The following is a 239765-nucleotide window of genomic DNA, read 5'->3' on the forward strand; positions in this document are numbered from 1 at the left end:
ATTTCTCCAATTTATCAATGCATTTTTCGATAATAAATCGACTAAAAATAAACCGATAAATTATAGTATGAAAAAATACATCGTGCATGTTAATAATCCCAAACAACTATGAAACATTTAAACATCTATTTAAATATCAGAACTTCAGATGAGCAAAGATATGCTAAAAGGAATTACATTTTTATTATAGCATTTTATTGGTCTAGATAATTTTTTCTACATATTTTTTGTTATAATATTTAATTGATTTATTATATACCAAAGTTTTAAGATTCGGCAAAATAAAAATGCATTATAAATTCAGTACAAACTGAAATATTCAAACAGCTAAAGGGGCAGATCACGAAAATCTTTTCAAATTTTAGTAAAATATTTCGATCAAATTTGTCAATACATTTTTCGATAGCGAATCGACTAAAAATAAACAGAAAAATTATTGTATAAAAAAATATATATATATTTTGCACGTTAATTAGTCGTAAACAGGTGTAAAATATTTAAAAGTCGGAACTTAGGAAAAAAATTAAAAGACAACTACGTTTTTTATAACATTATTGGTCTTAATTTCTTCTGCATGCTTTTGTTATAATATTTAACTGATTTACAGTAGGGGAAGGGTGGGCATAATGGGCACGCTAAGGAAAAATATTTTTTTTTCGATAAGTAAATATTGAAAAAAAACTAATGAAAGTTTTATATAAGTTAGTTTAGATATTTAGGTTCATGCAAAAAATATTATTTTGACTGTATTTTGATTAGTTTTGTTGGAAAAAATATTTTCCCGCAACCCTACCAAGTGGCCATTTTGCCCTACCCCGTCGGGCAAAATGGCCACCCAGTGGCCGATTTGCCCGATGTAAAAAACTACTGTTTGATTGCATTTTAAAGAATATTAATGTGTATTATCTCTCATGAAAGCAATATTACCATTCAATACAAAGGTTGTGAAACTTTTTAGTATATTTTAAACTCATTTTATGTAACTAAAATTGTTTAATTCATTTAAAAATTATTTCACAACATTTTGCTAGCTATCGTATTTTATTAATTTATTTACAAGAAAGTACAGGAAGTGCAGCATTGGGTTGAAGGTGTGTAGATCCGCAATCCGTCAGAACAGATGGAGTTTCCTCTTGACCTGGGGCCCGTGCCACCTGATGATCTTCAGCTGGTAGGCAGGCGACAGAGAGATCATGGATGTCTATGGTAGCAGTTGCAGCGAAATCCACTTCAGTAAATACATCTTTTATGGTACAGAAATCCTTTTACGGTAATAGTCGGAGTAGCTGCATTCAAAAAAGCCTCACCAAGAAGTCGCGACACCTGATATTGAGTAACTAGCCTACCAGGGTTATTTCGCAAAAATCTCTCAATTGCTTGAACATAGTAAGTGTTGAATGGCCCCATGAAAGATACATCCAGGGGCTGCAGCTTGTGACTACAATGAGGTGGAAGGCAAACTACAGTGGTATGATTATTCCTAGCTTTTTCAATGAAGTGGAGGTTCGTTTTTTGATGGTTTGGCATATTTCAAGAAATGATCAAACCATTGGGAGAATATCTCAATTTGCATCCACCCTGAAGTGTGACAAACAAAATCTGTCCCGGGTGGAGCACCATCTTTAAGTTCTTCTTTCATCCGCTGCCTAGGAAATATGACAAAAGGAGGAATAAAAATTCCCCCCGCTGACATACAAACTGCAAATGTACAGAGAACACCTCTTTCTGCAGATGTGAGAGAACCAACTTGACGTCTATCTTTAAGTGCAAAAACCTTTGAGGATCTTGACTGAACAGTTAAATGTCCAGTTTCGTCGACGTTGTAAACCCTATGAGGAGGATACAAGTGACTTTTCGGCACATCCTCTAAAATGGCGAAGAATTTTGTGACATTTGTTTTGTTAAAGGCTTGGGCTCTTGCTGCTGAGGTCACCTCTGGTTTTCTCAAGACAATTTCAGGATGGTGCTTTCTAAAGCCGGTGACCCAATCTTTCCCAGCTATTTTTTTTCCATGGTTGAAGTTGTTAGAAATATTGTTCTGTTCTGCCAGTTGGTAAGCAAGGCTACGTAAGTCGGCTACTGTAATTCCAAAAAAACGAACCTCCATATCCAGAAGATGATTCACAAGCTGCTTTTCTTGTTCTTCATTAAAGACAGTTCGATAATGTCCCAAATATTTTTTGTTGTAAGCAGCATACTGGTTTTTGTTTAAAACACGACGTTTCAGAGTGCTTCTAGGCACATTAAACCTTTTAGCAGCTGTTTGCCATGCCATACCATCTTTTTTCACGGCATCGATAGCTTGTTGCATTTCATTAGGGTCCCAGGACTACCGCGGGCTCTTCCTTTGGTATTTATACACCATAACCGTGTCTGCAACCAAAACAAAATTTGTTATTGCTTGCCAAAATAAGCTTGAATTCGCAGAGATTAAATGAAACACATCGTTATGTTTGAAAACAACATAATGATTAAAATAAATTTAAAAATTAAATCTTCTATGATTATAAAATAAATTTCGATAACTGGGATTCTTTTTGTTTCTGTTATGAAGTCCAGGTTCTAGCTATCGAGATTTCGCTATATATATATATATTTACCGTCGTAAATGTATAAATATTTTTAGTTATTGAAATTTTGTATAAAAATGTAATTAGAACAATAATTTATTTACATATTTTGTAGTGACCATGATTGAGGGCAAAATGGCCACTGATGACCACTGCTGTGGCCATTTTGCCCTCTTCGGCGCCATTATATAAATGTGACTTCACAGCATAAACGCCTAACCCTAACTCTTACTTCGACACATATATTTATAGCTTAAATCTTGTTGTTTCAAGGGGTGAATGCTAATCGCATGTATTAGGTACTTGTATTCAGTTAAAAATATAAATGAAACATGCTAACCTTAGATCAGCACGGTGAAAAACAAGAAAATGTTGAATGATTTCCAAACAAATGGTCCGAACAGCTTCCAACTTCCGTATGACAATGATGGTGGACAAGCGGAGCAGTTGAGGGGTTTGACGCTTTGTGACAACACCTTACGGGGAGAAAATTGCTAGTGGCAGTTTTGCCCGCCATGGCCATTATGCCCACCCTTCCCCTACTTGTATTTTTAGAGTCAGCAAAATATATTGTAAAGTGTAATGCATCAGCAAAGATAATTAAAAATGATTATATCATTTTCTGACAAGGAGTTAAAAAAAAATGGATAACTTTCGCGAGCTGGATTCGAACCTTGGATGCTTCAGGTTCGCAGTCCGATACAGTATCACTAATTCGGCTGACGGAAGCTTAGAGGAGAAATAATTTCTTCTCAATGGACGGAAGTCAACACCTTCTAAAGCTGCTTTAGAAGGTATTGCGGAAGCGGTCTTAAAACTGTTTATGACGAAAAGCATATACTTTTAGTGATTTTTTTTTTTTTCGAAATTTATTACCACCTTCATCACTTGCTACCATTAAGCACGGAATTTTAATCCTTCCCTTATGCGAATTAAAATGAACAACTTTGTTTGGCATACAGTGTTAATCTTTCAGAATACATTCCAGTAATTACATAACGAAGCCACCTTCTGACCGAAAGCACAACAAATCGTACGATATTAAGGTAGTAGGAATTATCGTAAACCAAGAAGAGACGTGATTGGCTGAAATCCTGTAATCGCGGAATAGCAGTGCATTTGCGATATTAGCAGCCCGTATTTTCCCGATTTTCGAAGCCCAATTTCACGTATTTTTCTCGAGCAAATATGGTCAGCTTAAGAAGATGAAGTTTAAGTCGCAAATATACAATTAAATCGTGAAATCCGGCCTTGACTGCTGTGTGCTAAGTCATTCTCACTGCTGAATCGCAGTGGAGTACTGTATGTTTAGGAAGAAAAAGAGAGAGAAGTGTGTGTTCTGTTTTTTTACGGGGGTGGGTTCAGCTTGTCATTCGGAGGTTGTTGCTTAATTTCTCACGCTTTCTTATCGAAACATTTCGTTGAAAGTTGACATTGACTGGCTCAAACGAAATTCCAGTATTTTTATTTAAATGCCGGTGAGTTGATAGGTGTGAGATCTCAACATAAATGTTTCTGAACACAATTGTTTTATTATATATATATATTTTTTTTTCGCTCTATACAAATGTTTGAACCTGATCAAGACTTGTTATTATTTTGAATTTGGTCAATGGAGTAAATGACTATACTCTCACCTGGTTTTCTGTGTTAGATATTGCCTGGTGAAGTACCTAATTATTGATATTTTATTCAAGATATATACACCATTTTGCAAAAAATTAATAGAAAACCATGGGAATGAAAAGCATATACTTAAGTTCTTCATGAATTGGTTCCAATTAGAGCACTATAATGGTTAGTACTCAAAAGGAAAGAGAACTGTCTATAAAGTACATTCTTTGTGAACTTGTTTTCTTGTGATGAATCAGTTGTGAGGATCACTGTAAACAATGCATTGGGATAGCCATAAATTAATGGTGTAATTAAAAGACAACTTATAGGGATTCATGGTTTGAGTACACTGAGTGCGAATTATTGGGTAAGCACATTCATTGACCAGGATACAAAATTTTAAAATTTCACTGAATGTAAAAGAGCAGAACATGCAATTATTCTATTAGTTAGGGTGATAATAATGTTATTTGATGATTAGAAGGTGTTATTGAAGTTATTTGAATTATTAATGTAGTTGATTATTTGGATTAGCCAAACTTTTTTTTTGTGAGAGCAGCTATCTTTAACAATGAAAAACAAAAAGCAAAATAAATAGAAAACAATGATTGTAATGATAACACCCAAAATTTCTTTGCTTAACTTCAAGAAGACTTGACTTGAAAGCGCCATTTTTAGACATGAAAGCAATAGAAAATGTTTGGTTTATAAAAATGGATATATTTGCTGTTAAAATTTAGGGCATAAAATCGTAAGGGCCTATTCAAATGGCCTGCTTGCACCCCGGATCCCATGTCACAAAGGTTAACCTCAAGCCCTTTCCCACCCTCATAAAATCCAAAATGTTATGTTTTTACAATTTCCATATAGAAAAATTTATGTAATGACTTATGATTTATAGCACTAAATGTTTCACTCATGCAATGGTAGAAAATGATCTTTCGGATCCCTTACAAAATACTCATGGTACCCCTAGGGGTCTACTACTAGGCCAGACATGTACCTTGTCCATATTCCTCTGCGGAACTTCTAACCAGGGTTGGGTTTTTGACATGACAAGCGTCAAAAACTGGTTTAAACTGTCCAAAACCGTCAAAAACCTAAATGAATGCATTTTGATAATGTTTTGAAACATTATAGGTATTTGAAACACAATAGGTATATAACATGATGAAAAACTTCCTTTTTTTATATTACAATGTTTTATTTTTAAACATTAATTTATTACAATAATTTAAAAAAATATTAATTATAATTTGCAATTTTGAATTTTTTAACAACAGTCTAGAACACATAAAATATAGTTTTGTGGTTCATTTTATCTAAGCTACCGATTACCTGTGTTCAATTTACCAAGTGAAATAGAGCTGCTTATTCAAGATATGTATGATAGGGGCATGGCCCCCACAAGGGGGAAGCTGACAGGGCTCCAGCCCCGGGGCCCGGGACGATTTTCATTATTATTTTTTTTTTCACGCCATAAATTCACTATAAAGGGGCCCATGAAAAGTCTGGTCTGGGGCCCGCCAAAAGTCTCATCCTAGGGGCCCTGCTCCAGGATGTGGGGGCCATGGATAGGGGCATCACAGAGCTAGGTTTTAGACTTCGGAAATTATAAATCAGTATTAAAACAGTAAAAAATTTATTGTCAATGTTGTCAAATAGTTTTTTAACCTGATAGATATGCTAAATAAAAAAACACTTTTATGTAGATTAAAAGGTTTTATATTCGGAATTATAATTACTGAGAATCTATTTTGATATTTTAAATTTTCTGATCTGCCAAAAATTTTATTCCATGTAAAAATTCTCTCACAGAATCTGTTGATAAACTTATTTATTCTTTAATACACTAATTAAACTTATTTATTTTCATCTAAAAATTTCTTAGGGTGTTCACATAGTTTTAAAGAGTATTTTCAACACCAAAGCAGAGCCGACAGAACTTGATACCCAAAGCATTTGTTTTGCACATATAAAATTAAATACAGCTTCAATTGGAAAACCATTGCATTATAAATGCTATTAAATACAATACAATACAATACAATACAAATACAACACCACAACAGGCAAAATGCCCAACGAGGTGGCTGATAAAAAGATGCCCATAAAAATATGGTGTCATATGTTTCAAAAATACAGCAACCCAATTAAAAATGCAATTAACACAAATTACAAACAATATATACACATGATAAAATATTATACAATGCCCATAAAGAATACTTATGGTTGTCTTATTCTAAGAATGGATAGCTTCCCGATTTACCCCAACATGTTTATCGTATTTCTTTTTAAACGTGTCAATTGTGTTACAATTTACTACCTCCGGGGGTAAGCTATTCCATTTATTAACAACCCTATTGGAGAAAAATTCCCTGCGACACCATAACCTTGCATTGTCCCTCACCAATCGATACTGGTGTCCCCTTGTAAAAGCAGTCGATTGGCGGTGTACTAAAAGTTCATGGTCCATCCTATCCATCCCATTGAAAATTTTGAACACTTCGATCATATCTCCTCGACACCTGCGTTCATCCAATGTAAACATATTCAAAAAATGAAGTCTTTCTTCATAACTCAAGCCCTGTGTGCCAATAAGGACACGCGTAGCTCTTCTCTGCACCCCTTCAACCAAGTCTATGTCCCTCTGTAGGTATGGTCTCCAAAACCTTACAGCATACTCCAGTCCAGGACGAACTAAGCCTCGAAAAAGCGGAAGAATGACTTTAGGAGAACGCGAAGAGACCTTTTTGAAAATGAGACCAAGCATTCTATTCGCTTTTTTGACAACCGCTGAACAATGTTCAGAAAACCTAAGCCGCTCGTCAATGAGAATTCCCAAATCGGTGAGCCTAGTTGCATCCGGGATAGTGACACCATTCAACTCGTAAGAGAACCGTGGGTTGTTCGAACCAAACCGTATCATAGTGCAGAAGTAAATATACCGTATCATAGTGCAGAAGTAAGAATAACCAGTTTGACTAAGGATAAGTTACAGGAGTTTCTTAAGCTTTTCATGTACAAGCTAGCATTACCAAATTAAATGTGACATTTTAGTTCTACAATTTAGTATTTTGATCGCTAGATATATTTCAGTGTTATGCACAATAAGAGTATCTCAGTGGTTATCTAGATAATTTAATAATAACAGAAATCAGCATTACATATATGATGTAATAAACTTTTTTTTTAAACACTTATCTGTTGTAAAGAGTACAGCAGATGGTTTATATCAAAGCACATATATAAGCAGTTGAAGAAATTTTGGATGGTCAAAAATCATCTTGAATCAGAGAATGTCAAATCATTCCATAGTTTCCCTTCAGTGTTTATGCTATACTTTATTCAAATTGTGTATTTTATTTAAAAAAAACCATATATTTTGTCCAAAATAATTCTGTAGAAAGTAGAAAATTATTTTAGAATCATATTAAATATTTATTCTTTGTATAACATAGTCACTTCAAACATTACATGCAATTAACGTGTACATTTCCGATGGGAATTTTTATATCGAAAAGCAATATTTGAGGTTTTTGAAAGAGGGTTTTTGACGTGACAGTTTAAACTGCGGTTTAAACCATCAAAAACTGCCATGTGTCAAAAACCTGCCAACCCTGCTTCTAACAAATTGGTACATGTTGGAATGTGTGTGTACGTATAGTGAATCTTCCGTGAAGTTTGTTTCTGTGTAATGCCATCTGCAACGAATTTTTTTTTTTAACTAAGTTTTCTCAACTCGTAGTGAGTGAAGTGTAATGAATGAATAATTATACCTAGAGGTCTGCAGACCATAGGTTGAAAAACACTGTTCCACTGTATTACAGCCTAAATGTTTATGGTCTATCACTTTTGCAGTGAGATTAGAGGTCGATACGGATTGGTTAAAAGCCTGAATTTAACCAATCCATTTCTACCCCCAATTTTTTCACCTGTGATTGTAGTACACAGTATGTATACGTCTAGTTTATTTATAAAAATTTTCTTATTCAATTAAATATGAGTGAATTAGAATGATTTATCTTTTTGAATTTCTTCATCTCTAGTAGTTTGACATGTTTTACTAATACAGTATTTGTAAATAGTGCTATTATTTTAATAAATCTTTCTTTTGCCCTTTCTGAAATCTGAATTTTTGATAAGTAGAACTATTGATAATTCAAAGTTTTTGTCAGCCGCTGCACATTTGACTTATTGAAATTTGACTATATTGCAGTGGAACCTCATTTATATGGTTATCAGTCAGTTATACGACTTTCACATTAATATGGCATTTGGCTTCAGTCGCAGTTGGTTCCTATACATTTTAATGTTAAAATGTTTCATTACTTGACGTTTTCAGTTCGACTAGAACTCAATCTTTTGAAAACATCATTTATATCCATCAAATATGCATAATTTTTGTATGTAGCAAAAGCACGTTGCACTGGAACAATTCTACTTGCATGTTGTCACAGCAAAAGCCATAAATTTTAGGGTGATTGCTAATGCATACCAAAAATAGTGAGCAAGCTGGCTGATGGCCATTTAGAGTGAACGCTTAGATTTGTTTATTGCTTGTTTCTGAGAATGTGCAGACATGGCAACTCCCAAAGGAGTTACTTTGAAAAAATATTTAAAAACAACAGTTGTTTTGACTGCCATTTGTCCTTTCAGAATTTTTCTCCCAATGTTTTCAGCATTATCCCCAAAGGATAAAAAAAACCATTGTAAGCATTTGGAGGATGCAGGTCTGCAGAAAGAGACAGGCACTCACAGCAAGTTCTTTTGATCAGTTCCTATAGAATTTTCTTTCGTTGCGGTGCTTTGCTTGCTGGCTGTGTCAAATCTGCTGTTTGTAATGTCGAAAAATCAAAGACAAAACTGCAGGTTGCAAATCACCTACTGCCAAAAAAAAAAAAGTCCAATATGGAAAATTTTCCCAGGTCAAGAAGATTTTGATATTTTTTATCCAATGTCTTGTATCAAACATCCCTGTAAGTGGACCCATGTTGAAAGAAGAAGCTATGGGGATTGCTTAAGAAATAAATTTAAAGATGCTCGTTTTCCCATCTGGGTGGCTACAAAAATTTAAATTATGACAAGGAATTTTGTGTAAAGTAGTGAGTGGAGAACATTAAGACGTGTCTGTAGAATCTGTTGAATTATGATTTGAAAATATATCTGAGAAAATTTTCAGATATCAACTAAAGGATATTTTTAGTATTGACAGGACTGTGGATTGTTTTTCCAAATGATGCCCGAAAGAACTCTTGTTTTTAGTGGTGAACAGTGTAATGGAGGATAAAAAAGCAAAGACTGGCTGACCGTTCTGTTATGTGCAACTAGGGGGGGGGGGGAGCAGGTGGGTCATGTGCCCCGGGCTCTGGATGGAATAGGGCGCCGGATGCGCCCTTTAACTGCTTCTATATTACATGTGGGCACCAAAATGAGTTCTTGCCCCGGCTGAAAAAGTATCTAGTCGCTGCCCTGTGCAAATGGAACCAATAAATTGACTCATAAATTGGTCATAGGCAAGTGACGTAACCCACAATGCTTCAGATACATTAAAAGTTTGCCCTATAGAGTCAATTCTGAAGTATGGATGACTAACGATTTTCACAGAATGGCTAAAAAGTCTAGATAAGGTGAGACAAAATCAAAATACTTGCTGTTCGTGGATCAATGTACAGCCCACCTTTATAAGACAGACTTTTGTTTTCTGAAAAATATATCAGTTATTTTTTTCCCATGGAATCGTATGAGTCAACTCCAACTTTCACATTTGAGAGTGACTAAAAATTTAAAGGTAATTATCAAAAACGTTTAGTTTATCTTGCGATTGCAAATACAAATGCTCATAGAAGGTTGAACATTTTTGAAGCAATGAACAATATTTCTTTTTCATGGTCTCAAGTTAGTACTGAAACAATTAAAAACTGTTTTGTTAACCCTTTATATATGAAATTTTGAAAAGTAGAATAAGTCATATATAAACAAGGTTCCACTATATTTAAAGTTGATAATAGAAATTTTATATATATTATAGAACTTTGTAATCACATATTTCTGACAAGATTAGTTTGGTCACATCATAATTCTTTGTGTCTCATAATTCTCTTATCTTCATTAGTATTGTTGTTGATTTCATTTTATTTATTCATTCCTTTTATAAATAAAAAAAAAATTTCGCTTTGGTAGCACTGCATAAACTAATTTTGATCACATACTCTAGGTCCTTCATTAACAAAGAATGGATATAGTATTACACTGTTCGATATCAAAGTCAAAATAGCGTGAAGATCTTCAAATTTGACTAACATGATGCAAATGGTAAGAAACTAAAAATACTTTGCATGCTATACTGTTTTTTTATACAAAAGTTTACAGGAATTTTACCATCTTGTATCTTAAGAAAATTAAAACATACCACTTTTAAAATTCTTTTACTCTTTTATTTCCATAACTGAAAATTTGAAATAGAGACAATTATGTTTTTTCCTTCAATTATATTGTCTCCAAAATTGATCAAGATTCAAAAATGCCTGTATAATGATTCCTTGTATTCTAATGGGTATTTAGATTTGCATATGTTCAAGAAGCTGATGATTCAAAAGATTTATAATTAGGGTTATGTAATTTTTGTGTTTATATAATAGATGCCAAGAATGCAAGACCTGTGCCAAATGCTGCAAAACAGTTCTCTTGTTACATGATCTGCCAAAGCGCAGAATCCCTGCGCATTTGTGCCAATTCTCGTTTGTGGTAGGCAGAGATGCTGCTGATGCACTCTGCGTAAATACCCAGAATTTAGGAAAAGAATTGAGAAAATTTTGTTCACATGTCCCACGGACGTGTTCTTTCAAAACGGGAAAAAGTACAGGCGGGGGGGGGGGGGGGAGCAAAGAACATGTACTCAATGTATGTACAGTCAAACCTCTTTAATGAGTCACTCTTGGGAGAGCAAAAATATGACTTGATAAGCGGAGTGACTCATTAAACGGAGTAAGCCATAGCTGTGCCATTTCCTGCCGGAAGATAATAGGGACTTCCAAAAAGTGATCCGGTAAGCGGAGTGACGTGTTAACCGGGTGACGCACTAACGAGGTTTGACTGTATATTATTTCTGGTTTATTTTCTAAAACAAGGGGTGGGGGCAAGGTCCCCCTAAATGACGGGCCTAGGAAGACCTCCATACATTTTTTTCTTTCCTCCTTTCTACCATCTACTATAATCAGCTATTTCGTGACCATGAAAAGTAGTTCTACTACTTTGAAGTACAAAACTCTGCTGTTATTTGTATAACCCGCAAGCTATCAAAGTTCCTGAATAAATGGTTTTTACGATTTCAAAGAGGTTTTCTTTTTTTTGTGGATTATATACCAAGCCGTATCTCAGCCACCTCGCTGGGCATTTTGCCTGTTGTGGTGTTGTATTTGTATTAAAAATAATAATAATTTTGCAGCCACCTACCTGCATTCAAAGACAGCTTATCTATTAAGCAAATTCACAATGTATTGTAAATCTGCTTTGTTTTCCACAAGATTGCACACTCGCCTTTGTGAAAAATCATAGGTCTGGTTGAATTATCAAAAAATTTTGGAGATTGTTGGCAAAAAAACAGGATCTGTAAAAAAATCCAGCTGGAATATCCAGTTTCGTCATCTAGCCACTATGCAGTCATGTGATTATCATCGGCGGTCGCCAATCATAATTTCATATCACTGGAAATCTGGATTTGACACATGCAAACAGGGACAGCTCGAGGAAAAGATTTCTACACATATTTGCCCTTTCAAAAGAGCAATTGTGATACATCTGGTATTCAACCTCTGTATTGTATAAGAAAACTGGAAGGGCATTTATGATACACACAATATAATGTATCATTTGTCCAAAAACTATGCAAATCGGACATTAAATGCCTGAGTTCGAGCATAAAATATAAAACACTGTCAAATTACCAAATTTTTGTATGGTAAAAAATTGTATGTTTTTGACACAAATTAAGTGATTAGATACATGTTTGTCTTTGAAAATTTATTTAGCTATATTTTTAACTTATCTGACAAAAGCCTTAGTTATATCTGGTTATAATTAGCATTTAGAATTGCAGAAGTTGCGCTACTACATAAGCAAATTTTTGCTTATGCAGTAGCTTTTTGACATATTAAGCATTTTATAGTCCAAATTTTTTCTAGGCTGAACAATACACACTTTATAGTTATACCAAATTCACTAATTAAGTCTTTAATTAAGCCAGGGTTAATCTTCAATTAGGCCTAATCTGAAACAAAGAAATGAGAAACGTAAGCCCGAAAGGTCTTAAAACACTTGAAGTCTCTAACTTGAATAAAATAAACCGAAACACACAAACATTAACAAATAAAACTATGTATATAGAATCAGCTGGTCAACAAACATACACTATTTAACAACTGCTTATGTTATAGGTTATCACATTGCCCTCTGAAGTGTATCACATTTGTCTTCTGAACTGTATCATATTTGCCCTTCTACTCTTTGCAGCTAAATAAACACCACAAAGAGTATGTTATTAATATAAACTTAAATGTAGCCTGAAAGGAAATTTCTTCTCGTACATTTTTATATACACCAATAATAAATATCTTCATTCTGCTGCAAGTTACAGTAAAATTTGTTAATGTACCACACAAGTTTTTGACCCCTAAAAGGTAGGTGTCATAATTTTTTTTAATGCCTTAAATGTTCAAATTTTTTAAGGGGTAATAGGAAATGAAAAGAGTAAGAAAATAGCAATGAAATATATTTTTAGGTTTGGTTTGGTCAAAAATAAAGTGTTTTTTAAGGTGTACCATAATTGCCCTCTTTTTTTGAGAATAATATATTTATCCTACTTGACCCTACATTTCAGTTACAAAAATACTATATTATGGCCAAAACCGACATTTATTTTTTAAACTACATGCAGCAAAATAAGTTATCACTTACCTCTATATTCTCCTATTGAGAAATTAAGTAAAATTGTGCATTAAAGTTTTTGATAAATTAAAAAAATCAACCAACAAAATGTGAAGTGGGAGTGAGCTATCATATGGAAAAATAAAACAGAATGGCAAGCAGTTTCTATTGATGGCGCCAGTTAACCGCCGGGTTTTCCATAGAAGTGACAACGGCTTATCTTTAAACCATCAATGTTTCATACCGTATCTTTTTTTATCCAAGCCTCAATGGTCAAGTCAAACTCATTAAACAACAGATTGTCCTTTTCTTTGGGAAAGAACAGCCAAAAATGGAGGGCGAGCTGAGTTCAGTTGTTGTAATGGGTTGAATGATATTTACCTGCCGTGTGTTGCATTGGATGAAAAATAGCACAGCAGAAATCTGGAAATATTTGGGACCTGTCATATCAGTCGTTATAATGAAATAAATGTTATAACAAGCATAGAGTGTATTTTCATCTTATAAGGTTTATCTAACATATTCGAAACAAAAAAAAATTAATTTTATTCTTTTCATCATTGCATTTCTGCTTAAGTATGATGTTATGAATAATCTAGTACTGTGAATGCATGTATGGTCTAGTTCAGTGTTTCTTAACCTTTTTCAGCTCATGGCCCCCCTATGGATCACATTTTTTTCTCGTGCCCCCCTGTCCTATCTAGGGCCCCCCCACCCTCATCCAAGAGTGAGATACTTTTTATTTTTTTTTATTATGAATGAAATTTTAATATAAATCAGGTCAGTCTCTAGAATCCTGGCTAGACACGGATTCAAATGATGGATTACATTTCTCCCAGGAGTCAAATTATATGGTAAAAAAGGGTCTTGTAAAATACGAGACGATCCAACAAACATGATTTAACACATCAACCATTGCTCTGGCGGCCCTCCATACTTAGCTGGTACTAGATCTGGTACTATGATTTAAGTAACAGCTTTATAGCTTTTAAGTAACAGATTACATATGAAAATCATTAGTACCAGATTGCATATGAAAATCATTAGTACCAGATTGCATACGAAAATCATTAGTACCAGATTACATATGAAAATCATTAGTACCAGATCCCACATAGTGCAGTCCCCCTCCCTCCATTATAGACATGAAGACCTGGGTCATGCCCACATAGACCCAAGGGTTAAGATGCCCTTGGTTCTATGGACGGACTGCCTATACACTGCCTTGGTTCATATCAGTTTTCTTACTAAGTTATGTCTGTTGTGTTCTACCTCAGTACTGCAAACCAAAATTTTATAATGCCAAAATAGTGCTGTAGATAGATTACCAGGGCATAGCTGCCAAGTCTCCCGAAATTTTCGGGAATCTCCCGAATTTTAGCTTCATCGCTCGACCTCCCGAAAAGTTCTTAAATCTCCCGAATTTTTACGAAAATCACAAAAATCCCTAATTGTCCCTAAAAATTCCCTACTTCATTAAAAAAAATCCCCGCTTATGAAAACAATCCCTAAGGAATTTCTTGTGGGGCATGAAGCCTCTTTTTTTTCCCTTTCGAAATGACGTCACACGTCGTAAATGGGGAAATTCCCTTTTTAAGGAAGTTTTACAAACCCTCTGATGGAAAGTTGTTTGTCTTATCGTGCAGGGAAATGTCTTAGCAGCCAATAGTCCTGGATAATAATCGAAGATTATAGTGGCGCGCATATGGTCAAAATTTCTTTTGTTGAAGTTACGTACGTGCGATATAACAAAGCATGAATAATGATAAGCAAAAACATATTTAATCAATTTTAAAGATACTTATTCCGATGAATTTCCTTTCATCAAACGTTCCAGAAGAGGGCCGACTTTTCCTTTTTGTACAAGTTGTGTTACGGACATAAACATCGGTCATGGTGGAAAGAGTGACATCATCACTCATGTGAAATGAAAAAAAAGACAAGCAAGTGTCACAAAAAGTCAGTGTTCTTCAAAAATTGACGTTGTTTTCCTTCATCTTCCGATGATTTTGGGGTCATTCGCGCAGAATGTTTGTTCACAGCGTTTCTGATTGAACACAATATTTATTTTTACATCATTGAAGTTTTGGCCTCCAATTTCCACTTGTTTTTTGCGTAGGAATTTTATTCCCAAGGGTTTAACTTCCATGTGTGTAAAATCCCTATTTTAATTTGACTTCAGTAGGGATTTTATTCCCTACGCTTTAACTTTTATGTTTGGAAAATCCCTATTTTATTTGGAAAAAATCCCTATTGTATTTATTAGGGAGTGGTTTTAGCATAAAATACGGGTTTGCGCGAAAATCTCCCGAATTTTCATTTTCAAAAGTTGGCAGCTATGCCAGGGCTGCGCGCAGCCAGATGCCTGGTCAGCAAGGGCAAGCACACATTTTGATGTCTCCTTGTAATGCAGTGAAGGGTGAAATTTGCATTCTTTCCCCCTGGTCCAGTGCCCAAGACACCAAATCTGCTTGATTATCTCCAGTTGTGGCTCTGTCGATTAGTCAGTTATTATAGTATCAATATAATCATACATTATAATATAATCAATTACAGAACAGATTATCATTTTACATGTTTTATAACAAATGTCATGATAACAAATGTTATTAGTTTTTTTTAGGAATAAAATTACTATTCCCAATAATGGCTATTTCCTGATGATAGCGACCATATTTTTCAGTCCCATTAGTGGCCATTATTCGGAGGTTTTACTGTATTTAAATTGGGGTTCAGAAGATTAAAAAATAAGCAAAAGTTGATGGTTCCTGGTGATGATTATGACCATCAGCATAATTATGAGATCCTAGTAGTTTTATTTCAAAACACATTTCTTTATTTTTTAAGGTATTGTATTGGTATTCCCTGTTGCCAGAAAAATAAAGGAGAATGACTGTTGCTAATCAGTTGGTTGTCCCAATTACACTGTGGGGTAAAAGAGCACCAACACATTGTATATCAGGTATTTATTTTACTAGAGATCAGAAGACTATAGTAACTGGCAGTAACGATGGACATATATGTGTGTGGGATGTTGGTTCTCAACTGAAGGTAATACTGATTTAATTTTTTGTTAATATGTTTTTTTTGTTTGAAAAATATTTTTGTAATTATATTACTTTTGTCTCTATATAACAAACTTCTGTGCAACAATTTTTTTGATATACCTAAAATTTAACAAAATGCTCACATTTTCATTCGTTCACAAGGCAAATAATGAACGGCAATGATAAAATCAAGGAAAATCAAAGAAAACTCTCTAGGTGACAATTTTTTTTAAATAAAGAATTCAGCTTTTCTCCACTTGGGGCACAGGCGCCAAGTCAGCTGTAAAAACATCTTAAATCAATATGAATTGCATATAATTTTTGGCATTACTAAGCTATCGAATGAAAAGTGTGTGTGTGTGGGGGGGGGGGGTTCTACTTGAAAAATGTTTCAAACAGTAGTTAAGTTCGCAGGGACCAAATACACAGTCACATTCATCCATTTGGTAACAAAATGTTACAAATTTGCTTAACTTAAAATTTTTGGCATTACCTTACCAAGCTATAAAAATCAATAAAATGTCTACATAAAAGAGAGGATGAATGAACATTTTGACCAATACTTCATAAAATCCAAAGTAAAGAAAGATATCAAAAGTCCCTTGGGTTATACTCAAAATATCCTTCTTTTTCTTGTTAACACATTGTTCATGGTCACAAGTTTACTTTAGAAGACAAAAAATATTGATGTTAATAAGACAAATAACTATTTATACAAAAATTGACACGTTTTTAAGACAAATAATATTTAATTGGTCGAATGATCGATGAGTTTTGGCTCTACAATGGAGAGCCGTCATCAGGAGCTTGTGGTCAGAATTCACACAAATGAGTTTAGGGGTGATGTTTACGTCTGGTTGTCTGGAGAGTTTGCCTTTGTATTTGCTGCATCTGAGTGGTCTTTGGATACAAATTAGGGCTCCATCTCTGTTGCAAAGTGTTGAAAATTCTGTCTCGACTGAGGTTAATAAACCCTGTCCAAGCTGACGAAATAGGTGCCGTGTTCCTTCCATCATTAACGAGGAAACCCTGGCATGTTCTGATGAAGTATCCCCCGAGAAAATCCAATTCGGAATTATGTGTTTGTTAACCTCAGTTGAGACAGAATTTTCAACGCTTTGCAACAGATGGCGCCCCAATTTGCATTCAAAGACCACTCGGACGCAGCAAATACAAAGGCAAACTCTCCAGATGACCACACATAAACATCACCCCTTCACAACTCATTTGTGTTAATTCTGACCACGAGGTCCTGATGACGGCTCTCCATTGTAGAGCCGAAACGCGTCGACCATTCGACCAATTAAATTTTATTTGTCTTAAAAACATGTCAATTTTTGTATAAATAGTTATTTGTCTTATTAACATCAATATTTTTTGTCTTCTAAAGTAAACTTGTGACCATGAACAATGTGTTAACAAGAAAAAGAAGGATATTTTGAGTATAACCCAAGGGACTTTTGATATCTTTCTTTACTTTGGATTTTATGAAGTATTGGTCAAAATGTTCATTCATCCTCTCTTTTATGTAGACATTTTATTGATTTTTATAGCTTGGTAAGGTAATGCCAAAAATTTTAAGTTAAGCAAATTTGTAACATTTTGTTACCAAATGGATGAATGTGACTGTGTATTTGGTATTTTTAGATGTGAGTATCAATAAATACTTTGATTAAAAGTAAAGTACAAAATCCTGAGACTTTTTTATGACAGAGGGACGAAAAAAAGTTAATAAAAAGAAATTTCTGTGTTTGTGTACAGTGACACCCAAAACTGATTATGATAATTCTCCAGCTGAACTATTTTTTGGCATGCAGCCTATTACACAAGACACCAGCACTTACACAAGACAGTACTACCCACAAGTTCGGTATCAGCAGCAGTGTTTTATAAGAACTATTCAAATGGTTCTAAGTGGATTAGTGCCAAACTCTTTAAACATCTTTGTCAAATGGTGTATTAGTTCAGACAAATCGTAGAGTATGGAAATGTTATCACACAGAACCAAATGAGAAAAGATTATGCTCTGAGAAGAAACATCCAACAATACCATCCTTCGAGTACTGTGTGGACTTTCAATTCTTGCTGCCTCTTATGGCTGAGGATTCTTCGTGTCCAAAAACTGGGCCTGAACCTGCTAATGATAGTTCTGCAATTGCCACCAATGCTTCTGCTAGGCAGTCTGAACAATCTACACAGGTTCCGGATCAGCCTGCCTCTGTTCTTCGTAAGTAGGCAGATTTGATCCATTTGTGGGGAGGAATGTAGGAAATTTACTACTGCTACAAATTGTGAATAAGCATTGTCAAAGCCGCCTTGTTCTTGTTAAATGTTTATATATTTCTCAGCCAGGATGTCCGTGGCTTCTTTAAGGTATATTTCTTCTGTTTGTTTTGTCTATGTCAATAAATGTTATGTCTATTCTCATATGTTATGCTTTTTAGTGCCTTCTACACTTCTGTCACCTTTTCACGTATCGTTCCTCTCATGCCAGAAGCATGAATGTGCAAATTTTCACTTTTTTTTTAATCAGTTGATTAAATACCTTATTTTGCTATCTGAGTTTTACCTGAAAAGCAAATGTGCATCCCTATTGAAACACATGTTGCAAAACATTTCAGGAAAATAGCCTCCATAGAGTAATAACATGGTAACATTCACACAAACATCATTTCCCACATTCTTTTTTTTCAAAAGACATTGCACATTTGTGCTTCTAGCATGGGAAGGGGGAAGATATAACAAAAATTAAGGTAATACAAATGATATGAATGACTACTATTAAACCAAAAATGTACCTTGTGAGCATTCCTCTGGGGGCAAATTGATGCACGCAAGGAAGTGGTTTTTTTTTTTTTATGCATGGTCTCGCGTATTTATGATGTCAGTTATGCATATTTTACATGTGGGAAATGCTGCTATTTACTTTCCACATTGGAAAATAAAGTTGGTGCTATAAAAAAACTGCTTGTATCTTGAATTATATACTTAAGTCAGGTGTGACAGTACGTGAGATATGAAAGTGCATTTAATGCCATGCCAACAATGAGACAAAGTTACATTTATTCATGGGATAAATGCGAAATGTTGTTTAAATGGTTGATTTTTCTTTGTTTTGAAAAATTTCGTGAAGACTTTTTTTATTTTGTCAAGGTCCATTAATGCACAAATGTAGTTGATTTTCCTCAGTTTTACATTGTTGTTCACAAAGTTGTAGGATGGTTGTTGCTTCAGATAGGCTTCAAGATAAGTGGCATATTTACATGTAACGTAATCATAGCACCATTTCTGAGCTTGAACTGGCAGCCTTTCACTTGACACAATTTCATAAATGCTGTACCAGAGAATCCAAATTTCTACGTTTGCAGCACCTTTGAGAAGGAGGATAAAATTTATAACATTTCTCGTGGCCACCCTGTCCAATCTAGAGGCTTGCAATACCCCCAGCCCTAAAGTAGACCCACCAGTTAGGAATCTGTTTTAATTTCAATGTGTAAGTTATCTGATTTTTAATTGTTTTTTCACCATGTACTTTAAATATTTTGCCAAAAAACAGGTATTAGTGATTTGGTCAAAAATTCATCTTTAATTTTCTAGACAACACCCCGATGTTTACTTTTTGGGCATACAGCTCCTGTTCTATGTTTCACTTATGGAAGCATAGCAGCTGACAGTACATTGCTAGTCAGTTCATCGGAAGCAGGGTATGTTATAATTATGAGTGTATAATACAGTAATTTTTATACTATCAAATTTTAGAGATTTATACACTTGTATATACATTGACTTTCTTTTATTTCTTCAGAGAGATGTCGGTATGGGATTTAACCGATGGACGTTGTTTAGAGTCAACCAAACTTTCATATGTTCATACGACTATTGTAGTAAGTTGAACTTCCAAAAATTCTTTTCTTAACATTCCAGTCTCTATTGTTTTTATTGATAAGAAAAGTTATTGTAGTAAAACCAATCAAGTTTTCACAGCTATTATCAATTGAGAAAGTTTCTTTGGGAAAATAGCCACCATAAGTATGAATTAATCTCAACATTTCTCTACTGTGCCATCAGCAGGAGCTGTTGTTTATTTTGCTTTACTGAGTGCAATGAAACTTTTTAAAAAAATTTTGACTCTGAAGCATTAAGAACATTAACTTGTGCTGGCAATGGCTCATTGTCTTGAGAAACTCTTTCAAAGTAATATTTTCTTTCTTCATATTTTTCTACACTCTTTCAAAGTAATCTTAATATCAACTAATTTCATTAAATTTACATTTAAAAAATAGTATGATCAATGACAATAAATAAATAAAAATGAAATGATGATAATACTAATTAGCAAGTTTCAGTTAACATTATTGTCTTAGTTCTTTCATAACTATAAAGATAAATTAAGAAATGATTCAGGCAAGCTCAAAATATTTAAGAAAACATAGTATACATATCCTGTGAAGTTGCTGTATTGAATTTGCTTGAGCTAATACTCAACTGGGGTTGTTAGCAGGGCTCTCACTTGTCCTACTTGTTGGTAAAATGTTTTACTTTTGGCCGACTTTTTTTTTATCAAATCCTGTAAACAAAATTTATGTTATTAATTTTAATTGAGGAGGGAGTCATTGATATATTGTCAAATAATACAAATGTAGTAGATTGCAATTAATGATTCTGCCAAAGCAAAAATTTTATCGTTCTTTAGGTTATTTGGGGGTTTTATGCAGACAATTTGGTATATAAATTTTTCTTTTGCTTAATGTGAGGGTTTAACAAGTAGAGAATAGTCATTAAAAACTTCTGTCTGGATGGAAGAAAAAATTTTTGTATTTACTACACCATGGTCTTCTACAGTAACTTTCATCATTTAAAATTATGGTACACATTTTGTGTATAGGTGAAATAACAATGTAATTGGACACATAGGCCTATTCTAGGTTTGGTGGTTCTGATGCTACTCAATAGCATTCAATTGTCTTCCATATTTTTAGGGCATGCAGAGGCATAAATAATATTTACAATGCTCAGCAAAGAGCTAGAAATGAAAGTGCTTCATTTGTCAAAAACGATGACATTAGCATCAAACAGCAAAATGTAAAATCCTTTTAAAAAAAGGATGGACAACACAGTAAAACCATCTGGTTCACCTTAACTTATTTACACTCGCCCTTGTAATTTACATATTTTGCATTGTGCTTTTGGAAGTGTTCATAAAGGAGCATTTTTAAGAAAACTTATGGCTTCATAATTTACTGTGCATTGTCGAAGAGAGTTCACACACACTGGACTTTGGAAGAATCCTCGAAAAAAAAAAGAATGAAGCATTGTGAGGAGAAACAGGATAGAATTAGCTATTGTTGCTAGTACACTGTTTTGGCCAAAAATTGTTTTTCTTACAGAGTCACTTCTGTCATTTTGCTTTGACTTGAGTCAATCTTATAAGATACTGAAATAATGCTATGAATTTTTTTTACATTTAAAAAAAAAAAAATTGTTTTTGGATTTTCATTGAGGGAATTTTTTCTATTATGCTATGATTACGTTGCAAAAGTGGAGAAATGTTCAGTGGGATGTACAAGTAATATTTGTACACTTTTTTCAATATTTTGGATATTTGATGTTCTGTAGTGTGCCAGTGGTATTGATAGTTTAGTTACATTTTTTAGTTTTTCACTACTATAACATTAAGCTTGAATCATATTTTGTATGCTTTACATATTGGGAGATATTGATTATACCATATTTACCATGCCATATCAGATGCACTCTCATTTTTCAACCATTTTTTAAAGGGAGAAAAATATATCTCATGAGGACAAATGTTAGTTAATTGTACAGATATTTTCAGTGTATTAGTGAGTTATGCAATACATATTTAATTTTTTTATATCATAGGCCTATCATATGAACAGTGTTAATGATATACGTCTTTTCTGCAATGGTTACTATGCAGAAATCCTGGTCATGGATGTTTTAACATTAGATGTCTTATTTACTTTATCATCTCGTCTGAGCTCTGACTGGATTAGTGCAATTCATGTTCTTCGTCCTGTTAAACGTCAAGGTAACTATAGATAATTACAGTAATGTTATTTTGATTGAACTTGATAATAGGAAGAAATAATAACTGCATATGTTCTTGAAATAAGTTTAATTTATTTGCAGATGATGTAGTTGTTGCGTTATCAGCGGCTGGCTTGGTAAAAGTTTGGACTTTGAATGGCAGTGAATCAAAGGTAACCAAAATCGATAAAATCAGAAAGTATATTATAGAATGTCATTAAAAAATTAGTTTAGACTGTGTTGGTGGTTTTGCACATGTTTCAAAACTTTTCTTCAAAGAAAAGATAATTTTTTTAGCTTTTCTGTATCTCATGGGTATTTATGGTCATAAGGGCAATACAGTGGAACCCAGTCTATACATATTTGAAGAGACCATATCAGTGTGTCACATAAAATTTATATGAATATATTGCATGAATTTCACATGTGAAATTCATGCAACTTAAACTTAGTTTTAAAGTAATCACTTCCAAATTTTCAAAAATTTAATATTTTATTTCTTTTTTGGATTCTGTTTAAAAATGACTCATGCATAAATAATACTTGAAAAAGAATCAAATTGAATTAAATTTTTCAATAATCATAATGAAGATTACACAATTTCACCTTTATATACTTGAATCTCATGAGGATCTGAGACATTAGAAACATCAGATTAGACACATGCGATTCAGAAACAAGTTATTTCAGATGCAAGTTAGAAAAGCACTGCAACCAAAAGAAATTCTACCGGAAATTAAAAAAAGAACCAATATATTGAGCATGTTTTTCTAATCAGCAGATCTGTACCCCTCAAATGTACAAACAGGTTTTTTGATGCTTCAGGAATAATGCTGGAAACAAAACACAGACATGGAGGAATAACTTAAAAGAGACTCTAACATGGTTGCCTGTCGGAAAGAATCAAAATTCTTTTTTTTGTTCAGGGCTCAACACATTTCCAGAATTCTCAGAAATGGGCAATAAACAAATCATTTTAGTGCCCACTTCAAAGTGACTCAGCCTGCTGAAAGCTTTTGTTTTCTGGTTTGTTGACAATTCTCCTAAACTTTATGGCTTTTGTGGCAAAAACATTCACAAAAGTTAATTTCAGGTACATATTTATGCTGCCTACAAAATATATTTAGGATTCGACTGATAGAAATGATATTATACCCAAAATTTTGGATTTCAGCTGAAATGAAAATGTTGTGCAATTTGAAGTTTCACTATGTATAAAAAAAATAGTTTAACATAAAAATGTATACAGATTAGATGAGGCTCAACCTAAAACATGGTAAGAATGTGAAAGTTGTATAAACTGAGTTCCACTGTATTTAATTGTGAAGTCACTCATATGCTATAGCACATTAAATACCCGACATTTTGATAAAGGATGCATAAAAATTTGATTAAAACATCTCCCAGTATTCAAGGTACACTTTCATTGTCAAAAATAAAACATCTTTTTAAATCAATTTTTCTTTTCTTTGAAAACTCATGGGTGTGTAGTCTTGAAACATGGCTTCCAGCCACTACTAATTCAGCATATTAGACAAAGACTTCATGTATTTTTTATAGAAAAGTTTGTAATGCACTGGTTCGAGGTTCATCTTACTAAAACATGCCGTATAAATATTTCTACAAAATGTAAGATTTATTTGTAGCTATTTCACTATTTATTTTCAAAGTCTTGAAATCCAGAGCATGTTTTTCAATGAAAATTTAGTTATAAATGAATCTTGGTTGAATTTTCTTAACAAAAATATAATTCTTTTCAAATTTGATTCTATTGAGAAGTTTTATGGAAATGTATACTAATGGTTGAAGTTATATTTTTAAAGTAATTTCAATGTATTTATTCATAGAATGAACCTATTTATGAGGATGAGTCCAAGCCTATCAAATGCTTTAATGCTCTTCGATTAACTTGTTGTGCATACAACCAGCGAACAGCTTTGATCATTTGCGCAAAATACTGGCAGGTATGAATTTTATGTTTTTATTCATAAATGTTTTCATACATTTTTCTGTCATTATTAAAGTGGAGTCTGAAAAATCATATTTTCAAAATTTATGTCAGTATATCGATAAACACAAGAAGACTATGAACTCTTTTGTATCACTAAGTCAGAAAAAAGATCAAGGAAATGCAGAAAGGGTCAGAAGAAAATTAAAGAAAGATAAAAGAAAAGGCCATAGATGTTTTAAAATTTAATGTTGTTAAGCATCTCTCAAGTCTCTGACAAAAAAAAATGATTGATTTTTCAGCTTATACAGGGCTTTAACTGCCAGGGCTATTCCCTGATTATGAGTTCACATGTTCATCAAATGATATACATAAATTATATCAGAGACAGAGAAAGAAAGGAGAGTCAAAGTCAGTAGAGCACTATATGGTAGAAGCGCACTTACACAAGGGAAAAAAACTGCAGATAAATCAATTCACTTAAATACAACAAATACACAAAAGAAAAACTTCAACATCACTGCAATGGCATGATGAACAAAACAATAACGCCCAAAGACATAGGCTATATGCAAAAGATTTTTTAAGATGTTACAATTACAAGAAGCAAAAAAATAACAAGCAAGTAAGAACACATTTATGCAAGCGTATATACGAACAGGAACAATAATAATCATGACACTACAGAAAAGACATGACAAGTCAAAAAAAATCTAGAAACAAAGGCTACTAGTAATGTATTTTTTCAAAACAAGATAAAATTTCATGGGGGAAGGGATTGGCATTAAGCTATTCAATCAGAAACATGACTCCAGTTATGTTGGAAGGCAATTTTCCTATTGTTGATGAAGTGTAAGCACTGAAAGAGGTAGTTTCTAGTTGTTTCTCTGGACCGTTACAGTAAAGGCAGAGGGGGCCCTATTGACTACTAATTTATAAAAAAAGGCACACAAATTTAATATTAGTGAAGTGGGCCAATAAAGAAGAGCAGCAAACACAGGAAAGTTACGTTCAATATAGGGATTTCTGAATGCTTTAAGTAATAAGGCCCTGAAATCCTTCACACACAGGAGGATTCCATCTGTCATACATATAAATCGATTTTCTCATTTATCAGAAGATCCAAATGGTGTTGAACTCGTATAAGTGTAATATGTCTTGTGAATCAGCTAAAAAGCCACCTGAGCGTTTAAAAGATGAATAACATTTGGCAAGTGTACTGAAAAATTAGGAGAGAACTGATTTAGCATCTGATAAAATTACCAAGTGACCCTGAGTGGGAATAAGATCTCAAACCTTGGATGATAGCAATAGTTTCACCTATGAAAATTGAGTCTTTATTTATCCACCAACATTCTTCCTGTTATTGGAAGGATAATATGTACCACAGACAACTTGTTTATTTTTCGAGGCATCTGTGAAAATTATGAGAGTTGAAATCAAGGGAAAAGGGATATTGTTGACAAGACATTGTCTAATTGGGAAGGATGATTTTTTTGAAAATCAAATCAAGTTCATCTGTGATGGAGATGTTGCTCACACATTGAAGGAAAACATGCATATATACGGGGCAGAAAGTTGATAAGATAAAAATTAATAGAGTTAGTAAAGATCTAATTTCTTGGCAAGATTTGGAGAGGATTTATTGAAACCGGAATTGAAGAGATTCCAAGTGCCTTGAAATTAATAAGTTGAGGAGATGTGAAAAGAGCTGCATCTAAAGAGTAAAAGTTCACATAATGAAGGAACGGCAACACTAACTTTCATTTTACAAATGGGGAGGCCAAGAATATGCTTAAGAGCTGAATGAAAGGCGGTATTGATTTTAACAAAGGTGGATTTAGCTGCATTAAGCCAAACTATAGAACCATAACCTATCAGCCCCAGAATAATATTTAGAAGTATAGGTCTGATGAATGAGCAAGGGAGCAATTCTATCAAAATGATAAATCCGCAAATATTAAAGGCAACTGAACAACATGAGCGAATGTGAAAAATGTGTTTTTTCCGAGTGAGAGAGATGTCGAGATAAACACCCAAGACCTCAAGGTAAGGATCATATGGGATATTTTCACCATTGATATTGAATGATGGGAAAAAAATGGAGCCCGCTTCTGGGTTAGGATGGTGAAATGAGATTTGAGAAGAGAAATTGTAAAACACCGCTATCATTTGCCCACTCAAGAGTTTTACTGATAGCTTTGTCAAGATGAGAAACTACCTGGGGACCATTTCATGATCTGACTGCAAGGAAAATATCAGCATATGTGAAGATAGTAACGGAGAGTAGAATATAAGTGGTGTAGTCTAACATGTAAAGAGCAACAAAAAGAATGGGGGACAGGGTCCTTTCTTTGCTAAGTAATATAAAAATAATTTATTGAAATTATGCTTGGCTCATGCTCAGTTTTTTTTTATTAGTCAAGCCCTGATTTAAATCTTGACAATCCATACTTATTTAAAGAAAAAATGCTCCTTGATTCCTTTGAAGACTAGATTTGATATCTTTTATATATATATATATATATATATATATATATATATATATAGCCATTCTAATATCTTTAATATTTAGTACAGCACTAATTTTTTCTCAGATATATGATGCGGGTGATTTCTCATTGTTATGCTCGTATGATAATCCAGTGAATGAGCGATGGATCGGTGGGGATTTTATTGCTGCAGATAGAGTATTAACATGGACTGATGGAGGTAAAGGATATTTATACAAGCTACCTACAAAGTAAGTTTTTACTGATTGCCTGATAACATAGCTTAATTTTATTCTATTTCACTGATTATGATCTAATATACACTGTTATATAATTATATGGCTGCTGCTGTTTTTAATTGTAAATGAAGATATAATGTTCTGAGACTTGTATAAGATTTTCATGAAATGAAAATAAATTATACATACAGTCAAGTGTCCATATTTGAAACAATAAACTAAAATTTGCAAATTTTAGGTGTACATTTAGTACCTAAAAAAATAAAATGAGAGTGTTTGTCCCAAGTTAGGACAGTATAATTTTTGTGTGTTGTCTCATGTTTAAGTGCCTTAGTTTGAACTTGGGAAAATTAAGGAAATCGCATATCACTGCACACATTCAAAAAAGGAACAAATTAACTTGAACTAACTAAAGAAGTGAAAACTTTAAAAAAATAGAAAAACGTTAATGTGTGTAGTAACTGTAGTTGCGTGTGTGTGACATGAATGAATGAATTACGAAATATTGAAATTTTTGAAAAGCTAGAGGACAAAAATCAATGATCTCTGTGGATACTAAGGTTTCACAATTCTGTTTATCTCCTTTATTGAAACTTTATCATTGTCATCAACATCAGGAAATGAGAAAATATTTGTTTTACCCAAGTAAATTCTCTTAAAACTGATTATGAACAGCTGACTATTTCAACTAGCAAAAAAATTTTTATATCATGGAAATGGATTATACACAATGTACCCCATGTAAAGATTCAAACATAACAATGACAATGTGTTTTCTAACTTGGGGCAATAGCGCCTGACATGGGACAGTGTCCCTGAAGAAATACAGTCGAATTTGGTTAATTTTTTCAAAGTCCCTGGGAAAAAGTTGGATTAATTGGGTAATTGAAATTTTGGATAATTCAAATTTTGGATAATTCTATCTTGGATCTGTAAAATGACTGCACATTGCAGCATAATCATCAAAATTAACATAGTGTAGGATAATTATCAATTATTAAAGTTTTATCATCAGTTACAAAACTGTTTCCCAAATTTTAATAATTTATAATTATAATAATTATAATAACGAGCAATTATGTGTGAAAAAATGTTGTTTGAAAAACAGTTTACTACTGAAGTTTTTTGAAAAGAAAACTCTGAATAAATGCTAATTTGAGTTTGATGAGGAAAAATAAATTATGAGTTTTGTTACTATGGGGGGCAGTCAAAATGCATCATTCTAGTGTTAGTTGTTGAACTTCATATATTTTTGAAATGATCAATCAAGCCTACATCAATAATCAAAACTTACAAAATTGATATAACAGTGAGAAAAGCGAATTTCCTAATGGTTTCCCACCTGTGAGAATTTTTTCCTTCAATTCAAGCATTTTGTTTATCCAGGCAAAAACATCAACTGCGTTTTTTACTTTTCGAATCCCAGAAATCTCAGACACTACTGCTTTTTTTCTTGATAAATATTATTGCAATTTATATACCAACTGGTTAACTAACATTATCGCAAGAGTAATAAAATTCTTGTGTCATTACTTTTCTCTCCATGTGAACTTAATTGATTTTACTGTCACAATCGATGAAATTTGTTTTTTCCCCCTTTATTACATCACAAGGAGTAGCTCTGAAAGAGATGATGTTGCTCTCTTGCCATATTACTATTTTCACAGTCATTTTGCTATGTCCCTGTTTATTTCATTGCTATAAATTTCTATTTCATGTTTTATAGAGTTTTTAATATTTTTAACAATTTTTATGTTAAAAGCTCTAATACTGAATGAGTTGATGAATATGATAATCATTAGTTGTCAGTACATGAGTCAATCATTATTTATAACACAGAGAATGTGTAATCTCATTTGTATTATTGAGCAATTAATGTTTTTTTTCTGTTCTCCTATTTTTCATGTTAGAAACTAAAAAAAAAAAATTTAAATCCAACAAAAAAGTTGCATTATAAAAAAAATAATTTTGTTGGTTTTAATTATTTTTTTCTATATGATTTATAGCAAACTAAAAGGAAAAGCAATTGGGTAAGTTATTTGTTTTGAAATCGCAGCATTTCAAGATTACGATGGTTATCACTTGATGGGGGCAAAAAGTTCTGCAGCATGGCAATAATCAAGCATGCTTTATATATTTTTTTTTTCAGATTCTTGTTATGAGTGATCCAGAAACTTTTATTTTTTTATCCATTTCCATTTAATGTTTAAGGAAGTAAGCGGTGTGTTAATCTAGCCAACATCATATACACTGTATTGGTGGCTTCTTAATATTTTTAAAAATATGTTATGGCTGTAGAGTCCAAACTGGGGGGGGGGCATAGGCGGTGAATTTTAGGAGGGACCAAAATCACATAAAATCATCAAATCTTACTTTGGGGGGAATGTCCCCCCCCCCCCCCAAATCCTAGTTATGCACCTTCAAAATATTCAATTTGTTGAAAATTGCTGATATATGGTTTTAGCCAAGCCAAAATATTTATTAGCTCATACTTTTATTTGTTTCCAGTACTTGCTTTTGTTTAACCAAACTATTGTCGGTAAAGATGTTCTTTTGTTTTGTTTCATTTTAATATGCAATCATTTTAATATGTAATCATTGGCGAGTTAGAAATAAAAATATAAGTTGAACATATGCCTATTATAAATTCTATCTAATGTAGTAATATTTCAATATTTCCAGCTGTAATGCTTCATGTAAAGACTTTCACACAGCTGCCAAACAATCAGATCAACCTTTTTTATTTTGTACTTTGACATATGCAGATGATAAGGTGAGTTTTGTAGCAGTATATATTTTAATTTATGCCGAAGTTATGTAATAATAAAATTGTTACACACTATATATTTTTTTAATTTTCAGAGATTACTGTGCCCACCAGCAATGAATTATTTTCTCACAACACGTGAGCATTACCAGAAGTTATTGTTGCGAGGAGATTCAAGTGGACGGGTTATAGTTTGGCATGTTCCCGATATTTCAGAAAAAGATCTAGAAAAAATGAAGCAAGAAAAAACTAGCAAGCCTGTGGGTATGATATGTTACTTCATGTTTTGCTTTTTCTCCTTATAATTCACTTGGTGTCTTGTTAAAAACTATGGAAAATCAACTGCTTTTGCATTTATTGTCTTCCTCTTGTTTCAGAAATCAAACCAATTACAGCATTAAGTTTACAAGAAGCATGGGATTCCATGCATCCATCACCAGCAGGAATTTTGGATCAAATGGTATTAACACAAAACTTTATTTGCTAGTTTTTGTTGTAAAACTGTCTGTGTGTGTGTATATTCAAAATATCACATGGGTCAAAAATGCTCCAACTTTTCCCTTTGTAGTTAAATACGCCTGAATTTCCTGGTTTGAAACTCACTGCAAGTGTCTACTTACCACTGCAAGGGAGATTGGTCTGTGGTCGTGAGGATGGCTCAATCGTAATCATATCTGGTACACAGACAGTGCTACTTCAATTAATGTATGGCAAGCACCAGACATATGAAGGTATAGATGAAAGACTTTTATCATCTTTGTTTTAAATTGTGCCACCAGTGAAACAAAATGAAGAGAAGCAACAGTTATTTAAGAGGTCTTTGAACTTTTTATAATTCTACAGAAAAACTTATGAATTATGCAGATAAGAAAAGAAATATACAGAATGTGTGAGGGGAAAAAAATGAAACCATTATCATTTCCCTTTCTTAATAAATCATTGAATTCTGCTATGGCTGCTTTCAAGCTTGTTGGAATGTAATGTGTTGTTTTATTTTTACATAATTCAATGTTTCGTATCGTATGTTCAGCCCAATCAATGTTCAGTTCTTATGAATTTTACATGAGGGTCAGTTTTATCTCATTTTATATTAGGTCTTCTGTATTTGTCTTTCATGATTTACTTACCCTGGGCCTATGCAAACCTTTCAATATAGCATTGTTTTCATGTAATGTAGAAAACATTTTTGCTTGCCTGACATAAAGAACCAGCATTTTATGAAACATTTTTTTATTGGTCAAGGATCCACTAGTCCAAATAACATTTTTGCATTTGCATCCAGAGAAAAGGATCCAAGAAGATCCAATCTCATCCTTGAAAAAAAATATGCCCCCCCCCTCCCCCATAATTCACTGGTATCTCTATGAATGTTCTTCCAGCATGCCCCAAGTCTTTGATCCCCTGCTTATATTTCTTCATTGAGACTGAGTGGTGGTTCATGTTCTGGGTAGGAGAAGAAGGTATCTGTGAATCAAGTAATTCATTTCTAAAAACATGTTCTATCCAAAAATTCGTTTACTTTCATCTACTAGTAGGAAAAACTTGCAAAGAAGCTGATTAGCACTGAGAATTTAACGTATGGAATTCCACACATAATAAATCTAAAACATTTTTAGAATTCCTGTATTAGTTTCTCCCATTTAGAATGTTTTTCCATTTAGTACAACTTATTTTTGTGGTCCTAACAGTAAGTAATTCTCATTAAGATTTCCTGTTTAAAGTGTTTTTCTATTTACAACGTTTCTATGACGGTTTTTTGAAAAACATTATAAGCAGGATCCACTTTGATTAACAGTTGAAGGCACATATTTATATATTTACTAATAATCAATGTACAAATTCCCTTCTGTGATTGATTTTATATTTCGTTAAAAAACTCTTAGCACTTTCAATATCTTCCGATCAAATTTAAAGGTTCTCTCTCTCCTCTCTGACACTTATCTTCTCATTCCCTATTCATACTTTGGTTTTCCTGGTAGAATGATTTTATTTTCCTTCCCTGCTGGTCCTCCATTCTGATCTGCCACCTATTTTAATACCTGAATATGGGAGCTATGTCAGATTTGTGTTGGAGAAACTTAACAGTGTGCTTATGTGTGCGTGCCCAGCATTTGTCGTGTTTTTTGTTCAGTAGGTGGTGCCATCTATCTAGCGGGCAAGTACACATTTTGGCACACCCATGTAATGTAGAAGCAGTTATAAAGGGTGAATTTGGTGCCCCCTCTAGTCCAGAGCCCAGGACACCAGGGCCGCCTGTCCCTCCCAGTTGTGGCCCTGCATCTATCCTCCAAACTGGTAATGCGTGCATTTGAAGTTTAATGTATGCATATTTGTGTTGTAGGTCTGTGCGATCGCCGTGGCAACCAGAAGTTTTTTCAAAGGAATAGCCAACTCAAAATTTGAAATCTTTAGAAAATCACATTTTTAGCCGATTACCATTGCGCAATCGCAAGTTCCAAACACGGATTTTCACCAAAAGCAAAATTTGGAGGAGGTTATAAGGGGCCTCTTCCCCCCTACACGGAGATCAAAAATTAAAAATATTTTTGTAGAGAATTAAAATATTGCAATAAAATAATTTCTTTTATACTATCTGTGAAGAATTAGATCCTTGTGCCCCTCCAAAAACCGATTCTGCTTACACACCCATGATTTCAGCGATGCGAAACGGTGACAACCGCATAGCAGCAGATAACAAAACTGGATAATCAAGGTCAAGTTTTTACAGATTCAGTTTTTTTTCAATGATATTGGGAAAGATTTACAATTTGAATGGGCGTTCCAATTCTTTAAGATTTTTTTTTTAAAAAACGCGCATTCGCAATATTGTAAGAACAAGACAAATTTACGCTGTAGAGACACGGTCTTTGAATGCTGGCCGATAGACGCGAAAGTACCGTAATTTCCCGTGTATAACCGGCAGGAGAAAATCCGCAGGGTAATAAAAAATCCAAAATTTGAAACTTCTGTACACGGCCCCCTCATTCAGACAAAGTATCTAGTTGCGGTGCTAGATAGATGGCACCACCTACTGAACAAAAAACACGACAAATGCTGGGCACGCACACATAAGCACACTGTTAAGTTTCTCCAACACAAATCTGACATAGCTCCCATATTCAGGTGTTAAAATAGGTGGCAGTTAAATGGTGGCAGATCAGAATGGTGGACCAGCAGGGAAGGAAAATAAAATCATTCTACCAGGAAAACCAAAGTATGAATAGGGAATGAGAAGATAAGTGTCAGAGAGGAGAGAGAGAACCTAATTTGCTTTAAATTTGATCAGAAGATATTGAAAGTGCTAAGAGTTTTTTAACGAAATATAAAATCAATCACAGAAGTGAATTTGTAAATTGATTATTAGTAAATATATAAATGTGTGCCTTCAACTGTTAATCAAAGTGGATCCTGCTTATAACATTTTTCAAAAAACTGTCATAAAAAACGTTGTAAATAGAAAAACACTTTAAACAGGAAATCTTAATGAGAATTACTTATTGTTAGGACCACAGTCATTTTTAGTCATTTAAGTCATTTTTAAAGTTCAGTTTTAAAAACCAAATAAGTAATTAAATCAGTAATAAAAATCAAACAGAAACATTGAATGGAAATTAATGTAACACTTTTTATGTCACAAACAAAACAAAACCACCCATGTATATACAAATTTTTTCACAAAGAAGCAACAAATGTCTAACTACTAAAAAAATTGTAATAACTGAAGTTCTACGGGAAAGATAAAAATATATCAACCAATACTATGGTACATAAACTTTACACTATTGTGTAGCATGAAAATAAGCAATTTTTATATTACAACCATTTTCATGCTGTAGGTTTGAAACCACCAATTATATTCAAAGAATTATAACAAATAGTTGTTTTTATTTGATGGATGGCAACAGAGATCCAATCTTTTTTTTTAGTGTGTAAATTAATAGAGAATATTATTGCTACTCTCTGGGATCACTGCTGCCATCTGAAAGAAATAAAAATGCACATTGCCAAATATCCTATTGCCCGTTAGTTTCAAATACATTCAGCGCTTCAAAACGGGTGAAATTTTTCTATTTTATAATATAAAAATTTACAGCATCACACCAAAAATTATTCATTTTGACACTGAATGCCGGTTTTACACCAACAACCAATTTCACTTCCAGCATTATAACAGATAGTTTTGTTTTTATTTGATAGGTGGCAGCAGCGGTCCTATCTAGACTCTTTCTCAAATGTATAATTAATGCCGGACTGTGCAAAATTGTTAGCTTAATTTCACTGGTCCACAAGTATGAAAAAGTTGAACACTACTTTAATGTACTGTGCAGCTATCATCAGTTTATTATTGATATAGACACATTAGTCCACAATGTTATACTCAAGCAATGTCAATATACTAGGCAAAGAAGGTAAAAAGTTGGTGTTTTGGCATCTACTCTCTTAAGTAAAATTGTTGATCTCAATAACATAGTTCAGTAGTGGAAAAAAATGTCTCTGCCAATATTTTTTTTCTATTGTGATATCCAGGGCACTGAAGTAAAAATTTCGCTAGCTATGCAAATTCAACTGATCAGTAAATTTTTATGCTATTTATGAGATTGCATTTATGTTTATTTTGCAGACTGGCCTCCTCATCAACTTTTACATGGACACAGTGGTCGTGTTAGTTGCTTAATATACCCTCACCATGTCCATAATCGATATGATGTATCTCATTTGGTATCTGGAGGTGTCGATTTTTCAGTGTGTCTTTGGAATATTTATGCAGGAACATTGCTTCATCGCTTCTGTATTCATGCGGGTGAAGTAACACAACTGCTTGTGCCACCGGTCAATTGTAATGTGAGTATCTGACATGCTATTAAGTATACCCTATTGTAGTACTGAAAACCCTTCATTTTTGTCGTGGAAAAATTAGATGAATGCCACTTTTTAATGCCTTAAAGACCATATTCAGTTTGTCCATGGTTGAGAAAATAAATTTTTCCTAGACTAGAAACACACACACAAATACAGAATGACTTGAAAAAACAAGCAGTGTCACTGTTCAGAATATGTACAATTTATATATTTTTTTTATAAATTGTACTAGCTGTCACCTGCAGCTTCACTCACATGGATTTGGTGATCTTAATATTGCTCAGCAATGATTTCCCTGAAATAACATTTGAACCCCTCATGACCCCCCTTGAGGGTTCAATTTTCAGTAATTGTGTGTAAATGGGTCAGTATTAGATTTTATAATATGGAGACTAAATTTCATATTTATAGATTCAGCGGTTTGGGCTCAGCGTGATTGCTCCATATAACCCTTGAACTCCCTCACTTATTATCCCCATAGATGTTGAAAAATATTCTTTTTTAGTGGATCTGTACATTTAAAAATAAAACTGTTGACCAAATTTCATATTTATAGCTTCAGTGGTTTTGGCTCAGCAATGATTGCCCCATATAAACTTTGAACCCCCTTATGATCTCTGTAATTCTCAATGAGTCCTTACATCATAAAATAAAACTACTGACTGAATTTCACATTTATAGCTTCAGCATTTTTGGCAGTTCATGGCGATGAATCAGTCAATCATTGTCGGGAGATATATATATATAATGATTTGTAATAAACCAACCTCTTTTCTATAATAAATTTTTATTCTTTCAGTCTAGAGTGTTACAGTCAATATGCTCTGTTGCTAGTGATCATTCTGTTGCACTTTTGGCCCTCAAAGACAAAAAATGCATAATGCTTGCTAGTCGGCATCTATTTCCAGTTGAGGTGGTAAAATGGCGTCCGTTACATGATTTTATGATAGTTGGATGCAGTGATGGTTCTGTTTATGTATGGCAAATGGAAACAGGTATTTTTTCACAATTTAAAATATTGTTTGATCAAGTTTATCTACATATTTTTTGAGACTGAAAGTTAGACTGATTCAACAGAAACAAAATGTTTTTTTTTATCATCTTAAAAACTTGCAAGCAGAAAATTTTTAATTTTTCATGAATCATACTCAAATCAACACTGATACTGTGATTTCGGTCATTTTGATGTGAATTACCATAATATAGATATCATGTACAATTTATAGTAATGGCTTTTGTCTTTGCCATTCATCTTCCAATAAATAGTGTGTTATTATACAGTTCTATAACAAGTTGTTATAGCTAGTTCACCCAATTATATCCAATTCACTGGACTAGATACATTCAGAATAAGATTCTGCCTTGTAGCTGATTTCTTTCACCAAATAGGGTACACCAAACAATACAAATTTGTTGGGCAATTTTCTCAATATGTACTACTATATCTATTTCAGCCAGAATAATTTGCCCTGAATTATGTGATTATGCCAAGATTCAGAATGAGGAGATAAAATTCATTCATATGGGAATGCTTAAAAAGTAATAATTTTTGCCTTTAACAGCAGTTCTGATCAATGGAAAGAATCGTGAAAATAATGTGTGACTATCATGCAGAGGTTCGAAATGTATAATGTGCTTCAAATAAATTTTTTTGTAGAGTATAATTGGCTGTAAAAAAGGTTTGATTGCATCTGCAGGGTGACTGCTAAGGTTTTCACTGTATTGAAATAAAGTGTGTAAAATTTGCTTATGGTTTTTAATTGTTTGAGAATTAACAAGAATTATTTTTGGTCATCCCTTGAACATGTAAAAGTCAGCAGTATATTTTTGAAGGAGAAAAATAATTTTTTTATTTGTGAACAATTCGGTTTACAAACAGACTTCTGGAACAAAATAAGTTTATAAGCCAAGGGTTGACTGTATAATGGAAAATTTGTCTGTCTCAGTTGCAGACAAAATGTTTGGTTGTATTTTGATGTCTGAGCGGTAGCACAGAAGATATGTGTTCAATGTAAAGATTAATCTTTTTTATGATATTTCTCTATCTGATTTTTGCTGATATTTAGAGAAAAGTAAGGTTTTTTATGTAGATTATTAAAAATCTATTGATGACTTTTTAAAATCAAAATAGAAATAAATATTTTGCTGATTGAAATGAATGTCTAGGTCATTTGGATAGAGTTGTGCAAGGTTTACTGGCTGAAGACATATTAAAAGCATGTGACGAGCATGTTGTTAGCTCTGGTGATCGTATGACAAATCCAGCAGTTCATTTATTGAGAGGGTTGAGGCATCGTAACATGGCTGCAATACGTCTGGCTGCACAAAGAGGCTTGCATCAACTACATCAAGGTCCTATGCACATGGTTAATTCAAATGCAATTGACGGTCCCACTGAAGTACAGCGTTCTCGAGCTCATCCTCTAATGGTTCAAGGACTGCGTACAAATCCTAAAGATCAAGACAGCCATGTTCTTTTTTTTGATATTGAAGCATTAGTTGGTATGTCTTATTTTTTGTTTATTTTACTCAAAGGTTATCCAAAATCTATTGTACTGTCTATGACATTTAAATAGTTTATAGGAATATTCTTCATTGAAAAGGTGGTGTGGAGATGATCAACTTGATATTACTTTTGAATTTTGTTAAGTGTGTGTTCATCTTTTTCGATTTTTTAGTTAAAAAATTCTTATTTCAATGTAACTCACTGCACCATTGCAGACGTTTAAAAACACAATCGCCAAGAAATTGATTATGAAAGTTATAGTATAACATTCAAATATCAACTAGTTCAATAGCATTTTTTAGCATTACTGTTTAGGATTGGTTCTGAGCATTAGAAAACATTTCTAACATTTTTTCATAGAATATGAGGTGTCTCGTCCTTCAATGTTCAATATGAGGAAACAGTCACATTACATAAAAATTAAATTTCATGAAAATTATGCCCCTCAACGCAATTCATACAAGGGTTTAGATAACTGGCTTATGCAAGATGAATTCAGGAACAAAAATATAGAACTGCCTCTTTGGGGAATCGAACCAATGCCTGCTCACAATCTGGGCGATTGTGCTAGACTACTACATTACAGAAGCAGCATTTTTCTTTCCTTAGAGCATATATATATACAGGGTGGTAACTATCGACCACCCAATAATTACACACATGATTCCTTGTGGAAAAACTAATATAGAAAAGTGTTTTCCATTTTAGGATCCGATTGTGCTAGACTACTACATTACAGAAGCAGCATTTTTCTTTCCTTAGAGCATATATATATATACAGGGGGGTAACTATCGACCACCCAATAATTACACACATGATTCCTTGTGGAAAAACTAATATAGAAAAGTGTTTTCCATTTTAGGATCCGATGAATATTTAATGAGTTATGATGCTTTGAATTTTTTTGACGTGTCATTTTTCTAACGGTCAGTTATGCACCAAACACCCAACGAAAGTAAATTTTTCGGCCAGCAGCAGGTTGTCACTTCTTGAAAATGTACTGAAATATTCAATCCCATTAGAAGCCAAGTTCGGCCTTCTTCTTTCACGATTGGTGTTTTGATCTTAATTTAGTGTGATAGTATAACCTTGTTACATTTAGCTTACGTGTAATTACGTGTTAGTTTCATCCACTATGTTGGCAAATTTATCACCAGATTTGTAAAGTGTTAGCCAAACGAGATCTAATTAGAACATTTTTTTTGCCAAAATGTGGTAATTTGTTCTCTTTCACTATCAAGTCAAATTTTCTGAGGGAATGTGCATACAGTGCATTGTGTTTACTACGCGATCCTTTTTATATGCTGTCATTTTAATCAGATTACATGTTGATCAATGAAACTGCAATATTTTTGAGTTATTTTAAAACTTCATCGAAACAGTCACGTGTAAAAAACTTAAACGAAGATTGCAAAAATGGTAGCTTGACGAAGGTGACTTGTAAAAACAGTAAAATAATAACATTTAAGGCATTTTATGAATTGGCATTTTCAAAATAATTAGTAGTTTCGGATATTTTCTATCGATTATTCATCGAGTCTCATTTTCATACCGATTTCTGCATGTGCAATGAAGATTTTTCATTTCCTTTTTGACTGCAATTGATTTTTGTCGCGCTGAAATATTAATAAATTTTTACTTTACCTTTCACAAGAAAGATTTGGGCTACTTTGAAATTTTTTCCAGCCTGCATGATTTGCGCAGAACTTCGTCATTTTTTTCAGATGAAGGTTTATTCTGGGGTGTATTTATTGAATTGGATTATGTATTTTGTGGCGCAAGGACCAATTAGGTCAAACTGTGCCAAAACAAATGACCAATTAAAAATAACTCTGCTTGTCATGTCAGAAAAAGAGGCATGTGTTTATAAGGGGGCAGTTGTGTGTGCTCCCGGGCCTCCTCTTCACACAGACGGACTTCAGGATGTCACCGCCCTAGGCATTACTAATTTTGCCGTCCCTTTGCTCTTATATGTGTGTGTATTTTGTTTCTTAATTTTTTGTCGAAAAATCATGCTTACACCCTTCTTCCCCCAGCTCTCAATTTTCGAAATTAAAGCCATGTCTTTACTGTCTGTTGTTCCAAATATGGTTTTGAGTAGGGGTCTACTGTTTCATACGAACATTCATAACATTAATGAGATGCCCTAAAAATTTTTAGACGTCATCGTGACAATTTGTAACTGCGATCGATTTCATTCGTTATGCTTGTTGTGTTACTCAAGTTAATTGTGTTGCAGAATTACAATCGAAAGCTGTGATGCAACATGTAAATCGTCCAAAACTTCTGAATCGGAACTGGAAACAAAAATCTCATCTTAAAATTCTTGGAGATACTTTATTCATTTAAGGGGTTTCATGACCCCTGAAGTTGATTTTTCAAACATGACTTTAAAAAATATTTCATTCAGTTGTGAAAATCAAATGCCAAAAACTTTGTGTGAATCGGGTTAATTTTTTTTTTTCAAAATAAAATTAAAAATTAATGAATTACAGTTTAAATGTAAGCAAGAAAAAACTCTTTGAACGCGATTTTCACATTGCAGTTTTTGAACTAATCCATTTAAGATACGAGAAAAACCTACTACACCAAAAATTCTGAAATTTTGTAAAAATATTTATACGGCATGAGGATGAACCTCGAACTTCGATGTCTGATCATCCGGTTAGAATTTTATAAAGTTTGAAAAACTGTATAAATTTCAAAAATCTGAGAATTCAATATTTGTTTTAAAAAATACTTGGGTTAATTTTCCTAAAGCTGAGGTTCATTTTAATAACATGTGGCGAGTAACCCATTTGAGAAAAATTTCAGAATTTTTAGGGCGGCAGTATTTTTTTTTAATCTTACGGATGAATTCAAAAACTCTGCAATCTTGAAAAATCGTAAGAATTAACAACCACGTAAAAATTTGCAAAGTGCACACACACACATACAACAAGAGGAAAAAAACTGGTTTACTTTTTCGATTTCTTAGGGTTGTATCATTGTTCAGTTTTAAAAAATGCCAAGTTAAACATTTGGTGTTCGTCTGGTGAATTTGGCAGGATTTTGAAGTGACATCATAAATTTTTAAAGCATTATAACTCATTAATTATGGGTCGAATCAAAAAACTGAAAACACTTTTCCATATCAGTTTTTCACAAGGAATCACGTATATAATTATTGGGCGGTTGATAGTTACCACCCTGTATATATATATATGAGAATGAAAAGAACTGAGCAGGGGATAAACTGGTGAAAAATTGACTTTGAAGTATGTTTTTAAAGGCTATATGCATTTGTTCTGTAAGAGAGGGGCATGGTAGCCCAGGTCAAGAAGACACTCGCCTACTATACCCCAGGGCATTAAGAGGTGTCCAAAGCCTAATACCCTTTAGATCTTTTTCCTGACTTAGGTACAACAGAAACAGTGACAAAATTATCATAGAGTATGTTTCTAATGCAGGAAGTCTCCCATGCTGAAGAATTGTTGCACCAACCTAATGGTGGAAAAAAAACATTTCACAATTTTGTTGTTCAAAATTTGCTATAAAGTTTCCTAGTCTAATCAGCCCTCTGTGTCCAGAAAACGACCATGGTATGACAAAAGTAACATATGGATTCACTGCTTGGGGAGGTGCATATCAAACAAATATGCAAAAACTAGATAATATATAACAAAATAAGATCCCCCAAATAACAAACACCACAATAAACATTAACAAAACAGAATATCATAACCTAACTATAAGACAAAACTACATTTATAGGCTGCTTTACCAAACACCAACTCTGCCCATATATCACTATATTGCAATTTACATTTATAGGCTAATAAAATATTCATTTTTAAACAATAAATGGTTAGAAAAGAAACAAAGCAGAGGTTCATGTAGATTAAATAACTTATATCAAGTGCCAAAAACAAATAAGTTATTCCAAAAGAGTTATAAATATACCGCTCCAAAAGTAACGAATCTATACCATGCAATCAATTGTACAAAGAATAACATAAGATCCAATAACAATATCTTCACGTTTTCTGTAAATACCAGTCTAGAATCTATTACAACAATGCAATATAAAAACTCATCTATATGTAAAATTTCTTTGTTTCAGTTGTACATAATCAAAAATATATATACTTTATGGGAAACACAATTATAAACCTGCACAAGCCACAAATAGGCTGTTGAAATAATATCATAGAGTAACCCTTATAGACCTGCTGGAAGGGCATTCATGTCCCTTGAGGTCAAAAGTGTATCATATGTGTGTATTGTATGGATGTTGTGTATATGTACGCATGTTGTATTGTGTAAAAAAAATTATAAAAATGAGCAGAAAGAATACATGATTTACTGAAAAGCATTAAAAGTAATTCATTTTAACAGTTGGGTTGTGATTTTGAAATGAAATATGAGTGGTTATGTAGATAACAATAGATGAAGCATTTTGTCAACGTTTTGATCTATTATTTACAAATATATTCTTTGCATTTCAACAGTCCAACTACTTAGTGAAGAATATGCAAGTTTATCTCCTGGTCAGTTAGAATGCCAAGGTCTTATCAACCCATCCGAACATCAAAAGTATTTAGCTTTGTCTAGTTCACCTGAAGCACAAAAGAAATTATCAGGTATTACTTGTTTGTAAAATAGATAATTTTCACTACTTTCATCATAATTTGTCATTTGTTTTTACTGCCATGTTTGCATAGATATAATATATAAAAAATTGGGTACCATTATGAATTTTAGAAAGTTTCATTTTTAATTTTTCAAACTCTTATTTTAATTTTTCAAACTCTTATTTTAATATTTTACATATTTAGATTATAAATTAACCATTTATCTGTAGGAATCATTGCAAAGATGAAAGATACTGCTGAAAATGCTGCCATGAAAATTCAAGCTACTGCTGGAAGTGTTGGATTCAAAACTACATCTGGTGAAGTGACAATTGGTCGAAAGGTATATTATTATATCGTATTGCACAATAATTAAAAGTAGTTCTGATAGTTTTTCTCATTTTATCATCTAAGAAATTTCTTGACCGGAACCAAAAAAAACTTAAATCTTTCGAAATACTCCATAAATATTTTGTTAAACTTTATAAAACAATGGTCCATTTTTTTAAAAATAAAATAGTGTAACAGCTAGGTTGGTAGAGAGTTCAAGACACTAATAATTATGAATTGCTATGATAATGCTATCAAAGATTTCAACGGCAGTTCAAGTTTTTTGCTGATGTCACAGTTTTGCAGCATTATATTTTTATGAGTATTGTCAGTTTTTATGTTCAAAGATACTCCCTGAATTGGGTATTTACTGTTAACAAAGCCATGAAATTATATATTATTTTGCAGAAAATCAGACGACGTGTTTCATCAATGTTTGCTGAAAGCCATTATTGAATTCCATGATGAAAAACAACATTCATTCACAAAAAATAATTCATTTTGTAAAATTATAGATATATTAAAATATATATATATGAATTCAAATATTTTATGTTTCTGATAAACGACATAAAATAAGACTGCATATGAGATTTCCTGTTTTTCTCTATCAGTATTATCATTACTTCCTCTATTTCAGTTTTTTTTTAATGCTGTAAGCATTAAAATTATTGAGCATTTTCTGTTCAATAAATTTACAATAATGAGCAGAGCGTAATCAAAATTATAACACAAACTCCAATAAATTTACAATTCAAAATAATGTTTTTGAGACAAGTAATAAAAGAATTTAAATGACCTGACACGTTTCAGCAATCCTGGGTGCCATTTTCAAATCTATCACTAAATGGCACGACTGTCAATCTACAACAATGAAACATCCATGGTTTTCCTTGTATACTGTTGTGCTTGGTTGTAATCCTGATCTTATTATTTAATTGGATAGTTGGGATTTGACTCTTCACTTCGTGACCACCTTGCAACAGACGTTTCATTGTTGTCAATTGGCAGTTGCATCATTTTGTGATACATTGGAAAATAGCACCTAAGAGTGCCAAAATGCTTCTGATCATTTAAATTTGTTATCTGTCTTAAAAACATAGTTTTGAATTGTAAATTTACCAGTGTTTTAGGCTAAATGCAACATATATTTTCTTCAATTGTGTTGGCTGAAGTGACATGAATTTTTTTTACCCTTTAGCTGATAACATATTAATAAAAACTAAACATAGTAAAGTGATTAGTCTTTTTTTTTTTTTATGTATTAGTGGTATCAAGTTGTTACTCTTCTTGTAACCATATAGTTTCTTAAAGAAAAAAGTTTGTTTCTTTTGTGTCTATATTTCTCTTCTCTCCTTGGGCGAAAAACATTGATACCAATACCACGCTGGTGAAAAACTAGAATACCAGCTTGCTAACAATGAACTTTTCTCTATCCTACTCAGCCAATATTGCTCAAATATACTTCAATATAGTTAAAAGAAAGCCTCACTTTTCAGTACCACAGCAGTGGTGTGTTCATGCTATATATTTTTTTTTCAAGATAACATTTATGTGAATTAAATTTTTTCTTGTCCTCCACAAACAAATAGTTGTTGGAATATACTTTCTTAAATCTCAGAATCAATTTCAACTCATTTGAGAAATGCACAATTCTATAAACTTATACAGTGAAACCTTGCTATACAATAATACTTGATATAATGATAAATTCCTCTACAACAATATTTTTTTCAAGTCTTGTTTGGAAATTTCTATGCTCTAATGTTAAACTGCTGACTTTCGATATAACGATAATCCCTCTAAAACAATTTTTTTCCCTTGGTCTGCTGAGTATCGTTATATCAAGGTTTCACTGTATTTGAAAAAATAACATAAAATTTATTACTACTGTTATCCAGTGCTAAAAACATTTTTTTTTTTTTTGCAAAATGAGAAAACTTGAAGTTCAATTTGCATTTGATGAAATAAATAAATTTGCAATCAGTGCAAAAAACAGTTTATAATATGTCTGTTAAAATTCAGTTTTTTCTGAATTCAAATGTACCTATCATCTGCAAAAATTTTTTTATAGTTAGACATCAAAATACATGTAAAAAAGATCTAGTTAAAAACAAACTAAATATTATTAAGATCTGGAAAAGTAGATGTGTGACTTATAATAATACTTTACTTCAATGTAAAACACAAGTGAGGAAGTAATTGATTGATGTAAAAAAAGATGAAGTGAAAATAAGTATTGCAGGGAAAATCTTTTTTTTTTAAATTTTTAAAAGTGTTAAAACCTAGTCACAATAGTCATTACACATTGATTTCTGAATGCTAATGTACTATGTACCAGCTCATGTATCATTTAATGTCTAAGTAATTTATGAGGGAATAAGTACATTTTCAGTCGCGCTTTACCAAATCAAAAATTCCAAATTTTTTATTATATTGTGACAAAATATGGATTTCAGGATTCTGGTAATGGTGCTGGTAGTTCTGAAGCCATAAACAAGAAAGTTCGTCAGATGGCTCTTGCAGAAACAAATCTCACTATGGAAATAGCTCAGTTGCTGCTGTCACTTCTTCATGCATGGGGCCTTGACTCCGAATTAGACTGTGTGTGTGAAAATAAACTTGGACTTCTTCGGCCTATGAGACCAGTTTGCTTCGGATTGCTTTCTCGTGGAGGATATATGTCTCTTCTGTTACCCACATTCTTGCATACAATGAGAAGTAATGTGAATGTGAAAGCTGATCTATCTAACACAAAATCACAAATGTAAGTGGATCAAAACATTTTACTAATGCTTCCATCTTGTACAAACCTTATTTTAGTGTTTTCCTACTTACATCTTGTATAAAAATTTAATCTATTCTTTGTAGCATGCTTATCCAAATTTAAAAAGAAAAAAATCGAGATGATTTATTCTTCACAGCTTAGTTAACATTCTAATGTGTGCCAGTGGGGACATGGCATATACAGACCTATTCTCCTTGAGGGGGGGGGGTGCAAGGAACCTCTTTCAGAGAAATTTTGACTCATAATTCCAAATGAAGTATTTTAAAGTGAAGGAAATTGAGTCAGCATGAAGTTTTTTAAAAGTATTTTTCTTTTTTGATGACCCAGAAAAAAGGGGAATGACTCCTATGGCCCTTTTTTGATATACTGAAAATACATCTCTCCCCAAAACAATAACCAGGAACAAAAAAACTCTTAATCTAGGGTCACTGATTTGAGAATTCTCATTGATAAGCAGCTGAATAAAGTAAATTGAATGCTCTGTTTTGTTTTTAAAAAGATCTCTTCGTGTTCTCTTAATATCATTTTTTTGCTTTTTCCAAAAGGTTTAGTTTATCCTAAACTGGAGTACTCCATAAGGTTTTAGAAACAGAGAGACACAGACTTGGTTTAAGGGGTGCAAAGAAGAGCTGCATGTGTTCTTCTTTGCACACAAGGCTTGAGATATGAAGAAAGACTTCATTTATTTAATGTGTTTACAATTGAAGGAATGCAGGTGTCGGGAGGAGGGGAAATATGATCAAAGTGTTTACAATTTTCAACGGGATGGATAGGATGTACCACGAATTATTAATATACCATCAATCAACTGCTTCGACAAGGGGGCACCAGTGTCATTTAATAAGGGACAATTCCAGGTTGTGGTGTCACAGGGAGTTTTTCTCTAATAGGGTTGTCAATAAATGGAATAACTTATCCCCCTGGGAGGATACGTTTATATTGGGTGTTTTGATTATATTTGACATCCATATTTTTTATTGACAAATTTTTTCATCCACCTTGTTGGGCAATTTGCCTGTTGAAGTCCTTGTGTTCATACCGTATTTATGGAAGGAGTTTTTTACTCATATTATTAAACTCAGTGTTGTCAGGTGATATTTATCACCTTTCCTTTAATTTTATTTGCCTTTATTTATTGAAATAGTTGTATAGTTACACTGTAATAATATGTATTATTATTGAAGATGCTGGCTATATTACTAGTATAATTTACATTTCCTTTTAGAGTTTTAATTTCTTTAATTGATTTTTCCTCTGAAATTATGAAAGAAAGCAACTTGTTATTTTATGCAAATTCCGTTCTGATGAATAGTTTTTTGTACTTGTTCTGCAGAAGCAACGCAAAGCATGTGAGAGTTATGCCACCTGCTATTCCACAAGAATTAATAATAGAAGAAGAACGCGCTCGTAAATTTTCATCATGTGGTCACTGGGAAGTTTCAACTGCTATAACTACAACACATCTTTTGGCTATTATTGCTTTAGCTAACACACTAATGTCAATGAGCAATGCCACATTCATACCTGAACAAGAAAGAAGAAGAAAACTTCATAGGTAAGTATAAATGTTGTGTCAAGTTATGTGTTACAGTAATGCAATAGATGATCAGTTCCAACCCTTTGGTAAATACATGAAAGAGCAGATAGTGCTCTTTCATGTATTTGCATTATGAAATAGTGCAATGCTATAATTAAGTTATCATTTTGCCATGAATGGCTATTGTTTCCATTCTGCGAGCAAATTTCCCACATGTTGGATGATGTCATTAATTTTACATTTTTAAGTATTTTTTCCCTTTACCAAATAAAATTAAATTTTTGTCAGGAATATTCATGTCAATTTTCAAGTCATTCTGGCAATCATTTTTTTTTTACAGTGTTTGAAATCAGAACCTTAGTTATAATCACCCTGTATATCGTAAATCATCGCTAATTAATATGCATTATTTATGCTTCATTATATTCACCTAATTTTTATTAGTTTTTTGCTAAATAGCTTCCTAATTAAGTATACTGAAAATAACTGGAGAAAAAACCTTTATATATTACATGATTAATAATATTAAAAGAATTTTCAAACACACAGTAATCCATAGAGTTAAGCAAGAAATATTGATTGATTAATTAATATGGGGAAATGTTAATTACATTAATAAACTAACGCATAGAAATTCTAAGTTTTTATTCTTACCACATTATCAGCCAATCAGAATCAGGCTGCTGTTTCGTTTGGCAACTTATCGCCAAACACCAGCGTCTATTAACGATTTCGCTATTATTTTGTCATTACGTCTCATTTGCTCACATGATAATATTATAATGATATAATTTAACAATACTGTAATATAACGATCATAATAATAATGATACATATTATATAATAATAATTATATTGATATGCAATAAATACAGTGGCTTGCCGAAACAGAAGTTCTAAGTTTGGTTTCCTAATGAATCTATTATCATTATCAATCAATAACAAAGGAATGGGTCAGCACTCTGAATCAATAAATGATAGCAGGGCCCAGCTTTGCTGGGCGCTCGCTACATGAGCCGTTATTATCGTCAACTTGATGCAACCGAACCACATTTGGATTAAATCCAAAAAATGAAAAGTGATTAAATTAACGATAACTTACTGTACGGGGGTGGCCCCCATTCCCCTGTATCGCCAAGTGTGCTGTTTGAGAACAACCCCCCACCCATTCCCGTGCATCTGACAATTTGTGGTGAATTATAATAAATCATATTTATCCTGTGCAATGGTTAAAAGAAATTAAATGTAATGAAAAATTTAATTTCTTAAACGAAGATGTTAAGAAAAAAATATTGGACGGGTCCAAAGGAACTCGAACTCATAACCATGGTTTTAAGCGTCCCTTGAACTTCCCACTGTGCCAATGGTGGTTGTCGAGCTGAAGTTGAATTTAGTATATCCATTATTAAATGTCGCCAGGAAATATGGTGGTGCCAAATGGATCAAAAGTTGCAGTAGCCTCGCGGTCTGCTGTGACGTCACAGTTGCTTGACTCTGATCGGATGGTAATATGGAGATCTCAGAATTTCTAAGCGCTACACATTATACCAAAATAAATTCCAACAATTGGATAAAAATTTGGTAAGATAGCCTACTGGAATTATTCATTTCTGTCACTTTTTACTATCATATCCATATTATTTGTAAGACTTTGCTACTTTTCAAGTGCTAAAACAACAAAGTCAAGTTGATACTTTTTTATCATATGTATGGAATTTCATGTTTCATTCTCTTCCCTGTTTTACTGTGTTTTTATTGGTAGAAAACTAAGTCGAGCTGATAGCAGAGCCACCAATTCGCAGCCAACATCTCCTGGAACACCTGTGGGTAATGAAACCAAAGAAGCAGTGATGGCAGCTGAAGCTGGGGCATTTAGCAGCCAACAGGCTCAAATCAAACAAGGATGGAGCTTGTTGGCAGCTCTTCACTGTATATTGTTGCCAGATTTGGTCAAAACCCCATATTTTATGTGTCCCCAAGTAGAAATGTTAGCTCGTAGGTGGCAGGATCGTTGCTTAGAGGTAATTAAGATTTTTACATATCAAAGTGAAAGATAAAATAATATTTAGAAAAAATTTTCCTATTGTTTATTTTTTGATTCTCTAATTTATATTTAAATATAAAATTTTCAGGTTTATAATATTTATAGATAAACTCTACATTAATTTTTATAATGAGTTATTTATATAATGATTTTTTTATAATATTACTTTATGTTGATTATATTGTATTCATCTAAGGATTAATTAGTGAAAAGCATCAGTGTATGTACCACACTTCAGTTGGAATAACTTGTACGGAAAGTAAAGTCGCATCTCGTATAGTCGAATATCCAATGCTTTATAGTGTAAAAGTTGGAAATACTGCCTTTAACCATGATACCTTTGCTTCCCTCTCAGTCTTTCATCGGTGCTACTCCGAGTAGCACCTGTTTACAATGGTGGTACCAGTTCAGAATCCTGTCAAATGTGAAGTGAATTTTTAACGAAAGCTTAAATAGGCAAAATATGATAAAATGGTATGAATTTTCTAAACACAGAACACCAATGTTCATAAATGCAAACAAAAATCCCTGCAATGGTGCCATAAACCTTCCCAAAGAGCCAAGAAATTCAACACATGCTGCTGCATACTGAAAACATCAAGCTTCAATAGGCTATTCAAAACAAACAAGATAATGTTGACAAGTGGTTTCTGACTGCTTCATAAAAATGCTTGGGCTCATGTAACAATTGTCATCAATACCCTTTACCAAAAATAGATGTGAAAAGCTTTTTACCATTACAGCATGGACCTTGCACTCAGCAACGTTCACTTGGTTCTTAACATGACTAAAAATCTTGTAGGACACATCCACAGTGATGAAAGGATCCAAAATGAAATTGAAATGAAATTCCGGTAGCGAGCAGTGAAATTCTATGACTCTGGGATACAAAAGCTAGTACTCAGAATTCATAAGTGTTTGAACAATGGTTGCAATTATGTAGACAAATAAATGCATAAAGAAATTTATTGTACAGATTTCATCAAATAAAAATGTTTTGTGAATATATATGTATATACTAGCCATTGTATCTTTACTTTGGACATGTCTCATACAGTAAGACCTCCCATATTCAATACAACCAAAATAATTCATATGCATATTCGAAGTTAAGTGTGAAATGAAGGAGTGCACGGGAGATTATTGCTCTAAAAGAAATAGTGCAATAATTTGTGAGCCAGTTTTGTTAGATTTATGTGAAATTGTATAAATGAAATGTGTGATTAAGTTTTTGTAATTTTTAGCCTATCATTACCTTTAAAACTTTTTTTTTTACAGAGACATATACCCTTATCCAAAATTTTTCTTATCTAAAAGGAGTTTGACCTCTTTCAAATAAGGGAGGTTCAGCTGTATTCTCCAAACAAATATTAGTTGGAAAAAAAATGTAGGTCGGAAGCCTGCTTTATATACACGATAGTGTGTTTAGTTGTTTTGTGTGTGTGCGCGTTTGCAGGATGTATTTTCAACGTTCGCTGAGCTTGCTTAAGAGAGAATGTGTCATCATAGGTGCCTTAGGAACTCTGATATGAGTAAAATGTGGGAGATGGTGTCTAGGGTTGCTATGTGTCCATATATATGACCCACAAAGGCATGATGGGAGGGATTGCATTGTATATTCATAATTTACTGAGGGACTCATTGACCTCTCAAACTTGCTTGGGGAAGGGGGCTCATGTGATTTTAGCCCCTAGGTTCCAGTGCCTATAGGGTGCTGTATATAAGTAAACTTTCAATTCCGAGTTTTTTAAAATATAAAAAATATTAAACTTTTTAATGATTTTTTTTTAAATTGAGCTATGATTTTGTTGTCTTGGGGGTAGAGGGTTCATGGCAAAGCTCAACATTCCTCACTACTGAGAAACGTCATGCCAATGTTGGCATGTCTGGGCATATTTAATTTTTCAACTTTTTGATAATATATAAATTATTAATGAAAATTCTCTTTTCACCACTTTTATTGTCATATTTTCCATTGAAGTTACTTTTATTTAAACTTAAAATGTAAGAGTAAGTTAAAACTTTAAAATTTTTTCAACTCAAAATGTAAGCTGCCAGATGCATTGGCATAAAAAGACTATCAAGATATTCATTAACTGCAGAGTGGTCAGTAAAATGGGTTTTTTTAAATGAATATACCTTATATAGCAATTATATTTCAGTTTTACATCATCTTATAGGTACGTGAAGCCGCTCAAGCACTTCTCCTTGCAGAACTGCGAAGAATTGGTTCAAAAGGTAGAAAGCAAATTGTTGAGGAATGGGCGCCATACCTACCAAATTATGGTGAGCCCCCATATCCTGGTAATTTGGCGTCTCATAATACAGGGGGTAATGTTTCAAATTCTGTGCCGTCAAATCCACCTAATGCAAACCCCTTATCAGGAATGAGCTCTCCTGCATTTGCAAATGTACCAAGTGAAAATGTCCAACATGCGCAACAAACAAAAGAAGAAGAGCACATATCAGAAGAGGAGGAAGAGGAAGGAGAACATGTATTGGAAGGTATGTATTATTGAAGAGAGTTGTGACAGACTAGACCGTGGAAGACTCCCAAAAAAGAATGTAATATATATATATTGTGAGGAGAGCAGAAAAGAATTATGTGGTTGCTAAGACCCTATTTTGGCCAAAATTTTTTTTTGTAACCAAGACATTTCTGTCATTTTGCTTTGCTTGAGTCAGTCTTACAGGATACTGTAATAGTGTGCTATGAAAAAAAAAAAAATTAATTTTTAAAAAAAAAATTAGGGATTTTTTTTATTATGCCTTGATTATGTTGTATAAGAGGGGTACTCTCCCCCATCCTACTTTTCTAATTTTTTGAGTGGGAGCCCTGCAAATGAGAAAAGTCACAGAATTTCGCTTTTGGTATTTGGTATACACCCTGATACACAATCACATAGTAGCCAGTATTGAACTCCATGAAATTTCTAGCTTGCTGTTATATGAAATCAGATCTCATGAAAATATTATATATTTCATTTAGAAAGCAGCATAAAGCCATCTAGTGCAACCGAGGGAAAGAGAAAGCAAGCCACTGCAATAGTATTACTTGGTGTCATTGGAGCTGAGTATGGGCATGAAATTGAAATAAGTAAAAGACGCACTCCGGAAGATCAAAAGAGAAAAAGTGTGGTAGATGGTTTTGGACTTGCAAACTATTCACTTGCAAGACATACAAGTATGTACTGAGTCTATCATTTGTGAATATTACTAAATGTCTATTCAGTGTACTGTTTAACCTGTTGGATGTTAATTTTATGATCTTAAAAGTATCTAGGGTTTCATCAGCCTATTTGTGGTATAATATACAATGTTATATATCTTATACCAATACAGTAAAGTACTTCCTTAGTAGTAGAATTACTTTTCAAGGGCACAACACACACACATATGATAGAAAGGAGGAAAAAAAAGTTGGCGAAGATTTTTTTCCTCAAACTTGGAAAGTACACGTCCCACGGGACTCGTCTATAAAATGCATATGTGTCCTTTCCTAAAATTCTGGGTATTTGATGTGTTATAGCGTATCAGTGGCATCTCTGACAACAGTTCGCATTACAAAACAGTTGGATACATACGCGTATTCTAGGTTTGCTGATTCTCATGCTTCTGTATTTTTAGGACTTGCAGAGGTATAAGCCATGTTTATAAACCTCTGCAAAGAACTGGAAATGAAAGTGCTAAATTTGCCAAATATGATGACACTGGCATTGAACAGTATAAACAAATCCATTTTTGAAAAAGATGGACACGGCAAAAAAACCATTTGCAGACCTGCCAACTCTCTGCATTTAGGCGGGAGACTCCGGATTTTTCATCCTTCCTCCTGCTCTCTGGATTTTGGCAGAAAATTAGATTTTACGCGAGCTCTCACATTGTCGTGACGTCGATGGCTGCCTTCGCCGTTAGGGAAAACACCCACAGAGGACAGCTGTGGTCATTTCCATCAAGCAGCCATAAAAAGTCTTGGTGACCGCATTTAAGCAACTGGCAGAGACGTGACTTTGTTTACATAGCGTTTATTGGCAATCATTTATCAGGCATGACCTTGGTTGCTGCAATTCCTGTATAATCGTTATTGTATTCCATTAACAGCCATGCGGTAAACACAAGTTTTTTCGTCAGCAGCTTTGTATTTTGAAGTTTTTTAAATTATTTCCTCTGATTAAATATGTCTTCAGAAAGAAAATATAAAACTTTAAGCTATATAAAGCTTTTAAGAGTTCATATATCCAAGATTATCAATCACTGATGGCATCCACGAAAGGAAACACTTATGTTTTATGAACAGTATGTAGATGTGATTTCTCTATTCTGCATGGAAAGACCGACATGAAATTATATTCTCCTCAGAGGCAATGCAGAACTTGCCTTTGTGGGGGGGGGGGGGGGGGGGGATAATGGAACTTTGCCTTAATTCATTTAAAAAAAAATTGTTTTTTTTTTTTTTTTTGATTGAGTCTGAGAGTGCAGTGAGGGGGGGGGGGAGTACCCCCTCGGGAGAATCTCTGGAATTCTGGATTCCAAAAGTTGGCACGTCTGCATTTGGTTCACCTGGACTTATTTATATTGGATCTTGTAATTAATAAATTTTGCACTGTGCTTTTGGAAGTGGTATTGAAGGAGTGTCATTCTTGGAAAACTTGTTTTTATAATTTGCTGTACATTGAGAAAGAAAATTGACAGACTCGACTTTGGAATACAACTGGGAAAAAAGTAATATATTGTGAGACAGAAAAGAGAATTACCTGTGGGTGTTCACTGTTTTGGCCAAAAATTGTTTTTGTTACCATGTCATTTCTGTCATTTTGATTTGGCTCTAGTCAGCTTTATAGGATACTGAAATAGTGCCATGAAAAAAAGTTGTATTTAAAAATTTAAAAAAAATAGAAATTTTTGAGGAAATTTTTTATTATGCTATGAATGTTATTTAAAAGGGGTACACCCCACCATCCTGCTTTTTCTAATTTTTCGCACGGGAGCCCTGATCGTATTACTTATTAGTTTTTTCTCTCGTAGTATATGCTTTTATATGGGGGGGGGGGCTATCTTTGTTTATATTTGGCATCTATATTTTTATGAACATCTTTTTTCAGCCACGTTGTTGGGCAATTTACGTGTTGTGGCCTTTGTGTTTGTATTTATGTAGATGTTATTTTACAGGTCAGGCATTGGCATTTTTGCTATTGGCTCCACCATCTGCAGCACTTCCAGCTCATACTTCTTTACGTAGAGCTGCAATTGACTTGATAGGTCGTGGTATAACAGTGTGGGAACCTTATCTGGATGTTTCCAAAGTGCTCCTTGGTCTCCTGAAATTATGTTGCGACTCTGATAAGTTAGTTCCAAGGTAATTATTTTATCAAATTTTTTTACAATGTAGATTTTGGTGTAGAAAACCATACCAGAATTTTCTTATCTATTAATGCTTAATTGTTCTGCTTATCTGGCATAAATAAAATTATTTTTTTCTTTTCCTACTTTTTCTTCCTTTTTTCTGAACTTACAATTTTCACACATTATTGACAAGAAAATGAATGTTATACTTTGTAAGTAATAACTATTTTCCAATATATTTTTGAAAAGTGTGCATTCATAATTCCACACATCCATAGTACATTCTAGAATCCCTTGTGTACTGATAGATGCCATTTTATGTCGCATTCCAAATTCATAAATTTTGCATCTGGTCCAACTACATTAAAAAATAGCACTTTTAATCATTGAATTTTTTTTGTACTGTGTATTGATTTCGTGTGCAAAGGAAGATTTTTGCCATGAAACTTGATATAGTAGGATTGTATTTTATCATGCCTTAGTATACTGCTGAATAAGGTATATTAAGAGTAACACAACTTTATTTATAGTTTTTGGGAATTTATTTGAAAATTAGCTTTTTATGAACTTTTTTTATGTATTGTCAATTCCCCAGACAGGACAAACAGGTATTGTGATGTAGTAGCCTGGCCAACAAATGTAAAATTTTTTTTGCAGAGATAATGCTTTCAATAAGTTACTAATTAAGTCCCATTAGAAAAATTTCCCATTAACAAATTTGCATAAAATTTATATTTACTTATATAATAATTATTCTATATATTTTATTTTAAATAATCACATTTTAAGTTGTCCAATTTATGTGTTCACTTTCATATTTTTTACTTTTGAAATTACATTCTTTACTTTCACTGTTTTACTTATTTTTGAGCTTTTCTAACATGACGAGATGGAGGGCACTTGATGAGAAATAAACTTAGTTTAGTGATCATTTCCATGCCACCATTATAGGAAATTGTCTTCAATGATCAGTGGTTGGATTTTTGAAAGAATATTGTTACCCTACTTAAAATTCATAAAAATAATAATTTAAAAAAACCAACAGTTCTTTATTTGTACAACTCTTTTGACCCTAATAAACCAGCAGATGTTTGGGTGTCAATAGTTTATCCCAGGCATCTTAAACCTGTTGCCTGCGAACACCACAGTGCTCCCTGAAGTACCCAGAGTGCTCGTATTCGATTTCGTGCTTACTAGCACTTATCAACATTTCAATTAAAATACCTTGTAAAAATTGTATTCAAGAATCGAAATCATCCTGATTCCATGCATTCGTATGTTAAAGTTGCTCTTCTTTTGATGATAGGTACAGGCAGTGCTTGCGACTGGAAAACAGTTGAAGACCTCTGGTTTATCCTATACTAATGGTTATCTGTCTATGATTGTCTGTCACATCATGTTGAGGGAGTGCTTGACTGGTGAGGAGGAACACTGACTGGGTCACGGGCTGGAATCTTTCTTAATGCAACCACATCCTTCGGGACACTGTGCTTAATCACTTCTGTGACAGTGCCTGGTTGTGCTCAGCTCACTCCAGAGTTGACAAATGCTTAATAGAACTAAATCCGTGATTCCCAATGTGGGGATCACGCTCCACAGGTGGGAAAAATTTTTACTGGAAGCAATTAGGATTTATGAAAATTCATGCTTGATGGAAAATTAGTTTCTCAGAATTATTGAAAATTTTATATTTAATGGGAAAATAATTTCAGAAATAATAATGATAATTAATGTTTGTGTGTGATAAATACAATAAATGATAAGGAAGTAATTTAAGAGTTAATTATAATTTATATTTAATGAAAAACTAATCTCAGAATAAATAAAATACTACAGTAATGCTTCCTATTTGAATCAGAGCCCTGGAACCCATTGAGTCAAACTGCTAAGACACCACTGTGTGAATCGAGTTTTCACACAGTGGAAATCTGCTCATCCTGTTGCATTTTTTGTTTTTCTTACTCCGCTGTAACTAGGCTTATGCTTGTTGTGTGAGTTTATCAAATAAATTTGTTTTTTATTGGTTTTATTTTACAGTATGTCTTTTGGGCTGCCTTTAACTCCAGCTGCTGATTCTTGCAGAACTGCCAGACATGCTTTATCACTTATAGCAACTGCCCGACCTTCAGCTTTTATCACAAAACTAGCCAGAGAAGTTCGTCGTTACAACACAGTTGCTCAAAATGCTCAAGCTTTAAATATTTCAATGAACATGACTATTCTGAGCCAATCGAAACCAGAAATTCTTCGAATAGTGGAGCTGCTGATTGACAAAATGCAAGCTGATGTTTCAGACCTATTGGTAGATGTAAGTAAACAAATTGAAAACTGCACAAGTAGGGGAGGCATACCGTCAAACAGCATTTTTCAAACTTTTTTTTCTTAAGTTTTCATTAAAAAATTCATTAAATTCAGTGTTAATATTGTATAAAACATAGAATTTTAATTATCCTTCTGTTCTACTAAAACTATAATATTCTCTTGAAGTGGATTTTTAAAGAAGGCGTAAATGTTCCAAGGTACAACATGAGTCTCGTACTTCAAAATGGTAGAATTATGAAGAAATAAAATGTACATTACTGGGGAAAAAATAATGGGTATTTTTAATATAAATCATCTATGGTAATGAAAAATATATAAATAATGCCACAAATACAAGAAAAATATCTGGGCACAGAAGTTTGTGTTATTTAATTGAGCTTTTTCAATTAACTTCCAGCACACCCTGGTTTGATATGTGCCGGATTAGCATGAGTATACTGTATATATCTCACATTAAATGTTTGACACCATTTACAAATTGCTACTACCACCCTGTCTCCCACCTGAGGTTAAGAAATTCTTAAATCTTGGTTTTCATTTATCAATATGCTGGAACAATTCACTGGCAAAAAATAAATATATCAAACATCAAGAAACATTTTGTATTTCTTCTGGATAATTTTACATGGATGGATCCTCTATGGCAGCATTCTCAAACTAGTCTGTGAAAATTAGATAGGTGGTCCACTAGAAGACTTGAAAATTTAATTCTAACAAATTAAAATTACTCAATTGTATGCAACTTATATTAATGATATTCACATAGGTTCAAGTAAAAAATTAGGCCCACATAATGTAAATTAGTGATCTGTCTAATTATTTCATGAATTCTAGTCGTCCCTGGGTTGAGGGACTCTCTCTACTCTGGTTATGTGCAAAAATTTGGTTCTCCATTTCCAAGTTTTTTAAGAGAAATTTTGAATCAAATGTTTGACTCATATTAATTATATCATTCTTAATACTTGCACTAATGGTTTTTCAAGTTTTTAAATTTCAGTTATATTTTATTTGATAACAGGTTATGGACATTGTGGTTCATTGTCTTGACCACACACAATTAAAAGCAAGAGGGCTTAAAGAGACTTTTCCTGCTATTTGCAGGTAAGCTGTTACATTGAACATATTTTAGATCAGACATTTATTAAAATACAATAATTAAAATTGTCAAGTAGTCAATTTATTAATTTATCAAGTAGTCAGAAACGATAAAATCTTTATCGTTTCTGAAAAGTTCCATTAATGTGTTCTTGCATAGTTTTTGAAAAAGTATCTTATCATTATCAGTATCTTCATTATCTTTCAAAAATATCCCTCACCGTTAGACCTGGACTTTTACGAATCGTTCCACATCTACAAAAACTCAAACCAACTGGTCAACGACTTAACTAGCACACCACCTTTCTCAAAAATCTGGCAACAGTTTGTACAATATTTTTTTTTCTTTTTTCTTCTCCATCATCACTATCACGTTCTTATCTATGATTGTCTCCACCATTTTTCTTCCTTCTTTTTTTCTTGTTGCCGGCCATTACATTTCGAATTTTTGTTGTGAACAGCGAGTAACTCCCACTATATGGAGCAATTTTTTTTTTTTTTTTTTTTTTTTTTTTTTTTTTTTTTTTTTGCGTTCTTTCAGTTTTTTTTTTCAACTACTGAAGAAGGAACTTTATACAGTTCCAAAACACGTCTAGCTGATATTTCTTCCATTTTGGGTATATTTACGTTGGTGTTTTTCCCTATATATTGTTTCACCCAAAAAGTAATTTATATCTTATTTCATGTTTTCTTTTTCAGATTCAACAACGTATCCTATTGTACTTCTACTAGACGTATTTCCGTTGGTTCTAAAGATGGAAAACTTGCTATGTACGAATTAAAAGCTTCAAAGTCACAGGTTTGTAAAATACTTTCTTATTACATTTATCAACGTGCAACATTTTTAAAAATAAAATTAATCACACATATATATATAGTTATTTTATACTTTTAGTTATTTTATCATTTTCAGTGATATTTTAATTCAGTGAAACTTCAATATAATGGTACCATTCATAGGCACTGAAAGCTAGGGGCTGAGACCATTTGAGCCCCCCAATAATTTCTGAAAAAACAATGCAATGCAAGTTTTCCTGCATACTTGCTTTAGTCCCGTATATACAGGATGACCATCAATTTTCAGCCCCAATTTAACAAAATGTGAAAAAAAACCCATTGTTATAAGTTTTTTCAAGAAATTCCTAAACAATAACTCTTTAAATATGGCTGAACTACATAGTACAAAAAAGTAATTAGCATATGAATAACAGAACTGAGCATTCTGCTCGAAGGAAAGTATAGTAAAACTTCAGATTGTGAGTAACTTGGTTTTATTGGTGGCTCTGGTTCAATTTGGGCTCATTTTTTAAGACGTCACTGACTGTGGGAGTTCATAGCACAAACCTACGAAAAGTTGGTCTGGCTCATGCTCTTATACAAAGGCCACAACAGGCAAATTGCCTGACGAGATGGCTGAAACCCTTTGCTCTTCTGTATCGTTCCAAAAATACTTGAGTCTTCAATTTAAAATAATTAAAAATACAATAATTTAAAATAAATCAGCCTGCATTTTTCCTTTAAAAAAGTCATGGCTGACAGGAGTGAAAACGTCATGGAACAAATCATTTGTGTTTCCTTGGGAAAGTTTTATTCAATATATGAGTGTTGAATTACGAGCATGCTTGAGAAACAAATCATGCTCATAAAATACAACAAAAAAATTCAAACATCTGCCATGAGGTGCATGTGTGGTTAAGAAACAGTAAACATTGTACACTCAAAGCTCAAATGACTACTACTAATCTAGGAGGCTTTGGTATATGCAATAACCCATATTGGAAGACTTGTAAGTGGATACAGACATTTTGAATGGAGAAAAAGAAATTACAGGGTGTGCATAGTGAATTATATTCTCATGCGTTTCAAGTCTCATGAATTGAATAATTTAGAAGCAGGTAATTTTTTTTTCCTTCAGATATTTTTTTGCATGTGAGTGACTTGTATTACTTGCTCATTGAGACATTTATAACTCAAAGGTACCACTGTATTCTACAATTGCATTCACTATTTTCTATGAACTTTTTATTTAATTTTTTCAACAAAAGAGATCTGATCTAAAAACCATTGTTTTTAGACTATATATGCGCATGCAGAAGCAATCACTGCATGTGCGTTTTCTCCTGATGGCAAGTTTTTGGCCTCTTATTCTAATCAAGAGAACAAGTTATGTTTCTGGCAGGTATGCAATATTTCAACAATTTTATTTTTGTTCTCTATTTACTGTGAAATGTTATTAAAATATGAAATTTTTTTAAAAATATAATTATTTATTGAGAGAGAAAAAAAAAGTTACACACAAAGTTTGGAATCGGGATGAAGCTATGGTCGCATTTTTTGCAAAATGCAAAAGAAAATCTTAGAATGTGAAAGAAGTAGTAGCCTTTTTTGTAAAAATGTATACAAGAGGTATGAAATGAGTAGATATCCATCCACCAATCGTTAGTATTTAACTAGAGCTTTTTTTCCCATTTTTACTAAAGGAATTTTTTTATGTAGCTTAAACTCTGTTTGGAATGCCAAATTTTGTAAAACTTTATGAGTGATCTATATTTATATGAAACTTGATATATTCTAATCTAACACAATATGAACAAGAACAAGGATTCTTATTACTTCATATTACAATCTTCTGTATATTGTTTCATCTGTGGCTAAATGCTTAGTAGCTTTTAGCCAAATACACTGGACTTTCTAATTGTTTGAAGAGGAACTAAATTATTGATATATAAAGTTTTAAATATTAATATTTTTTTGGTCACAAAATAAATATGGGTCAGGTGAAAGTATACAAAAAATTTTGATTACAAACAAATTTTGAATCTTGCATCAAAGCATGAATGAGTATCATTTAGATTGAGATTTTTTTTTGATAAAAAGTAACCTTTCTGATAGTTGAATCTGATATAGATGGAACCCATTTATAAAAAAACTCAATTAAATTACTTTCTCATTATATGATGTTTAGGTTTTCTCCAGATTCATCTTTATATATTTTAATTAGGGCTCTTCCAATTAATCAATTGTTAATCACAGTTAAAATTTTTAGTTACGTTGATTTGCTCAATCAATCAAACTTCAATTAAATTTTTCATTAAAAGTTTGTAAATTAAAATTCAATCTTTCTTTAAAAACCGATTAGATGAAGCTATGTTGCTATACAGTGCCGTGAGCGAGAAGCAAACGCTCCCCCAATCAAAATTTTGCCTACATTGCCACCTATTCTCCTAAATGACTTTTGATCTTCAAAAAAACTTGAAAAAAAAATTGAATTAATAATTTTCTACCTTCATTGACGAAAATAATGAGTGAGAAAAGAAAATTTTTTATTTATATATGCATGTGCCTCTTTCGCTTTCTTAGTGGTAAGGGTTTGTACCCCCCCCCCCCCAATAGGAGACTTGGCAAATTTTAAAGTGCCTAGAAATGCCACGTTACCTGCAGGTGCCTTTGCAAGAGCTACTAGCGCAAAGACTAGGAAAAAGTGGAAAACAGCTCTGAGCTTTTGAGCCATAAAAAACCGAAGATGAAACAAAAGGGGTTCTGGAAGAGTTTTTCTTAAAGTTGGGGGAAATAAAAAATTTATAATCTTGGGATCAATAGCACTCAAATGCAGAAAATGAGAGAGGAAAAATTAGTCTTCTATATTTGTATGATGATATATTGTACTATACGTTGATGATGTATAATTTTGTCTTGAAAATGTGACTTTCTCAGAATAATTGTCTTTTTTACGGTGCTTACTAATATGGACTTTGCTGTCGTGCAGTTTGTCAGCACTTACCCAAAGGCTGTCTGGTCGAACAACGAGGGGGAAAATCAACAACTCCCCAGTCCAGGAGTTCTCGAGCTGTGTGCTGCCAATCTTTGTTGGGGGCACCGTGGAGAAACCCGAAGGTTTATCAGGGATTCTTTGTTAAGCTGCTCTGGGGAGCCGCAGATAAGCGTTAATTAGGGAAAGGGAGCACCGCAGATGGAAAAAGTTTGAGAATCCCTTCGCTAGTTTGTACCATTCATCACTCGATATATTTCCATTCTTTGATTTGTTATAAAACACACCCCGTGAATTATTTTTTTATTCACCCCCTAGTATTTCACTGGAAATAAATATACATATACTGTGCATAATGCCTGCTTAAGTTCAAAATCGGATTGTCGCCAAAATTTTTCGTCAATTATGCAAACACCCTTCTAGCTACAATCGGTCAAATTTACCAAAAACTTGTACTGCATTGTACCAGCTTTCAAAAGTCTACAATAAACCATATCAGTGTTCTGGTTCAGGAGAAATTTTAATACATCACTGAAATAAACGTTTGTCGAAGTAGGTATTTGATGAAAATTTGGAATTGGCAATTACAGATTTTGGCGAAAATTTGATTTTGCAGGATCGTCAACATTTATAGGATATCTGTATTTAATGGTGAGCTTCAATCGCTGAGAGATTGATGAAGTAAAAAATTGAATTCTCCCCAAACCTACTAAAATTACTTAGAACGCAGATTTTAGTGATGTATTATGAACAAAAGGCTAAATTTCTCCTGAACCAGAACATCGATATGGTTTATTGTAGGCTCTTTTGAATACTGGTGCAATAGACAAGTTTTTGATAAATTTGACCGATTGTAGTCAGTAGGGTATTTGCATAATTGACAATGAAAAAATTTTGGCGACATTTTGATTTCAAACATTTGCCAATTTTTCAGCGATTGTAGCTCGCCAATAAGTCCAGATATTGGATGAAAATGATCTCATCTTATAGGATTTCTTCATTCTCAAATATGTGTTTAGTTTGTGCGTAGGTCTCTTAGAAACTTCAAAAATGCAGTTTTTTTTAGACTTAACAGATATTTTTTCCATGATCGATTATCCAGCATAACTCAAATGGTTTGAGATGGGACAGGGTTGGTGGGGCGTTTCATGATCCACTTGGGCTCGTCTATCATCCTCATTTGTTTGGCAGAATAGATCTGATTCACCCTGTATATTATCCACAGTTTTTTTTCAGAGGTTGGAATGAAAATAAATAATCTACAAAATTGAATTTTTCATTGATAATAGATAAATCAAGTTTCTTTAGAAAAATTTCAAAATTGCATTATTGGTGAAACAAATTTGCATGTGTTAATTTTTTTCTAAGTAGCAAAATTTGCACATGTGGATTATACACAGGAAATCACAGTAGTCTCTTTTCAACCCCCTTCCTGTCAATGATGGCGGCTAATTGGTTTAACATATATGTGCTGTAGCAAAAAGGTATGGCCCAGGCTCTGTCCACTGTGAGATGTAAGCTCATCACCTGATGAGCTTGAACTATACTAGAGAGAATAATGTATTGACCTCATACATACATTTCCCCAGTTCTTCAAATCTATCTCTGCTTATGGTAGGCCCTGTGCATGAACTCTTGACCCAGATGATTTAAAATTATGTTTAATATATTTTTTCACTGTGTGTGTGTGTTTTGAACCACACTCCAAAATGTGTTTTGAACCACACTCCAAAATGTGTTTTGAACCACACTCCACACACCTATATTTTTGTATATACAGCCAATTTGTGACAAGTTGAATATCTATTTAAATCGAAGTTTTTACATGGTCCCAGAAATTTCGTTGTTATATTGTCCCAGAAAATTTGTAGTTTGGTGAGGCAAACTTTAAATTTTTTTGTCAGATTACTCAGTTTTTTCAATCACTGGGTATTTGACTTATTGAGTTTTGACCGTATATGAAACATTTAATTTTTCTGTATGTTAGTTATATATGTTTAGCACATCTGTATTTGATTTCAGACTGCAACTGGAATGTTTGGGCTTGGAAATGCCCAAATTAGATGTGTGAGAACATATAATACACCTGTTATAAAAGATGCTGTAAAAAATAATCCTCTAAAGATGGCAAGGTTACAGTGGACTACCAATAAAGTAGTTATTTTGCTAATAGGTGATGGTTCTGAACATAAATTTAGTGTTTCATAAAAAAAGTAGTAGTTACTATTTAGAGTTCATGTCAATTCATGTGGGTGTGTGCTTGATGTCTGTTTGTTAGTGTCATATATACATGAGAGAGATATATATATATATGTTTTTGAAATCCCTATTGACTTTTTTGTTGTTTCAAATCAATAAATATTTGTTTTTTTGAAAGTTATTGTAAATTTCAATCAAAATGGTTATGTATGAAATGCTCTTAAGTTATCAAGGTATGTATTATACATGAATATTAGCATTAGTAGAATTTTTGAATTTTAAGTAAAGAATTAGTATTACATTAAAAGTTACTTGATACCAAACTTCAATAATGTTGTTTAAAAAATGTGAATGTGGTTCCCATTCCTTGTAGTTTTTAGATCATGATAGGAAAAAAAAATTGAAGAGGAAAACATATATTTGACTTGATTCATGCTAGTTTGGTATATATATTTTATTTATTCATATCAATATGTAATTCTTGGAGTATAAAATGTTATAACAAAGTAACAAATGATTTTCGAGAAAATGCATCATTATAGATCAAAATATTCGAAATTTTTATCCCACTGAATTTTTTATCTTAAAATTTGTTTGCTTTTCTTTCCTTTCTATGAAATGTTATTTATTTTTTAATATTTTACGATTTTAAAAGTTAAATACCAAAAGAAATAACACTTGACATACTTGTAATTAGTTGTATCTTAATCATGCTTCAACTTTTTGAAAAAAAACTAACCATGCTAAATTTGAAAATTTTCAAAACAAAATTGATCACAAATTATTCATAAAATGTGTTTCCTCACATTTAGTAAATTACTTGTAAAATGATACTTATATATAATATTTTATCAAATATATAAAATGGACATTTGAAGAAAATACTGAGTAACTGATCAATATTTTTTGTTAATAAGCAAGGGCGCTATAGCCCAGGTCAATAAGATACTCGCCTAAAGTACCAAAGGATGTTTAGAGGTGTCTCGAGTTCGATACCCGGTTCGTCCTTGTCAGAAATCTTTCCTGACACGGGTACAAAAGAAACGGCGACATGACCGCAGAAAAAATGGCTACCGCAGGGAGTCCCCCATCGAGGGGTTAGCACACCAACCTCTCGATGAGTATAAAAAAACAAGCCTGCTGTTCGGAATCGGCAATAATTTGTAGGTCCCGTTCTAATTAGCCCTCGTGTGCAGAAAATGATCGTGGTGCGACAAAAATGATCAAAATGATTATTAATAAGCAACTTACTGAAGATGAATTAGATACACTTTAACACCATTACACAATTCTGTAAATTGTGATTCATTTCAGTATTGGATGCATTAAGAGAGAAGTAATAAATAGTGATGCCTCTTAATCGCAATATCTACAACTTTTCTTTATAATATATAGTCTATTTTAAGTTTTTAAGAAGTTAATGGCGAATTTACTCTGCAGCTCCTTATTTGACCCATGAAATTAACAACAAGCACCAAAATCTTGACTTATTGACGATATGACAATATGGAGCTAAAAGTTTTCAACAATCAATAATCAATATTACCTATTTGAAAAAAAATAAAAAGTAAAATAGATACAGGGTAATAAAGTCCCTAGGCCACATTTTAGTGGTGAACCATTGATCGTAGAGAAGCACTTCCCATTAGAAAAGTATCCAAATAAGGTGTAGTACTCAGATATGGCACTCATGTTGCAAAGAGTTGTATAGCTATTAAAATGGAAAAACTAACTTTTTAGGTGGACACCCTGTCTTCAAAAACCCAATTAGAAAATTGTTAACCTGTCTTTCCTGTGGTCAACAAAAAAATTCTATGTTTCCAAGTGCAATATTCGCAGAGATATTTGAACTCAAAATCAGAGGAAAGTTAGGAAGAAAAGCACAAATGAGGGAAATTTAGTTTTGTCCTCTTTAGTTTTTGCTTTTCTATTCCAATTTTTGAATTCAAATATCTTAGTGAATATTGCACTTGAAAACATGGGAAATTTTTTGTTGGACTCAGAAGACAGGGCAACAACTTCCTAATTTCAGACCTGCCAACTCTCCCGATTTAAGCGGGAGACTCCGGATTTTTCATCCTTCCTCCCGCTCTCTGGATTTTTAAAAATTTCTCCGGATTTTGGCAGAAAATTAGATTTTACGCGAGCTTTCACGTTGTCGTGGCATCAATAATTACCGTCGTCGTTAGGGAAAACACCCATAAAGGACAGCCGTAAGAAAAAGTCTGTGACTGCATTTAAGCAACTGGCAAAGACGCGACTTTGTTTTCGTAGCATTTATCGGCAATCATTTATCAGGGGGCAGCCCTTGGTTGCCGAAATTCCTGTATAATCGTTATTGTATTCCATTAACAGCCGCGCAGTAAACGTTTTTTCGTCCGTAGCTTTGTAATTTGAATTTTTTTAAATCGTTTCTTCTGATTAAACATCTTCAGAAAGAAAATATAAAACTTTAAGCTATATACAGCTAAATATAAAGCCTTTAAGAATTCATATACCCAAGATTATCAATCAATGATAGCATCCACGAAAGAAAAAACATACTTTATAAACAGTATGTAGATGTGATTTCTCTATTCTGCATGGAATTATATTCTTCTCAGGGGCAATGCAGAACCTGCCTTGAGGGGGGGGGGGAAATGTAACTTTTTCTTAATTTATTAAAAAAAAAAAAAAAATTTAGAAATTTTTTTTTTTATGAACTTTTTTTTTGATCGAGTCTATGAGTGTCGGGGGAGGGGGTGGCCCCCTCGGGAGAATCTCTGGGTTTCAAAAGTTGGCACGTCTGTAATTGGGTATTTAAGGACGGTGTCCATATAAGAAGTTAGTTTTTGTATTTTAATAACTGGTCGACCATTTGCAATATGAATTATGTATCTGAGTCTACACATTATTTGAATACTTTTTGTAGCTGGAAGTGTCTCTAGAATAAATGGTTCACCAATAAAATGTTGCCTAGAGACTTTCATTACTACCCTGTATGTAATTAAACGTTAAGAAAACTGGAATAATTTGTTTTGATCTATTGATCAAGTTTGGGAATTGTTTTAAATAATTTTTTGAGGAGACATTTTTAGATTTTTGCAATTTGTTCCTGTCTGCATATCTATCCGAATGCTATTGATTTCAACTTTTTGAATTTAAAGATATCTTTTCTAAGTTCATAAATTGTGAAAAACAGAAACCACTTTTCAAATAACGAACTGAGAAAGATAGCTAAGAATGAAGACAAAATGTTTTTTAAGGGTCTTGTAAACATTTTCACCCAAAAAATGTATAATTTATCAGCTTATCCTCAACCGATATAATTTTTTTCAAGTGTGATAATGTATACTGTTAGAAATTTCTTGTAAATACATGTTCTGTATATTGAAGCACGCATGAGTTAAATTTAATCATAGTTGTTCAAATGTTTATGTATATTATAGAGTTTATTTTTGAATTATTTATTTTCAAAGTATTTATTGTTTGCTGTGTGTATAGATATAAAATCACATTTAACTTTGTTGATGTTTTAAATTACTTTCATGTGTTTGTACTAAAAACGTTTTTCTTTGTTATTTGTTTTTCCCATTAAAACAGTTCTGTGATGTTTGTGATCATTTTGGTCTTATGAATGAAACATATATAATATAATCAAGTTTAAACTTGTATCAAACTAGAGCTAAGAAATTTTGTTTCTTAATATAATTGGAACTGGTTTTAGCAAATTTGAAGAATAAAAATGTAAATAGTTTGATGTTGTGGTTTAAATTTGAAATACTCAATGAATCTTTTTTTGTGTCACATTTTATCTTAAGGTTTTACTGATGAAATATTATATTATGGTTTCTATAACATAAATTGATCTTATTAGGAAGTGCTATACATTATATAGTGTCAGAATTAATTCTATCAATATTTGGGATGATTTTCATTACATGCTTTGGAAGTATCAGTTACTCACCCAGATTTATGAGAAAAATTTTCAGAATAGTTCAGTTAAATATAAACATGTATTAAATATACAAGGTTATTGTAAACTCTTTTAATAAAATAAAAAAAGGTTGATAGTCAAATGTAGTGTAAGATGAATAATATTTGCAATTGAATCACACAGAAGACTTATAACATACTACCAGAGAAGAGTAAATTCAAAAGATGGTGTATTATATCTATTGGTTGCTAGGGGCACATTACCTCAGTCCATAGAGAAATATGGTATACTGTTCATCACATTTATTCTTTTCTAGCAGTAGGAAAAAAGTGTGACCAACAATCACTCTAAGCTGTGCATAGATGAAAATGCTTTCTCTCACACACAGATTCTGCTGTGCAGAAGAAATTCATAATACTATATGCCAACATTTCTTTGAACTCGAGCTCAAACAACCTTTTTGAACTCGAGGACCAGTTAAATGTCTGAAACAATCACAGTGGCAGCTTGTGGTTGAATGTTCTGGAGGCACGTAAATAAAATTGCATTCTAAGGTGCCAGTAGTTAATTTCCACACAAATGTTTTTTTATTTATTATAATTAATTCGATAATTTCTGTATTGAAATTTTATTTTCAATATGTGTCCAAATAAAAAAAAAATAACGCTCAACCTGGCAGTATAGAAGTAAGCAGTCACAGTACAGTATGCCTGACTACAATTGTTTCCATAAGATACTGAATTTATGCAGGGTGTCTCGGTACCAGGTTTAAAAAACTTCTAGGAAGGATAGGGCGCACCCAAACAACTTGGGATGGCATAGCAATGCGGAGTCGGAAATGATACAGTAGCATATATAAAACACCATGTAAGTGAATATGCATTTTAACAAATAACGAGTCAAAAAAGATATTAAAAGTGCATCCAAGAGCTGTAATGCAGGTCTCGCATCCCTTGCACATAAAATTCCAATCAGCATTCTGGAGGGTTCTGGGCATGTCTTTGACTTCCTTGCAATGTGTGCAGCCAGTTCATCAGCGCCGGTATACAAGTCGAGTAACACACTGCTACTAAACCAGACACGAACCTCTTACATATTCCTCTGTGGAACTTCTAACGAATTGGTACATGTTGGAATGTGTGTATATGTACAGTGAACCTTCCGTGAAGTTTGTTTGTGTGTAATGCTTGTTAAGTGTAGTGCTGCCATCTGCAATCAATTTTTTAAACCGAGTTTTTTTTCTCAACTCGTAGTGAGATAAATTTAATGAATGAATAATTGTAGCGTTGTAGTCATGTTGCTCTCTGCGGCGAGACTTTTTAATGGAGAGATTGGCTCACATTTGCACCTCGAAGTTGGGAACCGTAGAAAACCAACTTCAGCCAACCATCACTGCAGCGAGTAGCACACTGGTTAAAATATACACTGGATACAAATAACCAAAAAAAAAATTGGTTTGACCAGAATTCAATGTTTTCCTCGCAGGCTGTCTGGCGGTGGCAAATCACGAGGGGGCTTATAAACAATTCCTACATTTCTAGCTACATTGTAGAAATTTAGCGTATCGTGATTGGCCAAAATGAGTGATGAACCATTACGTCACTCATGATGAAATTTTTGCTGTCGATGTTTAAAAACAGATCTTGAATCCGACATCCACCGTTAGAGTAATGGTTATAGTAAGAGACTTGCATACCGAAGGTTGTGTGTTCAATTCGGTCTGAAACCCATCCAAATTTTTTTTGCCATCCTTCCATCTTTGCTGTCATTTACTGATTTACTAAAAAATGTTCCCATTTTTGTTTCTGATTTAATCAAATGTGGTTCACGCGTATCGAGAAGACAATAATAACGGCTCGAGAAGCTGGGCCCAGCTATTATTTACTGATTCAATAAAAAATGCTTTCATTTTTCGTTAATGAACTTTGAAAGTCAGTTTTGCCCAAAACTCCGCCTCTCATAACATCTTGCTAGCTTTTTTGCTCGCAGTAACTGGCATGCTAATGCTTCCTGTTGCTAAGAAAAGTAGGGATTGTAATTACGCCACTAGGGGTGGTATGTGAAGGGGAAAGACAAGTTTGTGTGCGAGTTGTGCAGTGCATGTATGTATAGAGAAGGATTGAAAAGAGCCAGGAGTGGATTTTGTTCACAAATAATTGCAAAATGAGTGCTCATCCAGAGAAAACGCAAAAACAACGCAGTCAAAGGAATTATAAGTCATAAAAAAGGAAAATGTAGCAAAAAGAAAAAAAATTGGCTTAAAACCCAGTGTTGGGCAAACTGTTTTAGGAGAGAGAGAAATTTTGGTGGGCTGGATACATATCTGGCCATTTATTCATAATTAGAATTTTTGTGCTTAGAAATGAAGTGGTGGGGTTCTTTACTTTGAAGACTGCCGCGGTTTCATTGCAAATGAGACACATTGGTTTATTGTTTTAAAACTATGAAAAAATAAATACAAGTACAAAATTTAATGCATATGCAAAGTTTTTTTAAATCAATTTATATTTTAGTTCTCACAACTATATTTTCCATATGTAAAAAGTGGAACAGCCCCTTAAATGAATTTTTTAAAAACACTGAAATTGAAATTTTCTATACTACCATTTGAAATCTGTAGAGGGCCGGAGTTCGCCTATCACTAGCTTGACCAAAGAAAAAAATGATTTTAATTAGAAAATAATTATATGACATACTACAGGGGAAAAAAAAACATTTGTTATATACGCTGATGATATCCTAACATTTTCCCACAAAAAGGCATGAATTTCTTTAATATTCAAAACATTTCAAATTTCATCGCCACAATAGTTATTACTTACAGACGACGTTGTAAAAATAATTTTTAATTTTAGCATCACCTGTCTGCAATAAAGGAAACTATTCTTATAAATTTTTGTTATTTAATAAAATCCTGTCCTTTTGTGTGCAAACTAAATCGTTTGTTTTTCGCATTAATGAAATATTTTTTGTTACTTTATCACCTTATATCGATATTTATTCGAGGAAAATTTCCCTTTTCAGTTAATTTTCACACACTTTGGAAAATATGTAGTCAAGTACGCTTAGTAAATTATCAAACTGCATGTATAATTTAAAAACATTTTTTTTTGTTTGATGAATTCAAAATTTCTGCAAATGTCAAGAAAATTCCTTCGTGGATCAATTTTTTGCACAGGGAATGGGGAATTTATCACTAGTTACCACCACTGAGGTGCCAGAGGAAGACATAACAAACTGCGTGGGACTCTACCTCTCCACTGCTGCATCGTTACTTACAGAGCACTCATGTTTTCAGCGATACTCCTTAAGTGCTGAAAATATGAACTGAACTTATGGTTTAGTAGAATCTCTTGCAAATGGAAACCATATTTCGCTTCTGAATATTTTTTCAATCAAGCAGTAATAAAACCCAAAGGATATATATCGGTTTTTAGACATTAAATTAATGGGAGCGTGTGCCTTCGTGCTTCATTACGAGCAGCCCCTGAACAATCTAAATACCTTTAACTGGCAGCATGAGCAGATTGGCCATTTGTCCCTCATTTTATGGGTCATAAATTTTGCAGGCATAAAATGAAATACATACAGCACAAAAATGTTCTGTAAAATACTGGGCATTCCTGTATCTTTGGCCACACACACTCCATTTTTTTTGCAATTTTTTGAACGAAGCTTTTTTTAATTTTTGAGGTTTCGCATGTGTGTGTGAGCCACTTTTTAAATAAGTTTTTTTTTCAACTGGTCACTTTTATTACGTATTTTCAGCCTCAAGTCTAATCACTCAAGCTTTCATACAGCTGCAACTTTGATGCTCTACACCCGGAATTTTAGTAAAGGATTCATCAAAATTTGAAGCTTGTGCCCTGCACATAAAAATCTTCAAAGTATTCACATGAATTCTTTTTCTTTCTGTGATTATATGTACTTTATTTCTTCTTACACCAACCACAATCAAGCAACCTCTGATTGGCTGTGATTTCCATAAGTGGCTGCCTAGAGAGTCATCACTATCCCTATATACATCTTTCATCAATAGTTTTATCTTTTTATGTGTCAGCTTTAAAAATCATTTTCCCCTTTCGGTAACTTACTCAAAATGAACATATTTGCATGGATGGTGATAGGCTTCCACATTATTCGATGTACTACCTTTTCACTATTTTTTTTCTTTCGGCATTTACATCCTGACTCAAAGCCGGTAAAAACAACTTTCTTTCTGACTGGAATGTTCTGCACCTTTTTGAAATAGTATAACAATGGTTCCACCATCGCAGGAAACCCACAAAATCAGAAAATGGTCACAGAAGTCAGGAAAAAGTTGAAAATAAAAGGAATATTAGTTTAAAAGAAAAAAACAATAATATATATATAGTTTTTATAACAACTGGCTGTTGCAAAGACAAATTTTTAGAAAGAGAAAATTTAACTGCCTTTGTGCAGGGAAACGAACCCATGTCCTTTCACTTTCCGGGTGAACGCCCTAGACTACAAAGGCAATGAATCTCAATCTTTCCTTGAAGCTTGTGTGCACTGAAACGGACGGTCAAACTTGACTCAGGCCAAGCTCACAACGCTGACACCAGATGGCAGTTGAATTTTCTCTTTCTAAAAATTCATCTTCACCACAGCCAGTTATTAAAAACCTTCGTATGGTAGCGGCGGAGAGTGACATCATCCTTTCAAAACGGAATATGGTCATGAATTCTTACAATAAAATGTTGGTTTAGTATCAAGTGCTCAGGAATCGGGACAGAAATTCATCAGCAAGTATATAAAACCTCATTTGATGTTAGCTGTGAAACACAATTTATACAGCCTCTTCAGGAGACTTAGAACAGAGATTTTTCAAACACTCCTGTTCATGCGAAAGCCTTGATGATTACGACTCTCTATCATGGAACCCAAACAACATGAGTATTTTGCCAAAATTTTTTATTGGAAACTTCACAGCTTTTGATACTGCAGTACACCAGAAAAGCTGTCACTGAACAGTGGTGAGAAATCTATTCTCGCGCAGAATCAATTTTAATACCAAAAATCATGCCCCTCCACCTATTGGTCTTCCCATCGCTAAAGCCGATAGATACCCACGACCGAACAGCTGAAGATGTTTGGCTTCCACTTCGAAAATTTGTATCAGTGAATATTTCCGCAAATTAACTGCTAAAAAAAGAACTTTCAATGCAAGAAATTAAATAAAAATTAGAGAGGAAAAAAAAGTGTTTAATATTTTTTTTCAAACATGTATGTACACATTGTTATATATAAGTTTTTTCCAATAAACAATTTACAAACAAGTCCACACAGAATAATTTGGAATATTAAAATCCCAATTCACAAGAGCACTCATATGTTTGCTATCAAATAATTACTTAGTTACAATGCAAACCTGTGTCTAGTATTTTATACAGACAAACTCTAAATTTGTAGGGATTTTTCCCCCTCCAACATATGCAATTATTCACAGCATATAAGAAATTCTTTACATTTTCATTTGATTTATTTTCATTATGACTCTACAACTGCCATGTTTTCTCACATTGCAAGGGTACCAGAAACTAACACTTTTTCCTCTAATTAAGACTTTATAATAATTATTGCATACATAGCTCAGCAGTAATCAACACATTAAAGAAGATGACCAGGTGGTGGCCCAAAATTTCAATAAAAGATATTTCACAGGATTTTTAAATATTTTCACATTAGAATTTAAATGAACTTGAAACTATCCAAAAAAACTGCATTAAATTGGCATTTTCATAATTATGCAATCGAAGCTCAAGGGGGAGACCAGAGGCGCCAACATGAAGAAAGCAGGGCATTGTGTATTCATTAATTGGGGAGTTGACATGGAAGAACATGTAAGTCACACAAATCAAATCTTACAGCACCTATCCTAATAGACAGTCAATTATTAGAGCACAATCCAGGGGAGTGCTTTATTGTGCTGTAACATTTTCAACATATGAGAAAGCTGCACTCATGAAACCTGTGTAACATTGGGTAGAGCTCACCCATGATCTCAGCATCGCTGGGTGGGGAAGGGTAAACTTTTTTTTACAAATTTATATATAATTATATGAACAAGGAGAATAAAAATATAATGTAAGTGCAAATTCTTTCATACACAATGTGTATCGTCTCCTACTCGGTTTCACATTTTTATTTCTTAGCTGATATACTAGGAGTTCAAATGGGACAACTCCAAAAGTGTCTTTTCACAAGGTAACAGTTTGCATGGGCATTCTACATACTTTTTGCACCGTTGTTAACATTGACGTAAGATCTGATATTTTTTTGTCCCTCCGTTTCAATCTTTACTGGAGCAGTTTTATTTTGCGCCTCAGTTCAGCTTTGGTGGGACTATCTGACTTCGGCACTTCAGAACTGATCTTTCCTGGAAAATTAGGGCAATCCTCCCTTGACAAAGTGACTGTAGCCAGTTCTGATAATGCTGTAGCAGCTGCTTCAAATTCATTTTGAACATCTGATTCATCAGTGTTCGCCATGTTGTCATGATTGTGAACAGCAGTTTTGAACCTTTTAAAAATCTGCAAAAAAAAAAAATCCTAATTAAAATATTAATTTCATATACAGTAAACCTCTTATAATGGCCACCTCCGAACTACTGCCATATTTTGTTGAAACCAAAGGATTCTGTCTCAGACTTAACATTACAAGTAACCTCCGATCAACTATTTCTGAACGAACACTTGACACAGAGTTGAAAAAATATAATTAGCACAATGAGGAAAATTAAAAAAAAAATTCAAGTTGATTTTCAAGGCAGTTCCCCCCCCCCCACCAAATTATATGAAAAGAACGACTGTGTGTGTATGCTTTCTACTCCTGGGTATAAATGCTAGATAGGTGTTGTAGGCAGTGGAGAGGGGGAAAAAATCTTCACGGATTAGAGGGGGACAACAGAAGACATGCTGTCAACACTAATACACAAGCTGTCCAATTACTAGAAAAGCTTTGTTTATGTGGCACTCCCTACTTCAAGGCATGGTTCAATACAAAAAATGGACCTTGCAAATAGCAAATGAATAGAAATATCCAGGGCATAAATTTTTTGGGAGGGATGTGTTCCTCTTTCACAAGAGCGTCTTCAGCTATCGGACTGAACATAAAAATGCCCTGGAAAGAAGCCTTAATTTATTTTGGATGGTCCTGTTAGTGGCCGCTGTTAGGAGGTTTTACTGTAATTTTTCATTATAGAGTTTGCAAATAAAGTTGTTTCTAATTTTTACGTGAAAAACAGAAGTAGCCAAAGATTTTGAAAATTATATAAATATATATATTTATAACTATATATATAATTATATATATATTTCAATATAAAACCTGTGTACTATGGTGCACAATGGCAATTTGATTGTTCGCTGCATAATTGAATACACTGGTTAATCAAATATTATGTGCCAGAACTATTGATAACCATTTAAGTGGGGCCGATGGTACTTAAAATTTGAAACCACTTACACAAGGAAAAATAACTTAATATCTTACCAGTGGAGGGCGTTTAATAAGTGATCAGTGTCGCTTCTGCAAAGGTTGAGGGCGATGTGGAGAATTGAATATAGTAGGAACAGCATGTTCTTTCAAATAGCATTGAGAAGAGGAGTTATAGCTGTCAGCTGCGAAATTTTCAGCACAAATAGATGTTTTAGCAGGATGTCAAGACTTTCCTTTCACAGCTTCTACCCATTGTTTAAGAACTTCTGGGTTTCAAAGAGGGAAACCTTTATTTAAAAAAAAAAAGTATATTCATTACCAGGCTTCAAGAAAGCAATAGAATCAATCAATCATAGTTCATAATAGTAGCTTAACAATGATAATTGTTTGATAATTATAATACATTAATAATATAATTAGATATTATGAACATAATTATAACACTTTGATGATTATGATACATTTAAGATTTTGCATATTTCGCTTTCATATTTAGCAAAAACTGATGATGTAAATAGTATTAATTGCATTTTACTACTCCTCATTCTCACATTATTTTCCCAAAATTATTTTTACCAGAAATAGAAAAGTTTAGTTTTTTTTTAACTTTTACTTTTACTTAACTTTTTTAATTTTAACTTTTTTTTTAAGTTTTACTTTGTTTCTTTGATATTTACACGGGATAATTTTAGTTCTTTAAGGCATTATCAGTTTTTTCGGACATAAATGCATATGAAGCATATTTCATCAGTATTTCTGTAATAAAAATTCTAACCCCAACAGTAATAAGCAATTTCTACACGATTTCAAAAAATATTTTTGAAGTTTAAAATTCATGCGATATTAATTTGTTATTTCGAATTATGCTCATTAAACAGAAATTGAACGTGAAATGAGAACTACATGCGTTTAATTTTACAATTATAGTATAAAAATTAATGCATCTTTTAACATAAAACCACATGCACTTACTTATGAAACTGAGGTTTATTTCCATCTTCCTTCCATTTCATCATCGGTTGAAGCAATTATAGGCAGAACACAATATCACCATTTGTGTATGTGCAGATGGACAACTATATTAATGAAATAATATGAAAACAACTGAAAAAAACCCTCGAGATGGAAGTTTCCCCTATTGTTTACATGCTTAAATAGCAATGTTTTGCCGTCTCGCTCCGTCACGCCAACTTTTGTATTCCTCCGCGCACGTCTGTGTTATTGTATAAGAAGCCTTCACTCCAGTTTACTTATAGCTCAGTGGTCTCAGTATACCAGAAAAGTGTATATCACATAGGCATAATATCCCCCCCCCCCCATATTTATTTTATCAAATAATCCACATTAAACCTAACTGCAGAGTATATTGAGGAAGGTAACGTTTAGTAAGCCATAACCCCTAGATACTCATGATACAGTAGAGTTGCAATGCATGAGCATATTGATACCTCTACTTGTAAGAAACAGTAAGATTTATTTTTTATGTGTAGTTCATAATTGTTCTGGTCTTGATTCTTTGTTGAAAATTTAAAATTTTGGAAATCCTTATTCTTATAGTGCTTTTAAATTAAATTTTAGAATTGAATTACATTAAATTCAATGCATGTATCATTGTTAACCCTTAAACTACTCAATCATCTATGAGTGATGCAATAGTGTAACAACTAAATTTTCAATAAAAAAATTGACTTTTTGAGAAATTATGCACTGCAATTCACAGAGAATGAGGCAATGATTTTAAAAAAATGAGACTAAAAAACGAAGAATTTCTTTTCACAGAAAGGGGTTAATAAAAAAACTCATTAAAATTCTAATCTAGGCAAGTTATACAGAGTTGTTTGTGCATGAAAAAGTGGCCTGCCTCCAGGCATGAAAACTCATGCAAAACAGTAAAACCTGTCTTGAATGGAATCAAAAGATAGTCTGTTGATTATTGCTTTGTTTTTGCACCTTTATAAAACAAAAATATGTCCAAAACAGAATATTTGACGTTTTCAGTCTTTTGACATTCCATTTCGTACAGGTTTCACTATACTCAGGTAATAAACTTTGCGGTAAATACTGGAATTGTCCTCATTGACACACAGCCACAAACTTTTAAGCATGTGTAAGCAGGTCCAAGTAGCCACAAGTGAAATCTCTTGTTGTGATACCTGTTGATATCCATTAGTTCCTCAATAATGTGAAAAAAATTTACCTTTGCTTGGATGTTGGTGCGAAAAGGCAACACCTCTTGAAAATAAGCTATTCACCCCTTAAAAATGAGATCTTTAAAAAAAAAGATCTTAAGAATTAACACCAGTGAGGCTGGCTGCTTTTTTGTTAGAAGCTATATTTGTTTTTCATTTTATAAATTTTATAAAATTTCAAAATCTGTAAATATTTTGATTTTATTTGATGAAATTAAAAAAAAAATTGAGTACTCAAAACGATATGATAAAGATAGGAAATACAGTGAAACCTGCCTTGAACAAAGTCAAATACTGTATTCCCCCACATTAGCCAGCATACTATAAAAATCAGAGGACAATAGCATCTGGAATATTGGTGTCTGTCTGCTCCATTCCTGGCACGCTTTGCTCTTCAAAGGATAAAAAAATCAATATTAATTTATTTAAATACTGAATAAATAAGTGAATAAGAAAATGATTGAAGGCAAATGTGTCTTGCCCAGGAATTTGATAACAGTAATGAAAATTCAGTACAATTGATTATCTGAAACAATTGGTGACTGGGGGTTCTCAGATACCTGATTTTTTGGATAACCAATCAATCACGGAAAAAAATAGTACCAGTGTCATGGGAGTAATACGAAACAAAGAAACAGTGATATTAAACACAAAACTGTGTATATTTCGTATCACACGTCTGACAAATAACAGAACTGACTAGCCTAGTTGACAAATTGAAAATATCCATTAAATTAGGCCTACAGTTTAGGAAAAAAGTCCAAAAATTTTGGGCGCGGTAGCCCAGGTCGATAAGATACTCGCCTGAAGTACTGAAGGATGTTTAGAGGTGTCGCGAGTTCGATACCTGGTTCGTCCTTGTCAGAAAACTTTCCTGACACAGGGGTACAACAGAAACGGCGACATGACAGCAGAAAAGTTGCTACTGCAGGGAGTCCCCCATCAAGGGGTTAGCGCACCAACCTCTCGATGAGTATAAAAACCATTCGGAATCAGCAATAAATTGTAGGTCCCAGTCTAATTAGCCCTCGTGTGCAGAAAATAGCCATGGTGCGACAAAAATGATCAATCAAAATTTTCTTTTACTTCACTAAAAGCACTAGCAGAACTTCTACATTTTGTACAAATTTGAATTTGCAGACTGGAATGCTTTTGGTTAACTGATGTTTCAGTTGATCGGTATTTGGATAATCAATGCGCTACTGTATTTACTTATTGCTGTAATTTAATTATGGTCCACCCAATATGATAAACTGATACTGCATTCAGCATGTTAAAACATTGAAGAAATATGCTGTTGCTTTTGTATCAGAACATCCTGTTTTGTAAAAATTGTAAATAGTTTCATATTGATTAAATACAAAATATATAAGTAAATTTGAAATATTTCAATTAATCTGATTTTTTACATATTTTATTAATCTTATGAAAATGTGTATTAGCATCAGTTCTATATGTCGTTTTTAAATTTCTTCCATATTTGAATTACAGTTTGTTTTTCTGAATATTTATTGCTAAATTTGTCTTAACTAAAAAGGGCAAGCTAACACATTCTGATTCAAAATTTTTTTTGATGTTTTAAACACAAATGAATTTTTTTCCTTTCACTGGTTTACATGTTTTGATCCTAAAATGGAGAGAAGTCTTCAGAACATTTTGGTCTGAAACCACAAGCAAATTAAACAATTGGAGGGAGGAGGGGTATTTAATGTTGGTCATCTGGAGATTTCGCCTTTGTATTAGGTAATATTGATTGGTTTTTGAATGTAAATGGGGTTGCCATCTGTTGTAGAGTGATGACAAACTGTAAACAACCTTCTTCCCTCCAACAGTTTCATTTGTTTGTGGTTTCAGACCACAATGTTATGGAGACTGGCCTCCATTGTAGGGCTGAAGTACATAAACCAGTGAAAGAAGGAAAAAGTTCATGTCTTTAAACATGCTGAAAATTTCTTTGAATTAGAAGCAGGCAAAGTTTCTTTTTGGATAACACACATTTTAGTTAAGACAAATTTAGTAGTTTCATACAGACCTGCCAACTCTCCGGATTTGCTGAAAATTCCTTCGGATTTTAGCAGAGAATTAGATTTAGTAGAGAATTTTTTTCGATTTCTTTTAGATCAAAATTTTCCTAGCTTTCACGATGTCATGACATCAATGACTATGGTTGCCGTTAGAGAAAACACCTATAATTCTACACACGGTTGAAGACATCCATTTCATCGAGTAGCCATCAAAAACATGTCTTGGTGACTGTATGTAAGCAAACTGACAAGGATGTGACTTTGTTTACTTTGCATTTATCAGGGGATGATCTTGGTTGCTGACATCCATGTATAATTGTTATTGTATTCTATCAACAACCACGTGGCAACAACAATAACAGAGAGATTGATTGTACACAATGTGATATCTGATACCACCAGAGCTTTTTCTGTCAGCAGCCGTATACTTTGGAGTTTTTTTTGTTTTCTTTGATCAAATTTCTTTAAAAAATAAATATACAACTGCTTTTGAGAGTTTGTATACCTAAGATTATCCATCACTGATAGCATCCACGATGATTATATTCTGCTCAGGGGCTATACAGGACACGTCTAGGAGCAGGGCACTTTTTTTTCAAATTTTTTTTTTTTTCAAATCCTCTGTGGGGTACCTGGGAGAATCTCTAAATTTCTGGATTTAAAAAGTTGGTACGTCTGTTCATAAATTTTGTGTGAATCATTGTTCTTAAACTGTGTCAAAGACAGTTGAACTGTAAAATAGTGTCAGTTTATATTTATTAATCTCTCAGCTCATATTTTACATTTTCATGCTTTCTAAACTTAATGATTTTTTTTTTGTGGACTTTTGAAACTTACCAATAAAACTTCCCTTTTCCATATATAATGTTCTTTTCTAAAACTATTTTTCTATTTGCAGACATGCCAACATTGGCTACAAGCTCGTCAGTAGTGATGAATGTTCAGCTTTGCCATGGGGGGGGGGTACTCCCTAGGACAACGTAATCATAGTACAATAAAAAAAAAAATAATCACTCAAAAATTTAATTTTTTTTTAAATTTCAATTTAAAGTTCATTAAATACAGCACCTCAGTGGAACCTAGAGGGCTATGGACACATGAGACCCCCCACTTCCAGAAGCAACATGTTCCGAGGTCGCTGAGTCCCTTAATAATTCATGAATATTCAATGTAATTCCAACCTGCATACGCCCTTGTAGGCCGTATATATGGACGTCTAGTAACTCTAGACCCCCCCCCCCCATCCCCATTTTCTTTGTATCAGAGCTCCTACAACGAAACATTCCTTCCAACACAAGTTCCTCGAGCTTGACCATGCACTATGGAAATAAAGCCGGGTCTAGACCCGCAATGCTGAACCATTCAAAAACTTGTTTTTAGCCCACAGCATGGGGTCGGTTTCCACGGAAAACGGGTGTTTGGGCATTGAGTAGAGCGGCGGGTTTAGATGCTGCTTTACAGATTGCCTTCCGCACACAGACAAAACAGATCAACTCTGAGTCTTCTCTCCAACTCTCTCACATGCATATACGAATTCATCGTTACGGTAAATATTGATGCAATTTTATGAAAAAAATAATAAAAATAAGTAAAACACACACCACAAGAAACTGAGACCAGATTTTTTTAAACTGATTTCTGTAGTATTGAGTCTCCCGTAGCTCTGTAGTTCATTGCGGCCATCCGTAGAAACTATGGACAATCCGTAGCAGTTGGTAACTCTGTATTTGCTAGAATTGTCTAGCCGAATTGTCCTTCATTTGAAACGTTTTAACCTGTCAACATTCAACTCCATTAAAGTTGGCCAAACATATAAATGGTCATATAGTTATCTCTCTTAGAGGATATAGGTGTAAAAATTTGGATGAGCAACTCATCTAAATTTTCAAGAATGTCACATCATTAAATTACCAAATTTAATAATCAATAGAGTGAAATGCCTTCTTTCTCTTAAGAAAACTAATAGACTGTCCACCATGTGTTTCAGTTCAGCAAACTGAAATTAACAGCAAAGATAACACAAATTTTATGATCTTATATGGTATTCCATTCTTAACATACTATTTCACAACCACTTCTGGTCAACCTATCATTTTCATCCTTCATGTATTTTCAGTTAGGGGCCGTTCAAGTATTACGTCATCATTGATGGGGGGGGGGTTTCCGATTTGCTGACTTTTGATGACAAGGGGGGAGGGGGGTTTGGATAATGCTTACGTCATCAACCACCCTTTATGAAAATATGAGTTAGGATCCAGAGGGGCAGAGCTGATGACGAAATTTTGCTGACAAAGGAGGGAGGGGGGTCAGCGTTTTGCTGACTTTTGCTGACAAGAGGGGGACAGGGGTCAAAAATGGCTAAAAATTTACTTACGTAATACTTGAACGGCCCCTTAATGTAGTTTCTCTGTTTTATTCAATTGTTTATCTATACAATGACTTGTTATGTATGTAACCTGGACTTGTGTGAATAATAAATGGAATGTGTTTATAGTTTGTAACTTATAGATTTGTTTTTGTATTTCAAATTTCCATATTCTTTGCATCATTAAAAATTCCAGTTATACAAATCAAATGCTTATTTATTCTTTTAGCATTCAAGCGAATTTATTTGCTATGAATGCTAATAAACCTCTGGTTATCAAGCATGAATTCAGGACAAATTGTTGGGGAGTGGGAGGAAGGGTAGTAATATAATCACAATATGTCCCATATTTATAGGAAAAAACAATTATTTTACTTTATTTTTTGTGCCCATGCTCTTGGGGGGGGAAGGGACACCTGAAATTGACTGTCTTATATTTTAGTCTTTTTCCCTCTTATTCAACATTGCCACAACTGGAATTGTACGTAATTATCTTTAATCACACCTATTTCCCAAATGTGGGAAATTTTTTCATGTTCAAAATTTTTATTGATAAAAATAACATTTCATACTTTCAAGAGCAAGCATGATTTTACTTTTTTGAAATAAATTTTTACATTTTTTTGATTAAAAATTTTTACATTTTTTTGATTAAAAATTTTTACATTTTTTTGATTAAAAATTTTTACATTTTTTTGATTAAAAATTTTTACATTTTTTTGATTAAAAATTTTCAGACTTCTTTTGAAAACCAATATACAGTGATGTTTGAAAATTCAAGTTTAGAGCAAAAACTATACACTAAAAATGAATAGACTTACAAGAAATGTTTGACAAACAAGCATAAAACATATGAGAAAAAGCTCATTTAACACGTAAAAGACAACAGAATTTTTCGACACTAATGTGCACTGCATCTATCTATAAGTAAAAATGTTTTCATTCTACATAGTAGTGTACCACACTACTTAATTTTTATTTAAATATCAATATTTTGGAACCAAGGATCTAATTAACAGGATCTCTATTATTTTATACAAGATGTGATTTAACATCAGATTTTTATGATATACAAGTAACAAAACTAATTCAATCCCATAAATTGAAGTACCACTGTGTAATTCATAACTCTAACTATTTGCTTACATGAAATTTCTGTTAATTGTAATTATAAGCAATGTGTTCCCTCTAATTTGTCTCTTGCATGGACCTGTTTTTTTCTCTGTGCAAGAGGTTAAATTTTTATTCAATGTGGTTTTGTGTATGTGAAAGCATTTTTGGCATGTTATGCCCACTTAATGCATGGCAAGCCTAGTTGACACATTGGTCTATAATAAGAAAGAAAAAAAGAAAATCATTAATCAACAGAACACCAAGAAAACAATACAGGTACTTTTAAATTTGTTTACTTCACCTATAAAAAGGAAATAGTAACAATATAAATATTTGGCACATATAATTTTTAAACAACTGTTTTCGGACAAAAAAGTAATACTTCATGAAATTCTGAATATAAAAATACAACAATAAATGAAGTACTAGTAACACATTTCCAAAATCTTTGTACTTAAACAGGAAGAAAATACAGTAAAACCTCCTCTAACGGCTACATTTTCAGGAACCGAATGCATCCCATAGACTTTAACATTACAAGAAACCTCCAAAACACGATTTCTGAACAACGGCCACTTTTGACATGGAGTCAGGAAAAAAATATGCATATCAGATGAAACAAAATTTTTAAGTTGATTTTTAAGAGAGTTATTCCACTCTCCAAACTTCATGGAAGAAAAAAGATTATGTATGCTTTCTTTCCCTGGGTACAAGTGCTAGATGCGTATATTGAAGGCAGTGGAGATGAAAAAAACTTGGAGATCATATAAGGGACAACAGAAGACCTGTTGCAAGCACTCTAATCACTAGAGAGATATGCAGGTTACCTGATTACTAGAAATCTTTGTTTATTCGGCACTCCCTACTCCACGGGATTGTTCCGGCTTAAAAACATGGTGCTTGCAAATAGGAATAGAAGTGTCCAGGGTGTTAATTTTTTGAGAGGGATGTGTAAATCTTTTTTAACAATAATGTATGTCAGTGCCTATGTCTTCAGCTATCGGATTGGACTCGGGAACGCCCTGAAAAGATCTAGATCTAGTTCATAGGTGGAGATAGACTTAAAAGTATGGGGCACGGAGATGATGTCAATTCATATACACACATATACATTAGATCAGTCGACTCCACCTTTGACACTGGGGGAAGGGGGCAATGCCTCTCATGCTCTCCCGTGTCACCACCCATGGTCTAGTTGAAGGTCCAGTGTGAACAAAACTATTTGGGGTTACTGGTATCGGTTATTGGTCCATATCAGTTTTTCTTGCTCGTTGTGTTCTACCTGAGCACTACAAGCCTGAATTTTAGGATGACATAATAGTGCTGTAAATCGATTGATCAATTGTTATAATACTGTCAAAACATAATCATATATTTTAATATAATCCATTATAAAACTATCACAATCGGTTACAGAATGGATTGTCATTTAACGTGCTATATATATGTAGATCGCAAATTTTATAGTGATTTTTTTTCCAGAAATAAAACCACCCTCTCCCAATAGTGGCCACATTTTCACGGTCCCATTAGTGGCTGTTGTTGGGAGGTTTTACTGTATTCATTTTTTTGTAATGACCACTTCCCCTTTGTAAGACGGTCATTTAAAAGTAGCAGGACTGTTTTCAAACAGAGCAAAAATCACTATCATGTGAATAATTCAAAAAAGTACATGCATATATTTTTAAAGAGTTCAAACCTTACCCCAAGTGCACTACTCCCAATATTATAACCAGGTTTTAAACTTTTCAGAAATACATTGCAAGAATCCTTTGAAACACATATATTGTAGGTGAATATAAAGATCATAAAACTATTTTTTATGTATTGGAAAATAGGTCAAAGTCAAACAAATACAGTGGAACCCTGTTATACCATGACCTGGATATACTTCAGAGTTGGAAATAATGAGCCTTGGCATTCATTGTTATTTTATGAAACACACACTTTTATATAATCCATTATGCACCTTATAAACATTCCTTGAGGATTTCTATGAGTTGGTGCATGCCAGAGAGTAGTGCTTATGTTATGTACCAAAACATGATTGTTTTGGGATGTGAGTCTTATGTGTTCAACAAGTGTTATCATCCATCTTCTGAATTCAGATTGCCAGGTCATTTATTGCTTGCATTATAATGCATGAATTCGAGTGTTTTTCTGATCATTCTCTCTGACTGAAGAGACTTTTTGAATGGGAGACCGGCTCACATTTGTGCCTAGAAGCTGGAAAACTACAGAGAACCCTCTTCAATTGCAGTGTTTCCTCAAAGTCTGAGTTGCGGCTCTTAGGGGGCATCGCAGCGAGCTGGAGATATTGATTTGTGTGCCCATTTATGCTGCTTTGAAGTGGTTCTTTTATAAGTGAGAATATCTACCAAATTATTCTAGGGAGCTGCAGATGCATCGTGAATTGGGCAAGGGAGCTGGAATTTGTGTTCCTGCGGGGTTTAGAAAAAAAGAATGGCATGGAGAGAAATAAAAATATTTGTCTTCATAAATTATATCTAGAAGTTTTTTGGTGGTGCAAAATTCTTAAAAAACGATTTAAAGACTACCAAATTAAAAGAAAAACAAACTTGATAACTCAGTGAGCATGAGCTACTGAGTTAATTTAAAATAATTAAATAACTTAGTAACTCATAAATGGTGTCTATTAGTGACACCACTGATGTGCTGTAGCATTTTAAATACTCATACTTACAGAAAAGGAATTATTAAAATTTAATTTGCATCCCACAGTACTTGGTAAAAGTTTCTTTAACAACCTGGGTTCTAGAGACCCAGGCTAGTCACAATAAAGTGACATCACTACTATTATTGAGTATAAAATTTAACAAAGTGTGTGTACAGAAGACAAGAATACTTTTTTTCCAGACAGCTTTAATGATAAGTATTAAAAATTAAGATAGAAAATGAATTACATAAACAGAATTTTTTCTACATGAATCTCTCCCTACACAAGCCTTAAAAAAATCATGTTCCTTATCAGTAATGCAGTAATTCATACTATTTATAGGTTCCTCTTCATTCTATAAAACATGAGTTCCTAATTCATAATATCAATTCATTAGCTTTATCTTTTAATATTATTTTTGTAATGCAGTATTTTTCTGTGAAATACCCTAAACAGATTAAATATACAGGGTAAGCATAAATGAATGACCGGTTTAAAAAATTTATATTTTCAAAAATATTACATGTAATAATAATCAGTCATACATGAAAATGAAAAAAATTCAAAGTTTTTTTCAATAACAAATATTCGACGTGTGAACCTTTTGTAACATGACAAACATCTAATCTGTAAGCAAGTTCATTCCACACACTTTGCAGTTTTACACTGTCAATAGTTCTTAATTCTTTTGTTTCTCAACTGTTAATGGTTCTGATGCGTTCTTTGAATTCATTGAGTGTTTTTGGTAATGATGGTTTATAAACAATGAACATAAAGAATGCATCAGTGCGGCATTAAAAACTATTGACAGTGTAAAATTGCAAAATGTGTGGAATGAACTTGATTACAGATTAGCTGTTTGTTATGACCCAAAAGGTTCACATATACATCAAATATTTGTAACTGAAAATTGAAATGCTCTTTATTTTTATATATCACTGATTATATTATGTTCAACAGTTTTGAAAAAATAAATTTTTAAAATCTAGTCATTCATACAAAGGCCACAATAGGCATAATTCCCAACAAGGAGGCTGAAAAAGATGTCTAGAAAAATATGGATGTAAAATATAACCAAAGTACAACCACCCCAAAAATAGCAGGTATGATGAGAAAAAATAATTATGATAAAATATAATATACTGCCTATAAAAATCATGGTTGTGTTCTCCAAACATGGATAGCTTCTTGGTTTATCATAACGTGAACATCATATCTTGTTTTAAACTTATCTATCCGAAGGGGGGGGGGGGTATAATGTACTCCATTTATTCAAAACCCCTTTATTCACCCCCTACAAAGAAAAATTTCAAAAATTCAAGAAATAGATAACAGCACTAAAAATCTCCAGACATTCACACCCCTGGCACAACTGACTTGGCAGTAATTTGCCTTGATAGACTGGAGTAGTTTCTGGCCTGAAAGAAAGGCTATTTATGGCCCTGTACAATACATACATAATTAATTCCATGGTGATTAATATCTGACTCTGAGTTAACTTTTTTTTTAAAGTGGCAGAACCATGGTCTCAGTTATGCTAATCAAGAGAGGTTCAATTGTACTTGGTAAATACACAAATTTTTAGTACAGTCAACTCTTGGTTCACAAACTTAATTTGTTCCAGAAGTCTGTTCGTAAACCAAAATAATTTCTCCCATAAGAATCAATGTAAAATGAAATAATCCATTCCTGGAACACCAAAGATTTCTAATGGGACCTTTCACAACAACTTCTGTGCATGATCAATAGTTATCATTAAACCACACTGAAAAAATTACCATAGTTTGATAGAGATGAAATGCAAACAAAATAAAAACAGTACCATGGCAAAGTCTGGTTTCGTAAATGTGTATCATCTATAATCTCAGTGTCAAAGTCCTCAAAATCTCTGTTTTTAACACTATCTGGCCACAGAATATTAATCCAAGCCAAATCGATGGTTTTATAAAACACTTGCTGCCAAGCTTTGTAAATAAGAATTATGCAATGTAGGATGATGAAATAATGTTTCCAGAAGTTACTGATTGTTAGTTCTGCGTCAGATATTATTATATTATATATATATAATAACTTTTAGAGCTTCATAAAGTTTGAAATGACCTGCTGATCCATGAGCTGGATAAGAGTAGTATTTGGTGGTGGGAACTTTACTCTGATAAAATATAATTTTTCAACCAAATTCTGTAAAAAAAAATGTAATCATATTTCTTCCAATCTAATCTTCTTGTTTCCTTCAGGATTTAGATAATTTTCCGTGTTCGTAAACCAAGATTAGTTCATAAACTGAATCATTTTTTGTTATTCACAAACTGAGATGCTTCCATAAAACCAAGGGTTGACTGTAAATATTTTTTGAACTACTTCAGCTTGCTTGCTTCTAAAAGAACTTACAAAGTTTCAATATTCAAATGACTTCGCAATATTTACATTAGATAAATCGTTTACACTACCAGAAAATAAAAATGCAACCCCTTTAAAGAGTAATATTTTTGATCAGAAATTTCAAATATGCATAAGATAGAGAGAAAATGAAATTGATGTGGCTTTTGTCAAGATTTAACCATTCAATCACTAGTGAAGGGACTTCAAAGTTAGCGATAGGACAATGGATAAAAGTGATTGCAGGCTTTAGTGCTTCAACTATTACTTGCAGTTCTTTACATTGTCAATCACAAAGCTTTTTAGAAATAAATACACAGCAGTTTCAAAAATGTGCAATTAATGAAACAGGCAGAGTTATCAGTATTCGTGAGTGTACTTTATTGGCAGAGGGTGAGAGTGGTTTATTGGACAGAAAAGTTGTGTGCTGTGATCCCCCAAAATGAAAGCACCGTTAACAGATGGTGACAGCATTATGTTTACTCAGGCACAAGCTCCTGTCAAGAAAGTTTTAGCAGACCACAGGAGATGATTGAGTTAGCTGATCATTAACTCAGATAAATGAAAAGCAGTGGCACTGTATCTCAGCGCTCAGCTGGGAATGTCTGTCACAACTCAGAATGTATACAATAGACTTCTACAGTTTTCATGATGATATTATCATCTAGCACGCAGTTTGTGTCAAACACAGATCCACAGACAATATCATCTACATTTGTATGGAGCTAAAGCAAACTGGAGCATCTAACAATAAAAATATGTTGCTTTCAGTGACAAATCTCACTTTTGCTTTTGTCAAAATTATGGTCGACAGCGAGTATGATGTTTTTTTGGTAAACAAAATGCATCACAGTACTTTTCTGTTGAAGGTGCAAATATGAGCCAAGTTCTTTCAAAAACTATCCAACAGAGCAGGCCCAAAAAATTAACTATTGAATTATTCATCACACATTCACTTACTGCTAATTTGGATGACAGATGACAGTATTGACTGAACACAGATAATAAACTGAAGAGCCAAAAAAACTGGTACAGGCATGCGTATGCAAATAAAGAGATATGGAACCAATCAGAGTACAGCGCTGCGGTCGGCAACGCCTATATAACACAACAAGTATCTGGCATAGTTGTTAGATCGGTTACTGCTGCTACAATGGCAGGTTATCGAGATTTAAGTGAGTTTAACGTGCTGTTAACGAGAGATGGGACATAGCATCTCCGAGGTAGCAATGAAATTTGGATTTTCACGTACGACCATTTCATGAGTGTACCGTGAATATCGGGAATCCGGTAAAAAATTAAATCTACGACATCGCTTCGGCCGGAAAAAGATCACGCAAGAACGGGACCAACGACGACTGACGAGAATCATTAAACGTGATAGACATGCAACCCTTCCACAAATTGCTGCAGATTTCAATGCTGGGCCATCAACAAGTGTCCGCGTGCAAACCATTCAACGAAACATCATCGTATGGGCTTTTTTTGGCTCTTCAGTGTACATGTGACAACAGACACTAACACACACTGTTAGGTTTCCCCCTACAAAATCTTCAGATACAACTCATCTCTGTAGGGTGGTCATAAAATAAGAAAAATAAATAACAAATCATGTCATAAGATTATAATGGATGCACAAAACAAACAAACTATGGTTCCTTAACTTACAATCACTTGAACTTGAGTTCACTGTTTAAACATTATTTAAAATTTTGAATAAAAAACAAAGATTGATTATGACCAACTTAGTTTCAATTTGTTTCATCACATATACAATTAATTGCAGCACTAGAAGAAAAAAAGGAAATATTGAAACTAGAAAGCATTTCTTACTTGACACGGAGTGGTTGCACACTCATTCATTATGAACATTTATATATGAAATCAAACTGACTAGTTCATACCCATAACAGCTGCCATAGATTTATACACGTACTCATATTTTCCTATAGATTTCCTTGAGGTAGTTTTTAAACTAATTTTAAAATGGATCGGCCTATCTCACAAGTTTATCTTTAAGAAAGATTTTAATTAGCATTGTAGGATGTTCTGCTGATGTCATTCTTTCTCCAGTTTTAAAATTTACTCAAGTTATATCACAGTTACACAAATCATACCATTTCCCTTTACTGGTAATGGATGGTCACAACCACAATTTTTTTTTTTGCAAAAAACATCAGAAAAGTTATATGTAGGAATTACTTTGTGTTAATGATTATTTGATTAGACATAAAGAAAGATTGTTCATCGATTAAAAAAAAAAGATTGAATAAAAAGTTAAATAATTCAAATCTGAATATGTGTTATATTTCCAGTCAAAAACCACTTGATCAGTTCAGTATCTACGTAAAGTACGTATAAAATATATACGAGTTTTCTGATCAGTATATACGTAATCTGGTAGAAACACTTTTCATATATGCGACCAGAGGCATGGAGGGAGGCACAGGGAACTTGAACCTCCCCTAAGAGGATCAAAAATTTAAAATATTTTTTATCTTTGTAAAAAAATTAAAATATTGAAAGAAAAAAACCTTAATGTGCTATCTTAACCCTTTCACTTATAAGCTATTGGCAAGAAATTCAGATGATCTCTGACAAATGGGTGATAAATATGGTAACGTTGTGCTAACCTAACTTTAGAAAGAGAAGAAAAACAAATTAAAGAAAAACAGTACAATAGATAAGGGGCCGTTCAAGTATTACGTCAGCAAATTTTTAGCCATTTTTGACCTCCTACCCCCCTTGACAGCAAAATTAAGCAAAACTCTGACCCCCCTCCCCCCTTGTCAGAAAAATTTTGTCAGCACTGCCCCCCACCTCCTAACGCATATTGGTGAGATGAAAAACGTACACGGGGGCATAGGGGGCTTGTGTGCCTTCCCCCAGACAAAAAAATATTTTTTTAATGCGAAACATTTTTTTAAAATGTTTTAATTAAAATTTTGAAAGAAAATACCTTTAAATGTTATTATAATCGATTTCTGTTAATTTCAATTTTATTTGAAGGGTAAGAACTCAAAATTTATCTTTAAGAAATTCATTGCAGCCCCACCCTTTAAGTCATAAAGGGGTCAAGGGTTTACCATTTGACCCTCAGACCAAATGTGGCCCTGAAGGTTTTCTGATGTGGCTTGCCCCCTCAAACCTAACTTTGTAAAAATGAACTAAGCAGCACATTTGCAAATCGCTTAAATGACCCGTGGCACTATTCCAGAGCATTAAAGTAGTCCATGGCACATTTTTAGATCACTGAAGTAGGGCTCAAAAGATCACTTTCACATTCAAATATCACTTAAGTAACCCGCCACACAGTTCCAGAACATTTAAATGATCCGTAGCACATTTAGAGATCCCTTGAGTGACACGTGGCACAGTTTTAGAGCACTTAAGCGCCCCCCCCCCAAGTGTGGTTCTACATCACTCAAGTTACCCGCTGAACATTCCCAGATCACTTAACTGATCCATGGCATAATTATGGATTACTTGCGTGATGCATTCCAAAGTTCCAGAGCATTTAAGCGGCCTGGACACATTTCCAGAGCACTTGAAGGATCCGTGAAACATTTACGGCCGTATTCACCAACACAGTTTAAATTACAATCGCAGGTTAAATGATTAGCGATTGACACGGATTGGTTATAATCCTATAATCATTAGTTTTGATCTTATCTTCAATCCTTTCACCTGCGATTGCAGTTTAAACTGTGTTGGTGAATATGACCATTAGAGTGGTGAAACACTAAAGTGGCTCTGTAGGGGACTTATCATAGGGAGAATGTTAGTTCAGGTGCCCAATAACTATCAAAAGGTTTTTTCTGTTTTTGGCGCACCGAATAAGATTCCATTAAGAATATTTCATATTTTCATAAATGGTGGTTGATGACGTAAGCATCATCCAAACCCCCTCCCCCCCTGTCATCAAAAGTCAGCAAATCAGAAACCCCCTCCCCCATTGATGCTGACGTAATACTTGAATGACCCCTAAGTTGATAAGAGAGTACGTATGAAGTACATGGAAGTTGATAAGAGAGTTCGTATGAAGTACATTTAAGTTGATAAGAGAGTACGTATGAAGTAGATTTCTCTCTTCACCCTCACCTTACCCGTTCTCTTTCTCACTTATACGTATATGATAGCAAGATACTTCATATGTGAGGAAAAAAATCACTAATAGGAGTATAGAAATAAACTGAGGTAAAAAGAACTACTTTTTTCATAGGGTTACAACAAAGCAGAAAGGAAAGAAAACAGAGATAACTTGTTTGAATTTATTCCACTGGCATGGACACGGACACAATGTTATGTCCTTGATCGTAAAGCAGTTGATCAATTTCTGTTAATTTAAAATGTTTTTTGATAGTTAGTTAGTAACTGAAAATTCTCTGGAAGAAATTCCTTGTGCCCCTCCCACAAACCCACTGTGCTCTCTCTAAAGTTTGATCCTGCATACACCCCTATATGCTACACACATTCATTTTCCCCCTTATTTTCAAAACCTGTTAAAATCACAAACAAGTACAACCAATAAATAACAGGAATTTTTTTGCTTAATTTATCATACAGTTTTATAATAATTTAATAATTACTTAATTTATCATTTTTTTTTTTTTTTTACAATACTCAGAAAATAACTGACACAACAAGTAAACAGTTAACATGAATATATTTTTGCAATGATTTCAAGATCTGAAGAAACAAACCCATAAACTAGTTCCAATAGCTCAAAGAAAAATAAAAACAATATTACAACATGCAGAGGAAAAGTTTTTTTTGGAAAAATTTCATTAATCGCATGAGCCATGAGGAAATAAACAATGCGAAATTTTTCAAGTAATGAAAAATTAAATCTAAATGTTTTAAGAAATGGGGTAAAGTTTAATACAAAGTGTAGATTCAGATCTTCAAGAAAAGCTGGTGGAAGTTTATTTTAATTGGTTGCAGAAATGCTCTCCAATCTATTTCTGATGTCCAAAAAATGTGGTCTTCGTTCCGGATCATACTCCCAGCATTGAAGCATTAGTTCATAAACACACCCAGGTGTTTTATCTGGAGAAGGGAGACGATAACCTGCAATTAAATAGGTTAGAGTGCATATGTATATATATATATACACACAAAAGATCATTATTTGAACAAAAAACACAAGACGGAACTTATGCAAGAGTGAAGTAGAATCTGTGGTGCAGCGGGTCGTCATCAGGGGGAATCCCATGCATGGTTCAGAAAAGCAGGTGTTTCTGAAGAGTGGCTTTACTTTTCGTCCAACATATTTTTTCAGAACGCAGGTGTCAACGAACCAGGATTGGCATTTTTAGTGTAATTAGGCATAGCCACCCTTCAGAAATGAATACTTTTTCGAACCATGCATGGGATTCCTCCTGATGATGACCCACTGCATAGGTTCTATTTCAATCTTACATAAATTCCATCTTGTGTTTTTTTCTTCAATTAGTTATCGTTTGTGCCTATATTTTTAATGAACAAGTGAGCAGCACTAGCACTTTTGTCACTTAAGCCATTTTAGCTATTTCTTCATTCTCTATCTTCATATCGCTAAATTTTTCACAGTACAATTTTTGTTTCTACCATATACATGTATAAAATTTCAGGCGATACAATTACAGGGATGAAAAAAAAATACAGTGAAACCTCGCTTATATGCCATTGAAGAAGCTGGAGTTGAAACATAATAATGTGAAAATATTAAAACTGAAATTTCTTTAAAAATCCCCCCCAAGACAAAATATGCCAATAATTCAAAGGTTTTAATATTGCATTTAAATTTATTTCATATGAAAATCATACATTTTCTGCTTTTTCAAGGCTTAATTCGTCATGGACTGGAGTATGCTATAAGGTTTCGGAGACCATACCTACAGAGGAACATAGACTTGGTTGAAAGGATGCAGAGAAGAGCTACACATGTCCCTGTTGGCACACAAGGTTTGAGTTAGAAGAGAGACTCCATTTTTTGAAGATGTTTACATTGGAAGAACGCAGGTGTTGGGATATGATCGAAGTGTTATATGATAAGTGATAAGTGGATATGATGAAAATTTTCAATGGGATGGATAGGATGGACCATGAATTATTAATGCATCATCAATCGACTGCTTTAACAAGGAGACACCAGTATCGATTGGTAAGGGACAATTCTAGATTGTAGTGTGCCACAGGGAATTTTTCTCTAATAGGGTTTGTTAATAAATGGAACAGCTTACCCTCGGGGTAGTAAATTCTAACACAATTGACACGTTTAAAAAGAAATACGATAAACATGTGCAAACTGAGAAGCTATCCATACTTAGACTAAGACAGCCATAAATATTTTTTGTGGGCATTATATAATATTTTATCATGTATATATAATTTTTATGTTTGCATTTGTAATTGGGTTGCTGTATTTTTGAAATATATGACATCCATATTTGTTATGAGCATCCTTTTCTTAGCTATCTCATTGGGCATTTTGCCTGTTGAGGCCTTGTATTCATATTTGAGAAAAAATTCACACAAAATAGAAATTTTTTAAAATCATTTATCATAAATTACTTCTAAATCTATAATTGACATTAAATTTCACTGTTGCTCAAATCTTGAATATTTTCATGTTGCGAATACTCTTTTTTTTCCAAGGTAAAAAAAAAAAAAAAAATGCAACCTGGTTATCTGAGCTGATGTGGACTGAACCAAAGTTAAATAACAGAAACCTTAGATAATCTTATAGAATTTTGGCATTAAATGAAGTAAATAAAGCCATAAATGGTGGAAATTCTGTTTGCACAAAATTTATTCATAATTACTGTACAGTGCAATAAATTGATCAAATGAATTTTGCAAAGTTACATGAAGTACTGCAAAATATTTACACTTTACAGTTTACTCTGTGATTTAAAAAATTGTCTTTCAATGTTTTTTGTCATCTGGCACTTTTAAATGCTTCAGGCAGCACTAGGCTTAAGACATTTGTCTAATCAAGAAAAAATTAAATTCCTATCACCCCCGGCTAAGTTAACCCACAAAATCACATTGTTATATGTGTATATCTGTAGCTTTTCTGTCTTCCTCCCGATCATTCCGGTGCCTTTTCCAAAGGGAGATATCACCCTTTTTAAGAGTGAAATCTTCACAACCAATGAAGCTCTTTTACACGTGAAATTTTTTCTCCTTTGCAGCATTCTCTGAACGAGTTCGCCGCGATGCTAGACGTTTAATATGCCATTTTACTGAATCTGATTTTAAAAATGAATTTATGAAAAGTACATCAGAAAACCCAAAACTTAGTTAATCGAAGCTCATATAATCACAGTCCTATTGCAATTATAATTTTCTTTTTAAAAAAGTCTTATCATTTGTTCTGTTGATTTGTTTCTATAACTAAGTGAAATATTTATCAAGTTCAGTTCCTTTGAAGTTTTCTGAAAGAAAGAACTGATACTGTGCTTGTTTCCTATTTACAAACTTGCACCCTCCAAAATGATTTCAGTGCACTTTCTTATCCTCTAGGAATAATGCAGTACACATCAGAAAAAAATTTCTAACAGCACATATAGTCACATTTCAAGCAACCAAATTTCTTTTTGGTTCACAGCATCTGCTGAATTTTCAGAAAAAAGACAATAAATTGTCATGTTGGCGTTCACTCTGATATAGTCTCATAGCCGTAAAATTTAAAAAATTGTGATAACACATTGCTGAAATAGTTTGTAACATATTGTCACAGTAGAAGTCATGAACGTTAGAGCAATTGTTGCCTTACATAAAAATAAACATTGAGCCAGCAATGATCATTTTATAGTAGACACCTACGTGACAATTACTTTTTTCTGAGAATTCAGATGTTAAAATTCTTTTGTATTAACTGGGGAAATAAATATATCAAACAATATAAACACAATTGATATATTTATCTAAAATAAACCCAGAAGCAAATAATATGATCCTATTTGTGGCAAAAACAGTACAGCTTAATTTTTTTTTTTTTTTACAAAAAATTGGTTGCAAAATGTTTGATCATGCCTCTACATTCCACCTAATCTCATTTAAGTTCTTTTTAAAAATCATAATATATATAAACATGTTCTAAAATAGGATTTTCTTCTTCAAGCTAAGATAGTGATTTCATTTTTTAATTCAATCATTGTAAGGAATAGAATTTTTAATGTGGATTACAATACCCTTTTAATACACAGTATGTTTCATAGATCCCTGAGTAAGTCTTTTGGTTGAGGAACTGTAAATCTGGTCAACTGAAACTGACCAAGAACTGATATTTTTACCTTACTTGTTATTTACTACCACTTTAAGCATACCACCATTGCAGAAGCAGCATTACAGGTACATAGATCACAGCAGTTACCATGATCCAATTAGGACATTGCAAAATGAGCAGGGAAAAGTTTGTCAACAAGAGAGGAGGAAAAAAGTATGGTTCACATTTAGCTTCAAAGTGTGCAAAAAAAAAAAAAAAAAAAAAATTATAACATAAACCAAAGTCCTGATAACTATATACAAAGTTTTTCCCTATGGTGCAATATAGGTCTGGTTCATACTTTGCAAAAGTGATAACAATACCTGAATGATAACAGTATTCATGATTTTATGAGTATGACACATCTATTGTATATACAGTGAGATCTCAGTCTAACACCTATCACATTTCAAAAATCACTCTAATTATTATCTCCATTTTTTGAAGGTCCTTCCACCATAATCTCAGCAAATTGGGCTTGTTTATCTGCAGTAAAGTGGGCAAACTCTTGATGTATAAAAAAGATTATGGCACCCTATAGTGAAAAAAATAATGAGCAAATCTAGCTCAGTAATGAAGCAAGGCAAAAAATAAACATCCAATTACAATGTTGTAGAGCATTGTAGACTATTAGGAATCATATTACCAGGAAGGCAGGGTCACCAGTCATTGAGAAGCCCTGTAATGGATTTGTTTCTAGGAAGAAACCCTGATGAGAAGAACCAGGTTTCTATCATATAAGATGCAAGTATCATTTTGTCTTAAATGAGAGTCAGTGTCATTTTTCATGGGCGTAATTTTTATATTAAATGAAATTACAGTAGAACCTCGTTAAGTTGTCACCTTAATAAGTCGTCACCCCAGTTAAGTCATAGTTTTTCTTCAGGCCCTTCCAGCTTTCATAGACAACAATGTTATTAAACCATCGTTTACTCGTCGCTAATTTTTGTTAACTTGTCATCATGAAAAAGTTTGAGATAGAGGAACAGATTATTTTTACACCCACTAAAAAAGGGCTTGTGGGCTTGTTAACAGCATTGTCATATGGTTAAAAGTCACCATAAAAGCCTATGTACCCAAAAGGGACAGTTCAAGTAACGAAAATTACACTGGGGAAGTTCATTTGCCGACTAAGGTTTTTAAAAGGTTAGGGACTTTTCGAGATAAACCTGATTTCTGCATGGACCCCCACTAATTTAGGGCTACAAATTTAAACAAAAACCAGGCATTCTTTCCAAAGTTGAGGTCTTCTAATGTTTATTCTTCCCTGCCCAGCACACCCCCCCCCCCGAAGTCAAAAGTGGATCCTGTATTCCAGATTACCTTGCAGCTGTATCATGAACTACTGATGAAGAATTAAAAAACTAAAATTAAATTTCATGTATATGTAAAATTAAATTAATGTGCAATATTTCTGTTGTGAAGAAAGCTAACTATTCTAACAGTTGCTATGATTTGTCTAAAATAAAAAGTACTAGTATAAATTAAAGTTTACCAGTATATTTTACCATAATAAGTTAAGTAATAAGAGATCAAAAGAATTTCTGTTATTTTTTCTTTTGCTATCTATAGATTTTATTAATACTGTAATTTTGATTCATATTTTAATAAATGTTATATTAGTTTAAATTTATACGATTTTCACAATATTTCACATTGAAATTGACGGCACTTCACTTAAGTCGTCACTCTACTTAAGCAATCATAATTTTTCGATAACATGAGGTGACGACTTATCAAGGTTTTACTGTATTACCACTATTCCCAATCCAACATGAAAGATATTTAATAAGGGGCATCAGAAGTAGTTCTAACCAGTAAGTGTTCATTTTGAGTTTCATGAAGGAAATTCTGATTTATAAATCAATTCTGGGGGTGCTTGGACCTGGTCTACAAATTTCTGTAAGTGCTTGAGCCCTCACAGCAACTCCGGCTCAAGCAAAAATTTGTAATAAAGCAAAATTCATATCAAGCAAATACATCTTAATAAGGTTTAACTGAAGATGTATTGATAAATAATCTTAAAATTTAAAACTGACATATAATGATAGAAATAAATTATTTTGTTTGCATTTTTACAAAAATAACTAATTTTGGTCTTTTGACTTTCCTTTATATACTGCACCAAAGAAAACGTAAAACAAATAAAAGGCAAAACCAGGGACTTTTTGAAATTGCAATGAGTGACCATATATAAATCCCGTTTTTCCATGACACATTTTTCCCTGTCCTGATTTTTTAGCAATAATTAGCCACTTTGCTTGCTTTAATCATCATATTTGGTGACAATTACAGATTTTTCTTACTTGAAATCTTCATTCCCCATATTTTTCCTGAGAAAACGGGGTCAGCCTGAAATTGCAAGGACTGGCAGAACGTTCTTTAGGGATTTTCTATTCAAACAAAGCTCAATTTGAGGATTTTTTTATGAAGACACGAAAAATCAGAAGAATTAGATTTCCGACTGGAAAATTTTAATATGGCTGAAAAATTGGAAGGCTTCCGGGTAAATCGGAAGCATTGGCACCTATGCACTAGAGCATAGTCTCCCAAACTTTTTTGTTCCATCGCCCCCTTCATCAGAAATTTTTTCCTCTCATCGCCCCCCAACTCAAGTAAACCCATAGGACCCAATGTTAAATCAGTAGGTTCTATCGCCCCCTTGGACCATTCCATCACCCACCTTGGGAAACACACTGCACTAGAGTCTTGGAGTCTTGAAAGTTTGCGATTCCGGATAACCTGAGGTGCTGGAATTTTTCAAAATTACTTTTCAAAACCCTCTCTTTTTATTTTTGGCCAAGACTGTGCATTATTTCATTTTGTTTGATTCCTCCATCGAATACGAATAATTTAAGTTTTAGAGAATCTTGCTCCATAGGCTGGGGTCTCCGGTGGATCCCCAAGTAAGAATCTTTTATTAGACTCCTCTATAATAAATTTACAGTGGAAAAAAAAAGAGAGATAAATTCATATCTGGGACCAAAAGATAGGAGAGCCCCTGTCCGCTTCCATTATGAAGAGGCCATCGGTCTTAGTAGACCCTAATCTTAATGAAATATAATTAAATACTGCTGCATTTGTAATCCTCTTCTACAACCACAATGAGTTTCAGCCAATGAAGTTAAATTCCTTAGAGGAATGTTTCTGAGGTGCATGTGTGAAATGGAAGCACGCTTTCAAAACTCAAAACTTGTATCAAGTGCAAATTATGAAAGAAGGAAATGGTTGTATATCCTGAGAACAATAAAATCAATGTGCAACAACTCATTGCAATTTATTTAAGAGGTATGAGAGATTTTTTTTAACTAAAGCAAGAAACAAGACACACATGGACAAAACTTGACATCTTGCAGTAATATACCTGAGTCAATCATTTCTCTTGCTTTGCTATTAGACCATCCAGCATATGGTGTACTGCCCAATGAAAATACTTCCCACATTAATATACCATAACTCCAAACATCACACAAACTTGTGTAACGCCCTAACAATAGAGAAAAAAGTAAACCATCAGTGTCATTCATACGCATTTATTATGAAAAAAGATAAAATTACTGGATCAATATAAAATTACAGAAACTAAGAATAAATACTGTGTTTATGTTTTTTAATGAATTTATTCATGAATCAGTCAAGCTCTGAGATCATGAATCAAGTAATGATGTTGAAGTTGCTTCACTTATGCTGATGTAGCAGATACAGGGTGATTATAAAAAAACTATCCCGACATATGGGCCCCTAACTATCATACCATTCACAGAAACTGAATGAAATTTTGGCATAAGGTATTTTGATGTATGCGCTCAAGAATGATATGGAAAACAACAATGCCACTCTAACAGTTACGGTTACAGTGAAAAAATTTCGAAAATATCAAATGGCAACACCAAGTTTTTTGTATTGGAATGTGATCTCCATTGTGAAAAACCCTAAATAGCGCTCGAACGGCAACTGTAGCATGAAAATCACCGACGGTAGATAGGCTAAAAGTGAGGACAACCAATAAGGACAGAGAAGCAGCATAAAATAAAGCATTTTATTGTGTTTCACAAATTTTCCACATGACCTTGTGGGGGACTAATCAGGCTGGGATCTCAGCCGAATAAACGGTGTGACGAATGAAACGAACATTAATGCTCTGGTGCACAGCAAAGTCCTTTTTACTTTTTCCTTGCCTAGCTCCGGGGATTTTCGTGCTACAGGTGCCATTCCAACGCTATTTAGTGTTTTTCAGTATGGAGATCGCATTCCAATATAAAAAACTTGGTGTTGCCATTTGATATTTTCGAAATTTTCTCACTGTAACCGTAACTGTTAGAGTGACACTGTTGTTTTCCATATCATTCTTGAGCGCATACTTCAAAATACCTTATGCCAAAATTTCATTCAGTTTCTGTGAATGGTATGATAGTTAGGGGCCCATATGTCGGGATAGTTTTTTTATAATCACCCCGTACTTCATTCTTATTTTGGATTTTTTTTAATCAACAAAATTAAAGTTTAAGAATGCTAATGAACATCATTATGTCATACTCAGGTGCAGTGGAGCTTTCTATAATAGATACTCCCCATTAGCAGACACATCCCATTAATGAGAACGTCTTGAATTCCATCAATTGGCTCGTCAATGTATTTTACTGTTTACTAACAGACACCCCCCTTTTAGCAGACAAAAATTTCTGTCCAATGAGTGTCTATCATTTAGAGGTTACACTGTATTATCCAACTTAGATTGTTATTGGATTTAGCGGGATGATGTATAAGAAGGAAGCTCTGTTAGGGCCGATCTGTTAATAGCAGGAGTTCATGAAACTTACCAATATATTCTTTTTAAAAGTTATCCATCATATTCTAACAGATTTTTGTTAATTGAAAAAATGTAATTGAGTGCATTAAATTAAAAATAAAAATATTATCCACTGATGCTGCTATGAGGCGATTTATGCACAATACATTTATGCTGCACGAGAAACTATTACAGCTTTGAGGTCTTTGGCATTCTATACTTAAGTCCAGATTGCCATGAACTGATTATTATGGGTTATAAAATTGTTGTTTTTAAAGTTTGGATTCACATTAGGAATTCCAATTAGAAAAGTCTAAACAATAATGGAAAAGGTTGAAACCATAGGCAGAAATAGACTTGAAAGTCTGAGGAGGCACTGTCATTATTGCTGGGGCCACACGATGATGATGTCAATTCATATATACACATATTCATTAGATCAGAGTACTCCACCTTTGACGTTGTTTGGGGGGGGGGGGCAATGCCCACCCGTATCTCCACCCATGGTTGATACTTTGTGAAAAAAATGCACAACTTCAAATGTTTTATTTTACCCACATGAATTTGTAGATTGTTTCACATTTGGGAAAAAAATGGCCATTAAAGTGAATAGATTATTCTGTGCTTGGTGGATGAAGGATAATTATCATTTGTTGATTATTCCACTTGCAGATACAAAGTTAGTTATTTGAATTGCCACAAAACTTTTTTTCTCGCATGCTTAGTTTACGTCTCAACTATCTAATAATACCCTTTATACTCGAGGACCACCAAAACATCAAAAAATTCAAAACCAGTGTATAAATCAACACCGAACCCAAAAAACACATTTAGATGACCTAGCATAGCAATTATCATCAATTGCATCCAATTTGTAGGTACAATTGCTTTTTCCTAGGGGACCAATGATACTGCTCAGATGGCCCTACGTTTTCTAGATGAAAATAACTTTGTAGCCCGCCTTTGGCCCATAGGCCGGAGTCCATGGCATCATCATGACACATGATGTCAAACTCGCAATGACTCAGCCCAAGTGACTCTTATTCATGAAACATCTGACGTTAATATGTTAATTGAAGGTGATCATTTGAAGACGACCCATAGTTCCAGAAAAATAATCTAACTGAAATGACATTTTATGACATTAATTTTTTTTCCTAGCTGTCCAGTTAGCACAAAAGCAATACATATCGTCAAACTTGTCAACTCATAAAGGAGCTCATTCTAATAAATAAACTGTTAGCAAACATGCTGTAATCTGAATGAAAGTAAGTTGAAAAATGAAAAATAACCTGTGAAAAAAAGTCTCGTACAAGGGAAGGGAAGAAAATTATTTTAATTCTCAACAAGAAAAGGCTCAGAACACATAATAAAAACACAGAATGAATATTATAAATGTACAGACCATAATTTAGGGCTTCTGGAGCAGTCCATTTAATTGGAATCTGTTTCATCCCATCAGATACAGTGTATTCTTCTTCTTCACGAGACATACCAAAGTCAGATATTTTGACAATGGTGTTTTGACCAACTAAACAATTACGAGCAGCCAGGTCTCTGGGTGGGTTAAATAAGAAAATTGCAATATTAACACATACTGAGAAATGAATTAAGTCTCAGTTCCTGCATATTATAAGTACATATGTGAAATATAAATACACCTATTTAAAGTATTTTATCAAACAGAAACACATGGGCCTACCTGGGCACGGCCCGTGGGGACCTCACGAAAATGAGAACTGGTTGAAATTTTTGAGAATATGTGGCAGGGCATTAGAAAAATCATTCAACCCGGGGCCCCATGATGTTCTTAAGACGGCCCTGGTCTCATACCTTTTAGCATCGTGAAAACTTTGCTCTAATAGAAATATCATAAAAAATACTATTTAACCATTCATTTATTTCAAATTTTTTATGCATGTTCTTGATTGTATGTTCTATCCTAGGCTGGTTTAAACTTTTACATATCTTGGACACTTCATTTTTTGTAAATTTTCAACAAAAAAAATGCACTAAAAACAGCTTGCACGCATGATAAAATACCATGACATGAATGTAATTGAATAAAAATATCAATTTAAAATAATGAAAATGGTTCAGTTTACGAAATGAAGCAAAAGTTTGAAATTTCATTGACTCAATCCTATTTAAAATTAAAACTTAATTTTAAATAAGACTGCCAAATGTAATATCAATCTTTTACTTCCTTTCATAAACTGAATCAATTTTTATTCAATTACATTGATGTCATGGTATTTTATCATGCATGCAAGCTGCTTTTATTGCATTTTTTCTTCAAAATTTGCAAAAATTAAGTATTAGAGATACATAAAACTTTATAATGACACAAAATAGTACAGTTGAACCCTGTTGTAATGTCACCATCCATCCCAATGAATTTTGTCACTATAATCAGTTTGGTGTTATATCAGATCATAGTCGGAATAGCGTTTCAAAGCAGCTCTCTTTTTATTAGATAAATTCACACATTTATTATATGAACTACTGTATCACAGTGTTTTATTAGTATTAATCCATAAATAAAATGATCTATTTTATATGCATTCAATTTTAAAATGAGAAAATTTGTAAAATTGTGTAAAAAAACTGTACTTAAATATCTCTTGATGGAAACTTAACAGAAAAAGTACTTACCTTTCAAATAATTTTAATTCTGTATAATTTTAGCAAAACATTTTATAAGTACAGAAAAAAAACAAAGGGAAATAAAGGTGACATTGCTTTTAGTCCACATTGGTTTTATACAAATACAACGCCACACAGGCAAAATGCCCAACGAGGTGGCTGAGAAAAAGATGCCCATAAAAATATGGATGTCATATATTTCAAAAATACAGCAACCCAATTAAAAATGCAATTAACAAAAATTATAAACAATATATACACATGATAAAATATTACACAATGCCCATAAAGAATACTTATGGTTGTCTTATTCTAAGTATGGATAGTTTCTCGATTTACCCCAACATGTTTGTATTTCTTTTTAAACATGTCAATTGTGCTACAATTTACTACCTCCGGGGGTAAACTATTCCATTTATTAACAACCCTATTAGAGAAAAATTCCCTGCGACACCCTAACCTTGCATTGTCCCTCACCAATCGATACTGGTGTCCCATTGTAAAAGCAGTCGACTGGCGGTGTACTAAAAGTTCATGGTCCATCCTATCCATCCCATTGAAAATTTTGAACACTTCGATCATATCTCCTCGACACCTGCGTTCATCCAATGTAAACATATTCAAAAAATGAAGTCTCTCTTCATAACTCAAGCCCTGTGTGCCAATAAGGGCACGCGTAGCTCTTCTCTGCACCCCTTCAACCAAGTCTCTGTCCCTCTGTAGGTATGGTCTGCAAAACCTTACAGCATACTCCAGTCCAGGACGAACTAAGCCTCGAAAAAGCGGAAGAATGACTTTAGAAGAACGCGAAGAGACCTTTTTGAAAATAAGACAGAGCATTCTATTCGCTTTTTTGACCACCGCTGAACAATGTTCAGAAAACCTATGCCGCTCGTCAATGAGAATTCCCAAATCGGTGACCCTAGTTGCATCTGGGATAGTGACACCATTTAACTCGTAAGAGAACCGTGGGTTGTTCGAACCAAAATGAGCGACCATGCACTTATCAACGCTAAATTACAAATTTCCTGTTTTTCAGATATTGAAAGAACAAAACCTTTCATCATGATTTGAATGGAGCAAATAGTTCATATGAAATGTAGTAATCAGCAAAGTAAAAACATGCACTATTGAAAAAATTTTCTTAGCAACCTTGAACAAACTGGTGAAGTGCGATCACTGCACACTTTCCCTTTTCAATAAATTTGTTTCGTTAAATACATTGGTTGCTTTGGTCCCTACACATGTTTAGGTATTCAATGTGCTTTCTAAGACCCCCAACCACACTATTCTTTATTCTTCAAGTCATTTGCTTTAAACTATTGTCATGCTGAAGGATAACAGTGGAATGGAAAGGATAAATCCTCAACTCCTGTCAGAAAAGAAAAACAAAAGCAAAATGATGGGAAAAGAAATGTTGTGGAAATTCTTGGGAAATTTACACATTGATTTTGTATACATCCAAACAACAGTTGGTGTTATAATGAGTTGGTGCAAAAACAGGTTTTTTAAATTATAATCCCTATACAGACGAATTGTTCACTGAAAATTTGTGCCGCTAAGCACGGTTGGTGCAACAATAGGGTTCGACTGCATATATAATCAAAAATACATGTAAATAATTTTAAATAAACTAATGGTTAGAGCATTACTAGAGCATAGTTTAGCAAATTACTGGAGCATAGTTTTTCAAAACTATGTTACAAGGTATGAGACCCCTTAATTGTTTGAAATTGCATCAAAGGTATATATAGCTGTGACTTTAGAAAACACAAAGTCAAATAAATACAATGATTCTTATTCACACAAGAACCATTTTCATGGTGATCATTTTTGTTGTATCGAAGTACTTTTTTGTACACAAGGGCTGGCTAGACTGGGAGCCAATAGTGTGCAGCCCATTCCAAACCCTTTTTTCTTTGCATGTCTCTCCCTGAGGAGTTGGTGCACTAACTGCTTGGTTTAAGGAAGTTCCTGTGGGTGGCAGCAATGTACAACAGGGTTGTCTTGACATCATTTCTATTTTACTTCTGTGTCAGTAAAGGCTTTGACAAATAGTGAGTGAATATCAAACCCTTGGTATCTTCGAACATTCATTGGTGCAGTAGACAAATGACTTATTGATCTGGGTTACATGTCCTTCTTTTGCATGTGCAAGATATACAAATACAAAATCACAAGCCACAACAGAGAAATTTCCAAACAAAGTGGCTGACAAAAAAATAAAGAAAAAATAAGAAGAAACAATTTTTAAAAAAGAAAACATCAGAAAAAGCACATAAAAATATGGTTTTCATAGTCAAAATACAGCAACCCAGTATAAAAAAAATAAATCAGTAAAAAAAAATAAAATACACTGCCAATGAAACTATGGTTGTGATTCATTTAAATATGGATAGCTTCTCCAGTAAGCTATCCATATTTAATAATCTGGCAATGCCGCCAATGTAAACAAACACGCTAAAAAGTGCTCTCTATATTTAATTTTATTTTGGATTTATATTTACCAGAAAATGAATGAAAGGTGAGAATTTTTAAACTAATGAACCAAACAAGTACCTTTAATTATTAGAAAAACATGCGTTAAAATTAATATATGTGACAAAGTATAATCACATGTGATAATAACAAAGAACGATAGTGTCAACATCTAGTGCAGAAATCTGAGGGTGAAAACCATAGTGAACATGGAGTGTATGAAGTGAAGGGATTCCGTTGTAGATGAATCAGAATTTTTCAAATGTAAAAAATGTTCGCGATTTATACATCTTGTCTGTGCAGGAACAACTGAGGGGCCTTTAGAAAAATATTGAGGACAAAAAAAAGGCGTTTTTGTGTTTTGAGTGTGTGAAGGAGACCAACCTGGATAGCGCTGATTCCAGCCCCTCTTTGGATAAAATACAGAAAATGATTCAAGATCTTCGACAGGAAATGAAAGCTTCATTTAATAAACCCATCAAAGATCTAAAGGAAAAATATGAAGAGACTAGCAAAGAAATGAGTGGGATAGTAAAAGCCATAACCTACAACTCAGAATGCATGGAAGAACTTGGAAAAAAAATTAATGACATGAAAATATATATAGAGCGAATTGACAAAGAAAATAAGGAGATGAAACTAGAAAATAAAAACTTGAAGGATGAAATGAAGGAGCTGAAAATAAGAGTAAACGACTGGGAGAAGGAGCAGGAAAAATAATATTGAGATTAATGGTGTTTTTGAAACAGCCTCAGAAAGTGTTATAGAAATTGTCGATGCTATAAAACAGGAGATTGGCATACAGGAAGAGACACCAATAAAAAACTTACACAGAATACCTACCAGAAATTCAGCCAAAAGCAACCCCATAATAGTGAGATTCATGAATGAAGATTCAAAAAGACTGTGGATACAGACGGCAAAAGAGAATCAAATTAAAGCTGACAAAATTGATACCAACTTCAAATCTAACAGGGTATATATAAATGAGCATCTTTCCCAGGAGAGCAAGCATCTATTTTACCTGGTCAGAGAGTTTAAAAGGACCTATGATTATAATTATGCTTGGACAAAAGAGGGGAAAATTTTCCTCTGGAAAACTGAAAACAACCATGTATAGAGAATTAGAGATGAGGAAGACCTCAGGAAGTTGAACAGAAATGACGAACAATGAATATATAAATAATACTGGACTGGAGCAGAACAAAAATTTTCTGGAGGAATTGACTGATGTAGATAAGTTTTTTAATTACTCTCAAAATTCTAAACAGTATATAAATTTCCTAATTGTAAATATACAAAGTTTAAAATCTAACTTTGATACTTTCCTTGCATTTTTGAAATCTCTACAAGTTCAAATAGATATAATATGTCTTTCAGAAATATGGGTGAAGGAGGATGAACTGTTCAATTATAACATTACTAATTATGAATGCATTACTGACTACTATTCATATTCTGATTGTAGAACATACAATAAATCAGGCGGAGTCGTTATGTAAATAAAGCTCTTAGAAGTACTAAAAAATCTAGCAAATTCAAAACTGCAGAAAGCATATGGATAAACTTCCCAGATTATGATGTTGATGTGTTATTACTCTATAGCACACATTATTTCACCACATCCCAATTCAATGATGAGCTTAAGATACTTATTCAAAACACAAGACAAAATATGTTAATTGTTGGTGATATAAATATAAATATACTTGATAACAATAACAAAATCTCTAATTACTTAGATATAATGGCTGTCGGTGGCTTTGTGTCCTTACAGGAATCTATTACTAGAGAAACTGAAGTAGGAGGCACATGTATTGATCATGTTTTTATAGAACGAAGAAAAATACTACACAAAATTTTAATGTGTTCAAAACTCAACTAACAGACCATTATCCAATATTAGGACAATGGTCAGCATGGAAATCGAGATACCCACTTTGGAAAACTTAATAAATGATTTAAATCGACATAAATCAAGTGGGTATGATGGGCTGACACCAAAAATGTTGAAAATTATTGCACTATAATACATTGATATCTCTCTCTCTTGGAAAACCTAATTGATTCTTCAGTAAGTAAGTCATTTTTACGATGAACTTAAGTTCTCCCTCGTACATCCAATCAACAAAAAAGGAGATCCTAATAATATGGCTAACTACAGACCAATCTCAGTTCTTCCAATATTTTCAAAAGTTATTGAAAAACATATAAATGTGCAACTAATTAGCTTCTTAAACCATAACAACTTTATTGTATGCAACCAGTATGTATTCCAGCAAAACAAAAATACTGAAATGGCTATATTAAAAGTCTGTAATTATCTAAATAATGGTTATAATAATAACAAATATTGCATAATAGTCTATCTGGATTTAAAACAAGCATTTGATAACGTAGACTTAAATATATAACAATAAAATTACATAAGGCTGGAGTCAGGGGACATGCACTTGAATGGTTCAAAACTTATTATTTACATAGACACCAAGCTATTACTATAAATAAGAAAATTAGCGATTACCACGAAACCAAAAAAAGTGTTCCCCAGGGATCAGTGTTGGGTCCCACATTATTCTTAATTTATATAAATGACTTTTACAGCTAATCTCATTTGCAGACGATACAGCATTATATATAGAAGATGACGATATAACTAATCTTTTAATAAAAACTGAAAATGACCTTAGAAATATCAATAAGTGGATGACAAAAATAAACTTAAACTAAACATTAGTAAAACAAAATATCAATGCATAAAAACACGAAGCATTCATCATGACACTGAAATTCATGTTAAAATCCATAGCTGTCACCCACAGGAACAACATAACTGTAATTGTCAACTCATAGAAAGAGTTTACGAGTATGAATATCTAGGAATAATCATTCAAGATGACCTAAAATGGAGCGCTCATTGCAACAAACTTGTCAAAAAACTTAGATTACACACAGTCCTGATATATAGATTGTAGACTTTCTAAAAGATATTTTCTATTCTTGGGTTTTCTCGATAGTAACCTATGGCTTATGTGCTTGGGAAGGTGCATACTGAACTAACATTGAAAACCAAGCAACATATATAATATAAGCATGATAATGGACACATATCGTGAAAACAATAATAATATAAATAGCTATATTTTTAACATCAGACAGCCAGTGGCGTCTTAACACATGGGCCCACCCGGGCATGGCCCGGGGGCCTCAAGAGAAAAGAGGGCCTCACAAAAATGATATTTGATTGAAATTTTTCAGAATTTACCTTGTAGGGCCTCAAAAAACCACTTGGCCTGGGGGCCCATGATGCTCTTAAGACAGCCCTGCAGACAGCTATATATTTACAGAATGATTAACTTCTTAACAAGAAACAACGAATGGTTACAGAGAAAAACAAATAGAACCTCGGTAAGACTTAAAAACGAATATCAAATACCAAAAACTAAAAAACATCTCTTCCAGAAAAGTTTCTCTTTCAATGCACCTAAAATAATGAATTTTTTCCAATCGGAGTACCAAACAACTAACAACACTAACAAAAAGTATAAAAACGTCTGAAATAATGATAATGATATTTTCCTAGCATTATGAAATGTTTTGATTGCTCTATTCCCCAAAGCAGAATAGGCTAAAATAAAATCTGTGACGTAAGTCGCAGAACAAATACCGCTACTGCAGAACAATATGGAAGTATTTTAAGAAGAAGTGCAAGAAAACACTATTATGGGGATTTTTACTCCAGAACATCTCCAGTCAGCCGAGGGCTCGTTGCAGAACAATGCGAAACATTCTGCTTTTGGGGCTCTATTTCATTTTCATGTCCTGCTAATATCATATCTAGACACTATCACATAAATTATGTCTTGCACACTGAATCACCTACAATATATATAATTCTTGAACTTTTTGCAAAACCTTCACAATTGTGAAATTACAATCGTCTATTTTATATATTTTTTTCCGATAAATTTTATCTCATTGCTTTATGTCTTCATGCAAATAGAAAACCTAATAACATTGTAATGTACTTTTTCTTATTTAATTTTTTTCCCTCTTATTTTGCTTGTGTAAACAGAGAAGATATAAATCTTATAGGCTTCCTGGACAATTGTCCCTTAGGGCCACACAGATGTCTTTATTGTTTGTGTGCGCTCTCAATTTCATATGTATATTTGTGTATTGTCAAATTAATAAAAAAAAAAAAGAAGTCCCATCCAGTTTTCCCATTGAAGATGTCGATCATGGGACATTGGAATTGATCCAATAGACATGGACATTTCATGACATTGGAACTGATTTCATAGAATCATGATTCATTTAAGTAAATAATGGCAAATTCACATTTATCATCTTCTGCAGTTGAGAAATTAAAAATGTTGATTTGCATCTCACACTAACAATGTGCTACAAGGAAATTTAGGTGGTCTAAAAAATTACAAAAAATATTTATCATTCCATAACATCATAGTATTTTTTCAATCAATTTTTCAACAAAATTCTAGCACACACACATTCAACCTTTATAATCCTGCAATGATAATGATAATCTAGATAAGACAACCATAATCTTTTATATGGGCATTGTATTATATATTGTTAAATTTTTTTGGTGATATATGATTTTATATTGGGTATTTTGGTTATATTTGACATCCACATTTTTTATAGGAAAATTTTTTCAGCCACTTTGTTGGGCAATTTGCTTGGGATGGCCCATGTATTTGTATTTTAAAAATATATACTAACCGATGTATACAATTTTTGCTCTCTAAGTATTCCATACCACAAGCTGCTTCCAAGCACATTTTCAGTTCATCTTCGGTTCTCAATGTATTCTTGTGAGTTTTCAAAAAATTGAGGAGAGATCCTCCTGAAAAGATACACCATTCAATTTTTACTGTTAACTTTGACTAAGGGTGGGAATTGATTAAAAATTTTAACGGATCAGAAAATTTTAATAAATTATTGATTAGTTATGTTTAAATACCATTACAAAATATGCAGTATTAGTAACTATGTAATATTAATTGATATACAAATTTCTTTTATTTGTGTCAAGTTACATGCAGAAATGCCAATGATGCGCTATGGTGTGTCAAATACCCAGAATTTCAGAAAAGAAAGCATGAAAATTTGGATCATGCGTCCCAGAGGAAGCGTTCTTTCCTGGTTCCCAGAAGAAAATAGTTGAGACAAAAAAGTAAACTTTTTCCTCCCCTTCTTTTTTTCTTCTTTTTACCAAAGTGGTTTTACTACTTTAGAGTACAAATGAACAATTTTACTGCAGGGGGAGCTCTATTACCAGTTTTCAAGCTACTCTTTTTGAAAAATCAAGTGATGTCACCGAATTCATCATGTGACAGTCTCCCATTGAACAAGAAGTAAAATTACTGTTCTTTGATTAATTCTTTTTCATAGTTCTAAAAACTAAAAATAATTCACAAAACTTTACCATTTTTCCTGAGCAGCTGTTACAAATACCCCTGATTGAAAAAAAATAAACAAAAAATATTTTGATAAAGTTGTTTTATTTTTGACAGATTCTCTTTTCGACCCATGTATGCAATGTTAAATCAACTGGAAGTATCTACGTTTGTCTTTGATTTAGGTCATGGATAACCCCTCCCGATTTCTGATTTGGGCTGCAACATATAAGTTCAAACTTTTCTGCTTGCGGGCCGCATGAAAATTAAACACAGGGATAAAATTTGAAAATTATCAATTGATGCTGCAATGATTTCTGCATAGTTACTACTGCACCACAATCAATAGTGCATTATTATATAATCTGATTGTGTTTATCTTTTACCCAGGCAGCCACTTTTTCAGTCTGCGGGCTGGATATGAGAGTTGGAAACAACTTGCGGGCCACAAACAGATACATTTATCATGTTGTAAGCACTGGGTACTTTCTTAAAAACACTTTTTCGCGAGCCAGATGGATTCTCTTGGTGGCCCACTCTCAGGGGCTGAAAGTTTCTGGTTGTCCCATATATATGGGACTCTAGCCCTTATACAGGAGTGGGAGTGGTGCGTTGCATTGCATATTCATTAATTATTGGGGGAGCCTTAAACACCTCTCAACCTCAGTTAAAGTGCTTATGGTTTGGGGGCTGGAAGTTGTGCACCCTTGGTTTAACCAAACATCTTGGAGTATTTTTGTAAATCTAAATTTTTTTGAAATTGCACAGTGAGCCAAATTAATTATCCAATGTATCAGATTGGCTTGTGGGCCGTAGTTTGTGAACTTATGCATTAAATTACAGTGAAACGTTGATGTAACGATACTCTGCAGACAAGAAAGAATATAGTTGTTTGAAAAACTCAGCTTACATACTTACCAGGGTTGGTAAAAAAACTGGTTTTTTTTGGTTTAAACCAGGTTTTTTTTGTTTTAAATAGTATTAACATTAAAAACAATAAAATTTCTGAAAAATCATTCAAACTTCTAATAATTAATCAAAATAAAATGTTTATTAATGTAATTAACACTATTCCCATATTAATCAATCAATAAATATTTCTTACATTTTAACAAAAACCAACTTTTGCAATTTAATTATTTTTTGGTTAACACAATGGATTACTTCGTGTTTGAAAATTCTTTCAATGTTGTTATTAATCACATAATATATAAAGATGTTTTCTCCAGTTACTTTCCGTATGCTTAATTAGGAAGCTATTTTGCAAAAACTATAATAAAAATTAGGTGAATACAATGCATTTAATGAAGCATAAATAATGCAGATTAATTAGTGATGATTTATGATATACAGAGTGATCATAATTAAGGTTCTGATTTCAAAACACTGTAAAAAAAGAATGAATGTCAGAATGACTTGAAAATTGACATGAATATTCCTGAAAAAATTCAATTTTATTTGATAAAGGGGAAAAAATACTTAAAAATATGAAATTTATGACATCATCCAACATGTGGGAAATTTGCTCACAGAATGGAAACGATAGACAGTCATGGCAGAATGATACCTTAATTATAGCATTTCACGATTTCAAAATTCATGGAAACATCACAAAAAACGAAGTAATTGAACAAATAACTACAACTTACTTATTATATAGAGTATTTTTCTCTTTTTAGAGAATCTTATTGGAGTATTTTTCTATTTTTTTTCTGGATTCATAAATATCACTTGATAATTTTCGTCGCAACACAGCCATTTTCTGCACACAAAATCAAGGTCTAATTAGAATGGGACTTATAGTTTACTGCCAATTTCATAAACAGCAGCGTTCAACGTACTGGTTTTTTTTGACATACATAGCTGAGAAATGTGTGTGTTAATCCCTTGGTTGGCAGACTTCCTGCAGTAGCAAGCATTTTTTTTTATTCAAGGGGTTCATACACATATACAAAGAATGAAATACAGTTTGTAGCATACCTACTGTATATACAGTGTGCATATGCATTATATAATGTCATAGGAATGCCTGAACCTATCTGGCTGCAGCATAAAAAAACAACAATACAAGGGTGTGTGCACATACAAAAATCTTGTTCTAAACACAGTTGTAATATATATAGTATTGCACCAGTGTTGCAACCAGGGGAAGGGAAAAAACACTTTTACCATTATGGCTGAAATTCCCCCACATAAAAGTGTTAATGTTTTAAAAAATTTCAACTATTATTACCTGGCACAAGTTCCATCACAATCATAATAGGTTGCTTCTGAACACATATTCCAATGAATTTCACAATGTTAGGATGATCATACTGTTTCAAAATTCTACCTTCTTGCAAAAACCTTTTTTTCTGATCATCAGGCAAGTTCATTCTGCATGTTTTCACAGCAATATCTACACCAGATGTTCTTAATACTGCTCGATATACATCTCCAAAATTACCCTGATCACAAAAAATTAAGAACATTCAACACTAAATATTTTGTTAAATGTAGATGAATGGAGGCATCAAGAAAATTATCTCAATTATTCAATATGAAGTAAATCTAACTAGAAATACTTCAAAGCCAAAAATACCAATACATGCATATTTGTTTTGAAGGCCCTGTTACAGTATAATTACAGAGTATAACCTCTGTATCTCGAAACTCTTTATATCTTGAAATTACCTCGAAGAAGAAAAAATCATCCCCACTCATTAGAGATAAGCAGAAGTAGTGAAGAGACAGAGAAGTAAGAAGTATTAATTAAATGCATTCATATAGCTTAAATTCACAAAATTTATTTAAAAAAGTTTGAATAAATAATTTATTTTAAAAAATATATTTTTCTGCTGGAAGTTGGGCTCAATTTTTTTATTTTTCTGAAGAAAACCCCATCCCTATTTTACCCATGTTAAATTCAACAAACTTTATGTGATTTCATCTTATGCAATTATTTTCCTAAACAGATTAATCACATAAAACAAGGGATGTGTGGCATAGACACGAGGTGTACTATCACCCCCTCCCTTATTTGAGGAGCCTGTTTCTGCTTATGCTAATAATATAGGCACACAAAACTGATAAACATATTGGGGTTAACACTAAACAAAAAAAAGGGTTGCGCTACAGATAGAAGACAAGGTTTGAAACCAGTGAATCTCAGTGATAAAGGATGAAATTAAGTGGTTTTTACGTGAATTCTGGCAATTCTGAGAATAATGCTGAAGATGATACTCAGAAATTACTAAAAACACTTGAATCTTGAAATTTCATTTTCTAATTTTGTGGAAATGGTCAGTTCACCCACTAAGCGCAATTGTTCCAAAATGTTTCAAATTTTTTCTGTTTTTCAAATTCAAATATCTCAGTGAATATGCACTTAAAAAATATGCACCTAGAAACATCATTTGATCATTTTTGTCGCACCACGGTCATTTTCTGCACACGAGGACTAATTAGACCGAGACCTACAATTTATTACCGATTCCGAACAGCAGGCTGTTTTTTATACTCCTCGAGAGGTTGGTGCGCTAACCCCTCGATGGGGGACTCCCTGTGACAGCAATTTTTTCTGCGGCCATGTCGCTGTTTTTGTTGTACCCCTGTGTCAAGAAAATTTTCTGACAAGGAGGAACCGGGTATCAAACTTGCGACACCTCTAAACATCCTTTGGTACTTTAGGCAAGTATCTTATCGACCTGGGCTACCACGCCCCACCTAGAAACATGAAATCTCCTTTGTTGGCATCAAGAGAGACAGGGCAACAACTTTTTAACTGGGTTTGGGGCACACAGAGACTGTATAAAAAGTTAATTTTTTTATTTTAATAACCAAACAACCTCTTGAAACATGAATGACATATCTAAGTACTACAAGTTATTTGGAAACTTTTTCGAACTGGAAGTATACCTCTAGGATCAATGATTCGTGAATAAAGTGCCATATCTCTTGTGTGCTATATATACTAGCTACAATTCCCGGTGCTGCCCGGGTTTTCTTCAATTACTGGAAAGATTGAAAAAGTGACAAACCATTGCAAAGGAATAAACTATTATACATAATATGGGCAGTATTAAAGAAGCGACAAACCATTGTAAGGCATATACATGTCTGTAATGCATTGCTAGGGAACCATGGAAACCAAAGTAAACATTCCAAAAGTGATTGTTGAGGCCCAGGAACCATTGTTGCCTGACAGTTTTTTGTCCAGCTTTGACAAACTTTTAAAGTAGCCTATCGTTCAAGTCGGGTCCCGTTTGGTATGTATGCAAAATTTGACGACGATTGATCAAAAATTGTAGACTTGCATATAGAACATACACACAGACAGAAAGTCAATTTTATGTATATAGATTTATTTATATGTACTAATATGATCTCCCCACATATTTCCAAGAGATCCATATGATCTTTTCAAGGAATTTGTTACTGTTAGTAGACATCCATACCTGAACTGGAATTCGAACCCAGACCTGCACAGCCAAAGGATAGGTCACTAACCATTTGACTGCCAGGTTGAAAGTAATTTATCCCAACCATTCTTGCTCAATGAGCAGAGGTATTGTTGCCCATGAAGAATTCAACAAAAGTGAGTTGAAAATGAAAAATGGTAGAATAAACTTGATTGGCAGTAATGGTCACACAATTCTGTGGTTGACACCCAACCTTCCAGAAATACCAGGGCAGGACCCGTAGCAAGAAATTTCCTCTGGAGGGGAACAACAGGTATTTTGGGGGGGGGGGGGGACTGACAGTACAATAGAGACACCCATGTGATTCTATATATATATATATATAGACAGCCAAAGCCGAAAATCAGCCAGTTGACAAATGTCCGAATTTCAAGTTTTGGCCAGCCCTATGTATCGATCTTTATATATCAATCCCTAAGACAGTAGTTCTCAACCTTATTCGACATGCTGAGCTTTTTTTGGTATACAATTTCTATGGCGGAGCCCCATAGGTCAATTTTTTAATCATTCATCAAAGTTACTGATTTACATTTGTTATTTAAAAATATTTAAAATTATTTTTTTCAAATTTACTGTTTTTTTATATTTCGATTGAGAGCATCGGTTGAGAACCGCTGCCCTAAGATATTGATATTCTGATTCCTTTGATAGCTAACCATGATTATAAATGACCATAACTATCACAAAAAATACACCAATGTGGAGACGAGTTTACAATCATAGGGATTGATATATAGGAACCAATCAAAGACCGAAATTCTTTGGTATTAGACATTGGTCTACTAGCAAATGTCCAAGGCTTTGGCCATAACATATACAGACATGCCAACATTGGCTTTAAGTTTATCATGAGTGATGAATTTTCAACTAGCCATGGGGGGGGGGGGTACCCCCAGGACAACATAAATCATATTATAATAAAAAAAACCACTCAAAAATTATATTTAAAAAAATTAATTGAAAATTCATTAAATACAGCAACTCATTACCACTGAAACTTAGAAGGCTCAGGCCACATGAATCGCCTCCCGAAGCACCTTTTTGAGGTCACAGAGTCCCTTAATAATTCATGAATATTCAATTCAATCCCAACCTGCCTATGCCCTTGTGGGTCTTATATACGCACGTCTAGCAACCCTAGACCCCCCTTCCCATCTTCTTCGTATCAGAGCTCTTACAGCACCTATGACAAAAAATTCTTCCAGACACAAATCTCGTGAGCTCGACCATGCACTATGCAAATGAAGCCGAGCTGAATCACACAAAAACCTATTTTTAGCCCACAGCGTTGGGCAGTTTTGACGGAAAACAGGTTTTTGCGCATTTGGACATTGATTAGAGTCGTGGGTTTGGACACACCTTTGCAGATTGCATTCCTCACACATACAAAATAGATCGGCTCCGAGTTTGTCTTCTCATGAACTCTCTCTCATGCATATACAAATTTATCGTTATGGTATAAATGTAATAATCAATGTTATGGATCAATGTAATTTAAAAATAGTAATAATAAAAATAAGTGAAACACTACAAGAAACTCAAAGACCTGATTTTTTTAAACAAATTTCCATAGTATTGAGAGTGTCTCCTGTAGTTCCGTAGTTTATTGTGACCGTCCATAGAAACTACGGTCAATCCGTAGCAGTTGTCAACTCTGCATATATGTCATTTTTTAACATTATTAGGGGAACTGGATCCCCAGATCCATAATATAATGCTACAGAATTATACCATGGGACTATAATAAATGAACAAAATGTGTTTCATACCATGATACCCTCACCAGACTCTCAAACTGTATTCACATTGAAAGAATGATGTGTGCCTTCATAGCATTCATATCAAATTCTTTGCTGACTGTTGTTCAAAACAAAGCGTGGGATATCACCAAATTACCTTTTTAAAATCAACTACTGTCAAGTTATCTCCTTCCTAGCACCACTGCAGGTAATTTTGATGATTTTTCAGAGAAAAGAGAGTTTTCTGCGTCAGAGTTGTCTCAGTGAACCTAATATTTCTGATTCCCTTGGCATTGTTCTGATAGACATAAGCCCACATTGAAAAGTTCTTTGCTAGTTGATACAGTGTAGAGTTCTCTCTTATTGTTATAATAGACTTTTGAAAGAGAGATGAAGGCAATAAAATTCTTGATCGGTTGTTCTACAATCACAATTTTGCCCTTTGGGCATGTACATCAATTGCTGATTATGTTTCAATAATTAAAAACTCGTGATGACATTCACTCTGATGATATCTGACTTTTTGATATATCAGTTAGTTGTCTTATCCTGAAAATAGTGGCTACAAAAGGATGGGTTTCAACCATCCACCGCAACCAACCACCCCTTCTCCTAAACTTGGATAGGTCCAAGTTTTATTATAGGTCCAAGGTAAATTTCCCTTATTCTGCTTCAGTACTCAATGCTTGCATAGAAAAGAATGTTGGTAAAAGTATTGTGAACAAAAGTATGTCAGATGACAAATGTATTTTGTATGAGCACAGCTTATGCCGACATTCAATATAATTTATAACAGGTTTCTAATTCACTGGCCAGTACGTGTATTACAAATCACACATGGTTACAGCTACTCGACATCAATGTGTCCTGTAAAAATGACAATTAGTTTTAATCCAAAAATGGTTTGGTTATGCTACTTCATTTTGAGTATACAGCTTATAAGAAAATATAAGATGACATTTTTTAGCCTATTTATATACACGGTAGCCGCTCTTATCATCATCAACACAAAAAATGTTTCAAATGTTATCATTCTTAGAAGCGAAGTCAAAAAATGTATTTGTGAAAAGTTGCAAAATTTAAGTTTTTTATACAGTCCAAAGGTCCAATAAATTATAACTAGAATTAGAAAGAATCAGATCAGAATTATAAAGAATCATGATGCACACATTCAAACAAAAATAAATATATTATTTTTATAACCAAAACTGATCAAATTATTAGATCTGATGATAGGTGAAGCACTTTTTGCTAAGAAATAGAAGTATCATTCCAAAAACTATTTGGAGACAAACTCTTTTAACTAATTAATTCATTTGGACAATCCTATGTCTGAAAACTCCTTATGTCCTCTCAGATTTCCATGCTCCCATGCCCTCCTCAGATTTTGCTTTTGGCGAAAATCTTGGTTTGGAACCTGCGATTGCACAATGGTAATTGGCTAAATGCAATTTTCTAAGGTTTTCCAACTTTGAGTTGGCTACTCCCTTTGAAAAAATAAAGCTCTGTTTCTACAATGATCACAGAGACCTACAACACAAATATGTATACATTAAACTTCAAATCCACACATTTGCATTTTGGAGGATAGGTAGCACCACCTACTGAACACAAAACATGCCAAACACTGGACACACACACAGGCACACTGTTAAATTTCACGCAATAATGCTCTGACGTAGCTCCCGTATTCAGGTGTGAAAATATGTAGCAGTTAAATGGTAGTAGATCATCAGAGAGGGAAAAGAAAATCATTCTACCAGGAAATCACTTTGCAAGGATTTATATGAATAGGGAATCAGAAGATAAGCATCAGAATCACACATTTGCTTTAAATTCAACCAGAAGATACTATTGAAAGAGTTAATAAGGTTTTCTGTGAAATGAAAAATCAATCAGAAGAGAATTTAATTGGAACGTTTTTTATTAATAAATACACGTGCCTAAAGGTGCGCCTACCTTAATTATATTTGTTTTAGATTTATTACATGTGTTAAATTCCATAAATTCTCAGTGTTAATGGGTTTCTTTGCGAGCTTTCCCTACTAGTAGACAATGAAAGTATAAGAACCTAGTTATAAGCAGGGTTGGGTTTTTGACATCACAAGTGTCAAAACAGGTTTAAACTATCAGAAACTGGTTTAAATTGTGAAAACACCATAATCTCAATGTGTTAAAATACTTGTTTTTTTGTCGAGTAGATATGTTGAACCACCATAAATATTTTTTATGCAGACTACAGTTTGAAATATTAATTTATTATACATAATTATTAAGTACAAAATATTAATTTTGTATTTTAAATTTTTTGGTCAGCACAAAATTGCATTCTGTAGCAAAATTTATTTACTGCTTAGCATCCCATAAGAGCAATACATAAGTAATTTTACTCATTTATTCACACTCACAATATATCGTAGTACAAATCCAAAGTTCGAAAATACTCTCTTGATTGAAAACGAAATGGCAAGACTCACTCTAGCTAAAGCATTGCCAGTTTCGCAAGTTGAGATGCAGCATTAATTGCAAAAACTACTGCATTTAGTAATTCCCATCTACTAAATCGTAGTATTAGACATTTCTGAACTAAGAAATGATAGGGGAAAGTATATATAGTTTCATCAGCTTTCATATCCAATCAGCATTGACGAAGAGCATTTTCTAATTTTTTTATGCTGCCCGATTTAGAGCCATATTATTTTGCAAGTTGCTGAGGCCTTTAATTTATATTTGGTTGCAATGTTATTTCCAGTAAGAATAAATACTGTTTTAAGTATCTGAAATTTTCAACGTAATTTAATAACAAAAATCAACATTGTGTATATAAAATAAACATTCTATACATATACCTGCTTGAAAAATAGAGTTGTAGATTAGTATGAGAATAATATTGCTTAAAATTATTCTGAAGAGCGTAGAAAATAATTTAATGATTATATTAAGTATTTATCACTGTGATATAATGTTGTCATTTTAAACATTACATGCAATCTCAGAGTGTTTATTTTGAATAAGAATTTATAAAGTGAAATTCATTATTTGAGGTTTTTGATAGTTTTTGACACGACAGTTTAAACCATCAAAAACTCTGTCATGCATCAAAAACTTCACAACCCTGGTTGGCAAGTTTATATGTTGGTAAGTTGAGCTTGTAAATTAACCTTTTTGCCAATGAACCTTTGGATTTAACATGTTTTTAGAAATGAATTATTTAATTCACAGGGAATACCAGCGGATGATGGGAGGTGGGGGAGAAGACCATACTTTAATTTTTTTTAGAAGGACCCACTTTCATTCAAAAAGGACCCATGTAAATTAGAGTACAGCAGCATCTCTGGACATAAGATTATATAAACTGCTTATCCTATTATCTGGTCCCCCTCTTTTTTGAAGCTTGCACACCCCATGAGACAAGTTGAATAACAGGAGCGTGATCTTCATAACTTATAACTTGGCATTCTATCTCGGTACTTGGCAATACCTTTCTTGTAATGCCAGATGAGCAGTGTATGCATGGTTAGGTGGCAAAATGGGAACTGCAATAAGTTTATGGTGTCTAAATCTTTACTGGTAATATTTTTATAATCAAAATTTGCAAAATAACTCTATTTTTGCTATAAATTTCTTACTTAAACTTTTACTCTGTGATTAAATGGACAGAAGTTCAAAATACACGATTTTATAATATGATTTTCTTTTATGGAATGTCTCCTTCTTACCTCAACAGAACTTTTTATGAAAAAAATACTTTCATCATAACCTGTTTTTGAGAATTGAAGCTTAGTTTATAGATTCCAAAAAAAAACTACCAACAAGTTAAAATATTCTCTACTCAGAGCTTGATACTTTTTTAATTGAATAAGCAAATTTTTGTGGGAAGAGGCAACACCACCAACAACAGTGGTATTGGAAGAGGTCATCCGTCTTTGCGCAAGATGGCCATTCCCATGAACACTTTTCAGACAAATTTTAAATAATTTGCAACTACTTGAAATAAATTGGCTTGAAAAGTCACAAAAACTCACAGCATATGCATAAATCATACAAAATTTCATTGAATATTTGCAAAACTATTTCTCATCAAATTAGTTTTTGAAAGTGCAAGAGTTGGACAATTTTCATTCTGAAAACAAGACATGAAAAAAATTACCAAGTGACCCCAAAATCATATTCAGTTGAAGAATTCTCTCTCTCCAAATAATCAATTTTAAAAATATTAATTGTAATTGTATTAATTTGAAATGAAGCACAATGATGGTGAACATTCTAATTTACATGGATGATTCATTTTTAGCCATTAAAAGGCAAGAAATGTACTCTTTTTAGAAACAAAAATATTGAGCACAGGGTGTTAAGTGAAGCATTTAATTGACTAAAAATTTATATTTAAGAAAAAATGCAAAATGATGCTTTCATATGAAAGTTATATAAATAGATAATAATACACTGACCAAATTTCATATTTATAGCTTTAGCGGTTTTGGGTCAGCGATGATGAATGAATCAGTCAGGACATTTTACTTTATATATAGAGATATCTGGGGGGTCTCAAACTCAATGTTTCTCAAGATATTATGGAGATGGGGGCAAATATTGGTGCTCAAGTCCATGGGCTGAATACAAGTTAACTGCACACAAATGTAAAGTTAAAAACAGATAAATACTGCACTTTTTTAACCAGTCATCTGGCTACACTGGGATAGAATGTCACGCCAATTTCTGACATAATTTAGAAAGCTAGTAATCAAATACTTCAATTATTAAATTTGTTTTTATTGATGATTTTAAAAAACAGTTAAGAACATGGTGTGAACACTCAGTTTCAATGTATTCATAAAAAATTTTAATCAAAAAATATATTTTATTAGCTTCAAACTTCCAAAAAAGGGAAAAGAAGAGAAAATTTAGGTTTTTACATTTACTGTTATAAAATTTGAACACATTATGTTTCCGATTTGATTAGAAAATAATGTGGTTAATGTCCTATAGAATTTTTTGTGGCACACCTATACCCTCGTGGCACACCGGTTGAAAAACGGTACCTTATGTTATATTACAACAGATCCGGAATTTCAACTCAGGCCTGAAGGGCATTTGCTCCACTTTTGGGGTCACGTTTTTGGAGCTTCCTGGTTTCACTGACTGACTTCGTTGGGATAGGATTAACCTGAATGGGGGGTCTGGGAGGTTTACAATAGGCTTAGGTCAGGTTTTTATTCCCAGACCAGGTAGATGGCAATGTGGGTTATATATAGTTAATGATAATAATAACAGTATTGATGGGGAACTACCCACCTCTGACTTCGATGGCTAGTGACTCTCTGTCAGAGTACTGGGACTTAATATTATGGGCTCTGGAGGGGGTTCAGATGTGGCAGTGATTCCAGTACTGCCAAGGGGTAGTAGGCGTATAGGAGTAGGATCCACCAATTCAATGCTCCTCATCCTGCTCCTCTCTTGAGGGTCATGTTTTTGGAGCTTTCCGGTTTCACTGATAGGTGGCTTCATTGGGATAGGATTCACCTTAATAGGAGGGGGATCTGTGAGATTTACAATAGACTTAGATCAGGTTTTTTACTTCCAGACAAGGTAGATGGGAATGTGGGTATATAGTTAATGATAATACTAACAGTATTGATGGGGAACTACCCACCTCTGATTCAGATGGCTTCTCGATTGATACTAAATCACAGGGCAAATTAAAATGTATACCAATAAATGCCAGGAGATGGATAGTAAGAAAGATTTTTTAGACACTATGATAGTTGTGAAGGGCCTAAACCTTGTAACCATTACAGAAACTTAGGCAAACGATGGGGATGAATCGTTCTTAATCATCTCAGGATACGATACCTTTTTCAAAAATAGATCAGGCAGGAAAGGAAGTGGGGCCTGGATTTACTTGAAACCATTTTTGCGGCTCGAGAGTGTAACATACAGAGTAATGGTATTGAAACTACATGGGGTGAGCTTGAAAATAAAAAGCGTATGTAAGCATAAGAAGTTTGTCATATTAGAGGAATACAAATACAAAAGCCACAACAGGCAAAATGCCCAAGGAGGTCGCTGAAAAAAATACGTTTAAAAAAAATATGGATGCCGAATACATAAAAAATTGTAACAGATAGGATGAGCTGGAATCGAACCCATAAGTTCCAGATTGCAAGTCCTAGGCTACGCTCTACTAACTGCACCAGAACCGACTGCCGGGTATCAATTGGGTATTCATTACCTGGGTATCTTTTGGAAGAACCTATCAGTTAAACATCAATATGAGAAAGGCTTTCTTAAGTTAATTTAGTTAATTTTTTATATCAGCAGGTATCAGAAGCAACTAGGGGAACTTCCATTTTGGATTTAGTTCTCACTAGTTCAGAGGACTTTCTTGATGATGTTTTGGTGGGGAATGAGTTTCCTTCTAGTGATCACATTGTGTCATTAGTTTTCTCTGTAACTTTTCTTTGAATAAAGCTGATAACAGAAAAATGGTTCCTTGTTTTCAAAGAACTAACTTTGATATTTGAGAGAAAACAGCGGGAGTTTCAAAGATTGGTTGGAATCAGTTGGCATGGTATGCCAATGGGAAGAATTTAGGGCAAAACTATCCTCTGTTTTATATGACGTCATGCCTTTTGTTCAGAAAAAGCAAGTTTGTTTGTTGCAACCCCTCTGGTTCACAAAAAAAGTGTGTAATCTTTATCTTGAAAAGAAAAGGGCATTTAGAGAGTATAAAACTGGAACAGGTGACCTGTCAGCATTTACTGAAAAAAGGACATTGAGGATGGTGATTAGATAAAATAAAAAGGTACGTCAAATAAAATACGTAAGCGTACACGTGTGTGTAGGCGGAGCCAGTAGAGAAACAGGCTTTATAAGCGCGAGTAAGTTAAGACGCATTTCGTTCGCTAGCACACCTCAGCGAATTTCTTGGTGTTATTTTGCAGCAATCGGTTAATTTCAAATTGTAACAGTAAAAATGAGTAACCACCAATGTTTAGATGACGAAATGAGGTGGCGAATTGTGGGGAGGCTAGAAGCAGGCCAATCTCAAGTCCAGATTTGTAGAGAGTTCAATTTAAAGCCCAGCGTCGTGTGTAACTTATGGAAACAGTTCCAGGATACTGGATCCATCGAGAGAAAGCCTGGGCAAGGTCGTCCAAGAGCCACGACGGCCAGAGAAGATAGTCATTTGTCAATTATAGTGAGGCGTAACAGGAGTGCTACAGCTTTTCAGCTCTCTCGTGACTTGTATGCAGCCACAGGAACCCGTGTATCAAGGGTGACTGTTTCCAAAAGACTTCATGAGAGAGGATTGTTTGCAAGAAGACCTGCTGTTTGCGTCCCGCTCACTTCTATGGACAGGAGAATCCGTTTATCATGGTGCAGAGAGCATAGAGATTGGAGTATGGATCAATGGGCGACTGTTCTCTTGACTGATGAGTCCCGGTCAGCCTAAGCACCGATTCTCGCCGTACGTTCATATGGAGAGAACCAGAGACCCGCTACCTACCCTCCAATGTCCGCGAAATCGACCATTATGGCGGAGGAGGTTTAATGGTCTGGGCAGGCATCATATTGGATGGCCGCACACCTCTCCATGTCTTTGAAAGAGGCACTGTGACTGGTGTGAGGTATAGGGATGAGGTCTTGGAGCCCTATGTTCGCCTTTTCAGGGGTGCAGTTGGCCCCGAGTTCATTTTAATGGACGATAACGCGAGGCCACATAGAGCTCTTCTGCTCGACGATTTTCTAGAGAGTGAGGATATTCGCCGGATGGATTGGCCAGCCAGATCTCCAGACCTTAACCTTATAGAGCATGTCTAGGACGCTCTGGGGAGGGCAGTTGCAACTCGCAACTCCCCTCCCGGAACCATCCAGGGAATGAAAACAGCGTTGCTGAACGAGTGGGACCAATTGCCACAGGAAATGATAAACTGCCTTATTTCAAGTATGAAATCACACTGCAAGACCTGTATATCTGTAAGAGGGGAACATACCCCCTATTAACCCATTTTTTTGTTTATTCTGCAACCGCTGTTTCATACCTTTCGACTCCAACGAGTATTACAATTATTGAATGATTATTTGTTTTGTATTGTATCAATGTATGTACATATCAAATTTCATTAAAATTGGTACAGTAGTTCTAGAGATAATCGACCAAGTCTGCAAATTCTCTTAATTTCTTACACCAGTGTAGATCATTATTAGGGAAGGATTTATGGGAAGGTAACTGTAGAAAACAACGAACACAATGGTGACATAAACTATTGTTCCAATTATAGAACTCACAGTTGCAGCTGTGTAAAGTGGTATAGCAATGACATATGTCAGTTTCTTCAAGAACTGACTTGAGGAACATGTAACGGAGGGTATATGAATGTTACTTAGCAAAAAACTGATTTCACTAAAATGTAACATAGACCATTATTCAGCCAAATTCTTTACTTGAATAGCTTTTTGAATGATATGTGGCAAAGTTTGAAACATTTTTTTTTTGGAAGTTTCCTCTGAGACCCAACAGTTTAGGAATCAGAAAATTGGACAACGATAACAGAATCTCTTGTATATCATAATAATTTTGCAGGGTTCATACTCATTTTCATAAAAAAATTTCCGACTTTTCCAGGTTTTCCAATCAAATTTTCAAAAATTCCAGGTTTTTTTAAATAAAAAAATTTATATAAATTAATAAAAGTTTACAAAAAATTAATTATAAAATCATTTATATTGATTATAAAATCATTTATATTAATTATAAAATCATTTATATTAATTATAAAATTAATAATTTTAATTACAATATCATAATGACATCATAATCATAGATTTTTTTTTACACGTATTTATGCTTTTCAAATACGCCTGATGGAAAAGAAAAATGGAACACAATTAAGAAATGAAAGATTTCCCTTTTCTGCAATTTCAATGCCCACAAGATTTAAGCCTTTACAGTTGTTTCCTTTGTGACATAATTAGTCAAAGATGTAGTTGGTTTCACTACATCAAAATTCTTTACAGTTGGCTTGCGTAAGCGCTAGAACAAGAAGTTTAGCAATCGGGGGTCATTCACTGAACTCCTGATTTCACATGCTTGGCATGGTTCTGGATAACTTATCTGCCCATGTTGCTCATGTTGAGAGTTTTGCAGCAAAGCTGACACCATGATTTATACGGGTCGTTTTTGACTGCTTCGATCCAATCAGCCTACTGACGATTCATGCTTTTATCCGCCCACACAAGTTTTCTTACAACTCATTGTTTTCAAATAAAAATATCCACGAGAAAATCAAAATATATACGTGTGTCATCTGCCATTGCTAACTGACGTCGACTTACGAAATTATCGCAACTGAGCTTTGTACCCATGGCTTTCTACGATGTGCAGTTATGATGTTTCTGGAAACACTAGAAAGAATTACGAAATCCTCGTTCTTCCTCGGCAGTATCTGTAGTTTTTTGTGATATTTTACGGATTATCTATATTTAGAATGATATCGGAATTCCCTTTTTTATCCCAACGAAAATTTTTTTTCTCTTTACTATTATTTTCTTTATTGATCATTTTTTCCCAATCAGATGACAATCATGACGATTTTCCAGGTCGTTGTCTGAAATTTCCAGGTTTTAAAACAAAAATAGGCCATTTTCCCTGATTTTCCCCAACTTTTTTTAGTAAAAGCATTTTTCCCTGACTTTTTCAGGTTTTCCCTGACCCGTATGAACTCGGTATTCCTTAAGTCATTTCAATGTTTCAAATTTTAGTTTATGCAAAATCAATAAGTAGTTAAAGAATCATTTGTTGTGCCTTTTATGCCACACACACATTGACGAGATATCTCGCTTCCTTGAAAGTCTCTTATTCTAGCATTGACAAGCCCAGATATTTTGTAGAGTTGATTTCTCAATGGAATGCTTTTCCCTAAACCCCTTAGACCTGCTTGCACTTGCTTAAAATGGGAAGAAAGCCTACTTCTATAAAAAAAGAAATGACATTTTGAGGAGGATTTACTGATTTTTGCTGTGCCACTTAAAGGGTCATGATCTTTTTTCTGCCTGTCTTTTGACATCTTTTCAACATTTTTCTAACATCCAGCTTTGATTTTGCTTTATCCAAAGAAAACATATTCTAAAAGCAGTAAAACATCTTACAGGCGTTACATTATTTATGGTTAATAAAACGAAAAATTATTTAAATAAGGCCAACATTTGAGCGAATGTAACCAATAGGCTTATTAATTGTTGTTTTTTTCAAGTCTCTATAAAACTTTAATAGTGTCATCCCGGCCTAAGAAATATTCATACAGATGCATTAATGAGTTCACTTACCCTTCCAATCTTTTCTATCAGTTCAATGTCATCATTATTCAATTCCCATCTTTCTCTTAAAATTGCAGCTTTTAGAATGGCACCAGATCTTACAGTAACTGGTTGTCCAGAATGAAATTGATAAAGAATCAATTCTTGAACAGAAGGAAATGATGGACCTTCAAACCTAAATTTAGACTGAATCAAAATGAATAGAAACAATGAAGTACAGAAAAAAATTTATCATAAAGTTAATTAAACAATTCTTTTAGAAGTTTATTTTAAAAGAATTAGGCACTCGTATTGCAAGGTGTTTGGCATGACTTGAATTTAAAGTAAATTTTGTTTTCTTATGGGAATGATTCAGTTTATGTAATATAAACACCTACACTAGTTTGATCATTTTTGTCACATCAGGGTTATTTTATGCACCCAAAGTAATAACTGCTAATTAAACTGGGACATACTGTTTATTGATTTTGAATGGCTTTTTCTTTTGCCTCTCTCAGAGAGGTTGATATGTTAACTAATCTGTGTGGGGACTTCTTGTCGAAGCACTTTGCTGCCATTTCTGTGGTACCTCTGTGTCAAGGAAGACTCTGATGAATGAGTAGGTATCAAACTTGTGATATCTCTAAACATTATTTTGTAAAGTAGACATTATATTATTAGTCTTATTGAATGGGCTACCATACCATACATATTGCTTGACAAATGCTAAGAAACTGTGTTATTTTTTGTTATACCTAATGATAGACATCCTTCATAGAACTGAAAGTTGGCACATGTTTAATAGACATCCTGAAGTATCTTTATTATGCAAACTGGAACAGATATCGCCACATGACATAAAAGATAAGCAAAAGGGAAAAATTGTTTTTACAGCAATTGTAAACAGTTATGAAAAGTGTTTTTCCTGCTGGAAATAAGGGCAACTATGATTTCTTGAATATGAGGTGCAACCTCCTGAGACACTGATGCACATTTGGCATGTGTTGTGCATACTGTCCACCAAATTTTTAAGGAGAGGTTGAGGGATGTTGTCCTATTTGCCTTCAAGATGATTTTGAGTTCCTGTATGGTTTGAGGAGGGTTATGTCTTTGAGCATGTCTACAGAGTGCATCCCAGACATGCTTTATGGGATTTAGGTCCAGCGAATATATAAGCCATGGCATGAGCTCAATATCTTCCTTTTCTAGTGTCATCCATTTCTTCTGTCCTATGCAGACAGGTATTGTTATCCGTGAATCAAAAAGTCTCGACAAACTGCACTGCAGAAAAGATGGACATGACCAAGGAGAATCTCGTTGCAATACTGCAGTGATTTTACGATACCTTTATCGAGTTCTTCAGTACAAAAATGTGACCACCTTGGACACTAATGCACATTTGTCATCTGTTGTGCATGTTGTTCACTAAATTGTTGATGAGAGCTAGGGGATTTTGTCCCATTCATCCTTCAAGGCGATTTTGAGATCTTGTATGGTTTGAGGAAAATTACGTCTTCGAGCAACATGTCTGCTGTGTGCTGGAGGCCGTGTGGGAGGATCACCACACCTAAATACGATAGATACGCCAGTCTAGTGGCAAAGAGACAGAAATTCCGCTTCTAGCCACATAGCAGCAGACTTTGCTAATGCTACTGGTACTCGCATATATGCGAGAATCATTTTTTGGCAATTGAATAATTTTGGATATGTGCATGGAATACTGTAAAATGCATTACGCTACAAGCACATCATCATCGAGAAAGATTAGTTGGTGTAATGAGCAGAGATGCCATTGACATGCTATAACGCACCAAATAGACGTAATTTCAGAAAAGGATGCATAAAAATTTTGTTAACGCCTCATCCGGGACACATTCTTTCCTAGTTCTAAGAAGAAAAAAGTAGAGAGAAAAACCTCCCTAACTTTTTTCCCTCTCTTCTTTTTACCATGTATCATGATCGCGTGAGCTTGAAAAAGTGGTGTTACTCTTTTGTACACTGTACTATATTGATATACACGTGGGTTGTTGACGAATAAGATGAGGGATATCTTGTTGCTTCCCTGAATGAGGGACCATGTAGTTGTCAAATTTTGGAGTTTTTATTTCTCTGCGGATTTTCTCCCTTCTGGTCACATACCGGAAATTACTGTACTTTTGCAGCTATCTGTCAGCATTCAAAGACAGCGTCTATACAGCGTAAATTCGCCTTGTTTCTACAATATTGCAAATGCACATTTTTTTCAAATCGTAAAGGATGCCCGTTCAAATTGTAAATCTTTCCCGAGATTATGGGAAAAAAACCGAATTTGTAAAAACTTGACCTCGAATATCCGCAGTTTTGTCATGTAGCTGCTATGTGGTAGTCACCATTTCGCATCGCGAAAATCACGGGTGTGTACTCAGAATCAGCTTTTGGAGGGGCACAAGGATCTAATTCTTCACAGAAAGTTTGGGTCATTTGGGTCACTAACACTCGAAAATAATTTAAAATCAAGAGATAGTATAAAAGAAATTATTTTATTTTAATATTTTAATTCTCTACAAAAATATTTTTAATTTTTGATCTTCCGTGGGGTGGGGTGGTGGGGCTGAAGAGGCTCCTTATAACCCCCAAATTTTGTTTTCGGTGGAAATCCGGGTTTGAACCCGCGACTGAGCAATGGTAATCGGCTAAAAATGTGATTTTCTAAGATTTTCAAATTTTAAGTTGGCTATTCCTTTGAAAAAAAACTTCTGGTTTCCACGGCGATCAGACAGACCTAAAACACAAATATGTATACATTAAACTTCAAATGCATGCATTACCAGTTTGGAGGATAGATGCAGGGCCACAACTGGGAGATGGAGGGACAGACGGGTCTAGTATCCCAGGCTCTGTCTGGACTAGAGGGGAGCACCAAATTCACTCTTTATAACTGCTTCTTCTACACTACATGGGTGTGCCAAAATGTGTGCTTGCCCCGTTTGAGAAAGTATCTATTTGCGGTGCTAGGTAGATGGCACTACATACTGAACACAAAACACACCAAATGCTGGGCATACACACATAAGCAGACTGTTAAACTTCTCCAACACAAATCTCACATAGCTCCCATATTCAGGTGTGAAAATATGTGGCAGTTAAATGGCGACAGATAAGAGTGGTGGACCATCAGGGAGGGAAAATAAAATTTGCTTTAAATTTGATTAGAAGATATTGTGAAAGTACTAAGACTTTTTTAACAAAATGTAAAATCAATCAGAAGGGAATTTATAGATTGATTTATTAGTAAATATATAAATGTGTAAATCCAACTCTTAATTAAAATGGATCCTGATTATAACGTTTTTTAAAAAACCGTCATAAAAATGTTGTAAATAGGAAAACACTTTAAATGGGAAATCTTAATGAGAATTACTTAGAGTTGAGACCCCAAAAATAAGTCGTACTGAGTGGGAAACGTTCTAAATGGGAGAAACGTTATAAGCGGGATCAACTGTATATTTGTTTTAGATTTATTACATGTGCAGAATTCCATACGTTAAATTCTCAGTGCTAATGAGCTTCTTTGCAAGCTTTTCCTACTAGTAGACAATGAAAGTAAATGAACCTTTGGATAGAACACATGTTTTTAGAAAAGAATTATATTTGATTCACTGATACCTTCTTCTCGTACCCAGAACATGGCCCACTGCTCAGTCTCAACGAAGAAATATAAGCAGGTGATCAAAGACCTGGGGCATGCTGGAAGAAAATTCATAGAGATACCAGTGAATTATGGAGGGGGACATAATTTTTTTCAAGATAAATTTTTTTTGAGAGGGAATCACTTTCACTTAAAAAGGACCCAGATTTTTCGAATAACCTGGACCCAGGTAAATTAGAGTACAGCACATCTCTGAATGAGCATATTCATTGGGATTAGCAACAGTGGTCCAGAGTCATGGTCTCTGAGGAACCGTGCTTCTGCATCAACAGTGATTCTGGACACCAGCTACTGTGGCGGGGGCAGGAAACACGCTACCATCAGGAGAATGTCTAGGGAATTGTTCTCTATGATTGAGGAGTAATGGTGTGGGCAGGTATCATGTACAATGGAAGAACTCTGCTTCATATCTTTGATGAAGGTATCGTAAAATTACTGCATTATTGCACCAATATTCTCCTTGGTCATGTCTACCTTTTCCGCAGTGCAGTTGGTCCAGACTTTTGGTTCATGGATGACAATATCCGTCCACATAGGACAAAAGACGTGGATGGTACACAAGAAAGGGAAGATATTGAGCGCATGCCATGACTTGTATATTCACTGGACCTAAATCCCATAGAGGATACCTGGGATGCACTCTGTAGACATGCTCAAAGACACAACCCTCCTCAAACCATACAGGAACTCAAAATTGCCTTGAAGGACGAATAGGACAACATCCCTCAACCTCTCCTCACAATTTGGTGGACAGTATGTAATTTTTTTGTCACACGTTACTACTTTGTTTAAAAAAAAACAACTAGGTGTTTCTATTTAAGGAGAGCAGAGAGGTTCAAACTTGCAGTCCATGCTTCATTTTTTGTTCAGTGTGAGCTCTTGGAAAAACCCACTTATCAAGCTTCTAGACTTTACCAAGTACTTGCAAGTGATGAAAAATTGTCCAATAATGAACGTCTAATTTCTCAGCCATAACTCCTAGAGTTTGGTGAAGGTCAGGCTACAATGGTTTGACATTATTGACTCTGCTGGTACTAATTGTCCATGTAGTGCATTTTCTGTGCCATATTCCCTGATCAGAATTTTTGTAATCATAGCTAAATGGTTCTTTCGCTTATAGTGTCTTGTCCTAATGCTTTGTTTGTGTTCTGTGCTGATTTTGCTGTGTTCTGGTCAAGTTTGATGTCAAAAATAAAAAGTATCAATATTCACATACCATAACATTCAGCTTGCATGTTGTAGCTATACAATCATGCTAATACAATCAAACAGTATAGAACATGCACGTTCTAAGCATTTCTCGAGGTGACCCTAGCAAGTGGACAAACCAATCCAAACTATTCAATTAGATCAGTGGTTGCTGACCTTTTGTGTTCCATGAACCTTCTATGCCTATAAAAAGAAGCCCACAAACCCTCTTAGCGTATAAAATGAAGCCCACGAACCCTCTTAGCCTATAAAATGAAGCCCACAGACACTTTTACAAAATAATATTAATTTACATATAAAACAATTGTTTTTGCATTCATTTGCATTGTAAAATATTCAGTTAACTGTTTTCTTATCTAATCTCATCGACTCCCAAAACCTCTCCGTGGGCTCTTGGTCAAGAACCACTCAGGTATGGGATTGCTGTTAACTCTTTTCGGAACAGTTTTGGAGCAGTAAATTTGATGTTTCAGAACAGGAATCTATGAATTCAGGGCAATGGAATCCCTCAAAGAAGTGTCCTTGGCCCCATTATTTTTTCACTTTTTAGCAATAAACTTGATCAGGGAATCAATGGGATTGTGAGCGAATTCGCAGATAATTTAAAACTTATGGGGTAAGTTGGGAATCAAAGCGATAGGGAGTTGTTGAAGAACAACATAAATAGGATTGCAGCATGGGCAAATGAATGGAGCATAACATTTAGCATTGACAAGTGCATAGTCATTCACTTTGGTTCGAATAACCCATGTTTCTTTTAAGAGTTGAATGGTGGTAGAATTCCTGATAAAGTTAGGATCACCGATTTTGAAATTCTCACTGACTAATGGCTTAGGTTTACTGAACATTCTTCCACAATGGTCGAGAAAAAAAAAAAGATCGGTTTTATTCAAAAAAGGCCTCTTTGCGTTTCCTTAGTCATTCTTCTGCTTTTTTTGGGGGCTTAGTTTATCCTGTCATGGAGTATGCTGTATGGTTTTGGGGACCATTTCTACAAAGGGACATAGAATTGGTAGAAGGTGTATAGAGAAGAGCTACACATGCTCTTGTTGGTACATGGGGCTCGAGCTACGAAGAGAGACTTAATTTTTTTAAATATGCTTACATTAGAAGAACACAGGTGTTGATGGAGATAAGATGTGTTTAAAATTTTCAACGAGATGGATAGGATGGAACATGAGTGTCAATCGACTACTTCAACAAGGGTAATATCGATACCTGTGCTGATTGGTAAGGGGCAATTCAAGGTTGTGGTGTTGCAGGGAATTTTTTCTAATATGGTTGTGAATGAATGGAATACTTTATCTTAGGGGTAGTAAATTCCCTCACAATTGACACATTCAAAAAGTAGTACAATAAACATATTTGGAAAAATCAAGAAGCTACTTGTACTTAGATAAAATAACCATAATTTTTTATGAGCAGTGTATTTTATTTTCATGTGCATTTGTTTTCTCATGATAATTGCTCTTACTTTGGGTTGCTGTATTTCAGTTATATTTGACATTCATATTTTTTATGGGCATCCATTTTGAGCCACATTGTTGGGTATTTTGCTTGTTGTAGCCTTTTCATTTGTAATAGTTTCCTGTACAATGTATGAGGTAAAAATATATTTTCTACCTTTTTCTAGAATTTTTTATTGTTTTCTTTCAGTATTGTCTTCCTATAATTAATATTTTGAATTCAAATTAGAAATGAAAATTTAATTGCATAACTTTTTATAAACACCCATGCATTATCAAATAAAATCAATTAGCAGTCCTTCTAGTGGAAAAATAAAGGAATTACTGCATAGGCGGAGAGACTTGGAAGTCTGGGGGGGGGGCACGATGATGATGTCAATTCATATATACATTAGATCAGTTGACTCCACCTTTGATGCTGGGGGGGGGGGGAACAATGGCCCTGTATCTCCGCCCATGAATTACTGAATCTAACTTGATAAGAAATCAAGATAGGAAAAAAAAGTTAGTTATAAACTTGCAGAGAGAATGTCGCAAAATATGATGCATCACCTCCAAGAAAGATGTAGGTGGTGTAGATTGTCACAGAATTTTCCTACAATTAGGCTTGTTTTTAAGAAAATATTTTGAAGATTTGGGGTTACTTTATTTGAGGTGCAATAGAAATTTTTTCCTGCTCTACATGTTTGATATATTAAATAAACATATAAAACTTCAAAAATATTACTATTACAGTAAACCTTTCTTAACGGTCACCTCTCTTTTATGGATAAATAATAATTACTCTTTTTTTAAAATTTCTTTAACTTCTTTAACAACCCACTCATTTACGGTCATCCTTCTTTTACAAATGAATTTTTGTCCTGCTGGTGTCCCCAAAAGAGGAGTTTTATTGTACTTTATAATATATGTCGTAGGGAGAAGTATGTAATTTGTATTAAGCAAGTTTGTATTAATTAGGTTAGTCTGCATTAGATTTCATAGTGTATATTAACATTTTATTTCACTTGAATTAATACCAAAAATGTTATTACAAAGGGTTTCCCAGATAAGAATCTAGTTGAAAAAAAGTCTTTTTTTCCATTAGATTCTCATTTTAAAATTTTCTCCCATCATTAACGTTATTGAAAAGTAGCAAATTAGGTAAGCAGGATATTTTAAGCAAGAATATTTTACATGAATTGGCTTTGTAAATGATAATCAACTCCTGATCATGTGTGTTTCCTATCTTGTGTTTGAGAGCTTGCATCTCTGAGATGCATGGCATATATGGTAGTTTTCAATTCTTATTTATCAGTATAGGCTTCTTCAGACATTAAGTCTCATTACTGAAAGATAAAGCCTGAGAGAAGGATGAATTGATTAGCACTGCATATGCATGAGATACTGTGTTCAACATAGAGTTAGTAGGGAAAAGTTCAACACAAATTGATGGCCTAGTGTGAAAACCTTGTCAATTTGCTTCAATTAAAAAAACAAACAAACATGCAGACACCCTACTGTAACTGCTGGTATGAATTACACGGTTTCAATTTTAGTGATACATGTTGCTACGTACATTAGTGTTGATGTGCTTTGTCTGGTTGATAAGATACAAGATATACTTCCTGTAGACACAAAAACCTTATTTTCAGAAAAAAATTGAGATACCTGTTGTACACTAGGCCATCAAAATAGAATTTTTGTATCAACTTAATTTCATATTTACTTCATTTATGAGGTAAAATTATAAAAGAAAAGAAAATACATCAATAGTAGTCTGTATGATAAAATGTTTATGACCATCCCATCGAACAGACAGCACAATTTTTTTAGCACCACTTCTGTGAGTTTCTCGCACAAGATAATCTCCTTCATTTATTAGTAATCTCACTACTTCATCTCTAGGCAGAACACCATGGAACCAATCTTCATCTTGAAGACTATCGTAGGAGGGATTAAGGCTTGCCTAATGGAATGTAAAAAAAAAACCATTCAGCAAAATTATCAAGTTATATTTAGAGCATGAAAAAAACCAATGTAATCATGTTATATCCAAGGCTAACTAGGACTGAAAAAGGAATTATGAGGTGGCACTGAAGGTCAGTATTCATTTATTGAGAGAGTAGTTAAAGAGAGAGGAGGAAGTTGACATGACACTCGACTATGAGGTTTTGTTATAGCAGGCAGAGTTGTGTTTTTTTATATTTTTTGTAATTGTTTTTTAATTAAAAAAAAATTAATATGCCTCAGCTGCTACAATACCTTCAAAGTTTTTTTACTCTTAAAACACTTCCAACTTTTTATTTACATAAGAAGTAAATAAAAAAAAGATTGACATATTTTTTTAGTAAATAATTAAGTTTTTTCCCGTATTTTTATATCTTTATTTCTCAAACCAATTATTTTAACTGGTTAATCAAAAAGTTTTGATCAATTAAGTTTAGTTATTAATCAGTAATCTTTAAATGACAACTGTTTATAACAAACATAGCATTGGTAACTACATATGAGGGGTTGAGAGTCGAAGTGGTCCAAGTCACTAAAGTACAACTTTTCATGACGAAACATTCTTTCCTGAATGCTCTCAAACAATCAGTGTTCCTTGAAATGCTTTTTTGCTTGTAAGACACTTTAGAAAAAGGACCAATGTAACTTATTGCATTGATAAAATAGTTATATGTATGGTAATAGCAGTAAATTTTAAGGAATGAATGACTCAGACCACTTTGATATTAAACAAAACTGGTGTATCATTGAGTAAAAAGCAAGTATGTGTTTGCAAAATGTTTCAAAACAAGTTATAAAGCTAAGTTCTTTGTTGATTTATAACATCGCTAATTTTTACTATTATTGCTAAGGAACAATAATTTTATTTCATTCATAAAAATTTCTCTTCTTCATTTGGAAGAAAGTTAACATCTTCTGTAGCATTGAAACTTTTTATGTTCTTAAAATATCGATGGTGCATAGGAGGAATGTACTTCAGCAGAAAAAGCATGTCTCGTTTCTTCAGTGCATTTATAATGCATGGCTCTTTGTAGAGTAGCTCTTGCTCAGGAAGTTGCATTAAGGGCGACCTTTGGTCAACTTTGGTCATACATCCAAGGTATACATCTGCATCCAGCCTAGTCTTGCATGTAATCTGAAAGGGCTTATCCTTTTCATACTGAAGCCACTGAATTGAGTGCTGCTGAACAACTTCTTTATCTATGTTTTTGGATCTCCAGACAATAGCTTTTTTTTAGTGGTTCTGTCGAAAAAAAAAATCTTCAGCTGTCATCTTAACTACAAAAAATTTATTATTTTTCCTGGCAGATGCTATAGCACTATACCAATCATCAGGCAAGTAGATAGGCTTGCCTTCAGCAGAAAGTTCAATTAAACCAAAGTCTTAATCTAGGCAATGAATGACTAGAAACCATGAACTTTTGTTATACAGCATCCACACAAGTACTGGCTCGTACTAGTTTCATTAACGATAGGACAACTTTTATATTCCTATTTTGCCGTGTTTACATGTATCACTGTATATTACAATGTGGTTATGAGTAGCTGCAAGCAATGTAATATGATTGGCAATGCAAGAGGCAATTTCCCAAGAACCTCTTGATGCCATGATGCCATACGTACAATTCATTCATACCATTCATCCCAAACGTATGTAACAGCTTGGCCAGTGGCAAGGTCATACAAGCCTAAATTGTAGCAGTACATGTTACAACAATTAATAAGCATCTGAAACAAAGTTTTGGAAATGAAAGTGCTTTTTGGAGATCCATACTGATTGCTGATCTGATTATCTGATCTTTATGATCTTGTGAAAGCTCTGCATCAGCTTTTAAAACTGATCTAGCTTTTTCAGCTTTGGCTAGGTGAGTGTTATGTTCAATTTCTAACTCTGCCTTTTGTTGTGAATCGTTTTTAACACGTTTGTACTTGTTACAAGTTTTATGTCTTAAAGCCTTGTATAATTCATCATTAGTCAAATACCTTTTCTTTGACATGGTTGTTGAGACTGAATTTCCACAACAATGCTTAGTACCAATGTGGTCTAATCTGACTAAGACCACTTTAATCTCAACAATTTCTAGGTTTCATTAAGTAAACAAATTAAGAGGTACTACCAGTTGAAATAAAATGGAAGTACAATTTTGACCACTTTTATACCTAATAGAAAAAATATGATCATATGTCTGTAAGTGGTTAAGTCATTTCTGTAAAAAAATGACTCAAACCCCTTTGATTCTCAACCCCTCATTGAAATTTAATTTTATTAATTTCAGTAGGACAAATACAAAAAGGATTAAAAATTGAGGCTACACACTGGAAGCACTTTAATATACTAAACTCTCTGATAAGTCCTGGAATTTCTTTGCTTGAAATATTTTCCCTTTATTAGAAAATCAGTTATTTTAGGTTGATTTTGAAACTAGTTTCAATTTTCATGATGCTGCTTGTGCACCTTAGAAACCATATGAAAATCTCTCTTAATCCTAAATGGGACTGAAAGGAATGAGAAAACTGTTGTCTACAGTGGGTACAATAAAGTTTGGCATTATCTGAAATTTTCAAAGAAGAATTAAGTTTTCTATGATAAAACTAATATTGGAATTGAAAGGAACATAAAATTGTGAGAATTTGACCACCAATTATTATTGCTGACAATACAATGAAAAGGGTAAAGGTATAACTAACATGCATCTGTTCACACATCTCAGAAATCATTCCCTGCCCCTACTTGCTGAATCATCATTATTTGTGTTAAACTTGTTATCTGTGTATGAGTAGTATCAAAGCCTCCTAGACGCTACAAGCCATAATGTATCACTCCACTGAGGCTGTGACGTCAAAATCCGGGTTTATAGCATGGCCATTTTGATTTTTTTTCCTGACCTCACACCAGGTGCAGTTAAAATCGTATTTAATTCAAATTTCTCATGGTTTTTGATTTAGTTTAAAATTCACTTGTTATTGTTTTATTCTTCAAGTTATTTTATATCTCAGCTGCTGGAATTTTGACTTAATAATCAATGTGAAGTTGAGAGAAATTCGCTATTCATCTGATGAAAGACTTGTAAACATTAGGGCAAGTTGCTTTTCAAACAATTCAATCAATGTGTCTGAAATTTTTATTTTTGCAGACGTAATTGCCGTATTAGCGTAATTTATTTCAAGAGTAGGATATTTTACAATTTATAACGTGTCTAAATTTAATTTCCTTACTTGTGTGTTTGACAGAACTTTTTTTAATTTTTCTTATTTGAGGACATTTTTTCATTACCCTAAGAACTATAATTGAAGCAAATTTTTAAGATCTAATGAAAATTTTTTTAATCAAATTTTTAAAAAACCAAAAGCGATCCTTACAATTAAATGAAGGGATAATTTTGAATAAATTAAAATAGCTTGAGAAGCTAATTTGTACTTTAAAAACAGCATGACATTTAAATGTGTGTCCTCTCTGCGTAAGTATTCCTGTACTTCAATAAACTTATTGCCTTTATGCTGTATATATTGTAAACACACATCTGTGACATTTTACATTTTCTTTGTAGATGCCACAACGCTGTTGTATTCCTGGCTGCAGGAAAAACTACAACGAGGAAATATACACTAATGTACACTGCTGGCCACCCAAATTGCAACACCAAGAAAGACAAGAGATATCGCAACAATATTTATTTTGTAGATAACATGTTGACCAAGCATCAAATGATTAAATTTATAGACTTCTGTGAAGTGTGGTTCCTGCCAAAATCAGTAGCCAGAGTAGCCGCCATTGTTGGAGATCACCGCTGCCACACGCCTCGGCATTGATTCAAAGAGACTTTGGATGTGTTCTTGGGGTAAAGCAGACCAAGCAGCTTCCACGCGTTGCCAAAGTTGATCTGGTGTGGCAGCTGGGGATGTAATCTGGGTCAATCGTTGAGCAACCATGGACCACATGTTTTCTATCGGCGAAAGATCCGGAGAGCGAGCTGGCCAGGGAAGCAATTCAATCTGGCGATTGACGAAGAACCTTTGGACAATGCGTGCCACGTGTGGTCGCGCATTATCCTTTTGAAATATGGCTGTGGGCAAGCCCTGAAGGTAAGGAAGGACAACTGGCTCCAACACCTCGGAGATGTAGCGCTGGCTTTTTAAAGTACCGGCAATGCGTACTAGAGGAGTGCGAGAGTGATATCCAATACCGCCCCATACCATAATACCCAGTGCAGGACCAGTGTGGCGGTGCATAACGCAGCTGTTCAGCATCCTCTCTCCCCGGTGTCTCCAGACTCGAATCCGACCATCGTGGTGTTGCAGACAGAAGCGTGACTCGTCAGTAAAGACAATTTCATTCCATTGTGCCGTCCACATCCTTCTTTCATCGCACCATTGGCGGCGGAGACGTCTGTGGTTCTGCATCAAGGGTAGACGAAGCAATGGACGTCTTGCGGACAGACCACTCTGCTGCAAACGGCGTCGAATGGTACGCGCAGACACTGGATGATGCGGTACAGACTGAATGTGCTGTGCTATGGTTCGTGATGTGGCTGAGCGATCCATCACTGCCATACGCACAATACGCCTGTCATCACGTGAAGTGGTGCACTGAGGTGGATGCGATCGAACACGTCGGTCCGTCGTACCCTCCTGCATCCAACGATCACATATCCGCATTACAGTTGTTTGGTTTCGTCCAACACGACTACCAATTTCCCTGAAAGATAATCCACAATCTCGGTAGGCCACTATCCTTCCTCTGTTGAACTCGGATACTTGATCAAAAGATGATCGCTGTTTTCTATGAGGCATAATTGATCGTTTTTTTGAAAAAACCACAAGAAAAACACAATTGCCGTACTTCAAATCGTCCAAATCTCCAAGCCTTAAATAGCGCTTTGAAGTGGCGCCACAGGCGCGCGCGATGTGCGTCTGCGCTGAAATTCTAATCATTTGCATATCTCACCTCCGCTAATGCATGTTGTAAATTTCATATTATTTGCATGCTTCCTTCAGGGTGTTGCAGCAGTGTACGGTGGCCAGCAGTGTATTTACCTTCCTGGAAAATTCTGAAAGAAAATCTAAGTGGGAGAAGCTGATACATCATGATGATTTCAAGAGCACAAATGAATCTGTTGTGTGCATCAAACACTTTGAGGAAAAATTCATAGAAAGAAACCATCGAACAACTCGACCAGATGGAGCTCTCCTCGTTGCACCACGGAAAAATTCAGTATTATCACTCGAGGCATATCTCACTATCTTTCTCAAACAACCGTCTTATTTGACTACTAAATTACTATCAAAATGAAAGACCCCAAAGGAAAGAAATAGAGAAATTACTGACGGAGAGGAAAAACACTTTGAAGAATGATTCAACTCTGATAAAATCAGGAATTTCCAAGAATTTAAAACTGGCTTTGGGAGTAGTCTAGACAAATCATAGTTAATGTTATCTGATGTAAACAACATTTACTTGGAGAAAGCAGACTTAAGTGATGCACCATCACTTGCTATTTCAGTTAAAATATCCGAAGATTTAACTGTCACTGTGTGGCAATGAAGTACCTGAAAGAACTTGACCATGGTGTTTTGTTGTGGCTGAATAACTTCACAGCTAATGTATGTGTTTTCAGAATTTTTCAAACTTGTATCGCATCAAAGTATGAGGAATGGTTTCAAAAAGCAAACAATCAACAATATTTACTCCGTGAACTTTCCAAATAAAAATAACTGGATGAAGGGACACTGTTTGAAGGCATTTGTCACTGCAATAAGTCTCTTTGCTGTTTATTAGAAGACTGCATCAAAATATTATCCAATGCATTTTTAAATAATAACATGAAAAGAAGAGATGACAAATTGAATACCAAATCCTCAATTAAAAGAAAACTTGCCACTGTAAAACCATTGTTGACTAACTTATAACTCAATATTCATTATTTGCAATTTTGACATTCCGCAGATAGCATGTTTTTTTTTTTACCAGTTGACAATATTATACCTGGGTATTGTTATCCCCTCCCCATTCATCATGTTTCACAGTCTGGTGCATTTGTGTTTTACTATCTGTCATTGCAATTATTTTTCCCCAGTGTCACAGTCTCATTTCGCCGAATTTGTGTTTCAGTATCTAATGGGCCTATTACTTTCCCCCGCATCATATTATACACTGTCCTGCTTTGTTGCATTCATGTTTGAGTATCTAAGATGAATTTATTTCCCTGCATCATGTTACACCCCATCTGTATTGCTGCATTTGTGTATCAGTATTTGTTGTGTCTATTTTCCCCTGGATTCATATTATATGCTGTACCGTTTTGCTGCATTTGTATTTTTGTGCTTGTCTAATTAGAACAGTTGAAGAACTTCATGTGACAAAAATTCCTACAGCTGTTAATTTCCCTTCAAATAAGCTAAATAATTTGAATGTATTTGATAAAAATTGTTTCAATGGTGTATATCTTTTTAATATATTGCCTTTTACAATTTTATTTGAAAGTTAAAAAATATAATAGTCCTATTAAAAATATAATTTAAAAAAAAATCACTTGGAAAGTTTGACATTAATTTTAGCTGAGAATTTCCCTTCGAATAAGCTGAACAATTTGAATGTGATTGAGTTTAATAAAGATTGTTCCAAAATGGTGTATTTCTTTTTCATACAATATCTTTCACAATTTTATTGAAAAGTTAAGTATATAATAGTCCTATAAAAAATATATATATAAAAAAACCACTGCAAAAAGTAATATTTTTTTTCCTGATTTTATAAGAAATATTCAACAAAATTTCTACAAGTGCAAAAGATTAGAAATCAACGTTTTATTTCCGGATTAAATATTAATTATATATTACTAATTAATATTTCACATTCATTACACGAGCAGTAAAAAAATTATTTAATCTCTGCTTTTATTTAAAAAACAAACAACTTCCTATAGAAACTACGAGTTGTAGATGTGAGAGTAAAGCACAGTATGTATACACTGTAGGACCCAGACTGTGACATCACGAAAACATGTTTCAGGCTTATGGTATCTAAGAGGCTTTGGTAGTATGTAGTATACATAGAAACTAAAAATGGTCCACCCATTTTGCGTTTTTTCCCGTGCTCAAATCCTTAGCTGTTCCATGTATTATTAGTTTATTTTCAAAATTATGATTTTTAGCTGAGAATAAGGTGAGCATTTTTATCTATGTTTTATGGGACATTTTATTTGGCTGCATTGGTGAAAATGACAATTTTGTGAAGTTTCTGAAAAATTTAACTTTAATGTGTGTAATATTGTAATCTGGTTATTTTAACATGAATTGTGTATCGATTAAAAGTGTCTCGTTAAACATTATTAAGATTTCTATTTCCTTAATCTATGTTTCATATCTTTTCTGACATTTACCCTGGTAAATACCACAAAAATATGTCAGGCTTTAAAAAAAAGGCACCAAACTAGGTTAAGCCATGTTTCAGGAATTTAACCATTTAAAAACCGAACTATCAATGGAGTAACTTTTTGATCTGAAATTTAGGATTTTGGGTCCTTTTATATGCCTATTCATAGATCCAATTTGAAATTTGAAAAAAAAAATTATCTTTGTTTTCTATGATGTTCCATAAATGTAACATTGGCACTTCGGGAGAGGTGAAAGTGGAAACTGGTGCTACCTGTAAGTTATACTTGTACAATGATTTTTCTGCCAATATTTTTGGAGTATCGTTATGATAAACAACTTTCTAATTTATGTCACCAATTCACAACACTTACCCGTTTTATTTATCCTAAAAAAATATTTACCAATAATTCATGATTTATTTCTAATGTTCATGATCATATGGAAGTACTCTTGATGAATTCATTTTTCACTTAGCTAACATACATAATGTTTTTTGGAACACAGCATACCATCCTTACGTACATTATAGACACAATATAATGTCTATTGAGTGATCTGACATCCATCATATATTCCAGTTACAGCAAGGCTTTTGGTGAATATTCAAATTCTTCTTTATTTGTAGAAGACTTATAACTGCTATTTCAAATTCCAAATTGAAAAATGCATGTGCCTGACCAGTTTCTCATAATTCATTATGTATAATTCAACAGGATATAAATAGCATATTCAAAGCATTGCTGAACAACTACCACCATTTATCAATTTTTAGTTGCATCTACAACTTTTGAGATGTTTGCCTATTACATCTCAACACTACCCATCCTTTCATTATATTTTTTTCAAAATTTGAGACTGGTATTTCTGTTTCACGCTTGTGAGAATATGACTATCTTTTCACATAGGTCAATGGTTCATGAGTGTAATAGTTTGATGTAACACAACTGCCACCACAGCAGAGAAAATTTTATTTAACACACCGAGTCATTGGATTTGTAATCTCCTTTGAATCATCTTGAAGAATAAGCTTCAGAAGCTTTTAATAATTTATCTTCATCATCACAAAATTTATCCAGCATTCCGCTGGAGCTGTTGTTACCAAATAATTTTTGAAAATGTTTACATCCGTGACCCAGGTTCAACAGCGGATAACTGGCATATATTTCAGTTTGACTAACTAGTCTGCCATTCAAAAGAGTGTGAAAAAAAAAAAAGTGCACCCAATATAAGCAATCTAAACCAAATGGCTCATTTTTCCATCTGGAATCTAATCTTTTTTCTCAATCGAATTCGCCCTTCAGCACATGATGGCTTTTAATAAATAAACGGCGGTTAAAACAAAAACATCAAAGCAGCCTGATACACACATCAGATACTGGCCACAAATTCTACTATCTTGAAAGGGCAGTAGGGCAATGTTCCATAAATGAAACATATTTTTGAACGAGCTTAGTATATTCATGTGTAACAGTACAAAGAAAGTGATTTACTTAAATTGACATATTTAGTAGTTAAGACATACAAATAATTTTTAATTTACTTCAAAATTGAAATTTTGGTACATTTTAATCAAAATATAGAGAAAAATCCCAAAAAACGTCAAAAAAAAAATTTAAAAATTTCATCGAAAAAGTTTATATTAACTTGAAGTTTTCGAACATAATTCAAAAAATATTTTATTTCTATATATTCTTTTCTATACATATGATAAAAAAAACCAAAACATTTGAATTAATTTTTATATGGTATTTTTGCAAATAAAAATGATGTTCCATTTCTGGAACATTGGCCATTAAATGGTTAATATCATAGTTGGCTAAAGCATTGTGCTAGTATCTATCATCCATCTATCATCCTGTATCTGGCCAGATCCACATTCTCTGGGAAAAATTTTGTTCCCAAAAGACCTAAATGCAAATACTACAACATGAAAATTGCCCAAAGAGGTGGCTGAAAAAAATGACGCCCATAAAAAATGTGGATGTCAAATATAACCAAAATACAGCAACCCAATATTTAAAAGCATATATCACCAAAAAAAATTAATAATACACTGCCCATAAAAAAAGATTATGGTTGTCTTATCTAAGTATGGACAGCTTCTCGATTTGTCCCACTATGTCTATCGTACTTCCTTTTAAACGTATCAATTGGGTCAAAATTCACAACACCCGGAGGTAAGCTATTCTATTTATTGACAACCCTATTGGAGAAAAACTCCTTCCGACACAACAACCTGGAATTACAACCTCCATTACAACCTCCATAGTGGTGTGCCCTTGTCGAAGAAGTTGATTGATGGTGTATTAATAACTAATGGTCCATTCTGTTGAAAATTTTGAACACTTCGATAACAATCCCGATACCTTGTGTTCTTTCAGTGTAAACATATTCAAGTAATCAAGTCTTTCTTCAGAATTCAAGCCTTGTGTGCTAACAAGAATATGCATGGCTCTTCTCTATACCCCAAATGGTCCCCAAAACTGAATGGACAACCACGCACTCGTTAATGATAAACATCATGCCCCATTCATTTGCCCATGCTGTAATCCTGTTTGAGTTGGTCTGGAACAACTCTCTATTTCTTTGATTCCCGACTACCCCTATTAGTTTCACGTCATCTGTGAACTTGCTAACAATCCCATCGATACCCTGATCAAGTTTATCGATAAAAATTGAAAAATGTATGAGGCGAAGAACACTTCCTTGAGGGACTCAAGTTACGCTTCAAGAGTTTACCATGTTGGACCCGATCGAATGCATTCTGGAAATTAAGACAAACTATGTAGATGTTTTTGCCATTTCCCAAAGCCTTAGTCACGTGATCATAGAAGCAAAAAAGGTTGGTTACACATGACTTCCCTCCCTGAATCCATGCTGGTTTTCTGACAATACATTATCTTCATCTGTCAACTTCACCAATTGTCTTTCGATAATAATTTCACAAATTTTTGAGAGGGTGCTTGCCAAACTCACTGGACAGTAATTCAACATGGTTTCTCTACTACCCTTTCTAAATATCAAAACCACGTTAGCAAGCTTCAAATCTCCTGGGACAATACCCTCAGCAACTCTACTTCTGTAAATCCGTGCAACTGGCCCCACCAGTTCATTAGCACATTCCCTAAGGACCCTAGAACTAGGATAAATATCATCTGGTCCCAGTGCTCCGCTAGCACATGCATTTTTTTTAAGTTTTAGTACTTCCACATCTTGCAATATTATTGAGGACTTTATCACCCTCCATGACACATCCTTACTTTGGATATCACATTTTCTATTAAAAACTGATGCAAAAATGTCATTGAAAGCACTACACATGCCTACATTCTCTTCACATCCCAGATCCTTCTTTCGAGAGTGGGGAGGAGGGCAACCGTCCCTTTACATCCATTATTAATATACCTGAAAAATGATTTTAGGTCAGTGTCAATGTTATCTGCCAACCTTGATTCAACATCTTTTGTATTATCCCTTATTGTTTTCTTCAATGCTCTTCTTTTTTCAGTAAATGATGACAGGTCATCTCTTCCACTCTTGTATTCTCTGAATACCTTTTTCTTAAATCACAAAATGGTGCACTGATGCCTCAGACAATACCACCCTCGGTGACGGCTAGAGACCGACCAGGACTACGGCTATTGACCAGTGAGTGGAGTGTGATAAAAGCATATACAATCCCTTCCGCGGCCCACGCGAGAATGTAAATATGCAAATTCTTTGACTTTAACAGTCAAAGTGACTGTGAAATGATCAAGTTTAGATGCAGACTCTGGACATTAGGACCACATGCACAAAAAGTCTGTCCTCACTGGTGTGTGAGCATATCAGAGCCTCTGTCATCTTACTCACCTGTCTGTCTATCATTCCTGGGCATTCTGATTCCAGATTTGCATAGCAGTGGTTAGAGTAAAACTAACACAAGCACCAATTTCAAGGCATCATTAATCATTGTCCTACTGTGCTGTAGTCATCATGAAAATTTCAAGTCATTCAGATGCTTTTTTTCCTTGGTGCCCACATTTAATTCTTTTTCCCCAATTTTCCTCCATTTTTTGAACTTGAATATCTCCATGAATAATGCATTTAGAAACGTGGAATTCTTTTTGTTTATATTAGGAAAGACAGAGAAAGAACTTTCTGATTGGGTTTTTGGGCACACTGGGACTGTATGTGGAGTCCGTTTTTTTTTATTTTAATAGCTATACAACCCTTTGAAATATGAATGACATATCTGAGTTCTACACGTTATTTGGATATATTTTCTAATTGGAAGTATGCCTCTAGGATCAATAGTTCAGTAGTAAACTGCTGCATGTGCTGTTATCTATGAACTCTGTATACATATGTGCCAGGAATGCCAGAACCTTTGTGCTGATGTGAAGAAAAAAAATTAGTTGTTAAGTCTTGTGCAGAAATTATCCAGAGCAATTTGATTCTGAACATCATATATTTATTAACAGAATAACTATTTACACTGATCCTCAAAACTGTGATTCCACACTCAGGAAACGTAAGTTGACATCTCTGTAGTACATGATTTACACTATCTCTCTGGTTTCTCTTTTGTAAACCCTTATACATGTGGAAAAAGAAATTTATGAAATGTATGGAAAATAGCTTCCAGTTTTCTCCTGTTCTTTCCACGAACTTCTCTTGTGTCATGACATCATCAGAGCATCTGCACTATTGCCAAACTCGCCAAGTCCATCACCAACTTGTGTGATTTACAGGAAAATGCATATTTTGGATCTAATTTGGGAAGCTCAAGCACTTACATGCACTCAAAAGCCTTCTGTGTGCAAATTGATTTCTACTGTGCTATTTCTAATGGGGATAAGTGAAATCTATTAAGACAGGAAAAGAGTGAAATTGGAATACATTGGAATAATATCTCTGCTATATAACAAACACCTTTGTTTACGAAGATTTTGTTTGTGGTTGTTTTAACTTTGGCTAACAAACCTTTTAATTGGCATGGATGCACTTGATAATACACACAGCCACATTGTGAGCCAAATTTTCACTCCAATCATTATCAGAGTTATTCTTATTTGAGCTCAAACCTGATTAATTTATTGTATTAATCAAGTTCCCCTTTATGTACGGAATCACTTCCTCTATACCTCTATTTCTCTTTCAAAGAGCATTTGAGCTATGTTATGTACAAAAAATTAAGGTAAGAGAACATTAATTTTAAATAAAAGGAAGTTAAACTAGAATGTTTTCAGTGCACATGTTTAAGACTCTTGGCACCAAACTGAATAGTCTTTACATTCTAGGAACTTAATCTTCATCATACTTGAGACAGAGAAATGAGTTGACTACATCATATATATCCAGAAGGGGAGAATCGCTCCTCCCAAGAGTGGAATAAAATAAGAAAAATTGATCTGTCCCAGAAAATACGGGATGATCGAACAAACATGCACAATAAATCAACCCTCAAGATATATTGTCCAGAATCTGCGTCTGCACCTATGAACCCGATTGGGTTGTGTACTGTAGTGCAAAATAAGATATTCAGCCCTTCATATTCCCATAAATTCTCCTTCATTTGATTGAAAAGTAGTTCTTTTTAGCCTTCGGTCGGTTTTTATCATATTTTTATGGTTTTGTTTTTTTTTTATTTTAGTGTAGATCAAACTAAACTATTTTTTATAGAAATCTAGGGGAAATCGTGTTTTGGCTGACAAAGATTTCAGCTACTGAATGTGATTCTGGAATGAATTATCTTTGTTATCTAAGGTATCACTGTATCATGGTTGGTAAAAATGTGTATGCAACAATGTGATTCACACCTTTATGAATTTACAGAATTAAAATTAGTATATCTCTGTGTAACATTGATAAAACTGATTATAATTGTTGATTAAGCCTTTCAATAATATATAAATAATAAATTTTCTGATCCAATTTAAAAAAACAAACAAAAGATATTTTGACTAATACTGAATGAAAATAAAAAATTTTATTAAATACTGAAAAAAACAACTTTACACTTACATTTTCATGACCAGGACAAGCTAGAGAATAGCTCTGGGTTGATAATGGATGCTCATCACAGCTAAGCTATTCAAAAATAAATCCATTCAAGTAAGCTGCTACTTCAACTTAAGGCCCGTTTACACGAGGCAAGTGCTTTAGTTGGTAACTTAATTTTAAGTTGCCAAGTACGATACAATGTATGCAGACGATAAGGGCCGTTTACACAGCTTTAGTTGGCAAGTGCACAAGTGATTTAGTTGGCAAGTGCGCAAGTGATTTAGTTGGCAAGTGCACAAGTGATTTAGTTGGCAAGTGCACAAGTGATTTAGTTGGTAAGTGAATACAAACAGTTCTATTTTTTTCCGGTTAAGTAGACCTAAGCGCATGCGCCACTGGGCGTGACCAGCCGCTCTTGGAGCGGTTTTTGCTCTCTCACAGAGGGGTTTATTTTGATCTCAAGCGTGAACCTGTTCATGCTCCGTCGTCTCCTGAAGTTTTGCTAGAATTCCGCGGAAATATTGGATGGTGAGGTGGCCAGAGGACACAACCCTCAAGTTTGTTGAAAAATATCTTCGCCATGAATGTTTCTTGAACTATAGAAATGAAAATTACCTTAACAAACAAGCTAAAAATTATTCGATGTTGGAAAAAGCTATGGAATATTCTGTCAATGTGATGTTAGGAGTTGAAAAAAATTGAAGATTCAAAAATATATATCAGGTGTGGAGGATTTATATATTAAAAACTGGAGGGGGGTTTCGAATATTTCTCTCGTCCAGAACGAATTTGCTGCTATCTGTTGTAAAAATACATGATCAAATATTTAACATAAAGATATCATCTCTATAGATTAAATTAAAAAATAATAATAATTTCGAAATAATTTTTATGTTTAATGAATTTTTATTATTTAATTTTTAACCCTTAGAATTTCCTACCAATGCCAAGAATCTTCTCCCATAGTTTCGGCTTACATAATTCATCTCCTCTTTAACTTCGATTAAAATATCATATAATCGATATTTACAACTTAGAGGAGAAATAGAGAAATCTTATATTTCTTCTCGGTGACTTACATAAGTTTATACGTTGTGTATTCTTTTTTCCCCTCTTGGGTAAGTGAAAGTGAATAAATTTATATTCTTTAAAAAAAATATCATATAATGTGGCTCTGATCACAGTATTCGTAAGTTCTACCTGCTTATCTTCATCCATCGTTACGAAAGCTATGAACTTTAAAAAAAGCACTTCTCTGAGCCAGATAAATAAAAAATTATTACTATTATTCTCCCGCGCCTCTCTCTCTCTGTGGATTTGAGTAGACTGAAGCGCTCATGCGCTAACTGCACTCTCCTCTGTAAAAATTATCCATTGAGCATCTAGTTACCACTTACGTGTGGACACTTTCAAGAAGAATCGGTAAGTTAAAATTAAGTTACCAACTAAAGCACTTGCCTCGTGTAAAAAAAAAATGGGCCTTAATATAATACTTACTGAGAGAGAAAAACACAGTTATACATACCTACTGTATAGCAGTATTCACTATACAGTAGGTTGAATGAAAGATTAGGTAAAACCTACATCAGGTTCAAACTAAAATTCATTGTTCAACATTTGTAGATTTGGGCTTGACGCCAGTGGCGCTCTATCAGCCGTGCATTTTGTAGCATGGTATCAAGCTTAAGACTCAAGAGGAGTACCAACAGGTCTAAAAACTCCAGATGCTGCTGCATGATGTCATGATGAAGTAGATACTCAACTGTATGCTTTGTGTTTGTTTGAGCAATTTTTTTTTTTGAGTATTCTGACTTCACCATAAACAAAATCAGGTTTTTACCTTTTAAAATGAAGTACATTTTCATTCAAGCTGCTGCATCGTATTTTCTGAGAAACTGCTAAAATAGATTTATTTCGGCTGGCTAGCAAATTGATAAACTTCATATTCAAAAATTACTTGTCAAAAATAATGATTAATTTATTAGGGCTTCATAATTAAAATATATATTTAAAGTAGCATGTACAGTGTTAACTTCACAAATAATTTTGGCAACTTTTTGATTTTGCCATACCGAAATCAACTTTGCATGATTATTTTATTTATGTAAGTGCCAATTGTTGCTAAAGGTTGTACAAAACCTATTTTTTTCTTAACAATCATTTTAAAAATTGAGTGTTCTTTCTAAATTTTTATAAAAAAGGGTACAAAGTTACCCTGGGATGGAGTTAATTTGCACAACATTGGAAACCATGATAGATACAGGATCAGTGCAAGTAACCTCATTATTTCATTAGTTTATCATTCCATATTCATTCTAGGCCCAGAATTGAAAAAAAATTTATTATTTTACAATATACTGTGAATTAAACACTTAACACAATAACACAATCTTATGATATACATAATATAACCTTATCAAAGCAAAATAATTGAATACAAAAATAATTTTTCATGCAAGTAGGTGATGAAATAAATTCTAGAAAAAAAAGTAAGTATTTTTTTAAACTAAAAAACCAGATTGATTAAAAACTTCACCAGCGCCATTGAAACTCTTGGGCATTCTGGTTCTCTAGTTTTGCTGACTTTTTGGAATACACAGCTTACAAGATAAAAAAAAACAAGAAAAACTTTTATTTACCACTTTTGATCGGTCTTACATATTTCCAAAATAACTTAAATAATAACTTAGCAATTATTGAGTAAACAGTAAATGAAGAACACATAATTAAATAACTAACATGTTTTCACATTATGAAAAATTGAATTCCCTAGATCCTGGGATTTATTGTAGTTCCACCAAGCTCCAGAGTTCAGATTCAGGTTAAAAAAAACCAGCCTATTTCTCGACACACAAACAGGTATAATGAATACTGTTTTCAAAAAGACTCCTTCTGCGATCCTGAACTGCATCTTAACCCTTATAATGTTTATTTTTTTGTTCCTCCTTCAAAATGAAATGCATTCTTTCTTTCCCATGCAAAAATTCACCAACAGTGGAATTCACAGTTAAATAAAGAAAATGGGGTAAAGATATTATATTATCACAAAAATTAGAAACTTTGCCTGGTTTTAATTCATACAAAAATTACCACGTTTTCAAGACAAATAATTCAATTGGTCGAATGGTCGACGCGTTTCGGCTCTTCAATAGAGAGCCGCCATTAGGACCTCGTGGTCAGAATTCACATGAATCAGTCGTGGAGGGGTGATGTTTATGTGTGGTCGTCCGGAGAGTTCGCCTTTGTATTTGCTGCATCCGAGTGGTCTTTGGATGCGAATTGGGGAGCCATCTGTTGCAAAGTGTTGAAAGTTTTGTCACGACTGAGGTTAATAAATCCTGTCCAAGCTGACAAAATAGGTGGTGTGTTTCTTCCATCATTAACGAGGAAATTCTGGCATGTTCTGATGAACTATCCCTCGAGAAAATTCAATTCAGAATTGTGTGTTGCTTTTTTAAAAACAAACGCTTTATCAAAATCAAAAAAATTTGAACGTTGTCAACAGTCTTGGGCAATAGCCAAACTATCCGTCTGTCCCTTCTCAACATGCTTTCGGTGTTCGAGAACTCGAATATTTAGATTTCTCCTAGTTTGGCCAATATATCCATTTTCACAATTCTTGCATGGGATGAAGTAGATACCAGATTCTTTGGAGGGTGAGATCTTTCAAATGGGAAAAGGTGAGTATATTTGTTGGCTGGAATATTGTATGGAAGTCAAATTTCTTTAAGATAGATCATGAAACTTGAAGAATCTAATGGAAGAACAACGGTATTAGAAAACTGTTTTGAGTCAGCTGGGAGTAGGTTCGTGGTGCATGTCTGGGTCATTTGACCCAATCTAAATGACCCAGACATGCACCACGAACCTACTCCCAGCTGACTCAAAACAGTTTTCTAATACCGTTGTTCTTTTAATTGTAATTTTTTTTTACATTTGAGCCTAATTGTTTTAGTGAATACATCGTAAGCTAATACTAATACGTATAAATTGTACTTTGTATCTTAATACTTTTTAGGTGTGTGTTGTATTCTTTATATGTATATATACATACATATTTATTCTCCGTGATTAAGTGTTGAGCATTTTATTTTACTTAATTTTTTTGTACAATCTTTTACGTATATTTTGCGTTGTAATGTATTTTAGGTTATTTTAATTTCCTGTTAACGCTTCTCATTGTCATATTTTTAAGTGCTATTATCTAGTTTTTTGCAATAGTGTTAGTATGTCTCGATCTTGAATCAGTGCTGTGTAGAGCTTGCGACAGGAGGTTCCCTGATCTAAGCGGATAGTAGCTGATAGTTTCAAGTGTAAAGGGTGTTTGTATAGGGCAAGGTTAGAACTCGAGGTCGAAACGTTATAGGAGAGAGTCAGGGTTTTAGAGGGCCCGGGTATGACGGAGCCACCTGTCATTGAAAAAGCGATCTCCACCAACAACACACACAACAGTTTGGAGAGTGAATGGGTGGTCGAGGATAAGATAGAGGTGGATAGCGATAGGTGTTCAATTATCTCAGATTTTATGGTTGGGGAAACTGAAAAACAGGGTGTGTAGGGATTTTTATGGTTTCATTGTTGTCTTCCTGGGGGAAGATTAGCAACGTGAGATGTTTTTCATCATTGAAAGTTCCTTCGGCAGGTAATGCTGTGGGTCGGAATGAATCAGGTAGGCACAAATATTAGTGAGCCTCTATCAGAGTACCGGGACTTCCTATTATCTGCTCTGGAGGGGTTCAGATGTGGCAGTGATTCCAGTACTGCCAAGGAGTAGTACGGGTATAGGAAGAGGATCCACCAATTCAATGCTCCTCATCCTGCTCCTCTCTTGGGGGTCATGTTTTTGGAGCTTTCCGGTTTCACTGATAGGTGGCTTCGTCAGGATAGGATTCACCTGAATAGGAGGGGGAGGGGGTCTGTGAGGTTTAGAATAGGCTTAGATCAGGTTTTTACTTCCAGACCAGGTAGATGGGAAACGTAGCATCCGAGTGGCATGGTGGTAAGATGCTCATCTACCACCGTGATGGTTGCTGTCGCTGTCCTGGGTTCGAACCTGAGCTAGGATATCGATAAGGGGCCGTTCAAGTATTACGTCATCATGGATGGGGGGGGGGGTTTCCGATTTGCTGACTTTTGATGACAAGGGGGGAGGGCGGTTTGGATAATGCTTACGTCATCAATCACCCTTTATGAAAATATGAGTTAGGATTAAGAGGGACAGAGCTGATGACGAAATTTTGCTGACAAGGGGGGGGGGTAAAAATGGCTAAAAATTTGCTTAAGTAATACTTGAACGGCCCCTAAGATATTTTCCCTAATGAACTTGAGGCGACCACCAATAGACAGCACCTCCATTTCTAGCCCATCTAATTAATGCCAGTAAATTGCAGTATAGCGATATGGCCAGAGTTGGTGCTTGGTGAAGTAGTAGGTAGATGGGAATGTGGGTATATAGTTAATGATGATACTAACAGTATTGATGGGGAACTACCCACCTCTGATTTAGATGGCTTCTCGATTGACACTAAATAATGGGGCAAATTGAAATGTGTGCTAATAAATGCCATGAGCTTGAGTAATAAGAACGATTTTTTAGAAACTATGATAGCTGGAAAGGGTCTAGACTTTGCAGCCATTACACGTGTCACCGATCGGCCACCACATCTGTTTTGTGTTGTCAGATTTTGTGATATATTTTGTGCAATATTAATTCTTTCACGAAGATATGTAAATTGATGCGGAGTTCAGTGCTATGCCTTCGCCCTTGTGATTGGTTTCCATCACGAGGCATTATGGGAACGCACTCGTATAAATACCGGATATACAGAGAGATGCTCACTTCCGACTTACTTCTTCCACTTGAAACCATTATCCAGTTATAAAGGAGTCTTGTCCTGCTGAGGCGAGTTCCAGTTGATCTCTCAATCATAGTCATGTGCTAAATTGTGGAAAAGGTGTGCCTTGGCACAGCTAGCATCTCGTTGCCCATTCTCACATGATAATATAACGTCATCTTGGTCCCATCCACTATGTGGATTGATTGGTAGCCAGACCGGCTGCCTCTGGACTTCTCCCAACATCTGCCTCATAGTGTCTCCTGCTCAGTGGCTGACCGGTAGCTTCAACGGGTACTTCGACCTACAAACCCATGTGAATCAGGCTCCAGGGTTTCTCTGACTACTTGGCATGCGAAAGACCAACTATTGATTGAGACACTTTGGACTGTCTTATGGACAATGAGAGTGAAAACTTGTGTTTCCAGTTGTCAGGACAAGTGGTGAGAGCATTCTAAATTATTGTTACATTATAATAATGTGTTGAGAGAGAAAAATTAACTGTGATAATGAGTGTGTAAATGTTAAACTAAAATTTAATTGTTTAATAGAATAAATATTTATTTTATAATGAATAATGTGTTCTTTTCATTGTTGTCATCTATTCAATGATCAATACAGGATTTAACTTAATAATGAACTGGGAAATGCAAGTTAAACGTTGCATTTAATTTGGGAGTTCGACCGGGATTAAATGCAACATTTAACTTACATTTCCCAGTTCAGTATTAAGTTAAATCTCCTTCTGAAAACTTGATAACTCTTGCAACGTATGTTGTCAAGGTTTGCACTCCAACCTGGTTTGCTATCAAAATTGACCCTTCCTGTAAAGATGTAGCACAGCACCTGTTCAAACTCATAGCTTCAACTAGGTATTTGCCCCCAGAACTGGAAGACAAAATATATCCTGTAATTCTCAGGGAAATATTTACTTCACACACCCTGAAAATTTATTGATCGCAATGTTGATTGACTCTGAACCACACATCCGCGAACTGGTAACAGGTTGCATTTTGAAAGCCTACAGTATGCAGAAAAATAGACTTCGACCGTTTCAACTTCCTGTTGCAAAATTTTATGTATCATCTTACATCGATCTCATTGACTGGCAGAAGGAGAATATATCTGACCCACTAGTATTGAAATCCATACCTGACAAAGATATCCAATTGTTTGTCGCCCAAAAAAGCCAAAGAAGATCTGCCTTTACTATGCCTGCCATGTCACACACAAGCTGTTGAAAGGGCGGTCAAAACTGTGACAGAAGCTTCAGCCACATTGTGCAAAAAAATCATAAAAAACCAAACAAAGTCTCGAAAAGCTATACCGAAATTCGATAGTAAGAAAGATTTTTTCACTATTTGAAATGTGATAAAAATACTATAAATGCCATTTTTTAATAATGAACCGGGAAATGCAAGTTAAACGTTGCATTTAATTTGGGAGTTGAACCGGGATTAAATGGTAAGAGTAATTAATAAATTCAATTGTAATTAATGAATTCAATTGTAATTAATGAATTCAATTGTAATTAATGAATTCAATTGTAATTAATGAATTCAATTGTAATTAATGAATTCAATTGTAATTAATAAATTCAATTGTAATTAATAAATGCAATTTTAATAAATGCTTGTAATAAATCATGCAATTTGTATTTGTTTTATATACACATTTTAAAACTTTTTTAAAACCTTACTGTAACAACTCATTGAAAAGACGTATTTTTTTCAAAATTTTATTCTTTAGTCAATCTGGAGACAGAAGATAACCCATTCTAAAAAAAATTTATATGTGAGCTAAAGACATCATTTGGCACCCTTTTCTTGCTGTGCCTGATGGAAATTAAAAAAAAAATCTCCTTACAACGGTGACCCACCCTAATGTACGTACTATGAAGTATTCCTGGGGGAAAAAAAGAAGTTTGGTTCTTGGAGAGAGAAAAAGGGTCTTCAGAAGGAAATTCAAAAATTTTCAGTGTCTCAGATTTTCAAGACACTCAAGAAGGTAAGACTGCATGTACATATTGATTTACTAAGAAGGAATTATTTGTATTCATTTGCATATTTTGTATTGAAAAAAAAATTAAACTTCCTTTTTTTTAAAATTTAATGGACACATGAACATCTGAATCACAAAGTAAGAATTCATTTTCATTTTCAGAATCATACCAAATTATCCTTAATTATGCACACCCTGTATTTATAGCATAATATACATATTATTTGCTACTAATGAGTGATATTCATCCTGGACTCTACCACGAAGCTGGGCTAGAAAAGATCTTGACAACCGGATAAGTCTGGTGGCAGAGCTCTAGTGTTCAGTAATATTCATTCTAAACATAATATCTGAAATGTAATGGCAAAAGTAAATGAAACAAGCAAAATTGATAAACTTGCTTACATTTGATTTCCTTTGCAAAGCATGAAAAGGCTGTTTCAACTTTGACATGATCATTCTAGCAGACTTTATACCTATTGCATTAAGACTAGATGAATCTTCATCCTTCTAAAACAAAAAAATTTAAGTATTCAATACCAAAAAAAAAACAAAAAAAAACCATATATATGGAGATATATATATATATACCGCATTCTTACAATAGATCTCGACTGCATTCAGGTAAATAATCATAGGTCTAACAGGATATATATATATATATATATATACCATATATACATAAAGTATATTAAATGTGGAAATACTGAATAATGGTTAATTACATAATACAAAAAATATGTTTAAATTTGAAAAAAAATTTCATTCTTTTAATAAATTCCATTACTTCATTTTTTAAAACAGTGAATTTGAATCAAATCTTCAGCACAGTACAAGGTAAATCCAAAGTGATGCATAAGATAGATAGATTTTATATTTATTTATTTTTATATACATATATACATACATACATATATGGGGTGATTATAAAAAAACTGTCCCGACATATGGGCCCCAACTATCATACCATTCACAGAAACTGAATGAAATTTTGGCATAAGGTATTTTGTGGTATGCGCTCAAGAATGATATGGAAAACAATAATGTCACTCTAACAGTTATGGTTACAGTGAGAAAATTTCAAAAATATCAAATGGCAACACCAAGTTTTTTGTATTGGTATGCGATCTCCATACTGAAAAACACTAAATAGTGTTGGAATGGCACCTGTAGCACGAAAATCCCCGGAGCTAGGCAAGGAAAAAGTAAAAAGGACTTTGCTGTGCACCAGAGCATTAATGTTCGTTTCATTCGTCACACCGTTTCTTCGGCTGAGATCCCAGCCTGATTAGTCCTCCACAAGGTCATGTGGAAAATTTGTGAAACACAATAAAATGCTTTATTTTATGCTGCTCCTCTGTCCTTATTGGTTGTCCTCACTTTTAGCCTATCTACCGCCGGTGATTTTCATGCTACAGTTGCCGTTCGAACGCTATTTAGGGTTTTTCACAATGGAGATCACATTCCAATACAAAAAACTTGGTGTTGCCATTTGATATTTTCGAAATTTTCTCACTGTAACCGTAACTGTTAGAGTGACACTGTTGTTTTCCATATCATTCTTGAGCGCATACCTCAAAATACCTTATGCCAAAATTTCATTCAGTTTCTGTGAATGGTATAATAGTTAGGGGCTCATATGTCGGGATAGTTTTTTTATAATCACCCTGTATATATATATATAAAGTCCAAAATAAAATCACTACTCCCTTTATTGATAATCAGGTGTATGTGTTCACCAAATTACAACCCTACAAATCCTTTAAATAGAAAAATAGGTAGATATAGGTAGAAATATAGGTGATTATCATTGTACATGGTATCGTTATATCACATCAGCTTTTTAAGTAACATGCATCACGCAATCCTTCTGGAGCAAAAGGTTTGAGCAAAACACAAACCATATCGAAGGTAACAGACATGGTAACTTCCTCAGATGTTCATTTTATTAATTTGAGGAAAAATATCTGATGTATGAAGTGTAGAAATGAACAGCTTTCCTTTCTTCACAATGGATATTGCAAGAGGTTTTTTTTAATTCAAGGGTAGGATCAATCTCTATTTCTGACCTATCTGTTTTTGAGTCAAAAATGCTTCAATTAAAGATGGAAAAGTTCTTGAATATAATTTACGGGCTATTATGAATTTTAAAAAATCTTGAACTATATGAATTGATACAGTGGAAATAATACAAGCATAAATTCTTATTTTCAAACTTGGTAAAAGAAAAAGTTGAAATAAATGTTATATTGCATGGTTATCTCTAACTCATAAGTAGGTCCAGCATATAACTTTATAATTAATTTTCTCAGCTTCTTATCTCCAAGTAAATTCACGATTTTGGAAACAAAGAGTTCAACTTAATTTTTATAATTACTGGTGTAATTAAAAACTGTAAATCTCCATATTTCCTAAGTGAAATAGACACTTTTAACATTTATTTCTGAGGCAGTCATCTTGTGCTTGTCCTTCAAACCGATGCTGATGATTATTATGATGTCTATGCAAAAAGCCTAATATAGGATTTTCACTGTTTTAATTTCTATATAGGTTATAAAAAAACTAAGGCTGGCTTTGTCATGTTGCTAAACACTATAAATACGTAGGATTTATAACAAATTATTTTCAGCAAAACCCAATTTCTAGTAAAAACCCAGTGGATTTTTTAGGTAGGCTTGTACTTCATAAGCATTATGATAATATTCTATTCTTCCATGCAAAGAAAAATTGTATTCAGCTGCTATATAATATTTCTATTTGAGAAAAAACTCCTAAAGTTAGAAAGGTATATATATGTAAGTTGATTTGCTAAAGACTGTAAATGAGATTTGTGGGCTGAAAAATGATTTTTAGCAAAAACTCAGTGGGTTTTTGTTGGTGGGCCTTTACTTATTAGGAGATAACAATCTATTCTCCTATGCAAAGAAATTGCATTTAGCTATATACCATTAATTTTTATTGAAAAAATAATAAAAAGTTACAACTAGAGTGCATAACTAGTATTGCGAGTGAATTTTAAGTGCTGCCATCTAGTTTTAAAACTGTAAGTGAAATGGAATGATTGAATATTTGTACCATTAAAGGTCTGTTACTTTCTATGGTGAAACTTTTTAATGGGTATATCAGCTCACATTCACGCCTCAATATTGGGAACCACAGAAAACCAGCTTCACCCAACCACCACCACTGTACCATTGGTGGGGTCAGTGCATGGTCCCTACATCCTGTAGCAGGGCCCATAAGCCGGGATCTTTGGCAAGCCCCCAGGCCAGACTTTTCATGCGCCCCTCTATAATGAATTTGTAGCATGAAAAAACAAAAAATTATCAGAGTCCCCGGGACTAGAGACTTGTGGGGGGATGGGTCGGCGATGAGATCTGGGCTCTGTGCTTTGAAACTGAAATCCAAAGTGAATTTATAGTATGAAAAAACACACAGCATGAAAAAGGCACATATTATTGAAAATGTGCACAAAAAAATATGGTCTTTTCTTTGAGCTTGATCATTGCCTTTTGGCCAGGGCATGCGCAGAAACAAAAACTTACTCAGTCACCCCTCTCAGAATAAAGCCACATCTCAGAATGCAACATCATAACAGAACATGTTTTTATAATGGCTCTTATACTGTGGGGTTTTAGTGAATTTAACTTTTACGCATCCTTTACTGTAGTTATGGCTATTTGACGTGCCACAGCACATTAGTACAGCCAGGCACAAATTTAACTGCATGCAACATGCATGAGATTACCTGGCACGAATACAATGACATCCAAACACTCCATGCATACAGTCGGCCCCCCGTATTCGTGGTTTCCATATTCACGGTTTCCGTATTCACAGTTTTTTTTTCTTTATTGGAAAACTTTTTTGACAACACTCAGCAATCTTTGTTCACGTGTTTTGTTTAAAAAATTTGAGTTGTGCTTGTTTAGGATGGCCCATTCTTCTAAATGCTACTGATAATGCTTTGAAAAGGTAAATAAAAGTGAAAACTTGACAAGAAAAATTGGATATATTGACTATGCTTGGCGAATTCAGTACCTGCTGTGGTCCACCATTATGGAATAAACGAATCTACGGTGAGATATATCAGGAAAAAGGAATCTGAAATTCGTTCAGCCATAGCTGCACCCTTGGCAGTCAAAACTTTGCAGCGCCTATGGGATCCATGTGTTTCACGTACAGAAAATGGTATTTTTTTTTTTTTGGGTACAAGACTGACACAAAAATGTATTCCAATTGATTGTAATATTATAACAGAAAAAGGGAAAAATTATATTCTTCTATAAGGAAAGGGCTGGTGAAACGTCTATTTCAGAATTTTATGTAAGTAAAGGTTGTTTCATAGGTTTAAGAAACAATTCGGATTGCGTAATGTAAAAAGCACTGACGATCAAGCCTCTGCCGATCAGGAAGCAGCTAGAAAATTTCCAAAGACTTTATAGAAAATTATTGAAGAGAAAGGGTTATGCACATCAGCAGGTGTTTAATGCTGACGAAACTATGCTATTTTGGAAGAAAACGCTGCAAAGAAGTTAAGCAAGAGAAAAAAATGTGAGCTCCTGGTTTTAAGGCAAGTGGAGGTAGACTTACTATGTTGTTTTGCACAAATGCGAATGGGTACATGATAAAGCCCACCATCATTTTCAAATCTTTGGATCCGTGAGCATTGAAGGGAAGGATAAGCCAAAGCTCCCAGTATTTTGGACGAACAATGGACTATGAAAATACTTTTCCTGGATTGGTTTAAACGGTTTTTCGTTCCGGAAGTCAGGAGGTACAGTACCTTGATAGTGAATACATGCTATTCTCAAAGTTCTTTTGATATTGGGTTGACCGAGGAGGAGTTAATACAGTTGACTGGTCCTGAAACTGAAGCAGCACCAAATGAAGAAGATCGAGATAAAGAAGTGGAAGTTCATCACAAGTAACATAGCGGAAGGGAATAGCAAGCTCAAATCAGCAATAGACTATTTTAATAACATAAATCCCTCTATTTTACATTCTTCACATGTAGAAAAATTAGTAGAGGAAGCCTTGTCAACATACCCCAACATACTTGATGATATGAAGAAGAAGACACGGCAAACATAAAAATCACAACAGTCTTTCAGAATACATCGCCAACAATCGTTGCACCCTCTTTTACTTTCCCTTCTACCTCTGCGTCGCCCTGCTCTTTCTCATGATGTTCAATAAACGAGATATACAATAAAAAAACCTATGGTTTCCGTTATTCGCGGATTTCCGTATTCGTGGTCACTCCCGGAACGTTACCCACACCAATACAGGGGGCTGACTGTATATTGCAATGCAGTTCATTAGTGAACTCTGGATGCATCCTCCAGTGGAGAAATGAGTGTTTTCGGATGGGAATGATTTCAGGGGCCAATAAATAACCTAGGTATTTTAAACCCCTTCGAACCTGAATTTTATATTATTTGAGGGGAAAGTCGTCATTAAAAAAAAATCATAACAATAAATTGAATATACAGGCAGGGCCACAACTAGATGTTTGGTCAGTTGGAGCAAGCCTGCTTTTTGTCGCCACCTTGTAAGGAAATGTTAAAGCTTGAAATTCATACCCTCTATGGTTCCCCACCCAGAGCACCAGACCCACCTGTTCTCCCCCCCCCCCCCCCCAGTTGTGACCTTGTATACAGCAATGCTGAAAAAATATCTATACTAAAATATAAACACATGAATCAAAACATAATGGAAAATCGAAATTGAGCAATTTGAAATTACTGAATAATTCAAAAACCAATGAATTTCAGATATAATGAAAAATAATTCCTTGATTAATAAAATATCAAACTAGTGAAAATTCAGAATTAAAAGGAAATTATTCTGTAAATTAAAAAAAACAATTCAGAATTATGAAAATAATTGCAGAATGAAGGAAAAGTTTTGATCAAAATTCATCATTGATGACAATTTAAAAACAATCACAGAATTAATAAAATTTGGAATCAATGAAAAATAAATCTGGAATTAATGAAAAATAAATCTTGAATTAATGAAAAATAAATCTGGAATTAATGAAAAATAATCCCATAATGAATAAAATCTTAGAACTGATAACTAATGAAAATAATAATTGAACTAATGAAAGAACAACTCCAATATTAATAAAAATTCAGAATTAAAGAAAATAATTGTGGAATTAATGAAAGAAATAATCAATAACAATATAATTGATGCAAATGATTTTACTAAGCAATATATATTTCAAACAAGAATGGGGGGAAATGAAAACTTCTCATGACTGTTTACTTTTGTAAATTTTTCAAAAACACCTGCCAAATACGAAGAATCGTGCATGTGGGAATGAGAAACTGTGGCTCAGCAGCAGCATCATGCATCCGTGCACATACATGGTTAGCAAAGTGTAGTGCAGTGTCTCAATTTGCACTGTAAGTCTGATATCTGCTGGCTGCAAAAGAGCGCACTGTCCTGTATGGGTCACAATTTGCACTTGGCCTAACATCATTTGGTGCATGCCCCCCACATCCTGCAGCAGGACACCAAAGCCAAGATCTTCAGCAGGCCCTCAAGGTGAAAAAACAAAATTATAATTGTCCCAGGCGCCAGGTCTATAACCCTTACAGGGGGGCCATGGCCAGGTGCAGATCCAAGTTGATGTGTCGGGAGGGGAACCTAATTGTATAGGTCAGTAGGACCATTTTATATTTCACATGACAGACCAATTTTTCCAATATTATCCAGCTCTTTAACAGGGTGATAGTCTACATTGCCCCCTTAAAACACTGATAAAGCACATCTGTCTGGGCCCGACTTTGACATGAAGAGGACCCTGTGCAAAGCAGGAATTACAGAAGGCCCCTCCCACTGAGGTAAAAGGATGTTTGGTTGGTCAGTCCTTGTATAAGTCGCCATCTGGTGGGAGCGTCAGCTGTTGTGAGCTTGGCCTGAGTCTGGTCTAGCCATCCATGTACGGTCCCTTTCAGTGTACACGAGCTCCAAGGAAAGATTGAGAGATTCGGTGCCTCTGTAGTCTAGTGGTTTAGGGCGTTCACCTGGAAAGTGAAAGGACATGGGTTCGATTCCCCGCAGGGGCAGTTGAATTTTCTCTCTTTCCAAAATATATCTTCGCAACAGCCAGTTGTTAAAACCCCCACTAGCCCATATGGAAATCGGTCCCTGACATATGGGAGATAGTTTTGCTGAACTTAGAAGTAAACATTGTCTGTTTAAACGACAAGGATCATTTGACCATTTTGATCATTTTTGTCGTACCACGGTCATTTTCTGCACACGAGGGCTAATTAGACTGGGACCTACAATTTATTGCCGATTCTGAACGGCAGGCTTGTTTTTTATACTCATCTAGAGGTTGGTGCGCTAACCTCTCAAAGGGGGAACTCTCTGCGGTAGCAATTTTTTGCTGTGGTCTTGTCGCCGTTTTTATTGTACCCCTGTGTCAGGAAAATTTTCTGATAAGGACGAACCGGGTATCGAACTCGCGACACCTCTAAACATCCTTTGGTGCTTTAGGCGAGTATCTTATTGACCAGGCTACCGCGGCCCCACGAGGATCATTTTTCTAGAGCACAATTATACAAGAAAAATGTCAAAAACTCATCTAGATAAAAGTGGACTTACCCCTTTAAAGTGTTGTAGAAACTAGTTCTCTATAAATGCATCATTACAAATACTTTGAAGAAACAAATCTCAAGCAATTGTCTTTTTTTTTTTTTTTTGCTCAATATAGGAGCATTTCATAATTTCAAGAGTGTAAATTTGTGATAACTATCCATGTAACAAAAATAGTTAAATCTTACATGAATAGCAAGTAAGAAATGGTACTTTCCTAATTTTCCCTGGCTTTTTTTCTGATTTTACTAGACCATTTTTCAATCTCTTGATTTTCACTGAAACGTTTTCATTTACCTGACCATTTTTCCTTTTCCCTATTATCGCTGACAGTTTTTCATTTTCCTGATCTTTCCTGAGTTTTTCTTCCCCATATGGGTAAACATGCTGTACATCTATTCAGAAAAAACCGGCAGGGTATTTGAATCACACACTTTCAGTTATATATACTTTAAAGGCGCTACAGTGGCTCTCTTTTCACCGAATGAAAAAAAGACAGATTCAATTATTGTTAGTTGAATGCATGTTGAGTGTATTCAGACTATGAAAAATGATTTTTTTCTTTCATATATAAATGTAAAGTCGGAAAACAAAACTGGTAGTTGCTAACAATATATCCATTTACAATGTCCATTGAGTACCATGATGCCTGGAGACCACTGGAAAGGGGGGGGGGACTGGTGAATACAAAAAATAGCAGGAAGAAGACAATGGCATTCAGTTAGAGATGTCCTTCAAAATCCTGTTTTGTCAACCCCAGGGCTAATGAGCAAGCACCAGTGTTTGGAAAGGAATAGTGTACAAGCTTTTCAAACATGAAATGATAGATTCTCTGGAGGAGGGGGAGGGGAATTGGTGTTTACTATTGGTAATGCATAAAGAGTGAAACAAACAAGCAAATATAAATAGAGATTCAAAATAACTTTTTTTTAGTCATACTTGAAAAAACGCTTTCAGTGCAATATATGAGCTATGTTTGAAAGATAAATGATGTTGCTGAGCAATATTATTCAAATGATTGGTATTGCTTCAACTACATGAGCACATAAGTTCCGGCATCCCTGAACAATTGCTTCTTATTATACCTCTATATGTACCATAATGTTTGTGTGTGTGTGTGTTAATAAATTAAAAACTACATAAAAAGACTATGGTTGGTGTAAAACTATGTCTTATAATTCTTATAGACATTTCCTATTTAAAAAGTTTTCTGCTTCTAGCATTTTTAGCACTACATAAGAAATACCCAGTAAAAACATGGAGAACTAAAAATTTGCTCTCTAATTCATCTAAATTTTCTGTTGATCGGCCACGAAACCAATCAATGTTGATTTCAAGGATCCAAAATCGCCTTTACCAGACATGGGAACAAACCATGGGCCCCACAAGGGTGGAGCTGACAGGGCTCCAGCCCAGAACAGTTCTTAATATTTTTCCCACACATTATAAATTCACTATGCAGGGTCCTGTGAGAATCTGGCTGGGTTCATCAAAGATGGGCCCTGCTACAGGATGTAGGGCAAGGATCCTTCCAAAGGATGGTTTTTACATATATTCCTTACATTATTCAGATTTTTTGAAGTTCTGATATTACATGTTCATTATCGTCATGATCTGGTGTCCGCCTGGATCACAAGCTTGTCATCACATTCCCTTAAATTCAGCCCAAATTTTGCACCACAACACTCTTAATGACAAACAACTTAATTTGATCACCAACCCCAATCTAGTCTGATGCTTGTCTTCTCTCAAACACTCTTATTCTGTCACATGCATATCAATTTTGTCGTTATGCTATAGTTAGTCAGTAGAGATAGAAATTTTGAAAAAATAAAAAAAATAGATGAAAATTAAAAAAAAAACCAACGTTCACTGGAAAAAAATTGGTGCTTTTTCTAGTGTGGGAAACAATATTGTTCCCAAGAAGACTCCTAACTGCCCTCCATGGCCCCTACATCCCCAAGCTGGACTCAAGGCTGAGATCTTTGGCAGGCCACTCTGTAATCAATTTATATTGTACAAAACAAGCAATAACAATAATATTTGCCCTAGGCCCCCAGGCTGGAGTCCTGCCAGCTCCACCCTTGTCGGGGTGACCATGCTGCCTTTTCAGTCACTTAAAGCCCCATCCGCTTCCTCCAGCAAATGACATCACATGATTCTGATAACACTGCTTTAGGCAAATATTACAGATGTTGAAATTGAAACATCCAGACAAGCAAAGATAGAAAGTTATTTTTTGTTCATCAAGCTAAATAGCTTTCCCTTCCCCCACCTATAATGTCTGCCCCAATATATACATTGACAGATAACATTGTTCTTTTCTGTTCCTACTTACTCATCCCCCCCCCCAGCAAAAAAAAAGGTATTCTGGATGGGGTCGCACTAAAATACTTTCACTATTATGACTAAAATTCACCAACATAAGTGTTAAGAAATTTGATAAAAAAGATTCACATGAAACTCACTGAATCTTGTGCCATCAGATGACAATCATGTGGCAAATCTAACCCAGAGGGTGGGCCTTCTGGACCAATATCTTTTATCCAGCTTCTTATCAACTCATATATATGTTGATACCGCATTTCTTGGCATCTTATTTCACACATTTCTTTTTTCAAAACATCCACAGCACGCTGTTTCACACTCAACCTGAAATATAAATGAGAAATAAAGATGAGATAACACCAGAATTAAACAAAGTCAGCATTCCAATAGTTTATGCTTATGATGTTGATCAATTGTAAACATGAAAGTAATTGATAACAAATATCAGCTACTGCTTGTTATGATGGTCCCATCCTTTGGTCAATATAGTCCTTATATTGGAAGAAAAATATAAAGGGTTGTCATGAGATGAAAACATTTGGGACTTATCCTACTGGTTGTTCTAATGGAATGGTTGCTATAACATGGGGTCATTATAATGAGTATCATGGGTGGAGATACGGGGGGGGGGGAGAGGAATGTTCCCCCATGTGCCAATAAATCCCTAGCACCAATGACAGAGCAACTGATCGAATGTGTATGAATTGACATCATTGTGACCACCCCAGCCTTTACATCATCATGCCTACCCCAGTCTTTACATCAAAATCATTGTGCCCCCCCCCCCCCCAATAGCCTTTCAAGCCTATCTTTCTCTATAATAAGCATAGACCATACTTTGAACTCTCTGGGCAAACTGGTTATATCTATTTTATGTTGAACTAATAAACAAATTAAAAAGGAATAAAACGAAATTCAAAAGCACAACAAATTAAAAAAAAACAAAACAAAAAACAACACACACATATATATATATAAAACTGACACTATATCTATCAGAAAAATGGTGCATATTTTATTGAATTAGAAACCAGTTCTATTATTTTAAATACATGGAGTCACAACTTACCCAACTCACTTCAAGACATGGATGAAAGAATGAAATAATAACCTAAAAAGTATATGCAATGAGACAAAGTTTTTATAGATTCAAATCAAGGTGTTATTTTTTTTCCTGTCCTTCAAATAGATGAGTATATTGGTAATTGTACAGTATAACCTTGATTACCCAGGGTAAAGATGGGTAAGGAGATTACAGATAACCGAAAACCATGGATAAGCCACCAAAAATTAAAGCAACTTCAAAATAACAGCAATAAAAATATTTCTAATAACAAATATATTTGTAATTTGCCTGATTAAAAAAATGTTCAGTGTATCTCCATAAGTTATTCAAGTCAAACAATTGGTATTTAAATTGAGGAAAAAAAATATAAATATACATAAAAATTTTTCATACAGTTGCGTAGCTACATTAGAAGCTGGTACTCATCTCTGAATGGGCAAATAGCCCACTTGCCTATGACACCACATAACTTTATTCCCCAAATTTAAACAATATATATTTACCAACACACTGAACATCTTTGACCCTAGCCATGGAGACCCCCTCCCCAATGCCTGCCTTGATCAGGGTATCTTTATGTCAGTCAAGTCCCTACTACAACCAAAATTCAGCTTCACTGTCCTTGTTTTTTGTTTTTCATTATCAAAGACCATGGTTGATGAAAAACACACACAAAAGTATGAGTGATCCCACACTTTAATCAATCAAGTTTTGTAATAACTCCATGCTTGGTTTTTCTCCACCTTACACAAGGTATTTTAATTTCTGAACCTCAGAAATAGAAGCTTCTCAGATAATAGAAGTTCTAATATACCTAAAATATCTCATTGGTCAAGAATCAGTAAATTATAAAAAAATGTAATATACATTTGAAATGCTTTCTATTCTTTGAACCAATATTGCACTTATACAGTATTGTATGTTTTATAAATATTAGATTAAAAGTATTGTTCTATACTTTATAAATATTAAATAAAACTATATCCATTCTATATACACTGAAGTCCAGAAAAACTAGTACACCCACCCACGGTCACATCACACCATGGAGCACTTACAACTTTGCCACAATGTGGCATGGACTCCACTAATGTGTGAATGTATCATGAAGGCAATTTTCCACTATGATTCTCTCAGGACAGTCCCCAACTGTGCCAGGTGATTAGGTACAGCATGCTGCAAGGTATCCCATATCTGCTCAATAGCATTCAAGTCCAGAGATTTATGTGACCTACGGTGGATGCTGAAGTCGGAAGAGTGTTCCTGGAGCCACTCAGCAGCAAGTCCACACATGTGTGGTGTTTCATTGTCCTGTTGGAATTGTCTAAGCCTGTCGGAATGCACACAGGACATGAATGGGTGTAAGTGATAGGAAAAGATGTTTATGTATTGGTCACCATTCTGACTTGTCTGTAGCCTTATCAGGGGTCCCATATCATGCCAACTACACATGTCTCATGCCATGACAGAGCCTCTACCAGCTTGAATGGTCTTCTGTTGACATGCAGGGTTCCATGGTGTTATGGGGCTTTTCCATACCTGTATGTGTCTTGTGAGGGACCACATGTCACACAACTGGGATCTCAATTGAGTATCATGAGACAACACAACAAGAGACGAGAATTTAAGAACTCAAAATCATTAACTTAATTTCCAGAATATTTAACATTTAGAATTTTACAAATTTAGAGTATTATATCACCACAATCGTCAGTCATTATTCCTATCACTGGGGACCTTTGGATCACATCTGCATGCCCTATGTCAGCTCTCGAATTCCTTCCAACTGTCCCTTAACCTTAGAAAGAATTAAAAGAAGCAGCCTTAATTAGAGTTCAGGAATGTAAAAGATTGGGGAATCACTCTATGGCTAAGACATCACGACTTCCCAGGTGGAGTCAACCAGATGAGACTGCTGCTGAGAACAACTACTAATGAAGTTGAATTGCGAAGAATCGACCCAGCTGCTGCCTCATTTGTGGTCGGTTATTGAAGAAGTGATGAATCATAGCCAACTGGATATCACATTTGCATATCTTCCGTCAATATGGAACCATCATATGGTGATAGTGGCGGCAATGATGCCATGTTGTTACAGATCAAACAACAAGATGAGCATGTCCGAATGACGATGCACAGTTACATTCTATGGTTCTGGGTTCTGTGGATAGACTTGTGACAGCTGAAAATAATGTATGAAATATTTAATTTAATAGCGCTTATTAAAATGGGGGGGGAGGGGGGGTGTGTGGCCCATTTCCAACTGCTGCGGGTCCATACTGTTACAGTCCATAAGACCGATACAACTGAAAACGCACCTCATCAGACAAAGCAACATGTTTCCAGTGGTCAACGGTCCATTCGTGGTGCTGGTAAGCTCAGGCAAGACACATAGTTTTGTGCCTTGCAGTCATTAAAGGTACTTGAGTAGGTCTTAAGCTCCAAAAGCCCATATCAAGAGGGGGGCATTGTACAGTTCACATGCTGACACTTGTTGATGTCCCAATATTGAAATCTATATATCATAGACATGCACTGTTGCATTTCTATCTTGTGAAATGATTCGAGTCAGCCACTATGTATATATATATAGTGGTTCCATTCCTTCAGGGTCTCTTTCCACTCACTCTGTCAGAAATTTTATGTTTTTCCCGGATTCTTCATATTCATGATACGCTCTTGTGATAGTTGTGAGCAAAAATCCAAATTTCATCTGTACCTCAGAAATGCTGTGACCCATCTCATGAGAGCCGACTATTAAGCCCTGTTCAAAAAGTCATTTAAACCGTAATAATTTGCCATTTTAGCAGCAGAAACCAACCTAGCAGCTTTCCTATCTACTTGTTGTCTTACATGGCTGCCCGCATCGAGTTACGTTAATTGGTTGCATTTCTCCTTTATTTACAAATGCTCGTCTGCACAAGTTTTTCTGGCACTTCAGTGTGTGTGTAATAAATATTGTAATATATAGAGTGGTTCCCAACCTCTGTATGCCTAAGGACATATGTCCCTTTTTTGAAGGGCAGCAGATACATAGGTAACATAGGTATATGTAAATATTTATAGTCAAAAACTGATACTTCGTTAATTGAAGCATAGATATTTCATTTTACTAGGGAACTCAGTAAAAGTGTGATGGGAATCATGGTGTCCACAATCACTGGGCTATGGATCACCTATATATAACATCACCATAAGGAACTATTTCCATTGGTTTTTCTTCATATTTTATGGATTTGATTTTAGTTTTTATTGGCAAAAAGACCTGTAAGGTCATGCTGAAAAAATGTTGGAGTAACTTTACAAGTAACTTGATTTATACGTGTGATTAAATCTTTTTTCTGTTCTTTATGCAATAAAGAACATCCACAGTTCGTAAAATTAGACATTTTGTACAGTACAAAGTCACACATAAAAGTCTTTTAAATAAATACTAGTTGTTCTATCTTTGCTTTTTGAACATTCCTCATATAAAATAACCCAGACCAACAAAATGCTGATTGAAAAATTTTCGACTCACAGATCTTCAGTTCCTGGTGTTTTGCGAAGAGAACCAATTTCATTTTCACACTGACCAATTTCAATATCTTTCTCTTTAACCAAACCCTGATATTCAGCAAGCTTTGATTTCATCTCCTGAGCTCTGTAAAAAAGTCATTGATAAAGATGAATAAATTTGATTCAAAATGTTTTCCAAGGTACAATAAAATTCCACTAGATTTGATGGAAACAAAGTATTGTGTTACTGGTATAAATTTTATCATCAGGTTCTTTTAAGTGATATAAAAATAACATTAGGGATGGGATGATTTGGATGAATAGCCGAATATTCTGCAACCAAATATCAATTTTCTTAAAATTCATCACAATTATAAATGAAATTGTTTTTAATTGAAAATAAAATTGTTAGTAATTTCAAATGATTATATTGAATTTTAGTTATGCAATTTATTATTTGAATAAAAATTAAAAACTGGAAACTGAAAGATTTTTTATTGGCATGATACCTCTGCCAATGAAGATGATTCGTTCCGGATGAAAAATGTTTATATGAAATGATTCAAAGAATTTCAGAAAGAGAAGTGTAGGTACATTTGAAAAAGATTCCGAGGTGGACATGAGTTAATCAGGCATAATTCTGATGATAATTGGTGTGAAAATTCAGTTTGCAAAGCGGCTATTTTATGTTAGTGCATGCATTCATATCATTGAAAATTTTCATTAGCTGAATCCATAAATATTGAATATTTGTTAGAAGAAAAATTTGTAAGCAGAGGTATCACTGTACTTACAGAATCACTTTTTTTCAACATTTGTTACAATTTCACATCTAATTAAGAAAATACCAACCTTTATTTGCTCTGAAGTATTAAAATATTATAAAATTTACGACTTATTTTTTCACTCTAGATGTTCTTTGCTCCTTTTCGTAGCTCAATACATTTCTTGTCTAGTTACATCCTTCAGTTAGTGAACTTGTGTAATTCATGCTCACTTCCACATTATTGAAGTAGGATTCTATTTTCAGTTTCATGTTGACTTACCCTAGAAATTCACCCTGACATAACCTCATGTACAGAAAGGGATAGGTATACACCACACAATAAAATATAATCAGTAACCTTTTAATTTATTCAAAAAATTCTAATATAATTTTTTAAAATTATTTTGTTGTGCTTAGATTTACACAGATATTTGGCCAAACCAAATATTCGGCAAAAGGGCAGAATAACAGCCGAATATTTGTCCTATCTCTAGGATAAAAATACTTATGAATTTTCGTCATTACTGTAGTACCTCTGTGTTCAAAGATTCTGACAAGGACTGAGTCAGTATTAAACTTGCAGCCCATTTTAAGATCTCCTTCAGTATCACAGGCAAATGTCTTTTCAAACTCACCTACGCAACCTAGCTTTTGACTTTCACATTCTATGATGAAGCATGGATGTTCAGTGCATTGGTACCTAATAGCAGTTCCCCTGTCACTAGTTTCTACCACTTTTTAATGATAATATATATATATATATATATATATATATATATATATATATAATGACTGCATCTCACAAACAAGGCAAACTTTGTGGTTTCTGAGATATTAGTTCTCCGAACCATTGTCAATCACAATCTGCCTTTTCTCAAAACCACTCAATACAGCAGTCTATCCCATTATATGCACAGAGTGAATAGAATAATCATGCTATATATCCCTAGTAGCTGTTATACACTTAACATATCTTACGTGCATTGGTCTCTCAATGACTAAGCCAACAGGAACTTGAGCCCATGCCTTAACACAAACAGTGATCATGTATGACAATTTGCTAGAAGCTTCCAAGAGGAATGTTCTTATTACTGACAGACTTCGAAAGGAGCATTACCATTAGGATGAAAAAAGTGCAGTAGTCAATACGATACAACATGTTTCAAATTCAGAGATAAGCACAAAAGAATATCTTAAAATTGTATGTCTTGCAATTCCTGACACAAGAAATATACCTAATTAGCATGTTTTTGAAATGTGTTTTTGGATAAGTACAGAAAATTACAGGGGAATGAAAGAAAAAAAACTATTTTTCTTCAGTTACAGAGGTTTTCAAGATAAAGAGGAATGAGATATTAATGTTTGGCTGCATTTACCATAATGAATAAGAAAAAATACATACTTCTCTTTCAAAGATTCATATGTCATATCATCCAAAGCCAACTGATTTGGCTTCAAAGGACCACTATAGTCATATAATAAGCTTTCATCAAATTTGAAATCAATGGGCTGTAAAGGTTCAGTTCTGAAGATACAAAAGATATCATTATATAACTGGCCTATTTCAAATAAAATAAAAAAACATTATACTTCAAATTACCTCTTTCATAAATACACTGGGTAAATACAAATACAAAGGCCATAACAGAAGAAGCAAAATGCCTAATGAGGTGGCTGAAAAAAGATGCCCATAAAAAATGGATGTCAAATATAACCAAAATACAATAACCCAATATAAAAGCATATACCACAAAAGAAAAATCTAATAATTAATAATATATAATACACTGCCCATAAAAAAGATTATGTTTGTCTTATTCTAAGTATGGATCGAGTCTCGATTTCTCCCGCTAAGTTTATCATAATTCTTTTTGAACGTGTCAGCAGAGAATCATATAATTTTTTTTTTCAGATTAACAAAATTAATATAAATAATATACAGCTATTATTTTTGAATAGAAATTCAGATATTTCCATGGTTAAAAGCAAAAAGGCACACAATTATGAACATGATCAAAATAACTTCACATTTTTCAAGGGGAAAACGATTGAAATTCACAGATTGCATATACAGTAGTCTTAATAATCTGATACTCAAAAGTTTGTGGTTATAGATAATTTCAGGTGTTGAAAATTTTAAATTTTTACCTTAAGAATTCTTTCTTTCCAGGAATGAAACATGTTAATTATTTTACACATAATAACGGGTAATTTACATTTATAAGAAGCGTGGCAGCTCCATTCCATGAAGATTTAGCCCAGAAACATTGTGATGCAGTAATCTGAGACTGGTCAGCAGTGCCTTAAGATATTTTGGAAATTTAACTCATATTGAACATAGTCAGGCCCCTTTTAACAGCATTTGGGCAAAATGGTACTCTGGGGGTGCCCAACAGTCTGGAAGCACCAACCTAGCAATTTAAATACTTACACTCAAAAATCATAACACTAGAATTTCATCATCTTGTGTAGTGCCAGGATGGGCCCACATGTTATTGATGTCTCTGATCATGGTAATAGGAACTTGATTTCAAACCTTGTGTCACGGCAATTCATGGTACCACTGTAGTAAGTTGAGATCAGACACAGGGGTGCTGCAAGTTATTTAAAATCCCTAATGTTGCTTTGATGATGAAAGGTCCCTTGAATTAGAGAATTCAAAGGAGTTTTTGAAATGGAAACAAAACTGATAAAATTGTATGCAAAGGCCAAAGAAAAGACAACTTTAAACAGTTATTTCATCTAACAAGAATAAGTTTCTTGTTCTTCATTGCAAACTACGAGAAAATAACCCATGCCCTCAATATACGGCGACTTCCTAAGTATTTTTTGCAATATGGTCATTCTCTAAGTAAAATTAAAATTTTAAGAATTTTTTAATGGTTTTTGGTTATTCTGAGTTTTCAGCAATCTGGGGGGGGGGGGTCTAGGTTACATTCACCTTGAATTATCGAGACTATTGTATTGATAAATATTTAATAACAAAAGAAGAAAATTATGAAACTTATTTAAATTATATAAATTAATAAAATTACTCTAGAAATGAAATAAAAGCATAAAATGATTTTCACTCTTGACAAGAAAAAAAACAATAGACCTGACGTTTTCAAAATTTAGAGAAACAAAATTTTGCAGAATTTCTAATTCATACAAATACAAAGGCCACAACAGGTAAAATGTCCAATGAGGTGGCTAGAAAAAGATGCCCATAAAATTATGAATGTCAAATATAACCAAAATAAAGCAAACAATATAAAAGCATATATGTATCACGAAAGAAAAAACTAATTAATACTAATTAATACATGAAAGAAAAAACTAATACTATATAATACACTGCACATAAAAAAGGTTATAGTTGTCTAATTCTAAGTATGGATAGCTTCTTGATTTATCCCACTATGTATCATACTTTTTTTAAACGTGTCAAGTGTGATAGAATTGACAACCCTGGAAATAAGCTATTCCGTTAACTAACACTCCTATTAGAGAAAAACACCCTGCAACACCACAACCTGGAATTATCCTTTACAATATTAAACAATACTGGTGTATTCTTGCCTAAGCAGTTGATTGACGGTGTATCAATAACTCATAGTCCATTCCATCCATCCCATTGAAAATCTTAAATACTTCAATCATATCCCTGAAACTGTGTTCCTTCAATCTAAATACATCCAAAAAATCAAGTCTCTCTTCATAGTTTAAGTCTTGTGTGCCAACAAGAGCATGCATAGCTCTTCTCTGCACCCCCTCAACCAAGTCTGTCCCTCTGTAGGTAAGGTCTCAGAAACCTTACGGCATACTCCAGTCCAGGACAAACTAAGACTCGGAAAAGCAGAACAATGACTTTAGGAGAACGGCAAGAGGCATTTTTACGAATGAAACCAAGCATTCTATTCACTTTTCTTGACTACCGCTGAACAACGTTCAGACCTAAACCACTTGTCTATGAGAATTCCCAAATCGGTGATACTAGTTGCATACAGTCATACCATTCGACTCGTAAGTGAAACGTTGATTGTTCAAACCAAAATGAGTGACCATGCACTTATCAACACTAAAGGTCATTCTCCATTCATTAGCCCATGCTGCAATAATAGTCAAGTTCGTCTAGAGCATCTCTCTATCACTTGGATTCCTGACTACCCCATTAGCTTCAAGCCATCTGCAAATTTCCCATTGATACGTTGATCCAGTTCATCAATAAAAGTGAAAAAAGTATGGGTTCAAGGACACTTTTTTGAGGGGCTCCATTCTTCACACCTGTCCAATCAGAAAATCCCTGATTCACCATAACCTGTTATGACCTATCTCTAAAAAAACCATGATTCTATTCAATGCAACAAGTTGAACCAATCCCATGTAAATGCTTCAACAGTTTATTACAGGGTCACTGGAACATATCTGCTCATGTTGCTAAAGCAATACCACTCATTTGATTGTTACCGCTGTGGTGGTCGAGTGGTTATAGTGACGGACTCACGATGCGAGGATCCGGGTTCGAACCCCACAGTGGTGGTCGGCTGAAGTTGGTTTTCTGTGGTTCCCAACTTCAAGGCGCAAATGCGAACCGATCTCCCCGTTAAAAAGTCTCGCCACGGAGAGCAACAGTCCTACAATGATAAATCATTCAATCATAACACTTCACTCATAGTTAGAAAAACTAGTGGCAGATGGCAGCACTACACATAACAAGCATTACAGAGAAACAACAAAACTTCACGTCAGGTTTCACTACACGTACACGCACACGCACATTCCCGCATGTACCGATTCGTTGGGGGCTTCCGCGGGCGGCGGGGGGGGGGGTGGGTGGGCGGGGTGCATGTGTGGTTGTAGTAGTAGTAGGTAGGGCCTCCAAAAAATGGCTCGGGGATCCATGATGTTCTTAAGTCAGCCACCTCGTTGGGCAATTTGCCTGTTGTGGCGTTGAATTTGTATTTGTATATCTCAGCAATACCAATCACCATTTGAACATAGCTCAAATATTGCACTGAAAGCACTTTTTTTAAATAAAATTTTTGAAAACATATCCTTGGGACCCTTTCCTTGTGAGGAGTGGCTGTAGCTTTTTTTTGTTTGCAAGTCATTTCAGGTCCAAGGGACTTTCCCATACACCCTGTATATCCTTTAAGTATGAGCATAGGCATAAGCAAAATTTTCTCGAGGGGGTTTCAGATTATCTTTTCCTTTTGCGAGGGGGAGGTTTACGTTTTTTCCTGCAACATAACACTATAACCTCGGCTCAAGCAAGGGGGAGGGGTATAGTACCACAACGGTAGTCACAGCAATAGACTTGAGACAGTACATTTCATCACTGATTTCAGATGAATCTCAACCCTTTGAGTGGCATTGACAAGATATCTTGCCTCCTTATTTTAGCATTGGCAAGTCCAAATATTTTGTAAAGTTAATCTCTCTCTCAGTGTGGAACACTTTTACCTATATGGATGGTTCACAAAATTTTGTCACCCACGGCTCCCTTGACTAATTCATGATTCGTCAGCGGCTCTCAGAATAGATTAATAGACATTTCCCCATATAAAATAACTTCTTCAAAGCATAAATAGGTGCTCAAATTAATATCTCAAGCTCCCTGCGACACCCCACATAAAGGTTAATGATGCCTTTAGAAACAGCGATGCATATTTTGAAAAAGCTGCTCCATACCTATTACTTTATACCAGTGATTCCCAACGTGTTGTTAACGTCCCCTGAGGGACGATGGGGTATTCCAGGAAGGAGACATGGTTCTACGTTTGTTTTCCCATTTTTCACGACTTCTAGCAGTGTGAGGGAGAAATTGTGAAAAAAAAATACATAAATGACTTCAAATAAAAAGAAAAGATACACATCGTTTTAATTATCACCAGGAAGTTATTGTTGAAAACACCAAGAAACCTCTCCGCTACTACTTCCAGAACGCACATGAATAATCATTTCAGCATTCTATATTTACAGAAGACTAATCTTAATGATGATTCTTGTGCATGAAAGAAAAGATGATTCAATAAACGAGATAAAACACTGATTGCACGCCCCAAGAAAATTGAGACAAAAATGTCTCGTGCATCTCGGTTTCTGGATATAAACGCATACACAAATACATCATGTTGTACAATGAAAAAGTGAAGAAAAGTTTTTTAAGTATGACTAAAAAAAAGCATTTTGAATCACTATATTTTAATTTGAGTGTTTTTTTTTCATTACTATTCCACGCTGCCAACGGTAAAAGCCACCATTCCCCCCACGAAGAACCTATGAATTCATGTGTTTGAGAAGTTTGCACACTTTTCCCAAAATGTCTGGTGCTTTGCTAATTATCCCCTAGGGTTGACAAAACAGAATTTTGCTTAAAAAAGGACACCATTGACTAAATGTCATCATCATTTTCTTCTTACCATTTCTTGTATTCATCCCCCTACCCATGTGATTTGCGTTGTGTTGTTCAAAATCAAGGCTGGAACCAATGCCCGTGAGTACCATAGGGAAATAAGAATCGAAAACGGATATTAGCTTCTTTTTTTCCTCGGAACCAAATATTCCTATAGGGAGAGGAAAAAATCGTTTTGCAGACCTATTCAACACATGCGTTCAACTAACAATATTGAAGCTGTCTGTCTTTTTTACTCAGCGAAAAGAGAGCCGCTGATAGCATACAATTAGTGTGCAGCTAAAATTCCCTGGCTGTTTTCTTGAATAGATATACAGTATACCTACCACATGAGGGGAAAAAATTGTTTCTGCTGTACATTCCTATGCTGGACTTCCTATGGTGTGTAATTTTTTCTCAGCTCATCTCTGTCGGATGACCAGCTACATGTAGAGAATCAAACCATTCCTTGCCGTTCGTGTAAGATTGAACTATTTATGTCAGATATAGTAATCACAAATTTGCTCTATTGGGATAATGAAACGCTCCTATGTGACCAAAAAAATGCTTATGGTTTGTTTTTTTTAAAGTTCAAAGGATTTCATAGTGACATATGAGAAGTGACTACAGAACTAGATTCTACCCCACGTAAGTTTGCTTTTATCTAAATGACACTTTTTTTTTGCTTTCTTTTGTGTAATTAACAGTAGAAAAACCATCCTCTGTCATTTAAACTGGGAATGTTGCCAATAACTTTCAAGTTCAACACTTAAATTCGATAAAATTGTCGAAGCCCAATTTCTGTATGGCCAAGTTTGGTATTGGACACCATAAGGGTAGGGCTAACATGGGAACAGCCCTGGGGCTTGGGACAATAGCCATAATTTTTTTGGGTTTTTCAAGATGAAAATTCACTACAGAAGGGCCCATGAAAAGTTTTGCTAGGGGGTAGATGTGGATTAAAGTCAGTTGAGGCCCTAGATGCAAAAATAAATACTGGATCCCTTAAATTAGAAAAAAGTGTAACGTTTGGGTTTTACGGGGTGGAGCCCAGGATGTGTGCCAGGTGCGCCCACCCTTAAATCTGCCTCTGCTTGGGGCTCGCCAAAAATCACAGCCTATGGGATGTGTGGGCATAGCCCAGCCAACAAAATTTAACAACAGATATTCACTGATTAGCCAAGCATCTCTTCACCTTAGTCTCGCCCCCCCCCTCCCCAATTTTTGCTTTACCCTCAGTGAAAAAACGGTTGAGGCTGTCAAAAGAATGAGAGAAATAATGAAACAATTATTCATAATTCTTCAATTATGCTTTCAATTATTTTTGATTCATCAAGTCTAAAATTTTTATCAGTTTCAGGATTTTTTTTCTCTTTCATTAGTTTAAAATTACCCCTTCAGTGCTGAATTTTCCCCAGTTTTGGTGTTAATTTATTGAATTGCATATTTAAAATTTCTGTATGGATATTTCACAGCATTCTTGTATATTTTGAAATAATGGATGCCGTTCCTTCCCCCCACGAAATATATAAAATTGGGCAAATATTTTTCGCATCCGAAACTGTTGAGCTGCCCCGGGCCCCTTAGATAAGGGCGGGAGTGCTGTCAAAAAGAATGGGCCCACCCAGGCATGGCTCGGGGGCTGGAAGAGAAGAGGAGCCTCATAAATATTAGATCTGGTTGAAACTGTGGATAATTTGCCTAATAAGGCCTCAGAAAAATCACTTGCCCTGGGAGCCCATGATGTTCTTAAGGCAGCCCTATTTCCGCTAATCGAGATTTCATGGCATTACCCTGCCCAAAATCTGGTCAAGGGACCCATCAAAGATCCTAACGCAGGCAGAGTTGTAAGATGTGTGGGGCCTCTAATACACTTATATATTATGTCAGGTGTTCTCAAACTCTTTCCACCTGCGGCACCTCTATCCCTAATCAACGTTTATCCGTGGCTCCCCAGAGCAGTTTAACAAAGAGTCTCTTCAAAAAACCTTTGCAAGGTGCCACAGCATATAGTTCGAGAACCCCTGCATTATGTATTTGTATCACTTTCTGTTTTCAATGTAAGCTTCCCCAATTTTCTGAAACACTATACTGAAATGTCCTGCAACTTTACTCTGTGGTGATGGTTGTCAATTTAAATTATCTGAGAACTTGAAATGCGAATCCAACTAAATCACCAATCCAACCATTGATTAAAAAACTAAAATACATACAATAGATTCATTCGATTTCAGAATGCGCATTAGCATGGTTTTAAAAAATTGATGATCAAAACCATCATTGATTGATGATCAAAACCATCATTGATTGATGATCAAAACCATCATTGATTGATGATCAAAACCATCATTTGATTGATGATTAAACCCATTTTCCACCACTTTATCGATTTACAATAGAATTTCACAGTTTTATATGAATATTATGGGGGGGGGCACAGTGTCCTAGAGACATTTTGAATTCATTACCTTCAAAAAACATTTTAAATTAACAGATATTGAAAAATATAGCACATAAAGGTATTTTCTTTCAATATTTTAATTTATTCAAAGAATTAATTTTAATATTTGATTGTTTTGGGCAGGGCAGTCTTTAGAGCCTCAATGGGACCCCAGGCTAAGTGATTTTTCTGAGACTACACCTGGCAAATTCTCGAAAATTTTAACTGGTTCTCATTTTTGTGAGGCCTGCATTCTTTTAAGGCCTCCAGGCCGTGCCTGGGTGGGCCCATGCATTAAGAAAGCACTGGCCTTGGGCAGACATGGGACCCCTATAACCCCTCCTGCATAGGTTTGTTTCATTTTACTGTGGTAAAAATTGTACCACTACTGCAAAAGTAGGTTGAAGAACGGGTCATCGCTGAAATCAAATAAATTTGAAACCAAAAAAATGGGACATTCTACTTCAAAAAAGGACGTACAGTCAATGGAAAATATATGTATATATTATGGCCTGTACAGAAAAATGACTCCCATACTTTGAGCAACACCAACCATTTTTGACTTCCGGCGTCCCTGGTTTATTATGTCAGACCCATTCAAATGACTTCTGGAAATAAGATAAACATCACCGTTTTTACCTTTACCCAAATGATCACATGATCATAGAAGCAAATGAAATTGGTTACACATGACTCCCCCTTCCTATTGACTTCCCGAATTGTCTTTTGATAATAATTTTCAAAATTTTAGAGAGAAAGTTTGTCAAACTCACTGAACAATAATTTGACACAGTTTCTCTACTACACTTTCTAAATATCGGTACCGCATTAGCAAGCTTCCGATCCTCTGGGACAATACCCTCAGCAAAACTACTTCTGTAAATCTGTGCAACTGGTCCCAATAATTCACTGGACATTTTCTAAGGGCTTAGGATAAATACCATCTGGTCCTGGTGCTTTGCTTGCACATACATTTTTTAGAAGTTTTAGAAGTTCCATACCTCCCACTTGAATATTTTTGAGGATTTTATCACCCCACACAACCATACTTTGGATATCATCGTCTCTATTAAAAACTGACATAAAAAAGCACCACACACACGCTTAAATTGCTCTCTACCCTAAATCCTTCCATCGAAAGGGAGCAGACTGTCTCCCTACATCCATTGTTGACATACTTTAAAAATGATTTTGGGTCAGCACCAGTGTCATTTGCCAAACTTGAGAGAGAGAGATTTAAATTCCTTTTTACTTTCCTTAATCCCGTTCAATGCCCTTCTTTTTTCCATAAATTATGCCAGGTTACCCGTTCTCCTTTTATGCTCTCTAAATGTCCTTTTTTTTTCCAGATAAAGATTACACACTATTTTCATGAACCAAAAGGGATGCAACAAACATGCTTTTTACAAACAAAGGGTAAGAAATCATCCAAAAAAGAGAATAGTTTTACTTTAAATTCTTCCCATTGACTTATCACACCAACTAATAGCATCTAGTCTTTGAAAACTGACTAACCTTTCTCTTAAAACGTGAAAGTTGGTTCTTTGAAAACAAGGAACCATTCTTCTGTTATCAGCTTTACCCGAACAGACGTTAAAGAGAAAAATCAATGACACGATGATCAGTAGAAAAAAAACTTTACCCCCCCCCCCCCACCCTGAAACATGTTCAACAAGATCCTTGGAACAAGTGAGAACTAAATACAAAATAGAATTGCCCCTAGTGGTTTCTGATACCTGCTGATACAAAAAATTATTGAGCACCAACTTAAAAAAGCATATCTTATATTGATCTCTAGCCAATAAATTCTCTTTATCGATACCCAGGTAATTGAAATCCCCTAATATGACAACATTCTTATGCTTACACGTGTAGGAAATTTCCTCATAAAGTTTGGAGACTTGATTCGGATCCTTATTTGGTGGCTTTTAATAATATCTTACCACAGTTTCCCAAATTTTTAATTCCATAGCCCCTTCTTCTGAAATTTTTTTTTCTCATCACCTCCCTACTCAAGTGAACACATAAGATTCTATGTTAAATCTGCAGCTTCTATTGCCCCTGTACCATTCCATCGCCTACCAGGGGAGATATTGCCCACACTTTTGGAAACATTATCCTATCATAAGCTTATGATGCTTTTTATTTTCAAGCTCAACCCATGTATGGAGAGAAAAGTTTCTCTCTATATGTCGCCATCTGGGGGCTGACGTCGTAAGAGCTATTAGCTGAGCTAGGAGGCTGTTCATGCGCAGTCCTGTTCAGCATTCATACGTATGCTCTAAGGAATGAAAATGGCTGTCCTCTGTAGTTCAATGGTTAGAACACTCACACGGACAGTGAGAGATTGGTGGTTCAATTCCCCACAGAGGAATGTGAATTTTCTTTCCGAACTACATCTCGATCTCCGCTTGGTTATCCAGGCTTTCGTACTTCGTCTCAACCCATGTAGTTTCAATATCCCTTTTTTGTATGTTACATTCTTGAGCCTGCAAACATGATTTCATGTACATCAAGACTTGACCCCCTTTGAATTTAATTATGAAACACTTTGTTGAAAAAATTGTACAATGTCTCTGAAGTTTACAATTATATCGATAGAAGCAACTGATAAAGCCTGATATTGATAAACCTGGTTTAATCAAATAACACAAGCAATAAACTAAATGTATTCAATCACCTATGCTTATCCATAAAACCTTTATATTCATCTTCTCCTGCTACAGATTCAATACTCTTTTTCATTTTTATTTGCAGAGATCTGAATGTGTCATTTGTGAAGTCAGTATAATTTACAAAGTCCAGCATCAATTTTTTCCTGAAAAGTCATTTCAAATATGCGTTAAAATTTTTTGTAAACACATATTTTCATGCTACTTATTTATATTGCTTTAGAAAAACATTTTTTGAAAGAAGAATTACCATCTATCTACTGTTTCTTGCAACACATTCTGATGGTACTCGAGCAAAGTTGGCAAAAGCAAATTTCTTAGATGATTTTCATACTTTTTTCCTTCTTGGAGTAGGATGACATAGTCATTATGAAGACGGTGAAGTTTGTTTGTAACTTTGATGTAACGATCTTTTGCTTCTTCTAATTTCTTACCTCCTCGACCTAGTAATCATAAACTTGAAACATGAAATGCACATACACATAATCATACAACGACTTTGGAATAAATGAAAACTTTATACAGGTAACAAAATCTCAGACTCCTTGGAACTTAGTTGATTCTAAATTTCAGACTAATTTGTTTCCCAAAAACTTTCAAAGTAATTTCATGCCTTTTTCACACTTTTTGATCTATATTGACGTTAAAGGAATCATTAATACAGAGCAAAATAGATGTAGAATTATAAAAAGAGAAAAGAAGTTTTGGTCCAAGATGTAACCAACTTATTTAAAATTTTTCCACAGGAGTCACACAAAATATGTCAGCTATTTTTCCTTACTTTATTGTAGATATTGTTTTCACAACAACCTTTTAAAAAATTTTATGAAAAATCATATATCATGTTTTACAATTATTAATAACATTATCACTTCTTTCAATACATTTTCTGTAACAACAAGGCTCTTCATTTCAAAACTGATTCAAGTGACTGTGGTTTAATATATTTTTATGATAAAAATGATTGATGTATATGAAATACTGTCAAGAAACATTGAAATTTCTTTACAGAAAAACCTGTGAGTGTCTTACAGCAATACTTTTTTGTGAACATATGGTGTGGTGAGTTTAATAGGGCCCATGATGTACATGAGAAACCTCACAGGTGAACAATACCATGAGATGATGCTTTCTGGTACAGTGGAAGACTTTACAGATAAATTGCCCTATTTGATATTAATAGGGCAGCGCTTCTCTCCACAGGAGACAAACTATTACAAGCTAGCCAACGGGAACAAGAGAAGGTTTTTTTTTTGCTTTCTGTCAGGGACGGCGGAACATATCTGCTCGTGTTGCTAAAGCAATACCAATGACCATTTGAACATAGCTCAAATATTGCACTGAAAGCGTTTTTTTTTTCTTTAAATTAAAATTTTTGAAGACATATCTTTGGGACCCTTTCCTTGTGAGGAGTTGCTACAGCTATGCATTTAAGGTCCAAGGGACTTTCCCATACACCCTGTATATCCATTAAGCATGAGAATAAAATGAGCATTATAGAATCTGAATACCACAATGGTAGTCACAGCAATAGATTTGAGACAGTACGTTTCATCGCTGATTTCAGACGGATCTCAACTCTTTGAGTGAAAATTGACAAGATATCTCACTTTCTTATTTTAGCACTGGCAAGCCCGAATATTTTGTAAAGTTAAGTGGAACACTCTCAGTGGAACACTTTTCCCTATACCAATGGTTCACAAACTTTTGTCAACCATGGCTTCCTTGCCTAATTCATGATTCGTCAGTAGCTGTTCAGGATAGATTAATAGATATTTTCCCGTATAAAAGAACTTCTTCAAAGCATAAATAGGTGCACAAATCAATATCTCAAGCTCGCTGCGACACCCCACATAAAGGTTGGCGATGCACACTTTGAAAAAGCTGCTCTATACCCATTACTTTTTCATTACTTTATACTCATTTACTGCTGAATATCAGAAGAAAGCTTATTGCTATTATGCTGTGTAAAGGGTTAAAAAACATCAATCAACAGTCACATCGATGTAGTTAAAAAGTACAAAAACAAGTCGCTGAGAAAATAAAACTTGTAAAATAAAACAAAAAATAATAATAAATGCAATAATGACATAGCTTTGTCATCTGAAGTTTATAATACGCAAAAAAAAAATATCAGACTACAGAATCGTTTATTCCAGCGCTATTACCAAAATTAAAATTCAAAGCTCAACATATACAAGAAATAAACAAATACAGACACAGAAACATGCATTAAAAAAACATCCTAGTAAAATGAGATGCTGTATATGGAGATTTAAAGAGGAAGGAAAAATGGTTCAACATTTGTTTGTCCATTTTTCACGACTTCTGACAGTGTGAGGGAGAATTTGTGAAAAAAAAAACCATAAATGACTTCAAATAAAAAGAAAAGATACACAACGTTTTATTATCACTATGAAGTTATCGTCGAAAACACAAGAAAACCTGGACATACATGCATACACAAATTATACATCATGTTGTACAATGGAAAAGTGAAGGAAATTTTTTTCAAGTAATTAAAAAAAAGTATTTTTTAATTTGCGCATTTTTTTCATTACTTTTCCGCACTGTCAACGGTAAAAGCTATCATTCCCCCCCCCCACCCACCCACGAAGAATCTATGAATTCACAGAACCAGAATCAGAATTTTAAGGTGATGCCTGGCCCTATTTCGGGCCATAAGTCACCAATGAATTCATGTTTGAGAAGTTTGCACACTTTTCCTAAAGAACGTCTGGCTTGCTCATTATCCCCTAGGGTTGACAAAAAAGAATTTTGCTTTAAAAAGGACACCATTAACCAAATGTCGTTGTCATTTTCTTCCCACCGTTTATTTTATTCATCCCCCTACCCATGTGATTTGCGAAAAACAATGAATGTGATAAATGAAAAAGTGAAGGAAATTTTTTTAAGTATGACTAAAAAACAGCATTTTAAATCACTATATTTTAATTTGAGTGTTTTTTTTTCATTACTATTCCGCGCTGCCAACGGTAAAAGCCACCATTCCCCCCACGAAGAACCTATGAATTCATGTGTTTGAGAAGTTTGCACACTTTTCCCAAAATGTCTGGTGCTTTGCTAATTATCATGTCAGATATAGTAATCACAAATTTGCTCTATTGGGATAATGAAACGCTCCTATGTGACCAAAAAAATGCTTATGGTTTGTTTTTTTTAAAGTTCAAAGGATTTCATAGTGACAATATAGATGAACTAGATTCTACTCCACGTAAGTTTGCTTTTATCTAAATGACATTTTTTTTTGCTTTCTTTTGTGTAATTAACTGTAGAAAAACCATCCACTGTCATTTAAACTGTCAGACCAGACACGACCCAGCTCTGTCCCTTCCAGGATGTATATCGTTTAAACTGGGAATGTTGCGGATAACTTTCAAGTTCAACTCTTAAATTTGGTAAAATTATTGTGCAGATGTAGACGCTCAATTTCCATTTGGCCAAGTTCGGCATTCCCCCACAAAGATAGGGCTGACATGGGAACAGCCCTGGGGCCTGGGACAATTACCATAATTTTTTTGGGTTTTTTCAAGCTGTAAATTAACTACAGAAGGGTCTGAGAAAAATTTTGCTTGGGGGTGGGGGGGAAAGGGGCAGATGTAGATTAAAGTCAGTTGAGGCCCCCGGATGCAAAAGTAAATACTAGACCCCTTAAATTACAAAAAAGTGTAACGTTTCGGTTTTACGCGACCCAGGGTGTGCACCTGACACGCCCGCCCTTAAATCCGTCTCTGCTTGGGCCCACCAGAAACCCAGCCTACGAAATGGGAGTGCATAGCCCAGCCAACAAAATTTAAACAACAGATATTGACTGACTAGCCAAGCATCTCTTCATCATAGTCTCACACCCTTCTTTCACTAATTCTTACTTCGCCCTCAGTGGAAAAAAAGGTTGAGGCGGTCAAAGAGAAATGAGAAAAAGTGATTTCCGCTGTGAAAGTGAGAGCTGCACTTAGGAGTGTGCGACAGGAGCGGTTGCACTAGGCATCGTGCTTTGTGGATCCCGCACTCACGGTAAACTATTGGAGGCTTTCATGAATTCTGAAATTACTTCTTGCATTAATTCTGAAATTACTTCTTGCATTAATTCTGAAATTACTTCTTGCATTAATTCTGAAATTACTTCTTGCATTAATTCTGAAATTACATCTTGCATTAATTCTGAAATTACTTCTTGCATTAATTCTGAAATTACTTCTTGCATTAATTCTGAAATTACTTCTTGCATTAATTCTGAAATTACTTCTTGCATTAATTCTGAAATTACTTCTTGCATTAATTCTGAAATTACTTCTTGCATTAATTCTGAAATTACTTCTTGCATTAATTCTGAAATTATTTCTTCAAACAATTCTGAAATTTTTCTCCCATAAATTCTGAATTTTCATTGGTGCCGGAATTATTTCTCTCAATTATTTTTGATTCATCAAATCTAAAATTTTTATGTTTCAGGATTTTTTTTTCTCTCATTAGTTTAAAATTACCTTCAGTGCTCAATTTTTGCCAGTTTTTGTGTTAATTTATTGAATTGTGTATTTAACATTTACTGTATAGATATTTCACAGCGTTTTTGTATATTTTGAAATAATGGATGCTGTTCCTCCCCCCACAAAATATATAAAATCTGGCAAATATTTTTCGTGTCTGAAACTTGATATGCACTGGGCCCCTTAGGTAAGGACAGAGTGCCATCAAAAAGAATGGGCCCACCCAAGCATGGCTCAGGAGCTCCAAGAGAAGGAGCCTCACAAATATTAGATCTGGTTGAAACTTTGGATAGTTTGCCTAATAGGGCCTCAGAAAAATAACTTGGCCTGGGGGGGGGGCGTCAGAGATCTTAGGGTAGGCAGCATTGGAAGATGTGTGGGGCCTCTTATACACTTATATATTATGTCAGGGGTTCTCAAACTTTTTTCCACCCGCAACACCTCTTTCCCTAATCAACGTTTATCAGTGGCTCCCCAGAGCAGTTTAACAAAGAGTCTCTTTGAAAAACCTTATGCGGGTGCGAACTGGACATTATATTATAACGAACAAATTTCAGCCCCTATTAGACGAGGTTCTACTGTACTTTAGATCAGCTGGCTCCACCATTGATACTGGGGGTATATCTCTGCCCATGACGAGGCTCAGGCTGAAAAAAGAAAATCCCTTTCATCATTTTAAGAAACTAATGAATTTTTTTTGCTTTGTAAACCAGATTAAAAAATTTATATAGCCTTCGCCTCCTACTCCTAATTCTGTTTATGAAACTAAGCAAAAGGTTTGAAGAGAAAAAGATATTGCTTTATTTCACTACGATAGTTTTTCCCAAAATATGCTTCGCGGCATTACTAATTCAATGGTATGACACTTTAATAAAATGCATTTTTCCTTTATTTTACACATTGTTTGGGAATATGAATCATTGTATTGAACTTAATATCCAGCTGCACTGTAACTGTTAAAGAGGCGATGTTGTGATTTGAGGCACTATGGAAAATATTTTGATACAGAAAGGGCGCCAGGAACCAAATAAGTTTGGAAACCACAGTGATTTTTATGACCATATTTTAGGAAATGGAAACATTTGTGAAGAGAATATCCGAAAGAAATGCAAGATTTTCCAAGAGTAGACTGGGTGGTCTTTTATTGCCATTAGAAGGAGAGATGTAGAACAGTTAAAAATTACAATCAGCTCAGCTTTGTAGGATCATAGATCCAACTCTCTTTTAAGTATTGATCGTATTGAGGGCTGTCGAGAAGTCTACAATAAAAGTTCTCTTCCCTTCAAGAGTGGGAAGGCTGATAACCATCATTCTAGAACAAAAAATCATTCTAAACAAAACTACTAGAAAGCTAGATACAGCTATGTCGGTGGAGTCCGAAGTCAGGAATCGAAACGATTGTAATGCCTTATTTTTTATGAGTTTCAAGCGCGGCTGGGCTATTGATCGCTGTTCAAATGCCAAAAAAAAGTACTTGATATCATGAGAGACTAATTTTGTTACTGTTGATACTTTAAATTCATTAATGGGGGTGGGGGGAAGAGAGGTAACACTTTTTCGAAAGAATATTTTAGTGACAGTCCAGCTTTGGAGTGGCCAGCCAATGAATGATCTTTTATGCTGGAAGGTCGTAGTAACACAAATCAATGAAGTAAAAATTATTCATCAAGAACTGAGATTGCTTGACAAGATATGCCAGTCACCTTTCATGAGGTGGGTCGAAAAGATAAAAATGAGTTCGATGGAGATGAAAATCTGGTGATCCTAGTGAAATTTTCACTTTTCTTTTGGTCATACAGAATCGGTTTTCTACAAGTTGTAAGATTTTTTTAGCATCTTAAAGTATAATTTTTTTCTGTTTTTTTTTCCTCCCGATGTGAATCTTGAATAAGAGTTGAACAAAACAAATGTATCTTTCAACGTATAATCCACAGATGCGAATTTTGCTAGTTTCAGAGAAAAAAGACATTGCATATATATGTATATCCTACTGCCGAAGATTGAATTTGGCCAGTTCAGTTGACACAGCCAATGTCCGAAATTCGAGCTTTAGCCAGCCCCTATATATTGATCCATATGATTTGGGTTCATCGTTGCCTTGGCGTATTTTTTTGTGATAATTATGGCTATTTATAATCAGCCATAGCTAACTATAATTATTATGGTTAGCTATGGCAATCCTAACAATAAAAGGAATCTGAATATTGATATCTTAGTGACACATATAGGGATCAATATATAAGGACCAGGAATTTCAGACATTGGCCAGGCCAACTGGGCTGGCCACTTTGTGAAGTGGTCAACTTCGGGCTTTAACAGTAACATATATATGTTACTGCCAAAGCCTAAAGTGTGGCTAATTTGCGAAATGTCCACGAGTTTTGGACAAAGTCTGAATTGCAGAAATGATTATGACTTTGGCCGGCCATTTGGCAAAGCGGCTGGAGATCCCTGGCCAAATCTTGATGTGCTGATTAAGACAACCCGGTAAAAGCCAAATCCATTTTTTGAATCTCCAATGTGTGATGTATGTCTATATATAGCAGCTGTATTGGATTAGCTCCATGTGACAAGCAAAAATGTTTCCAGAAAATTTCTTTTTGACAGTGCGGTATAGTAAAAATTTCAGCTGGTCGTCGCAATGGTATATTATTATTTACTACACGTAATGATTTATCCCAGTGTAGAGTGAGAAGGATTTGGTATACAACATTATATCTAAAAGGTAAAAAGTTTAAGGTTCTGTATATTGAAGTATGAGGAGGACTAACAGTATTCATGGTTCTAAAACATCTATTTTGAATTGACACTATTGATTGCAAATTTGTTTTAGTCTCCACCACAGATTATTACACCATAATTTATATATATATCAGAATAACACAGTGCATAATATAAATCATTCAAGAACTTGGTCGTAACTTTGTGTTTAAGATAAAAAAGTTTATATACAATGAAACAGTTTCTTTGAAATTTCATCAGCATGTCTTTTCCATTTTAAATTCTGATTGATATAAGGGGACCCAGGGATTTAATTACTTCAACTTTGAGTATTTTACTACAAGAGCAATCCGGGTTTATAGAAGAGGATGGACTGTGGAATTTTAAGTTTAGATTAATTTCAGTGTTAATTTAATTAAAATGAATATATTTAGTTTTAGATAATTAAAATTAAAATTATATTATATAATATAAATTAATATAAAATAATTATTTAAATTATAGATAAATGTTAAAGATGTGAAACATGGCTTTAAACAATTTTAAACATTTACATGGAGCGAAAGGTAAACACGTCCTCACTAGCACATGCCTGTTCCCAAAAAAAGGGGGAAAAAGAACAAAAAAAAAGTAATTATTCTAATTTAGCCAACTAGGAAGAAGGGGGAGGGCAGGCGTAGATGCAGGGGTGATGATGGAGAGGACCCCCCAAGAGCCTGATAATATGGAAGATGAATCTGTCCTGTATTTTAAGGGACAGTAATGATTGGCAATAAATCACCCCTTCCGACACATCACCCTTGATCTCTACCGGAGGTGGAGAGCGTTGATAGCTGGTTTTGCTCAGTGTGCCACTTGGTCTAAGACCAGTTTTGTCCAGACTCAACTGTAAACATACATTCTTTGTTTCTTTCTATAAAAGCTTTTGTAGCATAAGCAGACAATTCTGAATATTTGTACAAAAATGTAATGATTCTAGTATCATATATACTGAGATCATTTCCTCAGAATTAAAATTCCAATGACACTGTCAATGCATTGTCGACAATCAGTCATTGGTTTTGTTGTAAGCAGTTTGTTGGACTCAACATTTCAAGCTCATTTTCACGATCCAAATCATTCAAACCAAACTCCTGCTGAATTTTACAGGTTACAATTTTTAAATTAAAATTTTACAATTTTGTTATAGTGAGGTGTAAAAGCTGGGGGGGGGGGGACATCCATATTCCTGTAAATTGTTGATACAGATATCCCCACATTTCATCCGCTAGCAGTCAAATGAATCTACTCCACCATTGTCTGTAAGTGAATGAAGGCTTTTGAATTGGTTGGACGTGGCCCTTGAAACATTGAGGAAAAAGTAATGAATTTTATAAAAATGGATCAAACATAGTCAACCCTCTCAAAAAGTTAATAAACCATTTTTTTATGGTGATAAGATAGGGCTTAGTTGCATTGTAATAGTACACTCATATATCAACAAAACACAAAATTCCACTGTAAACCAAGCTACCAACAATGCTTTATAGACATAGATTGTTCGATTTGGAAATTCATGTTTCATAATTGATACTCCCTAGATTTTTTGCATCAGACTTTAATTTGTTTTAGTCCATGTTCAATTTTTTTTTCCCTGAAGAAAACGCTGCAAACAATGAAATGAAATGTAGCCTGGTCTATTTTTTCATGATGTCTCATTCTCCAAAATTCAGTAAAGATTAAATGTATAAACTTTTATATAGGTGGAACAGTCATAGCTTCCAATGGGGAATACGCAGACAATTGGGTAAATAATTTATGGCATTTGAACACATGCACAAGTCTTTTCCAGATACAGTGATAGCTCGACTGAAGAGTTGGAAATAACCCATACATTACATGTGAAAAATACTTGCTGTGAATGCTAAAAATGTTGAGCAAATATTTTACTAATGAACATAAAAGCTATGACAAAAAAGCTTGTTCAACACATAAAAGCTCACTCACTTTAAACACGTGGAAGCCAACAGCTTCACATATACAAGTATTAATGTTTTGGGAGTAAATATTAATCAACATATTAATTTTTTGTGGAAAAATTTGATTTGAGGTACTGCAGAACTAGTATGTACATACGATTTTCAAGATTGGAGTAACTTCTATGAATGAATTGATGTAAGTTGAGATAACACAGTATTTTTCTGATAATTAATCAGTAAATTAGAAATGAATCAGATATAAAAAAAACGTATAAAAATAATGGACCTCTTATTCATAGAAAATTCTCTCTATGCACTTGATATTACACTTACCAAATCATCGAAAAACTTATAGCTGCATTCAAAAGGAAAAAACAGATCATCAAAATTTTAAGACATCAATGAATACACAAATATAAGTACAATTATAGATAAATGTTAAAGATGTGAAACATGGTTTTGCACCATTTAATTCAGTATACAACAATTTTCTTATTTCAAGAAATGCATCGGTTCTTCAGGATACACACAATCTTATATTGGTAGCAGTGAGACTATAAAAGCTGGTAAAAAAGTGTTATGTTCCAAATGATTTCTACCAGTATTCAATCTACCCACACATATTAAAACTGAGGTTGGATCATTCCGCTGCCTGGTGACAGATCATACAGAATTTCATTCAACATTAAAAATGTAAATGAATAGACACAGAATCTACTGAAATCACGGAATTTTTCTCCTTGTGAAGTTGATTTAAATCAAGATATATGTGATGGATGATTAAAGTTCATGAATATTTTTTTTATGATTTTCCCATGTGCAAATATGATTTCTGTCTCTATTTTTTTATAATTATTTTATTAACCCCATCTCATGTTGCAGACTGCCATATATAACACAGGTAATATTTTAACCTAAAGAACACATTAATGCATAACAATATTTCACATAGATGGTGGTAGTATAGTTCGTTCTATTATTTTAACTACTACAGCTTAACTTTTTTCAAAAATAAGTGAAGATTTTATCAACTTTGAATACCACTGAAAATGTATTAACCATGTAAACATAATGTATGAAATGTAAATCATGACTTGCAAATGGTTTCTGGGTTATTAGGCCATGGTCTAATAGCCCGGAAACCGTTTGCAAGTCATTTAACGCCGGCCATGAAAGCCTCAGACAATAATGTAAATCATGTTTATGAAACATACTACAGGGATAAAAGTGTTTTACATTTTCTTTTCTCATAAAATAAATTATTTAGTTTATCATGTTCTAAATAGGAAATGACAGTTTGAGTTAAAAAATAAGAGTTAAATGGCAGTTTAAAAAAAAAGTTAGAATTATATAACAAATACAGTTAAAAACTATAAAAGTATACCTTTCACATATTGATCTTCATATTTTGCTTTGGATATCCTCCAAAGCTCAAGATACTTTTCATAGACAGTTTTTGTTTTGTTAACTGCATCCTGAAGCTGAAATAAGAATTAGCAAGAAATATCAGTTTAGCATGACCTCTTAAAACTTTATATAAAACAAAAGCACAATTAAATATATATAAAAGTAATTTTTATAATTACTTTAATTTTTTTTAGAAATACATTATACATGACAGTGCCAGAATAAAGAGACAACCAGTAAAAATAGACAAAAAATGAATAGAAAAAAAATAAAGATATATGAACATAATATACAGGCAAAAGCAATAAAAAACACAGTGTATAATAATGAAAAATATGGATTTTGGTACAAACAGAGCAAGTAAATGCAAATATGTAACAAGAAAAACATATAATTGAAAATATATATGTGTATGTGTTGTCTGTACTTGAAGGCATTTTAAAATGACCTTCATTATTGGTATCATTAAATCTTGATCCATGAGCTGTTTTGCAACTTTTCATGCAAGAGAATAATTTTTCACATAAGTGCGTGCTTCCAAAATGACTATTTATGATGCAAACTTTTTCATTCCTGGATATTTCTGATCTAAATAGTAAAATTTCAGACTATGACTGATTTGCCAAACAAGCAAAATGTCTAAAAATTTGCAACATATTATGACATGATAAACAAGATATTTCGCACAATATCTAAGACTCTTAGATGAGCACAAGTCTATGAGGCTTTGCCTATTTGTATTGTCTGTTGAGCATCATATAATTACAACTAAAAAGCAGACACTTGAATTGCTGCTTGATGTTGAAATGGAAGTTTAAATTCAAAAATGTACTAAAAAGAATCTTTATACAGTCAGGCCATTTATTGTGGCTTGAATTTAGCCTTGATGAGGTTTAAAATCCATAAATTTGGAAAAGAAAGGTGTTGTCAACCATAACATCTGATGAATCATTTAAATTATTACAATTTTTTTATGCCTAGTTGGGACATTTATTTTAAAAAATTGTTTTACTGAGATTTGAATGAAAATCAGAAAGAAAATGTAATTCTCAAATTGAAAACTTTTCTTTTATCAAAAATGCCAATGAAAGCTGTATCATCGTTCAAATTTGTTTTAAGGTCAAGAGAATCAGCTGTAGCACTGTGATTGATTCTTCTGAATGCCAAATATGAGAAATATATTTTTTGATAGCAGGTGTCTTGCGGTGCATAAATAGGAGCAGGTGATTTTTGATGAATAAAATTAATGATTACATAAAATTGCTGTAGCTTCAAAGTATTGATTTTTTTTAAATATAAATTTCATCATCTTTCTTTAAATTACCTATCCTTTATTACTGTTTAAAAAAACATACAATAGATGATAAAGTTATTAATGTTTTTATTGTTCTAAAAAGTATCTACTTATACATACCAGAAATTATGATGGGTTCATAATCAAAATTCCATCATCATAATCAAAATGAAAAAATAGCAAAAAACAAAAATCTGTTCACAAAATTCATTTTTCAACATTACCAACTTAGAAAATAATTTTAATTTAAAATGGACAAATGTTGGCAATTTAATTATGTATATAATGTAGTGATATATAAACAAACATTGCACTAAGTAGTCAGCTAAGATAACCAATATTTTTATTTTTTCCACATCCTACCATCAATCTTACCATAATTTGTGTCTTATCCTGGGGCGGCTCAAGCTTATTTGCCGCCCAGGTGCAAAACTTCATTTCCCACCCCTAAAGAAGACCCTGGCTACAGCCGACGGCAAGGGGACTTTGGGATAAACCAACTTATTTTGTTCCTAGAAAAAAGCACACAGTTTACAGAGAAAATCTGTGACCATACGTCCTGCTTTTGAAGAAAATATTTTGTTTTCATGTTCCAGAATTATTTTACTATTCATGATTATGCCAGAGATAACTCAATCCACAAAGCAACTTTCATCAATGAGTCATCATCACTTACACTTTTCCTGTGAAGATAATGTATAACGAGATGATTTGTATTAAGAAATTTATTTCAAAGGTATTTTTGATGCTGCAGCGACTGAGCAAGTGAGAAGCCGAATTATTTCCTTTGCATTTATTTGTTCAAACAAAATTACTATTTGAGAGCACCGAAATACACACTTGCTTTTTGTGACAGATTATATTTTTGCTTCTGATATTAGCATCCCAGGCCCCATCTTTTTTCTCAAGTTTTCTCAACACCTCCATTGTCAGTGTGTAGCTCAAAAGCATGGTGTCATGTGAATTTGTGAATTTTACTGTTAGAAATTTTTAAAATTTTTTGTGCCTAACTAAAGCCTGAGCTGCAACCTCTTACAACCTGTCGCCCAGGTGCACCACACCCCTTCTCGCTTAAGCTGCCCCTGGTCTTATCATGATTTTATGTGATCCAGGTTCTAGTAATAGTTTATACAAAAACTAGATTTTATGTGATGTGCAAACAATTTGTTGAAATTAGTGACATTGAAAATGATCAAATCATCAAACTATTTTAAATCACGTTATATTCAATATTAAATTGATATTAAGTTGAAAATGGCAATGGCAACAGGCCATCGTTATTTACAAACATGCTATATATGGGCAAAACAAATATAAGTGTCGTATAGATAAAAATAAGCCAGAAACTCAGCTTTTGAAGTTGCGGGAACAAAGAGAGTGGGTAAATATGTTATGGTAATGCAATTTTAGATGAATTAATACCCAAAAAAATTAGTAAATATGTTAATAATAGGTTGAAACAAAGGCACCGAACAAAGAAATAGAGTCGCCATCTATGATGAAAAATACCAACTAAACACTCACTTTCCCTTTCTTTTTACTAGGTGCTTTAGTAAATAACTGAAATGGAAAACTCTGGATGCAGCATGTGTACGGATCCGGTGATAGACAAGAATGAGTTCTACAAGTGTTCAAAATGTCAAGAATTTACACACCCTGTATGCATTGGAGTGAATGAATCTGCTTCAGGAGAATGTCTAAACAGGAAAAAAAAGAAGTTTATCTGTAAAAACTGTGAAAATGAAACAGTGAAAAGTAACCAGGAAGATGCTGACAGAAGAAACTGGATGGATAAATATGTAACAGAACTTCAAAAGGAGGAAAGAAAGACTATTGAACAAGTAACAGAAAAAATGCTTCAGAGGCAAAAAGATTTGGACAAAGAAATGAAAGAAATTATAAACTCAGTTGAATTTACCTCAAAATGCTTAGACAATTTCATTGGGCAGATAGAGAATTTGAAAGAGTTAATAGAACAAACAGTTAAAGAAAACAGAGATTAAAATGGAAAACAAGAACCTGAAATCAGAAATAGAAGGGTTAAAGATCTGTATGAATGAACTTGAGACAAAAAGGCGGAGCAACAATATTGAGCTAAACAGAATACTAGAGATACCAGGTGAAAATGTGAATGAATTAATAGAAGCAGTAAAAACACAGTTGGGCATTGATGGAAACGGATATTGAAAAAGCACACAGAGCTCCAATATGTAATGAAAATATGCCAAAACTAATCATCAGATTTTATTGTGAAAAGACAAAAAAAAAATCTGGTTACAAAAAGCCAGGAGTCAAGACAATCTTACAGCAGACAAAATAAATGAAGTTTTTTGAGACACCAGAACCTATGTAAATGAACACCTAACCACTGAAAACCAGAGACTATTCCACCGGACAAGACTCAAATACAAGTTTGCCTGGGTGAAAGAAGGAAAGATTTTTCTTTGGAGAGACAATAACACAAAAATAATTCAAATACAGAATGAGAAACAATTAAATAAATTAGAAGCAAATGCCAATAATTCCTGAGGACTTTCCTAGTTTCCTAAATTATCAGAACTTTCTAGCACCTAACCAATATGGGTTTTGAAAAAATAAAAATACAGAAATGGCCATTTTAGAACTAAGTAACTATTTAAATAACGGATTTAACCATAATAGATATTCAAAAACAGTTTTTCTTGATTTAAAAAGAGCTTTTGACTATGTGGATTTAAGGATACTGACAGAGAAATTTTCATCAGCTGGTATACGAGGTCATACATTAAACTGGTTTAAAACATATTACTCTGATAGAAAACAAGCAGTTAAAATAGATAAAGAAATCAGTACATTCCTAGAAGTTAAAAAAGGAGTCCCCCAGGGATCTGTCCTTGGGCCGATATTATTTCTTATTTAGAAACCGAAATTGCAAATTCACTAAAAAAAAGTCAAAGAGGACCTATGGGGCCATTCAAGTATTACGTCAGCATCGATGGGGGGGGGGGGTTTCCAATTTGCTGACTTTTGATGACAAGGGGAGGGGGGTTTGGATAATGCTTACGTCATCAACCACCCTCTATGAAAATATAAAATATTCTTAATGGCATCTTACTCAATGCCCCAAAAATGAGAAAAACCTTTCGATAGTTTGTGGGCACTTGAATTAACATCCCCCTATAGATGTGCCCTACAAAGATACTTTAATGATCTCTAAATGTTTTGTGGATTCAAGTGATCTGGAAATGTGTCCGGGCCACTTAAGTGCTCTAAAACTAAGTCACATGTCATTCAAGGGATCTCTAAATGTGTCACAGATCACTTAAGTGTTCTGGAACTGTGTCTTGGGTCATTTAAAATGTGCCATGGCCGCTTAAATGCTCTGGAACTGTACCACTGGACACTTAAGCGATCTGTAAATGTGCAGCTTAGTTCATTTTTACAAAATTAGGTTTGAGGAGGGCATTCTGCATCAGATAACCCCCAGGGCCATATTTGGTTAGCGGCCAAGGGCGTTTATGGGATTTATCATTATATGGCTTAGAGGGTGGGTCGCAATGAATTTATTAAAGATAAATTTTGAGTTCATAGCCTTCAAATAATATTGAAATAAACAGAAATTGGTTGCAATTTTTGATCAGCGTGGGCACGAGCCTCCCAATGCTCCTCCTGTGTACATCTCTGATCCCACCATGAGTTGGGATTCGGAGGGGCAGAGCTGATGACAAAATTTTGCTGACAATGGGGGGGGGGGGGTCAGAGTTTTGCTGATTTTTGCTGACGGGGGGGGGGGAAGGGGGTCAAAAATGGGTAAAAATTTGCTTACGTAACACTTGAATGGCCTCTATACAAAATCAACACTTGGCTGAAGAAGAATAAACTTAAATTAAATATACAAAAAAACGAAATATATTTGCTTAAAAACAAGAAATATAAATAATTTAACTAACATAAAAATCAAAATCCACGATCACTGCCCATGTCAAAATATTTCACAATGTAATGGCTATGAAACTGTTAGAGTTCATTAATAAAACTACCTAGAAATAATAATACAAGATGAGACCTATATATATATAAAATGGAACTCGCAATGTGAAAAAATAATAAAGAAATTAAGAACATATGCCACCATTTTATATAGATTAAAAAACACAATCGACAATAACCTTCTAAAAGATTTATTTTATGCTTGGATATACTCAATAGTAACATATGGAATCACTGCTTGGGGAGGTGCTTATCAAACATATATACAAAAACTAGATAATTATATATAATAAAATAAGATCGCAAATAACAAACATTACAGCAAACAATTATGTAACAGAATGGGACAAACTAACTATAAGACAAAACTATATTTATAGATTAATAAAATTCTCATTTTTAAACAATAAATGGTTAGGAATAAAACAAAATAGAACCTCATCTGGATTGAATAACTTATATCAAGTACCGAAAACAAATAAAACCTATTCCAAAAGAGTTATAGATATAACTGCCCCAAACACAATGAACCTATACCACGCAATTAATCATACAAGTAATAACATAAGATCCAATCACAATATATTTATATTCTCAATAAACAATAGTCTAGAATCCACAGTACAACAATAATGGATCATAAAACAACAGCAATTAAAATAATTCATTTTAAAAACTTCAAAAATATAACCATTCCTGTAATCAACTTAAAAATACATGTGAATACACATTGTACGTGAATTCTGTTTGTCAACTTACTAATTTTATGTTTATATTTAAATATATATATATGTTACCGGCAAAGTATGAAATCCAGGCATTCTATAGAATGCCTAGGCATTGTATAGAATGCCTGGTCGTTTCAGGCAAAGTATGAAATACCGGTTTTATTCTATACTTTGCCTAGGCATTCTATAGAATGACTAGTCATTCTATAGAATGCCTAAACACAATCCAGGCAAAGTATGAAATATCTTCTTCCAACAAATCTCTTTAGGGGCGGTATAAAATATTACATAAAATTAAAATTTCATAGAATTTTCTTTTTTTCCCGGAAACGTTTCCCTTTCGCTCTCGTGAAAAAGGATCTGTTGAGGGGCGGTATAAAATATTACAATTTCTTCGAATTAAAATTTCGCAGAATTTTCGTCATTCTTTCCCGGAAACGTTTCCCTTTCGCTCTCGTGAAAAAGGATCTGTTGAGGGGCGGTATAAAATATTACAATTTCTTCGAATTAAAATTTCGCAGAATTTTCGTCATTTTTTCCCGGAAACGTTTCCCTTTCGCTCTCGTGAAAAAGGATCTGTTGAGGGGCGGTATAAAATATTACAATTTCTTCGAATTAAAATTTCGCAGAATTTTCGTCATTCTTTCCCGGAAACGTTTCCCTTTCGCTCTCGTGAAAAAGGATCTGTTGAGGGGCGGTATAAAATATTACAATTTCTTCGAATTAAAATTTCGCAGAATTTTCGTCATTTTTTCCCGGAAACGCTTCCCTTTCGCTCTCGTGAAAAAGGATCTGTTGAGGGGCGGTATAAAATATTACAATTTCTTCGAATTAAAATTTCGCAGAATTTTCGTCATTTTTTCCCGGAAACGCTTCCCTTTCGCTCTCGTGAAAAAGGATCTGTTGAGGGGCGGTATAAAATATTACAATTTCTTCGAATTAAAATTTCGCAGAATTTTCGTCATTTTTTCCCGGAAACGCTTCCCTTTCGCTCTCGTGAAAAAGGATCTGTTGAGGGGCGGTATAAAATATTACAATTTCTTCGAATTAAAATTTCGCAGAATTTTCGTCATTTTTTCCCGGAAACGTTTCCCTTTCGCTCTCGTGAAAAAGGATCTGTTGAGGGGCGGTATAAAATATTACAATTTCTTCGAATTAAAATTTCGCAGAATTTTCGTCATTTTTTCCCGGAAACGTTTCCCTTTCGCTCTCGTGAAAAAGGATCTGTTGAGGGGCGGTATAAAATATTACAATTTCTTCGAATTAAAATTTCGCAGAATTTTCGTCATTTTTTCCCGGAAACGTTTCCCTTTCGCTCTCGTGAAAAAGGATCTGTTGAGGGGCGGTATAAAATATTACAATTGCTTCGAATTAAAATTTCGCAGAATTTTCGTCATTTTTTCCCGGAAACGTTTCCCTTTCGCTCTCGTGAAAAAGGATCTGTTGAGGGGCGGTATAAAATATTACAATTTCTTCGAATTAAAATTTCGCAGAATTTTCGTCATTCTTTCCCGGAAACGTTTCCCTTTCGCTCTCGTGAAAAAGGATCTGTTGAGGGGCGGTATAAAATATTACAATTTCTTCGAATTAAAATTTCGCAGAATTTTCGTCATTTTTTCCCGGAAACGCTTCCCTTTCTCTGTCGTGAAAAAGGATCCATTGAGAGGCGGTGTCGTCAAATTAAAATTTCACACAGTTTTCAATTTCAAACGTTTTCCTTTAACTCTCTTGAGAAGGAATCCCTTGAGGGGCGATGTCGTCAAATTAAATTTTCACACAGTTTTCTTCGATTTTTCCGGGATACCTTAACGTCTGGCTCTCTGGAGGAGGGATCTGTTTATAGGATCGGTATAAAATATTCAATTTATACGATTACAATTTAATATAATTTTTCCTAATTTTTTTCTGTAAACTTTTCCTTTGGCTTTCTTGACAAGGGATCTGTGGATGGACGATATAAAATGTCACATTTTCGTCAAATTAAAATTCATTCGTCAAAATAAATCACAACTGAATTTAAGCGTGTAATTTCTTTTTGGAATTTCAAATCGGATACGGACAACATTTTATCGCTTTCGGACGTTTTTCGTGGAATACCTTTTATACGTTACCGTAAACAAAACGGCATAAATCTGTAATTACGCATAATCACCGGATTTATATCGATTACTATGCATAATCACCGATCAAAACGGATGAAATTATTGTGCATAATAACCGGCGATTATGCACAATCACCGGATTTATATCGATTACTATGCATAATCACCGATCAAAACGGATGAAATTATTGTGCATAATAACCGGCGATTATGCACAATCACCAGATTTATCACAATTACTGTATTTTATACATGGCACCAACCTGTAAATGTTGTCAAATTTAGTGCTCAATGATAACAATTCTGAAAAGTGCCCCGCGACGTAAAATTTTTGGAACCAGTATTCTATCACTTTGGTCCCTCCCCACGAAATGAAAGTGATCCCCCTTGGAATGAAATTTCTGGCTAGGGGCCTGATGAGACACATAACGTCAATTATTTCACCACTGACGTAAGCTCCCAAAGCTGAAGTAAATTGCTATCCAAAGAATTCTCGTAATTTTGGTAGATTGTAAAAACCGTGTCACTAAGTTTTATTGCACATTTAGGCTAACAAATTTCTTCGAGAAAAATACCGGAACTCAGGATTTCAAATACGGGTAAAATACGGAACATCGCCAATCATCGCCATAAATGACGACGAATGTAAGCAAAGTGGAAAACTTTTGCAGAAATCCCTTAAAAAACACCAATGGCAGGAAACAAACATTACTCTGAGAGAATTGCAGTGAACAAAACTGGATTCCACGAAGTACATTGTAAAATAACGAAATAAAACGTTTGAAGGGGCAAACAATTAAATCAACGTTTAGTATTTGCCGTCTTGCAGTGGAGTAGTTTGGGAGCTAGCGTTTTACTGTGGAAGTGTTGGTTCGAACCCTGATTCTCTCTGGCATGGATGTTTATCAACATTAACAAATTCCCTGGACAGATCATACAGGATCTCTTGAACATATTTGAGGATCACTTTATCAAGAAAGTAAAAAAACCATGACGTACGTGAGGTGAATATTCTTATTCATAGTTGTAATTATAGTGATATAATTTATGCGTCGAAAAATAATTTCAATAGTTGATTTTAATAAAGTATAAAACTATAAGCGTCTTTGCCGCTGTAGTGGTCGAGTGGTTATAGTGACGGACTCGCGTTGCGAGGATCCGGGTTCGAACCCCACAGTGGTGGTCGGCTGAAGTTGGTTTTCTGTGGTTCCCAACTTCAAGGCGCAAATGCAAGCCGATCTCCCCGTTAAAAAGTCTCGCCACAGAGAGCGACAGTCCTACAACAATAAATCATTCAATCATAACACTTCACTCATAGTTAGAAAAACTGGTGGCAGATGGCAGCACTACACATAACAAGCATTAGAGAAACAAAAAACTTCACGTCAGGTTTCACTACACGTATTTCTGTTTTTTTGCTGTCCCGACCATCGAGGAGAAATAAAGTATTTTATTTCTCCTCTAAGGTCCCGACTTTTTTGCAGAAATGTCCTGAGTTTTCAAATATTTTCAACGAAGTTAACTTGACTTTTTATTCTTCAAATCAACGATTAAAATGATCTTTCCAGCTTAGAAATTACATCACGATAATGAGGCTTTTGGAATAGACATCATAATCATCATCATCATTGGCGTACTCAAAGGGAAAAAAGGTAAAACTCCCTCAGAAGGTAAAAAAATCTCAATTCCCCCTCGAGAAAATTCTGCGTACGCCTATGATCATCAGTATCACTTGGAAGGACAAGCACAGCATGTTTTTCCCATGGAAATCAATGTTAAAATTGCCGAATTTACCGTTGAAATGTGGAAATTTAGTAGGGTTTTCCGCCTCATCAATAATTTTAAAAATTGAACTGAATTCTCGATTTTAGAAAAATTGAGTTCGCTTAGAAATATAAAGCACAGAAAATTAAATATGAAATAATTATCCGGACCTACTTTTGAGTTAGATATTCATGCAATAACATTGATTTATATCTTCTCAAGCACAAAAATGAGAATTAATACTTCTGTATTGTTTTATAATATCCAATATCATCAATCTATATAGTTTAGGATGTTTTGAAATTAATTATGGGCCCATAAATTACACTGAAGAAATTCCGCAGCTTTAATCAAGCATTTTTTGAAGCAAAAGCAGGCAAATCGATAACTTGAGCTTCAAGAAAATTTTCGAAATATCTAGCACCCATCAAAAAGTAGAAAAAAAACCAATTCATTTCTACGTTTCTTTAATTTTGATTTATGTCTTTCATGAGTTGCGCAGGAAGTCGCCATATTGGTTACCATGTATGTCTCTCCAGAAAAAGGGAAATATCACGTGATTCAAAAAGCCTCATTAAGAGACTAAAAACAAGAATATTCATCTCACACATTTGTCATGTTTTTTTTTAATTCACTTTAATTTGAAGTGGCACTTTATTTCTCACGATTGGCGAATTTTCAGTGATTTTAGCACGAGTTAACGATTTCGTTTACTTTTGGCATCATTTAGCGATAATTGACATTGTTCCACATTTTCCCGTATTTCGAATCCCAATTTCACGTATTTTTCTCAAGCAAATATCGTCGACCTAACAATAAGCAATTCTTTACTTAGGATCTCTATCTCCCGTATTTCCACCGATAAAATATGGTAAACCTACGTATACCAATTTGTTTTCCGTGACCGACATACCACGGTCACTTACCCTCGATTAGATGAGTTAACGGGCGCTTTATACATTATATTTTTTGTTCATAAATCCGTAGAGGAAAATTTCGGTTCTTTCAAGACAAAATGATATCGCATAATCCGCATTTGCAAGTTCCATTTATCAATGATGAAATATTAACAGTAGAAAGACGGAACGGGTGTCTTTTTGACCCTGCACGCTGTTTAAGCTTCCATATCTCTGCTAAGAACAAACCGAACCACTTGGAATTTCTGGACTGTTCCTGAATTAGCACGTTCTTATTGTATACCAAAGCTTCCTTTCGTTATCTTTTTTAACAACGAAGCTACGAGCGGATATACCTAGAAAGACCGAAGGGGGGGTCATAGTGACCCTTCCTTATATTCTAGCACATTATGCGGTAAATACTACTATCGTCGTCACAATTGATTTCTAAGTAGGCTATAATCCTTCTGAAAGTCTTTTTTGCGTTTGACCTTGTGTGTGACCTTTCTTTTCCTCTCATTCTTATCTGCAAGTGTCGTCAGCAGGTGTGTCATTTTTGGTTTTTGTCAAGCATTCTTGCCATATTATCCGTTAAATTGTTTATTCTGGGACGTAGAAAATTTGAGTGCATGTGATCTTTTCAAACAGTTAGTTTAGAACATAGTTTCCCAAACTTTTTGTTCCATCGCCCCCTTCTTCAGATAAATTTTTCCCTCATCACCCCCCTCCCCCCCACTCAAGCGAACCCATATATCCTATGTTATACCTGTGGCTTCTATCGCTCCCTTGGTCCTTTCTATCGCCCACCAGGAGGCGATTGCCCACTTTGGGAAACATTGGTTTAGAATGACGAGAAAACGTATATTTACTGAAGAAATACTCCAGGAGATGCAAAGATTAGATGAGAGAAACTCTGGAAGCAGTTATGATGAAAGTGCAGAAGAGCATACATCTACCCTATGTCGAACTGTAGTGAAGAAAGTAGCGGTTCTGATGACGAATATTTAAATCAATATAAAATTATTTCTCGGGCGCGGTAGCCCAGGTCGATAAGATACTCGCCTAAAGTACCAAAGGATGTTTAGAGGTGTCGTGAGTTTGATACCCGGTTCGTCTTTGTCAGATAACTTTCCTGGCACAGGGGTACAACAGACACTGCGACTTGACCGCATGAAGTCCCCCATTGAGGAGTTAGTGCACCAACCTCTCGATGAGCTTAGAAACAAGCTTGCCGTTCGGAATCGGCAATAAATTGTAGGTCCCGGTCTAATTAGCTCTCGTGTGCAGAAAATGACCGTGGTGTGACTCATTATAACTCGTTGAAGCCACAGAAACGATCTAAGAAACTGCAGCAGATGGGAGCATATGGAAAATCATAGAACCTTCCTCAACTTTAGGATGTCGAGGATCGCAAAATATATTGAGAGGAAATCAAGGCCCCACATTTTATGCGCTCAAAAAACATAAATGAAAGTGTTTTGGGTTCGTGACGCCTTATTTTCTGCGACAAAATGATTCGACATATACAGAAGCTGAAGCCCATCTTGGTCAGTTTCTTTGCTTGAACTGGATGCAACAATATCCATTATGTATGCAAGAGGTGCAAAAAACTTCCTACTGAATTCATTGTGGTCGTCCAGATTTGGGGTCCTCTATTTTTTCCCCAAACAATGACAAGATATCGTTTCAAAGAAATTTTGAAATTCATGCGATTCGATCTGACCAATTTTCTCTTGCATGTTCACTATGGATTTCATTCATAGAATACAGTGCGACGTGCTACAAACCAGGGCCCAATCTAACTGTGGACGAACAACTTCTACCCTCAAAAGCAAGATGTCCATTTACACAGTATATCCCAAGTAAGCCAGACAAATTTGGGACAGAATTCTGGCTTCTTGCCTGCGTTGATTCCAAATATATTCTGAATAGACAGAAAATCAGTTTCGATTACACTGGGACAGATAACACCAGACCAGCAAATTAACTTGTCTATGGACATGTTATTCGATTAGTCAAACCTTACCTAGGAGAACGTCGAAACAAAACAACAGATGATTATTTTACATCACTGAGATTATGTGCATTTTTGAAAAGGACAAGCTTGGTTGGGACCCTTCAAAAAGACCGTCGTGAGGTAACTCCAACTGCAAAAACAGGAACACGGGATCTATACTCGTCAATAGTATTCAAAACTGGAACTGATATCACGCTGACATCTTATCAGAGAAAAAAAAAATTAAAAATGTTCTAGTTCTGAGTTCACTTCATACTGATGTAACTATCAACGAAAACGTGAAAAAGACCCCAGAAACAGTTGCCTACAATAACGAAATTAAATATGGAGTCGACATCGTGGATCAAATGGTGCGATTATACACCAATAAGAATGGAAGTCGTCGCTGGCCAATGCATGTTTCCGGAAAAAATTACGAACTTCAACAGATCCTTTTTCACGAGAGCAAAAGGGAAACGTTTCCGGGAAAAAATGACGAAAATTCTGCGAAATTTTAATTAGAAGAAATTGTAATATTTTATACCGCCCCTCAACAGATCCTTTTTCACGAGAGCGAAAGGGAAACGTTTCCGGGAAAAAATGACGAAAATTCTGCGAAATTTTAATTCGAAGAAATTGTAATATTTTATACCGTCCCTCAACAGATCCTTTTTCGCGAGAGCGAAGGGAAACGTTAACGGGAAAAAACGACGAAAATTCTGCGAAATTTTAATTCGAAGAAATTGTAATATTTTATACCGCCCCTCAACAGATCCTTTTTCGCGAGAGCGAAGGGAAACGTTAACGGGAAAAAATGACAAAAATTCTGCGAAATTTTAATTTGAAGAAATTGTAATATTTTATACCGTCCCTCAACAGATCCTTTTTCGCGAGAGCGAAGGGAAACGTTTCCGGGAAAAAACGACGAAAATTCTGCGAAATTTTAATTCGAAGAAATTGTAATATTTTACACCGCCCCTCAACAGATCCTTTTTCACGAGAGCGAAAGGGAAACGTTTCCGGGAAAAAATGGCGAAAATTCTGCGAAATTTTAATTTGAAGAAATTGTAATATTTTATACCGCCCCTCAACAGATCCTTTTTCACGAGAGCGAAAGGGAAACGTTTCCGGGAAAAAATGACAAAAATTCTGCGAAATTTTAATTTGAAGAAATTGTAATATTTAGCACCGCCCCTCAACAGATCCTTTTTCACGAGAGCAAAAGGGAAACGTTTCCGGGAAAAAATGACGAAAATTCTGCGAAATTTTAATTTGAAGAAATTGTAATATTTTACACCGCCCCTCAACAGATCCTTTTTCACGAGAGCGAAAGGGAAACGTTTCCGGGAAAAAATGACGAAAATTCTGCGAAATTTTAATTCGAAGAAATTGTAATATTTTATACCGTCCCTCAACAGATCCTTTTTCACGAGAGCGAAAGGGAAACGTTTCCGGGAAAAAAAGAAAATTCTATGAAATTTTAATTTGAAGAAATTGTAATATTTAACACCGCCCCTCAACAGATCCTTTTTCGCGAGAGCGAAGGGAAACGTTAACGGGAAAAAACGACGAAAATTCTGCGAAATTTTAATTCGAAGAAATTGTAATATTTTATACCGCCCCTCAACAGATCCTTTTTCACGAGAGCGAAAGGGAAACGTTTCCGGGAAAAAAAGAAAATTCTATGAAATTTTAATTTTATGTAATATTTTATACCGCCCCTAAAGAGATTTGTTGGAAGAAGATATTTCATACTTTGCCTGGATTGTGTTTAGGCATTCTATAGAATGACTAGTCATTCTATAGAATGCCTAGGCAAAGTATAGAATAAAACCGGTATTTCATACTTTGCCTGAAACGACCAGGCATTCTATACAATGCCTAGGCATTCTATAGAATGCCTGGATTTCATACTTTGCCGGTAACATATATATGCATATTTTCTTTGTTCAGTTAAAAAAATATCTAAAAATATATATATGACTTTATAAAATATTAACCAATTAGTACTGTAACAAGGCTGTTGCATAATTCAATTAACTTTTTAATTTAACTTATATTGACCCACTGGAAGGACTATCAGTCCCTTGGGGTCACAGAGTGTCTGTGTCATCGTAATGTCATTTTTTGTGGAGTTTTATTGTTTTGTGTTTTTCTCAGTTTTGATTGTATGTTTTATGTGTTGTGTTCAGTCCCATAAAAAAAAACCAGTGATATTTCATTTTAACAATTAATTACTACCAAAGTAATGTAAAAAATATCTGTGAATGAATATAAGAAACAAGTTCCTCTGAGTATTCCATTAATTTGTTGGAATATGCCTAGTTCAGTACAAAGATAGTTTTTTGAAAATGTTAAATTTTACAAGATCAATCCAGTAAGCTTTAAAGATATATATTTTTCAAATAAATAATTCACAAGTATGCTGCTATCTGTTATAATGAGGTATAATAAATTTAGAAAATCATGTCTCCATCTTGGAAATTATTATTGAAATAATACAGAATCAAGATGCTATTGGTGATGATAAGAATATTCTCTACAGTTTCAATTATTACAAATATTTTTGTCCATAAGATAAAAATATCCATTGCCATAATCTTGACCATAATAGTTCGATACTGCAAATGACAAATCCAAATTTACTTGGATCAATAATTTTGGATTTAATAACTGTAAAGAATTTGATACATATATACAGGGATCAAAAATAACTTCTCTAATCACATCCCTATAGATTACTTAACCGTATACATACAAATCGTAAACATTCCTCTGGGGAATTTCTAATGAATTGGTATATGAAGGGAAAAGTGTTGTGTGTGTAAATGTTTGTTTGGCCCTAACAAATTTATGTTGTAAGACTTGTGCTTGTTGAATGATGTACAGGTGCTGCAATCTGTCTTCGATATTTTGAAGTGAAATACCTGAATTTTCATGTTATTTAAGTATTTATGTTGAAGGTCTGCCCGGTCAGACCCTAAAGACTGTAATATTTAAAAAATACAAATGAAAATTTACATATGTTCATTTCGAGGTACGTTCTTGAAAATAATGTCAGTGATATTTAGATAGCACTTCTGGTTATGGCAAAATCCAGAAAGATTAAATGGCAATACCTAACTGTTTCTATTGTAATGTTAATAGCACAGTTTAATACCAATAAAAAACCCTTTTATTGAAACAAACTTTTTTTTTTATTGAAACTGAAACTTTTTATCACTACATCTAAGCACAATGTCACAAGAGCGAAGTAAAAAAATGTGGGTTTAGTTTAAAAAGACAGTAAGAAACCAAATAAATAAATAAAGGCTTTATTGGGGAATTTTCTATGAGGGCACCTTTCGTTGAGATATTCTGAATATCTTTACTGTATGTAACACAGAATTTTGCATTTAATGACGTCCCATTATATTTAATACTTAATATTTAATACCCAAACTATTTGCTCATTTAGTAAGGTGAAAACTGAAAAACTAGATTTTCCACCTTTGTGAAGTGATGTCAGAGATACAAGATTCTCTTAATCTCCCCAAAACATGTCAGAATCTATTCAATTTTTTTTTCTTCCTTTTAGCTATTTACCCACCCCTCTCACTGCAATATGCAAATCAGGTAGGACAACAACTGTTGGAATCATGGGAATAGCATTTATGGTAAGATTGGATACATATAAAGTACATATGCATAAATTAGCAAAGAACATAATGATTTTGTCCCTCTCATGCTAGAAGCATGAATGTGCACTGTCCTTGGCAGAAGCGAATTAAAGTCAGTTGAGACCCTGGGCACAGAAAAAAAATATTGGGCCCCCTTAAATTATAAAAAAATGTGAAGTTATGAAAGTTTTTTGGGGCCCAGGGTGTACACACCCGGTAATGATGTTACTCTATGGAAGTTATTTTTCAAAAATTTTTTGTAACACATGTTTTAATAGGGATACACATTTGTGTTTCTGGCAAAACTTCGATAGCAAAATAAGGTATCCAACCAGCTGATAAAAAAAAGTGAAAATTTACACATTCGTGCTTCTAACATGAAGGGGACGATTTGATGACCCACATCAAATAATTGAAAAGAGAGCATACTTACCCTCAGAAGCTCAGCATGAATACGAGTATGTTCATCAACATATAGTTTTCGAAGTGATCGTTTCTCTAATATCAAGCTACTTAATTCTTCAATAGTATTTGTGGCAACAAAATCTGCATTTTGTTTAACAAGCTTACCAAGAGCTTCAGTTTCTTCAGCAACAACACTCCATGCCTGAAAATTATGCAATACATAATTATATCCTTAATTGACAAACTTCATTCTATCAACACATATATAAGAATGACTTAGAATCTCAGCATTACATGATCAAAATAATATTTTCTGTCACTGTCCTAAAGCATAATCTGAGCCTATATTGGTATTATAACAATTTGTAATATTCTCTGTACTCTTTTTGTGCTGTAAAATCCTATTTAAAAATAAGCATAATCATTATTATAATTGTGGTTAAGGCAGTCTGTATGCAAAGTTTGACTATGTAAATACAATGTTGTATAGAAAATGAACCTTTTGGGTTAGATAAGATAATTGAATGAACGACGTTATTTGAACCAAAAATTTTGCAAAAAGAACCACGGCTATACTCACAGTGAGCAACTTCCGCTATAAGGAGTATTTTTCGTTATTTTTCTTATGTTGTTTTGTTTTTGCTACTGATGAAGGAACTTCCTATAGTTCCGAAATGCATATAGCCGTGGTTCTTTTAGCAATTTTGGGTTCAAATAACGTTGTTCATTCAATTGTCTTACAATGTTGTATATTTCTCTTTGGGTTTTAGCTTTGACATCAATAAAGTAATACAAGAGTTTGTATGATCTCAAATGTATTATGAAACACTTTCTAATGCACTTTCTTCTTCTTTTTTAATTTTTTTAAATGTTTACTTCACTAATTACTCGCTTCTATACTGCAAGGATGAGTAATGTTTTTTTTTCCTCTGTTGTTCAGACTTAATATAAAAATGAAAGTTACAGAAATCAGATTTTCAATAATAGATTACCAGTATTAATGACTGAGAACTGCCTAGACAGACCATCCAAAGATGGTTAAAGCTTCTTTTTTTTTGTGGGAGATGGGCAAATGCCAGCAGACTTGATTACCAGTACATTAATAAGCAAAACTGTTTTTCTGGCTCTCAGAAATTCCATGTAATCACCCCTTTTTAAAAGATTCATTCAGAGGAAATATTAGTATTGCTTGAAAAATTTATTCTGGTTTAATTTATTCAGCGTATAAAATGTTTCAATAATAAATAATTATACATTATCCACAAAACTACAAATTTCTAATCAAATTGTTTATAATAGAAATATTGCACTTTTTTTTAAAATAAATTTTCATTGTTTTTGCTTATTTTAAATACAGCTTTTCTTTTGTAATATCAGCCAGTAGGTGCCTAGCACTTCATCTGCATCTCTTGCTGGCAATCAGGGAGAAAAATATTTTTAAGAAGACACCAACAAATAAGGCAAATACACGAAAATACAAAAATCCTAATGCATTTCAACACCAATGGGTGTCGTCTTCAGAGGAAAAATATTTAACCACTAGTCACGCTGACAGTTTCCCACTTGGGTTGAATACCAAATCTTAACGCTCGGTTGCTCAGCGGAAAAAGTACGTCTGTTCACTTCAAACGTCATGGTCAGAATGAAGCTGTGAGACTGTGTGAGATACTAATGCAGCATCTTGATTGGACACTTGCGGAATAGTGCTACCTGATTGGTCTATTCGAATTTTCTTAAAATTCCCACTCAAAATGAATTTAAGCCATGGTGTTGAGATCGGGGGTGTAGATTTATTATCATTTACTAGTATATTTTTGAAGGCCCGAATATATGTGCCTTCGTTGAAATCTAAATCAACTGTGAACTTGACTTTGTGAAAAACTCTCGCTTCTTGAAATTTGAATCTATGGCCCTCTTGACAACAGTGAGCGGCGATGGTCTATTTTTCACATTCCTGATTCTTAACACAGCGAGCGTGTTAATTTAATCTTGCGTTTATGGGTCTCCTTGTCTGTCCTATATAACCAAGAGGGCAATCACCACATGGAATGTAATAAATGCCCCATTGTTTATTCTGTGGTGTAGCATCTTTAGTTGGCATGAAACCAAAGTTTTTAATAGGCACATCTATGGTTGTTAGATTAAACTTTTTAAGAATTGGTTTGATCTTCAGTGAGAGTATTGGATTGTAGGGTATGACTACTTTCTTTGAGTGGCCTCTCTGTAATATTTTCTGAAGTGGTTCCTAGTGCCGGTTTCAAGAATTTTCTACTTATGTCATCAACGAGGATTTTTATGCATTAGGATTTTTGTATTTTCGTGTATTTGCCTTATTCATTGGCGTCTTCTTAATATTCTTGGGCAAAGTTGATCAACTCTTCTAAGGAAAGTATTTGTTAAAAATACACAGATCTGAGAGAGAACACACCACTAGAAAAGCATAGAACATATAAGAAAAAGTCATCCTAAATTCATTGAACATGCAAAACCTTCGAGCAAGTTGAAGCAGACAGTGTTTTTGTTCATTTCTTGTTTAGGTGAGTTGTATTTGTGCTGCTATACTTTAAAATGGGAGTGGGCTGGTACTTTAAAATACTAAGTGGGCTGGGGCTCATGGACAGGATACAAGTCCACGCTTATGATAATTGGGCATTATATAGTTCGCTAGCAATTTATTTGGCATCATATGTTATTATCTGCCTATTATATTATACCTAATGCTGTAGTTTTTTCGATAAGATAATGCTTGAGAATCAATTCCTAATTTTTTATTTGCTATATGTTTCATTCCACATCTGATTTACGCATTGTGATAGAATGTAAAAACTTGTGTTTAATTATTTGCAGCCAGTTATTATCAAAAATTAATGATAACTGGCGATTACAAATAATTACTGGATTATCACTTTCACCATGACATATGTATATAATATTTTGCATTTATATGATATAATAGTGTATATATATGATGTATATAGCATAAACGATTAAATTATTTTTCATATCTGTGCCTATAGTTCATGCTGTGTCACTTAATTGTAGAAGGCTAATGATATTTATATAGTTAACAACACATGTGACAGTATTTGATACATATGCAACACAGTACAGTAAAACCAATTTAAATAATTATATAAATATACACCCATGTATATTCATTTTTTTTTATAAATTACTTTGTTTGTAAATTTACAAGTTCATCACTCCTAATGAATTATTAAATTTCTTGAAAAAACTCTTTGTTAAAACTGATACCACTATAATACAGGGAAAATAAAAATACAAACTACACAGGTAATAACAATAAAAACAAGTAAAAATGTGGTACAAAGTCAGATTTCAAGATGGGGATGAGTGGTCTACTGTAATGACGAATATCCACTTATATATATCCCCTATTTCCATTTAGCAAACCATCTCAAAAACCTGTTCTGAAACCAAAAATATATTTTGAAAAAAAAAATGTAACTAGAATAATCTCTTTTTCTCTTCGATATGATTGCTAATCTTCCACTATTAGTGAATCTCGCTAGGGGGAGAGAAAAAAATGTGTTTCATTGAAAGGAGAAAATAAAGAAACATTCTACAGGTTAACTGCACAGGGATATGTATTTTGGTGCTAGTTTTAAATAAACTGAGACCTGCATAATTGAAAATTGGTGTGCTCAACAGGCAGCTGGCCAAAAATTTTCTCTCTGAATTGAAATTTAATAAAATCAAACATTTGGCAGATGAAATATTTTAAAATTTTTTGTTTAAAGAGAAGAAAATCATAATTTTATGCCAAGTAAAAAGCATGTGAATCTGTTTTCCAGTGGTATAATGAATGGCCTACATTATCAAGTAGTCTTAAGAATGAGATCTAGTTTATAAGTCCTAAAGGGTTTGTACTTATGTTTCTATCATTTTTTTCATAGTCTATTTTCCATAAAAGTAGCATAGTAGAATTTTTTTTATCTCTATTTTCCATTTTACTTCAATTATTTCTTTGCTTTTGTCGTTCACGAACAATCTAAAATCATAAAATCAGAGTAACCAAAAATTTCAGCAATGGTATTAGGCATTAACTAGGTTACTGACTGTGTTAAAATTTTAATAATAAAATTAACAACATACTTACTCTAGCAACCATGCTACTTTTCAACTCTCCTTGGTCAATTTTTAAAGTTTGAATACACATAGAATTTATTGCAATTGCATACTCTCTGTCACATTTTATTCTCAAAGCCATGCATCTTTTCATGTTTTCTAGTAATCTTAATTCAGCATCTTGTAAGGTCATTAGTGCTTCATGAGAGGACTTTCCTTGTAAATCTGATGCAAATCCCATATTTGTACTGAAAGTAAAAGACAAAAATGTAAAAACCATTTTTACTTAAACTAAAAATATGTAACATAACCTCTCTCAATGGCCCACCTCTATAAGTTAAAGAAGTTTCATTTCATAATGATATGACCACTGATATTTTTTTGTAATTTAAGAAATAGTAATCCATTAGGATAACATAGTAATCCAAGTTATGAGCTTGTGTATAATTTTTACGAAAAGAAAGATAAATTTTATGATAAAAAAATGCTCTCATTATATTGCGCATGTCAGAAAAAAAAAGTGAAATAGAAGAAATGATTTTATCTAGGTTTTAATGCTGGTGAAATTTTTAACAGTGCTTCTCTTGAAAAGCATACAATACCTGAATGGACATTACAACAAAGTGCAGTGTAATGAGAGTATACCCCACCCCCATAAGGGTGGGCTGACAGGGTTCCAGCCCGAGGGCTTGGAATGATCTGCACCATTTTTTTATACCATAAATTCACTATGGGGGACTCTCCAAAAATCAGTGTAGAGACCCTGCTGCTATTACTACGTTACAGTACATGCACCTCGTATACATTCCTCTGTAGAATTTCTAACAAATTGGTGTGTCAGAAAGGATTGTGTGTGGATAAAAATGTGGTTTTAATGTATTTATGTTGGCAGAGTTACGAGAGTGTTTAGTGTTTTACTGGTGTTGCCATCTGCCTATCATATTTTGAAGTGAAAATGGCAGATGTCTGAGTTTTGTGTTCAGTATGTATCGTGTTGAAGGTCTGCCAGCTTTGTGTGGAGAGACTTTTTCAAATGGGAGACCAGCTCGCATTCGAACATCAAAGTTAGAAAACTACATAAAACTAATTTCAGCCAATCACCACAGTGCCCACAATAGGGTTGGAATCTGGAATGTCATGATGCGAGTCCAGCATCTCCCTAGGGACTCTCTTGCAAGATGTGGGGGCCACGAACATGAATGAATGAACACCAGAACTTTGCCACTGGACTTATCCTGTTGCCAAGATCTCTTCCAGCCCAGCTTCGTGGTAGAGTCTGGAACACTTTATTTTGTGTCAAAAAAGAAGAAAAAAAAACATACAAAATTTTTACCCGGACAATTGAGTACTGTCGCGATTAACAAATTTTGTGGTGATTACAGATGAGATGGGGTTGGGAGTTGAGAAAAGTTTCAGGGTTTTGTTAAGATGGATGAATGTACACATATTAGGATGGAGGTATGTTTTAAAAGCAATTGAGGCCCACCCCATGCCATCTCATCTGTTATCTTACACTTGCCATATTATATACACAGGGTACAAAAAAAATGAAATGAGAATCTTATTGTGAAATTGAAAAAAAAAATCCATCGGAGCGAGCCATCTCACTTAACACCTTATTGGTGAGCAAATGAGGCCATGAACAAGACAGATGATATTGTATATAGCAAACAACCACAATGATATGCATAGATGCTTAAAATACCCAACACTTTTCAAATTCCCAAGAGAAGCTTGTTTTTTTTTTAATACCAGCGTAAACCAAAAGAATCAATTTTAGTTGCTCAGCAATCACCCAGTGAAGGTCACACCATTTTGATATTTTGATGTGTATTCCATAAGCAGGGCTGCTTAACAGCATCATAGGCCTCCCAGAAAAGTGATGTTATGAGGTCTCCTGACCTTGCTGTAAGTACTGGATTATCAATTTATATGTCCCTCATGTCAAAAACACGAAACTGCAAATTTCAAAAACTTGGGAAATGATGTTTGTATGTTTACTCCACCCATGTTGCTCCATGAATGTTATTTTCCTAAAATGTTTTGAAACATATGTATGAATAGCAGGACCAGATTAACCATTAAGCAAAATAAGCACATGCTTAGGGCATCAGGAAAAAAAAGGGCAACACAAAAAAGTAATTGAAATGTTTTTTTTATGCACAATTGTTTTCAGCATCAACCTAGAATTTTTGATTGATTGTATAGTTGAAGATCTTCATCAAAAGGGCAGCACAAATGCAGAAAAACTAATAGCATTAAAAACTAAAGATCACGTTAATGCAGATTTTGGAATAAGATATTTTGTACATTTTCCATAAAGTAAGCTTAGGTCTTCTGAACAGCATCATAGGGCATTTAGGCAAACTGATTTTTCTGAGGCCCCCTTACCTAGCTAAAAATACCTACTTGCCAATTTGCATACAAACTGTCAAAAATTTTAAACACATCTAATTGTCATGAGATCTTTGGGCTGTGTCTGGGTGAGACCTATGTATTAAGAGTTAGCAAAGTTCTACAGAATAAGGACATGAACTTATAAATATGCAAATCTTTGAGTCATTAGTGGACCAACTCCATGTTTCCAGGAATGATGGGTACGAATGTGTGGGCAGTGATGAATTCAGGAGCAGTATCTTATAGTTAATTATTATTACCTGCACGGGACAGTTTCGGCGCTCCTCTGGCATATAAGCCACACCAGTAAAACAATCTTGCAAACTCTCTGATGTGTTCCCAGCCGGATGAAATGCATTAAAAATCATGGTTTTCTCTGCAAATCTAGTACACTCATAGTTTGAAACTTTGCATAAAAACTTTTTTCAAATTTTTGTAATTATTTTTCTTTTTGCCACTGATTTGGCGCTCCATACCTCCACGTAGGTTATACAGCCTACAGCAGCGGTCTTCAACCCATGGTCCAAATATTGCCCTTTGAGCTTTTCACTGTGGCCCGCCAACCAATTTTTGAAAGTACCTACTTTTTATATAGCAAAACGATTAAATTCCAAAAAAAAAAAATAATAACAACAATAATAAATAAATAAATTTGTTAAAGAGAGAGCTCTGGCCACTGAAATATGTATTGCTATGTTTAGAACTGCGAGATATTTTCCAGATTCAATAGCAATGCTGTGCATTTGATACACTGAAAAGGCCATTCCGTGGAACCCGGAGCCAAAACAGTTTTTGAGGCCTATTATGATTTCATATAGGCTACATATTTCAAGAAGCCAAATCTGGCATCCAAAATGGATACATAATTACAGAATTTGCAAAAACACCAAAAACATCTTAATGAAAGAAATAATTTTTGAATTTTTGAAAAAATAATTTCATAATTGATGTAAATTTATAATTAATAAAAAATGTTACAGAATTACTTAAAGAAATAGTTTGAGAATTATTGAGAATTATTCTGAATTATCAGAATTTGAGAATAATTTCAGAAAAGTCAAGAGTAGTTTCAGAAAAGTCAAGAGTAGTTTCAGAATTGTCAAAAGTGAAAAAAAATAAAATTTTTTGAAAGAAATGATTGATGAAAGTTTATAATTAATGGAAAAATAGTTACAAAATTACTGAAAGAAACAATTGCAGAACTACTGATAGAAATAATTTCAAAAATACTGAGAATAATTTCAGAATTGTCAAGTGTCATTTCAGAATTGTCAAGTGTCATTTCAGAATTGTCAAGAGTAATTAATTCATGAAAGAAATAATTTCATAATTAATGAAAAAAATTATTTCAGGATTATTTGCACAAATTTCAGATTTAATAAAAGAAATAACTGATTAAAAAAGTTAATCAATTAATGAAAAAAAGTTATTTGAAAATAAATAAAAATTCAAATTTAATGAAATAAATTTAGAGTAAATAAAAGCACTTAATTAATTTGGAGAACCCTGTTTAACAACCGAGAATACCACGGTATGACTTATCTTGATCATGACTTGACATGATCTCGAGCCCCTAGAATAAAGGTATAAAGACTCCTTAATTTGATCCATCATAGAAGTAAAAGAAATGCCAACAGATGTAGATTACCACTCAAAAATGTATCAGAAAGAAAAGGTACCCAATGACTAATTCACCAAAAATAAAGTATCTGTGAGTAATATCCACCATTCTAAAATTCAGTGGTTGCTTTCGAAACTGGTTTATGAAATCACAACAAGCAGTCGATAGAAGAAAATATCTTAAAATGTTTTCAAAATATTTTCAAAAATAGACATCTAAGGTCTGTCTTTTTGGAAAACATGAAAGAAAAATTCCAAAAACTTTCAAAGATGTCCCAAAAAAAAAACAAATTGAAAACAACTCAGGAGATATTGTGAAATACAAACACAAAGACCACAACAGACAAAATGTCCATTGAAGTGGCTGAAAAAAAGATGCCCTCTTGCAAAGTACAAAGAAAAAGAGAGAAGAGACTCAATGTCTGTGCTTAGAAATATTCGTATCATAATTCTGCCTCAGATTAATTACTTCTGAAAGATAAAATTCCATTTTTTTTTAAATTATAGATTCAATATTGAGTAAAATAGACTTTATGGACCTACGTGTTAAAATGACAGTGGATGCAAGCGCTTGTTTACTTGCTGCTGCTAATAAGATTCTTCATTTCAAGTAGCACATTAAAAAAAATAAGAGCATGACAAAGCATTTGCTTATATGAATAGAAGTCAGGGAAAGTGCATGCAGATTTTGGAAGCTCGAGAAAGCTGTTACACTGGTTTGAAAAACCCCTGATCAAGAGAATATAACACTGCTAGCCATCTAAAATAAGACTTTTATCTTCTTGGGAGGGGCGCAAGAGCCCCCTGCCCTCCTTGGATTTCGCCTTTGATGAAAATTTGGGTTTATAATCCGCAATTGTGCAGTGTTCGGCTAAATACAATTTTCTAAGGTTTTCTTTTTAAGTTGGCTATCTCTTTGAAAAAAAGCTCTGTTGTCACCACAATGATCACACAGACCTACAACACAAATATATATATATATATATTAAATTTCAAATCCACACATTAGCGATTAGGAGGATAGATGGCACCACCTACTTAACACAAACCATGTCAAATGCTGGAGAGACACACAAGTACACTGTTAAGTTTCACCAACACAAATCTGACAGCTCCCATATTCACGTATGAAAATGTGTGGCTGTTAAATAGTGATAAACCACAGTTATGAACCATCAGGGAAGGAAAAGAAAATCATTACACCAGGAAATCACTTCACAAGGATTTATATGAATAGGAGAATCAGAAGATAAGTGTCTGAATCATTTTTAATTTTAATCAGAAAATATTATTGAAAGATCTAAGGTTTTCTGAAATGGAAAATCAAGCAGAAGAAAATTCATAGATTGATTTATTAGTAATATATAATATATAAATATATAAATATGCTATGCTTAATTATATTTGTTTTAGATTTATTATATTTGTTAAATTCAATGTAATAAATCTAAAACATGTTATAACAGATTTGTTATATGTAAACAGATATGTTAAATTCTCAGTGTTAATGGGTTTCTTTTGCAAGCTTTCTCTCACAGGCGGCTTAAGCGAGGGAGAAAGGTGTGTGGTGCAGGGGGGGGGAAGGTTGTAAGGGGGCGGCAGCGTAGACTTTCGCTAAGATTCCAAAATTTTTAAAAATTTCACAAAGTAAAGATTCACATGACATCACGCATAATCTCCATAATGGAGATGAGAAAACGTGAGGGAATAGACAGACAAAATCTCTACCTGCATGGGACTGTTTTGCACCTCCTGCCTATTCCCTCCCTCATATCCCTACATCCTGCATCGGGGCCCCTAGGCTAGAACCTTTCGCAGGCTCCAACCAAGATTTTTTTTGGGGGGGGGGGGTTTACAGTTAATTTAAAGCATGGAAAAAAAAATGCTAAGAGAATGGAGTCCCATCCCCTGGGCTAGAGCCTTGTCTTCCCAACCATTGTGGGGGAGTGGGCAAGCACCTCCCTCACAACGTATCCCAACAACTACCCATTCACGTCAGATTTTTAACCCTCCCTCTTGGAGGGCACCCTGTGCAGCCACAATGGTTGCATGGCCCAAGAGCTGAAAGGGGCAAGTGTGCATTTTGGTTCCCTATTACACTTAGAAACATGGATTTTTTTTGATGGCATCAGAAGAGACAGGGCAACAACTTTGTAATTGGGTTCTTGAGCACATGGGGACCATACATAAATTTAGATTTTTTTATTTTGTGACACACTGTATTTCCATTCTCAAAACTACTACAGGGTAATTTTTGAATGCCGTTGAGCATTTTATAAACTGGAATCATACCTCTACGACGGACGGTTGATGGGATAAAGGCCATGCTTACAGGACACCCTGTATATTTATCATTGTCCAAAATGGTTATCCAAGAAATTGGTTTTTTTTTCAAGAAATTTTTCATTTACCTTATCTCTTTCAATAATATCTTCTGCATAAATTTATAGCAAATCATTATCTTCTGATTCATAAAAATCCTTGCTGAGCTATTTCCAGCTGGAATGATTTTCTTTTCCCTCCCTGCTGGTCCACAATTGTGGTCTACCCCATTTAACTGCCACATATTTCACACCTGAATATGGGAGCTATGCCAGATTTGTTATTGGTGAAATCTAACAGTGTGCTTGTATGTTAAGCGTTATGAGTGTCTTGTGCACAATAGGTGGTGCTATCCATCCCCTAAATCACTAATGCATGGATTTGCAATTTAATGAAAAATTCTGTTGTAGGTCTGCTGATCATAATGGCAGTTGTGGCTCGAGACAAAATCCCTACCCGTGCAGGACCTGTTTTTGTGATGCCCCTTCTGCCCGGTCTCATATTAATTTTTTCCTATCCCCAGTGTGATTCCTAAAAAAATTTATAATTTTTTGCGCCCTTTTATCTTGGATTTGGCATCCTGTGTGGACGCATATCCCAAGAGCTGCCTCTGTGTCATGGCAACAAAGCTTTTTTTCAAAAGAATAGCCAACTCAAAGTTGGAAAACCTCAGAAAAAAATCGTACACCACTGCTTATTAGCAGCCTGGTGGGTCTGAAACCCGGATTTTGACGATGTGAAACTCACGATCGCATGGCAGCTAGATGACAAAAAACTATGGATATTTATGATAGAGTTTTTACACATTGTTTATTTCTCCAACAATCTCTGAATTTTTTTTTCAATTTGAACTGGCAATCCAATCCTAATGATTTTTCAAAATGACACATGTGCAATCTTGTGGGAAGCGAATTTATGTGGTGAATACACTGTCTATGAGTAGCCGTGGAAGACTAATTTCTATTATATAACTCGCAGGATAAAAAAAAACCCCAGAAATTTGAAAATTTTGGTATAATTCACGTTCATTCACGGACGCAAATTGATATCTTGTCAGCCCAGTCATGATAGTCAGCGGGGATATATATTTTATACCAATACAGTACTGTATAGTACTTCCTTTGTACTTGAAAGTAGTGGAACTACTTTTCAAAGTCGTGATCATAATAGCCCTTTATACTTTCTTTTTAAAAACTCAGGGCGCATGAGTTCTGGGTATTTAACATGCAATAGCATGGCAGTGGCATCTCTGAACCACCACCACATCTTAGATGTTTTGGAGAGACTGTTGTTCTCCCTTACTTTCAAGACTTGCCCACGAGAAAGTTTCAACAGAACAATAAAAGACTGCACATGGCAAACAATGTCCAGCAACTCTTTATTGATCGCCAGGTTGCACTACTGCTTTGGGGCTCAGATTCCCAGGATATGTCGCCTACGTGTGCAAGCAGCATGGACTGAAATACCCCAAGCACACGTCCTAAGTCTTTTCTTTTAATGGCAAGGCATGTAGCAACAGTTATTAACAGCCATCATGGCCACACAAAATATTGGTTTTAAAGTGTTCTGCACATTGATCAGGGCTGTAATTGCAATAATTTCACCTTTGTATATTATGCTATTTGTCCAATAAGTATGACTTCAATATCTTGTTTTGTGGCGGTGCATTTTGAATGGCCAGCAGTGTATAAAAATATATTTGCTCTGGTCCAAATATAAATCATAATTTTTCCAAATAAAGGATTGATACTGTTACAAAAAGAGTGTCAGTAAAGTTCTGTGAGGAAACAAGCTGAATCAGTGAAAATTTTTGCTAATTGTTTGTCTTAGATCGTTGAGATGTTAGATTTTCTTGGAAGTAAATGAAGATATATGTCACACCTTGACAGATGTTGAACTTTATTTTCTTCTATTCTAATTCAAATAAAATTATTTCCAAATTCCGTAATTCAATATGCTTGTTGCTGATGTAATCATCATTCAAACCTCTTTCCCTACCGTATTATAAAAAGTATAGGCCTCCCACCTAACTTCTTCCCACTTTGGAACTTACGTAATACTCGAATAACCCCATAACACAACAAAAAGAACAAACTTACTCATTGAGAGCAAATGGGAAAAAGCATGCAGATATTGTAGAAACTACAGCAGACATTAGTTAGAAGGACGATGCAAAGAGATATTCTTTAGAATAGTCCGTGCATAAATCTATCATTCAGAGCTCTATAAATTTTAAGATGGAGGGTCAGCATCTGTAAGGAAAAAAAAGATTACTGAACGTATACCACCCTTATACCACTGCATTTAATATATTTTCTAAGCTTTCTTTACAATGTTACTAAACTAATTAATCATCATGGGAGAAATGAAACTGTTATATGATTTTATATATATATACTTTATTTTTATATTGCCATGAGCAAAACATTGGGTGGAACATGGGTTTTACCTCACAAATCAAAACGTTTTAGACATTTAAGAAATATTACATTAAATTATAACAGTATATTTCACTTCCTGGTTTTTACCACCCATTCCCCCATGAATTATAAAGTTCACTAACTCAAGTAAAGTTTTATTTTTTGGCAGGTCAAAGGTGAATATTTTTCAGCCGATTATTTCTTCAAAGCACAGAGTTGTTTGGTTACCTATTTTATTTCCGACAAAAAAAAAAAAATAAATAAAATGAAGAAATAGAACAAATCATGGACATGTTAGAAAAAATCATGAGAAGTTGGATGTTTCTAACACGAGTAATATTATTCATGATTTAAAATATAAAGAGACAAACATTTTAATGACAAGACTGATGAATTCCAAACAGTTTTTTTTCACATTTGCAGACGATAAAAGTAGGCACACCAACCATGGCTATTCATATTTTCTGATGAGTTTCGAAACGAAGATATTATTTGTTTCATCCGAAAATAAAAAGTGATAAGAGTTATGAACAAATATTTAACTACACAAAAATATTTCTAGTCAGAACCAAAGAAAGCAATAGTAATTTTCTACCTTATTTTTGGAAATTATTTATCGTATTTTACTAAGTAAAACATAACGGAAATGCAGGATGAGTCGATGACCATACTTCATCGAAATATTATGCGTTGACCATATTTTTGGATCATGTGATATTTCCAGATAGGGATCCAAATAGGACAATACTGATATTGCCAATTCTCACCAAAAAGGAAAAACCTCTTCACGTCAAACAACTTAAAAAATTTGGTGGATCTACGCTTGAAGTATCAGCGATAAATCTCAAAAAATCTTCATTCGTCATGAAGGTCATTAAATGACGTGATATTAAATGGCGTAAATAATTTTGCACCATAAAAATCACGAATTTCTTTCGAATTGGAAAATTCAGTTCCGGATCAAAATATCCCAACTTGCGTAAGTTTTATTTTTCACTGAAATTAAGGGATTGAAATTATTTTCCCATCTTATCAATTACATAATGATAATTATTTGAGTAAAAATGATTAATTTTACATATTTGTCATAGTTTTTTTTTTCATGAATTAGATTTTAATCTATGAGGCTTTTTGGATCACGTGATATTTCCCTTTTTCTTGAGGGATATACAAGGTAACCAATATGTGTGGCACCTTCCTATGCGACTCATGAAAGAAACAAATCTAAATTGAAGAAACACAGAAATGAATCGTTTTTTTTCTTTTTAATGAGAGCTAGATATTTCGAAATTTTTTTCAACTTCAAGTTATCGATCTAATGTTTTTTCTTCAAAAAATGCTTGATTAAAGCTGTGGAATTTCTTCAATGTAATTTATATGGGCCCATAATTAATTTCAAAACATCCTAAACTATATGAATTGATGCAATTGGATAATATAAGTCAATACGGAGACATTAATTCTCATTTTCGGGCTTGAAGAGATATAAATAAAAAGTTGAAACCAATGTTATTGCATGGATATTCACCTCAAAAGTGGGTCTGGCCAACACCTTCTAGAGCACGTTCTAGCAACACCTTCTGCTTTAGAAGGTATTGGTCTGGCTCATTATTTTATATTTAATTTTCTGGGCTTCGAATCTCTAAGTGAACTCAATATTTCGAAAATCAAAACTTCAATTTTCAAAATTATTGATGTGGTGGAAAACCCCACTAAATTTCCGCACTTCTATGCTGAAATCGGCAATTTTAACATTGATCTCATGGAGGAAAGAATACAAGGTGACATCAGGCACGAAAATTGAAGCCGTTGTGGCAATCCTATGGGCTGACAAGTAAGCCCAAACAAACCGCTCTTTTCCCTATACTTTTAACGTGTTTTGCCGGATCGAATTCTTTTAAAATATTAATAACTAAATAAATTTAAGCACCATGACTGTTTAATGCGTCTTCAGGTAATCTACATGATCCGATAATGGGGAAAGACAGAACTTTATTCTTGTGTATAAGGGGTTTTCACATTTTTAATTTATTTTTAAAAGCGGAGATCATTTTTTACTCTCAACTCGTCATAAGTTTTCAGTTCATTGCCTTCAATTTATTTAAAAAATTCGATGTATCTCATTAATGTCTATGGGAATATGATTAATTAAAATAATATGAGGCTCCAATAAAATGCAATTTTCTTAATTTTTTCTTTCAACGGTTTATTTGCCTTTTTGTTTCGTTCATCATTATAATAGATCCGGGACATTTCGAAAGTGTTTGACCCCGTGGGCGCTCGTCTTAAGCTTTACATGAGGAGTTTTGATTTCTGAATCAATTCTGAGGTGCTCGAGCACCTTCTGACAGGGCCGTAGCTAGGATTTTTGCTACCCGGGGTAAACAGCATTTTGCGCGTTCCCGTGCCTCAAAGTACTGGAAGTGCTCGAACGTCCTCCGCCACTGTATTTATAATTTTGCTGCCTGTAGGCTGTACAAATTTCGCCACCCTTCTTCCGTTCCACTCTCATATTCTTGAATACGTATTACTGAAATACGTATATGCCGCCCATCCGAACCTTCCGCTATGTAGATGTAATATTGAGAAAAAGAATATTAAAAATAAAAAACTTTTTTAAGAGCCGCGAAAAATCATCTCTCTGGCCTATAGTATTTAGGAAAATAATCACTTGGGCTGTTTTTTTTCCCTCTTCATTTTGCACCTATTACTTTGCTTTTAAAGTGGTATGTGTACGAAAATTTTTGACAAAAAACACAGTGTCGAATTGAATTTGAAATCTAAAATTGTCTGTGTTCGAGTTTTTGTTCTGCCTGGACAGGAAATATTTCTACAATATTTTAATATAAACACTATACAAATTATTATATTACAGCCTTTCAGCTGTTTTAATATTGCTATTTAAAATAGCTGAAAGGCGTTATATATGCTAATGTTTTGCATATATAATGTTTCTCGCAAAAAAGAGTCAGATTTTTTTCAAACACCGCTTGTTCAAGTGTCTTTAAACATTGTGTCTCTTTCAGCACTGAGGTGTTACATGCTTTGGCATAATTTTTTTAAAATTAAAATGCCGAGAAGAAATTTTGTGGCACAAGATATGGGTAAATTTTGGTTATTTTTGCAAATGGTTCCATGTTGTTGAAGTTAATATTCGAAAACAAATAACAACTAAAATTGTAAAAGCTCTCGTTCAATTGTATGAATATATCCACAGAATTTGAGGGAAAAAAATCGAGTTCCTAAAGTGAATAGTAAATTTTTAAATGATTTTTAAAAGGGGGATGTTTCTCATAGGAAAGTATGGGAAGCCTCGGTTTGTTTGGGCTTACTTGGTCCCTTTAATAGAGCGATCACTGGTTTCATCTGGCAACCCAGATTCCCCATGCTTTCTCTCAACGGACGCGCTTTTCACGTCACCTCCTGTTATTCTTTCCTCTATGGGATCATCTAGTGTTTGTCCCTCAAAGTGATGCTGATGATGATTATGACGTCTATTCGAAAAGCCTCATTGTGATTTTCAGTCGTGCTTCATTTCCCGCCACCTGTGATTTCAGTCATATTTGGCAGTTTTGCTCACCTTTGGTATCATTTTTAATGACTTCCTGTATTTTTTCATATTTGGGCTTTCAAATTCCCTATTTTTCGAGAAGAAATATGGTCAGCCTAATTCATAACAAATATGTGTGATGATTATTCATATATATATACACAAGCATCATAATATAATCTATGCGTTGGGAAAATAATTTCAATCCTTGGTTTCAGCATGGGAATAAAAATTGAAGTGTTTCGTTGAAAATAGAAAAATGCGAAAAATCAAGTCTCTCTTAAAGTATGTGCCCTAGTAGCAAGATATTCGTCTACTACCACGAAGGTTGCTGTCGGCTCTATTTTGGGGTAGAACACGGATTACAAGTTCTTTTACTCACCTGAAGGCGATCAGCGATAGATGGCACCTTCATTTCCGACCTAACACAATCGGCACTAAATTGCTGTATGGCAATTTGACTGGAGTTGGTGTGCGGTAAAATAAGTAGTAGTCTCTTAAAGTACGAAAAATACGAGTCATCGCCGATTGTCGTCAAGAATTGCCATATATTGATAAAATTGCTTTAAAACCATGAAAGTTAGGATCTAACACGGCCTCCCAGATCATACCTCCTAGGTTATCTAGAATGTCGTGCCTAGAGCCACCCCTGTGGATTACTTTCGGTATCATGGCGTTCCGCAAGTGCTACGCATGTTTCATGTTGGTCACTCCTGATTTAGCTGTTTGTTAACATACAACATTGACGTTATGTACGTTAATTCTACCTCCATGAGCAACGAGAAAACGGACACCATATCGTTGGCATAACTTTTGCTTCATAACAGTGCCAAGCCTGTCTAATTTTATAAATGTAAAATCATTAAAACAGATACATTTCGCTTCTTTGACATTGCAAAAATACCGTGTTAGAGTGTTGTCAACATGTATTTTATTTTATTTTATTTGCATTTGCTACGTAATTGCTGGTTGTTCAGAGTGATGTAAAACTGCGTCGTACAACAATGCACAATTTCGTTCACATCATCATTTTATAGTCAATAAAATAATTTATATCAGAAAAGATCAAGGTGGAAGGTTTTGATATGATTTCAGTTATTTTTGTCGCATTGGGTTAAATTTATACGTTCAAGGGTTAATAAACTTGGAACCTACAGTTTTAAGTGTATTTTGAATGTTCACAAAGTCATAGGGGAGAGTGGCAGAAATCCGCCACCCTGGGCAATTCCGCCACTCCATTTTACTGGCTCTTATGTTGTTGCTAGGAGCGAGCGAGTTAGGCACTGCCCTAGAGGGAGACGTGGGAAGCTTCAGTCAGTATAGCCATTGCACCTATTGCGTTTACTTATAGTTTGTTTCAGGTTAACTTTGCAGTGAAGAGAAAGGTAGAGAGTGTATTCCTTCGCCGCAAAATATAGTTCCCATACATCGGAGGTTTCTGACGATCATTTCTATAGAATATTTCAATTTTTTTTATGATTTCGAAAAAGATACTGAAAAAATACCGTTTTGAACCAATGTATATTCGTTTAAAATTTTTAAATAAGAAAAAATATTGGTTACCATTATCAAAAATCCATGGCGAGCTCAAGAACACTTTGGCGCGATTTCCAAGAAATTTTCCCCGCCAATATCACTGTCGTGCTTTTTTTTTTGGTTGCACAATTATATATATATATATTATATCATCATTTTGTTGAATTTCCCAATAGATACAATTTTTCATTCAGTTTTGCATGTAGTTATAGGCCTACACACCCAGACGAATATTCAATCAGTTTTTTTTTCTCCCGAAAATAGCCTCCAACGAATTCAGATATTCACTCATAGATTACAGGAAGTGTCCCTCTTTCACGACAGCGCCGATACCGTTGTGAGAGGCTCTCTTTATGGGTGTAGGTTACGGTTCCAGGCGCCCCCCCCCCAATTTTTTAAAATTATCTATTTCTTGCCGTGTTCGTAGGATAGGGGTGGTTTCTGAATCCCAATAGCCGATAGCGGAGGGTGTTGACATAAATAATGTCTCTTTTGCACCCACACCAACACGCCATCTTCTACCCCACAGCCAAAGTCGCTTGAAAGACTCTTAATGCAGCTTTGCCCACAGCAGAGGCTGTTCCTCCAGATGCCCCTTCGGTGTCTCTCCAGATAAATATAAATAAGCAAGAGAGAGAGAGACCCACAATGGTTTAGGCTTGCAGTGTATTTTTTCCTTCTGTGACAGTTGTATCTTTCTTTTCACCAGAGACAGAAACACGCTAAAACGTTCTCCGTTCTTTTTGGCAATAATGCATAAAGCACATTATTGAAAAGGAAAGAATTTTGGATTGCAGATGGCCTGACAGAACACATGTTGGAGCAACAATTAATAATTAATAGAGAATCCGATAGTTCTACAACTTCAAGTGAGGATTCCATAGAATGGGAATCCGTAAAAAATGACTAAAACTGTAGTGATAACAAGTGGCATCGACGTATATGCGTTCGGGTAGGTGAGCGACGGAAATTTCGGCAAGAAAAGTGAGTAAAAGAATTCTAAATTTTTCCTTATCATTTTTATTATTATTATTTGGGGCTATTCCCAAATTCAAACGTGAAAACCGGGTTAATAGGAGTTACTAAGATGCTTTTCAATTAAAAAAAAAAAAAAGATTTTTTTTTTTTTCAAAAGCCGCACTTTAATTTCTGAAAGTATCGACGATGGTTTTTTTTTTCATTAGCTAATTGTTACTAACTGACTGCAATTTTTTCTACAAGCATTACGTTATACGTAAAAAATATTTTTTTCTGCGAGATTGGCGAGAATCAGCCATACCTTACCGAGGCCGCGCATCGATACATAGGTTAACAGGCTTTCTTTGTCATAGCAACGAGTGATGCGGTTCCCTCGTAGCTTTCTCTTCACTGCAAAGTTAACCTGAAACGAACTATAGTGTGTGTGCTGTTTGTAAATAAGTAAATTTTCCTCATTGTTCTATAGTTTTCACTATCCGTTCAACTTGTGACATTCGTAAAAATGAGAGTGTTTTCCAGTTTTGCTAGAATATAAACAAATAGTGCACATTATCAGGTACTTCGTACGAAAATTTCATTTTTTCGTTCAGTACTTTGTCAGCTGTAGAGTCCAAACTACAATAATGTCGTAATGGGGTAATTCCATCACTCCTATGTTGGACAATTCCGCCATATGGCGGTATTGCCCTAATCTAGTGGTCGGCAAACCACGGCTAGCGGGTCTTTGGCTCCTTGAGTGTGGCGCTTCCACAAAATATCACGTGTGGACGCACAAATATTAAAGATTTTTGCAAAATCCTGTTTAGACACGCATTTTAGACATTTTGTTCTCGCTCCCTTCCCCTCCCTTCCCGAGTAAGTCATATTTTTCGCGGGCTTTTGCTGAAAGCCTGACGCTGCTGTCACGTGACACTTCCGTGACCAATCAGGTGGGTCGAAACTATGAAATTCGGGAAAAAGTTGTCTTTTTCCTAAGTACGTAAGTAAAACGAGGCTTTTTCCTAAGGTACTCGGGGGTAGATAGACGCAAAAGACGAGTCTCCTCTCGGAACATGGGGGGGAGGGGACTTGCAATGCTTCCCATACTAAGAAACGTCAACCTCTACCCAGCCAGATCATAGAAGACGACGCTCCTGGACCACCACCCCTCATGACGGCTCTCCCGAGGCCTCCATCCAACATCGGTCAACACTACTAGAAGCGATTCACCAGGGCCACACATCTGAAGACGACGGTGGACCACTACCTATCATGATGACTCTCCCGTGGTCACCTCTCTCCATCCGCATCCAACATCGGTCATCCCTGCTGAAGCTATCCACCAGGGGATAACCATCCGAAGATGACTCTCCTGGGGCCTCTGCCCCACAAGACGGCCTTGGGCTTTCATCGGCGACGTCCTCAGGCTAACATCTCGTCGGACGAGCTTACAGTGAACCGGTCTTCTGCGCATTGCCCAGAGAAGGGAGCTAGATATCCGTAAGCCAACAAACTTTTTTTTAACGACTTTTTCTTCTTTGTAACGACTATCATGTCCCGCTAAATATTTAGACACCCCCCCCCCCCCAAATCGATCAATTTCCTCTGTTTCATTAAAAATGTGATTTAAACTGCAATTCTTGTTTTGGTGACTTATTGCGTCAAACATTTGTTAAGATCTATTTTTGATATTACTAAATTGTTTGATAAATTGGGTGAAATTTGGAACCCCCTTTCTTTTCTACACGGCCATAACCATTTTTGAATTGTAACGAAATGAGTAAACTTTCACAATTAATCTAAATAACATTATATTACTACTCGAAGCATAAAGTTACCTGTATATTTCCAACCAGCTGAAAATCCTACATGAATTTTTGTCATCAATTTAAGAATTGTAATTATTTTGTGTTGGTGGCTTTATTATTATAAAATGAAACACTTTTAGGTGCCCTGTTTGACATGGCTACAAAGAAGAAGCAAAGAAAAACGGAAGACGAAAACCGTGAATTTAAAGTTGAATGGACCGAGACTTTCGCGTTTATTCAAAACTTAAATGGCCTTCCGATTATTTGTCAGGAAAAATTGTCTCATAACAAGAAATCAAATTTGGAGAGACACTTTACAACTAAGCACGTGTCATTTAGTATTAAATATCCTGTCGGAGATGCAAGGTAGAAAGCAGTTGAGGAACTTCAAAAGAGTGAAGAAAAATCAAGTTCTGTATTGAATTACTGAATGCAATCTTCCAACAATGTTAATATTGCAAGTTTTGTGGCTAGTCAAGAGATTGCTAAGAGAGGAAAACCATATACAGATGGCGAATACATAAAAAGTTGTTTTATAAATGCATCCAAAGAGCTATTTTGGGATTTTAAGAACAAAGCAGATATTCTAAAAAAAATTAAAGAGTTACCATTGTCTGCTAAAACAGTGAAAGATAGAACAGTCAAAACGTCTTCGAATATAACCTACTATCAAGTCGAAGATCTTAAATTGGTTTTAGCTTTATCAATAGCAGTTGACGAGTCTTGTGACATGAATGATACAGCATAAGTTTCACTTTTTGTACGATTTATTTCATCTACAGGTACTAAAGAAGAACTATTAGGATTATTGCCACTCAAAGGTCAAACACGTGGAGAGGATATAGCAAATGCTGTAATTGAGTGCATTGAAAAATATCATATTCCACTCGATAAAATTGTCTCAATTTCAACAGACGGGGCGAAAAGTATGACCGGCGTAAGAAACGTGTTTGTTGTTATTTTGAAAGAAAAAATTAATCACGAGATACTTACTTACCCTTGCATCATTCATCAAGAAGCGCTTTGTGCGCAGACATTTCCAGAAGAAATTTGCAAAGTTATGGAATTGTTGATTAAGATTATCAACTTCATTATAGCTAAATCTCTTAATCATCGCCAATTTAAAGAATTTTTAGTTGAAATGGAGAGTGAGTACGCAGATTTTCTGCTGCTTAACAAGGTACGTTGGTTATCAAGGAGAAACGTTTCACTTCCTTATTAACAGAAATTTAAGCATTTCTCCTTGAGAAGGGTGTTCACTATCCAGAACTAACGAACGATCAGTGGATCCAAAAATTTTATTTCATGGTAGACGTTACGTCTCATCTAAATCAGCTTAATCGTAAAAACTACAGGGGAAAGTAAATACAATTTTTTCGATGTTAGAAGAAGTTATTTCATTCGAAAACAAATTATCTCTTTTTGCTCAAGATTTTGAAAGAGAAACTTTGATTCACTTTCCAAGCCTGTTGAAACATCGCCAAGAAAATAATTCTGATATTGACATTTGCTATTTCAAAACAACACTTTTAAATATGAGGGAAGCTTTTCTCAACAGGTTTCGGGAATTCAGTAACAGCAAAGTGACGCGTTAGCCTTTGTTAAAAAACCTCTTAATGCTACTGTAACAGAATTGAATTTTTTCCCTTTAATATTGATATTGGCAACTTTGAAATGCAATTGCTGGATTTGAAGAACAAAGAATTGTGGAGCTCGAAATTTGAACGTCTTTGTGCTGATATAGAAATATTGGAGAAAAACAAATGTGAACTTAGTTCACAGCACAAGTGGTCTACTTTGAAAGACCTGGAGAAAGAAGATATGTTGATTTTTAACACCTGAAATAGTTCCTGACGCATATAATCAGCTGAAAAAACTAGCGTTTGCTGTTCTTTCCTTATTCGGGTATACATATTCATGCGAACAATCATTTTCAAGCATGAACCTTATCAAGAGTGAATTGAGAAGTCGTCTTATTGATGAGAACCTGGAATCGTGCCTAAAATTAAAAACAACAAAATACAAACCTTACCTACGCAAACTTTCCAAGGAGATGCAAGGCCATTGTTCACATTAGTGTTTGTCAGTCATTGTTATGATTTAATTTTATGGATACCCTACAATTCAATTTTATCAATAAATAATATCGTTATTAAGTATGATATCAAGTTGTTATACAACGTACCTATAGTTTAACTAAGACTTAAAACTTTAAGTAAAGTTTATTAAGTTAATTTTAGGGACCGTTGTGGAGTGAAAGAAGATGTAGTGTCGAGTATTGAGAAAGATATGTTGAGATGGTTTGGACATATAGAGAGGATGAACGAAAGGAGATAGACAAAACAAGTATACAAGACGAGTGTGGATAAGAGAGTTTGAAGGGGTCGACCTCAGCGAATGTACCTCAATCAGATCGAGGACGTTTTTAGCAAAGGCCAGCTTAGGAGTACCCTAATTAAGTTAATAACAATGTACCTACCTATATAGTTTAAGTTTAAAAAATTTGGCTCTCAAAAGAAATTTCAATCGTTGTACTGTTGATATTTGGCTCTGTTGACTAATGAGTTTGCTGACCTCTGCCCTAATCCAACTAGTAGTTATTGAAGATGAGAACGCTGCTTCTGAAACGGCAGATTCCACTGTAACCAGCGCAACTCCTTCAGTATCAGAAGACTTTTATACTAATCTTCAACCTGGCACATCTTCGGAAAGATAATTAAACAAAAACAATTGAAAGCTTTCACCAGTGCCAGCAAAAGACCCTGGAACCAAAACCAAAACTGGTAAAGATGGAAAACAGCACACTCAGTTATTTTAACATCCTCACCTATGAAGTCAGTTCTTGAAGGCTGTAAATTACAAAAAGAGTTGAAAGGAAAAAAAGACACAAAAGTTAATTAGACACTAAAGGAATTAAAAGAAGAGAGCATCCAAGAAAAATAAGATCGATAATAAGACCGACAAAAACAGTAAAACAAAAGTTGAAAATTTACAGGGTTCAAACTGAAAAAACCAAAATCAACGCAAAAGTAAATAAATTGAAAAGTCTAAGAGTCTTAAAAGAAAGCAGCTGAGAATTATGACAGGTGGAAGCTCAACTTCGATCAGTCGTAGTCATCAAAAGATGTTGACAAGAAAAGCCTATGTGACGGCAATGAAGATGATGATGCGCTTTTGGTTTATTTGATCCTGATGTTGAAATGTGTATAATTTGTGGAGAGTTTGGTAATAACGAACTTAGGTACCGCTGCATTATATGCTCAAAGGGGGGCTAATTCTGAATACAGTGGATACGACAGTCCAAAAAATTACATTTGTAATTTTTGCACATGCCCATAAACATTTTCACTTTGTATTATGACTAGGCCTATTAATATTGCCATCTCCTTCACAACTAACTCTGAATTTAAACTAATTGCTGGGCTATAAATGCTTGTAACCTTTTTGTAATTTGTAATAAACATACGTTTTTATGTACAGTATACCTATGTGCGATATGCTTAATTAAAAAAAACCGTATCTAATAGATTTAGCTTATGGCGGTATTGTCCCACTGTATGGGGCAAATATGCCACTTTACACAAACTTTTTTTTTTTTAATATATCTAAGTTATAAAATAATTAAAAAAAAACAAAAGGTACAGAAATAATTTATTAATGTGTTTAAATATAAAAAAAATATTTTTTAGTTACTTTAAAGTCCGAAAAAAATGTTTTTGTCTTAAGGTGGCGGCATTACCCCACTCTCCCCTACTTGATAGAATTTACGTATGCCGAGCTGAAAGTTGGTTAGCTAGCTAATTAGTCAACTGATAGACGGAAATACGCTGTCATTAAAAAGAAATCATGAAAAAGAAAGCAATCACGAAGTAAGAAATTTTAAAAAAGTATTTGATGAAGAAAGTTTACATACCTAAGGCTAATCCGTTAATTTCAGTAATAGAAAATTATAATGCTGCTAAAAACTTCTAATGTAATTCATAACTTGCAGCTGATAGTCAAAAATATTTACCATTATAGAAAGTATTAAAAATATCGATATAAATACTTATGATTTCAGCGTTCACAGCACGAATGTATGAAGAATGCACAAAATGCTTCGTCTATCCAATAGACGAAGAATAAATAAATGTTATTTCACGTTTATTCGTAAAATTAACAAATTCCTAATTGCATTGTTTATGAAGAGAATAAAATGCAGAGGAAAAAAAACAAAGAAACCGCTTTGAACGTTGTCAGCAACTGAAATTGAATCATTCCGCCTTCACGAAAAAAGACGTTAATGAAAGGAGCTGCCCTCAATTGAATTGACCTTGTTATTGCATGAAGTGGAAGTCTTCCCCTTTTAAACAGATCATTAGAGCTAGTATCTTTTACTTATGCTACACCCTAAGGCAAATAGCACGTCGTATTAAACTTTTGGTACATTGAACTGGAAACTTTTCTCATCATTCTTCTTATACTTAGCTAGCAATAGTAGTAGTATAATTCATACTATGTATAGCAAGCAGGGCCGGAACTAGAGGGGCAGGGGGGCGACTGCCCCAGGCGGAAAAATTTAGGGGGCGGCAGGTTTAGGTGGAAACAAAGAACACCGTGTTACAAAATTATCGAATTTTGAAGTCGTGGGGGCGGCAAAAATCCTAGTTACGGCCCTGATAACAAGTACAGTATATTGTGAATTTGTCGAAAGTGATAATTCGACATCTATTAGTTTTTTCGAATAAGGGTATTATGTATTTGAAAGTATAGTGAAACTTCGATATAACGATACTCTGCGGACCAAGAAAAAATGTCGTTGTACAGAGGTTGCACTACATTTTATAATAAAAGTATTAACTATCGAAATTATTAAACTCATCAATTAATTATAACTTTCTCTCTCTCTGTGTTAATGCATAACATATGCAAAACAGGGAGGGCGGCGATGTACAAACTTGAAAAAAAGCATGGCAAGAAATCTATCAAAAGTTTACAGAGCGAGCTGCAATCAAAAATTATGCACAATGGGGATAATGACACAATGTGTTGGCATTGATTCAAAACACTATAAAAAACATATGCGAGGTAGAAATTATTGCATGTACAAAAGGATGCAAGGTGAAATTGTATATCATATGCAGAAAAATTATAACGTTTTTCAAAAAAGAGATTCATCTCTTTATCAAAAACAACTAGAAACTGACCGGACTTAAAATAACAAGAATTAATTTTAATCATTATTTGGATGACCATACGTCTCGTATTTCCCAGAACATTCCTGTATTTTGATGCGAGATTTAATAATAGACTACTAGTACACAGGAACATTTTTTGAAAAGGACAAACAACTAGCAACTAGATGGGTATTTTTTCCATCAAAATGGTCAAGAAAAAGGCCTGATCTAGTTTTAAAATAACTAAATTGTCAACACTGTTCTAACTTGAGCAGACACTAAAGAAACACATGCAAACACTGAAACTTTAGAAGGGAAAATAAAAACAAGAAAAAATTCTACCTTTTTTCCGATGTTAAAATGTAGATGTTGATTTCTATCCTTTTTCAACGATAACCAGAAAACGATCAAAAAAGAACACAACAAGAGATGAAAAGTAAATACTCAATTTAAAAAAAAATCTGAACAGAAAGTAATTTTTTACCGCATTTGCGAATAATAAATTCTCAACATGAAATTCCCGGTTATAATCATCTCAAATTTCATCTTACGTTATGCAGCTTCTCCTAAAAAAGGCGTTGACATATGACACCCCAGGTCTTGATCAGTATTTTTTTTAATGGTTTGTTATTACTGTATGGCCCCGCTTGAGATTGGCCATTGGCTAGCTTCATCACAAAGAGATACTATCACCAACACATCCCCCAAAGATAGATGCCATGCCATTCTCCCCTTCCCCCCCTCTCTAATTTTTACAAACATTTGACACGTTTTACATTCATTATACACGTTTGGCTTCGGTCGCAGTTTATTCCTATACGTATTAATGTTAAAATATTCAATTTATTCGACGCGCAACATCAATTATATACAAGGCGTTTTCATTTCAACTGGAACCCCAAAACTGCCCCAGTAGCACAACGATATAGTACCGTATCGTTATATATCGCAATGTCAGAGGAATATCAGATGTCATAACTATGATATAGAACGATCTCGTCCTATATGGTGCAAATTATTTATGATATTAATTGATCAAGTCTTTAATTTTTCAGTCGAATATGCATTTGATTCCATGTGAATAATGTTTACTTTGAAGGACAATAACTTGGGACAATAAATTATTTTAATATTGTTTGAAATACATAGATCTATATCGTGAACGTGACAAAGATCTATATCAGATTCACCATATAGACCTGATATAGATCTTACAAGACATAGCTCTATATCCTGAACATGATATAGATCTATATCGTGAACCTGACTAAGATATATATATCAGACACACAATATGCATATATATCAACATATTGTGTGCCTTCAAATAAAAATATTGCATTCGAATAAAAATTTGGAGAAAATTTAAATTCAAGTGTACAATTTTTTGTTTGAATGGAAATTATAATTGCACATAATTTTCAATTTAGAAAAATTTGCTTTTGTTTTTGTTGTATGTTTTCTTAAAATTATTTATTTATTTTTTCTTTGATCTTTTCATTTTTTACCATACTTTGAAAATTTTAACTTTTTTGTGTTTCGTATTTTTTATTTTTTGTTCTATTAGTATAAATTAATAATTTTAAATAAATAATTAATATATTACACAATACATTAATTTGTCTTTGTGCTTTTTTTGTATTATATATAAAATTTCCTTAATTGTAATATAATTTTTTGAATTATTTGCCTGTAGATGAGATAAATACGTCTCAGATTTTTTCTTTTGTAATTTTTGTGCATACATGGAAATAAATAAATGATTGGAAATACAAGTGAATAAAACCGTTACTCGTAAATTAATGTTATAATAGCAATTTTCATTAAACAGTATTGTTCGCAGAAAATCTTACAAATTTGTTTTTAATTTTCTTCTTTTTTTGTCATTTGTCAAATAATCGTAAGAATCCTGAAGAGTGAGAGAGAGAGAGAGAGGGATTAAAGTAAAGGCAAAGTCATCATTGGATTAAATTTATCAAAAAATCATAATCTCATGACCTTTCTTTGTTTTTTTCATATTCAGACAACTTTTAAGCATAATCCAAAGTTAAATAAAAATTATGGAAGAATCACGGCTAAATTAAAACTGCCTTGATTTGGTCTCTCGAAAGTCGTATAAAAACGGGGTTTTGTATCTCTCCCCACTGTATTTCTTTTTTTCTTCACTCCCCTCTCTTCGGATCTGAAGTTCACCTATGTCCGAATTTGAATGGTTTTCTGCTACTACACTGATGTTTATCTATCAATATTGCTCTAAAATAGAATGTTTTAACCCCGGAATCTGATGACAACCCGGTAACTTTCGATTCTTCCTACTCCCAATGTTATATAACTAAATCGTTTTCACTTTAATGAGCATCAAAAAAAAAAAAAAAATCAATCAATGGTCATATATCTTTCACCTCGGCTATCCTCAGTCTGTTCTTTGTCTGACTTTTTATGAGAGCAAAAGACCTATTCCATAGAAGTCAGCCCCTGGAAAACTTACCTTTTTAGTTGAACTTTCCTTTTCCTTCTTGAAAAAAAAGATCAGTCATAAAAAAATTGGCCTCGAAAAGGGCGAAATCTTTTTGTGTGAGTTTTTTCTTTTACTCCCTTCATATTGGTTTGAAGTTCAAGTTGCTCCAGGAAAACAAGAAAAGGGCTTTGCTCCACCAGTGGTCAATTTTTTATCTTCTCTGGTGGGGCAAATAGAAAGGCTAGTGGAGCAAAATCCCCACCAGTTAACATGTAAAAAAAAGGCTTGAGAGGTTGTCGTTATATCGAGAGGTAGCATTATCATCAGTCGCCACCAAATCTATGTTGTTGGCATCTTTTCTGAATTGGCGTTGTTAGTACCACTATGAAATGCATTTTTAAGCATTTATTCGCAACAAAAAGTTATAATTGAGTAATATATTCAGTTAATTGTTCTACACT

General features: G+C 34.1%; 2 protein-coding genes, 1 long non-coding RNA gene and 1 other non-coding gene across 8 annotated transcripts; 2 read left to right on the forward strand and 2 right to left on the reverse strand.

Annotated features, from left to right (window-relative positions):
• The first annotated feature begins 3844 nt into the window (after window positions 1–3844).
• Rbcn-3B (WD repeat-containing protein Rbcn-3B) lies at window positions 3845–64616 on the forward strand. Of its 2 annotated transcripts, XM_089239238.1 has the most exons (30): window positions 3845–4048; window positions 10405–10502; window positions 15960–16163; window positions 19757–19863; window positions 19965–20043; window positions 22043–22211; window positions 22313–22383; window positions 24058–24174; window positions 26756–26901; window positions 28896–28919; window positions 29572–29662; window positions 29752–29920; window positions 30034–30116; window positions 30225–30387; window positions 34278–34498; window positions 35316–35511; window positions 36683–37018; window positions 41514–41645; window positions 41867–41979; window positions 44426–44733; window positions 46088–46309; window positions 48054–48312; window positions 50516–50840; window positions 51325–51519; window positions 53505–53691; window positions 55716–55986; window positions 57019–57101; window positions 57795–57894; window positions 59170–59274; window positions 62887–64616. In XM_089239238.1, the coding sequence occupies exons 3-30, from the start codon at window positions 16002–16004 to the stop codon at window positions 63070–63072; spliced, it is 4620 nt and encodes a 1539-aa protein (XP_089095364.1). In that variant the 5' UTR covers window positions 3845–4048; window positions 10405–10502; window positions 15960–16001; the 3' UTR covers window positions 63073–64616. The 2 variants fall into 2 exon arrangements, with proteins under 2 accessions (XP_089095364.1, XP_089095365.1); XM_089239239.1 differs by lacking the exon at window positions 28896–28919.
• A 7568-nt stretch (window positions 64617–72184) lies between these two features.
• Window positions 72185–74831, reverse strand: LOC149080195 (uncharacterized). The gene is made up of 2 exons (XR_016193546.1): window positions 74495–74831; window positions 72185–73533 (listed from the first exon to the last, which is right to left on the reverse strand). It is a non-coding gene; the product is annotated as an uncharacterized LOC149080195 (long non-coding RNA).
• Window positions 74832–91803: 16972 nt separating this feature from the next.
• FER (tyrosine-protein kinase Fer) lies at window positions 91804–224303 on the reverse strand. 4 transcript variants are annotated; one of them, XM_089239242.1, is made up of 20 exons: window positions 224211–224286; window positions 223983–224067; window positions 223519–223671; window positions 215112–215328; window positions 211020–211193; window positions 194156–194252; window positions 183835–184027; window positions 183593–183730; window positions 173499–173621; window positions 171353–171475; window positions 166907–167090; window positions 157227–157331; window positions 149008–149073; window positions 135386–135586; window positions 127306–127482; window positions 113011–113224; window positions 110101–110224; window positions 101636–101787; window positions 98806–98928; window positions 91804–92257 (listed from the first exon to the last, which is right to left on the reverse strand). In XM_089239242.1, the coding sequence occupies exons 3-20, from the start codon at window positions 223572–223574 to the stop codon at window positions 92118–92120; spliced, it is 2607 nt and encodes an 868-aa protein (XP_089095368.1). In that variant the 5' UTR covers window positions 223575–223671; window positions 223983–224067; window positions 224211–224286; the 3' UTR covers window positions 91804–92117. The 4 variants fall into 4 exon arrangements, with proteins under 4 accessions (XP_089095368.1, XP_089095367.1, XP_089095369.1 ...); XM_089239241.1 differs by lacking the exon at window positions 223983–224067 and having other exon boundaries at window positions 224211–224303; XM_089239243.1 differs by lacking the exon at window positions 223983–224067 and having other exon boundaries at window positions 157227–157328; window positions 224211–224292.
• On the forward strand, window positions 163830–163903 carry TRNAS-GGA (transfer RNA serine (anticodon GGA)). Its single transcript has one exon. It is a non-coding gene; the product is annotated as a tRNA-Ser (tRNA).
• Window positions 224304–239765: the final 15462 nt, after the last annotated feature.

The sequence above is a fragment of the Pholcus phalangioides genome, unplaced genomic scaffold, assembly GCF_987345545.1.
Source record: "Pholcus phalangioides strain wild (caught in Gottingen) unplaced genomic scaffold, Ppha-v1.0 ptg000011l_1, whole genome shotgun sequence".
NCBI classification, from domain to species: Eukaryota; Metazoa; Arthropoda; class Arachnida; order Araneae; family Pholcidae; genus Pholcus; species Pholcus phalangioides.

Bases quoted from the DNA above. Each gene is read 5' to 3' on its own strand.
- Rbcn-3B (XM_089239238.1), top strand. From the start codon at position 16,002: ATGACTGTTGCTAATCAGTTGGTTGTCCCAATTACACTGTGGGGTAAA. The intron at 22,384-24,057 runs GTAACCAAAATC...ATTTATTCATAG, and splicing joins TGAATGGCAGTGAATCAAAG to AATGAACCTATTTATGAGGA. The intron at 53,692-55,715 runs GTAATTATTTTA...TTTATTTTACAG, and splicing joins TCTGATAAGTTAGTTCCAAG to TATGTCTTTTGGGCTGCCTT.
- FER (XM_089239241.1), bottom strand. From the start codon at position 223,574: ATGTCTGCTGTAGTTTCTACAATATCTGCATGCTTTTTCCCATTTGCT. The intron at 184,028-194,155 runs GTATACTTTTAT...TATGATTACTAG, and splicing joins TGAAGATCAATATGTGAAAG to GTCGAGGAGGTAAGAAATTA. The intron at 92,258-98,805 runs GTATATTACTGC...ATTTAATTGCAG, and splicing joins AAGAGAAATGATTGACTCAG to GTTATCGTCTCCCTTCTCCA.